This window comes from Ammospiza nelsoni, chromosome 2 (assembly GCF_027579445.1).
Source record: "Ammospiza nelsoni isolate bAmmNel1 chromosome 2, bAmmNel1.pri, whole genome shotgun sequence".
Classification (NCBI taxonomy): Eukaryota; Metazoa; Chordata; class Aves; order Passeriformes; family Passerellidae; genus Ammospiza; species Ammospiza nelsoni.
The window spans coordinates 15,989,021-16,268,370 of record NC_080634.1 but is presented as its reverse complement, the minus strand read 5'-3'; the positions used below and the strand labels follow the sequence as shown (position 1 = coordinate 16,268,370).

The following is a 279,350-nucleotide window of genomic DNA, read 5'->3' as shown; positions in this document are numbered from 1 at the left end:
TCTATCTAACATCACTTAAACTTAATAGCACTTATACTTAAAATACTTAACTTAAAATATTTAAACTTAATAGAACTTAACATTACTTAAACTTATCTTTACTTAAACTTAATAGAATTTTAAATCAACAGAACTTACATGTAAAATCTCTTAATTCTAACAAAACTATAACAAAATCTAACTGATTTTAGACTTATTTGTAAATAATGTAAGATCAAACTTAACAGAATCTAACTTATCTTAAACCTAATATGATTTAACCTTAACAGACCTCGAACTTAACAGAAAATAAACTTAACAAACTTAACCTTAATAGTATTTAGCATTTAATTTAACTTAGACTACTTAATAACAGATAAAACTTACTATAGACATAAAATATAGCATTTACTATAACTTACTTACAGGCCTGATTCTAAAATATTAAGCTAAAATAACTTTGTTCACGTGTTTGCTATAGCATTTCTATATCAAAAAGCACACTCACAACATCTCACTCATACAATCAGTCTAACATATCTTAACATTTTTAAACTTTTCAAAATATAATTCTAGAGTCTGATGTTCCACTGACTGAGCCATCTGGGCTTCTGATGTTAAAGTCTCTGCCAATACAGGTGATTTCAAGACAGCATACCAATGCCGAGCCAAACCGGCCGAAATTTGACCCATGCATACAGTACGCTGATTCCTGTTTCAGTCTCTGCCAGGAAGAACTAAAGTGCTTTTAACTTTCCTTGTTTACCATCACTTGTTTCTTAATTTCAACAGGGATCTTTTCCTTTTGTTGACAAAAGTTACATCCATTAGGCTGTTAGGTCTTAAACTGAAGCTTTTGCCGGCTGTGGGGGGAGGGAGAAATGCTCCTGCTGCAAAAAGCGCTCCAGTCCCGCGGTGCGTGTGTCGGAGCGGGCGAAAAACCCCCCCCCTGCGCTGGGCTCTTTGTTTACTCGCCGGCAGGCTGACTCCGCTGCAGGCACCGCTGCACCCGTGGCTCCCCCCGCGGCGGCTTCGCTCTCTCCCCGCGGTGGCTTCGCTCTCCCCCCGCGGTGGCTTCGCTCTCCCCCCGCGGCGGCTTCGTTCTCCCCCCGCGGCGGCTTCGCTCTCTCCCGGGGCGGCGCGCCTCGGCTCCCGCGGCGGCGGCTCCGCTCTCGCCGCTATAGCGCAGCATTTTAGGCGGTCGCTCACCGCGGCTGCTCCCCATGGCGGAGCGCCCGTGCCGAGTTCGGAGTAGCACAGACTCGGAAGCGCCACGAGCTGCTGCCGCTGTCTTGCACTCAGGGAGATAGTAAAATAGTGCATCATATATCATTCGCCATGGCCTGCTTAGCTTCTTGGCAGTTTTACCACTCTCTAAAGCAGCCTCTGACAATAAATCACCGAATTCACGCAATTCCGTTAACTCGTAAACTGTGTGGGGATTCACAAAGACTCCCCGTTCCAGACCATAAGCCAAAAGACCTTGCAATTCCTTCCGTAAGTCTATTCCCTTAATTTGCCTTTTTTGCAAAAACATAATAAAAAGTTCATATGCGGCTTGTCTTTCCATACCTCTTTTTAAGTGCGCACTTTCACCTAGCAGCGTTTTCCCAGACTATGCCGCAAATCAGCTGGTCCCATCTATATGGTTGCCAGGGCACGGCGCGTATCGGCGGTTTTCCTTTTTTCCTCCGCTTTAATTTCGCGCTTATTGCCGCTCCCGCTGCTTCGGAGCCTGAACCATTCCTCACTTATCCTTTGGTGTTCGCAATCCCCGTGATGGCCGCGATCGTCGTGGTGTCCGCTATCACGTCCGGGTGTCACCAATTTGTTGAAGTGAGGGGGAGAACGACCATCCTATAATGCATCGAACTCCGAATTTATTGATCGATCAGTCACTTTAAATAACAGTGTTAATTAACTTCATGCATATTCCAAAATACAGCTTTATGATAGGCTAACAGAGAAAACTCTAACCACTCCTTTTGTTTTACAATACCGTTGATTGTTTACATCAAACAAAATCAGTGTTCTCACTGTGATACGAATGGTTCTCAAAACTTCCATAACTGTTCCCAGGGTGCCATCTTTTCCCAGAGAGGATGTTACCTTTGTTATGGGAAGACTGCCTGAGAACTTTATTGTTTATACAAGGATGCCTGAGAGAGACTAATTGTTTATAGAAGTCAGGCTGGAAACTGCTTTGAAACTGCTTCACAGCTACCTGTTACTTTTCTCTCAGCTGCATGGCTTCGTGGCCTTTTTCTTTAAGCCATGCTTGAACTAAACTCCCGACAACCCCCCACCCATATTAACAGTTTACTAAACAGATAAGCAAATGTTTGTGAAACCCATTGTCTTTGGTTTCACCTTCCTTATCCTTTTAAGTCTGGAAATGTACTTAAGCAAACAAATTGAGGTGGTGCAACTTTGTCAGCTTTGATGAACAAACTTAAAGTTTTCACCCATTACAGGGGGTAGCTGGTTTTCAGGTGGGGAGGGCGGGCCTGGTTCCGCCGCTGCAGCTCTGCAATGCGGTTCCAGTCATCCAGCTGCTCCAGCTCATCCTGGCGCATGCCCCGCTTCATGGTGCTCTGGCCTAAATCCAAAGCAAGGAAGGGTCAGGGGGCTTCCAGGTAAGACCTGACTCCGCCAAGGCAGGGCAGAACCCCACAGCCAGCAGTCCCGGTGCCTTCCCCGCCCACACACACCGAGGCTGGAGCTGCTGGTCCGCTGCAAGCGCAGGGAGCTACGCGTGACTGGTCGGTACCCAGGGAGGCCCAGCAGTACTGAATGGCTAGGGCTCTTCTCTGGGGAGGAGGCTTCCAGCTTTGCACGGGGTTCCTGGGAGGGGAAGCTGGTGAGGGAGCGGGTGGAGGCACCTGAGCGCAGACGGCCCTTAGCAGGGGAAGATGTTTTTGTGGACTGAGCCAATGGGATGTTCTTGATGCAGACCAGTTCCTCAGACTCACCCTGGTTCTAAGTGTCCAGGTTTAGAGCAAATTTGGGGAAGAATCCCCCAAAGGAGCTCCGGTGGGAAAAGCAGATCCAATTGGCCCCTCCCCCCAACTGGTCCGGGAGGAAAAAATACCTCCTTGGAGAAAGGTGGAAAAAAACTGTTTATTAAACAATAAAACCAAAACAATATCAAACAATGAGGCCCCTTGCCACTCTAAACGAGATGACAAACTGAGAAAACCCCATCCTCAGGTTGCAGCTCACTCAGTCTTTGATCTGTCTCTCCGGTGCTGGAATTGTCGCAGGCCAGGCCCAGCCCTGTGGGCCACAGCTGCAGCTGCCGGTGCTCTCCTGGGTGTTCAGTCCAGAGCAGTTTCAAGGGGTCCAAAGAAAAGGGAAAAAAAAACAGTCCAGGGAACTTCTTTGCCTCAGCTGGCTAACACTAACTAAAAAGCAAAAGAAGAGCTCTGTCCCACTGTCTGTCCACAGACAACACAGTCAGGAGCAGGAATGTGGAGGAGTGAGTGCAGTGTCTGAAAACAAACTGCACGCTTCTTTTCTCCCCGCCTTCACTCTCTGGAAGACTCTTAAAGGTACAAAACTTATTATTCAACATAAACAGAATGAGACGATTGGGGATAAAAGCATCATATAGTCAACCCAGGACATTCCACCCCTTATCCCCATATCGTCTGCTTACTACTAAAACTAATATAAATTCTAACTCTACAAGTACATATATGATACATCCATTATACAGCTATACACAGACAATGGTAACAACATTCAGCAAACAGTGATATTTACACAGGTTTTATCCAACAATCAGATCTCCCTGAGGTACACATCCTGTTGTTCCATCTTTTTTGCACCATGTGCAACCTGGTCCCTGAGCAAAAACAACCCCACAAATGGGTTTGTCTGTATTCGAGGCAGGATTAATCCAAACTGTCTTCCCTAATAAACCTCTGACATGTACCACCGGGACTTTGTCTCCATCTACTCTCTGCAAAGGCTCAGATTGGGCAGGGCCCACTCGGTTAGTAGAGCCTCTGGTGTTAAATAACCAGGTGGCTTTTGCCAGATGCTGCTCCCAGTTTTTGAAAGATCCCCCACCCAAACCTTTCAATGTGGTTTTTAACAGCCCTTTGTACCTCTCTACTTTTCCTGCAGCTGGTGCATGGTAGGGGATATGGTACACCCACTCAATGCCATGTTCCCTAGTGCAGGTGTTGATAAGGCTGTTCTTGAAATGAGTCCCGTTGTCTGACTCAATCCTCTCAGGGGTGCCATGTCTCCACAGGACTTGCTTTTCAAGGCCCAGGATGGTGTTCCGGGCTGTAGCATGAGACACAGGGTGGGTTTCCAGGTGGCTTCCAGTGCTGGCTTCCACCATGGTCAGCATGTAGCGCTTGCCCTGGCATGTCTGGGGCAGTGTGATGTAGTCAATCTGCCAGGCCTCTCCATACTTGTACTTGGACCACCGCCCACCATACCAGAGGGGCTTCATTCGCTTGGCCTGCTTGATGGCAGCACGCGTCTCACAGTCATGGATAACCTGAGAAATACTGTCCATGGTTAAATCCACCCCTCGGTCTTGTGCCCACTTATAGGTGGCATCCCTGCCCTGATGGCCTGAGGCATCATGGGCCCATCGAGCTAGGAATAACTCTCCCTTGTGTTACAACTCAAGTCTATCTTTGACACCTCTATCTTTGCAGCCTGGTCTACTTGCTCATTGTTTTGGTGCTCCTCATTAGCTCTACTCTTGGGAACGTGAGCATCCACATGGCAGACCTTCACAGGCAGCTTCCCTACCCAGGTAGCAATGTCTTTCCACTCATCAGCAGCCCAAATTGGTTTTCCTCTATGCTGCCAGTTATTGGAATATGAATGCCAATATTACCAGGTAGATTGTGCCTGGGCCAGTCTGACCCTTGCTGCTAGGCCAAAGGCGGCAACTGTGGTGTATCACCCCAGAGACACCTTTAGCTTGCTGGTGGTTGCAGCTGGGCAGCTGAACAAGTCCAGGCTTGTTAGGAACTCCATTTACCTCAGGAGAGAAGGCTTCAGGCTAATGGTGAGGAAGAAGGAGACGGATTCTGCCGGAGGGTTATATCCAGAGCTTTATTCCATGGTCACAGAGGTCTGAATTGTGGTAACAGCTCCAACAAAATGCAGGCCGCATGGCTTGATTCACCTTTTAAGCTCCCAGGGGAGGGGGAGGGAAGGGGCAGGTGAGCTACCAACCAGGTGGGAGGGGCAGGGTCTCAGGGGAGGATGACACCTAGATAGGCCAATGACCTCTGGGTATAGGGGCATCTTTTGAACTTGACCAACCACATGACGACCTTCCTGGAATGTTAAGCCTGATTGACAGGACTCACTCAGCAAGGGGGCAAGGGGGAAGGGAGAGAGGTATAGGCACACCTGGGAAGGGACCCGGAAGTTTAAAACAGGCTATTACAACACACTGCAACATCTCCCCCTAGTTTTGTTTAAAAGGAAGAAGACTGGGTTTGTGGTGCAGAATGCTTGCCAAACCATAGTTGGTAAATCGGTTCTTCCTCTACAGGAGGGTCAGTGTTTTCCACTGAGGCTTCCAGGTCATCCATTGGAGCACTGAGGTCTTCCAAATGGTAGACCTCAGGAGGGGGAGATGAGCTTGAAATTAACTTGAGGACCATGTGTTTGATTAGTCCAAAAACAATGCTAACAACTACAATAACTATAACTAAAATAAACAGCACTAAAAACACAGTTTTCAGAATAGATCCCAACCAGCCCGAGAGTCCCCAGCCATTGAACAGTCCACTCAGCCAGTCGTCAGTTTCTCTCTTGATGTCGCTCACCATGGTTTTCATCTTGCCAATCGTGGCATGGATGTTCTCTGCCTTTGATGACAAGTCGAGACAGCAGAGTCCTTCAAATTCTTCACAGCGATGGTTGTGCAGAAGGAGCAGATAGTCTATGGCTGCCCTATTTTGAATGGTGGCTTGCCTGGTAATTTCCTCATCTGACAAGAGGTCACTCAGGGCAGTAGAAGTAAAGTTTGCCTGTTTTGCAACCCAACATTCCAATCGGCCTAATTCTCCCATGGTTTTTGCTGCCGAGATCCATGGCAGAAGGACTGTAATTGCAGTGGCCTTAAGTCTGGACCAGTGAACAATTTCTGAATTACAGTCAGGGTCTAATTGCCTCAGGTCTCTTTTTTTGATAGCCAAAGTATGTGTGTTGTTTTTAGTTTGCCAATGTATTAGGTTTGTTCGATTTGGTGTTAACAGGCTCAGCTTGCCAAAGGTACATGGACCTCCGAGCAGACGAGGAGGGAGACCTGCCCATGCTCTGTCTCCACATATTAAAAACACACCTTTTGGGAGCTCACGAGGCTTGTAATCACCACCAGATGAGTGCATGACTAAGACTGAATTTTCACACCAGTTCTTGTCTGTGTAGTGTGGGTTGCTAGGGTCAGGATAGGTGTTTGGTTTAGCTTCATGATATGGTAAGCGGGAATTGAATTTAAAGTGAATGCAAAAGGTTGCATTCATGGAGCCTAAGAGATGGAACTCTTGTGGCTCCCTTTTTGATACTGGTAACTTTCTCGCCCACTCCTGCCAAAACAGTAAAGGATTGTCAGCAGGGTAACGGCCAGGGGAAGGTGCGAGTAAGTTAACTTCATTTAAAGCACTCCACATTTCATTTGGGAACTCTGAGGATTTAAAAGGAACTCCCACCAGGCAAGTTGACAGGGGGTCAGAGGCTGTCGCGGTGGAGAGGCAAATGTGATCTTGTCCAAGGGCTCTGGCCAGAGTGGTCCATACATTTGCTTTGGGCTGAGGGACTAACCAGGAGATCACTGGAGAAATGATCACAAGTAGGACGAGAAGCAGGCTCGGTCTCTTGGCGTCTCGAGACTGCACATGAACAGCAGGATCTAAACCAGTAAAAGGAAATTTAAGACAAGCATATATTACAAACTGTTCCAGATAGGAGGCTTAAATGGAATTTCCTCCAGAGAACGCGTACGGCGTTTCCTTCTCCAGGCAGCATGAGCAACTTGGGGCGCTTTTGTAGATTTCTCTGGGACCTTGGGAACATAGGGCTTTACCCATTTGGAAGGAACCCACCTTAAACCAGAGGGGGTGGACACACAGGCGTATCCACGTCCCCAAGTAACCAATTTGTAAGGTCCCACCATTTTCCAAGTCTCAGGGTCCTTTACTAAAACTGGAGGTTTTTCTTTCATCAACCTATGACTGCTCCCCCCAAAGTGGCGTAGGATGGGTGGGTTCAGGCTGTCAAAATAACAATTCAGAAAATTGATTGTGAATAGCGCCCTGGATAACCGGATGTGGGGAGGTTCCACCTTCAGAACCTGTTGTTGCTGGTCTAGGACTCTTTTAATATCACGGTGAGTTCTTTCTACAATGGCTTAACCTGTAGGGGAGTAGGGGATGCCAGTTTTGTGCTCTACTCCCCATTGTTGCAGGAAGCTCCCAAATTCCTTGGATTTATAAGCAGGCCCATTATCAGTTTTCAGCTCTTGGGGATGCCCATGAAAGAAAAAGCCTGTAAGAGCTGCTTAATAGCATCGATAGATGATTCTCCTGTGTGGGCAGAAGCATAGACCGCTCCAGAAAAGGTATCTACACTAACGTGAACATATTTCTGCCGTCCAAAAGACTGTATGTTACATCTGTTTGCCACAGTTCACAACTGTTCAGTCCCCTTGGGTTTGCTCCTGTACTCACTGTAGGGAGTGCATGTTGTTGGCAATTTGGGCGTGTGGCCACAATCGCTTTGGCCTGTTCTCGAGTGATGTTAAACTGACAAACCAGGCCAGGTGCATTTTGGTGGAAAAGCTGGTGGCTGATTTTTGCCTGTTCAAAAACATTTGGGAGAGTGGCCATCACTGCAGGTGCAGCAAGAGCATCTGCCCTTCTGTTGCCTTCAGCGATAAACCCTGGCAAGTCAGTGTGTGACCTGACATGCATCACATAAAATGGTTGCTCTCAATGAGTGACTAACTTTACCAGTTTTGAGAGCAATTAGAAAAGTGTGATGTTAGACACTTCTTGCAGTATTGCTTGATCTGCCCTGGATACTACTCCTGCCACGTATGCAGAGTCTGTAATCACATTAAATGGTTCTGAGAACCTTTCAAAAGCCCTAACAACCGCAGCCAATTCAGCAACCTGAGGTGAACCTTCCACCTCAGCAACGTCCGTCTCCCACTGCTGGGTTTGAGGATCCTTCCAAGTCATAACGGACTTGTGGGACCTCCCGGACGCATCTGTAAAGACAGTCAGAGCCTTTTTTAAAGGTCTCCTACTTAGAGCACTTCTCAATTTTAAAGTAAATTAAACATCTTGTTCGAACAATTTGTGAGCGGGCCATGCTACCGAAATTTGTCCTGAGTAGGAATCCAGAGCAAACTGCAACACTTCATTTTCTTGAAACAATTGTTCCAGTATTTTCATAGTATTTTGACCTGATTTTCACTTAACTGGAATGTGAATGCACTTAAAATCACATCCTGCTAACTCCCTGATCCGGGTCCTTGCTTTCCGGATCAGTTCCGCTACCAGCTCCTGTCGACGGAAGGAGACCCAGACATCCGTTGATCATCATAGGCCCAATTTTATTGATCAGTACGGCGGGTTAAATACAGTTAATAATAAGCTTCATACATATTGCAAAAGTTGAGCTCAGGATTGGTCAGCTTACATATCAGCATCTACGCCTACTTCTACATTCCTATGGTTCTACTTTTGATACTTTCTACATATTCTCAGGATATATTCAGGAATATCTCTACTCCCTTTCCTCATGTTGCAGCAAGGTCACTGCTGACCTTTCCTTTTAGCTTGCTGATGCTGGCTTTTCTCTTTCAGCTTAACCAGCGGCATTATTTCAGCGTGGCCTTTCTCAGCTAACCAATTATTAATAAATCTCTCCACATTTCCCCCGTTTTCTTCTTGCGCAAGGAGATTAGTTTGCCATGTTTTTGCTATTGTACGGCTGACCATGTTTTGAATACAGTTAAAGATACAAGGCAAAATAAGCAAAAACAGTAAGATTACACTCAGCAGGCCTATAGCATAGATCACAAGGTTCCTCAGCAACGGTCCAAGTCCTAGGCCTTTAAGCCATTCGTCAATTCCTAAACCGTCTTCTTCCTTAAGTTTGTGAAGTCCCTGTTGCAATTCTTTTATCTTAGTGTGAATGGACACCGAATGATCAGACAGATTCATGCAACACATTCCCTCGAACTCTTCACATCCATGCCCTTGTGCTAAGAGCAAAAAATCTACAGCAGCTCTATTCTGCAAAACAGCATGGTTAACACTTTGCACATCTGCAGTTAACATGTCTAGAATTTGTGATGTCTTGTTCAGCTCATCCCTTGCCCAGCATCCTAATTGTTTTGCTAAATTCATGGCTTTATTGGCAGATCCTCCTGGCAAGATAGTTGAAACCACCACCTGTTTGAATGTGCCCCAAAACCGTGGATCTCCTATCTTGCTGCAGTCTAAGTCATGTATGCTACGTTTTTTCCTGTTTGAATTTTGACTCAGCTGCATTAGCAAGGACACATTAGGGTGAAACAGTGACAATTTTCCCAAATAACAGGGTCCACCCTGTGGTTTAGCTGGTATGCCATTCCACGCCCTGTCTCCACAAATCAAAAATATTCCTGTGGGTAATTTCATTGGTGCTGTGATATTTGTGCCATTACATTGATTGTAATGCTGTGGAGAGAATTCACTCACATTCAGGGATGAATCTAGGGTGGCCCATGTTTCTTTAGGTTGGTTTAAATTCTGAGCACCCAAAAGTCTGAAGCTAAACCATCCACCAGCTGTAGTGTTAGATACGCTGGCATTTGTACTTCCAAAAAGATCCAATTCCTCAGGAGGAGAATGCAAAGAGGTGTTAAGTGATTGGATTAGTAAGCATTGACGATAGCCATCACTCTGACCTGCAGTATACCCTTGTTGCACTGGCAATGTGATGTTTGACATGTTAGACATACATAAGGTTTCGTTGTTTATCAAACTGCAAAATTCTCCAGGAGACCACACCGGAAGTCCCACCAGGCATGTTCGAAATGGGTTAGTGACTCCTCCAAGACTAAGACAAAGTGATGATTGGTTAGTTTGATTAGCAAGTGTCACCCATAAATTTTCCCTTGGTTGACTAAAGTGTGTTATTCCTACTGCTTCACTTGCTACAGCATTGAGCAGTATAACAAGAACAAGCCTCATTTTTCTTTCTGCTTGCTTTGCTTCTCCCTTTCTTCCCTCTGCTTGCGTTGTTTTTCCTTTCTTCGCTGTCTTTTCCCTGGTTTGTTAGATTGTCTATTGTAGGGCTGAGTTAATTTTTGAATGTACTGATCTAATTCTAAATCAGCATCCTTGCTTACAAGTATAGCATGAGATAAGTTTGAAGGCAAATCAGCTTTACAGCGAGCTGCTATGATGCGTGAAGCCTTAGTAATTTCAAATACTCTAAGGTTTTCCTGCAACTTCCACCTAAGATATGCTATAATCACTTGTTCTGCACTCTCAAAAAGCTGTAATCCTGTCCGTCCTGGCAGGCCAGTACTTTGTTCAAGAGCTCTAACCCAGAAATAATTTCAAATCCACTTTCCAGAACAAGCTTTACACCATAAATAATCTACTGACCTCTGTGAATACCAATAAACCTGATTACAATCTGCACAATGCAAAGCTACCCATGCATAGCATTTATCATTATCCCTTTTGCAAACATAACAAGGAAGTGAATATAAGTAAGGACCAGTATGAAATTGTGGTTCTTCAATCCAAAGCAACCAATTCAATGGTGGTGATCGCAAAGCCTCTTCTGCCTTTTTACTGTATGAGGCTAACAGCTCAAGGTCTCTCTTTAACACAAGGTGTATCTTATTTCGTAATCGTAGTTCTTGTTCGTTATCCTCCTCAACAACTATATCTTCCCGAGGGTCCCACAACTGTAAAAGTGTTCTAATCATAGAAAATTAATTAGCAATCACTGATACCCTTATTCAAATGAGACCCTTCCCCTTTTGCCTTCTTTTTCTTATCTGTCTTTAATCTTGCTGCTCCTGATTTCACTGGTCCTGCCACTTGCAAACTCAATTTTTGCAATTTGTCAATGCAGCAATCTAATGCTCTATCAGGATCCCCTTTGAAGGGTCCTACAATTGAATGCTGTGCTAAAGGCACTAATTTCCTACACCTTATAGAAACTATACGTGATTTACTTTGAACCTTAATTCTATTTACAATACATTGTAGTTCCCATCGATAATAAGCAAGAATTTTCTGTTCAGGAGACTCATAAAGATTTAAAGCTATATATGCATTTTGCCCTGTTTGTCTCCTTAATTCATCTTGCCAACTTTTACCCCACGTGTGCTCTTGTTCACAAGTATGACACCACAAATCCCACAATAGTGATTGTTCTATCCAAAAAGTTCTTTCACAACCCCCACAACGTAGAGCTATCCAGGCAGCACAATGTGGATTGTAACAGTCAAGACAATGTAGTTTCGCTGGATTCGTTAAATGAAAAGTTGATAATGAGTCAATAAAACCAATCAGCTCCTGGGCTGTCCGATAGTGACGTGTCAGTGCTCTGTCCAACGCTTCCGAGTACCCCTTCAATTGTAACAGTAGTGGTCGTAGGACTAGAAGCAGTTTCTTCCCCAGTCGCTCCCTGTCCTCCTCCGTAAAGCGATCCACAAGAGGCTGCATCAAAAACAGGTTTAGTCCACTTAGCAGGTACCCACAAAGGCCCTGTAGGTGAGGAAACACAAAGATACCCCCGACCCCAATATAATACTTTTGCAGGCTTTTCCCATAATCCTGTACTCGGGTTCTTATACTTAACCCAGACCTCTGTTTCCTTAGTATTTTCCTGACCTGACCTCGGATGATGTTTCATTGCAGGGGGGGTATCATCTTCCCCAAAAATGCATAAATGGTTAATCACATACAAAACCTTAGCCAAACATGCTTGTGGATCTGCCAAATCTTGATGTTTTTCAATATACTGCTTAAGGGTACCGTTTGCTCTTTCTACTATTGCCTGTCCAGTAGGAGAGTGTGGAATACCTGTCATGTGCTTAACAGACCACTGATTCAAAAATTTCTGGACCCTAGCACTTACATAAGCTGGACCATTATCGGTTTTAATACTCTTTGGAACTCCCATAACAGCGAAACAACTTAACAGGTGTCTGATAACATGTGTAGCTTTCTCTCCTGCCTGAGCCGTAGCCCATATGTAATGACTATATGTATCTATGGTGACGTGCACATGCTTGACTTTACCAAATCTGGCTATGTGTGTAACATCCATTTGCCATTTCTCATTTATTTCTAAACCTCGAGGATTTACCCCGATGCCTAGACCTATCCCACCATTATGATAACTACATGTTGGACATGCTCTGACAATGGCCTTGGCTTCTGACAAACTCAGCTCAAAGTGTTTTGCTAAACCTCTTGCATTTTGATGATATCTACTATGTGCTTCTCTGGCCAATGTGTGCTTGTCAATAGGACAAGAATTATCAATGGGTAGGGTAACCAATTTATCTGCACGTTCATTCCCTTCTCCTAAACCTTCAGACCATTTATGACTCCTAATATGAATCACAGAATATGCTGCATTTCTTTCTCGTAAAGCCTTCCTTAACTGTATCAGTAACTCATACAGTCGTTTATTATTCACTTCCTTAATTGCTGCTTCCTCTATTCGTTTGGCTACTCCTGCAACATACATAGAGTCTGTGACCACATTTAAAGGCTCCTGTAAGTTGGATACCGCCCATACTACTGCTAACAATTCCAAAGTTTGTAAGCTATCTGCAGGGTCTGCTGTGAGGAGTTGATGCTTCCATTGTCCCTTTTCTTGCCAGGTAACAGCAGCACGCCTTGATTTCTTTCCTGCATCTGTAAAAGCTGTAATAGCTTCTTCTATGGGGCGTTCTTCTCTCAAAGGTCGAGTAATCCAGTTCCATTCTGTCATCCATTGCAAAACTCTAGGCACTAATTTACTAGTCTCTACTTTAGCAGGTGACATCAATAATGCTTCTTGTAAATTCTTTGAATTAATCAAGTACTAGTCCAAGGTTTCTTTTTCCATAGGCAATCTAATAGTAGCAGGTTCTCTACCATCCACTTCAAGAATTCTGAGACGCCCCTTTTTGATTAATACAGCCAATTGTTCAATTTTTGAAGATATTGTTTTCTTATGCTGTAGTGGTGGTGATAACCATTCCAACACCTGTATCTCCCCCGTTTTCTTCTGCAACTGAGAGAGGCACCAAGCAAGTGGCAAGGGCTATTCCAGATAGTAAGGTCAATGGGGTGGTCGAGTTGTCGACGAGACACATACCCTTGCTGTACACAGTTACTAATTTGCTGCAAGGCAAGATGATGCTCCTTTGTCAGGTGTACAGGAGTAGTAGGGTCCACGCCTCTCAACAAAGGCCGTAGAGCTTCTAGTAAATGATTTGGTATTCCCACAATAGGCTTCAGCCACTGTAAGTCTCCCAGCAACTTCTGTGCATCATGTAAAGTTTTAATGTCCAATTGTAATTCCAATTTTTGTGGTATTACTATTTGATCCATCAGAGTCCATCCCAAATATTTCCAGGGCTTTGTAGCCTGAATTTTCTCTGCAGCAATAACAAGTGAATATGCAGCAAGAGTATTTTTAATGGTTTCAATCTGTAAAGAGGAGAATGGCTGTTGCTGTGCAAACAAAATATCGTCCATGTAATGATATATTATAGTTGCTGGCCATTTGCGACGTAGTGGCTGTAAAGCAGCATCAACATAAAGCTGACATAAAGTGGGAGAGTTGCGCATGCCCTGAGGAAGAGATGTCCACTCAAATCTTTTATCCGGTTCTCCACGATTTATTGCTGGTAAAGTGAAAGCAAATCTCTTCATGTCATCAGGATGTAGGCCAATAGTGAAAAAACAATCCTTTAGGTCAATAATTAAAAGTGGCCAGTGTTCTGGAATCATAGCTGGATTTGGAAGACCAGGCTGTAAAGCTCCCATTGGTTCCATTTGGTCATTCACAGCCCTCAAATCGTGTATCAAACGATATTTCCCTGATTTCTTTTTGATTACAAAAATAGGTGTATTCCAAGGGCTTGTAGATAGTCGTAGGTGCCCTTTTGTATATTGTTCCTGTACCAATTCATGGGCATGCATAAGACTCTCCCCTTTTAATGGCCATTGCTTAACCACCACCGGTGTATCCGTTTTCCAGGTGAGTGGAATGGGGAAAGTCCAAGCAATGGCAATTACCCCAAAGGGTGCTGATTAGTTAACACCACTCCCAATTGTGTTAAAATGTCCCTTCCAATTAAACAAGAAACTGTAGGAGGCAGTTGAACAATTGAAAACACAGCAGATATTTGTTGATTCTCAATACACACAGACAAAGACGGCGACCTGCTTGCCAGTGTAAATCCTCCCACTCCTGTGAGCATGTTTGATGAGGGAAATAGAGGCCAATGTTGTGGCCATGCTTCTGGAAAAATGATGCTGGTATCTGCTCCTGTATCCAATAATCCATAAAGGGTTATGCTTTGATGCCCATAAGTAATTCCAACCTTTTGCTTTGGTCTATTTTGTAAATCCACAGTTAAAAGTGTAACACCAGTAGAGCCAAAACCTTTTTCATCCCGTGTTTGTCCAGTAAATGATTGTATTCCTGATGTCATTTGTGACAGTGGTACCAATTGTGCAATGCGTTGTCCTTTTGTAATTTTAATCGGAGGATAAAGGGTGTAAGCCATGATTTGTATTTCCCCAGTAAAGTCTGCATCGATAACACCAGGCAAAACAAATAATCCCAACATAGTTGTAGAGGAACGTCCCAGCAATAATGCTCCACATGTTTGTCCATTTAATATAAGAGGGCCCTTTACTCCAGTGGGTATCCTCTCAGGCCGATTCGTCATTAGTGTGACGTCTACTGCTGCTGATAGGTCCAAGCCGAGGCTCCCTGTTGTTGCGGGTTGCAGACAGGAGGTAGCAGCGATGTCACAGCAGCAGCTGGTGTCTCCGATGACACGGCGGCAACTTGTGTCTGTCCCTCATTGCCGCATCGGTAACACTTGATGAATGGTCTCGAGCCTCCTAGCGTGACTGCCAGTGAGCCGCTTCGGAGAGGAGCAAGAGCAGCTAACACCTGATTTTGAGTAGACTATGCTTTTGCAACCCTAATCCTAATTCCTTTTTAAGGCTTCTACTATAAATGCCTGTGAAGCTGTTGGCATTAATGCCATTCACTCTAATGCTTCCTCAATAGCCCAATTTGCCCCTAAAGTAGCTAGCACTCTTTGGGTTGCTGGATTGCTATTTTGCAAGGCACACTACTTCAATAGGGCTCTGCAACACCAGCCCGATCTATAGCAGTAGCTGCTCTATCGATAAAATTTCCAAATGATTCTTCTCTACCTTGTTTAATGCCCATATAAACCGGTAACCCTCCTGGCTCTTTAACCATGTCAGTTGCAGCACTCACTAACCACATAGACTCCCTAAGTTTATCTTCTCCCGATATCATCTGTGCCTCTGTACGTAAAAATGCCTCTAAGCCCATCAGCTCCTTTACTGTTACTCCATGTAATGGGTCATGTGCATTAAACAATAACTGCTGATGCTGAGTGAATATCAACCGAACTATTCCTCTTAAATCATTAGGACATAAAACCTGAGTATTAAAAAGATAATCTAGCATTTGCTTAACAGGTTCACTTTTTACTCCAAACTGACTAACCGTAGAATGTAGCTGAGTTAACAGCTTCCAATCTAAGGGAGTATATTCTGCTATATTATGCGTAAGGTTCCCCTGTGCATCATACTGTGGTGTGTATGTTACCGGACATGCAAGACTAGAGGCTATTTCCACCGCTTCACCATCTCCCATTTGCATTACTTCTTTCGCCAAAGCAGCCCAAGCTTCCCTCCTCTGTTTAGCCATCTCCCCCCATGGATCACGGTGTGCCCCTGGGATGGGATCTGGCTCTTTAAGGGTGCTATGCTGCTGGCGCTTCGGTGCAGACACCGAGTTTTCCCACGGGGAAGGTAGTGAAGCAGAGGCTGGCTCGCGCGGGGGAAGTGACCCCCCCGCTAGAGCTGACAGTGAAACCGGAGCCGGCTCAAGCTGAGCCGGGCTGCGGGGGGCAATCAGCCCCCCCGCTGGAGCCGACAGTGAAACCGGAGCCGGCTCGTTGAGGGGAAGCGGCGGAGGCAAAGCTGGTGGCGGAGGCGAAGCTGGCTTGCTCCCACCCCCACCGTCCGACCCGCCTGAAGCTGGTGGCAGAGGCAAAGCTGGTTTGCTCTTACCCCCACCATCCGACTCGCCCGAAGCCGGTAGCGGAGGCAAAGCTGGTTTGCTCTTACCCCCACCATCCGACTCGCTCTCCCCCTCAGACAGGAAAGGTGCAGACGGTTCCACTGCGCCTATAGGAAAATCTTCCACACTACTTTCCTGGGGACCCTTAGGCATAAGTATCTTAGTTACAGAAGGTGCCAGGGGATCATCCTCACGACCATACCCTATATTCCTCTTATGAGCTTCTGTTGCCCTTTCTGCTGCCTTTCTCTCAGAGACCTGCTGCAGTAACGTGTTATACACCACCCGCCATAACTTCCCAAATTTCTTTGCTGACTTATCATCGTCCAACACTGTATCCCACAATATTTCCCCAAACTTCTTCCACTCTGCTAGCTCATGAACTGTATGAGGGTTAGAAAAAATACCCTTAGCATGGCCATAGGCTAATAACCCTGGTAACTCCTTTTTTAAATCTATCCCTTTTATCCCACGCCGCTCTAAATAGGCGGTAAATAAATCATATGCCGCTTGCCTATCCATACCTATTAATCAGCGCTGTTGCAGCTCTCCAGGCTCCCGCGGCACGTATTGGCTTAAGTCCACCGTTGTGAACCTTAAGGGTGCTTCAAATTCCGGCACCGTCCCTGCTGCCGGGACCCAAACCCAACTTCCCGACCGTGGCGTAATCCCTTTTTCTTTTAATCGAGAAAAAGGGCAGAGATTTGGTTATGCCCGCATTCTCCACCATTTGTCGACGGAAGGAGACCCAGACATCCGTTGATCATCATAGGCCCAATTTTATTGATCAGTACGGCGGGTTAAATACAGTTAATAATAAGCTTCATACATATTGCAAAAGTTGAGCTCAGGATTGGTCAGCTTACATATCAGCATCTACGCCTACTTCTACATTCCTATGGTTCTACTTTTGATACTTTCTACATATTCTCAGGATATATTCAGGAATATCTCTACTCCCTTTCCTCATGTTGCAGCAAGGTCACTGCTGACCTTTCCTTTTAGCTTGCTGACTGCTGGCTTTTCTCTTTCAGCTTAACCAGCGGCATTATTTCAGCGTGGCCTTTCTCAGCTAACCAATTATTAATAAATCTCTCCACAAGCTCCTGAGGCTTTGTCAGTCTCTTGGACCTTTTGTGACTGAGGAAAACCCATTCTATGATCAAGGGAGAGTCCCTCTGGTCCTGGTCCTTTTTTGGTGCATCCTTTGCCTTAGGTGTTTGTTTTCCCTCCCACCGGAAAACAATTCCATGGAGGTGTGGCAACTTACCTAGGATATACATTTGAATGGCAGGTCAGGCCGGCATCAGTTGGCCTGTCTTGTGGACATTGCAATCTGAAGCTTTTCTAGAGCTTTCCGTGCCTCTGGGGTAATAGACCTAGGAGCACCTGGGTCCTCTCCCCCTTTCAATAAATTGAAAAGAGGGGCAAGGTCTTTGTTAGTCAGACCGAGCCATGGTCTTAACCAATTCAAAGACCCACACAACTTGTGGACATCCGCAAGGGTCTTGATCCTTGGATTGATTTCTAGTTTTTGAGGAACAATGGTCCTATTTCCAATTTCTAAGCCCTAATACTTCCAAGGTGGCATCTTTTGAATTTTCTTTTCTTGGAGCTCAAACCCTGCAACAATCAATGCATCGATTGTTAGGTCAAGCGCATGTGTGAGTAAATCATCATTGGGGGCACACACGAGGATATCATCCATGTAATGATAGATGATGGCCTTCTCTGCGGCTGCACGTACTGGGGAAAGAAGGGAAGAGACATACCACAGGCAGATAGCTGGAGATACCTTCAATCCCTGAGGAAGAATGGTCCAATGGTACCTTTTCATAGGGGATTCCATATTAATGGAAGGGACCGAGAATGCAAAACGCGGTGCATCATCAGGGTCCAAGGGGATTTGGAAAAAACAATCTTTAATATCAATAACAGCTAATTTCCAATCTTGGGGAAGCATTGTGGGGATGGCATACCAGGTTGGGGAGAACCCATATCTTCAATTACATTATTAATTTGTCGGAGGTCGTGAAGAAGTCGCCTTTTCTTTTTGTCAGCTTTTTGGATGACAAATACTGCAGAGTTCCATGGGGACATGTGTGAGGGTCCGCCCGAAATGAACGGGTGACAAATGTTTTTTGGGTGCAAAAATAACCAACAAAGGCACAGGGGTTTTGCAGTAACAAATCAACAAGATGCAATTTTATTGATTATCACCACTGCTAAATATGTGTTTGGTTAGGGGATCCGGGGAAGAGAAGGGTAGGACAAGGGAAAAAGGGAGGAAAGAAGGTTAGGGAATGGGGTATAACTACCAAAACGTGATGTCTTTGGGGTCCCGCTGCCGAAACTCACTGGTACACGTCTTGGGGAGATCTCAATGAGGCAGTCGAACCGAACCCCAAGATATACTGTTCTTGGTTGGGGGAAGGGTGGCCCAAATTAGGTTTCCATGGAGGGGAGAAGAATAGGAACAGGAGGAGGGGGTGAGACTGTTCCATTGTTTTCATGGCCGAATGCTCACAGGTACATTTACTCTGGGCAGGTTTTCCCCCCTCCCCAAGTTGGGAGGGGGTGCAGTCCCAGTCTCTGGAAGGAGGTTGCCAGGGGGGTGCCATGGGGGTGCCATGGGGGTGCCAATAGGGTGCCAGAGGGGTTCTTGGTTCCTTGACGAGGAGATTCTCATCTCTGTTGGTCCGTCACGGTGGTTGAAGACAGGCAAGAGGGGTCTCCTCATGGAGGGGGGGAGCCACCCCAGAGCTCAGTCCAGCTAGGCCTGAAGTTTGGAAGAAAGTCCAGTTAAATTGTTAAGCATGAGACTTTCTTTCCCAACTGGCTCAACAGTTTTTAACCCTTCGGTGGTCTTTTTCTCATGACAATTGTGAGGCAAAAAATGAAGGATTTTCGGATGTACTTCCACAACATGGTCTCCACAATGTGGCCCTTTTTTAGTTGCTCTTCCACTAGTTCCTCAAGCACCTTTATTTTTGTTTACTGAGCGGCCACTGTTTCACGTCAACTGGTTTTTCTGTTTTCCACTTCAGTTTTTGGGGCGCTGTTGTTCAATGACTGCTGCACAAAAATGCTGTGGAGAGTCTGGAATATCAATTCTGACACCCCACTGGGCCATTAAATCTCTCCCTAACAAAGGTTCCGAATAATCTAACACAAATGGACGGATATTTGCCAATTGTCCATTTGGTCCCTCGATTTGAATAATGCTTTTGGATTGTCTTGCCAATTGCAGACCTCCTACACCTCGACGATGACTGGCAACATTTTGCAAAGGCCAGTGTGCTGGCCAGTCTTGTACTGGAAACACTGTGCAGTCTGCACCTGTGTCTACAAGCATCTCAATGCGTTTTGACTCCCCACCCCCACTGACATTACACCATAATTTGGGTTTGTCTTTCCCAATAACTTGGACCCGGGCAACTGTGGGCCCTTGTTTTTCAGTACTTTCAGGTAAAGATGGCACAGGGATAGCTTGTGCAACAATTTGTCCCTTAGGAAGAAACAGGGGTGGGTGGAAACAGTGCAGCCCAAGAACGAATTGCTCAGGATCTGATGTTGTCATTCCTGGAGCAATTTCGATTTCTTGTGGTGTGTGTTTGGTGTCCCCAATGACAATGTGATTACAACGAATTCAGTTCCAAGTACCCTTCTGTTCAGGATTGACAGAGACAAAATGCCAGTCAGTGTCCTTCAGGTGGAGTGACTCTGTCAGCTGCAACCTGTAAGGCTCATTGACAGAAGACGTGGTTAACACAGGATCACCTAAATCATAACAAAGATTATTTTGTTTCACTTTCAACAGTGGACCAGCAGACCTGGTCTTTGAAGCACCTGCTTCACTTACACAAATATTAATATTATTGTGCGCTTGATTTGTTTTGCTACCCTTATTCCCTTGGCCTGCTCTTTTTGTGTCTGCACGCCTGGCAGGCGGGCGCTCCCTTTTCAGTTTTTTTGTTGTTGTTGACCCCCAGGGAGGGCTTGTAGTTCTCCTCCCCTGCCATTTCTAAATTCATCAAATTGCCTTTTCAGGGGGCACTGGTTACTCCAGTGCCCTAGGTTATTACAAAGCAGGCATGGCTTTGTGGGCTCAACCATTGCTGGTCTCCGCTGCTGCCCAGGGTACTGCTGTGCTGAGGAGAAAGGCGCAGGGCTGGCAACGGCGACACGCTGAGGTGGTCTTGGCAGCAGCCTTGGTCTGGTGTCTTCAGCCACACTCATCAGAGGCACTTTCCTGTTACAAACTAGAAGCATATCTTTTAGTATAGGGGGAGGTTCTAAATGAAGGCTCAGGATTGCCGCTCGACACTGTTCATTTGCATTTGTAAATGCCATTTCCTCTAAAACTGCTTCCCCAGCATTCACTTTTTAAACTTGTATTTCAATGGCTCCAGTTAACCTTTCTATAAATTTCAAAAAAGGCTCTGATGGTAGCTGTTTAATTTTACTATAGGGCTCAAAAGGCCCCTTAGGTTGGAGGGAAAAGAATGCTTTTTCAGCTGCTTCTTTTACTTTCTCGAGTGTTTCTGCAGGAATTGCAGTAGCTTGGATTGAGGGTAAAGACCATTGGCCCTCACCACAGAGGTGCTCAATGGTGATAGGGTTACCACTGTTGTCCTTCGCTGTGTTTGGATCAGCATGCAAGCCTGGGAGAGCTTCTTTTAGCAGTTGTTTCCATGCTAATTCCCGTAATTTGAATTCCGTGGAGGTCATGAGACAGGAAAAGAGCTGTTTTAAATCATGTGGAATTACCACAGTCCTACTCAGTTCAGAATTTAAAAGGCCACAGAAATATGGACTGTGTGGACCATATTCTTTATGAGATTTACAGATCTCTTTAATCAATTGTCATCCAAAAGAACTCCAATTAGCAGTTGGGGCTGTCCCTCCCTGTGCTGCAGGCTGAAAGGTAACAGGAGACAACATGGGACTATGCATCAGGTCTGCTGTTCCCTGCTCTGTATCCCGTGAATCAGAAGCATGGGGATCACAGATACAGGTTTGGGGACAGGCAGTGGGTGTGTCCCCACCATGGTAACCCTGGGAGAGGGCGGGGACACAATGGGCACAGGGGGCGGGGACAGGGGGCTGGCAAGGGGCGGGGAAATTGTGGGAACAGGGGGCGGGGTCAGGGGGTGAGCAGGGGGCGGGGACACTGTGGGAACAAGGGGCGGGGTCAAGGGGCTGGCAGGGGGCGGGGACACTGTGGGAACAGGGGGCGGGGTCAAGGGGCTGGCAGGGGGCGGGGACACCTGGTGACATCACATCAGCAGACGCCCCCTGGGAGGAGTAGAGGGGCGGAACTGAGGGTATTGCAGGAAGGGGAGGGGGAGGGGGGGAAGGTGTTACGAGGAACAGGAGGAGAGGGGGATGGGGATGGAATTTTGGAATGCTTAAGAGGATTTTGGGAAGAAGAAGACCACAGGGGTTTGGGAAGATGCCACATGGCATCTACCATCTTGTGGACCCTCTAGGAACTGGGGGCCATTTTGGGCATCACTGCTCTCTGGAAAGCTGACACGTGCTCTGGGTTTCAGAGGAGGGGACACAGGGGATTGGGAAAGGTTGCACACAGCCTGGCCAGGGCCTTGTGGACAGGACAACTCAGGCATTTTAACAAACTCTGGTAGTCAACTTCCCAATGAGTGTGCTCTCTTTAAAATACCAAGTTTCGGGGTAAGAGGTTTAGGGGTTTTAGAGCTAGGAGAGGGAGAAACAGGGAGAGTGGAGGTACATGGCTTGACATTTGGCTTTTTCTCCAATTCCTTTTGTTTGAGCAACACTGTTCGAATTTGTAAACTCCAGAACACAAATTTAGCTGAGGGCGTATTGCCAGACTGTCCTAAGGTTATCAATTCATTCCCAACTTTATCCCAGAATAGAATATTGTGGATATCTTCAGGGGGCATTTGTAGGAAGTGCAGAAAAAGCCATCTTATAAACTGTTTCAATTTTCCTTTTGAGAACCTCACATTACCACTGACTAAAATGCTAACAATATGATAATACACTCCTTTTTGTACAATGCTGAGATTCGAACCCATGTTAGATGTAAAAGGCAAAGTACTAAATCCCGCCTGACCGAAAACAAAGCCAAAATCAGCTACCAATTTCTAAAAAAAAACACAGATAGGAAAGCAATATCGAGCAGACAAAAGCCTTACAATGCAGCTGTATATACTGCTTTTAAAATTCCCGGGCAGCAGCAGCAGGGCATGCCCTGCGGAGCCAAGGCAGACACAGCCTCCCCCTCAGAGCTGAGAGAGAGCAGCCTCCCCCCACGCCACGTGGCAAGCCGAAACTGGGGTCGGCCCGCGCCACGTGTAGAGAACACCCCCCACCCCCGCACCGAGAGAGATCTCCCCGGCCACGTGTAGAGAGCCCCCCTCCCCCGCAGAGAGAGAGAGAGAGAGAGTCCCCCACGGCGAGAGGGCTCCCCCGCTGCACAAAGAGCCGAGAAAGCTGCGCTGCTGAGCCAGGGGGAAGGGCAGAGAGCAATCCCGCTCCGGCGCGAATTCCAAAAGAGAGCAACACACGCGGCAGAAAGCTAAAGCCTAGAACACAATGGATTCCCTCTGTGGGGCTGCGCAGCCAAAATGCAAAGGCAAAAAAGGAACAGAACTCACGGCAGAGTCTGTTTTTTGAGCTTCTGCTCCACCAAGAGCAGAGATACTCACCCGAAATGGAAGCTGTAGCTGGCTAAGGTTCAGGCAGGCAGGTCTCCTCACTGGAACAGGACCCCTCTATGGGCAGGAGAGGCTACCCTGTCCTTCCTCTGGAAAATCTGCTCACCAAAATAGAGCTGGGCTTTCCAGAGGCGCCGAACAGTCCACGAAACTTCTTCTGGGAATATTCCCAAAGTCTCTAACTGAGAGCGTCGCAACCAAGGCTCTTTCAGCTGGGTGCACGGCAGCCAAAGCCTGCCTGAGGTACTGAGAGTCCGTCTGGGGCTACAGAGTCGCTTTGCCCACCCAGGGACGCCAAATATTGGAATATGAATCCCAATATTACCAGGTAGATTGTGCCTGGGCCAGTCTGACCCTTGCTGCTAGGCCAAAGGCGGCAACTGTGGTGTATCACCCCAGAGACACCTTTAGCTTGCTGGTGGTTGCAGCTGGGCAGCTGAACAAGTCCAGGCTTGTTAGGAACTCCGTTTACCTCAGGAAAGAAGGCTTCAGGCTAATGGTGAGGAAGAAGGAGACGGATTCTGCCAGAGGGTTATATCCAGAGCTTTATTCCATGGTCACAGAGGTCTGAATTGTGGTAACAGCTCCAACAGAATGCAGGCCGCATGGCTTGATTCACCTTTTAAGCTCCCAGGGGAGGGGGAGGGAAGGGGCAGGTGAGCTACCAACCAGGTGGGAGGGGCAGAGTCTCAGGGGAGGATGACACCTAGATAGGCCAATGACCTCTGGGCATAGGGGCATCTTTTGAACTTGACCAACCACATGACGACCTTCCTGGAATGTTAAGCCTGATTGACAGGACTCACTCAGCAAGGGGGCGAGGGGGAAGGGAGAGAGGTATAGGCACACCTGGGAAGGGACCCGGAAGTTTAAAACAGGCTATTATAACACACTGCAACAGCCAGTTAGCCTCTCTCCACCTCTCCAGCCATCCCCACAAAGCATTGGCTACCATCCATGAATCAGTATAAAGGTAGAGCTTTGGCCACTTCTCTCTCTCAGCAATGTCCAGGGCCAGTTGACCAGCTTTGAGTTCAGCAAGTTAGCTTGATCCACCTTCTCCTTCAGTGGCCTCTGCGACCTGTCGTGTGGGGCTCCATACGGCTGCTTTCCACTTCCGGTTCATTCCCACAATGCGGCAAGAACCATCAGTAAAGACAGCGTATCGTGTTATCTTCTGCTGGCAGTTTGTTGTATGGTGGAGCTTCTTCAGCCCATGTCACTTCTTGTTCCCCTTCATCAGCGAGACCAAAGTTTTCACCTTCCAGCCAGTTTGTACTTGTTTCCAGAATCCCAGGGCGATTCAGTTTTCCAATATGGGCATGCTGTGTCATAACAGCCATCCATTTGCTCCATGTGGCATTGGTGGCATGGTGGGTAGAGGGAACTTTTGCTTTGAACATCCACCCCAATACTGGTAGTCAAGGTGCCAGGAGGAGTTATACTTCAGTGCCTATTACCCCTGAGACAGCTTGGACTCCTTCATAGGCAGCCAAGATTTCCTTCTCTGTTGGAGTATAGTTGGCTTCAGAGCCTCTGTAGCTATGACTCCAAAATCCTAGTGGTCAGCCTTGAGTCTCCCCAGGCACCTTCTTCCAAAGGCTCCAGGACAAGCCATGGTTCCCAGCTGCAGAGTAGAGCACATTCTTCACCTCTGGTCCTGTCCTGACTGGGCCAAGGGCTACCGCATGAGCAATCTCCTGCTTGATCTGTGCAAAGGCTTGTTGCTGCTCAGGGCCCCAGGGGAAAGTGTTCTTCTTACGGGTGACCAGGTAGAGAGGGCTCACTATCTGACTGTATTTGGGACTATGCATTCTCCAAAAACCTATGGCGCCTAGGAAAGCTTGTGTTTCTTTCTTGCTGGATGGTGGAGATATTGCTGTGATCTTGTTGATGACATTGGTGGGAATCTGATGCCATCTGTCTTGCCACTTCACTCCCAGAAACTGGATCTCTTGAGCAGGTCCCTTGACTTTGCTCTTCTTGATGGCGAAGCCAGCTTTTAGGAGAATCTGGATTATTTTCTCCCCTTTCTCGAACACCTCTGCTGCTGTCTTCCCCCACACAATGATGTCATCAATATATTGCAGGTGTTCTGGAGCCTCACCCTTTTCCAGTGCAGCCTGGATCAGTCCATGGCAGATGGTGGGGCTGTGCTTCCACCCTTGGGGCAGTCGGTTCCAGGTGTACTGCACGCCTCTCCAGGTGAAAGCAAACTGAGGCCTGCATTCTGCTGCCAGAGGAATGGAGAAAAATGCATTGGCAATGTCTATAGTGGCATACCACCTCGCTGCCTTGGACTCAAGCTCGTACTGGAGCTCTAATATGTCTGGCACAGCAGCACTCAGTGGTGAAGTCACTTCATTCAATGCACGGTAGTCCACAGTCAATCTCCATTCTCCTTCAGATTTTCACAAAGGCCAAAAGGGGCTGTTGAAGGGTAAGTGGGTCTTGCTGACCACCCCTTGGCTCTCCAGCTCTCAGATCATCTTATAGATGGGGATCACAGCCTCTCGAGTGGTCCTATACTGCTGTCGATGCACTATGGAAGTGGCAATTGGCACCTGTTGCTCTTCTCCTGTCAGGCATCCTACTGCAGATGGATTATCAGACAACCCAGGCAAGGTGTTCAATTGCTGGATGCCCCCTGCCACTACAGCTGCTATCCCAAATGCCCACTTGAGTCCTTTTGGGTCTTTGAAGTACCCACTTCGAAGGTAGTCTGTGCCCAAAATAAATGGGGCCTCTGGGCCAGTCACGATAGGATGCTTCTTCCACTCATTCCCAGTCAGGCTCACATAAGCTTCCACCAAAGTAAAATCCTGGGATACCCCTGTCCCACCAGCAATAGAAACAGACTTTGTCCCCACATGTCTTGATGGGATTAATGTACATTGCGCACCAGTATCAACCAAAGCTTTGTATTCTTGCGGTTCTGATGTGCCAGGCCAACGAATCCACAAAGACGATTTTCCTTGGCCTCTACCTGGCTAGAGGCAGGGCCCCTCTAAGCCTGGTTATCCTTCTTTTCCTGGGCATATGTCTTGGATGTTCCTTCAAGGGGATCGGACATGTCATCATCATCATACCTGGCAGTTTGGCTACGGGCAACTGGAGCTGCTTTCCTTCTGGTGGCTTCCTTCAATTCACGCACCCGTCATGCCAGAACAGTAGTAGGTTTTCCATGCCACCTCCCCATGTTTCTCCACAATCACGCAGGTAGAACCACAGCTCATTTCATGGGGTGTACCATCTCTCACCATCTGGGAGACGTCTGCCTTGGATACCAGAACCTCTGATCTGTACTGCCGAGATTTGGAGAAGGTCTTCTTTAAGCTCCTCTCTGAGCTTCTTATGGTTCTCTTCTATCTTATCCACTAAATTCTGCAGACATGTTTCTACTGCTGCAATTCTGGCATGTGTTGGGCTGTGCACAGCATCTGCATATGCTCGGAACTTCCTTGCCATGTCAAGTAGAGTCTCATCCCTCTCATCCCTCTTCATTAAGGCTAAGGCAGAAGCATATTCATGTGCCCCAAGTCACACAAGTTTTCGCCACATCACAGGTGTGCATGGTACTAAGTCTGGGTTCTTAGTTGTCACATTATCTGAGATAATCTCTGCCACTGCCATTTCTCTCAGGCGTTGGATCCCTTGCTCTGTGGTCTTCCACTGAGTTTGTTTCATATAAAGATCATCTGCGCACAGGTGTCTTTGTGCAACACTGTCCAAGACCCGTGCCCAGAGGCTGTGTGAATTAGCCCCCCTCATCATTTCTTGGTCGATGACAGGACCCTGTGACAGGGATCCCAAATGCCTTGCTTCAGTGACGTCCAGAATTGTAGCCTTGCCTGCAGCATCCCAGAGCCAAACTAACCAACTAATTATGGATTCATGAGGTTGTCGGGTGTAATCCTTCCGTAAGCCATGAAGGTCCTTTAGGGAAAAGGACTCAATATTTGCATCTGATCTTGCACCAGCTGCTTTGACTCCTGATTTTATGTCAGGGGGCATTGAGGTTCCTTCTCCTGCATCACCATCATCATCATCATCCACTGGTCGATTAGTTTTTTCCGTGCATTTCCCACTTCTAGTACTGGTAGCAACAGCCATGGGTTTAGATGCTGGCTTAGGCTCACTATCTGGTTTGGCTGCTGGCTTCGAGCCTGGGCTGTTGGCTACAGCTTGAGTGTCTGGGATAGCTGATTTATCTCCCTGCCAGCCTGCCTCTGTCTGCTGCCCTACACTATCTAACAAAGGGCGACAAGCATAGGCCAAGGCCCAGATTATTGCAATTAGCCTTTTCATAGAATCATAGAATCACAAAAATTCTAAGCTGGAAGAGACCTGTAAGATCATTGAGTCCAACCCATGTTCTAACACCTCAACTAGATCATGGCACCAAGTGCCACATCCAGTCTTTTCTTAAACTCTTCGAGGGATGGTGACTCCACCACCTCCCTGGGTAGATGATTCCAGTATTTGACCACTCTTTCTGTAAAATACTTCCTCCTTAATTCTAGCTTGCATCTCCCTTGGCGCAGCTTGAGACTGTGTCCTCTTGTTCTGTCTGTTGTTGCCTGGAGAAAGAGACCGACCCCCAGCTCATCACAGCCACCCTTCAGGAAGTTGAAGAGAGTGATAAGGTCACCCCTGAGTCTCCTTTTCTCCATGCTGAACAACCCTAGCTCCCTCAGTCATTCTTCATACGGCTTGTGCTTCAAGCCCCTCACCAGTCTCGTTGCTCTCCTTTGGACACGCTCAAGCAACTCAACGTCCCTCCTCAAGTGAGGGGCCCAGAACTGGACGCAATACTCCAGGTGAGGCCTCACCAGTGCTGAGTACAGGGGAAGAATGACCTCCCTGCTCCGGCTGGCCACACTGTTCCTGATACTGGCCAGGATGCCATTGGCCTTCTTGGCCACCTGGGCACACTGCTGGCTCATGTTCAGCCGACTGTCAACCAGCACCCCCAGGTCCCTTTCCACCTGAACACTGTCCAGCCACACCGTCCCTAGCTTATATCGTTGCAGGGAGTTATTGTGGCCAAAGTGCAGGACTCAGCACTTGGACTTATTGAAATTCATCCCATTAGATTCTGCCCATCCATCCAACCATTCCAAGTCCCTCTGCAAAGCCCTACGTCCCTCTAACAGATCAACACACGTTCCCAGCTTAGTGTCGTCTGCAAATTTGCTGATAAAAGACTCTAAACCCTCATCCATGTCATCAATAAAAATATTAAACAGAACTGGCCCCAGCACAGACCCCTGAGGGACACCACTGGTGACTGGTCGCCAGCTGGATGCAGCACCATTCACCACCACTCTCTGAGCTCGGCCATCCAGCCAGTTCTGAACCCAGCAAAGAGTGCTCCTGTCCAAGCCACGGCCTGCGAGTTTTTCTAGGAGTATGCTGTGGGAGACAGTGTCAAAGGCCTTGCTGAAATCCAAATAAACAACATCTACAGCCTTCCCTGCATCCACTAGGCGGGTTACCTGGTCATAAAAGGTGACCAGGTTGGTCAAACATGATCTACCCCTCCTAAATCCATGCTGGCTGGGTCTGATACCCTGGCCATCCTGTAAAGTTTGCGTGATGGCACATAATATAAACTGTTCCATTATTTTGCCAGGTACTGAGGTCAGGCTTGTCGGTTTCTCGGCTGTTTAGGTGGCCTGGAAAGGCCCAGGGTGGCCTTGGACAGTCCGGCACCTCAAAGGACGAGAAGAGACTTCAGATCTTTTCTCGGTCTCGGTGTTTATTAATTGTTTATCTAAAAGATTTTCTTTTGGCCCAACAGAGGTCTGCACAGCAGCCAGCCATGAGCACACTGCGAGCCCCCGGGGCGGTCACTTATCTTTATACCTGAAGTTACGTATACAATATTTATAATTTTTCCCCAATACCTTCTACCCTTATTAACCGGTGCACTTTTAGTAATAACCAATCCCAAAGTGCCACCATCACCACAGAAGATGGAGGCCAAGAAGAAGAAGAAGAAGAACAGGACACGCCCCAATTCCTCCATCTTACTTCTTTAGACCCCCCTGTACAGAAATCCTAAACCCTGTGTTTTACACTCTAATCAACTTATCCCTTCACCATTCACCCAGTGAATTCCTCCTATCCTCATACAGGTGTCGTCTCCTGTGTAGGATCAAAGTCCAGCCACCAGACACTTCTGGCAACATTCCAGGACTCCCGAGCCCCCCAAGGGTGGTCTCGGCCACTCTGCACCTCCGTCCTGAGGTGCTGAGATGCCACATCTCCCCCTTCTGTTTGCACCAGGAAGATCTCTTTTGCTATCCGATTCATAGCGCGTTTTAAACATGCAAATATGCATGGGACGACAAGTATGAGGACTAGGAGAACTACTAAAACATAGAACCCTACTCTTAAAATTCCTCTCCAAATGGGAGAGATGTCAAAGAACTCTACCAGCTGATCGATCCATGATCCCGTGATCTCGCCAAGCTTATTTATGCTGTCCTTTATATTTTTGATACTTTCATGAATTGACCTTGAATGATCTGAGAGATTCATGCAGCACATCCCTTCAAACTCTTCACACCCATGTCCATGAGCGAGCAATAGATAATCGATCGCCGCTCTGTTCTGAAGAGTCGCCTGTCTTACACCACTGATATCTTTTAACATGTCATCCAATGCAACAGACACAGACCATGCATGTTTGCTCAACCAACAACCCATGCGGTTGACTTGAGTCAAGGCTACCCCTGATGCTGTTTGAGGTGAGAAGATTGCTGTAGCAATACTCGCTTTCTTGTCCCAAGAAAATATTTTATCATTGCAATCTGCTGCATATTGTTCTATTGATCTTTTTTCTCTGCGTTCTCTTTCCCTTAACATGTTCAAATCAGGCGATAGTATTGAAATTTCCCCAATGCTGCATGGACCTCCCGTGGCATTAGCAGGAATGCCGTGCCAAATTCTGTCCCCGCAAATTAAGAACAAACCCCGTGGCAATTGCACTGGGACTTGGACCGATCCTTTGGTAGTTTTCTCTGTATATTTACACCATGCTGACGCATTCTTATAGAATTCAGGAATGGGAGTCAAATCGATAGTTTTTGCCTTTGTGACCTTTGGAGCCTCAAACTGCATGCAGAGTTCCATTGTCATGGACCCAAAAATCTCCAATTCCTGAGGTTCTGTAGAAGCCACCGGAAGTAGATGTGTCCAAGCACACCACTCTTTCACAGGATCTTTAATGACCTGAGAAATGTTAACTGCAGAATGCCCTGGAACTGGCTATTCGTCCACTGGCAATCCAACCATGCATGCTGAAAATGGTTTTCCTGGCTTCGAATGTGTCAGGCAAATACTATCTAATTTCGCTGCTTGAGCTAAAGTCTCCCATACATTTTGCCTTGGCTGAGTAATAGGTAAATTACCCCCATTGCTTACTGCAATGAATGAAAGAACGATGCACATAAGCATCATGAAACCCATGACTCCGCTTCTGCGTGAAATCATTGTTCTGTTTTACATTCAAGACCCTAGAGAAAATTCCCCCAAAGTCTTTAGCCTCTTTTTATTTTTCTTCTGAATCGTTCTGTGCAGTCTGAGTCTCGACTTCCGTCTGAGTACTCGTCTCTTTGTTTCTTGGATCAGCGTTCTCGTGTTCTCGCGTTCGGAATGGCTTCACGTGCCGCGCCGACACCCACTTCAGACCTCGATCTGTGGAGATACAAGCGAAACCCTTGCCCCAAGTGATTAGTTTGAAAGGACCCTCTATTTGTCCTGTCGCTGGGTTTCTGATCAAAACTAAAGGATTTTCCCTTAGCTTTGCCTGTGTGCCGTTTAGAAAATGTCTCACGATTGGTGGATTAGGTTCTGAGGATGAGCTATTTAGAAAATTCAACACATACAGTGCCTTATTTAATTTCATGTGAGGCGTTGCCTCTGGTTCACCCCTTCTCTGCCTGTCCAGAAGGGATTTCAGGGTGTGATGTGTTCTTTCAATGATTGCCTGACCTGTGGGTGAATGTGGAATACCAAACGTATGTCTGACACCCCATCTTTTCAGGAATCTCTCAAGCACCCTGCCTATATACGTTGGGCCATTATCTGTTTTTATCTCCTGAGGCACACCTAATGCTGCGAATGCTTGCAGAAAATGTCGGCAAGCATGGTCCGCTGTTTCCCCTGCATGTGCTGAAGCAAAGACTGCCCCTGAGAATGTATCTACAGAAACATGAACATTTTTGAGCCTGCCAAAAGATGGATATTTCGTGACATCAGCCTGCCACAACTGAAGACTTTGCAGCCCCCGCAGATTGATGGCTCCGGTAGAAGAAGGTGGCTGCACAAGCTGGCAGTCTGGACAAGCACTAATGATCTCCCTTGCCTGACTCTTTGTGAGGCGAAAGGACTCCATTAGCGCCTGCGCATTCTGGTGAAAGAACGCATGACTTAATCTTGCCTGCTCAAAAATGTCCAGCAGTGTTTGCGAAATGGGCATTGTCAACCTGTCCGCCCGAGCATTCCCTTCCGCTAAAAATCCCGGAAGTGTTGTGTGCGCTCTAATGTGTGTGACAAAATACTTTCTTTCCCTGCTCTCTAGCAGTATTTTCAAGCTTGTCAGATATGAGTATAAAACCTCATTACTGACTTCTTTCAAGAGCGAACCTTCCAATCACTTGACCACACCCGCAACATATGCAGAGTCTGTCACCAGATTGAGAGGTTGTTCGAACAACTGAAATGCTCGGACAACGGCTGCCAACTCCACAATTTGTGGAGAGCCCTGAACCATCCTCACGTCAGATTCCCAATCCCCTGTCGTTGAGTCTCTCCACGTGATCACTGACTTGTGTGTCTTCCCTGAGCCATCCGTGAACACTGTGATCCCGTCCAAAGGCTCTTCACTTATTCTTGGTTTTGCTCTATAGCATATCTGCGATTGCAGTATTCTATGTCGTGGAAAGTGGACTGAGCAAGTTCCTGGGAACGCTAACAACGCGATTAACAGGTCTTTCGATTGTTGCGTTGCCCAATCGAAATAGTCTCGCTTCAAAGGTAATCTGATGACTGAGAATTCTCTTCCTGCCATTGTCAGCAACCTTGTTCTCGCCTTTATGATGATTTGTGCTGCCATCTCCAAATCTGTGAGAATTGTTTTTGCGGGCCTGTGTGGTAGGAAAATCCACTCTATGATTATCAAAGAATCTTTTTGCGATTCGTCCCATTGGAAGATCAAACCATGGAACTGTGTTTTCTTCTCCAGCACTGCCAACTGAAAAGGCAACGTTGGAACAAATCGATGTGCCTGCCTTTTCTGTATTGCGTCTGCGACTTTCTCCAACTCCTTTTTCGCTTCTGGCGTGAGCGTCCTGGGAGACCGGATGTCTGTGTCTTCTCTCAAAAGATCGAGCAACGCTGGGATGTCGCTGTTCGTGATTCCCAAAACTGGCCTCATCCAGTTGATTTCTCCCAAAAGCTGTTGCAGATCATGCAAATTGCTGACCTTGGTGCTGATCTCAATTTTTTGAGGTTTTATTGTTCTCTCTGAAATTTTCCACCCTAGATATTTCCAAGGTGCAACCTCTTGAATCTTCGAAATGCTGATTTCCAGACCTGCCTTTTGCACCTCTGCAATCACACAGTCACGAGCTTCTTGCAGCTCCTGTCGTGTTGATGCTGCAATGAGCAAATCATCCATGTAATGAATGATCTTCACCTTCGGAAATTTCTTCCGCGCTGGTGCCAAAGCTCGTGCCACGTACCATTGACAGATTGTCGGAGAATTTTTTAGGCCTTGTGGAAGAACGACCCAATGGTACCGCTGCAGAGGCGTTTCCCTGTTGATACTCGGAACTGAAAAGGCAAATCTCGGAGCATCATCTGGATGGAGTGGAATACTGAAAAAACAATCCTTGAGGTCAATGACCACAAGCTGCCAATCTCTGGGAATCATTGAGACAGATGGAAGTCCCAACTGAAGGGGTCCCATGTCTTCTATGACTTCATTGATCTTCCTGAGATCGTGTAACAATCTCCATTTGCCCGATAGTTTTTTCTTGATGACAAACACTGGAGAATTCCAAGGGCTGTCTGTTGGCTTGATGTGTCCCTTCCGCAATTGTTCTTGGACCAGGTCTTTCAAAGCACTCAATTTTCTCCGCTCAAGGGGCCACTGATCCACCCAAACTGGATCATCTGTTTTCCATGTCAGCTTCAGTGTGGCGAGTGCTGCAGTGACCCCTATTAAAAATCCACTTCGATCTTCGCGCCCCATTGTGCCAAAAGGTCCCGACCCCAGACTGTGATCGGCTTTTGGACGACAAAAGGACGAATGATCGCCATCTTGTCTCCTGGTCCCGTGACAACGACAGAATTCTCACTTTGCAGACACAGAGAAGCTCCCCCTATGCCTGAGAGAGAACCCAATGGCGCGACCAAGCTCCAACTGCGGGGCCAAAAGATGTACGATATTACCGTTACATCCGCGCCTGTGTCGAGCATACCTCTGATCGCTATTGTCCTGTCCCCACATGTCAATTGGCATGTGAGCGTGGGTCGGTCTCGACCTATGTGTTTCACCCATGTTGTATGTACTTCAACATGTTCCTTCATAGGGAAACCTTCTTCGTCGGAGATTGACATGACCTCTCCAACTGCGTGTGGCGGCAACGCGAAAGCTCTCGCAACCACAGTGTTTTCTGGTACAGTCAATGGTGGACGAAGCGCTCTTGCCAAAACTGTTAATTCTGTATTTTTGTCCGCTGAGACGACTGTTGGATAGACAATGAGTCCAAGAATACTGCACTTATCTTGTCCGATTATCAAGAAATCTTGCTTCTTATATGAGTCCCCGCGGATACCCGTTGGTATCTCCGCATGACTTTCATCTAAGAAGCATACTAGTTTTGAAGCTGCCAATGCACACTGTGCCCCTGGTGGGAGGAGGTCTGGGTCACTGTGGAATCGGCTGAGGGTTTTGCTGAGGGCATCTGCTTGTCGCTCGCTGATGATTGCCCTGTCTGCTCTTGTGACACCGCCAGTACTTGTGTCTGAGCGCGCTGGCTTACGGGCGCGCTCCGCTTTCCGTTTCCCGGATGTGGTAGCGGGTTTCTGTCCACGTCTGTCCGGGAATAACATTCTTTCACTGAATGTCTTCCTCTTCCGCACCGCGCACAAACTGGCCTTTCCGCCTTCTGTGCTGGCGCTGGTGTATGTGTCCGTGGACAATTCCTTTTCATGTGGCCAAACTCCCCACATTTGTAGCACTGTCCTCTCGGGGGATTGTTCTTTTTCTGCATCGTCGCAAGAACTTTGTTGATGTTCTCGTCCTGCTGCTGCAGTATTTTTTCGAGCATCTTCTCCAATGTCTTGTTCTCTGTTTGCCTTTCTAAATGTCCCTTTAACTGTTCTTCCCATTCCTCTCTTAATTCACTCTTCACGATCAATGTGACATGCTGAGTTGTTCACACCTTGCTGCATGCCTCCACCATCTCTGCCAAGGATGGCCATCCTGGCATGGTGCTAATCACCCGTTGACAATCCGGGTTGGCATTGCCGAAAGCTAAACTCTCCAAGAGAGGCCACTGCGCTTCTTCGATTGTCACCTGTCGATCCACGGCTTGTGTGAGTCGATCGATGAATGACATGAATGGCTCTGTGGGACCTTGCCTGATGCAAGAGAACGGGACTTCTGGAGCTCCTGTTGGTGTGATTTGCATGATTGCCAATCGCGCTGCTTCTTTGATGTCGCTTAACACTCTTCGTGGAAGCCGCGCTGCTTGTTCCCCTGGGTTGTCATCTGGAGGATCTCCTGCTAACTGCCCTTCTGTGAGGTTCGCGTTTGGCCCACCTTGATATCTGTTTTAATTCTTTCTTTGGGATCCCTTCTGTGTATGCTTGAGCCACGCCTTGTAAGGCGGACAAAATTTCCCGTTGTTGCTGGGAGAGTGTGCCCCCCATGTTCTTAGTTTTGACCTTCTCACCGAATCTGTCGTCAGAGCTGTCCGAAGGCTCCCGGTGTCTGTCCAGCAGGTCACAGGAGAAGGAATCCGGAGGCGCCTTCCGGTTCCGATCCGGGCTGCTCTGCTACGAACTTTCTTCGGCAGAAGCTGAGAGATGTAATTCTCAGTGACTGCTGTTTTTTGCAGACTCTTCTGGCCGTTTTTTTTTTTTTTCTTTTTCTTCAGGCTTCTCTCGTCAGGAGCTATCAGTGCTCTCCTGGGAACTAGTCTTAGATCGAGGCTGCCCTCTCGGCTCTTCAGCTCTTCAGCTCTTCAGCTCTTCAGGGCTGATCCCCCCCTGAAAGGGTTGGTGGGGAGTAGCCCACGCAGCGAACGCCACTTGTCGGTTTCTCGGCTGTTTAGGTGGCCTGGAAAGGCCCAGGGTGGCCTTGGACAGTCCGGCACTTCAAAGGACGAGAAGAGACTTCAGATCTTTTCTCGGTCTCGGTGTTTATTAATTGTTTATCTAAAAGATTTTCTTTTGGCCCAACAGAGGTCTGCACAGCAGCCAGCCATGAGCACACTGCGAGCCCCCGGGGCGGTCACTTATCTTTATACCTGAAGTTACGTATACAATATTTATAATTTTTCCCCAATACCTTCTACCCTTATTAACCGGTGCACTTTTAGTAATAACCAATCCCAAAGTGCCACCATCACCACAGAAGATGGAGGCCAAGAAGAAGAAGAAGAAGAACAGGACACGCCCCAATTCCTCCATCTTACTTCTTTAGACCCCCCTGTACAGAAATCCTAAACCCTGTGTTTTACACTCTAATCAACTTATCCCTTCACCATTCACCCAGTGAATTCCTCCTATCCTCATACAGGTGTCGTCTCCTGTGTAGGATCAAAGTCCAGCCACCAGACACTTCTGGCAACATTCCAGGACTCCCGAGCCCCCCAAGGGTGGTCTCGGCCACTCTGCACCTCCGTCCTGAGATGCTGAGATCCCACACAGGCTAACTGGTCTATAATTACCAGGATCCTCCTTTGCACCTTTTTTGTAAATGGGTACCACATTGGCCAGCTTCCAGTCATCCGGAACCTTTCTCCTTAAAATCGTCATGGCACTTCTCTTTTAGGTATTTCCCCACTTCAGTTGGGTTCTGAATTTGTTCCCGTGGAAAATCCCAGTCTACAGGATCAAAAATTCCTTCAGGGTTTGGCCTATATTTTCCCATTGTCCACACCACTCAGGATTTTTCATGCCTGTGTCTGCTTCTGGGTCAGGGGTCTCACCAGCTCCTCTGGATATCTCAGCCCTCATTCTAGAGAAGCTGCAGACCATATGGAGGAAGCTTACCAGATTAAATACCAGAAAAGCGGTCTCTTTAACATTCAGGGGATACTGAACATTCTCAAAAAGTGACATAACCGATCCAAAGGAGAAGGAAAGGGAAGGCTGGAAAGTCTTATTCTCAGGTCCTCCTCTAACAGAGTGTAATTACTAATAAATTCCCAAAACGTACTACTGGAATTGGGATGCAGGGTAGGATGAAGAAACCATAAAGCATACATATCGTGAACAGACACCAGTATCTTTGTAAACGCTTTATAAATCATTATCACCAAGGCCAGCACAAGTTATTTCAATCCGTACCCCTCTACTGTAAAAATTACTTGTTATGGACAATAATCCTAGTGACCAGAAAGGTATTGAAACCTCAAAAAGTTCTAGAGCCCAGAGCCACATGAAGGCTTCACACCCAGAGACATCAGGGATTCAAGCAGCATGGCTACTAACTGCTTTAACAACGAACACACAATTAATAGAGCTTTTTCCCACCTTTTCCAGCCCTTCGTTGGGCACCAATTCATGTATTTGTCCAGGTTTAGAGCAAATTTGGGGAAGAATCCCAGCTGGGTTTAGGTTGAATGGACCTTAAATCTCATCTCCTTCCACCTCCTCCTTCCCTTGGCTGGGACACCTTCCACTAGACCAGGTAGCTCTGAGCTGCATCCAGTCTGGCCTTGAACACTTCCAAGCACAGGGCAGTCACAGCTTCTCTGGGCAACCTGTGCCAGGGCCTTGCCACCCTCACAGAGAAGAATTTCTTCCCAATATCCCATCTAACCCTGCCCTCTTTCAATGGGAAGCCATTGCCCCTTGTCCTGTCACTCCAGGCCTATGTCCAAAGTCCCTATCCAGGTCTCTTGGAGCCTCTTTAGACACTGGCAGGGGCTATAAGGTCTTCCTGGAGCCTTCTTCTCCCCACTTTCTCAACCCATCTCCATGCAGAGGGACTTCAGCCCTTGGAGAGCTTCTGTGACCTCCTCTGTCCTTGCTCCAGCAACTCCATGTCATTCTGATCTTGGGGCCCCAGAGCTGGAAGCAGCTCTGCAGGTGGGGTCTCACCTGCAGAGTGGATCAGAGGGGCAAAATCCCCACATTGCAGCACTTTCCACTGTGCTGGGAGGGATCAGCTGAGGACATGGCATTTCACAATACAGTACAGAGGAGAGGGTGGCTCCAGCAGGAAGTGACAAACAAGGAGGGCTGTGCACTGTCACTGAGCAGCCAGCTCTTGGTGTGTGTTATCTGCTTCTTTTGGTCCTTCTGGATTATCTCACAGAATCACAGAATCACAGAATTTTCAAGACTGGAAGAGACCTATAAGATCATCTAGTCCAGCCGATGTTCTAACTGTTCAACTAGATCATGGCAGCAAGTGCCACATCCAGTCTTTTTTTAAATTCTTCAAGGGATGATGCCTCTACCACCTCACTGGGTAAATGATTCCAGTTTCTGACCACTCTTTCTGTGAAGTATTTCCTTCTTACTTCTAACTTACATCTAGCTTGACGCAACTTGAGACTGTGTCCTCTTGTTCTATCCGTTGTCGCCCGGAGAAAGAGGCCGACCCCCAGCTCACTACAGCCACCCTTCAGGAAGTTGTAGAGAGTGATGAGGTCACCCCTTAGTCTCCTTTTCTCCAGGCTGAACAACCCCAGCTCCCTCAGTCGCTCTTCATATGGCTTGTGTTCCAAGCCCCTTATTAGTTTCGTTGCTCTCCTCTGGACACGCTCAAGTAACTCAACGTCCCTCTTAAAGTGAGGGGCCCAGAACTGGATACAGTACTCCAAGTGAGGCCTCACCAGTGCCGAGTACAGGGGAAGAATGACCTCTCTGTTCCTGCTGGCCATACCATTTCTGATACTGGCCAGGATGGCATTGGCCCTCTTGGCTACCTGGGCACACTGCTGGCTCATATTCAATCGACTGTCAACCAGCACCCCCAGGTCCCTTTCCACCTGGGCACTATCCAGCCACTCCATCCCCAGCTTGTATCGGTACAGGGGATTATTATGGCCAAAGTGCAATACTCGGCACTTGGACTTATTGAAGTTCATCCCATTTGATTCTGTCCATATGTCCAGCCATTCCAAGTCTCTCTGCAGAGCCCTACACCCCTCTAGTTGATCTACACTCATACCCAATTTGGTATCATCAGCGAAACTACTAATAAAAGACTCTAAGCCCTCATCCATATCGTCAATAAAAATATTGAACAAAACTGGTCCCAACACAGAACCCTGAGGGACACCACTGGTGACTGGTCGCCAGCTGGATGTGACACCATTCACCAGCACTCTTTGGGCCCGGCCATCCAGCCAGTTTTGAACCCAGCAAAGGGTATTCCTATCCAGACCACGGCCAGCTAGCTTGTGTAGGAGTATGCTATGGGAAACAGTGTCGAAGGCCTTTCTGAAATCCAGAAAAACAACATCTACAGCCTTCCCTGCATCCACTAGCCGGGTTACCTGATCATAAAAAGTGATCAGGTTAGTTAGACATGATCTACCCCTCCTAAATCCGTGCTGGCTAGGTCTGATACCCTGGCCATCCTGCAAGTCTTGCATGATGGCACGTAATATGAACTGTTCCATTATTTTGCCAGGTATAGATGTCAGACTGACTGGTCTATAATTGCCAGGATCATCCTTTGCACCCTTTTTGTGAATAGGTATCACATTGGCCAGCTTCCAGTCATCTGGAATCTCACCAGTAATCCACGACTGTTGGTAAATGATAGAGAGTGGCTTTGCAATCTCACTCGCCAACTCTCTCATCACCCTGATCCCGTCTGGTCCCATAGATTTGTGAATGTCCAGGCATTTCAATAGTTCTATAACTGCCTCTTCCTGGATAATGTGGGGACCATTCTGTTCCCTAAAACCATCTACCAGTCCAGACGGACGGGAGTCTTGAGGGCAAGTTATCTTCTCATTAAAAACCGAGGTAAAATAGGCATTGAACACTTCTGCCTTCTCCTCGTCTGTAAATACTAAATTACCACCTGTGTCCATTAAGGAACAAAGGCTGGTCTTACCTTTTTTCCTACTATTAATATATTTATAAAAACGTTTTTTGTTATCCTTAACAGCAGTCGCTATCCTGAGTTCAAACTGGGCTTTGGCCTCCCTAATTTTTTTCCTGCATACTCTAGCAGCCCTCTTGAATACATCCTTGGAGACCTGACCCTTTTTCCAACTCTGATATGTCCTCTTTTTATTCCTAAGCTCTTCCAAGATCTCCTTACCCAGCCAGGCTGGACGTTTGGCCCGTTGACTGATCTTTCGGGATACAGGAATGGTTTGTTCCTGCGCCTTCAAGATCTCTGCCTTGAAGTAAGCCCACCCTTCCTGAACTCCTTTATTTTTAAGGGCGGCTTCCCAAGGGACACTCTGAATTAATCTCTTAAACAGGCCAAAGTCCGCCCTCCGGAAGTCCAATGTACGAGTTTTACTCGTGCTCCTCCTAATATCGCCAAATATTGAAAACTCTATTATTTCATGATCACTCTGCCCTAAACGACCTCCAACCATCACATCCCCCACCAGCCCATCCCTGTTTGTAAATAACAAATCTAATGTAGTCCCTTCCCTGGTATAGTCCCTTCCCTGGACTGCTTCTCCAACTGCTCCACCCACAAGCACAAAAAGTAGAGGTGAGTACACAGCTGAGACGTAGGCGGTTTTTCATACAATCACGGAGTCATTTAGGTTGGAAAAGCCCTCTGAGACTGAGTGCACTACCAAGACCACCACTAATCCACGTCCACATGTCTGTTAAATCCCTCCGGGGACAGGGACTCTACCACTGCCATGGGCAGACTGTGCCAGGACTGGACAACCCTTTCAGGGAAGGAATTTTTTCCTAACAGCCAACCTAAGCCTTCCAGGCACAACTTGAAACTATTTCCTCTTGTCATGCCACTTGTTAACTGGCAGAACAAGTTACCTGGGAGATCCTCATCTGGCTGCATCCTCTTTTCAGGGAGCTGTTTCACCCTTTCAGGGCAGAGACAGTCCCCCCCTAGCCTTCTTTTCTCCAGGTTTAGCCCCCCCTCCCAACTCCCTTAGCTGTTGCTCATCAGACTGCTGCTCCAGATCATTCCCCAGCATTGCTGCCCTTCTCTGGAAACACTCCAGCACCTGAATGTGACAGTCCCTTTCACACCTAGAAATGTGTCCCACACCCCTAGTCCCTGTGCTGAGCAGGACATGGATTCAGGGGTGTGCAGAAGGCTGAACACATCCCTTTTCCAGGAGGGTTCTCCCATCCACATCCCTCCTGCTGGGAGTGGAATTTCTACCTGACTTGTCAGTCCCTGCTTCTCTTCCAGGAGTGTCCTGGTTTAGGGCAAATTTGGTAGAGAAATTCCAAAGGAGGGCCCCTCCAGAAAGCAAACCCACACGGCCCCTCCCCCCAACCAGTTCAGGAAGAATTCCTCAGAGAGAAGTGGAAAGAACCTGTTTATTTAACAGGCACAGCACCCCCTAGCACACAAAATGAACAATACCGGATGGCACCACTCTAAAAAAAGATGACAAATTCAGAAAGTCTCTCTTGGGGGTGGTTGCTCTGTTATCAGTCCCTCCGACGTGTTGTAATCTTCACTGCAGTGTTGTTCCTGCCTCTCTGCTGGGGCTCTTCTCCATTCTCTGCAGCACAGTCCTTCATGTGTCTTCTCAGGGGCTCCTCCTGGGCTCTTGACCCACCCCTTTTATCCCAGCTATCTTTACGAGCCACAGCTGCTGCCCAACTAAGGACTTCGCAGCTGTGACTCATTTAGAATAGCTAGGACCCACCAAATATAATATAGATATTCACAAGAACTCCTACTATACTTCAGTTGTTGTATTTCAAGCTGCCACAGCTCACAGCTCTCGGCTGTCTTCGATACATACATAGAACATATACATATCCCTATACAGTCCCAGCTCTTAGGCTGCCACAGCTCAGCTGTCTTTAAACACACACACAAATCCCTAGATGTTCCAAGGCTCTTTTCCTTAAAGGCCATATTCTTACAGCTTTCTGCTGTTACAGCTCCTTAATTCAAAGGCCATATGATAGTCTAAAGTCCCAGCTCTCTGGCTGCCACAGCTCTCGGCTGTCCTATCTTCTACCACTTGTTGTTGTTACATTTCTAGTGTCCTAGCTCTCTGGCTGCCACAGCTCTCGGCTGTCCGGGGGATTCCATACCTTCTTTCGATGTTTGGCTGCGTGTTCTTCATCACGTCGGGGTCACCAGTTGTAATCTTCACTGCAGTGTTGTTCCTGCCTCTCTGCTGGGGCTCTTCTCCATTCTCTGCAGCACAGTCCTTCATGTGTCTTCTCAGGGGCTCCTCCTGGGCTCTCAACCCACCCATACTTATTCCAGTTACCTTCACGAGCTACAGCTAGCTGCTGCCTAACTAAGGACTTCGCAGCTGTAGCTCATTTGGAGCAACTCAGACCCACACAGATCTTACAATACATAGATCTTAACAGGGACTCTCTCCATAACAATACATATATTCAGGCCTCCACACCGACACTGGAGCAGCTGCTGCAGGCCACAAGGTATAAACTCTCAGTGTTCCCAGGTCCCAGTGAAGCAGGTTCGAGATGGTCGATAAAAAGGAGAGGAGAAATAGTACAGGAAGAAATTTGGACTGTTTAGCTAAACTAGCTAATGAGCAGAAGCAAAAGCAAGCAGAAGCAAAGCAGAAGCAAGAGCCAGAGAGAGAGAGAGAAAGAGCAAAGCAAAAAGCAAAAGCAAAAAAGTGAGAGCAGCCCTATGTACTACCCGTCTCTATGTCCCTGATAAGAAAATCCCAAACAAAACTTTCACTCTTCAGAGCCAGTCCTAAAGGCACAGAACATATGAATGGGGATACAAGCATCATAATGTCACCCTAGGACATTCCACCCCTTATCGCCATATCATCAACATCACATCAACTCCCACATATCATGCATTAATTCATACAAAATTTCCATCTGTTCCCCCAAAATTTACAAGCAATACCCATCATGCCCTCATCACATCCCCACACTGGATTACTGAATCCAAGCCCTATACTACAAAGTTGCAGGATTCCCCCCTTTCACTTTACTCACTTATAGCTACATGTCATGGTTTGACACTGGCACAATGCCAGTGCCCCCATGAGAATACCCTCTCTCTGGTGTCGGCAGTGAGATGTGACCAGGAATAAGCAAAGCAGGCTCCTACTTAGAAATAAAGAAAACTTTATTAACTAAACTACAAGAAAATAATTAAACTACAAGGAAAGAAAAAAAAACACACAAGGAAAATTAAAACCTTACAAAAGCATTTTTCTCCTCCCCCCATCAAATTCCAATACAATACATCTCTCAAATCACCAACTCCCAGTCCATCACCACCTTTTAGAATACTCAATCCTCAGTTCATCAAGAGGAGAAGGAGTCCTTCTTTGTACCATGGGCTTCCTGTCACAAGTGGCACCGCCCGGAGATCATTTGCCATCGTGACATCTTCCTTCCATGCCCAGTGCTCTCATCACTGTGCATGGACCAGGGCTGCTTCCAGGGTTTCCTCTTTTAAGGATGCTTTGTCCCACTCCAAAAAAGACACAGTCTCAACTTTGGGACATCTGTCCCCCCCATATTTTTGAACCCCCTGGGGCCGAGGGGTACCCACACTGAACCTTCCTGGCTCTGGGGCATTACCTGCCCTGGACGCAGTCTCTGTATCACAAGGAAACATGGCTCTGTCCATGACTATACAAAAAAGAGTCCAGCAAAAATGCCACTCCATGTTCTCCATTCCTCCAACATCTCTCTCTCTCTGGCTCAGACCTTCATCACTTGCCCATTTCCTTCTTTATCCTCTACTCTTATCTCTCTTCTAGGAAGGGTAATGTTCTGTAAAGTTTTCATTATCCACAAAGGGGTTAAAAGCTCCCACAAGCGGGTGGACACATCGCTGCCTCCTTCCCCCTCCTTTCCTCCTTCTCAGCTGTGCTGCCTGCTGCCATACATGTTTATCAAGTTTCAGGGAACTCCCAGGCACGGCTCTGTCTCTGTCTCCCAGAAGGGGGAATACCTCTCAGTAGTTCTTCGATGTTTTCACCCTCGGGCCCCTCAGGGTCAGGCCCACCTCTCCCAGGCCGCGTGGCTTTCCCCTCCCCCCACCCAGCCAGGAGCTGAGCTGGGGGAGAGATCGAACTCTCTCCCACCAGAAATCCAAAAAGAGCCTCCCAGAGGAGCAGCTCTGCTTCTAACCCCTGTGTGTTCTCAGAAGCGTATCCAAATATCAGTGGTCAATCCAAGTGCCAATACCAAAATCTGAGCACCCATTGGTTTGACTACAACCTCCCAGAAAACCCGTTTCCTGTCAATGTCAAACCACCACACTCCATCTATCACTTGCTCAGACTTTCGACACTTGTGCATTTCCTTCTCCATCTTCCACTTGCCCAGACCTTCAACACTTACACATTTCCTTCTGTCTCATGTCTGTATGGTTTAATGTACAGACAATGGCAGTAACATCCAACTAACAGTGATATTGCATACCATTCTCACCACACAATCAGAGGTACACATCCTGTTGTTCCATCTCTTTGCATGATCCACCATGTGCAACCTGGTCCCTGAGCAAAGACAACCCCACGAATGGGTTTGTCTGTACTCGAGGCAGAATTGATCCACACAGTCTTCCTTAACAAACCTCTGACATGTACCACTGGGATTTTATCTCCATCTATTATATTCAGGGACTCAGACTGGGCAGGACCTGCTCAGTTGGTGGAACCTCGGGTGTTAACTAACCAGGTGGCCTTTGCTAAATGCTGCTCCCAATTTTTGAAAGATTCCCCCACCCAAAGCTTTCAACTGGGTTTTTAGCAATCCATTGTACCTCTCTACTTTTCCTGGAGCTGGTGCATGGTAGGGGATATGGTACGCCCACACAATGCCATGTTCCCTAGCCCAGGTGTTGATAAGGCTGTTCTTGAAATGAGTCCCATTGTCTGACTCAATCCTCTCATGGGTACCATGTCTCCAAAGGACCTGCTTTTCAAGGCCCAGGATGGTGTTCCAGGCAGTAGCATGAGACACAGGGTAGGTTTCCAACCATCCAGTGGTGGCTTCCACCATGGTCAGCACATAGCACTTGCCCTGGCGTGTCTGGGGCAGTGTGATGTAGTCAATCTGCCAGGCCTCCCCATACTTGTACTTGGACCACTGCCCATCATACCAGAGGGGCTTCACTTGCTTGGCCTGCTTGATGGCAGCACGCGTCTCACAGTCATGGTTTGTTGTTATTCATATTATTGTATATCATATTTCTAGGGTCCATACCTTCTATAGGTGGTTTTCTCACAGCAGCTCTTCACAGCAGTGTTGTTGTCTTCTCAGTCAGGGCTCCTCTCCGGCTCTCCCTGAATGCCCTACCCCCTTTTATCCCGGCTACCTCCATGGGCTACAGCTGCTGCCCAATCAAGGACATCACAGCTACAGCCCATTTACAATAACTAGAATCGGGGCAGGGTCACTTATACAATACAGAGATCTTTTACTGCAATACATATATTTACTCAGGCCCCTATATTTCCCCCTTTTCTTTTAACACATTTTTCAATTACACAGTTAAAATACACATATCTGTCCCAGCTCTCAGGCTGCCACAGCTCTTGGCTGTCTTATCATCAATCACATCGGGGGGTCCCATAGCTTCTCTCAGTGTTTTCTTATGGCTGCAGATCTTCTATAATGCCAGGGTCACCAGATGTTGTTATTTCTAGAGGCTCATACCTTCTGGGTGGTTTTCTCACAGCAGCTCTTCACAGCAGTGTTGTTGTTGCTTCTCAGCCAGGGCTCCACTCCAAGGCTCTCCCTGAATGCCCTACCTCCTTTTATCCTGGCTACCTCCACGGGCTACAGCTGCTGCCCAATCAAGGACATCACAGCTACAGCCCATTTACAATAACTAGAATCGGGGCAGGGTCACTTATACAATACAGAGATCTTTTACTGCAATACATATATTTACTCAGGCCCCTATATTTCCCCCTTTTCTTTTAACACATTTTTCAATTACACAGTTAAAATACACATATCTGTCCCAGCTCTCAGGCTGCCACAGCTCTCGGCTGTCTTGAATACATTGAATACATACATATCCCTAGATGTTCTCAGGCTCCTTTCCTCAAAGGCCATGCTACTCACAGCTCTCTGCTGTCACAGCTCCTTGATTCAAAGCTCCTGCTTCTTTCTTCTACATATCTGTCCCAGCTCTCAGGCTGCCACAGCTCTCAGCTGTCCTATCTTCTATCATGTCGGGGGGTCCCATACCTTCTCTTGGTGTTTTCTTGACAGAGCGAAGGGAGACAAGCACATCCGATGATGATCAACAAGTCTCGAATTTATTGATCCAGCTTACATGCTTTTATAATAGCGTTAATCAAGCTCATACATATTGCAAAAGCTAAGCTCATCATTGGCTACAGATTAAATGTCAGCTCTTCCTTTGTGGCTACATTCTCAGGATGCTTGTGGTTTTCTGTTGAGACTAGTTCTTGTTTTTGCATCCTGTTGTTGTTGTCTTACATTTACTCGCTCAAGGGCACAGTGTCCTTGCCTTGTAATCAGAAGGCTGAGAATTTACTGCTTACAGCTGCATTTTTACTGCTTAACCAGCCGTATATGATCATGGCCTTTCCCCTCAAGCCACGTCTGCACAAAGCTCTCCACACTTCCCCCGTTTTCTTTTTGTGCAAGAAGGTTAGTCTGCCAGGTTTTTTCTATCATTCGGCTGACCATATTTTGAATACAATTAAAAATACAAGGCAAAATAAGCAAAATCATCAAAATCACACTCAGTATCCCTATAGTATATATCACAAGGTTCCTCAGCCACGGTCCAAGTCCCAAACTTTTAAGCCATTCATCAATTCCCAGTCCTTCCTCTTCTTTGAGATTGTGAAGTCCCTGCTGCAATTCTTTTATCTTAGCATGAATAGATACAGAGTGATCGGACAAATTCATGCAGCACATTCCCTCAAACTCTTCACACCCATGCCCTTGTGCTAAAAGCAAAAAATATATAGCGGCTCGATTTTGCAAAACAGCATGATTAACACTTTGCACATCTGCCATTAGCATATCTAAAATTTGTGATGTCTTGTTTAACTCATCCTTGGCCCAGCATCCCAATTGCTTTGCTAAGTTCATAGCTTTATTTGCAGCTCCTTCTTGCAAGATAGTTGAAACTATCACTTGTTTTAACTCACTCCAAAACTCTGGGTTTCCTATCTGGCTGCAGTCTAAGTCATGCAGGCTGCGTCTCTCCCTGCTTGAATTTTGACTAAATTGCATTAATAAAGACACATTGGGGTGAAACAATGACAATTTTCCCAAATAGCAGGGTCCTTCCTGTGGCCTGGCTGGTATACCATTCCAAGCTCTGTCACAAATTAAAAATATCCCTGTGGGTAATTTCATCGGTGCCGTGATGTTAGTGCCATTACATTGGCTGTAAGCTGCTGAGACACTGTACCCGAATTCAGGGATGAATCTAGGGTAGCCCATGTTCCTCTATGCTTATTTAAATTCCCGTGGTCCAAGGGTTCAAAACTGATCCAACCACCATTTGAGGTGTTATTCATACTGGCATTTGCGCCTCCAAAAAGGTCCAACTCTTCAGGAGGAGAGTGTAAGGTAGTATTAAGTGACAAAATTATTTGTCATTGACAGTAGCCGTCAGATTGACTTGCAGTGTGTCCTAGCGTGGTTGGTATAATGTTTGTCATATTGTGCATGCATAGAGTTTGATTATCAATCAGACTGCAAAATTCCCAAGGAGACCACACTGGGAGCCCCACTAAGCATGTTCGAAATGGGTTAGTAACCCCTCCAAGGCTAAGACAAAGCGATGATTGGTTAGTTTGATTAGCAAGCATTATCCTTATATTATCTCTTGGTTGATTAAAGCGCGTTACTCCTACTACTCCAGCCGTCACAGCACTAAGCAGTATAACAAAAATAAGCCTCATTTTTCTGTTTTCTTTCTCACTTTCTTTTTCTTATCAACCTTTAACTTTACCCCTCCTGACCCTTGTAGTCTCCACTCCTGTAGTTCCTTAATGCGTTGGTCTAATGCTTTATCAGGATCTCCTTTAACGGGTCCTACAACAGAATGCTGTGTTAAGGGCACCAATTTTCTACACCTTACGGAGGCTATGTACGACCTACTTTGAGCATTAACCCTTTTTAGAATATACTGCACCTCCCACCGATAGTAAGCCAAAATCTTCTGTTCAGGAAACTCGTAAAGATCTAAAGCCGAAGCTGCATCTCGCCCTGTCTGTCTCCTTAGTTCCCTTTGCCAGGCATTGCCCCATGTGTGTTCACGAACGCAGGTGTTGCACCACAAGCGCCAAAGCAACAACTGTTCTACCCAAAAGGTCCTACCACAACCCCCACAATATAGTGCTACCCAAGCGGCACAACCCAGGCTGCGGCACTCAAGGCAGTTCTCCCTTGCCCGTCCCCTTATGTAGAAAGACGATAATGATTCAATGGTGTTAATCAGTTCCTTGGCCGTCTGGCTGCGGCGTTTCATGGCCCTGTCGACCGCTTTCGAGTATCCCTTCAGTTGTAGCAGTAGTGGTTGTAGGATCAGGGGCAGTTTCTCCTTCAGGCGTTCCTTGTCCCCTTCCGTGAGGTTGTCCACCAATCGCTGCATTTAGAACAGGTTTAGTCCACTTGGCAGGTACCCACAGCACTCCTGTAGGGATGGAAACACAGAGATATCCCATTCCCCAGAAAAGGACCTTAGCAGGATACTTCCACAACCCTGTCTTGGGATCCCTGTATCTTACCCACATTTCCTTTTTCTGCTCAGTAACCTCTTTTGGCTTATAATGCAGTTCTGCCGGGGGTTGCGCTGCATCCCCAAATACACACAAGTGATTGATCACAAACAAACTTTTTAACAACCTTGCCTGGGGGTCAGTTACTCCCTCGTGTTTGGCTAAATACCTTTTCAAGGTACCATTTGCCCTTTCAATGATGGCTTGCCCTGTCGGGGAGTTTGGAATGCCTGTAACATGTTCAATTCCCCAATTCCTTAAAAATTTCCCTATCCTCTGACTGATAGAGGCAGAACCATTATCCGTTTTAATTCTTTTTGGTGTAGCCATTACTGCAAAGCAACTATACAAATGCCTTTCCGCATGTATTGCTTTTTCTCCTGTCTGAGCTGTTGCCCAAATATATTTGCTATAGGTATCAATAGACACATGTACATATTTTAGCCTGCTAAAACTAGGCACATGTGTGACATCCATTTGCCATAACTCATTTGATTGCAGGCCTCGTGGGTTTACTCCTAAGCCTAAACAGCTACCCCCATTATGGTGACTACAAGTTGGACAGGCCCTCATGATGGCTTTTGCTTCCGCGAGTGTTACCTTAAATCCTCTACTTAAGCCTTTTGCATTTTGGTGAAACATTGAGTGGGCTTCTCGTGCCAATTGGTGATTTGACAGGGGTGTGTTCTGGGTTATAGTAACCAGTTTATCCGCCCTATCATTCCCTTCTCCTAAACTAACATTCCATTTGTGGTTCCTGACATGAATTACAGCATAAGCGTGTTCCCTTGATCTTGTAGCCTTCTTCAGCTGCACTAACAGTTCATACAGTCTCTGATTCTGTACCTCCTTTATGGAGGCATCTTCAATTCTTGCTACAACTCTTGCAACATACAAAGAGTCTGTAACAATGTTCAATGGTCTGTTAAGCTGTGACATTGCCCATACCACTGCTAACAGTGCCATGGTTTGTAAGCTGTCCACTGCCTCTGCTTGCAAAATCTGATGTTTCCATAATCCCTTTTCTGGCAAAGTTATTGCAGCAGTTCTTGACTTCCTGCCAGCATCTGTGAATGCAGTAATAGCATCTGTTATGGGGGAGTTTCCTCACTTCGGGCAAGTTATCCAGTCCCAGTCCCCTATCCACTGAACCGGAGCTGGTCGAAGCCTGTCCGTTTCAATAGGACAACATGCACCTAGAAGAGCTTCCTGTAGTTCTTCTGAATTATTCAGGTACCAATCCAAAGTGTCCTTTTTCATTGGCATCCTGATGATAGCTGGTTCCGCCCCTGCCACCTGTAACATCCTCTCTCTGCCTTTCTTTATTAGATCTGCTAACATTTCAATTTTTTGAAAAAGAGTTTTAGTTTGTTGTAACGGAGGGGAAAGCCATTCTAGTGTCCATGTCTCCCCTGTTTTCTTTTTGAATTGCCTTAGCGCTCCAAGAAGATATTTTGGACCATTCCAAATGGTCAAGTCTATGGGTAATTCTGGATCCCTTCAGTAAACCTGCCCATGTGTAACACAGTCCACAATTTGCTGAACGACCTGCTGCTGTTCGTCAGTCATTCGCACCGGGCAGGTTGGGTCAGTTCCTTTTAGTAGGGGACGCAACTCATCCAGTAATTCATTAGGTATTCCCACTATTGGCTTTAGCCACTACAAATCACCCAAAAGTTTTTGAGCATCATTTAAAGTTGCCATCTTTGTTTTTAACTCAAATTTCTGAGGTTTTACTGTTTGCTCCGACATGGACCATCCCAAATATATTCCAGGGGGCTGTTGTTTGAATTTTCTCAGGGGCTATCACCAAAGAATACTGTCCCAGCGTGGTCCTTATTTTCTGGATTTGTTGCTCTGTAAAAGGCGCGGGCTGAGCAAACAAGATATCATCTATGTAGTGATAGATCACAGTGCTTGGCCATTGTTTTCTTAATGGTTGCAATGCTGCATTAACATAAAGTTGACACAAGGTGGGGCTGTTGCGCATGCCTTGTGGGAGCACAGTCCACTTGAACCTTTGATCAGGCCCTTCCCTGTTAATGGCGGGCAATGTAAAGGCAAAGCGTTTCATATCCTGTGGATGAAGGGCAATAGTGAAGAAACAATCCTTCAGGTCAATGATTAGTAATGGCCAATCCTTTGGAATCATTGCAGGGTTAGGTAATCCTGGTTGTAATGCGCTGTCCTGGTTTAGGACAAATTAGGGGAAATCTCCAAAAGGGAGCCCCCCCAAAAAAAACAAACCTCCAACCACCCCTCCCCCAATACCGGGTTCGGGAAGGAATTTCTCGGAGGAGCAAAGTGGAAAACAAAACCTATTTATTGACAAGTAACAAAAGAACACTCCCCAACACAAGAAAAGAAACCAGGCAGTGTTGTGGAGGGCGCTGAGCTTCTCTCGCAGACTCTGAGGGGTCCTGGACGTTTCAGGTCAGGTCCGGAGCCAGTCCAGTATCTTCAGGGGAGGGTAAGAAAGAGGGAACGAAAGAAAAGAAAAAAAAACAGCGCAGAAAGCAGAAAGCAGCAAAAAAAAAAAGCTATCAGCTAGGGGCCGAGGCAGGAGCAAGCAAGCGAGCAAGCGAGCAAGCGAGCAAGCAAGCAAGCAGCAGCAAGCCCAACCAAGCAGCCCAAAAGCCCAAAAGCAAAAGAGCAAAAGTGCCCCGTCACACTCACTCCTCCCTCCCCGCCCCGCCGCGGCAAGACAGCCGGGGGGGAAGAGAGAGAAAAGGCACAGCTGCCAGACACAGCACACGATATTGGGATAAAGGCTGTTACCCCACAACACTCCACCCCTTATCCCATATTGTGAACATACAATAAAAAACTTTAATTTCACTTACACCTTTGACACTTACGCATTCCTCTCATCTTACTTGCTCAGACCTTTGACACTTACAGTTTCCTTCTGTCTCACATTCAACAAACAATGACATTCATATATGAGTCTCATCCCACAATCAGGTCTCCCTGAGGTACACACCGTGTTGTTCCATCTTTCTGCATTATCCACCATGTATAACCTGGTCCTTGAGCAAAGACAATCCCACAGATGGCTTTGTCTGTACTCGAGGCAGGGTTGATCCATACTGTCTTTCCCAACTAACCTCTGACATGGGCCACTGGGGCTTTATCCCCATCTACTATATTAAGGAGCTCAGACTGAGCAGGACCCGCTTGGTTGGTGGAACCTCGAGTGTTAACTGACCAGGTAGCCTTTGCCAAATGCTGCTCCCAGTTTTTTAAAGACCCCCCACCCAATGCTTTTAAGGTAGTTTTTACAATCCATTGTACCTCTCCACTTTCCCTGCAGCTGGTGCAAGATAGGGGATATGGTATACTCACTCGATGCCATGTTTCCTAGCACAAGTATTAATAAGATTGTTTTTAAAATGAGTTCATTATCCGACTCAATTCTCTCGGGAGTACCGTGCCTCCAAAGGACCTGCTTTTCAAGGCCCAAGATAGTGTTACGAGCTGTAGCATGAGACACAGGGTAGGTTTCCAACCATCCCGTGGTGGCTTCTACCATGGTTAGTACATAGCGCTTGCCTTGGCGGGTTTGAGGCAGTGTGATGTAATCGATCTGCCAGGCTTCCCCGTATTTGTACTTAGACCACCGCCCCCCATACCAGAGGGGCTTCACCCGCTTAGCCTGCTTGATGGCAGTGCATGTCTCACAGTCACGAATAACCTGAGAGATACTGTCCATGGTTAGATCCACCCCTCGGTCTCGTGCCCACTTATAGGTGGCATGGTGGGTAGAGGGAACCTTTCCTCTGAACATCCATCCCAGCACCGGTAGTCGGGGTGCCAGAAGGAGTTGTGCCTCTGTACCAATCACCTCCGAGGCAGCTTGGACTCCTTCATAGGCGGCCAAGATTTCCTTTTCTGTTGGAGTATAGTTATCTTCAGACCCCCTGTAGCTCCGACTCCAAAATCCCAATTGTCGGCCTCGAGTCTCTCCAGGCAGCTTTTGCCAAAGGCTCCAGGACAGACCATGGCTCCCGGCTGCAGAGTAGAGCACGTTCTTCACATCTGGTCCCGTCCTGACTGGACCAAGGGCTACAGCATGAGCGATCTCCTGCTTGATCTGGACGAAAGCTTGCTGCTGCTCAGAGCCCCAATGGAAGTCGTTCTTCTTGCGGGTAACCAGATAAAGGGGTCTCACAATCTGACTATACTCAGGGATGTGCATCCTCCAGAAATCTATAGCACCTAAGAAAGCTTGTGTTTCCTTCTTATCAGTTGGTGGGGACATAGCAGTGATTTTGTTAATAACATCCGCAGGAATCTGACGCCGTCCGTCTTGCCACTTCACCCCCAAGAACTGAATTTCTCGGGCAGGTCCCTTGACTTTGCTCTTCTTAATGGCAAATCCGGCTTTCAGGAGAATATGAATGATCTTCTCTCCTTTCTTGAACACTTCTATTGCCGTGTTCCCCCAAACAATGATATCATCAATATATTGTAAATGTTCTGGAGCCTCACCCTCTTCTAGTGCAGCCTGGATCAGTCCATGACAGATGGTAGGACTGTGTTTCCACCCCTGGGGCAGTCGGTTCCAGGTATACTGCACTCCCCTCCATGTAAAAGCAAACTGAGGCCTGCATTCTGCTGCCAGAGGGATGGAGAAAAACGCGTTAGCAATATCGATGGTTGCGTACCACTTTTCTGCCTTGGACTCCAGCTCTGCAGTTCCAGTATGTCCGGTACAGCCGCACTCAGTGGTGGAGTCACTTCATTCAAGGCACGATAGTCCACAGTCAATCTCCATTCTCCGTCAGATTTTCGCACGGGCCAAATAGGGCTGTTAAAGGATGAGTGGGTTTTACTGACCACCCCTTGGCTCTCCAGCTCTCGGATCATCTTGTGGATGGGGATCACGGCATCTCAATTCGTCCAGTACTGCCTGCGGTGCACTGTTGAGGTGGCAATTGGCACTCATTGCTCCTCTACCTTCAAGAGTCCTACTGCAGATGGGTTCTCTGATAGTCCAGACAAGGTATTCAATTGTTTAATACCCTCTATCTCCACTGCAGCTATTCTAAAAGCCCACCTGAATCCCTTGGGATCTTTGTAATAGCCATTCTGGAGGAAGTCTATGCCCAAAATACACGGAGCCTCTGGACCAGTCACAATCAGATGTTCCTGCCACTCCCTCCCAGTCAAGCTCACCTCAGCTTCCAACAAAGTCAACTGTTGTGATCCCCCCGTCACTCCAGCAATGGAAACAGGTTCTGTCCCCACGTGTTCCAATGGCATCAAGGTACACTGTGATCCAGTGTCAACCAATGCGTCATAGTCTTGTGGCTCTGATGTGCCAGGCCATCTGATCCACACCTTCCAAAAAACCCAGTTTTCCCATGCCTCTTCCTGGCTAGAGGCAGGGCCCCTCTAAGCCAGATTGTCCTTCTTTCCTTGGGCATATGCCTTAGAAGTTCCTTCAAGGGGATCGGACATGTCATCGTCATCATGGTTAACATCTTAACATCTCGGCTACAAGCAACCGGAGCTGCTCTCTTTTTGGTGATACTTCCTCTTTCCTTCAAATCACGCACCCATTGTGCCAAAGCAGCAGTGGGTTTTCCATCCCATCTCCTCATGTCTTCTCCAGACTCACGCAGAAAAGACCCATAACTCAGCCCGTGGGGTGTACCTTCTCTCCCCATCAAAGGAGCGCCAGCGTTGGATACCAGGGCCTCTAATTTGTACAGCCGAGATTTGAATAAGGTCCTCCTTAATCTCTTCCCGGAGTTCTTATGATTCTCCTTTATTTTGTCCTCTAGTTTCTGCAGTTGGGTTTCCACTGCTGCAATTCTGGCATGAGTTGGGCCATGCACAGCATCTGCATACGCTCGAAGCTTCTTCGCCATATCGAGCACAGTCTCATATGTATCATCCCGCTTCATTATTGCTAGGGCAGAAGCGTATTCAGGTGGCCCAAGTTGCACAAGTTTCCTCCACATTACAGGTGTGCATGGTACCAGGTCCAGATTCCTAGTTGTTATATCATCTGAGAAAATGAGCTCTGCCACCGCCATCTCTCTCAGGCATTGGATCCCCTGTTCTATGGTCTTCCACCGTGTCTGCTGTACATAGAGATCATCTGCACATAAGTATCTTTGTGCTACATTATCCAGGACCCGTTCCCAGAGGCTGTGAGGGTTAGCCCCTCTCATCATACCTTGTTTGATGACAGGATCATGTGACAGGGATCCCAAATGCCTCGCTTCAGTACCATCCAAAATCGTAACCGCCCCTGCAGCATCCCAAAGGCGGACTAACCAACTAATTATAGATTCATCAGGTTGTCGTCTGTAATCCTTTCTTAGGCCTCTGAGGTCCTTCAGAGAAAAGGAGTCAATATTAGCTCCAGAATCTGTGCCCCTTGATGTGGCCTCTGATTTTGGTGAGGGTCCTTCTCCTGCATCATCATCATCATCCTCCACCTTTCGATCGGTCTTGCCTTTACACTTTCCACCTCTTGTATTAGCTGCAACAGCCATGGGTTGAGGCCTATTGTCTGATTCAGCTGCTAGCCTGGAGCCTGGGATGTTAGCTGCAGCCTGGGTCACTGGGATAATAACTAACTTATCTCCCTGTTCCCTTTCTGCTATCTGCTGCTCCACAGTATCTAGCAGAGTACGGTAAACAAACGCCAAGGCCCAGCTCACTGCAGTAATCCTTTCCTCCTTAGTATTACCATGGCAGTTCTCCCTCAAATACTTTGCCACCTCGACCGGGTTCTGAATTTGATCAGATGGAAAGTCCCAGTCTATAGGATCAGAAAATTCCTTTAAAGTCTGGCCCATATCCTCCCATTTCCCACTCCAGTCAAGATTTTTCCTGCTTTGTTTTATTCCTGAATCAGGAGTCTCTCTAACCCCTCTAGAAATCTCAGCTTTCATTTTATATATACTCCAGACAGTATAGAAAAGGCTTAATAAATTAAATGCCAGAAAAATGGTTTCTTTTAAACTCAGGGGAAATTCAATATTTTCTAATAGAGATGTCAACAATTTGGAGGAGAAGAAGGAAGACAAAAGCTGAAAAGCCACTTCCCCTTCTTCTCCCCAAACAAACTGAGTACACAGCCATAACAACAATCCATACATTCCTGAAACAAAGTCCAGCATTTTTATAAACCTCCGACAAATCATCACACATAAGACCAGCCCAATGACTATTCTGGTTAGTGCCCCCCGCTTACAAGAGCTACTTATTAGGGACAACACCAGAGCTATTTCTGGGTAAGGAAATAACCCTAGGGACCACAAAGGTATTAAAACTTCAAAAAACCCTAGGGACAAGAAATACCGGCAAGCTTCCACCCCAAATGACATTATGAATTACCAGTATGCCCACAAAACAACCAAAACCAAAATATTATTGTTATAGGTTTTTTTCCACTGTCTTTGGCCTCCGTTTCCCGGCCAATGCACCAAAAAATATACTGAATATACTCTCCTGGTTTAGGACAAATTAGGGGAAATCTCCAAAAGGGAGCCCCCCCAAAAAAAACAAACCTCCAACCACCCCTCCCCCAATACCGGGTTCGGGAAGGAATTTCTCGGAGGAGCAAAGTGGAAAACAAAACCTATTTATTGACAAGTAACAAAAGAACACTCCCCAACACAAGAAAAGAAACCAGGCAGTGTTGTGGAGGGCGCTGAGCTTCTCTCGCAGACTCTGAGGGGTCCTGGACGTTTCAGGTCAGGTCCGGAGCCAGTCCAGTATCTTCAGGGGAGGGTAAGAAAGAGGGAACGAAAGAAAAGAAAAAAAAAACAGCGCAGAAAGCAGAAAGCAGCAAAAAAAAAAGCTATCAGCTAGGGGCCGAGGCAGGAGCAAGCAAGCGAGCAAGCGAGCAAGCAGCGGCAAGCCCAACCAAGCAGCCCAAAAGCCCAAAAGCAAAAGTGCCCCGTCACACTCACTCCTCCCTCCCCGCCCCGCCGCGGCAAGACAGCCGGGGGGGAAGAGAGAGAAAAGGCACAGCTGCCAGACACAGCACACGATATTGGGATAAAGGCTGTCACCCCACGACATGCGCCCATAGGCTCCATTTGATCATTAACAGCACGTAAATTGTGGAGCAACCTGTACTTCCAAGATTTTTTCTTTATCACAAAAACTGGAGTATTCCAGGGACTGGCAGATAACCGCAGGTGTCCCTGTTCAAATTGTTCTGATACCAGTTGATGTGCATGTTGAAGACTTTCCTCTTTTAAGGGCCATTGCTTAACCCATACCAGGGTGTTAACAGTCCAGGTGATGGGAATTGGGAAAGTCCAAGCAATGGCTTTTACCCCAAAGGGTGTTCATTGGTTAAAACCACCCCCAACTGAGCCATAATGTCCCGCCCTATAAGGCATTGCACGGTAGGTGGTTGTTGCAGACATTTTTTCATAGCAATCCTTTCTTTGGGATTTGTTCATCTTCTGGGAAGCTGAGGCCCCAGAAGAAGAATGTAAACAATTGTTATTGGCTGGTGTGGAATGTAACAGGTGCAGCGGTGATTTGGCTTTTGTGAGTGTTTGGATTTGCTGACCACTGATAGGAGAGTTTGTCCTTGCTTTCTGCTGGACACAGAACTTTGTTATTCACTCTTTTCTATTCTATTCTTAGCTTAGCAGCCTCTGCAACTTCTCTCCTTATTCCTTTTAGTATAGTTATAATGTATTATATATCATATATCAATAAATCCAGCCTTCTGATCATGAAACAAGATTCTCGTCCATCTCTCACCCAGGAGACCTCATCAGGTCGCTGTAATAGGTGGTAATTTAAGAAGTCCATGAGCTCTTTCAATAATTGCTTGGCCTGTGGGGACATGTGGAATACCTGTTGAATGCTCAATGCCCCAAGCACGAAAGAATGCTTGCATTTTCTGCTAAGCATATGCTGGGCTATTATCTGTTTTTACGTGACACGGAACACCTAGAATAGAAAAGGCATGATAAAAGTGATGAATAGCATCTCGAGTTTTTTCTCCTGTGAAGGCTGAAGCAACCATTGCATGAGAAAAAGTATCAACTGTAACATGAACATACTTTAAGCAACCAAATTCTGGCTTTTTTGTAGCATCAGTTTGCCATTCTTCTAACGCAGAAATACCTCTAGGGTTGGTACCATAATACTGAGTGACATGAGTCATATGACAGTCAGGACAAGAGGAAAGAATACATTTTGCTTTGGCAGTAGACAAGCTGAATTGCTGCTGTAAAGCTTGAGCACTCTGATGAAAAAATTGATGGGATAAAACTGCCTGCTGCAACACATTGGGTACAGTTTTGATTGCAGCAGCAGCTACTAAAGAATCTACATAGGCATTGCCTTCAGCAAAAAATCTTGCTAATGATGTATGGCTGCGAATGTGCATGATGAAGTAAGGATGTTTTCGAGCACCAATAACTGTCCATAACTTAACTAACATGGTAAACAATGGTTTCTCTTGAATATTATACAACACTGCTTTATCTAAATGCTTAACCAAATTGGCAACATAAACTGAATCAGTAACTATATTTACAGAACCAGGAAACAAAGTAAAAGCCAAAAGAACAGCAGAAAGTTCAACCAGTTGAGGAGATCCCTGCTGAATCACTGTCTGATATTCCCAGTGATTATCCTTTCTCCAAGCCACAGCTGCTTTTCCAGTTTTCCCGGACCCATCTGTAAAAACCGTTATACCTTCCACTGGAACAGGAGAATAAATTTGCTTGCCTTCAAAAGGAATCTCTTTAGTCTGTGTTAGAACAGGATGAGAAGGCAAATGATATGAGATTTGGCCTGTAAAACAAGATAAGGCAGATTGCAAAGTCATGATTATTTTGAAAGCACCATTCAAAATACCACTGTTGTACAGGTATCACAATGGTCACAGGGTCCTGTCCCAAAATCTCATGACAACGCCTATGGCCCTCGATGATAATATCTGCAAAAAGCTCATAAAGTCCTGGAGCTGTTTTCCGAGATCTGAAAGATAAAAATATCCATTCCAGAATATGCAGCTGATCTTCCCAATTATCATTTCATTGACACAGTATTCTACATGGTATTTCATGGTCTTTCAAAATAAACAATTGAACACCAACAGAGGTATCTATCCTGTTAACAAATTTGTGTGCTAGGGCTAATTCAACTTCTTCTAGGGTCTTTTTTGCTGCTGAGGTCAATTGCCTTTCATCAGTAGAGGAAGTGATGCCTGCAGACCCGCTTGTTGCCCCTGAGTATTGTTCGCAAATGGGTAGCTTTGCAGGGCTGGGAAGGCCCGCATTTGCTGTTGTGGTGGTTGTTGTTGTTGAGGTATTTGTTTCCCCACACGGCCCCTCGCGCTCCTCTTTGGGTTTCCCGGCATGGCTGACCATTTGCATGATATTTACTCCTGCATTGTTTAGCATAGTGCCCAGATTTAGCACAATGATTGCATACAACATTGCTGCTTGCACTTGGCCTAAATATTGTTTTCCGGACTGTACACTGTGACTTTACATGCCCCTGTTTTCCACAATTATAACACTTTGCTGAAGGATTTAGCACTGCAGCAAGAGCTGCAATTTTATGCTCAACTGAACCAACTTTTGAGCAAGCAGTAACCATTTCAGATAAGGAGGCTTTCCCAGGTCAATAATCTTTCTGCAGTCTGGGTTTGCATTTTCTTTAGCCAATTGTACGCACAATTTGTCTCACAAAGTTTCATCATCTACCTGTTTCTTATTAGCTGCAGCAAGTTTTTCTGCAAACTGCAAAAATGGTTCTCTCATCCCTTGTTGTATAGTGACATATTTCTGTTTTGGAGCTGCCATTTCCATTGTTTTAGTTAAGGCACTCATGCCAATTTGCTGAGCTTGCGCCAAAATCGAAGGATCCCACGTGCCTGTAAATCTGGATTGGCAAAAGTCCCAGTGCCCAGTAGGGCATCAACACCCACAGCATGATGAGGGTCATGTTGAGGCAACTGCATATTTGTTAAAGCGCCACTCAGCCACTCGCCTCCAAGTTTCTTGAAATATACCATATTGTACTGGCTGGACTAGAATTGTAGCAAGATGCATGATGTCATAAGGTGCAAGCAAATCTGCATTAATTACACATATTAATTGCATTACCTCTGAGGAATTAATACCACACTGAGCTACTTTTGATTGGAGGTCTTGCACAACCCTCCAGGCAAAGACGTGATGACTGTCATTCTGTCCTGTTCCAGGAGCTGCTTTGAAAACTGGAAAAGCCATAGGGTTATCACAAGCAACATTTGCATTGGCACTGTTCTCCTGAGGTACTCTTGGAGCACCTAATCTTTCTATGATGTCCCAATTCTTTTCTTCAACTGCTTTCCTCCTAACAAATTCCCAAAACTCCTGAGGGTGTCGAGGGAGCACAGTTACTTGACGTGGAGGCAAAGTCCATGGGGGCAGTAAGGCTAGAGGTCTTAGGAGGTAAAGGGGCCAGAGCTCCTTACCCCAACTCAGGTGTTACTGCGGGCGACTCATCACTTGATTCACTGTTGCTGTCACTGTCAGGTAACGGAGGATGCGGCCTTGCAGATTGTTCAAGCCGCTCAGAGGGGAGCAGGGGGGCAGATGGCTGGACCAGAGAGGAGGGAAGCGGCGGGGCAGATGGCTGGGTTTCTCTCTCTGCTAAAGAACATTTCAGCTAACTGGCATAGCAGTGTAGTATATACAGGCACCATCGCGAGCTGCTGCGCAGGTGTGAGATAAGGAGGTTTAGGGGTCTGATAAGAAGAGGCTAGGGCAGGTTGTCCAGAAGTTTTGGCAGCTTTCCCAGAAGCTCTGGCAGCGTGCCAGGTAACTTCCATGGCATCTGGACTTTCTTCACCAAGTTCCCCATCAGAGGCCCCCTCTGCCTCAGCCCTCCCGTCAGGTTCTGTTATCAGCCCCAACTCTTTGTCCACATCTTGCTCTGTTTGTTCTCGCTGTTTTCCATTCCTTTAATGCCTCAAAGAGCGAGTCCCAAGTAACTGCTACATCGACAACTGTTTTATCTCCCTCTCGAATGACTTGCCAAAGTCTGTCCCCGACTTTTTTCCATGCCTTAACACTAAATGCTGTGTCAGGATCAGTGCCAAAATTCTGTGATTTAGTCCACAGCAATATATTGTGCAGCGCATAGTCTGACGTATCATTCCCCTTATTTCTTAACAAAACTTTCCATGTAGCCAGAACATTTTCTTCTGCTTTCAATAAATTATGTCCCATTATTACTAGTTGGTGGCTCACCTACTTCCAAGTGTCTTGATTGGAGGGAATGAGGTCCGGACCTCACTGTGGCTTCCACCCGCCACTCTCAGCTGCACCAACGCCGCCTCCCCCACTACGTCCCAGTGGGTCACAGTTGCCAGTTGCTAGGACCCCGTATAGGTCCCCACCAACTATGTTCTTATCATGTCAAGGATCACCAAATGTCGCAGTTGAGGCGGTCACGACACAAAGCAGAGACCACAAGCAGTCTCAGTTGGCAACACTTTATTAGCGAACATGGCTGATCTTTTATACACTTTCCAGTTGTTTACCCTTCTTCTACCTTAACTATTGGCCACAATAAGTCAATACCATACTATTGGTGAAAAGTTATAGTGACTTCACCTAACTTTCTAAAAGTGCTTCATCCAGCTGCAAAGTGCTCTTATCTTTCTTCTCTCGATTTCCTTGGTTACAGCCTTGGAGAAAGCTCCTTATCAGTTTCTTCTTACTTCTCGGCTTCTTCTCGCTCCCTTAGCTAACAGGCCCGCCGTTAGCCCCTTCCACACATTGGAAGATCAAACCTTGGAACTTGTTTTCTTTCCCAACACTGCCAACTGAAAAGGCAATGATTGAACAAATCTATGTGCCTGCCTTTTCTGTATAGCATCTGTAACTCTCTCCAATTTTTTTTTTCGCTTCCTGCCTCAGTGTCCTGGGAGATCAAATCTCTGTGTCTCCTCTCAAGAGATCATGCAACGCTGGAATGTCGCTGTTCGTCATTCCCAAAATTGGTCTCATCCAGTTGATCTCTCCTAGAAGTTGCTGTAAATCATGTAGATTGTTGATTTTTGTGCTGATCTCCATCTTTTGAGGTCTTATTGTTTTCTCTGAGATCTTCCACCCTAGATATTTCCAAGGCGCGACCTCCTGAATTTTTGAAACGCTGATTTCCAAACCTGCCTTCTGCACTTCTACAATCACACAGTCACAAGCTTCTTGCAGCTCCTGTTGTGTTGATGCCGCAATGAGCAAATCATCCATGAATGAATGATCTTCACTTTCAGAAATTTCTTCCACGCTGGTGACAAAGCTTGTCCTGTCTCCACATGTCAATTGACACGTGAGTGTGGGTCGATCTCGACCTATGTGCTTTACCCATGTAGTATGTATCTCAACATGTTCCTTCATAAGAAGCCCTGCTACGTCGAAGATTGACATGACTTCTCCAATGGCGTGTGGCAGCAAGGTGAAAGCTCTCGCAACCACAGTGTTCTCCGGCACAGTCAATGGTGGACGAAGCGCTCTTGATAGAACCGTCAATTCTGTATTCTTGTCTGCGGAAACAACTGTAGGATAAACAATGAGTCTGAGGATGCTGCATTTGTCTTGTCCCACCATCAAAAAATCTTGCTTTTTGTATGAATCTCCGCGGATACCCGTTGGTATCTGCATGATTTTCATTTAGGAAGCATACTAATTTAGAGGCTGCCAATGCGCACTGTGCCCCTGGTGGGAGGAGGTCTGGGTCACTATGGAATCGGCTGAGGGTTTTGCTGAGGGCGTCTGTTTGTCGCTCATTGATGACTGTCCTGTCTGCTCTTGTGTCACCGCCATCACTTGTGTCTGCGCGCGCTGGCGATTTACGGGCATGCTCCTTCTTCCGTTTCCCATATACAGTAAAGGATTTCCTTCCACGTCTGTCTGAGAATAACATTCTTTCAGAGCTTGTCTTCCTCTTCTGCACCACGCACAAATTGGCTTTTCCGATTTTTGCGCTGGCGCTGGTGTATGTGTCTGTGGACAATTCTTTTTCATGTGTCCAAACGCCCCACATTGGACATCATGTGTCCAAATCCCCCACTGTCCTCCTGGGGGATTGCTCTTCTTCTGCATTGTTGCAAGAACTTTGTGTTCTCGTTCTGTTGATGAAGTATTTTTTCCAGCATCTTTTCCAATGCTTTGTCTTCTCTGAGTGTCCCTTTATCTGTTCTTCCCATTCCTCTCTCAACTTGTTCCTCACAATCGATGCGACATGCTGAGGTCCCCACCTTGCTGCATGCCTCCACCATCTCTGCCAAGGATGGTCGTCCTGGCATGGCACTAATGACCTGTTGACAATCCGGGTTGGCATTGCCGAAAGCCAAACTCTCCAAGAGAGGCTTCTTCGCTTCTTCAATCGTCACCTGTCGATCCACGGCTTGCGTGAGTCAATCGATGAACGACATGTATGGTTCTGCGGGACCTTGCCTGATGCAAGAGAACGGAACATCCTGAGTTCCTGCTGGCGTAATCTGCATGATTGCCATTTGCGCTGCCTCTTTGATGTCATTTAACACTCTTTGTGGAAGCCACACTGCTTGTTCCCCTGGGTTGTCATCTGGAGGATCTCCTGCTGTGTTTCTGTGAGATTTGCATTTGGCCCACCTTGATATCTGTTTTGCAACTCTGAAAGATACTTTCTCCATCTTTTTTCCCAGACAAGATTCTGTGTGTCTGTGAGAATCATTGACACAAGCCTCCGAATATCATATGGTGTAAGGTCGTACATGGTGAATGTCCCCCTTAATAGTTGCTTGAAATATTGTGAACTCAGCCCAAAAGTTTGAGCAGCCTTCGCTAAATCTTTGATTGTTTCATGACCCATCCTTTCCCATCTCGGATTTTGTCCCTGGGTGTTGTACGTCACTGGCATTGTCAAATCTCCTGAACCCAGAAATAAATCCTTGTCCTTTGCTAACGCTTTTCTGATGCGCTTCCAGTCCACCGTCTTCACCGGCTGTTGAAATTCCTCCTCTGGAAACTCCATCTGTATCTGCATGAACAGTGGAGTCGTGGAGGTCATTGGTGATTCTTTGTACCACATTCTTTGCTTTGAGGTTTTCGGCCTCGCTCTCAAATCCAAAAAAGAAACATGAGGATTGATATATCTTTTTGGCTGTGTCAAAAGAATGCAAGAAGCTCTTTGCTGCTTCTGCTGCCGACAGCATCCATGCCGGAACACCTTCCAGTGCTGTGATCTGTATGATGTCCTCTCCTTGTTGCTGTGCTTCATCTAAAATTTCTTCATCTTTACGAAATCCCAAAGTCGAAGGATAATCCATTTGCTGCGTTGTCATTGCTTCATCTTTGCGAAATCCCGAAGTCGAAGGATAATCCATTTGCTGCGTTGTCATTGTTTTCTTAGATGCTCTTTTCTTTTTATATGTAGTTGGAAAAAATCACTGCATTATTGCAGTCTCGCCACAAGATGGCGCTGTAGCTCCCCCAAACAGATCCAAAATGTCAGGCACTTCAGTCATCCCCCCACAAGGTGGTGCTGTCATCGGACTGGACAGCCTTGATGACAGCATGAACTCGACTGCCTCTCGTTAGGCAGACTGCCGTGGCCACCATCTTGTTTGAGACCGAGTCTGCATGACTTTTGACTGAGCTGACAATGGAGCTTGAATACGTGAACGTCTCCCTTGGAGGGAAGAGGCTTGGGCCCCAAGGGTTTGGACTGAAGGCACCGGGACCGGAGAGGGGGTGGAGCCCCAGGATGTGGAACCCCGAGCACGGCCCATCCTTGCCCAAGACGTCACAGGGGACCAGACCCACCTCCGATCGCACTCTGCTTTCCGCGCATGCGTGCTTTCGGAACCGCCCCCCGTCTCTCCCGAGCTGACGTCACTGTCTCCCTCCCGTTCTGCCTCTGAAGTCTCCTCCCTATGATCTGTCCCTGACTCTCTCTCCTCCTCCTCTGACGCAGTATCTATGCCTCTCACTGATGCGTGCAGCCCGCCCCCTGCCGGCATCTGGGCCCGCTCCGCAATTCGAGCCGATTTCCGCGTCCCGATTTCCGGGTTTGACCACACAACCGCGCGTCCTCTGCGTCTCCCTACGGTAGCCGACTGGGGCTGTGTAGCCGCGCCCAATTCGCTGCCCGTGTCTGACGCTGCCGCATCGGTCTGAGAACCCTCTCCCGGAGTCCCGCGAGCCTTGCCCCTCGCGCGCGCTTTTGGCACTGTACTGGCCGTGGCAGCCACCGCTCCCGGTGCTGCGCTCGCAAAAGCTGCACCAGAACCCGTGTCTCCCATCACCTCCTCACGCACGCTTCCCCCGCCAGCCTGCACTGTCGCCGCCGCACCACCGTGCTCGCCGCGAGGACGCGCTTCCCCCGACCCCTTCTCTCCTCCTCGGACCCCCCCTTCTGACTCCGCCGCTTTTCCCATCACTTCTCCCTCTGGCTCATGAGGAGAAAACCTCGACTCTTCTGGGAGTAGGATGGTATCTTCTGAGCCTGAGTCAGAGCCTGAAGCCCCTGTACTCTCTGGGGTTTCAGGGCGTTTTAGGGATCTCTTGGGCTTTCTGGGTGGTGGGACTGGAGGCAATGATATTGCTCCCTGCTCCCGTTCCTCGAGAGCCTTTTCCCCCTGGCTAGCTGGTGTCAGAGCCAATCTCTGTCTTGAGCCTTGCTCTCCTCCCACTGTCTCTGAGGGACCCGCAACAAGTTGTTGCCTAGCCAGCCTTTTTGACTGCACTGAGATACCTTCTAACATAATTCTTGCCGGAGACAGCAATTTCAAGGCTGTCTCATCTTTTTTCATGGCTAAAAGATAAAGATGTCTATTAATTTCTTGCCAAAACCCCACTTCAAACAACAGACGCATCTCCGAAAACGGGTAATTGAGTCTCACCCACAACAGAAGGTCTTTAAGCTCCTTCTTTGGGATCCCTACTGTATGTGTGTCTGCCACGCCTTGTAAGGCGGACAAAATTCCCAGCTGTTCTTGGGAGAGTGTGCCCCCCATGTTCTTAATTTTGACCTTCTCACCGAATCTCTGTCGTCAGAGCAGTCCGAAGGCTCCCGATCTTCGTCCAGCAGGTCACAGGAGATGGATCCAGAGGCGCCTTTCTGGTTCTGGTCCGGGCTGTTCTGCTGCGAATCTTCTTCAGCAGAAGCTGAGTGATGGTCCTCTCAGTGGCTGCTGCTTTTTTCAGACTCTCTCGGCTGCTTTCTGGCTTCTCTCCCAAGGAGTTATCAGTGCTCTCCTGGGAATTCGTCCAAGTCGGGAGCTGCCCTCTCGGCTCTTCAGGGCTGTAGGGATACCCCCCTTTGGTGGGAGTCGCCCGGACAAAGACGCCAAGTCTCCGTTCTCGGCCTGTTGTCTCTGCCTGGTTAGGCTTAGGATGGCCTTGAGGCAACCCGCGCTCCAAAGGACGAAATCAGTCTTCAGATTTTTCAGTCTTCAATATTGTTTATTAATTCTTATCTACAAAGTTGTCTCCTGGCCCGACAGAGGTCTGCACAGCAAGACAGCCGTGGGCACACTGACCTCCCTCTGGGCGGTCGTCTATTTTTATACTAAAAACTATGTATAAGATATTTACCTTTACCTTCCAATACCTTTTACTCTTATTGACAAGTGCAGATTTAGTGTGAACCAATCCCAAAGTGCCACCATCACCATCAAAGATGGATGACAAGAAGGAGAAGAAGAAGGACAGGACACGCCCTAATTCCTCCATCTTGTCTCCTAAAACCCCCCTGTACCAAGATTCCAAAACCTGTGTTTTCATCCTCTAATTAATCAATCCCTTCACCACTTATCCCCAAGTGATCCTCTCGTCCTCATACAGGTATCACATCCTGTGCAGGGTCAAAGTCTAACCGCCAAGCACTTCTGGCAACATTGCAGGGTTTCCGAGCCCCCTAAGGGTTATCTCAGCAACTCTGGACATCAGGAGTGATGTGCTGAGTTCCCACAATTTGCAAGCCCAGGTAATTCCAAGGTGGCATTCTCTGAACCTTGTATTCCTGCAGTTGGAATCCAGCAGAGGTTAAAACTTTAACCACTAGGTCAAGTGTGTCTTGGAGTATTATGTCATCGGGGGCACACACAAGCACATCATCCATGTAGTGTAGGATGATTGCCTCCTTTTTCTGGGCACGCACCGGGGACAGCAATGAAGCCACATACCCCTGGCAGATGGATGGACTGCATTTCATCCCCTGAGGTAATACTCTCCAGTGGTAACGCTTCATTGGGGCTTTTCGGTTGGTGGTGGGAACTGAGAAGGCAAACCGTGGTGCATACTCCAGATGTAGTGTTATATGGAAGAAACAGTCCTTGATGTCTAGGACAGTCAATTGCCAGTTTTGGGGGAGCATTGTTGGGGAGGGCATCCCATGGGAGAGTCCCCATGTCCACAATTCTTTTGTTTATTTCTCTTAAATCATGAAGGAGCCGCCACTTATCCTTCCCTGGCTTTTTTAGTACAAAGACCAGGGAATTCCAGCAGCTAGATGTCTCTTCAATGTGTCCTTTAGCCAATTGTTCTGCTACAAGCTCCTCGAGGCGCCGCAATCTTTTCATTACTGAGGGGCCACTGTTTAACCCAGACTGGGTCATCTTTCAGCCATGTTAACTTGTGGGTGGGGCGCTCTACAGTGGCCGCTATTAAAAATCCTGGGGTGTTTTAGGGATGACCAATTTGATCCCCCACTGGGACATGGTGTTTCTACCCCACAAGGGAGCTTTGTAATTAGTAACAAATGGACGGACACTGGCCAATTTTCCATCTGGTCCCTCAATTTGCTCAATGCTCTTTGATATCTTTGCCAATGTGTCTCCTCCTACACCTTGGATTTGACCAGCCACAGGTTGCAAATCCCAATGTGATGGCCACAACCTTTCAGGTATGATTGTCACATCTGCCTCTGTGTCAAGCAACCCTTTCACGTGGAGGTGTTCTGTTCCACGCATTAGGTTGCATCCCATAATGGGTTTGTCCTCGCCAACCACTTCTGCCCAGTATACACCTGGTGCCTTGTCATCTACGGAAATTTCTGCTGGAACAGGAATGGCCTGGGCAATGATTTGCCCCTTGGCCAAATAGAAGGGTGGCTGTGGACAGCACGCCAGGAGAATGAGGTTAGGTATGTCCCCTTTGATGGTCATGGGAGCCACCTCAATCTCCATGGGTGTGTGTGCAGTGTCCCCAGTAACAAAGTACTCACTGTCCTATCTTGTGCAATCTTTTGTCAAGTTCTGCAAGTCCTCTGGCAGATCCACTCCAATGACTGTCCACTGGGTAGACCTGAAAGCAAAAGCTTTGGTGGTCACAAGCTTGAAACGCTTGTGAGACCACCAGATTTTATCTTGTAAATGGTTATTTTGTGTTCCCGCACCCTGCTTCCCTTCCTCCCCCTTTTCTGTTTTGAGGGAGGTTTCCCCTTCAGGGAAGCCTGCTGCATTTATGTCGTGGCGCCAGGCGGGTGGGCGCTGGCATTGAGGTTTTTTGGTGAAGGGTGTCTTTAGTTGCTGGTTTTGGGGGCAGTCCTGTGCAAAGTGTCCTGGTATTTTGCATATGAAGCAAATGACATGTTGAAGTTGTTCTGGTGACATCTGTGGCCTCCTCACTCCTGGAGATACAGCTGCCACTGTCTCTGGGTCTGTCAGCCTTGACCACACCTCCCGTGCAGCAAAAAGTTCCAGCTTCCTAGCACAGGCTTCCATCATCTCTGCCAGTGTAGGCATGGGGGTTGAGAGGCAGTCCCAGGAGCACCCTGCTGCAGACTTCATTGGCATTCCTCTGCACCATCTCTTTCACTATCTCCATCTGTGTCTTGGGGTCCCGTACTTGACTCTCAACCTGTGCACGGAGCCGGTCGACAAACTGCAAGAAACTTTCTGAAGGAGACTGTTTATTGTCAAGGAAACTACCACTAGCTTCCAGCAGTTGGTAGCTGGTTAAAAGCCTTATTTGCAGCGTTTGAAATCTTGTCTAGAATGAATTTTGATAACACCTGAGCTTGGTCCTCAGGCTTAGCCCACTCCCCTTCGCCACACAGATGTTCATAAGTAATGTTATTATTTTCTAAATCTTTGGCACCTTGAAGGGTTTGTTTAAGTTCTTCCACAAGATCCCTGAGAGATCTCTTCCAGGAGCTTTCCCATAGATCAAACTCTGACTGGGTAAGCAGGCACTGGAAAAGTTTTGGGATGTCAGTAGGGACAAATTCAAGGGATGTTAATGTAGCTTTCATCATGCTTCTAAAAATTTCACTATTTCTCCCAAATTCCAACTGGCTTTTACATAACTCATGCTTTGAGTGATATGAGAAGGACTGGTAAGTTCTAGGACCAGTTCTACCCCCAGTGTACTGAACAGGAGCCACCATGGGGATGATTTCTTCCTCCCTGATTTGGACCCTAGGCTTTCTCTCTTCAGCCCCACCCCCGTGGGACCCGGCAGGGGGACCACCCCCTCCCTCAGCCCCACTGCCTTGAGAACTGGGAAGGGGACCACCCCCTCCCTCTGCCCCTCCCACCCCGCTGGCTTGGTACCTGGGAGGAAGGATGTGCCCTCCTCCTGCCCCTCCCCCATAACCGGGCCTCGGCCCCACCCCCCCAACCCTCGGCCCCACCCTCGTGGGTCCCAGGCAAGGGGGCATGAAGAGCAGGCAGGGGGGCAGGGCAACCATGGGAACCAGGGGCAGGGCAACTGTGGGAACCAGGGGTGGGGTCACAGGATGATGCAATGGGGGGCGGGGACATGAAGGGAGGGGGAGGAGCGTCCAAGGGAAGGAAGAGGTTGTGGGACTGGAAGGGGTTGGGGGAGGGGACAGGTGTGCAAAAAGAATTGTGGAGAGAAGAAGGGTAAGTGGAAAGCTGAAACACGTGCTGCCGCCATTTTGGGCATGGAGGGGGTTAGAACACGGAAAAGGGGTAACAGGGATTAGGTTAGAGGTGTGCAGGGAAGATGCTCTGTCAGCCAGTGCACAGCTGCCGGGCCAGGATACTGGGAGAGAGGAGAAGGGTCAGGAGAGCATTGGCACTTCCAGGTACCCTGGGATTGCTGAGAAATCTTGCTCGTCTCTCTCGGTTCAGGGGCAGAGAGTTTGGGAGGAGAGGTTGGGGAAGCTACAGGAGGGGAGAATTCATCTGGCTGTCCTTTCAAATCCCTTTTCAGGACTTCTTTCTGAATTACCAAGAACACAGGGAAAAATTGAGAAACTGTCCTATCTCCCTGCTCAGCTTTAGCTGTTAGTAAGGCCCCTGTTTTATTCCAGGCAGAGACAGAGTTAACATTCTGCTGGGTAAATGAGGGAAGTGAGTAGATTCCTGAAAAGCCTAACAATGCAATTAACAAGTCTTTTGATTTCTGCATTGCCCAATTGAAATAATCTTTTTTTAGTGGTAAATGGATGTTTGAGAATTCCCTTCCTGCCATTGTCAGCAACCTTGTCCCTGCTTTTATGATGATCTGTGCTGCCATCTCCAGATCTGTGAGAATCGTCTTTGAAGGCCTGTATGGTAGAAAAATCCACTCTATGATTAATAGAGAGTCTCTTTGAGAGGAATCCCATTGAAAGATCAAACCATGGAATTGCACTTTTTCTCCCAGCACTGCCAACTCAAAGGGCAATGATTCTACGAATCGGTGTGCCTGTCTTTTCTGAATTGCATCTGTAACTTTCTCGAGTTCTTTCCTTGCTTCTGGTGTGAGTGTTGTGGGAGATTTGATGTCTGTGTCCCCTCTCAGAAGATCGAGTAACGCTGGAATGTCACTGTTTGTGATTCCCAAAATTGGTCTCATCCAGTTGATTTCTCCTAGGAGTTGTTATATGTTGTAATCTTGTTGTTGCATTTCTAAAGTCCCATACTGTTGCAATCCTATTTCTAAAGTCTCATACCTTCTCGGTGATATTTCTTGGGGGCAGTTCTTCACAGCCTTGTCAGCTCAGCTCGACTGGCCAAGCCCAGCCCCTTTTATCCTAGTTATCTTCACTAGCTACAGCTGCAGCCCAATTAAGGACATCGCAGCTGCAGCCTATCAAAACCAACCAGGGCTTATCAGGGCAAGGCCTATATACAGATATTCAATGCACAATACAGATATTTTACTAAGACTCCTACTATAGTTGTAGATCGTGTAAATTGCTGACTTTCGTGCTGACCTCCATCTTCTGAGGCCGGATTGTTTTTTCTGAGATTTTCCACTCTAGATATTTCCATGGTGCAACCTCCTGTGTCTTTGGAACACTGATTTCCAAACCTGCCTTCTGCACTTCTGCAATCACACAGTCACGAGTTTCTTGCAGCTCCTGTTGTGTTGATGCCACAATGAGCAAATCATCCATGCAATGAATGATTTTCACCTTCGGGAATTTCTTCCACGCTGGTGATAACACTCGTGCCACGTACCATTGGCAAATAGTAGGAGAGTTTTTCAATCCCTGTGGCAAAACAACCCAATGGTACTGCTGCAGAGGTGTTTCCTTGTTGATACTTGGAACTGAGAAGGCAAATCTTGGAGCATCATCTGGATGAAGCGGAATACTGAAGAAACAGTCCTTGAGGTCAATGACCACAAGCGGCCAATCTCTGGGAATCCTCGAGACAGATGGAAGCCCCAGAAGAAGTGGTCCCATGTCTTCGAGGACTTCGTTGATCTTCCTGAGGTCATGCAACAGTCTCCATGTGCCTGATAGTTTCTTCTTGATGACGAACACTGGAGAGTTCCAAGGACTGTCTGTTGGCTTGATGTATCCCTTCTGCAATTGTTCTTGGACCAGGTTTTTCAATGCACTCAACTTTTTTCGCTCCAGGGGCCACTGATCCACCCAAACTGGATCATCTGTTTTCCAGGTCAACTTCAGTGTGGCAAGTGCCGCAGTGACCCCCACTAAAAATCCACCTCCAGCTTCGCTCCCCATTGTGCCAAAAGATCTCATCCCCATACTGTGATGGTCTTCTGCACAACAAAAGGATGAATGATCGCCATCTGGTTTCCTGATCCTGTGACAACGATAGAATTCTCACTCTGCAGACACTGAGAAACTTCCTCTATGCCTGAGAGAGATCCCAAGGGCGCAATCAAGCTCCAATCACGAGGCCAAAAAATGTAAGATATTACTGTGACACTTGCCCCTGTGTCGAGCATTCCTCTGACTGCTATTGTTCTGTCTCCACAAATCAACTGACAAGTGAGAGTGGGTCGATCTCGGCCTATATGTTTCACCCATGCAACATATTCCTTCAAAGGAAACTCTTCTTTGTCAAACACCAGCATGACCTGTTCCATGGCATGTGGTGGCAAGGCGAAAGCTCTTGCTACCAGAGTATTTTCTGCCACAGTCAATGGTGGTCAAAGAGCTCTGGCTAAAACCGTCAACTCTTCATTCTTGTCTACTGAGATGACTGAAGGATAAACAACAACTCCAAGGATACTGTTTCTGTCTTGACCTATTATTAAGAACACTTGTCTCTTGGGTGAAGCCCTGTTGACACCTGTTGGTATCACTGCGTGACTTCCATCCAAGAAGCACGTTAACTTGGAAGCTGCCAATGTGCACTGCGCTCCTGGTGGGAGGAGTTCTGGATCACTGGGAAGTCTGCTGAGGACTTTGCTGAGGGCGTCTGCTTGACGTTGTCCAATGACTGTCCTGCCTGCTCTTGTGTCATTGCCATCACTTGTGTCAACGCACACTGACAATGCTGCGCGCTCTTTTTGGTGTTTCCCGGACACGGCAAAGGATTTCCTTCCACATCCGTCTGAGAATAACATTCCTTCACAAGATTTCTTCCTCTCCCGCATCATGGACAGAGTGGCCTTTCCGTCTTTGGCATATGCGTTTGCACATGCGCTTGTACGTGCACTTGTGGGCAGTTCTTCTTCATGTGTCCAAACGCCCCACACTTGTAGCATTGTCCTCCTAATGAGTTGTTCTTCTTTTGAATGCTTGCAAGAACTTTGTCCATCTTCTCATTCTGTTGTTGAAGCATTTTTTCCAGTACTTTGTCTTCCAACTGTCCTTTTACTTTGTCTTCCCATTCTCCTCGCAATTCTTCCCTTCACAATGGATGTAACATGCTGAGGTGTTCCCACTTTGCTGCATGCCTGCACCAACTCTGCCAAGGATGGCCATCCAGGGGTTGTGCTGATGACCCGCTGACAATCCAGGTTGGCATTGCCAAAGGCTAGACTTTCCAGGAGAGGTGTCTTCACTGCCTCATCGGTCACCTGTTGATCCACAGCTTGTGTGAGCCAATATATGAATGATGAATATGGTTCTGTGGGACCTTGTCTGATGCTTGAGAATGGAACGTCTGGAACTCCTGCTGGAGCAATCTGCAGAATCACTCTTCATGCTGCTTCCTTGATGTCATTCAACACTCGTCTTGGCAATCTCACTGCTTGCTCTGCTGGATTGTCATCTGGAGGATCCCCTGATAACTGTGACACTGTGAGGTTTGCATTTGGCCTGCCTTGGTATCCATTCCTCAACTCTGTGAGATACCTTCTCCACCTTCTGTCCCATATGAGATTTTGCATGTCGGTGAGAATCATTGACACCAGGCATCAGATGTCATAAGGTGTAAAATCGTATATACTGAAAGTCCCCTTCAAGAGCTGCTTAAAATATGGTGAATTCAGCCCATTTTCTCTGATGGCCTTTGCTAATTCTTTGATCACATCGTGATCCATTCTGTCCCACCTTGGATTCTGACCCTAGGCATCGTATGCCACTGGCATTGTGAGATCTCCTGAACCTTGCAATAGGTTTTTTCTTTTGATAACTCTTTTCTGATGTGTTTCCAATCCATTGTCTTCACTGGCTTCTCTTCCTCTTCTTCTGGAAACTCCATTGGTATTTGCATGCACAGTGGAGTTGTAGAAGTCATTGTTGTCTCCAAAGTCGACATCCTTTGCCATGATGAAGTCTTTGGTCTTGCACCCAAATCCGGAATCTGAAATTCTTGTGATCGCGCTTTCTTGGCTGTATCAAAAGATCACAGAAAATGCTTTGCTGCTTCCGCTGCTTAACACAGCCATGCTGGAATTATTCCTGATGCAGTGATGTGCACTATGTCTTCTTGTGGTTATGCTTCATCTGAAGTGTCTTGAGCTTCACGAAATTCTGAAGCTGAAGAATACTCCATTTGTTGTGTTGTTGTTGCCTTCTTCGATGTAGCTTTCTTTTTGTATGTTGTTGGGAAAAATCACTGCCCCTGCTGGCTGCCCATCGCTGTGCAACCACGCCTGCCATGAGAGAGCTTTTCCCCCTCCCCCTCTGGTCCCACTTCAACCCCCCCCTTCCCGACTACTGTTTGCCCTCTCCTGTGTCCCTTTGGCTCCTGCAAATCGGGAGAACGCGCCCCGATAATGGCACAGTCCGACTCCTAGATTTCGCTTGGGGAAGTTTCAACCCTGAGCTCTCCCAGGAGTGAGATGGTGTCTGAGTCGGAGCCCGAAAACCCTGAAATATCTGGAGTTTCTGGGCGTTTTGGAGGTACCGTGGACTTTCGGGGTGGTGGAATTGGAGGTGATGAAATTTCCACCTGATCCCCTTTTACGGAAGCTGCCTCCCCTGGGACAACTGGGACTAGAGCCAACCTCCTTCTCCGTCTTTGCTCCCCTCCCCTGTGGGAGTTTTAACAAGCTGCTGTTTGGCAACCCTCCTAGCTTTTGCTGAGGTTGCCTCCAACATCACCCTTGCTGGTGATAATAGTTTCATGGCCGTTTCATCCTTTCTAGTAGCTGAGTGATAAAGATGCCTATTAATTTTCTGCCAAAATCCCACCTTAAACAACACACGTGTCTCCGAGTACGGATAATTACAGCGTACCCATGACAAAAGATCCTTAAGTTCTTTCTTTGAAATTGCAATGGGATGTGCCTCTGCCATGCCCTGTAAGGCGGACAAAATCCTTAACTGTTCTTGGGAATATGTGCCCTCCATGTTCTTGATTTTGACCTTCTTACCAAATTTAAATTGTCAGGGCAGTCTGAAGGTCCCTGGTCACCGGCCAGCAGTTCACAGGAGAGTGGATCCAGGGCACCTTCTGGCTCCGCTCCGGACTGTTCTGCTACGAGTCTATTCGGCAGAAGTGGAGTGCAATGATCTGAAGAGTGGCTGCCGCTTCTTTGGCCTATTATTCAGGGCTGTTCTGGCTGCTTCCCAAGGAGACTTATCAGTGCCCTCCTGGGAGCGAGTCCAGCCTGGGAGCTGCCTGCTTCGGGCCCACCCAGGGACGCCAAGATCTCGGGTCAGCTGTCTGTTCTCAGCCCCGAGATATGTGGGATGGTTCTGCAGCAGCCCGCACTCTGAAGAATGAGTCTGGACTCTTCGCTTTTTTGGTCTTCAGGTTGTTTATTATTTCTTATCTACAAAATTTTCTTTTTGCCCAGCCAAGGTCTGCACTGCAAGGCAGCCACAGGCACTCTGACCACCCCCGAGGTAGTGTCGTCCTTTTATACTACAAATTACGTATATCATATTTACTTTTAATTTCCAATACCTATCACCTATGTTAGACAGTGCACTTCTATTCTAAACCAATCCCCAAGTGCCAACATCACAGCAGAAAATGGAGAACAAGAAGAAGAAAGGAGGACTAGACACGCCCTGATTCCTCCATCTTGTCCCCATAACCCCTATACCAAAAATCCTAAAATCTACATTTCCATCAACCCAGCTCTAAAACTGGGTCCCAACAGGTGGCAAAGCAGAGTAGAGATAAGCAATCTTTGTGCTTTGCAGATGCCCAGCTGCTCCAAACTGAGAGCAGAGGCAGCTGTGGGATTCCAGCCACCCCCCTGCAAAGGGAAATAAGTGAGGAAAGGACAAAAAAAGACATGGCACTTCCAGTGGAGGTTGGGCAGCCTTCCTGAGTAAACAATGGCACAGGGACAGAGCAAAGACCAGGACGCAGAGTGACAGGTGATTTCAAGTGTGTGACAAAGCCCAGTACATGGGATCAAAGTAAAGGCCTGGGAAATAGGCTGGAGTCAGGAGTTAACTGTTTGGTGTATTTTCCAAAGTGAGGGACAAAATTATTTTCTTGTCTGTATTTACACCAAGTCCTATGCTATGTTTATATTTGGGTTGCTCCTGGCTGATGCTTTTAAAAGAGCTACAGGAGATAATACTGTTAAAGCAATGCAAGGATGCTTTGGAATTTTCCTAAAACCACAGGAAATTCAATCTCATAATATTTCTCACTTTACTGTCAAACGTGTGCAGGATTGGGCAGAAGGTGAAAAGATTAAATAGACTTCTCACACCTCTTACTATAGATGGGGGCTAAATGAGTGTTCCAAAATCACTGCTTTTTGCCCGACAGCTCCAAGCATCATTCCTTCACTATAGAGACCAGATGATTTCAAGAACCCAGCACATTACTCTGGGCAACCTGCTTTTGGTGGACCCCTCGCTGCGGGAGGGGAAGTACCACTGCTGTTCAAAACCTCTCTGACAATTCCATTGTTCTAACTTTTTCTGCCTCTTTGTGGCAGAGTCTGTTGTGTTTACTTTTACAGAAGAACTCCGAGGGACATGAAGACCTGAAAAACCATGATAACACTAGTGATGGACAACAGAAATCATGTTTTCCCTTCCCTTTATGGTAACACCAGGGGATGATATTACACATGACATGTAAATTAATTGAACTTGAATAAATTGGCTGTCACAATTAGAGATTTGATCAAATTACAGCAACCACTGCAGTCATTCTTATTGGCTTTTGTGAACACACCGGCGGCTGCGATCAAACAAATTACCAAATTGGGAGAAGGTAAATGTAAATGATCACAAATTGGTAATTGATGCACTCAGTGCTACACAAAACAATGTTTCTTTGGCTCTCAGCTGTATCCAGGCACAATTGTGGATGCAGTCAGTTTCTGCTTCAACTATAAGAGAAGGTGAAGAAGGCACTTTTCCCACTGAAATTTGGAAATTAATTTGGGACAGTGCCACTGACTTTGAAAGAGAATTCCAATCCTGGTGGAACCTAGTGAATTTTGACCTATGACCCCATTTGAAGCACTGACACAGCTTTTGTGTTAACCATACGCAATGCCTCAGTGCACTTGATTTTCCCTGGTTTTAGAGCATTAGAACTGAATTACGATGGAGCTATTCTCTATCTTTCTGAACATAGAGAATGGGCCCATCAAATTGGTAAGAAATGGCAAACTGTTAAGTATTGCCTGAGAACAACAAGGGCTCATCTGTGAAAGCAATGCAATCATAGCTCAAGACATTTGTTTAGACACAGAGCAAAATATCTGTCATTTTGAAATTCATCCTAACAAGACTTCTGAAACAGTTCTTATATACATAGGCAATAATGTGCATGCTTTAGAACCATTTGTGATTTTGTATTTGTAGAAAATGTTGTAGTAGATACTAAAAATCATACAAATTTTTGTGCTTGTAACTTTCCCAAGATTACAGGATGTGATTTCTCTTATGAAGCTCCAGTTACCTCTCACTACCTATTGCAATCTAACTACACACTGATTCGCAAACTGATGCCTACTCCTATTGGGATGACTCTCACTTTGGTATGACAACTGCTCTATCGAGATTTAGTTGAAATCCTCAAGAAGATTAAGAAAAACGGACAGAAAACACTGGTAACTCTTCATCACAATGTGAGACAGATACACTGTGTCATGGAAAGAGTGGAGGAAGATGCTGAGCACAAGTGGTGGGATACTCTTTTTTGGGTGGTCTCCTACTGCCATGAGTGCCTTGAACAGTGTGTGTCATCCCATTGTTATCCTTTTGATTTTAATTCTGTTTGGTTTTATTTTATCAGCAGTCCTAGTCGTTATGAATTAGAAGATGGTGAAAAGACAGCTGACAAGATTGACGTCTATAGTTAATGCACACAACTTGGCTGATGTCCCCTACACTGTGAACATCCCCAAGACATTTGACACAAAGCAATTATGAATTAGGCATATGTGTTTTAGAGTAAATCCTGATTCCTGTTTATGATTTTGTGAGAATTACTTTCAATTTTTAGTGAATTGTTTTAGAAAATTATTTTTAAATTATTACTTGTATTATGATTTGTTTATTGCTTTTTGCTTTTTTGTGATTTGTTTCAACCATTTAAAAACCGTTATAAAAATTATATTGTTGTAATTAATCATTTTGAAAATTGTTACAAAAGTAATATTATTTTAATTAATCAACCATTTGTGAAAATTGTTATGATAATCAATATTAATTATGTTTATTGTCTCCCTTTTCCCCTTCTTTTTCCTATCCTTTCTTTTCCTCCTTACTCTCTCTCTCTCTCTCTCTCTGTCAAACTGTCTCTATTTTTTCTGGGTTATGCTACCAACGTACGGCGAATCCTATCAGCGAGATTTCAGAGCCCTGCTGATGAAGATCCCTTCAAGACAATCGTGAGTCACAGAATCATGTGTGAGTCTGTCCGAAATATCTTCATCTGCCTCATGACCCTCATTGGGGCGACCACTGAAGAGAACACCACCCCCTCCATCTGAAAATCTCTGGCTTTGTAGGAGAAAGTTACACACACCAAAGGCCCTGAGACCTGAGAGCACAGTGCTAAGTTATTGTTTTCACAGGTCTTGTTTGCTGTATGATACACTGAGCCTAATGAGAAGGGGGCACCGTGCCCTGTTTGCAACAATAGCCTTGGAAGCTGTCCCACATCTTGGCCTGGATGGACTTCTCCTGAGTTCAGGAGGTCTCCCATAGAAGATCCTCACCTGTTTTACAACCACCATGACAGACAGAGTGGGATGTAAGGAGCCTCTCCATCAAAGACCAAGACGTGAAACCCCAGTGTGAAAAGGCCCCTCTCCTCCTTCCAAGGACTGGGACTGAAACCCCCAATCCGGGCAAGGTGTGTGGGGAAGGCAAGCTGACCAAAGCGAGATGTTTGCCTGCAGGATGTGACCACTGGACCATGAAAACAATGGCTCTCGTTTACTGCTGAGAACATGGACTATCTGTTACATCTATTCCTTATTGTATCTGTTTCTCACCCCCTCACAATTTTTAATAGAGTTATCATAATAAAAACTTCTGAGTTAGCTAGATATTTTGAGATCTCCCTGACGTAACAGGCAGATCCTCGACTGGACTGGACCAAAGGACTTCGTCTCTACATTTGGTAGCTATACCCCCGTCTTTCTCTCTCTCTTTTCTCTCTTTGTCTTTTTCTCTCCCTTAATCCCTCTCTCGCATTTTGCTGTGGTCATTCAATAAAGGTGCATTTGCTTTGATTATTACTGCAAATCCCCTGTGCCGTGTTGGTTCTTTTGCACCCTGAGATCAATCCACGAACCATCACGAATCCTGTTCATAAGGATGGATCGTGACACACACACACAAGCTGGATTATCCTGAGCCAGCCCAGGCCCCATGCATCCAGACCCACTCTGCACCCCCATCTCTGGGACAGGCTCTCCTGCCTGCATCCCCAAGGAACTGCTGCCTTCAAAATCTAGGAACAAAACAACACACATACAAAACCATTTCCCTAAAGGAGGTAATATAAAAGCTGGTCTTCCATTGGAGGTCTCCAGGGGCAAATATGGAAAAATGCCTCCCCTAGAGACATGGTTTAGTGGTGGTCTTGGCAGAGCCAGGGCCATGGGACACTTGGCTTTATTCTGGTCCCCACCATGAGTGGCTCATCAGCAAACTGCTCTGCCCAAAGAGCTGCCAAGACCTCAGGACAGCACAAGCAGATAGGTTTTGCCCCAACCATTTGTGGAATCACAGGGATAAGCAGTCCTATATGCACCTCCTCATTCGCTGCCTCCTTCTGATGCCCTCTCTGCCAGGCCCAAATGGAATGAAAAGTGGGAATTTCACTTCTGAGGATCAGTGATTTGGATCTTCCACATTTTTACATACAAAGTCACCAAGGAGTATCTTAAAATATAACCAGCAGCAACTCAAGAGTGACTGATCTGGGATTCAACCCTCCCATCACCCCACTGCACCACTCTCCAGCAGCAACACAAGGCACAGGGCAGGGGTACGAGCTCCCACAGCTCAGCCATGCACTAGGGAATCTCCACAACTGGGCCCTGCCAGCAATCTTCTCCAAAACAACCACCAGCATCTGACAATTTTTAAGCCACACCACCAATTCTTGAGGAAAGGCACCAAAAATTTACCGGACTGCACAAGCTAAGCGAATTTATGACCCCTGTGCAGCTGCTCTCACAGTGCAGACAGGATGGAACCAAGTTCTCCTGGTTCTCTACAACTGGGAAAAACCCTCCCAAGCACGAAGCACAGGGGAAGGTGAAAAGCCACTGCAAAGCCCGGGGCAGCAGTGCCGGAAAGTGGCACGAACCTGTGACAGAGCACCCACCCTGCTTACAATTCCATCTTTCCAGACAGATTTTTTTCCACTTCTGTAATTTTTCATCCCCAGAAACATTAAAAGCCAGCACGGGAACAACAGCTGTGCCCCCATGGCTGCCCTCCTGCCCCCAGAGCCCGCACTGTCCCTGCCCCATGGGCCCTCCGAAGCTGCCAGTGCCACCCTGCCCCTGTCCTCCCACACCAGGATCTCCCCCGCCCTAACACTCCCCACACCCATTTCCCCAAAGCTCTACAAGATCAAAGTGACCCAACGTCGCCGCTGTCCCATTCCAGGGACCCTCCGAGCCCCTCAGCGCACATCCCCACCCCATTCTCCCAGACCCCGCGGGCTGCGTGTCCCGTCAGGCCCCGCGGCGGGTCCGGCCGCGGCCCGAACCGGAGCGCGCTCGGGAGAGGCGCTGAAGGGAGGCGGGAGCGGCGGGGATCGGGGCTCGCGTCACTTGGGCGGCCGAGATCGGTGCCGATGGGGCTGGGCGGTGAGTCGGGACCTCTGGGGTCCCCCAGCTGGGTTGGGTAACGGCGTGGAGAGGCTGTGGGGCACAGCCAGGGCTTTAACAGGGCTGGGAAAGCGGAGAACGACTGGGGAGCTGCAGCGATAGCGGAATGGCGCTGAGGCGTTCTTCGTGCGTCTGGGAACACCGGCCGTGGAGCTGCGGGTGAGCACTTGAGGGCCCTGGAGAACAGGGCTGGGGCGTGTGGGTGGTACCCGGGTGGCAGAATGAGGCGTTGTGGGCTGAGCTGGGGGATTGTGACTCAGATCTGGGGGTTACTGCTGGGACGGGAACCTGAGGGGTGCTGGGGCAGCTCTGGGGGGCACCGAGGCGGTGGGGTGGGACTGGTGAGCTGCTGGATGGTACCAAAGCCAGGAGATGTCCAAGCTCGTCAGACTCTCCTCTCTCCCCACCAGGCACCGGAGGCATCCGAAAGGAAGTTACACTTTGGCAGTGCTGTCTCCAAAGGCTCCAGAAAGGCTCCGGTTAAAATCAGCTGTGTGGTGTCCTTCTTCTCCCAGGTGCCTGGGGGCTCCCTCTGGGGGGCTGGGTGTGGGGCGGATCCCTCTGAGCTGCTGGGGTCTTGGAAGAGGTGGGTCAGGCCATGACAGGATGCAATACTACCTCACCTTGTTAAGCTGAAGGGCAAGGATTCACATCATTCTTGCTCTCTCAAAATGGGATGTTGTTCCTGTAGGTTACCAGAGAATTCCATGCTTCTCCCCATGTCCAGAACAAGCTAGAGCTGGAGGGAGGGTGTTTAGGGAGGGGTTGGTACCTGATGCTGTGTCCCTGGTGTGTGTGCAGGACCCCAAGTACCCCAAGGCAGAGAACCTGCTGAGTGAGGACAGCATCCAGCCCTGGCTTGGCTGCCCCAAGGCTCACAGCAGGCAGCTGAGTGTGGGGCTGTGACTGCAGAGAGCCAGTCCCATTGGCTGTGTTGACGTTGACACTTCCCTGTTCCCCACTCCCGTGCAGGAGCCAGGGCCACGTCCCACAGCGGGGTCAGCAGCTCTGAGCCCCCTTGCCCCGTCCTTCTCGCTGCTCCCCAGGGAACTACAGCTGTGCCTTTCTGCAGGCTGAGGTGGGATGCTCCTCATGGCCCTGTGACCAGCCCTGTCACACCTCGGTGCCCACTGATGACACCAGCTGACTCAAAGCTGGACCAGAATCACTGCAAGGTTCAGGTGTTTTAGGAAGGTAAGGATTGATCCACAGGAAAAGGGCATGGGGAAGAGCTGTGGGCCTGATCGTGGGATGGAGCTGATTAGGGGGGATGGTGATGGAGTGGGGCTGCCAGTAGGATGAGGCTGATAGGAGGGTAGAAGGACAGGTAGTAGGTAGGGAAGAGGACAGGTAGACCAGGGTTTAGGGTTGTTTATGGGCTCAAGAAAGCTGTACCAGCTCTGCTTCCCTGCGCTCTCTTGTGCCCATAATCCCCCACATGTCCCGGGTGGCACAGCAACAGAGCAACAAGCAGAGGCAGGAGTGCTGTTGGGCCAGTGGCCAGTGCTCTTCCCCACAGCAGAGCTCAGAGCCGACCATGGGGCAGACAGGGACCACGTGCTGTGACAGCTGCAGCTGGTCTGGAGCTGCACAGTTAAAATTGGCCATAACAGACCCCAACTTGACCAGCCTGGTACATTAAAGAGTAGAGGTAAACAAGTCCCTGGGTAAGACAGTGATAAGTAGGATTTGAACTCCAGCAGGGGAGCCCAGCCAGTCCCATTCAATCCTGAATGCAGACATCAGCTGCCCAGTGAGCTGGGTGGTGTTGAGACCCCAGCCAATCAAATGTTCAAGTGCAGGAGTTCTGAAGCCCCTATAAAAGGGGGTGCCCACCAATAAACTTTGGCTCTTTTTGCAGGAACTCAGTGTGTTCAGTGTTTGCTTATCTCCAGAACTGCAGCTCACCTACAGCCAGCCCTTCAGTCCATGCAGCTGCTTTGAGCTCTGCTTCATCCGCCTGCACAAACCCCAGGGGCAGGAGCCTGACCGCCCACCGCTACCCCTGGACACAGTAGGTGTCTCTCACACTTCCATCTGTCCCTCTCTATATCCCTCTCCACCACTTGTGCCCCATGGAAACCCCTGGAGGTGCTTGCTGGGCTGAGCTAGGGGCTGTGCCCATAGTGGTGGGCACAAGGAACCTCTCTCAATTGCCTGGGGCCTCTCCTTGTCCCACAGGAGGATGCTGAGCTCTGACAGACCCTGGTGCTCCAGCCCTGCCTTTCACAGGACTTTCTTTCCTGAATCATGCATTTATATGGCCTGACATGGTCTACTCCATCCTGTCCCGGCACAGTGTGGCCTGGAGCCCCTTGAGGTGATTCCTTGGAGCCCAGAGCCCCAGCTCCCACCAGCCTTGTCCTCCTGTCACCCTGGTTTTTTAAGATTATCTAAGCTTTCTGATGTTGACATTCTTGTAGCGAACTTTCTCATACACTTTCTGTAAATAACTCATTGTTTTGCATTCCTTTATGGAGGAGGAGAAAGTTGATGGACTGTTGGTCTGTCCAGTGTCATTGGAGAGGTGGCACTGTCACCCTCCCATCCACTGTCACTCTTGGAAAACTATAAATCTTGGAGTCAGAAAATAAACTTCCCTTTTTTCTCCACATTGAGAACAGCGCTGTGTGATTGTGTTCTTTTGTGTCCGATAGCGACACTCTCCTGCAAGGCTGCCCCTCCCTATCCCCAGGAGATCCAGGGAGGAGAACCAACTGAGGAGCCGCCTGTGGAAGCTGGATGGGGCTGCCTGGAGCCCAGCCCACCTCAGCCACTCTGCCTGGATGGAGCTGTTGACAACACAGAACCAGAACCAGGCCCTGAGGCCCAGAGCAGGCACGAGCACCCTGGGGCGTCACCTGGAGCTGCTGGCCAAGGATGTGGGAGGTCCTGCAGTGCCAGGTGAGTGAATCTGCACAGCTGTGTCCTGGGCTGGCTCCCAGCCACTGTGGGCAGCAGGGCAAGGGGGGAATTCTGCCCCTCTGCTCAGGTGAGAGCCCACCTGCAGAGCTGCTCCAGCTCTGGGACCCCCAACATCAGAAGAGTGTGGAGCAACTGGAATGAGTCCAGAGGAAGGTGGGGAGATCCTCTTGGGGGCTGGAGCCCCTCTACTGTGGAGACAGGCTGGGACATCCAGGGCTGTTCAGCCTGGAGATGAGAAGGTTCTGAGAACTTGGAGCCCCTTCCACTGCCTAAAGGGGCTCCAAAAGAACTGGAGAGGGATAATAGCCTGGGAGGACAGGACAAGGGGGAGTGGCTTCAAATTGACAGAAGATAGGGTTATATGGGATATTACAAAGAAATTCTTCCCTGTGAGGGTGGTAAGACACCAGCACAGGTTGTTCAGAGCAGCTGTGGCTGCCCCATCCCTGGAAGTGTTCCAAGGCCAGGTTGGATGGGGCTTGGAGCTACCTGGTCTAGTGGAAGGTGTCCCTGCCCTTGGTGGGGGGGGGCTTAGAACAAGATGAGCTTTAAAATCTCCAACCCAAACTGCCTTCTGCCTCTGTCATTCCTGCTTTTCCCCAGGCTCTGCACTGGATGTGCCTGCTGGTCCCTTGAGTACCTGCAGGCAGCTGGACAGGCACTGTGCTCACAGTCCTGTTGGCAGGTAGTCCCCTGGGTCACTGTCTTCTCCTGCCCTCACCTGGCTGTTTACTGCTCTCAGCTTTTCCCAGACAATTCTGGGCACAGCCCTTCACTCTTTTGGGCTGGCAGGATGTGGCATAGGGTACCTCCAGCATGTTACCCCTGTGCAGGGCTCCAGCTGCCACCTCAGGGATGCCCAGGGGGAAAGGAACAGCCCAAGCCTGTGGTTCCCAAAAGAGACAAGTCAGGAGAAATGACAGAGGACAGGCCAGCAGTGATGGGGAGATGGTGTCTGCCCCATCTGCTCAGGTGGCTGCTTGGCAGGGGTGTCCTCTCTGGGCAGTAAATGGGCATAGTGGTGGCAGTTCTGTAGCTGGGACACATCACTCCTGCTGGTGCCCTGGCACTGGAGGGGCATCACTGTGTATTCCCAGGCTGCCATGAGAACCATCAGGGAGGGTGTCAGTCCAAACCCCACATCATCCCAACACTAGTGAGTCTGTGACAACCATATCACCTTCCCTTTCCACAGACCACTTCCTGCTGAATCTGCTCCCCACACGCCTCCCAGTGTGGAGAAGAACCTACTGTGGCCTGGCCTTGCTTGTGCCCTGGTGCCTGGGTGCCCTGCCCCATTTGCCAGCTGCCCTTTGGCGTGGCAGGGATGGAGCAGCATACCAGCAACTGCAGGGAGACACCAGGGGCCCTGTCCTCAGCCCAGTGCCTGCAGTAGGACAGAGCTGGGCACAAACCCTGTGTCATCACCCCTGAGGGCTGAACCTGCAGTACTCCAAGGGGCAGAGACACTGCAGCCCCTTGAACATCTGTGGCAAGGCTGGTGTGAGGATGGAGAAGGTGCTTCCAGCCCCATGGCCAGGTTTGGTGGGGTTTGAAGCACTGTAATTGCAGGGGTTGCTATGCAGAAGAGTAAGTTCAAGGAAAAAAATAAGAAAGAGAAATCTGCACAATGACTGCTTGGTGGTACTGCAGGGTCTCTGGGTGAGCATCCTGCCTTGGGACACCCTGTGTAGTTCAGTGATAGGGCAAGGAGAAGCTCATGCTTTTCCTCCCCTCAAGCCCTGATAAGGGTTCCAGTGCATGTGGACTGTAGGAGGAGGAAGCCAGGACCCCAGAGCAGGTGAAAAATACACTTTATTTACAAGTAAAAACATTTAAAAATGCTGCCTCAGCTTCCCTGGGAGGAGCAGGAGGACCGGGCATGTTGGGAGGGTCCCACACACAGGGAGCAAAGGTGGTGGCCCGAGGGATGCTAAGTTTCACCTCTGTCCCTGTACCTGAGGCTGCAGAATATCCCTGGGGAGAGCTCAGCCCCTCCAGCTGCAGCCTGGTGCCAGCCCCTGCACCCCTGTGTGTTTCCAGCCCTCAACCTCTGTGCATCCCCGTCTTGGGTCCCGGAAGGGTTTAAGACGACAATGGCTACAGGAAGGGCAAAGGGGCCTTGCTGTGCCCAGGGCACCCCACAGTTTTCACTGGGATATGCAAGGCAGTCGTGTGGGTGGCCCCACCTGTTCATCCTCAGTGCTCCTGGGCCCTGGGGGGGCAGGAAGAGGTGACGGGGTGCAGGTGGGAGGCCAGGGCAGAGCCAGCACGCAGGGACTGGGGAAACCTCAGGATCGCTTGTCCGTGCGCGACTGGCGACTGGCCTGGAAAGGACAGAGCGAAGATGGGAGGTTAGGGACCGTGAACATGACAGCCCCATGCTGGGACCTGCTGCTGCCATAGCACCCCAGGGCCAGCAGGACTGTGCCCCTTGTCCCCACGGCCTGTATGAAGCCAAGGCAGGAGCTGGGGGCACTGAGCCTGAGCTCAGCAGCGTGCCCAGGGGCTCAGGCAGTGCCTACCTTGCCCTTTGGGGACTTGGCGGTGGCGATGCGGGACGAGCGGCGGGTGCCGCTGGAGGATGTGGGAGTGCTCCTCTGGGCGATTGCCCGGCGCAGCAGGCGCCTCCCCAGCTCCCTGGGGGTGTTGAGGATGCTGAACGCCATCGACTGGCGCCTCTGAGCCTGCAAAAGAGGGGCAGGACCATTAGCTCAGCGTGGGGCAGGACACAGGGGTCCCTCCTGATCCTTCTTTTTCCCTCTGAAGCTTACTGGTGTGGCTGGGGCTCGCTGCTCGCTGTCTTGACTGGCCTGGGAGCCACTCTGTGCACTGCGGTCCTGGGAGCTCTGGGGCCGTGGGAAGCAGCTGGTTGGCTTCTTGGACTGGAAAACAGGGGACCAGCTAGTACTGCCATCTGGGGGTCAGCCTGCTGTGGGGCTGGCAGCAATGAGGGAACTGAGGGGACACAGGGAGGGAATGTGATTGAGGGTTGATCCAGGGAAGGCAGAAGGCTCAGCCCTTCGCCTCTGGAATGGCCTCCTTGCCAGCACTGGGAGCATCACGAGTACCAGACACACCACTGGATGCTGGGAATACTGGGCACAAGAATCCAGGATCAGTGGGAACATGTGGCAAATAGGGGCCACAGTAGCTCCCTCAAACGCTGGAACCCATCTTGTGCCCAGTGGGAGCTGTGATGAGCTCCTTGTTCCCAGTAGGGTGCTGTGCTGGGGGACTGGGCTGAGCTCACCGGGGGGGTGTCAGGGCCCTGGTGGGTCTCCTCCGAGAGGCGCTTCCTCCGCTGTCGGGTGGTGATGCTGCCGGCCTGGCTGCTGCGCTGGCTGCTGGCAGCCACGGGCTGGGAGGACTGCCTTCTGCCACGCTGCAGCGTCTCTTCTGGGTCCCCCATCTTCACATCCTCATCCGTGATGGTTCCCAAGGAGGTGGAGGGCTGGGGAGAGGATGTGGGGATGTTGCTGAGGGCACTGTCCGTTCCCAGACCCCCTCCCAAACCCCAGTTCTGGACAAAGGGCTGCCTGACCTCCCCCTCCCAGCCCTTACCATGCTCTCTAGGGGGTAGCTGGTTTTCAGGTGGGGAGGGCGGGCCTGGTTCCGCCGCTGCAGCTCTGCAATGCGGTTCCAGTCATCCAGCTGCTCCGGCTCATCCTGGCACATGCCCAGCTTCATGGTGCTCTGGCCTAAATCCAAAGTAAGGAAGGGTCAGGGGGCTTCCAGGTAAGACCTGACTCCGCCAAGGCAGGGCAGAACCCCACAGCCAGCAGTCCCGGTGCCTTCCCCGCCCATACACACCGAGGCTGGAGCTGCTGGTCCGCTGCAAGCGCAGGGAGCTACGCGTGACTGGTCGGTACCCAGGGAGGCCCAGCAGTACTGAATGGCTAGGGCTCTTCTCTGGGGAGGAGGCTTCCAGCTTTGCAAGGGGTTCCTGGGAGGGGAAGCTGGTGAGGGAGCGGGTGGAGGCACCTGAGCGCAGACGGCCCTTAGCAGGGGAAGATGTTTTTGTGGACTGAGCCAATGGGATGTTCTTGATACAGACCAGTTCCTCAGGCTCTCCCTGTTTCTGGGAGAGAAAAATCCATAGATAGGTTTAGGTTGAACAGACCTTAAAGGTCATCTCCTTCCACTTCCCCCTTCCCTTGGCTGGGACACCTTCCACTAGACCAGATTGCTCTAAGCTGCATCCAGTCTGACCTTGAACACTTCCAGGTATGGGGCAGTCACAGCTTCTCTAGGCAACTTCACAGGGAAGAATTCCTTCCCAATATCCCATCTAACCCTGCTCTCTGTCAATGGGAAGCCACTCTCCCTTGTCCTGTCGCTCCAGGCCTATGTCCAAAGTCCCTCTCCAGGTCTCTTGGCGCCTCTTTAGACACTGGCAGGGGCTATAAGGTCTTCCTGGAGCCTTCTCCAGGCTGAACACCCCCCACCTTTTTCAACCTATCTCCAGAGTAGAGGGACTTCAGCCCTTGGAGAGCTTCTGTGACCTCCTCTGTCCTTGCTCCAGCAACTCCATGTCATTCTGATCTTGGGGCCCCAGAGCTGGAAGCAGCTCTGCAGGTGGGGTTTCATACGCAGAGTGGAGCAGAGGGGCAAAATCCCCACATTGCACTGCTACCCACTGTGCTGGGGGGGATCAGCTGAGGACATGGCTGGACTTTAGGCTGCCAATGCACATTAACAGGTCATGTTCAGCTTTTCAGTTCCCAGCCTGCTGGGTCCCTCTGCAGTGCTGCTCCTGATCCCTGCATTCCCCAGCAGGGGCCCCTTGCTCACATCTGTCATGGTGATGTTGATGGTGGTGCGGCGCCGGGCAGAGCGGGTCTTGCAGCCCGAGTCCAGCGAGAAGTCTGCCGGGAAGTTGGCGCTGCTCTGGAGCTGTGACCGTGTCTCAGAGAGGATGGGAGTAAAGTAGAGACTCTCCAGGGATGACTTGGTCCGGGGCAGCCGCTGAGACAGCAGTGACTCTTCGCTGTCTGACGGCACCACTGAGACTTCCAGCTGAGAGCTGGTAGCCTTCCTGCAGAGACAGGGGATGAGGGGAGCACCAGCAGGCTGACCAGACCATCGGGAATGGTGGATTTTTGAGGTGCTGGAAACAGACTGATTTGGTACCTGGAGGAGCTGAGCTGCTGTGCCTCATCAAGGCTATCAGTGCTCTGGTCAGCCACACTCTCAAAGGAAGCCTCATGTCCCTTTACTGTGGCAGTCTTCCCCTGGAACTTGCTGAGTTCCTGCACCTGAATGGGAAACAGGGAGGAATGGATGGATCTATCCTCCAAGTGAGGTGGTGATGGAAGTGAGGACAAGGAGGGTGAAGCTCAACTATGCCATACCCACCTGAGCTTCCAGGCTGCAAATCTGGCTGGTTAGATTCTTGCAGCTCATCTCAGACTCCTTGGCCTGCAGGATGCTCTGCTGTAGCTCCTTGGCCAGCCTCTCTGATTTGCTCTGAAGCTCTGTGTTCTCTTTCTGCAGGTTCTCCATGGCCTTCAGCTTCTCTGATAGCTCCTGGTTCTGCTGCTTCTTGGCATCATAATCTCTTTTTGCCTTCTCCATCTAGGATATAAAGCAGAGGAATCCTGTCAAGCTTCCCAGCAGCGTCAGGGACAGCAAGGCCATACTAGCCCCCAACATACCTGCCCTTTGTAGTGCTCAGCTGCCTGCTCCTTCTGGGTGAGCTGCACCTGCAGCTCTGCCACCTTCTCCTGATGGCTTCTGACTGCTGTCTGCAGCTCCCCTTCCAGTGCCTGTGGACAGGGAAGAGACTGGCTTAGAGGCAACCCAGGTGAGCCCCCTGGCAGCACTAACAGCTCCAGGGCTCAGCCCCCAGGCTTTTGGTCCCTCTTTACCTTAACTCTCTGCTGCTGGGTCCAGGTGGCCTTCTCATGCTGAGTCAGCTTTTTATTCAGCTCGTCCACCTGGAAGAAAGAACATGGCTTGGTGAGACCAGCTCCAGGCACAAAACTACCATCTTCCTGTGGAGGAGAACAGCCCCTCCTCTCTAGCCAGCTCTAGGGCACAATGAAGAAATTTCCTGCCACAGGGCGACTGCTCAGCACCACCCACTAGCAAGGAAGATCCCAGGACATGGCAAGGTGACAGTCACCCACCCCATGTTAATCCTTACAGCAAGGCTGGCTGCAACTACCCAAGCATAAGGAGCAGTCACGGGCTGGAACCAAAGCCCATGTTAAGTTCCCAGTGCCCAAGCACTCGCAACCTGGAGTCCCACAGGTCATCCAGCACTCTTGACACAGGTAGCTGGCTGCTGCAAGTTCTGGCCTGGCCATGCTCTCCCTGCTCCAGGGGATGCTTGAGGAGCCCTCAGCCCCCTGCTCATAGTCACAAGGTCTCTGCAGAGTCCTGGGCAGCTCTGGCCGGGACTGAACAGGGAAATGTGGCTTTTCCAGCATTGTTTCCCAAGTGCTAACTCCTACCACATCTGAGATCAATGCTGCTCTAGCCACATCTGGGCCATGCTGCCTGAGCACAGCTGTTCCTATCCATTGTGCCAAGAGCTGGGCCTTGATTAAAGCTGGGGGGAGAAGCCATCCCAGCACTGAGACAGTCCTATGCTGAGGAGCCCTGCATGCTCCTGGCAGCCACTTGCTGCATGTCCTGCCATGGGGCATGTGAGAAGCCAGGCCAAGTTGCAGGCATTAATGTGAGGGAGCAGGTGGCAAGATGGGAGCCCAGTTGCTGCTCCCTGGAGGTGAAGGTGCCCAGAGACTTGGAGCCAAGTGCCCCATGGCTGGGTCCATGCTGTGAACAGTTCACAGTACTGTACAGTCCACAGTTCACAGTACAGTACAGAGGAGAGGGTGGCTCCAGCAGGAAGTGACAAACAAGGAGGGCTGTGCGCTGTCACTGAGCAGCCAGCTCTTGGTGTGTGTTACCTGCTTAGTTTGGTCCTTCTGGATTATCTCCAACTGCTCCACCCACAAGCACAAAAAGCAGAGGTGAATACACCGCTGAGACATAGGCGGTTTTTCATACAATCACGGAGTCATTTAGGTTGGAAAAGCCCTCTGAGACTGAGTGCACTGCCAAGACCACCACTAATCCACGTCCACATGTCTGTTAAATCCCTCCGGGGACAGGGACTCTACCACTGCCATGGGCAGACTGTGCCAGGACTGGACAACCCTTTCAGGGAAGGAATTTTTTCCTAACAGCCAACCTAAGCCTCCCCAGGCACAACTTGAAACTATTGTCATGCCACTTGTTAACTGGCAGAACAAATTACCTGGGAGATCCCCATCTGGCTGCATCCTCTTTTCAGGGAGCTGTTTCACCCTTTCAGGGCAGAGACAATCCCCTCCTAGCCTCCTTTTCTCCAGGCTTAGCCCCCCTCCCAACTCCCTTAGCTGCTGCTTATCACACTGCTGCTCCAGATCATTCCCCAGCATTGCTGCCCTTCTCTGGAAACACTCCAGCACCTGAATGTGACAGTCCCTTTCACACCTAGAAATGTGTCCCACACCCCTAGTCCCTGTGCTGAGCAGGACATGGATTCAGGGGTGTGCAGAAGGCTGAACCACATCCCTTTTCCAGGAGGGTTCTCCCATCCACATCCCTCCTGCTGGGAGTGGAATTCCTACCTGACTTGTCAGTCTCTGCGTCTCTTCCAGGAGCTTCTTCCTCTCTTCCACGGCTGCCCCCTTGCTGCTCTCATACTCCTGCAGGGCCCGCTCCTTTTCTGCCAGCTGCTCCCGCAGCGATGGCACCTTGGCCGCTTCCAGCTTGGCCTGCGCTAGCTCACCTTGCAGCGTGGACACAGCTTTTGCTCTCTGCTCCAGGTCCTGGCGCTGCTGGCTTTCTAGGGAGGCATGTCTGGCCCGAGCACTGTCGAGCTCCTGCTGCAGAGCAGCCAGGAGCTGCTCCTTCTGCAGGCACTTGTCCTGGCAGACCTTTGCCTCCTGCCTCAGCTCATCCTCCCGCTCGCTCTGGCTGTGGCGGTCCCTCTTCAGGGCCTCAATGGTCATCCGCTGCTTCTCCATCTCGTCCTGGCACCGCTGCACCTCCACCTTCATCAGGGAGCACCTCTCGGCTGCACGGGAGGCTGCGGTGGCCATCTCAGTCTGCAGCACCCGCAGCCTCTCCTCCAGCTTCTTGCTCTTCTCCGACTCAGCCAAGATCAGGCGTTTCAGCTCCTTGCTCTCCCCTTCCTTCTCTTTCACCTGGTGATGGAGGATGGAGACCTCCTGCTCCAGGCTGCTGATCAGGGTGTTCTTCCTCTCCATCTCCTGGACACACTGGGACACTTGTTCCTTCCAGCTCTCCTTCTCTTGCACGGCAGAGCGGAGGGACACCAGCTCCTTCTCTGCAATCCGCAGCTGATCCATGGTGCCTTCCAACTCCTTGGACTTGAGCTTCTCCTGGGACAGCTGCTGGGAGACTCCCTCCAGTGCCTCAGCAGCTCTCTGGGCATCGGCCTCCAGCTTGGCCACACGCTGGGCTGCTGCTTGCTCTACCACAGCCATCTTCTCCTGAAGGGATGACATCTCGGCCCTCAGCTTCTGCTCCTCTTTCTCCTTCTCCTTTGCCCATGACTGAGCGCTGGACAAGTCAGCCTGGAGGCCAGCCAGCCGCTCTGCCTGGGCCTCCAGCACAGCCACCTTCTCCTGCTCAGCCTGCAGCTGCTGACAGGTCCGGCTGTGCTCCCGGCTCAGCGCCTGCATTTCCTCCTTCAGCCGCCTGCACTCTTCGTCCTCTCCTCGGGCGGCAGGAGAGGCTCCCACGGGCTGCTCTGGGCTCTCCTGTGACACCCGGCGTGTGGCCAGCTCCTTACCCTGCTCCGGCAGGGCTGGCTCCCGGCCCTGAACCAGCTGCTGTCTCTCTGCCTCCAGCTCAGCGATCCTGGCCAGGTTGCCTTCCAGGCACTCAGCTGCCCGTCTCTTCTCATCCTCCAATATTCCCTCAGTGTTCCGCAGGGATTCCTCCAGGAAGAGCAGCTGCTCCTGCAGGCGGCTGTTCTCCCGGGCCAGCTTGTCCCTCTCAGCCAGCCTCTGCTGGCTCTCCTTCAGCCTGCCCTCCAGCTCCTGCAGCTGTGCTTTCAGTGCCTCTGCTGCCACTCCCTGCTGCAGTTGGGCACCCAGCTCCAGGATCTGGGCTTCCAGTTCGCCCACCTTGTGGCTCAGCATAGCCTTCTCCTCATCCCTGGCCTGCAGCTGGCTGCTGAGGGATGTGTTGGCCTGCTGGAGCTGCTGCAGGGCAGAGTCCCTTTCCCGCAGGGCCTGCTCATGCTGGGCGCTCAGGGCAGCCAGCCGCTCAGCCTGCTCCTCGGCAGCCCGTGCCTGCAGGTCCCGCTTCAGCCTCTCCTGAGCCCGCTGGCTCTCGGAGAGGGAGCTCTGGAGGCTGGTGACAAGGCTGTCCAGCTGCTGCTTCTCCTTCTCCAGCTGCTGCTTCGCCTCCTCCAGCTGCAGTCCTTTGGCCATGAGGCTGGACACTTCCTGCTTCAGCTCCTCCAGCTGGCAAACAGAAGAGCAGGGAGACTCTGTTGGGTCTGACTCAGATAGTGCTGCTCAGTAGTACCCAAAACACTGCTGTGATATCAACACCTTTCCAGCTACCCATGCAAAGCACAGCACTGTGAAAGCTTCCAAGGGAAAATGAACTCTTAACCCCCACCCCCAGCAAGGGTCTGGGAGTGGGCACAATGAGGCCAAGTGACACAAATTAACCAAAGGGATATTCCACACCATATGATGTCAGCTCAGATATAAAAGATAAGGGACATGGGAGGAATGGAGGGCACTCATTATTTTAGTGTTTGCCTTCTGAAGCAGACACTACGCGAGCTGAAACCCTGCTTCTCAGGAAGTGTCTAAACATCACTCGCTGATGGGAACTAGAGATTTGCTTTTCTCTTTGCTTAAACACACACAAGCTTTCACTCTTTTTGCTTTAGTAAATTGCCTTATCTCAGCCTACTAGTTATTTTCCGTCTTATTTTTCTCTCCCCTATCCTGCTAGGAAGGGGAGTGATAGCAGAGCTTGGTGGGTGCCTGGTGCCCAGCCAAGGTCAGACTACTACTACAGGGACAAAACATGCACCCCCTAGGTGTTACTCAAGTTGTAGCCAACATGCTCACCAGAGCCCCACGTGCTGCATCCCACTGGGAGCTGCCCAGTGCCTGCCTTCCCTCTCATCACACCCCAAGGGCACCTCTTGCTTTTCCCTCAGCTTTGTGCCACTCTGCTCCCTTGGACCAAACACCTTCTTTTCACCATGCAGGAGATGCTCCCTTCACAACCAGTTCATATTGTGGCAGGCTGGGGAAGGCACTAGCTCCCTGGCAGCAGGATTTGCAAATTCAGCCCAAAAGGAGCTCTTCCAGAGTGCTCAGCCCCACATCCCCTATCCAGCAGCACAGAGCAGTAGGCTCTGCCCCACATGGCTTTGCCATGCCTCTCCTTGGCACCTGCTGCTCTCTCCAACTGGAGTCATCTACCATTCAAGCCCTTGAAGCTGCAGGAGCCCCAATGTACCTTCAAAATGTCTCCCATGACTTCTCCCTTCTCCTGGGTGCTGCATTCCTCCAGCTTGGCCAACTGCTCCTCCAGCATCGAAATCTTTCCCTGCAGAATCTCGATTTTCTCTTCAGAGCATTTCTGGTGACAGAGATGGGACTGAGCATGGGGGACAGACCAAAGAGCCAACCAACCAAGGACAGCAGCCTGTCCCACCCTGGGGAACCCTTCCTTAGTTTCAGGGAGAGGCTTCCCACAGGAGCTGACAGTTACACAGCTTCTCCCTGTGTGCTGGCAAAAATGGGCAGGAGGGCTCCTGGCTGCTGCACCCTGCTTGCAGTTGGCGTGTCCCCCAGCTGGGAGGGACAATGGGGAAGCTACAGGGCGGCACCCACCACTCCCCAAGCCCCCTGACCTTATCCTGCATGGCTGCATGCAGCTCCTTCTCCAGCTGCCGCTGCTTTTCCTGCGACTGTGCCATGGCACTGTTGTGCTCCTCTGAGAGCTCATTCAGGGCTCGTTGCAGCTGGACCATATTGCTGGCGATCTCCCGCAGCTGCCAATGAAAATCCACCCAGTCCAGAAGAGAGGCAGAGTGTGCCTTTGCTGCTCCCAAACTCCCCCACTCCCACTTCCCAAGAGCTGCAGCACACATGGGCATCCTGGCTTCTGGGTGTTCACCACATGCAGGCAGCTCCACCCAGTCACCATTCCCCCACCAGAGTTCCTATTTGGATCAGGATCCAGAACCCAAGGCAGGCTTGGTCACTGGGTCAAAGATGGCATTAGCAGAACCAGAAACATCCCAGCATCCAGCACTGCCATCAAACCCTCCCCCCAGGCTCCATCACAACCAGCTGGGCTGTGGGGACACGCAGAGGACACTGCACCTTGAAGGAAAGATCCCCATTCTCCTCGGAGAGCTGGTTGATTTTCCGGTCCATCTGGGCTTTTTCAGTCTTCAGGTCCTGGCACTGCCTGAAGGCCTCGTGCAGGCGCCCCACCAGGCTGTGGGAAAGGAGGTGCTTAAGGAGGCGGTGCATGCTGGCAGCAAGCAAGGATATCACCAGGGATCGTGCTGCTGGATATTGCCACGGAAACTAAAGGTTCCAAGGGATCTCCATGCCCTGCTGAGACTCTACCATCAACCCAGCTCTAAAACTGGGTCCCAACAGGTGGCAAAGCAGAGTACAGATAACCAGTCTTTGTGCTTTGCAGATGCCCAGCTGCTCCAAACTGAGAGCAGAGGCAGCTGTGGGACTCCAGCCACCCCCCTGCAAAGGGAAATAAGTGAGGAAAGGACAAAAAAAGACATGGCACTTCCAGTGGAGGTTGGGCAGCCTTCCTGAGTAAACAATGGCACAGGGACAGAGCAAAGACCAGGACGCAGAGTGACAGGTGATTTCAAGTGTGTGACATGGGATCAAAGTAAAGGCCTGGGAAATGGGCTGGAGTCAGGAGTTCCAGGATCACCCTGAAAGCTTCCCCTTTTCCAGGGCAGGTGAGACCCACAAGGGCAGCACACCCTTTTCACATAACAGGATTAACTGCTCCCATGCAGGATTTGGGTTAAGAGTGGGCTGTTAGAACAGGCTGCATGGTTTGGGACTGGATCTATGCCCACTGCAATAAAAATGGGCTGCAGGCCGTAACTGCCCCGAGGGCACAGGCAGCGTGATGGTGGCACAGCTATGTCAGGGGCTGATCCCACAGCGTGGGCAACAAGGGAGGAGGGGATTCTGCTCCTCTCTGGTGGGACCCCATCTGCAGAGCTGCCTCTGGCTCTGAGGTCCTCAGTATCACATGGATGTGGAGCTGCTGGGACAAGTCCGCAGGAGATACTCCAAGGGCTGCTAGAGCCCCTCTGCTCTGGAGACAGACTTGGAGAGACCTGGGGGTGTTCAGCCTGATGTTGAGAAGGCTCTGAGGACACCACAGAGCACCTTCCAGCACCTAAAGGGGCTCCAAGACAGCCAGAGAGGGACTTTGGACACCAGTCTGGAGTGACAGGACAAGAGGGAATGGTCTCCCACTGACAGAGGACAGGGTTAGATTGGATATTGGGCAGAAACTCTTCCTTGAGAGGGTGATGAAGCCCTGGCACAGGCTGTCTAGAGAAGCTGTGGCTACCCCATCCCTGGAAGAGATTCAAGGCCAGGTAGGAGGGGGCTTGGAGCAACCTGGTCTAGTGGAAGATGGCCCTGCCCATGGCAGGGTATTTCAGCTAAATGAGCTTTAAGTTCCCTTCCAACCCAGGCCCTTTTTTGATTCTGTGCCTGCTGTCTTGTCCCCAGCGGCAGAGGAACGAGGTTTGCTTTCTCCCCTGTTTCATGCACTGCTAGGGAAGAGACAGACAACATAGAGTCTGGGGATGTGGGAGTGACAAGATCCCACCTAGGAGGAAGGAGTGAATGCTCCTGGAGGATTACCTCTCATTCTTCTCCCTCAGCTCCTCCATTTCTTTGGGCTCCAGCAGGTCTTCAGCTTGTTTCTCATTGAGCTTTACCAAGCGATCAATCTGCTGCTGCATCTTGGTGATCTGAGCATCTGGGAAAGGGGGCAAGAAAGGGCTCATTACCAACTTTTCATGTCACCTGAAGCCCCCACAACAGCATTTCTGCACAGAAACCCTCTGCAGCAGGAGATCAAAGAGCCAGGTTACCAGTGCTGCTGCTCAGCATAGGTGTTGCTTCAGTCATGGCTTTTGTTGCCCACGATATATAAGGCAATACAAGATGGAAGAAGGAACCTGGAGTCTCACTTGTGGCATGGCAGGATGGAGCATGCATGGGCAGAGTTGTGGTGGGGTCACAAAAGAAAAGTCAGAGAAACAAGGGGAGATCTCTGTCCCAGAGCCCTCCCTGCACCCCAGGATGTGCTGGTACTGACCCTTCTCCATGATGAGCTTGTGATTCTCCACCACCTCCACCTCCAGCTCTTCCTGTTTCTTTCTCTCAAAGGCCAGCTGCACCTTGAGCCTCCGCAGCTGGAACTGGGGGGTCTGCATGATGTCCCCCATGGGCGAAGACGGAGTGCTGGGGAGGCTGCAGAGAGAGACACACACAAGCTGGATTATCCTGAGCCAGCCCAGGCCCCATGCAGCCAGACCCACTCTGCACCCCCATCTCTGGGACAGGCTCTCCTGCCTGCATCCCCAAGGAACTGCTGCCTTCAAAATCTAGGAACAAAACAGCACACATACAAAACCATTTCCATAAAGGAGGTAATATAAAAGCTGGTCTTCCATTGGAGGTCTCCAGGGGCAAATATGGAAAAATGCCTCCACTGAAGACATGGTTTAGTGGTGGCCTTGGCAGAGCCGAGGGCATAGTTGGACTCGATGGTCTCAGAGGGCTTTTCCAGCCTGAACGATTCCATGATTCTAAAAGGAGCTGGAGCCCAAGCTCACCTCCATCATCCATCCCCACATCATGCCAGAGCAACGTGCAGCAGGAGAGCACCAAGGCAGAACAGGGCATTCTGGGGAGTCAGTGTGCAGCCTGGCTACACCTGTGGGTCCCAAAAGCTGCACCACCCACCCCTCCCTCCCTCCATTTCCCCTGGCAGCCAGAAGGCAGGGCACATACTTGGTGCTGGGGAAGGAGGCGATCTTCTGCAGCTCCAGGAAATGCACCTCTTTCTTGTAAGGGAGAGAGAACAGTGGGGAATGTTCCTCAGAGCTGCTGCTGGACACACTGGACAAGGGTGCCTCTGCAGGAAATAAAAAGGGAGAAGAAGGCTGCCATCTTTAATATCTAAGAGGCTGAGCAGCTAAAATCTCAGGGGGACAGGAACCACAAATTCCAGTAGGGATGGAATAGCCAACTGAGGAAGCCAAAAACCTGCCCTACATCCTCATCCCTCCTGCTCCACAGGCCTTCCCCAGCAACTCTGCTTCCACAAGGCTGTCAGCATCCCACCTGCTCCTCTCCCCCAGGGAAAGGCTGAGGTACTGCTGAGTAGGAAGAGCCAGCAGGTCTGAGGTAGCCCTAACTCTTGGGAATTTACAGGGGACTGTTTTGTAGCTGAGCACATCTGGGTTGTGCAGCTGCCTTTACAGCTGGGCAGCTACAGCAGCATAAACAGGAGGAAAAGCCAGGGCAGCACTTACCTTTCCTCTGCAGAAATGGCTCCAAATTCTCATTCAGGCACTCCTCGTTATCCAGCACAAATTTGACAATTGATGCCAGTTCAACCTGTATTGGAGGAGCTGCAGAGTTAGTGGCTCTGCTGCAGGTCACAGGCAACACCACAGCAGGCGTGGGGCAGCTCCCTGCCTGCCTGTGCTGCTGCCCACACTTGCCTGCCACAAGCTTTTGATAGCCCAAAACCACCAGTGAGCACCACAGTGCCCACTCCACACCGCCTTTCAGTGAGACCCAGGAGTGCAAGTCCCAGAGTACCTTCCCCCAAAGGAACTGCTGCTTCCCCCTGCACCCCAGATCCAGAGGAGGAACCCCAAAGGGATTACCTGGGTCTTGTAGTCAAGTTCATTCCAGTCCCCAGAGTCCTTGGAACTCATGGAGGTGTGATACAGGAGCAGCACGGCCACCTGAGCAAGGCAGGAAAAGCATGAGTAACCCCAGGCCAGTCCCAAGCACATTGGTGCCATCTGGGACTAAAACACACCACACAGTTACCTTGGCCAGGGCCAGCTCCTCTCCATCCAGGAGTTTCTGTGCAGAGACAAGGTTTTCTGCAGCCACTTTGTGCCGGCAGTGCTCTGCAACACGAAGCAGAATTCCCAGTCACACAGGAGCCACTGGACACACTGCCTCCCCTGAGGTGGCACTCATGGCCAGGAGGGCACTGGAATGCATCCCCAGGGAGAAGGGACATGGGGCAGGATGGGCTCCAGAGCTGAGATCCCTGTGGTCAGCCTTGGCCATTAGCTCTAACCAACTTTCATTCCCCTCCCTGGAATCCCACCCTAAATCCCAGCTTCCCCACCTTGGCATCTCCCCCAACATCAGCACAAACAGAGAGCTCCATCTCTGGATGGGATATGAGGTGGGATCGAGTCTTCCCTCAAGGAAAGACTGAACAAGAGTGAACCAGGAGTGAACCCATATGTGATAACACACTGAACAAGAGTGTGAGATATTTCCCATTTCCCCTCCCAGGATTTCTGCTTGGGTAAAGGTTTTCAACTGGGATTTGAAGAGCAGGTACCCAACTAGGAAAACTACTCCAGGCAGCATCACCAGAGCAGCCACTGGCACCCTGCCCTTCACATCCAGAACCTCTTTTGCTCTGAACCCGGGGTCTGATAAGGATTTCCGTCTGGAAGTTTCCCCTTCCACAGGCTGCTGCAGGAAAGCTGCTGGCACCTCACAAAGATGCTGATGTGGGGTGAGGGGGTCACTTTGTGGAGAGGAAGCTGCAGACAGCAGCCCAGACTCTCTCAGAGGTCAGGGGCACCAAGCAGGGGCAGTCACTTTCCCCAGCACCAGCGGAGGGTCTTACTCTGCAGGAAACCATGGATGAAGGAGATCCTCTCTGGCAGTGGTTGCTCCAGCACAGACTCCCCCTCCTTGCTCCCGTGGCTGGAAGAGTGCAAGACTTGCATTAACTCCTTCTGGAGGGATTAGACCAATGCTGAGGTTTGTGCAGCAGGGTTTGCTGAGCCAGGGCTGGCTCTGGGGCACTGCTCTGCCTTCTGCCCCCACACCAGGGCCAGCAGAGCCAGGACCAACCACAGGAGGGGAATCCCCCAGAATCCCCCTGCTGGAGCCAGGCAGCCAACACCCCCTGGCACTGCTTCCCATTCTGCCTGCCAGCCCCAGCATCCAGCACAGCACAGGGAGCTTGTGGTGGCCCCACTGGCTGGGAAGCACCACAGGGGCCAGTCCGTGCATGCAGCCTCGGGCTTTTCTTGCTGGATTTTGGGAAGCTGAAGCTTCCTCTTGCACTTATTTGTGACTACACTCTTCCTGAGCAGCCACCAGTTCATGGAATATCCTGAGTTGGAGGAGACCCACAAAGGTTATTAAACCAAACTGCAGCTCAGAAATGGCATGCCCAAAACCCACACCAATCATGCTTGACCAGCACTGCTTCAGTACTGTCTCTTACTCCCAACATGCCAAAAACAAGAACCTGGCCTGGGACAGGGGCTGCCACGAGGATTTGCTCCTCCTCACAGACTTCCTCTTGTGCCACCAGGAGCTCTCAGATCAGCCAGCTGCTGTGGCAGCTGCCCTGCTGCCACCCCCCTTTATCAAGCAATGGCCAGGCCTCTTTAGAGAGCACACGCCACCAGGATCCCTGCTAATCCCAGCTGCAGCACAGAGCCAGGAGATTAACCAGGTCTGACTAAATATATCTGTGGTGCAGGCAGCTCCTTCCTCCCCACCCACTGCAGGCAGATCCCTGCTCCAGGCAGGCTCTCCTTACCCTGTGCAGGAGGTAATTATAGGAGACAGGCTCCCAGTGAGCCTCCCACCGGAAGGGTTTGAAAGCAATGCACGGCAGCTTCACACCCTCTCCATTTGTTTTTGTCAGCTCCTCAACCACCAGGCTTTGTCCCACCTCTGATGCCCATTATGGCCTGTAGATTTTAGTTGCCCCTTGCTCCCAGGGAACAAACACAATTCCTGAAGGAGGCATTCCTCCCACCCCTGCCCAGCCACCTCAGGTCCCAGGGCAGAGCACACAGGCTCCATCCTGACCACACCATACTCAGCAGCAGCCTGACAAGGCAACAGAAGCACCTCATGAGGCAGAAATTGTCATGCTTTACACTGCTTTCCAGATACAAGGCTTCCTCAGGATCCCAAGGCTGCCACTCAGGAAAAGTTGCTGGGTGTTCCCTCATCAGAGAGCACCAACAGATATGGATAATCACCTGTGCAGCTGCAGGAACCTTTGTGCCACTGGCAGCAGCACTCAGGTCTTTTCTACAACGCCAGGAGTGAACCCAGATGTTAAGTGCCAGATGTGATAACAGGTCTCAAAGGACAGGAACTCTGACCAAAACATTCCCTGGGCAGCTCTGTGGTACCCAACAGCTCTGCAGGCAGACCCCAGCTGTGCAGTGCCATAGAGGAGATGCAGATCCCAGCATCTCATAGGCCAGAGAAGGAATAAATACCCCACACCCCCACTCTCACCCTGCCCAAGACAGGAGCCCTTAGCTCCTGGGGGCTGAGGCCATGGCTCCAGGGACAGCACAGTCCCAGCTGTGTGGTCTGAAATGTGCACAGCTCCCCATACTCACATTTTGTGGATAATTCTGATGAAGACACTGCAGTCCTGGAGCTGGGACAGATCATTGACGGGATCAGGACAAACCTTGGTGCTGTTCACCTAGAAATGGGGTGGGACAGTCAGAAACCAAGACAACACTGTGCTGTGCCACTCACCACCTCCAGTCCTGGCAGGGGACAGCAAGATTGGTCTGGGGGTGAAAGTAAATCCACCCCTTTAAATCACCCCTTCCCAGGGAACAGAGGAACACGATCCCCACAGCTCCACATCTGGGAGTCTGGCACAGGTCCCATTTATCACACTGCTGGAGCCCTGTTCCCTGGAGAGGCTGAGAGACCTGGGGGTGTTCAGCCTGAAGAAAAGAAGGCTCCAGGGAGACCTTAGAGTCCCTGCCAGTGCCTAAAGGGACTTTGGACAAAGGCCTGGAGTGACAGGACAAGAGGAAATGGCTTCTCACTGATAAGAGAGCAGGGTTAGATGGGATATTGGGAAGAAATTCTTTCCTGTGAGGATTGTCCAGAGAAGCCATGGCTGCCCTATCCCTGGAAGTGTTCAAGGCTAGGCCGGATGTGGTTTGGAGCAAGCTGGTCTAGTGGGAGGTCTCCCTGCCCATGGCAGGGCATTCCAGCTGAATGAGCTTAAAAGCCCCTTCTAACCCAAACCATTCTCGGAGTTTTCACTTGGACACAGGAGTGCTTTGTGAGACAGATCCAACAACACCTTTACAGTACAGCTGCTGCCTGCTTCAGGCTCAGCTCCATCTCCCAGGCAGTCTCCATGACCAGACCAAGCCATTCCAGCATTTCTGGTTGCTCAACAGGAAGGGTGAGCAAGGCTTCTCCTGCAAACACCCACCTGCCCAGGAACAGTAGGAACTGGACTACCCTAGGGCCTGCCCCAGCCACAATCCCTCCTGTGACAAGCCCCAGCATCGAGCCTCAAAGCTGGCAGCAGTATGTCCCACCCATGCAGCGAGCTCCAGCACAGGAGGGGGGACTTACCCAAGCCAGGAGAGCAGCAACTCTTTCACCATGAAGTGACATTGTGGCCAGCCTATCAGGTTCCTGCACAGACCTAAAAACATCAACAAAGGGGGAGGGGGCATAAAAAAGGTAAACTGTAGTAACTATGTTACTAAATTACTTGCACCCAGCACCAGGCATTTGTGCCCACCAAAGAAGGATGTGTCCCTGCATCTGGCCAGCTGTGCAGGAGCAGCCAGCATCCTCCTGCTTCCCCACAGGTTCAGAGTGGAGAGCAATGATGAGCAGCAGCCTTGTCCACTCCCACAGATTAGGATTCTGACAAGGGGTCAGTGGAAAACTGCTGCTCAGGCTCCTCATTCTCCTGCTGTGCCTTCCTCCCTCCCTCACCTGCAAATGTCACTAACATTTCTAGCCCAGCAAGGCAGTGGCCAAGCCATTGAAGAGCTGCCAGCTCCCCTTCCACTGCTGCTAGTGAAAGAACCACCTGCTGGGGGCACAGGGAGCTCACAGCTGCATTGGGTGGGAGCGGGGATGAGCTGCCCTGACGGGATCTGGGATCACTGCCAGGTCCCCTTCACAGCGACCTTTGCCTCCACGCTGGCTGCCCCCGGTGCCACCCTGGCAGTCTTCCACGGGAGGGGACTGCTGGGAGCCAAAAAGTCACCCAGATGAGGACGGGGCTCCTCAGCCTGTATTATTGCACCTGGACACCCACACCTTGACGGGCCAGGAGCCTGGCTGGGATCTGCAGCTGCCCAGCAAACACGAGCTCCCGCTGCCGTCAGTCCAGCTGGGACACATGGGATCCTCAGCAGGACAGGTCCTCCCTCCAATTTGGCAAAAACCCAGCTCCCTGTCCCAGGGCTGGGTCACTCAGCAACTACTGTCCCTCCCCCCGGTGGCACAGCCAAGACCTCTCTCTAAAAATCCACCCAAAGGCACCGGGCAAAGCATTCGTGCAGCGCTGGATGGACAGATCCTGAGTGAAAACCGTGTCCCACCAGCGTCGAGCTGGGTTTTACCAGAACCAGTCTGCGAACACACTGGTGCCTGGTGTGAGATCTGCACGGGCAGGCAGGGCTACCCGCTCCTGCCGCGCTCCCAGCCTGGCCCGTCACTGGTGACACGGGCCACCCTGAGCGCCTGAGACAGCGCCATGACCCTCCGTGAGGACGTGCCATTCGTGATGGCAGGCGGGAAGCGGTCGGGAGCCCGCCAGCGGCCGTGAGCGCCTTCCAGCTGCATCCCCGCCGAGAGCAACTGCAGGGGAGCGGCGGGGACCGGGGAACGAGCTCCGGAGGTGGCGGCGGCCGCGGCGGCATTGTCCTTCCCCTCCTTCCCTGCGCCGCTCCGGTCACAACACGGCGTTACGCAAGCCCGCGCTCCGGAGCACCCGCCGTGCCAACGCTCCGGGGGACGCAAAGCCCGCGGGCCCCGCGCTGTCCCGGGCCAGGGTCCGGCTGCGGGAAGCACCCAGGCGGGGTGAGCGAGCCACGGCAGCCCCCGGCACGGACGGGCCCGCAGCAGGCGCGGGGCAGAGGGGGAGAGCAGCCGCCGGCCCGAGCGCCCGGATGTTGGCGAGCCCGGCGCGGCACCCGCGGCCCCGGGGACCCGCACCCCTCCGGGGCTGGGGAGGGGCCGGGCCGGGAGCCGTACGCTGCGGCGAGGCGGCGGAGCTGGGCGAGCTGAGCTTCGCCGCCCCCGCCTCGCTCCCCCCCCCAGCCCCGTGGAAAACAAAACAAGGAAGAGGCAGAAAGTCTTTGTTGGGGCCTTACCGGGGCCGCGCGACCGTCGTCGGCTCGCTGGGGTTAATCCGCCATGAGCACTGGCAAGCCGGGAAGGGCCGGGGAGCCAGCAGCCACGCACAAAAGAAAGTTGTTGAGCTTCTCTTCGGCGGGGCTGGCAGGCGGCGGTTCCCCTTCCTGGCCCTGCGCCACCCCACGTCACCGCGGCGGGGCCGCGCTCGTTAAAGGCGCACGGCACAGAAACCTCCGGCGCCTCGCCGCGGGGAGGGAAATCGTCCGAGCCTGGACGCGCTCACTGCCGTCACCCAGCCCAGGCCGAGGGACGGAGAGCTGAGCCGGTGGGGCCGGCACAGACCCGCTCCCGGCCCCAGCGCAGCTCAGGGAAGCCAGAGCTCGGCAGAGAATGGCCCCCGATGCTACGTCTCCCTCTAACCTGACTGGAGTCACATCCAGCTGACCCCTGAATATCTACCCCCGATACGCACACACCCCGCGGCCATAGATTGAACGGAAACCGGACCCTACGGGTCACCAGCTAGACCAGGGAGGAGTCAGGCGAGGAAGGGACGCTCACCCCTCGCTGCTGTTCTGGAGACTCTCGGAAGTCATCTCCGCAGCGCCTGGGCTGCCTCAGGAGGCTCAGGGCCGCAGGATGGGGCCGTCCCAAGCACGGCACAGGAAGGGCACAAGGAGAAGGTTCTTTCAAACCGGCGCTGGGGGCAGCAGAGGAACTCGCAAGGAGCGCGGCCGCCGAGTGCCGCTGGCGAAGGTTCCGACTGTGCCAAGCCCCGAGAAACGAAGAACCACAAGCCCGAGCCACAGCGCTCCGGCCGCGACTGCCCCGTCCCTTAGGGACGGGGACGCCGCTGAGCTTGGCCCGAGACGGAGGCTGTGCCACACGCGTGCCCCGCACGCCCGAGGGTTCCGCTCCTTGCCCACCTCAGCACAGGTCGAGCCCAGCCTCGCTCAGCGGCCCTGAGCGCCCGCCGAGGGAACCACCGGGCCCCCCACCGCAGGTCACCTCAGCTTTCCCCGTACCGTGACCGTGGCTGGGGATCGTCTTCGGCTTCGGTGTCGCCGGGGCTCCAGCAGTACTGACGATCCTCTCCCACACCGGAGCCACCAGGGCCCGGGCCGGGGCCGCTCTTATTCGAACGGCAGCGCCCGCCCCCGCTGCTGCCCATTGGGCACCGCCGGGCCGGGGGCGTCACGCGGGCGGGCAGGCCGCGAATCGCGGCGTTCGGCTCTCGCCTTGCACCGGACAGGACAGCGCTTGGCCGGTCCCCGGGACCGTGGGCTACCTGGGGGACACGTGCAGCAGTCCAAGCCAGGGAAGCCCTAGTGTTGGGGGGGTTATAGGGCTGCCTGGGGCCAAGGAGAACACAGGCAGGGGCCACCCGTGAAGGTAGAGTGACACAGATGGGACCACGGGGGTGTGCGAGAGTGTGGGTCTCAAGCCCCCAGTCAGAGGTGGACACATGACGGGGGGTTGTGTGGGGCCACACAGAATACTGGAAGCCCACAGTGAGTCAGGGGGGCACGTGGGGGACTCTAGCAGGGTGTCACATGCAGACACCCCACTGTGCCCTGCAGTGCCAGTTAGACAGGGGTCCTCAGCAGCCCCCCAACCTGTCCTGACCTACTAGTGGGGCCTGCTCTCACCTGGGGGGGTCCTGTGCTTGTCCCTGTGGCTACAACCCTGTTTCATCCTGTAGAGGCCCAAGTAAGTTTAGCCATGGACTGGACTGTGGTGGCACATGTCCCCACCACTGCCCAGGCCCCACCAAGACGAGAAATGCTTGTTAGGCTTGGCCTTCACAAAGACCACCCAGACTAAGCCCCTCTTGAGCTTATTGGATATAATCTGTACCAAGGAACTAACAGATGTTTATTGAGCATCTGTTTTTTAATGAACAGACTTGGAAACTTATTTTTCTTGCTTGAGTAACAACCCAAGTGGAACAGTATTTTTGCTGTTGAACCTTCAACCAACTCAAATCGTGGCCAGGATGGAAAATTACTATGACTGAAGCCCACTCTCTTGGGACCTAGACAGCAATCCAAAGTGAGACCCTTTGAGCTCTCAATTATAAAGGGCTAATCCATAATGAAGCCCACTCTCTGATGACCCTATAAACCACAGTCCAAAGTAAGTCTCACTGAGCATTCGCTTCCCAGAACATAGGAGAGCTAATGCATATATCTCAAAGATACTTGGATGGCTGTGGAATCAACCAAGGACTGCTGGTAATAAACACTGTTGATATTAACACACCATGAGAAAGAAAAAGATATGGCTGAAGAAGGGAGCCAAGGTGAGACAGGACAGCCCTGGAAAAACATCCTTATTGTAGTTCCTGCTGATAAGCACAAGACAAAACAGCACAAGAATGAGTGGCAGGAGGTGGGTAGGATTAAGATGACTAAAGACCCCCAAACCTGTCAGATCTATTTCCAGGAAGACCTGAAAGAACTGACTGTGCATGACAACTAATTTGCATAGAAAATGAGAAATCCTCTTCAGGCTGCGGAAACCTATCCATAAAAAGGTACCCTGCAATTTCCATGCCAAGTGTGTCATTTACTAATGAAACTTTCTGATTATTTGCAAACCCTGACTTTTGACATTCCTTTCAATCCTGAGCATTTAGTAATCTCAGGTGCTTCCTTCCCCTTAAAGGTGGGTCATCATACATTCCCTGTCCCCTTGTCCCCACGGGACATGATCAAAGAGGTGACAGGGGTCAGACAGATGTGTGTACCCCTCCACCAGGGCATGGCTCCCCCATCATGTCCATGCTGTGTCCAACAGAGAACAGTGGAGACAGGCACTGGATGAACGTGGCTTTATCTATTGTGGCAAAAATAATAATTAAAAACAAAAAAAAAAGAAAAAAAAAAAAGAAAAAAAAAACAAACAAAAACCAACTGAAATAAAGGTCTAAACATGTAAAAAGGAGAAGGGATGGTGTTGGAGCCACCAGGCCCCATGCAGAGCATCACATCTGCCTGGCTCCAGCCCACCCATCCTGGTGACCTGGCATATGGTGCTGACCCACACCAGGGCCTCCTTGCACCGGCTGTTCCCTTTGTGCTTGTCCCTGTGCAAGGCAGCATCCAGCTGACACAGCCTCCTCCCCACGCACACACACCCACCCACCCACCCACGAGGAGGAGAAAGCCTCAAGCACTGCAGGTGGGCTCAACGTGCCAATGATGGGTGCCTTGGTATTTAGTAGGAAACAGGGTATCTGTCCAAGTTCTGTGGCAGCAGCATGGGGAGGGAAGGGATACAAAGAGAAAAAAAAAATCAGGAAAAAACCGAAAACAACCCAAAGCGCTGAAGCAGCAGTGTGAGGGCAGGTTCAGGGGATGCCAAACTGTACAACCAGTTCTTCTTTGGCGTCAACACGGATCTGTGAGAGCGCGCTGAAGGCATAGGCAGCTATCCGGGACACCTGCAGGCACGAAGACATGGCTGTGTAACTGGTGGCTACTGAAACCCCCAGTTATCCCAAAGAAAAACCCCCAGTTATCCCAAAGACACTGCTGCAGGTTAGCCTCCAGCCCCAAAAAGTCCCTAAGCCCATCCTGGGCTTTGCCCCCACCTCTAACAAGGCCTTAAACCTGACCTAGGCTTTGCCCTCAGCTCTAACAAGTTGCATCAGGGCTCTGGGCATTACTGTTCCCCCAGGATGAGGATGTGTCCCTGGGGAGCATCCCAAGGGCCCAGGGCTCAGCCCAGCCCTGCTCACCTGCTGCAGGTCTGCAAAGGGGACAGGGTCACTGGCGAGCACTTGGTGTGGCTGGTTAGTCAGGGATGGCAGCAGTGGCAGCTTCTTCCAGTGCGTCAGGTTGTTGCTGAGCATGGCCAGGCGTGTGCTATGAAGGGAGAGCAGCCAACATCAGTGCCATGCCAAGACATGGGCACATCCAGAAGATGGGTGCTGCACCCCCAGAGGGAGAAAGGGAGAGCAGTGGTGCTGCACTCCCAGCATCCAGCCCTCTTCACTCCCAGCAGCAGGAGGGTGAGGGAGCTTCCAGCTCTCCCACACAGACACCTGTCAAGCAGAAGCAGTCACATCCAGCCCCCCACCATCTGCCCCAAGGGCTGGGGGAACACAGGAGCCCTTTGTCCTAGGCTCTGCTGCCTGCACTGCCATCAGCATCCCCTGAGCAGGCTGCACCCTGCTCTCTGAGATGAGGCAGCCCTTCTTCATGCCGAGTTCACTCCCTCAGGCCAAAACCCCTGGGACCTGTCCAGGGACACACACAGCTGTGAAGGACTTCAGGGACCCCAGGGTAGAAGTGCAGCTCCCACCTGTACTGCCTGGCTCTGTCCATGTACTCATGCTGCTCCATGCCCTGGGAATCTGCTGCCGACACGTCGATGATGTTGCTGCAGAGACACAAGACAGCGGCTCCCACTGGAGGCTCATTGCTGCCCCTGAGTTCCCTCCCCATCTCAGAGCATCCTCTGACCAGGGCAGACAAAGTCCAGCACCCCAAGACAAACATCTCAAGGCCAAACTCGCCCAGCCACAAGTGTGCCAGGCTGGACTGGCTGCTTGCCAGGAAGGAAATGCCAGGGACTGTTTGCCCACAGCTGCCCTGGGGCAGAGGGAGACAGGCAGAGGCTGCAGGAAGCTGGGGGCTGGTCTGGGCTCTGGGGAGCTTGGCATGCAGCCACCTGGAGATAAAAGGAACCCCTGGGAGGACAATATCCTTGGCAGATATCCTGAGAGCCCCTGTACCAGGCCCTGGGCTCACAGAAGACCTGGGCCCTTACCCAGGGCCCTGCTGAGCCCCATTGTGTGCACCCCAGAGCAGAGCAGTGCTCAGAGCTGCTGTGGCCCTGCATGCTGGACACACACAGTGGCCACTAGCTCTGCAATGTCAGGCAGGGGAGCAGAGGGGCCTACGAACATCCCAAAGCCCTCCCAGCCAGGCTGGACACAGCCCTCTCCCCACAGTGCCCCTGTACATTTGAGGAAAAGACTCCTCAGAAGGGGATGCAGTGCTGCTGCCCCTCCTGCCACCCTCTCCACATCCCCATGGATCACCTTCCTACCCAAACCCTGCCCCTACTTCCAGCCCAGCACCCGAGGGGTTACCTCACACCTCAGGTCTTCTCTCTGTGTGCCCATGGGGCTCAAAGCTGAGGGAGGGGCTGTCTGAGGGCAGAGGGACATGGGGGGCTCTGCCACAGCTCCTCCCTTCCCCTCAGCACCTATGGCTGACCACTGGGGCCCATGGGCAGGCAGTCCCAGCTGTGTGCTAGAGCCAGGGTCACCACTGTCCTGGAGGTGTGCTGTCTGCCCCAGGGGCACAGCCTGAGGGTGCTGTCTGCCCCAGGGGCACGGCCTGAGGGTGCTGCCTGCCCCAGGGGCACGGCCTGAGGGTGCTGCCTGCCCCAGGGGCACGGCCTGAGGGTGCTGTCTGCCCCAGGGACACACCCTGAGGGTGGTGCCTGCCCCAGTGACACGGCCTGAGGGTGGTGCCTGCCCCAGGGACACGGCCTGAGGGTGGTGCCTGCCCCAGGGGCACACCCTGAGGGTGCTGCCTGCCCCAGGGACACACCCTGAGGGTGCTGCCTGCCCCAGAGCACAGCCCAAGGCTTACATGGCTGTTTTGGCGAGGATGGAGGAGAGCATGGCCTGCTCATCGGTGCGTGCTGACGGCAGGTTGTGGTAGCTCTGCTCTGCTCCGTTCAGCACCTTGTTGGGCGGGCTGGCTGCTGGCTCCAGCAGCCGCTTTGTCTCTTCCTCCTGAGGGAAAGGCAAGAGGAAAATCAGCCCTGGCTGCCCCACACCAGCAGCATTAACTCCACGGGATGAGGCAAGTCTCACCTTTCCCTCACCAGCCAGGAGGGCTCCCTGTGCATCCCAGTGTAACCCAGAACAGCCTCAGCTCTGCCAGGCACCTCTTTACCCAATTATTTCAGTTTTTCCCAGATGAAGCCCCTCCAGCCACAAAGGCAGCAAGTGTTGCTGAAATCAGGCAGCATATTTGGAGTGGCCAATCCTGCAGGCAGGAGTCTGCAGCCAGCATCAACCTGCATTAAACCCCCCAGCTAACGTGGACCCACTGTGCCCCACCCCTGCCTGGGCACCACGGAGAGCCCACCCTGGCATAGCAGGGGGCTCACCTGAGCCAGGTGAACCCCACCTGCCAAAGCCCAGGCACTGGGGTGGGGGCTTCCCAGAGCCACAAGGCATGTTCCTCCACTCACTCCAGGAGGTGCAGAGCTGCAGCCCAGCCCTCGATCCTCTGGCTTGGCTGAATGGTGCTGCAGGGGTGGTGAGAAGAGCCCAGTAGAGAGATCATGGGCACAAACACCCATGAGAATAAGATCACAGAATCAGCAAAATTGAAAAAGTCCTCTTGAGCCCAACTGTTCTCCCAGCACTGCTGAGCCCACTACCAAACTACCCAAGTGCCAAGTCTACATTGCTTTTAAATCCCACCAGGGTTGGGGAGTCCAACACTGTTCTGGGCAGCCTGTGTCACAGCTGTACAACACTTTTAGGGAAATTCTCCCGAATATCCAACCTAAACCTTCTATAGCACAACCAGAGGCCCTTTCCTCCCGTCCTGTTGCTTGTTCCCGGGGAGCAGAGACAGACTTCCACCTGGCTCCACCCTCCTGTCAGGGAGTTGTGGAGAGTGAGAAGGCAATCCCTGAGCCTCCTAGCAGCTTGAGCCCCCGCGGCTCCCTCAGCCACTCCTTGTGCTCCAGCTCCATTTCCTTCTCTGGACATGCTCAAGCCCTTCCATGTCTGTCTTGCCCTGAAAGGATGCTCAGCCTGTGACCCATGGTGAGCTGGGAGTGCAACCACCTCTCCACACAGGCTGTCAGTGGCATCTCCAGCTCTTCCCGGCCAGAAGCTTGCTCTCCCCTTCCTCCTGCTGGGAAATGCTGCTGCCATACTCTAGCCCAGGCCCTTCTCCCTCCTTTCTCGCCACCCAAGTGGAAGCGGGCTGGGCTCCCCCTGGGACGGGCTGTCACAGCCCAGCTCCCGCCGCACCCGGATTAAGTTTCGCGGGACAGGTGACAGCCCCAGTTCTGTCCCGGGCCCCGAGTTGCGTGGCAGTCCCGCTGTCCCAAGAAGGAAAACCTGGCGCTGCTCCCGCCGGTGCCGTGTGAGGCCTTGGGCTTACACCTACAGCGGGACGGCGGGAGGGTCCGGCGCGACCCCCGAGCCGCCGCCTCCAGCCCCCACGCGGCACCGGGGGGACACGCGCGGAACGAGCGACACGAAGGCGGCGACAGGCGGGAGCAGCGCTCAGACCCTGCCCGGGAGCGGGGAAGGGCCGGGCCCCGCCGCGGACGCGCGCCGCCTGCCCCCCGCCGCCGGGAAGCCCCGGGAGCGGGGCCGAGCGTCCCTCCCGGCGCCACCCCCGCCGCGGGCCTCGTGCTCCCCCGGCGCCAGGCCCACCTGGTCGGAGGCCTCGGCCTCGCTGCTGTAGCAGCAGCCCATGGCGAGCGCGGCCCCGGCTCCGGCACGGCCCCGCCGCCGCGCGGTCACGTGAGCGCCGAGTCACGCCGGTCACGTGAGCGGCGGGGAACACCCGGACACACGGACACACACACGCACAGACAGACACACGGCCGCGCCCGCCGCCGGGGGCGCGCGCGGCGCCGTCACGTGGGCCGGAGCGCTGCTCGCACGTGGGCGACGTCACGCGGCCCTGCGGGCGGGGTCACGTGGCTGCTGTCAGGGCGCCGCCCCCCCCGGGCGCGCTCCCGGTGTGTCCCGAGCGCGCTCCCGCGCTCAGCCGGCCTGCCCGCAGGGATCCCGGCATTCCCGGTGCCCCCGGGTTCCCCGGTGTTCCGGTGCTCAGAATATACAGTGGGGCAACACTGAGGGAGAGGGGGATGCCGGGAGTGATGGCGTGTGTTGTCCCAAATAACTGTAACGTGTGATGGGGCCCTGCTCTCCTAGAATAGCTGAACACCTGCTTGCCCATGCCAAGGGGGGATGTGAAAAATGCATGTGTTTTATGATTGGCTTTTCGCAAATATTAAAATGAATATTATATGTGTTCTGTTAGAAAGTAATGCTGTATTAATTCTCTTAAGTAGCATGTTAAATATAGTTTTAGGTTGTAAAAAATGTTAAAATAGAAACTATGCTATGTAGGATACTTTTTTTTTAAGAAAGGACTCGCACTGAGATAGCAGCCACAGGACACCTAAATCTTTCAGAGAAAAAGAATTTGTTGCCCTCTTATCAGAATAAACAAAATTTTTCCCACCTCGAAGCTGCTGTTAGGATTAAGAGAAAGAAATTGACGATCACCAGACAGACTCCTGTGTTAGAATGGAATTTATGCATCATGTATGAGGTGTATGAATATACAACAGGCTATTGCTTTTAAGGGTTAATGCTTTGTTAATGGGGGTCCTTTTTCAGGCTCATGCTGCCCAGAAAAAGGTACCCGGACATCCATAACTCCTTGTCTCTATTGTCTCATATTGTCCTCATTCAATTTGTCAAATTATTATTATTCTAATTGTATTACTATTTTTATAACCATTTTATTACTATTAAACTTTTAAAATTTTAAAAACAAGTGATTGGCGTTTTTCATAGGTGACTTAATTTCTTGTTTTGCTTTACTTGTGTGTGTGGTCTTTGCTTTTCCTATTAATCTGTATTGACCTCAACCCATGAGATTTCCAGTTTTTACCCTTCCAACTCTCTCCCTGATCTTTCTGATGGGGGAGTGGGCAAGTGGATGGGTTGGGCTTGGTTGCTGGCTGAACCACGACTGTCCTTGTTTGTCACTTATCATGGGGCACTTAGGGTTGGGGTAACAATAGTGGGTTGGAAACAAATTTGATGTCAGCATTTGCTGTATTGGGTCCAGGGCCACTGGTCACAGTGGTGCTTGGTCTGTCCATGTGGGTGTGGTACCTGACCCTGGCTCTGTTCCTGTGTGTGCTCCTCGGGGTGACCTTTCACAGAGCAGGGACAGGGATCAGCATTTCTTTGTTGCTGTACTGTGGGAGGTGAGTCTATGACAAGGTAACACCAAGGGCAATGAGGGTACTCTGGGATGTGTATTCAGTGCTGCTCTCCTGCCCGTTGAAGTCCATTAATAACCATACCTTGTCTGGGGGGGGAACAGGGGAAGGATAATTTTCTCCATTTCCCCCCCCTTTCCTCCTTCAGGCCCGTTCCAACAGTTTTTGAGCATTTTTAATTCCCTTTGGATGGTAAGAAAGCCTGTTCCTGTTGGTCTCAGTGCAGTCCTCACTGTGTTCAGAGTCACCTTTGGGGGCAGAACAGAGATTTCCAAGAAGGCCATTCAGGGACCTGTCCCGAGGGGGAATAGTCATGAGTGGCAGGGAATGTGCCAGAAAATTGGCCAATTTTTTGAGACATTCTCTGCTCCGGTGGTTTGGGAGTTCACCCCTGAACAACTGCAGACTCTGACAAAGTGACAGAATGTTTGCAAGGAGATGCTGTGTCAGCTGCAGAGATGAGCAGCTTACTGCAGTGTGCTGGGCCCTGGCTACTCTTCATTGCACACCAGTGGTCAGTGGAGAGCACCCTCAGGGGAGGAGGAGGAGGAGGAAACAGCAACAGCACCACGGCCACAGCAGCTGCAGCTGAGCCAGGGAACAGCCCGTGCTGGGAGCAGCCACCCCTGCAGGGAACAAGGAACCCAAGAGAAAACCAGCTCAGTTAGTGAGGGATGGCAGAGCAGAGCCCTCAGAACAGGGGCAGGAGGCAGGGCCAGAGAAAATCACCTGGTCCATGTCCCCAGGTGAGCTGTAAGATGTGTGAGAAAGCCCAGCCACCAGTTAGGTGAGCCCCTGGTGACCTGGCTACTCCAGTGCTGGGATATCCTGGCCCATATGGAAGGGGATGGTAGTGAAGCCAAGCAGCTGGGATCCTTGTCCTGGGATGTGAACATTGACAAGGGCATTGGGAAGAGCACAAAAACTCTCAGGTTCTGCAGGCAACTCCTGTCAAGTGTGAGGGAAAGGCATTGACCCAGGGATGATCAAGTAGTGCATGGAGGCATGTGGAACCATGGAGCAAGGTACCCAGTATCTTGGAGAGAATTAGGGGTGCTGGAGGTTGAGTCTACTACAGGGATTCAAATAACAAAGTCCCTTTTAGGCCCATATGTCTGGTGTATACAGTCATTGTGGCACAAGCTGGTACAGAGCCATTGTCATACACCAGCTCACTGTCAAGTAAATTGGCAGAGGGAGCTTCTGGTATTGTCTGTTGGTTGGAAAGGGGTCTTCCATGTGAATATTTTCTTGTTCCCTTTGTCATTAATATTGTTGCTGTTACTGTTGATTTTCTTATAGCCAGTAAATTATTCTTATCTCAACCTTTACCTTTTGTGCCTCCTCTCCATCCCGCCCCTGTGGGAAGGGGGAAAGGAAAGCAGGGGAGCGAGAGAATGGGCATGGTTTGGAGGGTCTCAGTGGGGGCACTGAACAGGGGAGTACCATTCCTAAACCACAATAGATCCCAGTGCCCCAACCCTCCAGACCCCTAGTGCTCCCAATGCCCCCATGCTCCCTGGGCCCACAGTGTCTCCAGTGTCCACTGATTAGGGCTCCCAGTCCTCCCAGTGCTTCTGACTTCCCATGCTCCTGTTGCCCAGTGCTTCCAGTACCCAGTATTCCCAGTGCACAATCACAGGACTCCAGCTCCAGTATCAGGACCACAGCTCCTAGTACTACACACCAGTAGTGGGACTCCAGCCATGATACTGGTACCCCAGGCCCCAGTATCAGCACCCCAGCTCCAGTATCAGCATCCCAGCTCCAGTATCAGCACCCCAGGCCCCCCTTGTGCAGCCCAGGACCACCTCCCCGCCCCAGCCTGGCCCCGTCTCAGTTGCCAGCCCCACTGAGCTGGTAACCGGAGCTCTGATAGCAGCTGCAGCTGTGGTGTCACCATCAATAATTCAGTGGCAGCAGGGCTCCACACAGGACTGCCTGCCTCTGCCTGCCTGGAGTGTGGGGACAGGTAGGTGCCACCCCCATTGCCCTATCCTGTCGCTGTGGCTGGGCACCCCCAAGAGCTCAGGGTGTGGGGAGCAGGGGGTGAGGTACAGAATATGGGGGATGGGAGCAGCAAAGCTGGACCAAGGGGGGGTGCAAAGGGTTGTGCTGAACAAGGCCCCTCACAGCAGCACAATCACCTGGGATGCCAGCCCAGCAAAACCCAATATCTGGACCCTGGCAGGTGGGTCCCCAGCACTCCCCAGCCCTGGCACAGGGATCTCCACATCATCCTGGGGTGCCCCAGCCCTACAGGCCCAGCAGCACTGGAGCCCAGGGAGAGGGGCACGTCCAGGGGGTGCACAGCACAGCACAGCCGACTCCTGGCATGAGTGGGAGCTGTGAGGTTCCCTGGAAGGACACCCTATCACAGCATCCCATGACAGGATAGATTTGCCTTGTTATGGCTTAAGGGCTCACAGTGCTTCAATGATCTCTGCACAGGGGAGATTTTCAAAGCCTGGGCCCAAGGTTATGCTACTGATAGTGGACACAAAGGGTGCAAATCTTCCTATTTGGCAGAACTCCCAAGAAAAGTACAAAACTAACAAAGTCAGCTAACAAAAAGCACAGCCTCGCTCGCTTGTGATGGTGTCTCCAGCGATTGCCCTGGCTTTCCTCCCCTTCATTGTGACCCTGCTGATCCGGTACCGGCACTACCTGGTGCTGCTGTACCGGGCAGTGCTGGTGGCCTGGCTGCGGGACCGGCTCACCGGCACCTCGCGGGAGCAGCGTGCCTTCCAGTACGTGCTGGCCCACGCCATCCCTGGGGACCCCCACCACATCCTCCAGACCTTCGATCAGTGGTGCTACCACTGTGAGCACCTCAGCTGCGTGGGGCCCGACAAAGGTGAGTGCCACCCTTGCTTGTCCATACCACACAGGGCATGGCACTGGGCACGGCCATGGCACCACTGACATGGCCATGGCATTGCCAGCATGGCCACAGCACCACTGGCATGGCTGTGATAGTGTTGGTGTGATCACAGCACTATTAGCATGGCCGTGGCACTGTTGATATAGCCATAGTATTGATGGCATGACTGTGGCACCAGTGAGCCATGGCACTGTTGGTATGGCTGTGGCATCATTGACCTGGCTGTGGCATTTTTGGCATGGCTCTCCTCCATGCCTCTGGGAACTGCTTGGCACCCTTGCCCTGCCCAGGGCTGGGGTGGCACGGAGTGGTGCTGAGAGGCACATGCCACGCCAGGGCGGATCGTGGAGCGGGTGCTGCTGGAGCGGGCCCCGCTGCGGGTGCTGGAGCTGGGCACGTACTGTGGCTATGGCACCGTGCTGCTGGCACAGGGGCTGCCCCCAGGCGCCCGCCTCTACACCATCGAGGGCGACCCCCGACACGCGGCCGTGGCCGAGAAGGTGATCCGCCTGGCTGGCTTCAGCGAGGAGACGGTGAGCACCGGGGCACTGGGACAAAGCCCAGCTTTGCATGGGAAACCAGGGAGGAGATGGGGTGGGATCCTTTGCTGCAGGGACTGAGGCACCTGCTGGGTAGTGCATGAGCGAAGAGAAAGATCCTGCTCCATGTGAAGCAGGGGGGTGGCTGGGCACCCTGATCCTGCTCCATGTGGATCTCTCACCACCCTGTGAAGCAGGGGCGTGGGTGGGCACCCTGCCACCCTGCCCCAGTGACCGAGCGGGGTGCAGCACAGGTGGAGCTGATAGTGGGCCCCTCGGAGGAGGTGATACCCCGCCTGCGGGAGAAGCACGGCCTGGTGAACGCCAACTTCGTCTTCATGGATCACTGGAAGCGCAGCTACCTGCGGGATCTACGGCTGCTGGAGAGCCACCAGCTGCTGGCGGAGGGGGCCACCATCCTGGCTGATAACGTCCTCTTCCCTGGGGCACCCCACTTCCTGCAGTACGCCAAGACCTGCGGCAAATACCACTGCAGGGTGCACCGCGCCAGCCTGGAGTACTTCCGCGCCATTCCCGACGGGATCGCCGAGCTCCGCTACACCGGCACCCACTGAGCGGGCACCTCCTGCCCCGTGGCGCCACGGTCACCGTGGCAGTGCCAGGTCCCCAACCCGGCCTGGGCTTCAACAAGGGCTCTGCAGGAAGTACAGTGGCTGCTGTGGTCTGTGCTGGGGGCGGTGGGTAACGAGGGAGGGGCTCATTCCCCATAGAGCTCCTGCCTGCACGGCACAGGGAGCTGTGCCAGGAACACCAGTGCATGGTGGGGAGCAGCCCTACCCTCTGCCTGCCCTGGTGGCCTCAGACATCAGATTTGGGGTTGTTTTCTTGAAAACTGAGTTTATTAGAAAAAAAGATGTGTGAGTTCCAATATGCCAGGTGGCAGTGTCCCCTCCCCTGGAGGGCTTCGCTCCGTATCTCCTGCCCCACACAGCAGCCATGGCAGGAGGAGCTTCACTGAACTGTCCCCCAGAGCCGTGGGGGCAAATGCTCTCCCCCAGCCTCTGGTCTGGTGTGGTTGTGGCAGAATCAGATCATCCACTGGTCCTGATCCTGCTCTGTCCCCTCCATGTCCACCTGGGAAAGAAAGAGGTTTGAGATCTCCCCCAGAGCAAGAACTTAATTAGAAAAAATAGAGGGTGTGAAGGAGAGAAGACAGCCCCTGGAGCCCATGCTCAGGGTCCCACACACTTCACATCCCCTGCTTTGGGGTCTCACACTATTTACCTCATTGATCTCCCCATCATCAGGAGACTCATTATAATCATTCATCTCATCCATATCCTGCATGTCCTCATCATCTTCTGAGTCCTCTTCGCTGTCTTCATCATCTTCATCATCCTCCTCCTCCTCCTCATCATAGTGCTGTGGACACAACAGCTCCAGCAACCCCATCTGCCCCTCAAGCCCTGTGGCACCCCCCCTTCCCTGTGCACACACCTACCTCGGACGCTGGCTTTCCTATGGGCACCAAGTTGTTGTCCTTCTCAGCAATGCTCTGGAGCTGGGGAAGGGAGAGAGGAGGGTGAGCACTCCAACAGCTCCATGACAGCCCAGCAAACAGGCCCTCCTGGCTCAGCTGCTGCCTTGTGTGGCTGACTGACCATGCCCAGAGTCCTGCTGCCTCCCTGGCATCCCCCAGCCAAGCAGGGAAGAGCAGCTTTAACACCCTGCCTCAACACCCTGGCACCAAGCAGGGGGATCCCAGTGACACTCTGGTGCTCAGAGGGGTCGAGGTGTCCCCATGTGTGCCATCAGAAGCCCAAACACAAAGCTTATGTATTTCTTTATCAAAAAATAACCAAATCTGGGATATCTGATCAGCCAGACAAACACAACCACAGTGGATAATTAAAGCTCAATTAAATTACGTCAGCACCTCCCACCCAGAGGGACTTGGAACCTCTTCTACATGCTGGGGTTTTAATTGATTTAAACTTTATTATTTAATTATAAAAGCTTAATTACTGATTTTTTTTTTAAACTTTAATCAAATAGATGTCCTTCCCCCCCATACACAGGGGCACTGCAGCACCGAACCACGCTCACAGCACAAACACTTGTCAGTTAGCAGGATCAGAAATCGCTCCTCGCCTCCCTCGGGAAATTAGTTAATTCATTAATTGGGAGCTAGTGCAGGAGCCTCGGTTCAGCAGCATCTTATTAATAAACCCCCGCACGGTAACCGGGGAGCCCCGGGTGACGGACACGACAGCAGCGGTGCCCGAGCCGGCAGCACCGGCTGAAACACGGGCACAGCCGGTGAACACCCGGGGGGAGCCACGCAGCGGGGCAGCCCCGTGTCCCGGGACACCCGGGCCGCAGCGCGCACCGCGGCCGTGCCCGCTGCAGGAGCAGGGGCCGCTTCCCCGGCCCCGAACCCGTTCCCGGTTCTGACACCCGGCCCCGCCGCCTCACGGCTCCCCCCGCCCCGGTGCCCACCCAGGCCTGGTGCTGCTGCTCCTGCTGCTGCAGCTCGGTCTCGTCAACGCACGGCCGGTCGAGGTTGAACCAGAGGGACTCGGTGAGGCGGGGCAGGAGTGAGGGGAACAGCGTGGACATGGCGGGACACCGGGAGCAGCGCCCGGCCGGCGCCAGCCGCCCTGCCGGAAGCGGAGGCCGACCCGGAATCAGTTACAGCGCACGGAGCATGCGCAAAGGGCGTGCAGGCACGCAAGGGGGCGTGGCCTATTGCTCCGTCTGTGGGCGGGGCGCGGCTTGATTGACAGGCGGTGGTCTGGGCCCCTGTGAGTGTGGGGCTGCTGTGCTGGCCCGGGCATAGGTGAGCAGCCCCGAGTTATCTGTGACCCTCCTCAGGGCGTATTTGTGATCCCCACGGAGTATCTGTGCCCCCCGTGGGATATTTGTGACTAACGATGGGCATATGAGCCCCACAGATACCAGTGACCCCAGTGAGGAGGTATCTGTGATGCTGGTGGGGTATCTGCTCCTGTGGGGGCAGCTGTTATCCATGGCTGGGGGTATCTGTCACCTGTGAGGGGGGTATTTCTCATCTCTGAGGGGGGTATCTTCCCCCCTCCTCAGGGCATCTGTGATCCCCGGGGCACGTCTGCCCCCCCCATCACGTGTGACCTTGGAAGTATCCGTCCCTTGCAGGATATCTTCCCTCCTAGTCCTCCGCCAGCCGGCATGTCTCACTCTGCAGCGTTTCTGTCCCTCCAGAGCCACAGTGACTGCTCTCCCCCAGGGTATCTGCTCCCCCTCCATGGGATCTGTGATCCCCTGAGGACCTGGAACTCAATGAGGGGTACTTGCCTCTACCCTGTGGCCAAAGGTGACCTTGCCAGGGTACCTGTCCCTGCCAGCAACATCTCTTACCCACTGTGCTGTTCCCCCCCAGTCACTCACAGGGGCCCTGTGGTGCTGGGGGGCCAGGTCCTCCCCTTGTGCTGGTGTCAGGGAGTCAGGCCACCTCCCATAGGAGGGAAGGAAAAACAGCCATAAGTGGATTTTGGCTGGTGCTGGCCCCAGCCCGGCGCCAGGAGGATGAATCCCAGCTGCATGTGGGGCTGATGAGGGGCCAGGATGGGCACGAGTGTCAGTCCAGGACACAGTGGGGAGCCAGGGCGGGGTGCACTGTCTTCTCCATGCCCTCAGTGCTGCCCAATCCGCTGCATTCCCGCGTCCCGTGATCAGTGGCCACGGGTTGTTCTGCACCACGACCTTTGAGATGAGCTGTGCTCGCCCCACGGCACCTGGAGCCCAGCTGCCCCCCAGGTAAGAGCTCTGGGCACCCCCAGGTAAGATCCCAGACCCCACTGTCAGTGGTCGTGGGCAGTGACCGTGTGCTGCTGCGCTTCCACATGCACGGCGGGGGACTTTGTCCCTGCTGTCACCGCGTCTCTCAGTGCTGCTATCCTGACCTGCTGCCGCCCTGGCAGAGCAATGGCAGCGGTGTTGGCTCTGCTGGTGGCCTGGCCAGCTGCCACTGCAGCAGTGACGGTGACACGGGACTCGCTGCTGAATGTCTGCATGGATGCCAAGCACCACAAAACAGAGCCTGGCCCTGAGGGGCAGCTCTATGGGCAGGTACGGTCCTCATCCACTGCACCAGCACCCACTGGTGTCACTTGCTGTGGGGTCACCAGGATGGAGGCTGGGGGGCTCTCTGCCCCAACATGAATTCCAGCACACCCAGTGTCACCCACCCACGGGCACTGGTGCTTTCCCTGGACCTGCAGCAGGTCCCAGCTGAGCCCTGGTGGCTCCTGATGGGTCCCAGCTGAGCCCCGGCTGCCCCGGTGCAGTGTGTCCTCTGGAAGGACAATGCCTGCTGCACTGCCAACACCAGTCTGGAAGCTCACCAGGACCAGTCCTACCTGTACAACTTCAACTGGGACCACTGTGGAGCCATGCCAGAGAAGTGCAAGCGCCACTTCATCCAGGACACGTGTCTCTATGAGTGTTCCCCTAACCTGGGGCCATGGATTGACCAGGTAGGTGCAGATCCTGCCCTCATCCACCCACCAGAATTCTTGGGGTGAGCTGGGGGAAACTGGGGGAAACTGGGGGCCCTGCAGGCAGACACCAGCTGGCGGAAGGAGCGGATCCGGGATGTGCCACTGTGCCAGGAGGACTGTGAGCAGTGGTGGGAGGATTGCCAGGATGCTGTCACCTGCAAGGTCAACTGGCACAAGGGCTGGAACTGGACTACAGGTGAGTGGGGGTTGCAGGGCACCCCCCATCATGCCTCGACCCCGCTGTGGGTCTCCAGTCACCCTCTATCTTGCTGCAGGGGAGGTTGTGTCCACCCTCCCTGGTGGCTGTGAGTGGGTCCGGAGGTGTGAGGGTCCCCATGGGGTGGGGGTGGCAGCCAGGTGGGATCCCCTGTGCATGTGAGCGGGTCAGGGGGTGTGAGGGTCCTCATGGGGTAATGCAATGTGAGACCCTGTGCCCCTTGAGGTCAGCTCTCTCTTCCCCAGCAATGCCAGTGGGGTCCATGTGCACCCCATGCACAGGGGAACAACACCCATTTCCCAAAGCCCTGTGCCCACTTCACCCCCTGCCTACCCCCAGGCACCAACCAGTGTCCCAAGGGCGCCATGTGCCAGAAGTTCAAGTTTGTGTTCCCCACGGCGGCTGCACTCTGCGAGCAGGTCTGGTCTGGCTCCTACCGCTACACGTCCCACCACCGTGGCAGCGGCCGCTGCATCCAGATGTGGTTTGACCCCGCGCAGGGGAACCCCAACGTTGCCGTCGCCCAGTATTACGCCCATGGCGATGCTCCCCCAAACTCCCTGCCCTCTATCCTGCTGTCCCTGCTGCCCCTCGCCCTGCTGGCCCTGCTCTGAGCAGGAGGGGCTACAGACAGGAGCGGGCAGTAGATGGTCAAGGGGGTCCCCAGGCTGCCTTGTGCCTCCCCGTGGGATGTCCCCAAGCTGTGTCCCCCCGCCCCGAGGCATGTGGCCCATGAATAAATGCTGCTGCCCTGCTTGGTCTTGGGTGTTGTGTGATGGTTGTGGGGATCCAATAGGATGGTTGAGGGACCTGGGGGTGTCTGCTTGTCCCATGCTGCTTCTGGTGGGGAGATGAAGCAGACATCACTCCTATTCATTTGTACCGACCAACCTGGCTACCCAGCACTGCCTCCCCCAAACCACTGTACAGGCACAGGGCTGCCTGCCACTGGGGCCCAGGAGGATGGGATCGCTGAATGTGTCCTAGCACCTGACACGGATCCAGGGCCCCAGGCGTCACTGACATGCTGGGGTGCACAGGATGAGACTGGGAAAATTATGGGCAAATAGGGGAGGATATCCCGGGGACCCTGAGGTGGGATCATGGTTGTCAAGGGAGTTCCGCTGGCCTGGAGCCCACCCCAGTTGTCCCTTTCCCCCCCACATGCTCCGCGTTCCCAGCTGTGAGATGGCACCGTCCCGATCCCTGGCCCATGGACAAGTCCCCGGTTTTGGTGGCAAAACCGGGTCGCGCCTCCCACTTCTTCAGCCCCAGTCGCCAGCCCTGCCCCACCGCGGCCCCCCTTTCCCCAGTGCCCGGCTCCCCGGTACCTTCACACTGCCGGTGCCTTCACACCACCGTGCCCTCGCTCTTCCCTTCGGTATGCCCCGGGTGCTCCCCTGGTGGTTTCCCCCTCCCAGGTGCTCCCCGCCCCGGTGCTCTTCATCCTCCCGGTGCTCCCCACTGCCGCTGCCGCTACCCGCTTCTCTCCGCCCCTCGGTGCCGCTGCCCCTCGGTCAGACCCCCCGATGCCCCCCTGAACATCCTGCTCACGGCCCCTGATCTGCCCCGGTGTCTCTCGGGTGCGCCCCCAGGACCCCACCAGTGCTCCCCCGAGTTCCCCCTGCTGCTCCCCCAGGATCCCCCCGGGTCCTCGACTCCCGCGATCGCCCCTCACGGTGGCCGCCCCCGGATCTCTCCCGTGGGCCCCCGGGTGCCTCATCGGTGCCCCCCTGGGGCCCGCGGCGCCCGAAGCCCCCGCCTGTCCTGGGATGTCCCTGTCCCCCACCTTTCCCCGCCCCGCTGCCCGCCCCTCGGCTCCCCCTCCCCCTCAGAGCGCGGCCCCGCGGCGCGGCCCCGGCGGCGGAGCATGGCGGGCGCGGGGGGCGCGGGGTGCGCGGGAGGAGCGGCCCCGGTGCCGGTGCCCCCCTGGTACCACCGGGACCTGAGCCGGGCGGCGGCCGAGGAGCAGCTGGCGCGGGCCGGGCGGGACGGCAGCTTCCTGGTGCGGGACAGCGAAAGCGTGGCGGGGGCCTACGCGCTCTGCCTGCTGTGAGTGGGGTACAGGCGGGGGGCTGCTGGGGGGACACCCCCGCGGTGCCGGTGGGGCGTGGGGGGACACCCGGGAGCGGCCATCGGGGGTGCCTGGAGGGGGTGCACCGGGAGGGGATCGGCGCGGGGCCGGGGGAGCTCCGGAGGCACGGGCAGGGAGTCGGGGGGAGGACGGGGGGCGACCGTGGCAGAGCTGCAGGGGGCAGCTTGAGGGGGCACCGGCGAGAGCTTTGGGGGGATCCCGGGAGAAACGGGGTGGGGGTACCGGGGAGAGTCGGGCGTAGGAGTGGAAGTGTTCAGGGCGGCACCAGAGGGGCCTCAGGGATGGTCCGGGGAGAGCAGGGGGTTGGGAGGGCAGCCAGGGGTGGCTCTTGGGCCAGCAGAGGGGAGGATCTGGGGGAGCGCCAGAGGTATCGGGGAGAGCACTGAGGCGTCACGGTGGGGTCACTGCAGGGATCCGGGGGAGCACTGTGCTACGCAGGGCGGGTGTCCAAGGAAGCACTGGCACAGCACCGGGAAGAACAGTGGGAGAGGCACCGGCAGGGGGAGGGGGCGCCAAGGAAGAACAGGCAGGGGGATCACTGGAAGGGATCCAGGGGAGCACGCAGGGAGCGTTGGTGGGGATGGGGGAGCACTAAGAGGGCAACAGACAGAGAGGGATACAGTGAACACGGGGGTCACCGGTACTGTGCGGGTTACTCGGAATTTGGGCACGGGGAGGCTGGGACAGCTCTGTCAGTGGTTGGTGGGGGGCACGGACACGGGGGGACCTGGGGTTTTGGATGGACTGCCACTTCTGGGACGCAGCACCAGGGCAATGGCACCTGCTGTGGCCTGGGTGTCCCAGGAGACCTGGGAATCTCTAGGCAGTGGGGGGATATTGGCCTGGCTCCAGGGGGGCTGTGTCACCCACCCCTGTTACCATGGGGGTCTATGAGGTGGGGGCCTAGCACCTGCCGCACACTCTTGGGGTCCCTGAACCTACCCATGGCACTGGAAGTCCCCCAGCTCCTGCCCTCATGTCTGGGGGTCCCCAGCCTGGGAAGGGGGGACAACTTGAATAGTGCCATGGAACTCCATGGCTCCCAGCTTGTGCCAGGTCACAGGTGAGGGCTGACAGCCCTGGGGGTCCCGAAGTGCCTTTGCCCAGTGGTGCACCCCAGCACCCCACCATACCTGGGGCCTCTGGCACCTCATTGTGCTGAAACTCCTGGGACATGCCACTGGCTCTGCTCAAGGCTGGCTGCCTGTGCCAGCACCTGGACCTTGATGTGGTTGTGAGGTGGTGGTGAGGGCACTTGAACTCAAAGCTTTTCTGTGCCCTGAGAGCCTGTGGGAGAGTTGGGAGTGCTCTGTGAGCTGGCCTGCCCTGGCCTGGGGTTTCTGTGTGCTGGTGCCATGTGCATTGCCAGGCATGCAGCCTCCATGGTGGTGTGGTTGTCCTGCCCCGTGGACAGTGGCAAATGCAGTTTTCCAGGCATGTGGGGTAACAGTGTGGCTCTGGGCACTGGCTCCCCACCACAGAGCTGGGGTGGCAGGCAGCACTGGGCACAGCATGGGGAGAGCCTGCAATTCCAGCATCTAATGGTGCCGTGTGGCTGGAGGAAGGGCATTGTGTGGTGTGGGTGACAGGGGGCTGCAGACAGCATTGTGGCACGGGTGCCTGGGTAAGGTGTGTCTGTCATTGATGTCTCTCACTGCTTGGTGAGGGGGCCATGGGTGCCACGTGGCTGGCCTGTGGTGCTGGCACCACACAGCATGGCAAAGCCCATCATGGGGATGCCAGGCCGGGAGGCTGCACTCCAACAAGGGATACTGGGAGTCCCTGGTGCTGTGATCTCACCAGGCACCCCCACTGCCTGTGAGTGGGTGGACAGGGCTGTGGAGCCATTGGCCTAAAAATAGCTGCAGAATCAGGAGGAGGAAAGGGAACTGCAGCGGGATCCCGGCAGCATCGGCTTCCTTTAACCCTCCCACTGGTGTGCCATGGACTCACCGGGCTGGATGTGGCACACCAGGACATCTCACTGTGCCCTCGCCATGGCACACTGGGGTGTCCCACCGTGGCACACCAGGGTGTCACACTTGTGGCCTTGCTGTTTCATATTGGGAAGTGGTAGCATACAGCAGTGGCACCCCAGGGTGTGCTGACGTCACTGGTTGGTGAGCAGTGCTAGTGGGGACAGTCCTGGTGTGGTGTCCCACAGGAGCGTGGGGGCTTGGAGCTTCCATCCTGGCTCACTGCCAGTTCATGGGGGACACCAGTGCCAGGGTGGTGCCAGTGGGCACACGGTATTCCCCTTGCCAGGGTGCCCACACCCTGCTCTTGGTGAAGCAGGGTGGTAGGTGCCCCTCTGTGTGCCACAGAGCAGCGGGGATGTGGGGTGCCCGCTGTGCTGGCAGGGTGCTGTGCGTCAGAGCGACAGGGGAGTCCCGCAGCTCCCGCATAAAGGCTCTTTGTAGCCAGCCCGGTGCTCTCTGGCCCCCCCTCCCCGTCGCTGCTCACCAAAATAGCAGCGACAGACAGACAGCGGTGCGGGGCTGGGCAGCCAGGGGGCCCTGCAGGCCCTCACCACAGAACCACCCCCTGTGCCGGGTGTCCCTCCAGCCCCTGCCAGTTATCCACAGAGAACCCCTTGGTGTCCCCCACAGCTGAGGTTCCTCCTGAGGGTCCTGCTCCTTGCCCCTCCAATCCGGAGTTCCACATACTGGTGCTGTGCTGGGGCTCCTCTTGCACTCACATCACACCTCCAGTGGTGTTCCTGCTGTGGAGACCCCAATTGTGTGTTAGGACTTCCCACAGAGACCCCTTATGCTGCCCTCGTTTGGGGGTGTCTCTTTGTGCTCCCCATCCTACCAGCTGGGATTCTCCCACAGACTCCTTTGAGTCTGGGAGCCCCTGATCCCTTCCCCCACCCTAGCAGGGTTTTCCATACAGCCCCCCCATTGTGGATTCCCATTCACCCCCCCTACCATTTGGAGAGTTTTCCATGGCCCCACCCTCACAATGACCCTGACTGGGCACTGGGACACCTGGCAGGACCCCAGCGATGCTGGGGCAGGTCGTACCTCCAGAGGAGGCAGGAGAAATGGGGTACCTGGCACTGCAGGGGACATGGTGGCACCAGGGGATCTGGTGCTGTGGGGTGCTGGCAGGGTAACCAGAACTGTAGGGTGACACCAGGGGACCTGACAGAGGGGGATAGGATGTGTGAGCACGGCACCCTGTCCAGGGACACAGCACAGCATGGGGGGATGGATGCTGCCTTGTCCCAGTCCTCCAGCCCTGCACTGAGCTGCCACTGGGGCAGGGGACACAGCAGCTGAGTGGCCCCGGTGTGGTGACAGCAGCCTCAATGCTCACGGTGACCTCTGTGGCCAGAGGCCAGCCAGGAGTCCCAGTCCCTGCGGACAGCCCTGGAGTGGGGACGTCTGGCAGTGCTGAGGCTCCCTGTCTCCTGGAGTCCCTGAAATGGGGAGGGCTTCCAATCCTGCTCCTTGCACTCACTGATGTTTTCACCCCATCTCTTAGCACTGCCCATCACCCCCTGCCCCGGGATCGTGTCCTTGGTTCCTGTCAGCTTCCACAGGAAAATAAATTGTTTCCTGGTGTCCTGGCTGCCAGCTCCTGCCTGCTCCTGCCAGCTCCTGCCTGTGCCGTGGGCTGGGGACAGTGCCTCTGGCACAGACAGGCAGTGCAGCAGGGCAGCAGCACTGCCAAGGACATAGTGCTGTCAATTGTGGGGTCGGAGCACGCAGGGGAGTCACTCTCGGGCTCCCAGCACCCACCCTGCAGGCATTTTCCCGTGGCTTTTCCATGGGTTCCCTGTCAGTTCACTGCATTCCATGGGGAATGGTGGTATTGGAGCTCCTCACTGTCGCTGCTGGTGAAGCAGGGGTCTGACTAGATGAGTACTGGGCATCCTTTTGGGGCTGGCAGGGGCCGTGCAGGCAGGTGGGGGGACACCAGCCACCCCCAGCACGCCCTGATGCCCTCCCTGCTGCCACAGGTTCCAGAAACACGTGCACACCTACCGCATCCTGCCGGACGAGGAGGATTTCCTGGCCGTGCAGGTGGGCAGCGCGGGCATGGGACACCCCTGGCTCGTGGGCACTGGGGTTCTCTGGCTCAGCAGTGCTCAGTGCTGGCCTCGTGCTGTGGCTTTACCTGTCCCTGTGGCTGTGCTGGGCTCAGCCCTGGCACCGTGCCACGCGCCTGCCCGGCTGTGCCGGATGGCTTGACTGTGCCTGTCTTGGCCGGCTGTGGCACTGGGTATTTTTAGAGCAACAGAACCCTCTTTGTGCTGGCCAGGCTGGCAGGAAAAGCTGCCTCTGGGAAGGAGGAGGCTGAGGGATGGCTGCTGCCTGCACCCTGTGTGCCCAGCTACCAACCCTACAGGCCTCATTGCAACGGGCTCTGGTCCCCACCATGGGGCTGTGGGGTCAGCCCCCCATCCTGCATGGGGGTCCCTGCATGGAGGGGTTCCTGCATAGTGACATCTCTGCATGGGAGGATCCCTTCATGGGGGTCCCTGCATGGAGGTTCCTGCATGGGGGTCCCTTCATGGGAACATCCCTGTGTGGTGGCACCTCCACAGGAGGGGATCATTGCATGGTGGTATCCCTGCCTGGGGTCCCTGCACGGTGGTATCCCTGCCTGGGGGTCCCTGCATGGTGTTGTCTCCGCCTGGGGGGTGTGCAGTGATGATGGCTGCAGGTGCTGATGGTGCCGGTGTCCCGATGTCCCCACAGACGTCACAGGGCGTGCAGGTGCGGCGCTTCAAGACGCTCAGCGAGCTGATTGCCCTGTACCTGCAGCCCAACCAGGGGCTGGTCTGCACCCTGCTCTTCCCTGTCGAGAGGGAGAAGGAGAAGGAGACCGTGGAGGACAGGGACTACTCGGGTATGGCAGGGTGACATGGGTGTGTGAATGGGGTCCTGAGACCCCTGGGGTGGGGGTAACTGGCCCCCTCATGCCCCACTGCAGATGGAGAGGATGAGAAGCCGCCATTGCCACCACGCTCCGGCTCCACCAGTTTCTCTGGCACCTCAGCGGGGCTCAGCCCCACTGGCCTGGGACCATCTGTGCCAGAGAGGCCAGTGGAGAGGTGAGGGTCTGCTTGTCCCCCTGTCTGTCCCCTGTCTGTCCCCTGCTCCTCCCTGCTGGCTCTCATCCCCAGGTGCTCTCTCTGTAGCACCAATGGGCTCAGCAGCATCTCTCACGAGTACCTGAAGGGCAGCTACAGCCTGGATCTGGAGGCAGTGAAGGGAGGGGCCAACAGCCTCCCCCACCTCAACAAGACTCTTGTCACCTCCTGCAAACGGCTGCACAGGTGAGTGCCAGGCACTGGGACAGACAAACAGACGGAAGGACGTATGTGCCACCCGGTGAGCCAGCTCCTCTTGCCTCTCCAGTGAAGTGGACAAGGTGCTGGCAGGGCTGGAGATCCTCTCCAAAGTGTTTGACCAGCAGAGCTCCCCCATGGTCTCCAAGATCTTGCAACAGGTAAAGGGAATATGGGGACACAGCAGTGGCAGCCCCCCACCATGAACTGCACCCACAGACCCAACCATCCATAGGTGGTGGGAAAAACTGTGGAGAAACACCTAACCATCCTACCCCATCCCAGACTGCCAGTGGGCGCTGCCACTTGGGGTGGGGGGAGGCTCTGGGCTGGGTCTGGGGTTCACATCCCAGTGCTGGGGTGTCTTGCTGGGGGTTCCAGACAGCAGGGCAGAGTGGAGAGCAGGAGCTGGAGAACCTGGTGCTGAAACTCTCTGTGCTGAAAGATTTCCTGTCGTCCATCGAGAAGAAGGTAAGGCTGGAGATGCAGGGCTGGATGGCCTGATGGGGGTGCTCTGAAGGGTCTGGGTGAACCAGAGAGAATGTGGGGCTGAGGGCACTGGTGGAACTGGGGCAACTGGCAGAGCTTGCTGAGTTGGTGGAGCTGGGGGACTGGGAATGGGCTTGTGGGATTGAGGCACCAGTGGGACTGGGGAGGGCCAATGGAGCTGGCACTGGTAGGGCTGAGGGGGCTGGTGGGGCCTTGTGGACTTTGACGGCTGGTGGGGCTTGGAAGATTGGTGGGACTGGATGGGTTGTTGGTGCTGGGGGACTGGTGGGCTCTCAGCTGACCCTGCTGGGGCTCTGGCAGGCACTGAAGGCCCTGCAGGAGATGAGCTCAGCCACCCCAGCCACCCCTCCTCAACCCCTCTCCCGCAAGGCCAAGAGCATCCCTGTGCAGACCTTCGAGGTGAGCCCGACCCTACCCCCTGCCCTGCTCCCTTTTGGAGTTTTGGGGGGATTTCAGCATCAGCTAAGTACCTCCAGTGTGACACTGAGGGCACAGACCCCTAGGTGTCTCTGGGGGAGGCCAGATGCCAGACGGGGTGCTGGGGTGTCCCCTGTGTCCTCCCTCATCCCAGTGTCCCCTGGCAGGTGAAGCTGGATATCACCCTGGGGGACCTGACCAAGATTGGGAAGTCACAGAAATACACGCTGAGCGTGGATGTGGAGGGGGGTAAACTAGTGGTGCTGAAGAAGCAGAAGGACTCCCAGGAGGACTGGAACACCTTCACCCATGACAAGAGTGAGTGGGGAGGTGTCTGGGAGGGCCCCAGCACCCTTTGTGCTGGGCAGCATCCCTGTGAGGCTCAGTGGTGAGCTGGAAGCTGGGAGATTCCTCATGCTGGGGGTGTTCCCATCTTGGGGGGTCCCCCAAAGCATGCACTGGGGGGGGTTCCAGCACTCAGCTAGCAGCCAGCACCCTCTCAGCTCTTTCCTCTCCTCCTCAGTTCGGCAGCTGATTAAGTCACAGCGGGTGCAGAACAAGCTGGGCATCGTTTTTGAGAAGGAAAAGGATAAAACGCAACGGAAAGACTTTATTTTTGTCAGTGCTCGGGTGGGTAACGCTCAGCTGGAGGCGGGTAGGGGACAAGGGGTCCCTTGTAGGGACGGGATGGGACAGGTTGTAACCCCTGGGCCCTGGTAGGGCTCAGGGACAAGCGCTGGGTACTGGTGCCTGATGGCTGGGTGATGTCCCTGGGGTGATCCCCATGCCCAGAAGGTGCCAGCTTTGGCTGAGCCAAAGCAGGGGGGTGGGAGAGGGTTGTAGGGAGTCCCTCTACCCCCACTCACTGCCCCCTTCTGCAGAAACGTGAGGCCTTCTGTCAGCTTCTGCAGCTGATGAAGAACAAGCATTCTCACCAGGACGAGCCTGACATGATCTCTGTCTTCATTGGCACCTGGAACATGGGTGAGCAAGGTTGGGGCAGCCCTTGGTGGGGTGTCAGGGTCTTGGGGTCCCCCCCTAACTGTGCTGTCCCCCTGCAGGCAGCGTTCCCCCCCCCAAGAACATCACTTCATGGATCACCTCCAAGGGGTTGGGCAAGACCCTGGACGAGGTGACGATGGCCATACCGCACGACATCTACGTCTTTGGCACCCAGGAGAATTCCCTGGGAGACAAGGAGTGGGTGGACTTCCTGCGCTCCGTCCTCAAGGACTTCACCGAGGTTGAGTACCGCCCGGTAAGCACCAGGGGACCCTGGGGGCTCTGGGGTGCAGGCACTGGTGGGTGGTGGAGGTGTGTGATGCTCAGTGTCCCGGGGGTGGCTGTGCTCTGGCTCTGTGACACCGGCTGTTCTGAGATGCTCTCGTGGTGCTGGGTGGCTGTGGGTGCTCCAGGTCTGGTGACATAAGGTATTTTGGGGTGGTCTCCTGGTGCTGGGTAGCTGGTGGATGCTGATTGATGGTGGTGGGATTCCATGGGCAACAGCCCTTGGTGAAGCAGTAATGAGCATTCCCTGTGGACACAACAGAGGGGCCCCCGTGGCCCCAGGGGGCCCCAGGGCATGCTGGCAGGGGGCTGAGGGTGCTGGCACCCACAGGTGGCCATGCAGTCCCTGTGGAACATCAAGGTGGTGGTGCTGGTGAAGCCAGAGCACGAGAACCGCATCAGCCACGTCAGCACCTCCAGCGTCAAGACAGGGATCGCCAACACCCTGGGTAGGGCCACAGCAGGGCACAGAGGGACACGGGCTGTGCACTGCACTGGGGGGGCTCCTGGGCTGTCTGCACTGGGGGGGTCCTGTTGTTGCATGTGTGGCATGAGGAGGAGTCTCAGCATGTGTACCTTGCATGATGAGGAGCCCTGGTGTGTGGGCATTGCATGGGGAGGGGTCCCAAGGTTGCACAAGGAGGGGTCCTGGCGTGTGTTGCACGTGGAGGGGTCCTGTTGGTGCATGGGGAGGGGTCCCAGAGCACGGGTGTTTCACGAGGAGGGCTCTGTGTGCAGTGCACGGGGAAGGTTCTGGGAGTGTTTGTGTTGCATGTGGAGGCCCTGGATAGGTGTGCTTTGCACGAGAGGGACTCTGGGGGGCGTTTCATGAGGAGGCCTCTCAGCATGGGCACTCAGCATGTGCCAGGTGGGGACTGTGCCCCATCAACGTGACCTGGGGCCGGCTGAGTGTCCGTCTCTGAGGCAGAATCAGGGGTTACCTGATCACATCCCATGTCCCCAATTCCTCACAGGGAACAAGGGCGCTGTGGGTGTCTCCTTCATGTTCAATGGCACCTCCTTTGGCTTTGTCAACTGCCACCTCACCTCTGGCAATGAGAAGACTGCACGGTGAGCACCCCCACCCTGGGCTGGGCTGGGACAGGCCCTGTCCTCATGTCTGTGACACTCTGTCCCTGTGTCCCCTGCTTCAGGAGGAACCAGAACTACCTGGACATCCTGCGCCTGCTCTCACTGGGGGATAAGCAGCTGAGCTCCTTTGACATTTCTCTTCGCTTCACCCACCTCTTCTGGTTTGGGGACCTCAATTACCGCCTAGACATGGACATCCAGGTCAGGGGAAGGGGTGGCTGGGGGTGGCAAGGCAGCTGGGAGTGTCAGGGTTCCCCTCCCAGCCCAGTGCCAACACCTTGGTCCCCACAGGAGATCCTCAACTACATCAGCCGCAAGGAGCTGGAGCCACTGCTGAAGGTCGATCAGCTCAATCTGGAGAAGGAGAAGCACAAGGTGTTCCTGCGCTTTGGTGAGAACTGGGGATGCTCCAGGAGGGTCTGGTGCTGCAGGCCCTGCTGTGGGGACTGTCCTGACCCACTGCTGTCCCTGCAGGTGAGGAGGAGATCACCTTCCCCCCAACCTACCGCTACGAGCGGGGCTCCCGGGACACCTATGTCTGGCACAAGCAGAAGCCCACAGGGGTAGGTGCTGGGTAGGGGGAGTTGGGGGAGTGGAGGACACCCCAATCTGAACCCCCATCCACTCCCCACCCCTGCCAGGTGCGTACCAACGTGCCGTCCTGGTGTGACCGCATCCTCTGGAAGTCCTACCCCGAGACTCATGTCAACTGCAACGCTTATGGTGAGCACTATAACCACCCCCAGCACTCTGTTCTGGGGACAGTCCTCCCCTCTCCATCCTAACTTCTTCCCCATTCCCTCTGGCTGCAGGGTGCACAGATGACATTGTCACCAGTGACCACTCACCTGTCTTCGGCTCCTTTGAAGTGGGAGTGACATCCCAGTTCGTTTCCAAAAAAGGTGCCTATGCCCTAGGGGATCCCTTGCTGGCCCCTGCCCCTCCATGGTCAAACCTCTCCCTCTAAATGGAGAGGCCCCAGGGAGATTCCAATGCCTTGCCTCTCCATGGAGGGCTCTCCAAGTCCTCAGAGCAGGCATACATCGAGTTTGAGAGCATAGAAGCCATCGTGAAGACCTCCAGTCGCACCAAGTTTTTCATCGAGTTCTATTCTACCTGCCTGGAAGGTGAGGACTGGAATGGCAGTGGGGGGTCCCAGAGAGCTTGAGAGGGGTCTCAGGAAGCTCATGGCATCCTGGAAGGCTAAGGGATTGATGCCATGTCCTGCTACCATCACAGAGTTCAAGAAGAGCTTCGAGAACGACAGCCAGAGCAGTGACAACATCAACTTCCTCAAGGTGCAGTGGTCATCCCGGCAGCTGCCCACGGTGAGAAGGGGCTGGGGGCTGGCAGGGTGGGTCCTGTGGGAAGCTGCAGACAGGGAGACCCGTGCTCAGTGCCAGCACCCCCTTCCCTCTGCCACAGCTGAAGCCCATCCTCTCTGAGATTGAGTACCTGCAGGACCAGCACCTCTTGCTCACTGTCAAGTCCCTTGATGGCTACGAGTCCTATGGTGAGTGTCCACTCCAGCACCACACCAGCACTGGGTGTCTGTGGGGTGCAGACCCCCAACCTCTCCCACTGTAACCCCCAGGGGAGTGTGTCATTGCCCTGAAGTCCATGATTGGCAGCACAGCCCAGCAGTTCCTCACCTACCTGTCCCACCGCGGTGAGGAGACCGGCAATATCCGTGGCTCCATGAAGGTCTGGGTGCCCACGGAGCGCCTGGGCACCCGCGAGAGGCTCTATGGTGAGCACCCCTCACCCAGGGGGGCACCCTGGGGAGAGGACTCCACCACTGAGCCCCTGTTCCCTGGCAGAGTGGATCAGCATCGATAAGGATGAGACGACAGCCAGCAAAGGGAAGGTGCTGCTAGGTGCCAGGGCCACCCAGGACAATGCCAAGTATGGGGGACAGGGATTGGCAGGGTGGGGGGCACCTGGGGGTCGGGAGGTCTGAGGGGTTCACCTGAGCACAGCTATTGCTTTGAGTATCCCTCTAGGCTGGTGTGTGGGATGTGGCTGGGGACAGTCCTGATGCCAGTTTTGTGCCACTCAGGGCAGGGATGGGGCTCTGAGCCTCCAAATGGGACTCTGGCTGTGTTTTGGTGGCTGAACCTCATCCTAGAGGGCAAAGCCCCATGCTGGGGATCTGAGCCCTGATCTAGGCTGCTGAGACCCATCCCATGGGGTCTGAACGTCTCCTGGGGGTCTGAACCCCGATGGGGACGTTCAAGCCCCATGGGCCACCCAACCCCTCCTGTTGCCAGGTCTGTGGGGCGGAAGCCCACGGGTGCTGAGCCCCCGACCACCCTCCTGGCGAAGCTGCCGGAGGAGCCCGACAAGAGCAGCACCACAGCAGCGCCGCGTCCCCCCGCCCCGCACCGCAGCGCCCCCAGGGACGAGGCCACCCCGAGCCGGTGAGGGAGCGTGGGCAGGGCTAGGGAGGGGGTTCCTGTGGAGGTGCCACGCTCAACTCTGTCCCCACAGGTCCAAGGTGGAGGCAGTGCCAGATGTCTCAGGGGGTCCCCTGAAGAACAGCTTCAACAACCCAGCGTACTACGTGCTGGAGGGGGTCCCCCACCAGCTGCTGGTGCCAGGGGACCCTGGCAAGCCCCCCAAGGCCAAGGTGCAGGTGGCAGTGCCGGAGCGCTGCCAGTGCCCCTCGGCATGCTGTGGTGGCGAGAGCGATGAGGAGGAGGAGCTGGGCACCCTGAACCTGCCCCCGCCGGATTTCCCCCCGCCGCCGCTGCCGCGGGAGCTGGAGCTCCCCCAAAACACCTTCTTGGGCACCCCCAAGGAGCTGCTGGCATCCAGTGGGTGTGAGGACCCCAAATCCCACCCTGCTGCCTTCGGAGAGGCTCCCCTGCCCAAGCTGCACCCCCGGCCACCCCCAGCCGCCAGGGCTGGATTTGGGATGGAGGGGGCTGGCGGGATGCCCGTTCCCGGGGCACTGCCTGCTCCCGGGGCACTGCCCGCTCCTGGGGGCCTGCCGGGAGGGCTGCTGGATGACCGCTCCTGCTCGGTGCTGCAGATGGCCAAGACACTGAGTGAGGTGGACTACGGGGGTGGGAAGGGGAGGGTGGTCCCCCCACCACCGCTGCTGGCCAAGGGGGCCTTGCCTCCCCGCTGCCTGCACCCTGACTATGGCCGCCCCCTTGCCTTCCCTCCCCACTCCATCCAGGAGAGCATCCAGGAGGACCTGGCTGAGGAGGTGGGTGATGCAGGGTGGGTGGGGGTCCTCGGCACCTCGGCTGGGCCTCCCTTTGGGGTGCCCAATGGTGCTGAGGCTGTCGGGGCGCAGGCGCTGGGCCGCGGCGTGGGCACCGTGCCCGGCGTGGGCGAGTGGCTGCGGGCGCTGGGGCTGGAGCGGTACGAGGAGGGGCTGGTGCGCAACGGCTGGGACGACCTGGAGTTCCTCAGGTGAGCAGCCCCCCAGGATGGTGGGCAGGGACCCCTACCCACTCCCACCCCCAGCCTGGCCAGCCCCAGTGAGTGCATGACTTCCCCAGGGGGTCACAGTGCTGCCTGGGTTCTGGGGAGGTCTCTTGAGGTGCTGCCCTTGATGGTCCCCACTATCCCTGGGGTTCCCCACTGCCTTCTGCAGGTCTCCACTTCCCCTGGGAGTCCCCACTGCCCCTGGAGGGCCCCCAGAGGTTCTGTGCTGCCCTTGGCAGTCCCTGCTGCCCCTGGATGTCCCCATTGCTCCCCTGTGCCCTTTGCCTCTCGGGATCCCCAGTGCCCCTGAGGGTCACAAAACCCCACGGCAGGGACAGGATGGAGCCTGGTGTGCGCCCAGCAGCCTGAGTGGGGGCTCTCGCACCCCCATGTGGGGTGGGGTGCCCCTCAGGGTCAGAGAGCCCCATCTTTGTGCTTCATTCCCAGTGACATCACAGAGGAGGACCTGGAGGAGGCTGGAGTGCTGGAGCCTGGCCACAAGCGCGTCCTTCTGGAGAGCCTCCAGCTCCGCAAGTAGCTGCCACCACACATCCAGCATCCCGTGCTTCCCGTGGCCCAGCATCCCAGACCCTGCAGCCCTGCATCTCACACCTTGCAGTAGTGTGTCCTGTGGCCCAGCATCCTGCATCCCACAGATGGACATCCTGGACCCCACGGCTGTGCATTCTGTATCCTGCTGCCACGTGTCCTGGAGCCTGTGGCCCTGCATCCTGCAGCTGAGCATCCCAGATCCTGCGGCCACGCATCCCAGATCCCTCAGATCCTGCGGCCGTGTGTCTGCAGCCCGGCATCCTGTGACCCCATATCCTGGGTCCCATGGATGTGCATCCCAGATCCTGCAGCTGTGCATCCTGCAGCTGAGGATCCTTCATCCCACAGCCCCACACCCTGCATCCCACCATCACCAGCAGCAAGTGGGAACCCCATGACCTCCACAGCCCACCCCACCCTGGGTGCAGGGTAGTGGGGCAGGAAGGGGGAGTGAGGGACAGGGGGGTGGTGGGTCCTGGTCAGATAATTTCACATGAGGATTCCCATGGGGTGTCCTCACATTTAAGTTATTTTTTTATTTATTGGGAGAAGGGATGGGGGAAGAGGTGTTTGGGGGTAGCCTGGCTCCCTAATTGGGACCCTGGCTCCCCCCATGAGCCCTCACAGTTAGGAGGAGGCTCTGAGCAAAGTCATGTCTCAACCCAAGTGCCTTCATGATGCCTGGGATGGGATGGGATGGGATGGGATGGGATGGGATGGGATGGGATGGGATGGGATGGGATAGCTCAGCCAGCCCCCATAGACAACACTAGGCCCAGCTCAGGGTCCCTATCCCCAATTCTAAGGATCCTGTCCCCACCCTGAAAGTCCCATCCCCACTGTGAAGGTTCCTGTCTCCACCCTGGGCATCCCTGTCCCCACTCCAGGGCACCTGTCCCCCTCAGGGTCCTTGTTCCCAACATGATGTCCCATTCCCACCCTGGAAGATCCCCATTCCCACCCAGGAGGTGCCTGTCACCATCCTTGGGTGCCCCCTCCCCTTGCTGTAGACCCCTCTCCCAGCTCCAGAGCATCCTGTCCCCACCCTGGACCTCATATCTGCACACCAGGGGTTCTACCCCCACGCTGATCCCTATCCCTGCTCTGGATATGCTGTCCCCACCCCTGGGGGTCCCTGTCCCCATCTCCAGGGGTTCCGTCTCCAACCCAGGTGTCCCTGTTACCATTCCTGGGGGTCCCATCCCCACTATGGTGGTCCCTGGGGGTTCTGTCCTCATTCCCAGGTGCCCCACCCCACCCTGAGGGTCCATCCCACCCAGAGGTTCCATTCCCAGGGGTTCTACTGTCCCCATTGTGGGGATTCCGTCCCTGTCCCTGGAGTCCCTGTCCCCACCATGGGGTCCCTGTCCCCTCTCTGGGAGTGCCTGTCCCCATGCTGGGAGTCCGTCCCCAGCCTGGGAATCCTGTCAGAGCAGAGCCAGCTCAGTGCCTTCCCCCAGAGCCCATCCCACACCAGCAGTGCCTGCGGGGCAGATCCCCCATCCCAGCCCATTTGCCCATTGGCACTGGCTGGGTCTGTCCCCACGGGGGTCTGTGTCACCCTTGGGGACAGCAGGGCTGGCAGCCGGCTCTCCTAGTGGGTGCTCAACCCCAGCCTTGCCAAGTGTCCTTCCAGGAGGGTCCCCAGGGCAGGGCTGCTCCCACTGTGCTTTCCCCTCTGGGATGCTCCCTCCAGGCTCTCCCTGTCCTCGGGGGGATGGGGGTGATGCTACCCCAGACCCCCCACCCCTCACTCCGGCTGAGATGAAGGATGGGCCAGGTGCCCCTGGCATACCCCAACCTCCCCCCTCTGTTACTGGGGGGGTGAACTCCCCCCACTAAACCCCAGCTCCTGTGTTTGGAGGTGTTTGTAAACCTGGAGTGGTTTTTATCATGTTCATGCAATCGGTGTGCTGGAGCTCTCGGCGTGGGGAGGGGGGCAAGGTGGGAACCAAGGGGGAAGAGCTGGGTCCCAGCATAATCTGTGACCCCTCCAAGCTGGCTGTACTGGCCCCAGCAAGGTGGGGACCAGGTCCCTTGTCCCCTTCTTGCCCATTTGGGTACCTCAGACCACTCCCCCAACAGCCTGGCATGCTCCTTGTCACCATCCCAATGCCCCCAAGAGCTTCTTCATCATCACCCCCCAAAGGGCCCCTAGAGGCCAGGGGGGCTGGGTGGGGCATCCCTCTCCTCACCCCACTTGAGGGGGCTTCCCATGGGGTGCCCCTTCAGCGTCCTACAGCTGCTTGGGGTCTTGGAGAGGAGGCACCCAAAATAATCCCTGAGGTACTGGGGGTCCGTGGCATCACCTGGGGGGTTCTGGTGGGTTTCAGAGGGTCCAGGGGTGGGGACTGTGCAGCCCCCCCACCCCTGCAACCCCTGGTGGGGTCGGTGTGCAACAGGGGCTGAGGGCCAGCAGCACTGTCAATAAATTAAGTTTAATTTGGATTAGTGGCATTTGCAAACATGGGTAATAAATTACAGAATGGTTTAAAAAAAAAAAAAAAAACAAAAAAAACCCAAGAAATGAAAGAAAAGTGGGGAACCCACCTCGGGGGAGCTGGGAGGGGTACAGGGGGGACAGGGATCCATGGATGGGCTGCCAGCATCCTCACCGTGCCTTGAAACCCACCAGCACAGCAGCAGGGTGTCGTGGGTGGCTGGGCACCACCAGCACCACCCCTGCTTCGGGAAACTTTGGGGGATGTGCGGGGGGTGCCAGCTTCAGTGGGAGCACCCACCCTGCTGCTGCCCCAGGGGTCCTGGCTGCTCCCAGACATCCCACTGGCTGTGCCAGGGCTCCATCCCACAGCCAGGGATCCATCCCACAGCCAGGGCTCCATCCCACATCACCCTCCCGAGGGGGGCACCTCACCCCGGCAGTTCTGGCTCCCTGTCCCCCCTGGCAGCGCCTGCAGCGATGCAGCGAGCGCTGAACCTCCCAGCCCCGCATTTACTGCCCACAGCCTTCGGGGCTGGGGTGGGTGACCGCTTCCCTGCCGGAGTTATCCATGCCAGCAGGCGGGATCTGGGTGGGATCAGCTCCTCCCCGCACCAAGGGCCGTCTCCCTAGCGGAGTGCCCGGCGCTGCCCCCTCGCGGTGAGCCCAGAGCCCCCCATAAAGTGCATCCTGCCCCCAGCCCGGCGGCACCGACCATCCAGGGGGCTCTGCTGGAGCACCGGCAGCGCTGTGGGAGCCCCACATCTGCCCCCACCCGCAGGCTCTGCCAGGGCCGCGCTGGCTGAGCACGGGGCTGGTGTCCCCGCCCGGCGCCCCCGCGGTCCCGCAGCACCCACGGGTGTCGCCGGGAGCTGCCCCCACTCACGCAGGGTCCGGGAGGGGCAGGGCCGGTCCCGCTCCCTGTCCCCGCTCGCTGGAGCGGCGCGGTGGCTCCGTGCTGGGGGCGGTGGGTGCAGGGGGCAGGGCGGGGGCCGAGGGGGTTCGGGGGGCGGCCGGATCCGGCGGCTCGGCGATCAGAAGAGGTTTGTCTTGATGCCGTTCGGTTTCCGATGGAAGGAGGAGAGGACGCCGGAGAAGGGTCCCGGCACAGCCTCGGTGGGCTGCCAGGCCTTCAGCAGCTCGGCCGTGTTGGGGGCTCCGCTGCCGCCCCCCACCCCCGCCCAGAGCGGCGCCTTGAGGGGCTGGGGGGCATGGCCGGGTCCCAGGGGCGCCCCCGCGCCGGGGCTGGGGCTCAGGCTGCCGCCGGGGCTGCCCAGCGCGGCGGCGGGCAGCGAGGCCGTGCTGTCGGGGGTCGGGCTGCAGTTGGACTCCTTGGATTCGTCGTCTTCTGAGGAGGAGCGTGGCTCCGACTTCTTCCCGCTGCTGCCGGTGCCGCTGGCACCCTTGGCGTTGGCGGCGCGCTCCTGCTTGCGGAATTTGGCTCGACGGTTCTGGAACCACACCTGGAGGGGGATGGAGGGGGTGGGAGCACCCCTTGCCATAGTCCCTGGGACTCCGGGGAGCCTGTGGGTGCAGGCAGCCCTCCCATGCTCGGGGATGGGGTTCACAACCCTGCATTCCCTCGGGGAAAATTTCTTCCACATCTCCAGAGGGATCCATATATCCACAATAATGTAGATTTGTGAGGCTGGCGCCAGGCGCTGCTGGCGTGCGCTCCGGTGTTGCAGGGGAGGGAAATGGGGAGGGGACATCACCACACTGCCCCCACACCTGCTCCTGGTGCGGCCAGAGCCCACAGCCCACAGCCCCGGCTCCCCTGGTGCCAACAGGGGGGTCCACACTCCCCACATCCCCCTGGAGGGAGAGGCCAGGACCCCCACTCCTATGGGTCCTACATTTCTATGGGGACAGATGTTCTCAAAAAGGGGGGGTCTGCGCTCCCCGAGGGGGTCTGAAGCCACACAGTGGGGCATTCACTGACACGGGGGGGATCCCACACAGAAGGACCCCACAAAGATGGGTCTGCATTGGCACATGTGTGAGCAGAGTGTGTCTGCACTCACACGGGAGGATTTGCACCTATAGGGGGGCTCTGTGTCTGTCCCGACTCAGCCAGGAGAAATCTGCACTGACACAGGGGACACTGCACCCACAAAGGGCCACCCTCTGTCCTTACGGGACTGTCACCAACCCCAAGGTGTTTGGGACAGCCCTAAATCATTGATGGCAGTGACGGTGCTGTGGCACCAATGCCCACACTCTGCTGGGGGTCAGGCTGTGCTCCCGAGCTCCCAGCAGAGCCAGGTGACAGCAGCGCGTCCAGCAGTGTGTCCCCCGACTGCGGCAGGGCCGAGGCCGAGTCCCTGCCTGCCGCCCTGCCAATGCAGGGAGCAGAGCAGCACCATCCCACGGTCGGGGTCCCTGCTCCAGTGGGATTCGAGCCTCCCACGGCCATCCCCAGCCCCAGCCCCCTCCCCTCCCCGGGGCTGACCTGCACCCGCGCCTCGGTGAGGTCGATCTTGAGCGCCAGCTCCTCGCGGGTGTAGATGTCGGGGTAGTGAGTCTCGGCAAAGACCCGCTCCAGCTCCTTCAGCTGCGAGCTGGTGAACGTCGTGCGGATCCGCCGCTGCTTCCGCTTCTCGTTGATCCCCGACGGGTCCGAGAAGAATTTGTAGGGAACTGGGGAAGAAATGGGGAGTCAATAGAGCCGGGAGGGCTGTGGTCGGCACTGGGGGGACACCTGGGCAGGGGGAATCAGGCAGGGATGGAGAGAGAAGGGATGGAGCGAGAAGGGATGGAGCGAGAAAGGATGCACCAGGCGGGAGACACTGGGCAGGGATGGATGGGGCAGGGATGGATCAGATAGGGATGAACCGGGCAAGGATGAACCGGGAAGGAATGGACGGGAAGGAATGGACTGGGCAGGGGACACTGGCCGGGGATAAATGAGCCGGGAAGGATGAGCTGGGTAGGGATGAATCGGGAAGGGAAAGAAAGGGCAGAGAAGGATTGGGCAAGGATCGCATAGGAAGAAATAGACGGGGAATACATAAACGGGCTGGGGGATGCACTGGGCAGGGGAATCGGCAAAGGATGAACCAGGAAGGACAAACTGGGCTGCGGTGAACCGAGAAGGGGCAGACCGGGCAGGATGACTCAGGGCATGGACCGGGCATGGTGAACCGGGCACGATGAGCCGGGCACGACGAACCGGGCACGACGAACCGGGCAGGGCGGGAAGGGCGAGGGCAGGGCTGAATTGCTGCTCCCCGCTGCAGCCCCGGCCCCGTTCGTTCGTTCGTTCGTTCGGGGGACGCGGGGCCCCGGGGCGGGAGCAGGGCTGGCGGGGCAGTGCGGGGCCGGTGCCAGCCGGCAGCTCCTTCGTTATCGGCGGAACCACACTCAGCGCCTCCGCGGTGCAACGAATGCGGGGCGGGGAGGGGGTTTGCAGAGGCGAGGACGTTCCCCAGCCCCGCTCTGGGGCCGCCACAGCCCCGGGGACCCCCGGGGATCCGCGGCCCTGCTTGGGAAGGCTCATCCCCAGCGGCGGAGGCGAGCGGGGAGAGCCGGGACGGGCGGCGGGAGGGACCGAGCCGGGCAGGGCCAGCCCGGGCTTCGAGCACCGGCAGCGCCGGGAACCGGTGGGACCGAGCACCAACAGTGCCGGGAATCCACAGCACCGGGAATCGATGTCATGGGGAGCTGACGGCACCGAGGACCGACAGCAGCCGCTACCGACGGCATCGAGCATGAAATGCCGAGCACCGGCGGCAACGGGGACGGGCAGCACCGGGCACCAGCGGCAGCGTGCACTGGCGGTACCGAGAACCGACAGCACCGGGAACTCGCAGGAACGGGCACCGGCGGCACCGGGAACAGACAGCTCCCGGGACCGGCGGCATCGGACACTAACGGTGTTGGGCACTGGGGTCGCCGGGAACCGATGATATCGGTCGCCAGCAGTGCCGGGTACCGATGGTTAGGAATTCTGACAGTACCGGGCACCAGCGGCACCGGGAACGGGCACTGCTGGCACCGGGAACCGATGGTATCGGCGCCGACAGCACCGAGCGCTGCCCGTACTGGGCAACAACGGGAGCGGGAATCGGTGGGATCGGGCACGGGCGCTACCGGGAACCGACAGTAACGGGCACCGTCGGCATCGAGTTCTGACAGCACAGGGCAGCGGCGGCTCCGGGAGCCCCCAGCACCGGCACCGACGGCATCGAACACGGACGGCACGGGAGACCGACGGCTCCGGCAAGCGATGGCACCGAGCCCCGACATCCCCGGCAGCCGCCGGCCCGAGCCCCGGTGGCCCCGGTGACCCCGCCAGGTCCGATCCCGGCCAGCCCCGACGGCGCGGCCGCTCCCTGACGCCCGTCCCGGGGCTGCCCGCGGTGGCTCCCGGCGGGTCCCTGTCCCTTACCTGCCGAGTAGGGCGAGGGCTGGTGGTCGCGGAGGGCGCCCAGGGCGCAGCTGGCGGAGGCGAGGGGGGCGCAGGCGGGCGCAGGCCCGAAGCCCCCCCGCATGGGGCTGTACTGGAAGGAGCCCGCCTGGCTGCAGGGGCTGAACTCGTAGCTCGCCTCCATGGCGGCCACGCAGGACTCGTAGGAGTTGAGGTAGGAGTAGTCCATGGCGAGCCCGGTGCGGCCCCGGCTGCCGCCCGCCCGTCCCCGCCGCCTCCTGCCCGCCGGGCCCCCGCCCGCCCCCGCCACCGCCGCCGCCCCGGCCCGTTAATATACCGGCGGGGGGAGCGCGGACAAAGGCTGCGCTCGCCGGGGGCTTTTGCATGACAATATCTCCCGGGGACGGCGGGAGCGGGCGGAGCCGACACCCCCCTCCCCTCAGCCCCCCGCCCCCCTTAACCCTTCGTGGGCGCAGCACCCCCCGCCTCGGAGCGGCTCCGGCGGCCGCTGCTGGGGCTGGGGGCGGGCGGGGGCACAGCGGCCCCTGGGCACCCCCGGAGCAGCGCTCGGCGGGCCTGCCCTGGGACCGGCGCTTGGACCTTCCCCCCGTGTCCCATCCTTCTGTGCCATCCCTGTCCCCAGCGCCATCGCCATCCCATCCCATCCCATCCCATCCCATCCCATCCCATCCCATCCCATCCCGGTCCTTGGTCGTGTCCCTGTGCCCATCCCTATCCCATCCTCTGTGCGTCTCCAAACTGATCCCCATCTCCCTCCTTGTCGCCATGCCATGCCATGCCATGCCATGCCATGCCATGCCATGCCATGCCATGCCATGCCATGCTATGCCATGCCTCTGGTGCTGAGCATCCCAGGGGCAGGGGGGCAAACAACGGCACCACGCCCTGTCCCCGGGTGCCCTCCGCCGTCCCTGGGTGCAGGGGGAGCCGGCGGCTTTGGAGGGGTCCTCAGCCCCACCCCTCTCTCCTCGGGGGCTCTGGCCTTTGCAATCCCCCTCCCCAGTTTTCAGCCGGATGAATTTCAAAGCCCCCCATCCCCCCGGCCCCCTGCCGGGACCGAGGCAAAGGCTCTCGCCCCTTTCAGCGGCACCGGAGGGGCGTGTGGGGAGGGGGGATGCGGGAGGATTTGGCGGGATTTGGGACATTTTCAAGACAAACACTTTCACTAAAGAAGATTTAAAAGTCTAATTGTGCCCAATGAAGGGCTTTGGGTCCCCCAGGGGAGCGGGGGGGTGGGGGAAGAACGGACTTTGGCCGGGTCCTGTGGGATCGCTCCGAATCTGTCCTGCCCCATGTCCTGCCCTGTATCCAGCCCCGCATCCTGTCCCACCTTCTCCCCGATATTCTTGTCCTAATTCGTGTCCTTCCCCGTTTCCTGCCGTGTATCCCGCCCTGTCTCTTGCCCTGTGTTTTGCTCCATATCCGATCTTGTGTCCCGCCCCACGTTTTGCCCCATCTCCCCCTCTGTCTCCTGGCCCGTGCCCTGCCCCATGCCCGTCCTGCGCTCTGCCCCCATCTCAGGCCACAAAGGGTCCCGCTCCCTGCTGGATTCCGTTCCCCGGGAACAGCCCCGCTTCCCCCGCGGTCCATCTCGGTCTCCGCTCCCCCGGCCGAGCCCCCGGCCCCGGTGGGTGCCGGCGGGGCCCCCCCGCGCCCTGCCCAGCTGCGCGGCCGGAGCGGGCAGCTTGCTAAACAAGTTAATTCGATCAGGGCGTGGGGCTGGCGCGGAGCGAGGCCCCACTGTCGGGCTGCTGGAGCTGTGAAAAGTTAATTCAATTACGTTTTCCCTCTAAACTAATTAGGCAGCAATCTGCCACGCAAGGAGCTGCTGGTGCTACCCAGAGACGGGCAGAGCCGGGAGGGCGAGAAGGAGGAGGAGGGAGATGTAGGGGGAGAGCAGAGGCGGTGGAACATGGAGGGGATGGGGCACAGCCGGGGGTAGAGCCCGCGGCTCCCGTGGGATGGGGGTGATCCCTGCGGGCTGTGGGGGACGCAGGGACACGGGTGCTGGCAGTGGCCCCGGTGCTGCCCAGTGCGGGTGAGTAAAGGCTGGCGCCCGAAGGGGCAGCACTGGCAGCGGGGAGGGCCGAGCACAGTGGTGGGGATGGGGACAGGGACCTCCATCCCTCCATCCCATCGTGTGCTGGGAGCTGCTTGGAGACATGTCCGTGTGCCTGGTGGGTTGGGGTCCCTCCAGAGCTGGTCAGGGGGGCTGATGGGACCCTCTCTAATGGGATCCTTTATGATAGAACGGCTCCAAAGGGACTGTCCTGAAGGGACTCCTGTCTGATGGGGGACTCCTTCCAAGGGGACCCCTCTGATGGGTGGACCCCCTTCAATGGATCCTGTGCCAATGGGACCCTCTCTAAAAGCGACCCCCCTACAAGATCCCCTCTGGTCACACCCCAAACTCCCCCAGCTCTAGCCCCAGCTCGGTTGGGATGACAGCACCCACCTCATCATTGCCACCCACACTCTCCAGCCTTCATCGCCCCATGGAGTGCCCCAGATGATGTGTTGGGAGGTCCTGGTGGCTCCCTCAGCCCCACAGCTGCCCCCAGCGGTGCTGGAGGCCTCTGCCCACTGCCACTCTGTTCTGGGGACAAAGCTGGGGTGCTCCAGGGTGTCCTGAGCCCCCACCCTGTGCCCTGCCTGGATTGGGTGCCAGCATGAGGTTCAGATGTGGGGAACTGAATGGGTCTGGCACAGCCAAAGAGGATTCTTCTCCCAGATCCCGTGCTCCCAGGCACTCTCCCTGGCAGTGGAAGCCCATTTACTGTATTGGCACCAAGGAAACCACCTCAAGGGTTGTGAGGGCCCATGTAGCTCCTTCCTGTGGGGCTATGATCCATGGGGCTGGCATGGCTTGGCATGGTGGAGGGTGGCACAGTGTGTACTGGGACAGCGTGGAATAGGGTGATGTGACTTGGCATGGCACAGTGTCACCTGGCACAGCATGACATGGCACAGTGTGACTGATGGCACAGCATGGTGTGAGAGGGTGTGACACAGTACAGCAGGGCAGGGCACATCTGAAGGCACAGCCAGAGAACAGCTGTGCCCAGAGGTGCCCACCCATGCACAGGTACATGTTACACCTTTGTGCTGCCATGCACACACATGCAGAGCTCACTGCACACCTGTGCGCACCTCTGGAACTGGATCTGACCTTAGGAGGCTCCAGCAGAGCCTGGTGACACTCCCAAACCCTCCAGGGATGGGATCCTGCTCCAGCCCCTGGCATTAAGCCAGGAAAAAAGCCACTGGGATAGGAAGGGGGCTCAAGGAATCTCCCACCAACCCTCCTTGTATCCCTGGAAGACAGGAACCAGCTCCAGAACCAAACCCCCCTGGGGACATCAGGGTAGGGGTAGCAGTGGGATGGGGATCCTATCTGCATCCCAAGGGACTAATGGCTTGGGGATCATTAGTCCTGGGAGGGTTCAATTTCCATATGTATTTCATGTTCTACACTTTGAAACCCTGTCTGGGGCAGCCCCAGTAGTGACCATGTCTCCTGTTCCACCACGAGCAGCTCCCTGAAGGAGCCCCCATGGGACATGGGGACAACTTGGACAGCTCAGTTCCACTTGAGATATTAAATATTTCCTGGAAGAAGGTCATCAGAAAAAGATTCAGCCAGGGGTTTGCACCCAGCCTGGCTGGGCTGGGGAGATGTGACAGTGGGTCCCAGCTCCCAGTGGTATTCCCCACTCTTGGTGACATTCCTGGCTCCTGGTGATGAGCAGGAAACCCAGGAGTGTCTTGGGATGAGGGTGGTGATGTCAACAGCTGCTCCTTGTGGGGACACAAAGGGTTGGATGCACATAGCATGTTTATTGCCACAAAGAAATGGGGACAACACAGAGCAAGTGCCTGGTGGCTTTTATCCTCACTCAGTTCCCATTCCTCACCTTGCCAGCCCAGCTGACCCAGCAAGCCCCCTCCCACGGGAATGACAAATTCCCACATGGTCTGCAGTTTGCTTCCCCCTTCCTTAAAAAACTCCAGCACCCTGTGAAAGCCCAGGACCATCCACTGCCCCATGCCTGGATGGCACCAGGGCCCCTTGTCACACACAGCTGCACCCCTGGAGCCCTCCATGCCCATCCCAGGGCAGCTCCTGCCCGTGTCCATGTCCGTATCCATGTCCATGTCCGCATCCATGTCTGTGTCCGTGCCCAGCGTGGCAGGGCTGTGGCTCTGCCCTCTCTGGCCCCTCGCTCCAGCTCCTGGGGTGTTTTATTGTCACTGGGAGTGGCCAGCACTCACAAGAAGTAAGTGATGTTTTTGGGGTTCAGCGGCGCCTGGATCTCCAGTTTCCGGGCCTTGCGGTCCTTCTCCACGATCTCCAGCCGCAGGGTCGGCACCTTGCATTTCTCTGTGCTGGGGGAAGAGCCCTCTGTGGTTTTCAGCAGCTGCTTGTCCGAGTCCTCCACGATGATCCTGAGGGTGCAGCCCCGTGGCAGCAGGTCCTGCTCGTAGGCAGCTGCCAGCTGGTTCACCACGCGCCGCTCCACCTGAGGGACAGACAGATTCTGTCAGGGAATCCCTGTGGAGAGTCTCCCATGGAGATGGCCAGCTCCTCCCCACCCTCAGGCAGTGCAAAATCATGCAACCTCTTCCTCATCCCACTTATTCCCTGTCTCTGGAGTGTGGGTGCGCCCCTTCCTCCACAAGACCACAGACATCTCCCCAGAGCTGAGGACAGTCAGACCCACACAGTCATGAAATCATGGAAGGGTTTGGGATGAAAAGGACTTTTCAAAGTTTGTTAACATTCCACACCCCCCTGCCAGGAAGGTGCACGAACACCTTCCACTATCCCAGGTTGTTCCAAGCCACATCCAACCTAGCCTTGAACACTTCAGGGATGAGGCTGCCAGAGCTTCTCTGGGCAATCTGTATCAGAGCCCCACCACCCTCACAGAGAAGAATTTCTTCCCAATATCCCATCTAACCCCACCCTCTTCCAGTTTGAAGCCATTCTCCCTTAATTTATTACTCCAGACCCTTGTCCAAAGTCCCTCTCCAGCTGTCTTGGTGCCCTTTAAGGCACTGGCAGGGTCTCTAAAGTCTCCCCAGAGCCTTCTCTTGCTCAGTATGAACACCCCAGCTCTCCCAGCCTGTCTCCAGAGCAGAGGGGCTCCAGCCCTCAGAGCATCTCCATGACATCCTCTGGATTTGCTCCACGACTCCATCTCTCTTTTGATGCCTTTCCAATTCTGGCTCTCCCTGGGCAGTGGGGCTGGAGATGACTTCACAAACTTCACCCCAACTTCCCTCTTGCCTTCACCTCGTGTTTGATGGAGCGGGCACCATAGTGAAGGTTGTAGCCATCAGCCAGCACGTCCATGACCTCCCTGTCCCACTGCAGGGTGATGTTGTGCCTTGCCTTGGCCTGCCAGGGGGGAGGGAGGAAAAGGAAGAAGAATTATGGATGTTCCCCAGCAAACCTGGCAGCCTTCACCTCAAGCAGTGAGGATGCTGCACTGGGGGGCTGAGAAGGGCTGAGCTCCACCAGGCCAGTTCCTCCACAACAAAGGAACCCCAAAATCCCATTTAGCCCTCAGAGAGCTCAGACATGCAAAGACCAATTAGACAAATGACATCTATAAAGGCAGCCTGGAGCTCATTCCTGCTGCAGTCCAAGAGGAACCATCTCTGCTGCTCCCAGAGGTCCCAGCTCTCCCCAGCACCCCAAGTTCAACAGCTTGTATGATGACCCCAGGGCAGATGCTCCAGAAGTGATTTCTTCTGGAGTTATTCTGACAAGTCTCCTCTAAAGCCACTGATGATTTTTTACCTTTTTGGCCCAAAAATTGAGCTCCTTGTTGACCAGCTGGATGAGCTCTGAGTGGCAAAAAGGGAGAAAATAGACAATTTCATTGATCCTGCCCAAGAACTCGTCCCGTCTGAAGTGAGCCTGCAAGAACAAGGGAGGAGGAGGAGGTCAGCAGGGACAGGGATGGTGACCCTGATGGGAACAGCAGGGAGAGTGGCACTGCAGAAGGAGCTCCCCAGGGATCATCCCACCTCCCATAGCTCCCAAGAGCCATCCAACCCCCACACCATGGAGCTGGACAGCAACAGAAACATCTTAAACTGAAGATCGTGGGGATGTCACTGCAGTCAGGCTTTCCTGACCTTGGGAGAACAGAGAACCCCCAAATCACTGCAGCACTTCTTGCCTGAGTCTCCTTTACACCATAGCTCCACTCCAAGAATAAAGAAGGTGTGATTTATTTCTGCTGGGCTCTGACCTCTCCAACATTTATAGTGGGGTTACATCCCTTTCTCATAGCTGGTAGAGAAGCACAGGGAGGGAGTCTGGGACCAAAGCTCAGGACACCTGAAACCTGAGCCATGAAAATCCATACCTTCAAGATGGGGCGAATAACCTTCTCCTTGAACTGCTTGGAAATGGTGATCTTGTCGGTCATCTGGACATCCTCTGCAAGAGAGGTGGAGAGGGGTGTCAGTAGGGACAGTGGGACAGTGGCTCCATCTCTGTCTGGTGAGCTGAGAGCAAGGAAGGCTCTGGGAGGTGCTGCAGGACAGACCTGGGAGTTCCACATGTGCCAGCAGTTTGCTTTGGCACTGTGGTGTCCCTGCACTTGGACAGCAGTTCTGGTGCTGGGGTGCTGCAGGGGAACATCCTGTGCTGATGTGGCTCCCTTGAATGGCCAAAGAGCCCTGGCTCTGCCTCTGCTCCCTGCTCTGCGCCCACAGGAGTTGCTCCCAGGGGTTTTGGGAAGCTGAAGAGCCCAGCTGGGCTCCAGAGCAGCCAATGACCTGTCACACAGAGCACACTGGCCCTCTGGGGCTGTAGAACTGAAAGAGCCTGTGGTCTCTCAGCAAGCACCAAACTCCTGCTCAGGGTGCCTGCAGCACTGCTCAGGCTGCAGTCTACTTCCCTCTGCTGACTGCAGATGGAGCCAGGGTCTGGCTGCTCTCAAATCCTGCCTCCCAGACACTCTGCATGCTTGGCTGCAGCATCACCCTTCTTCCTCCCAGTGCTGTCTTTCTCTTTGTCTTCATCATCCCAGTTCTTCCCACAGCTTCACCCAATCCACCCCATTTGCCTCCATGTGCTGTTTGACACCGGGGTGCTCACAGGGAGGAGATTCCTGTGCTCTGGATTGGATCCTGGCAGGCAGGGAGGGTAGGGCAGGGGACACAGGCCCATGCTGGGTGCTGGGACCCTGTCCCAGCTTTGCAGCCTTGATGAAGATTGCTGCCCCTCACCAGCAGTGGCAGAAGGGATTCTCAACAGGTAGTTTAGGTTGGAAAAGCCCTCTGAGACCACTGAGTCCAAGCAATCCCCAGCACTGCCAAGCCCACAACTAAATGTGTTCCCAAGTTCCACATCCACATATCTTTTAAATCCTCCAGGGATGGGAAGTCCACCACTGCTCAGGGCAGCCTGTGCCATGGCTGGACAACACTTGTGGGGAGTACATTTTCCCAATATCCAACTCAAACCTCTCCTGGCATAAATTGAGACTGTTTCCTCTTGTCCTGTCACTTGTTACCTGGAAGGATACACTGATGCCCAAGTGGCTGCATCCTCTGTTCAGGCAGCTGTAGGGAGTGAGGAGGTTCCCCCTAATGCCCAAAGAGGTGCTCTGGAATCACCTGATCCGGTTCCAACCCCTCTCTCTGGGGCAAGGATGCCAATAAGTCCTAGTGTTTTGGCAGAGGAGAGCAGGGGAAAGGCAGAGGAGCCAGCACTGCTACCAGCATTCCCATTTCCCACATGTAATATCTGCTCCTGCCACTGGTAGATGCAGAGCCCACTGAAGAATCTGCTCCTTCCCTTTATCTTCCCATTTATCTCCCTGCCAGGCACTTTAGTGACTTCCTGCCATGGCACCTCCACACTGAGAGCTCAGAAAATGGGCAGGAGCTCCTTGAAAGCCAACTGAGGGCAGCTGCTGTGCCCAAATGCCCTCCCCAGCTCCTCTCCTGCTGCAGCTGTACTGTCCCACAAATTAAAATTCAATGCTCTCCTCATTGAGCAGGGAAACTGTGGCATTTTCAAATGTTATTCTGGAAGGTTCAGTTGATGATGTGTTCTGTCCTTTACCTAGCCTGATTGAAGTTTAAAGATTCTGAATTAAGCCAGTGTCGACAGCCACTTCTCCAAAGTAAAAGGAAGAGACTGGGAAAAAGAAGCTGGAAAATAGATTTGATGACAAAATCCAATGTTTTTTCCTGCTCCTGTGGAGCTGATGCAGGAATGTGTGTCTGAGATGGCACAGGCTGCTGGATACCTTGAGAAAAATGTGGCATCCAGACAATTAAGATCATAAAAGGATCTTAAAAACCCCAAAGTAAGTTTTTTTAAAACTGATGAGAAAAGAAAGGATGCAGTCACTGTCCATGGTTTTCTGGTTCTCCATAGGCACAGCAGCACCTGATGGAAACAGGCTTTTCCTCTCTCCATGTGACAAACATGGCCCAAAAGAGACAGTCCTTGGTGCTAGCACCACCATCCATCTGTATATCCTCAGAGCTACCCCCAAAGGCACTGGATGTTGCACATCAAGTTGTTCATTTTCAATCTCAGAGGCTGCCCTTGCTCTCCTTATTCCCCTTTTATTACCTAATTCACTATTTTTGAGAAATTTTTCTCCAGGAGCCTGATATATGAGGCCAGGGCTCCCATTCCACAGTGCAGTAAAATTCACTAAGCTCAGTTCTTTTGGGAAGGACTGAGAGGAAACAAAACTTTTCCTCTTTCATATGAGCACCTGAACCAAGCACAGTCTTTTGCAGGAGGAATTTGGAAGGGTCTCAAAAGAAAATGAAGGGTGATTTGATAAAGAGAGTCATGGAATCACATAAGAGTTTGGATTGAGAGGGACCCTAAAGACCATCCAGTTTCAACCCACCTGCTCTGAAATCCTCATTATTTGACATTGTATCTGTCAGAGGAAGACTGCATCTTTAAGGCTCTGTCCAACCTCTCAGTCTTTCTCATCCTGTGCTCACTTCCCTGGAAGTGTTTCAGGCCAGGTTGGATGGGGCTTGGAGCAACCTGGTCTGGTGGAAGGTGTCCTGGCCCATGGAGGGGGTTGGAATGGGATGGTCTTTAAAGTCCCCTCCAACCCAAACCCTTCTGGGATTTCTTGACTTCTTGGCAGAGGAGCATTCCCAAGCCATGTGGACCAGCTGGGACCAGTGGAGAGGGGACTGAAGGGTCTGGGTGTGCCCCCTGCCAAGGGATGGCTGAGCTGGTTCCAAAGTTGTATTAGGAAGCAGGGAGGTTCTTTAGGGGTTTGAAGAGTGAAGCTCCAGTACCTAAGTTTTCTGCAATCCTTTTCTTGCTCATCTCCATGGCCTCCTGCCGGAGCTGCAGCGCGTGCTGGGCAATCTCCTCACTGGCCACGTTGGAGGTCATGATGAAGATGGCATCCTTGCAATCAATGGTCTTCCCCTTTCCATCTGTCAGCCTGCCCTGCAACAACAGCAAGATGACACCAGCCCTGTCAGCAGGTGCTGGAGGACATAGCCAAAACACCAGGAAAAAGAACATGGGTCCTGTTTTTCCCCAGAGTCAATTTAATTTTGAAGGGATACCCAAGGATTGAGGTGGAAGGAAGCAAGGATGACGTTGGAGAAGTCCTTGTCTCTCCATGAATGGCAGGAACTTCTCCTGCACATGGTCCCAGCCTGCCCCATCCAGGACAGAAGTGATGGAAGCACTGGGAGATGCCTCCAGGAGGAGGATTGGGCCAAACCATGTCCTTGCTCAGCCTGGAGAGAAGGAGGCACTTCTTGCTCTCCTCAGCTCCCTGACAGGAAGACAGATCTGCAATGGGGGTCTTGGTCTCCTCCCAGGTAACAAGGGACAGACAAGAACAAAGGGCCTCAAGTTGCACCAGGGATGGAACAGGTTGGGTATCAGGAAATATTTCTTCCCTGAAAGTGTTGCCCAGCCTTGGCACAGACTACCCAGGGCAGTGTGGGAGTCCCCATCCCTGGAGGGATTTAAAAGCTGTGTGGATGTGGCAGTGCTGAGGGAAGGGTTAGACTTGATGGTCTCAGGGGGCTTTTCCACCCTCAATGATTCCATGACTGTGTGGCTGCCCATATGTAACTCCCCAGCCTCTGACCCTCTGCCTACTTCCCTGTGATGGTTTTAGGTCTGACACAAGCCCCAGGCTCAGCTCAGCACAGGTCTGGGCTGGGCAGAGCCCACAAATAACCATGTTATGGCTGTAACAGAGTGACCTGAGTAACAGAGCTCCTCATCCCTGTGGGACTGACCTCCTGGCAAACCAGGGCTGCCCAGCACCACCACTGCTGAAGTGACATCAACCCTCAGCCCCCAAACCAATCCAGGAACCTCCAAAGCACCAGTGCTCTTGATTAATAATATAAAAAGAGAGGGAAATAAGGAGAAAAGCAGCATCTCCCCAGGCTGTTTCTTTCCTCAATCCATCTCCAACAGCAGAGATCCAGCACAATGACACAAATCCTTGTTGGGTGCTTGAGATTAACATTTGGGTTATTGCCCTGTCAAGTTCCTGGTACAGGAATTGATTTCACATTGAACTGCTACTGTGATGATCTATGCAAGAAAAATGGTGTTATTAATCCTTAAAACAAAACAAAAAAACCCCTTCAAAATCTTCCAGCATGTTGCTCTGGAGTTTGGAGGCCTCTGAGGACAGACTGGGACCTTCAAAATCAACCAGAGATGGAGAGTGACTTTGGACAAGGGCCTGGAGAGACAGGACAAGGGGGAGTGGCTTCACACTGCCAGAGGGCAGGGTTAGGTGGGATATTAGGAAGAAATTCTTCCCTGTGAGGGTGGTGAGGCCCTGGCACAGGTTGCCCAGAGAAACTGTGGCTGCCCCATGCCTGGAAATGTTCAAGACCAAGTCAGACATGGCTTAGAGCAACCTGGCCTAGTGGAAGGTGTCCCTGCCCATGGCAGGAGGGGTGGACTATTGTGCTTTTAAGGTACCTTCCAACCCAAACTCCTCCATCTGTCACCCCTCTCACCCCCCACTGTCCCCTTCTCCATGTCCCTTGTGTTGATTCTAACCTCTGACGTGGACTTACCTCATCAAACAGCTGCAGCATGATGGTGAGCACATCAGGGTGGGCTTTGTCCACCTCATCAAAGAGCACCACAGCATTTGGGCACTGCCTCAGCTTTTTGGTGAGCTGTCCTCCCTCCTCATGGCCCACGTAGCCGGGTGGTGAGCCGATGAATTTCGCCACCTGGGAGGAAGGAACAGGAAAGGTGAAGGCTGACCCATGGACAGTGGGAATGAAGCCATTCTGGTAGCTCATCAGGCTACCACCACTCTTTGCTGCTGACAAAACAAATTCTATGTTCTTTGTGACACCTACCAAAATAATTTTAATAAGCAACAATTAAGCAAAATAAGGATTAAGCAGTTCCCTGCCCAGAGCTCAAACCAGCAGAATCCAAGGAGGAGGCATGGTCAGGTGGGAAGGCACCAGCCCTGCTTTGCTATGCAGGGTCTGAGCAACCTGTCTGAGATGTCCAAGACCTATTTTCATCCCTTTTAGCCTTTTAAGAGGAAGAATTCAAAGGATTGTAAGTGGCAGGTGGTACTGGTGCAGAATCAAAGCCACAAGTAAAATACTTTTCCTATGTCATCACTTCTTGCCATGGTGTTTTTAAAAAACATTTAGAAATTTAGAAGTTTATATAGAATAGTATTTCTGACAACAGGAAAGTTTTGGCAAAATGACAATTTTTGACACATAACTTGGTGCATCTTACATCTACTCATGTCTGAATGTCACCCAAAGTCACAGCCAAACCATGGAATGGTTTGGATTGGAAGGGACCATGTAGTGCCAGCCCTGCTGCCATACACAGGGACACATTCCACACCATCACGTTGCTTTAAGCCCCATTCAATCTGGCCTTGAACACTTCCAAGGATGAGGCAGCCAAAGCTTCACTGGGCAACCTGTGCCAGTGTTTAACCACTCTCATTGCTAGGACCTTGCTACTTTTTGGGGAGACAGAGCTCACCAAAGGGAGGGCTCAGGTCCAGGGGTGACCTTGGCAAGAATCACAGAAAACTTGGCACCTTGGACCTCCCATGGCACCAGAACTGGGCAGAAGTTGTGATGGGAGGGCTGCACCTGGCACCATTGTCCTGTATCCTGTTGGATTCTCCTCCTTTCCTACATGGAAGGCAGGCTGAGGCAAAAATCCCACACTGGACTTAGCCATGTTTTGGGGATAAGGGGTTTGGGGTAAGCTGTGCCTGCCTGGGCAATGTTAGGTGATGAACAGCATGTGGCTGTTCAAGATGATCCTCTGGATTCCATCATCTCTTCTCAGCTGCTCTCTCCCCAAGGGCCGACCCCACCCCAAGGGAATTCATAGCACTGGACACATATTGTTAAAGTTTTCCTTGCTCCTTTGTCTCTGCTCCTAATTTTCCTCTATGTCTTGGTTCCAGCCAGGACAGGGTTAATTTTTGCAGTAAGGGAGGGGCAAGGCTTGGACCTGGAGGATATTCTGTATTACCTCATGTCATGGAGCAGAGGGAAAGGAATCTTCTGGGGAGAATGGGTTCCTTCTGGTCAAATAAGAGCAGCAGAAGGATGTGGAATACATGAAGTAGCTGGTTTTGAGCTGGAGGGCATGGCTGGGTTTGGACAGCCTCTCTTTCTCTCTCTCTCTTTTACATGCTTTTGTTTTTAATATTGTTGCTTGTTTGTTTTCTTATGTCATTTCTGTTTCCAGTAAATTGTTGTTGTCTCAACCCACAGCCTTTACCTTTTGAGCCTCCAGTTCTCCTCTCCAGTCCACTGCTGTGGGGAGGGACAAGGGGAGGCAGGGAGTGAGAGGCTCCTGGTTTGGAGTGTCTCAGTGGGAGCACTAAACTGGGGAGTACTATGTCTAAACCACAACACCCAATTAAGGTTCTTTTCTGGCAATTTACTTGCAATTTAGTGCACAACTTGTAGCAACTCCTGTTGTTCTGCTGTGCTCCCACCTTGAGACACCAAAATGCCCATTTTTTCTGGATTAAATTTGAAGCTGCTCCCTTCAGAGCCCATTTACTGACCTCATGCCTCTCCTGGAACTCCGACATGTCCAGTCTGATGAAACCCTGCAAGAGATTTAGGATGAGATTTGATCAATCTGCTCGCTGCCAGAGCTGGAGCAGTACTGACAGGGCTGAAATTTCCCAAATAAAATAGATATTTTTGTGGTTCAGCTTTTTAGAAATCAATCACAAGAAGAATGCAACACCCCTCCACAAAAATCCAGCAAAAATCATAAAGCTGAGGAGAACTGGACTTGTGGGTGATCACCTAGAACAGAGAATAGTGTTAGAGAATTTATAGCATCCACCCAAGTATCCATTTTGCATCTGAAAAGCTGATGATTCACTGCAGGTACTGAATGTTGTGATCATGGAGCTGTAATCCACATCCTAGATGGGAAAGGAAAAGAAGGGAGGAGAGGGAAGGGGAGGGAACAGGAATATTTCAGTTGGAAAGGACCCACAGTGATCCTGTCATCCAGCTGACCAAGGAGAAGCCAAGCCTCAACTTCCCAGCATCATCCTGGGATAGTCAACCAGCCACAACCCCTGTCCATGAGGGAGAATGAGACATGAGACACGTCTGGGAACACATCTCATTTGGACATGTGGACATGGCACACTCACAGACACACAGGGATCCCAGAATTAGAGAACACAATCCCTGAACCTTTTGGGTTGGAAAAGCCCTCTGGGACAACAGAGCCATGCTGTTCCCTCAGCACTGCCAAGCCCAGCACCAACCCATGTCCCCAAGTGCCACATCCACACATCCACATGTGTGATCTCTTCAGGAATGGGGACTCCACCACTGCCCTGGTCAGTCTTTTCCAGAGCTGAGCAGAAAAAAATTCCCCTAATATCTAACCTAAACCTCCCTTGTTGAAACTTGAGGCAGTTTCCTCTAGTCCTGTCATTTGTTACCTGGGAAAATAATGGAATCAGAGAATGGTTTGGGTTGGAATGGACCTTTAGGATAATCCCATTCCAACCCCCCTGCCATGGGTAGGGACACCTTCCACCAGGCCAAGTGGCTCCAAGCCTCATTCAACCTGGTTTTGAACACTTTCAGGGACAGGACAGCCAAAGGTTCTCTGGGTAAAATATTCCCATGCAAAAATTTCCCTGAAAATTATTAAAATATCTAAAAACTGCCCAGGGCAGAGCAAGATGGAAAAATTGACTGTCTTGCAAATGAAAGGGGGACAATTTCAGGTTTTCCCTTCTTAATCCATCAGTTCCTGTGAATTGCTGCCCCTCATCAGAGCCTAATCCCTCATTAAGGGGCCCAATGGCTGAGCTGGTTCATTCCCAATAAACCTCAGATTCCTGCTGCTATCAAATTAACACAACACTCAGGGTTTAACTGATTTCCCCATTGGATGTCTGGCCATGGAGCAGTTCCACGTGCAGGATAAGGGATGAAGGTGCTCTAGATGCATGATTTATGGCTTCTGGAAGGCATTTATAGAGGCATAAGGAAAAGAAAACCAGAAGAGCTGTTTTTACAGCACTGGTTTCAGTTTGTTCTTTCTACATGTGTTGCTGCACTGTGTGTCCATTCACTGCTGGAGGATGTGGGGAAGAGGGATTCATCTATGCACAGCTCTGCTTGTCTTTCCTTCTTTCCCCTGGCTCCATGTGGGAGAGAGCTAAGTACCTCTTACAGGTAGGCAGAGGCTTAAATGTGAAACATGGAGGAGAATGCAATGTAACAGAATGGAATGGGAGAAAATGGAATGGAAGAAAATTCCATTGGAATGGAATGGAATGGAATGGAATGGAATGGAATGGAATGGAATGGAATGGAATGGAAGACTGGGATTGAATAGAACGGCACAGAATGGAACAGAACAGATCAGAATGAAAGATGGGTATGGAATGGTATGGATTTGACTGGAATAGAATAGAATATTGGAATGGAATAGAACAGAACAGAGTAGAATACATTGCAATTGAATGGATTGAAATAATTGTAATGGAATAGAATTGGCAGAATGAAATAGAATAGATTGGAAAGAAACAATACAAAGAATGGGACAGGTTAGAAATGAATGGAATGGAATGGAATGGAATGGAATGGAATGGAATGGAATGGAATGGAATGGAAGAGGACAGGATGGGACAGAATAGAATAGAATAGAATAGAATAGAATAGAATAGAATAGAATAGAATAGAATAGAATAGAACAGAATGGAATAGAAACCTCAGACACCACTGAAGTGTTCTCCTGCAAAGCCACCACCTCCTCCATGAAATAATTCCAACCTATCTTCTCTAAAATCTAACCACTGGGTAACAAACTAAATAATTCAAACTGCTTCTGGATACCAAACACTTCAGCACTTAAAATTTTGAGCAGGAAATCAATGTTGCATGACTACAGTCCATACTGGCAGGATATGACAAGTGGTGGAGGTGAGGACATGGAAAACAGATTTCAGGAATTTTATCCTTCTAACTTACAGTGATATTAGTAATAGAGGTAAAAAAAAAATGTTCACAACACAGGATGTCAAAATTAGAGCAAAATTCAACAGGAAGCACAAATGTTACATCCATTTAAATTTTTCCAATTCAAATATTCTGGTAACATAGGAGCATAGACAGTGTCCTGGGCTGACCCAACCGTGTGAGCAGCAGGGTCAAGTGGGGATTTTGCCCCTCTGCTCTGCTCAGGTGAGAGCCCACCTACAGAGCTGCCTCCAGCTCTGGGGTCCAACATCACAGGGATGTGGAGTTGTTGGAGTGAGCCCAGAGGAGGCCATGGAGATTGGCTGGGAGAGCTGGGGGTGTTTAGCCTGGAGAAGAGATGGCTCCCAGAAGGCCTTAGAGATCCTTCCAGGGCCTAAAGGGGCTGCAAGAGAAGGGCGTGGAATGACAACACAAGGGGGAACAGCTTCCTACTGACAGAGGGCAGGGGAAGATTGAAGAAATTCTTCCCTGTGAGGGTGGTGAGGCCCTGGCACAGACTGTCCAGAGAAGCTTGGCTGCCCCATCCTTGGAAGTGTTCCAGGCCAATTTGGATGTGGCTTGGAACAACCTGGTCTAGTGGAAAGTGTCCCTGCATTTGACAGGAGAGGTGGAACTGGATGAGCTTAAAACACCCTTCCAGCCCAGACTTGTCTGTGACTCCATGACCTTGACAGGCCCCTCTCAGTGCAGAAGAAGCCCTTTCTCAGGGCAGCACAGCCACACAATGAACACCCTGATGACCCTCCCAGCATCCCTTTACTGCCGGCACAAAGCTGGGATGAGCCATTACCTTTTTGATGTCTTTATGGATGTACTTGGCTGTTTGCTTGGCCAGCTCTGTTTTACCTGTTTTGGAGAGAGAAAAAAAACCTTCATTAAACCAGGTCTGTCCATCTTCTGTCTGTTCATCAGCTCTGCTAACACCAGGGCTGGCACCTCCTGCAACCAATACATGGATTTTCCTTGGGAAGTGGCATTGCTGTTTTGTCTCCAGGATCACATTCAGTGGTGTTCCCAGCCTGGGCAGGGTGAACAGATGCATTAGAACAGCGACATCTCTGCATTGGCTCCCTCAGCTTTAATTGACTCTCACATGATGGGAACAAAGCTCTTGATTTTTTCCACAAAAAGATGTTGATAGATCAGAGTTTTGCTATATTGGATAGATCAGATTTCTTGCTATATTTACCCTCAATATTTCAAGTTCCTTGTGCAATGCCTTGTAGTCTCCAAATAAAGAATTTCAAGGAAATGGGGTGTTTTTTCTTTGCTTTATATAAGATGACAGTAAAAAAATTCTGGCATTAGGAACAATCAGTAATGAAGCAAACCCACCCTGAAAGGCATTTACAGAGGCCCGAGGCATTTATTGAGGGTGAACACACGTACCAGCTCATACCAGCTCATGTCCTGTTCTCCCAGCCCATCCATTTGGGGAAAAACTTCATTGAAAAAGCAGTTTTATTAAATGTGGAAAACTTTTCTTTCCTGCTGCTACCCCCCAGCATGACACTGCTGGTTTTGTCAGGTTGATCAGGGGAAGGACTGGGCCAGTTTTAGCTCCTGGGGTGACCAGCAAAGCTGAGGTGAAGCCAGTCAGCCCTGTGGAGGATGGATGTTCTGGGGGTTCACACTTGTCCCTTGCACACCTGTCAGCAGTGTACTGCATATGGATCCCTGATGGATTTACTTGCATACTGAAAAATAAATGAGCAGGGACAGAAATAACTATTCTGAAGGAAAAAACCAACATGTTTTTAAAAGGAAATTAGGTGGAAAAGTACATTCTTACTGGAGTATTGTATATCTAACCACAGTTGCTTTGCAGGGACAATAGATCTGGTGGGTCAGATCAATAAAGCACCAAAAAAAGGGCTACAAATACAGGAATTCATGGGGTGTTCTCTGCTCCACCTGATAAATCTCTGCCAAAATTTTGCATTTGATTTCACTTTGAGCTTTGCTGATTCTGGATGATGCTGGATCAGAGCTCCTGATGTGTAAGGATGCAAGAAACTATGCTTCCTATAAAAAAGAAAGAGAGGAAAAAGAGAGATGAGAGAGGAGAGGAGAGGAGAGGAGAGGAGAGGAGAGGAGAGGAGAGGAGAGGAGAGGAGAGGAGAGGAGAGGAGAGGAGAGGAGAGGAGAGGAGAGGAGAGGAGAGGAGAGGAGAGGAGAGGAGAGGAGAGGAGAGGAGAGGAGAGAGAAAAGAAAAGAGAAAAGAGAAAAGAAAAGAGAAAAGAGAAGAGAAGAAAGAAAAGAAAAGAGAAGAAAGAAAAGAAAAGAAAAGAAAAGAAAAGAAAAGAAAAGAAAAGAAAAGAAAAGAAAAGAAAAGAAAAGAAAAGAAAAGAAAAGAAAAGAAAAGAAAAGAAAAGAAAAAAGAAAAGAAAAGAAAAAAGAAAAGAAAAAAGAAAAGAAAAGAAAAGAAAAGAAAAGAAAAGAAAAGAAAAGAAAAGAAAAGAAAAGAAAAGAAAAGAAAAGAAAAGAAAAGAAAAGAAAAGAAAAGAAAAGAAAAGAAAAGAAAAGAAAAGAAAAGAAAAGAAAAGAAAAGAAAAAAGAAAAGAAAACCCCCCATGGAAGTTCATGGGAATGGAAGAGCCAACAATTTACATCCCTGAATCTTTAGATTCAGCGGGGCAATGAAGTATCAAAAATATTTTGTCCTGATTTTATACAGCTTTATAGCAACTTATTTGGAGTTAATGCTGGGCCTGGTACTGTTCTGCAGCAGGAGCAAAATCTCACCTGTGCCCCTTTAACCCCTCCAGCACTGGAGCATCAGCACCTTCTGGAGCCCTTTGGGAGGCAGTGGAGGCAGGAGAAGCCCTGAGGTTGTTCCAAATGTCACAAATCAGTTACTTTGAAGCTGTTTTGTTGGGTTTTTTTTCCACAACTAAAAGTCATTTGGACCATTTCATGAACTGATCAGCTGTCATGTGGCATTTGATTGGGCTGGAGGACAAATCTTATCGGTGTCAATAAAATCCTGTCATTCCAAAGCAATCTGTGCCCACAGGAGCAAATGAGCAGAGATTCAGTTTGCAGGCAGCAAATTTCTACTATTATCCCTCCATTCCCATTGGAATAGAGGGGTTTTCACCAGAAAGTTGTTAGAGTAATACTTTTACTCTGAAAACTGCTCCTTTTTGAGACTTGGAGGGGGGCTGTCCTGTGGGATAACTCAGCATGAGGCTGGATGTGCCTGTGTGTGCTGGTGTCACCCTGCTGGAGGATGGGTGACCTGCTCAAAGACGACAGTGTGTTTAACTGGTATTTCATTCAGACCCTGCAGCCCTGCAACAGCTTCTACCCCCTCTCCTCAGGGCTCTCCATCCCCCTCCCCACAACCCAAATGTTACCTATTCCAGATGATCCCAAGAAAAGAAACACCAGCGGGTGCTCCTCATCATACCAGCCATTTTCCTTCCTCCGAATCGCTGCATTTGAAGACAATGAAAACAAAAAAAGAGGAGGGGGGAAGCATATAAATCAATGCCACAAAGCAAGTGTAATTATCACTAAGTATACACTATGTTTTACTGCTCTCTACCCACTCCCAGTCCTCCCTGCCATTAGCGCTCTCTAATTTGATTAGCTAGCCAAGGCCCCAGAGACACCTAATAAGGTTAGCATGGATTTGGAAAGCTGCCCAGAGCAGATTTCGGATAAAGTTTTCCAGGATGTGCACTCAGCGTTGCCAGGGAGATGGTGGAGGGGGGGACAAGGATGGATGGATGGACAGAGGGATGGAGAGGCGCTCTGCCTCGCCAGCTCCCAAGTGCAGCCTTTCTGTGAGGAAAAACCATCAGTTTTGAAGAGGTTTATAGGTTATTTCTGGCATGGAATGGGAAGAAAGAGGTGGCTGAAGGTCACAAATGCTCTGAATTGGTGCAAGGATTGGGAAAAGTGTGGTGATTATCTCAGTGCCTCCCTGGACAGTGGCAACCAAGTGCATCCTGGGTGAGATACCAGTGGAAAATTTTACAAAAGGCAAGAGCTCTGATTCCTTCCCAAACTCCCAGTCTGACCAGTACAGCCCTTCTTCAGGACAGACATGGATCTGCTGTGCAGAGTGGGTGATAGCTCCTATCCCCATGGGTGCCCACAGCTCCCCAAGGTACTCTCCAGCCCCCCAGAGCAGCCTCAGGCTCTGTGACCTGTAACATCATTGCACTGGGCTTATTTGAAGGAGGAGGAACTGCTTTTGAGGCCAAAAGATCAAATCTCATCCTCTGCTGGCTGGATGTGGTCTCTGGAACAGAGAAGTGGTTTCCCTGGATCAGAGCAGCTTCCAGTTCAGTGTGAGAGATTCTGACATTCCAGCCTTTCTGCTTTATCTGCAGTATTTCAATACAGCCTGTAAATCTTGTAAGGTGTTTTGCAAAAGAGAACATGCACTGTGTACAGTCTCAGGACCCCTCAGACCCAGCAAGGTCTCATGAGTGGCACATGGCACCTCCAGATGCAGCCAAACCCAAAATATGGCACATGAGGAAGCAGGGCATGAAAACAGCAAGATGCCCAAAAATTGTAACTGACAAGGAATTTGAAAGTAGTGGGGAAAAACAATAGCACTGGAGGTGGGATGAGCAGAAGGAAAACACTGGGAGAGCTGTGGCTTAAAGCTCTTGGAATGCTGCTGCACACAGGCATGGCAAAGCTCAGCCTCTGCTGCCTTTCAGTGGTGTCCACAGCAAAAACAGGAATAAAGCCAAGAAAGAATAAACCCACTTCTCTTTGTCACTGTCACCCTGAAAACACAGCTTCCTCCTCTTCTTCTGGCCACTATCCTGGGCCTCAGCCTCTGTCCTTGTGCCTCAGTCCTGTGTCTCCCTTGAATGAGGCACTGGCTGGCTCTGTGGGGAGCTGTGGGTTTATTTTCTTCCCTGAGCTGGCAGAAAGGCACAAGAGTGGCTTTTAAAACTGCAGAATTCTTAAATTCAATCCCAAAGTCAGCCCATAAAACCCTTTTCTTGATGGGGTGTGGTAAATAGAAGGTACCTAAAAAAAGGCATCCTAGGCACGGCATGCCACGAGTCCTTCCTGCACAGGAGAAGAAACTGACATGGGAAATAAATAGTGCCATTTTGCACAAAAAAGATTTGCATATAAAAATATTTAAACAATATTTCCATTTTGCAAATAATAAGAAATGGAATGTCACAGGCTACAGCCTGACATGGAAATGCTGCCTGTGCCAGCAGGGACACACTGGGAAGATGTTAAACAGCAGCAGCTCAAGTCAGATATTCCAGCAGCTGGAGTTTAGAGATGCATGGAGGGGTCTCATGGGAATTTGGAGCTGCAAGACCTGCATGAAACCTCCCTCCTCAGAGTCCATGCTTGTATTCCAGGAGACTCAGGTAGCAGGGGAGCCAGCAGATCCAGTGAGAAAAGCCTCACTACAAGAACAAATCAGTGAGCTGAGGTTAATGATGAGGGGTGTGAGGAGTGACCTGACCACAGTCATTAAGTATCTCCCCAAGAAGGCACTGAACTTGCTCAGCGACAGAGAAAATTAAGGCGCTCCAGGGCCTGTAGCAAGAGGATCAAACTACAAATAAAGCAGAACAGTTTTAATAACAAAGGTGATTAACCACTGCAGCCACTTAGGAAGAGAGTGGGACTGAATTCCTAATCCCTGTAAAGTCTGCAGGGAAATTCAGAAGGGCCTCCCAAAAGGCAGCGGTAGCTCAGGATGAAGATGAAGGTTTGCATCCCTGTCCAAACATCAAAAAAAAAATCCCCAATTTAACCTTAAATCCAAGGCATGCAGTATCATGTAATTGTAGAAGAGTGTGGGTAGGAAGGGACCCTAAAGACCACAGTTCCAACCCGTTCAGAAATGGGACTGAGTGCTGGGATTGTGCATTTAGTGGGAGCTGAACCTTAGTGCCTCAAGGACTTGCCATTCCCTGCCTGGACACAGGCAGATGCATTACCTGTCCCCCTGGCCATGCTGATGAGTCCTGACTCCTGCCAAGGCCTAATTAGCTTGGGCCAAGGCCAGATGCAGCACTGGCTGGTGCCTGGCTCCATCTCACCCTGCCTGGGCATATCAGCATGACAGACCAGCTTGGCTGTAGCCAGCAATCTGGTTCTGTTCAAAATCCTGGGCAAAGACTGGTGGGAATCCCATCCTGTCCTTCAGCTGCTCCCTGGCCATGTCATCCCTGGAATCAGCCACCTGACAGGGAGGTGCAGGGAAGGGTCTGTGCTGCATCCCTCTGTGTGCCCTTCCCAGCACTGCATATGTTCCTTCTCAACCCTTTACAGCAATGAACGAGAGGTCAAACACCTGGGGTGAGAAATTTCATAAAAACTGATGGGGAGTAACACAACCGCCAATAATTCCTGCAGCTATCTCGGCTAAGATAATAATGGTAATAAAAGTAATAAACTTCTGCTTTGGGGCATGGAGTGACCACTCACAGGGTCAAGCACGTTCAGGGTCCAAAGACAGTGGGGTTAAGTGCTGCCTTCTTCCCCTCCCCTCTGCAGCAGGATGCCAGAGTTTATGGATAAATACTCAAAGCAGCTCCAGGGATATAAAGCATCCCTTAAAAAACTGCCATAAAGTCAGAGCTTAGATTCAGCACGTGATCTCTGTCAGAAGATGCCGAGCATCATATTTAGGAAGAAATTTTTTCCTATGAGGCTAGTGAGGCACTGGCACAGGTTGGCAAGAAAAGTTGTGCCTGGACGGCCAGACTGGAACTGGGCTTAGAGTGACCTGGTCTAATGGAAGGTGTCCCTGTCCATGTCAGGGGGTTGGAATGAGATGGGCTTTAAGGACTCTTCTAAGCCAAACTGTTCCACCCTCACTAGTCAGCAGCTTAATCAGATCAACAGAGTGAAGAGGTGTAAATGCTTTTCTACAAGCAGCCTGAAAATGATGAGCTATTCCACCACACAGCACTCTTGAAGTTTGGAAAAACTTAAAAAATCTGGATATCCCTAGGGAAGGGACACCAGTCCCTAGGTTCTACCACTGGGGCTGGAGGAGGCTCTCTGAGGCTGTTCAGTGCAGTGTTCAGCTTCAGCAGTAGGAACAGAAGCCCCATCCTGGGCCAAAGCAGAACATCAGTACCAGTTCCAAGGATGAAAATTTCAGCTAGGAAAGCCACAGAAGCACTCCTCTCCTTGGAGTCTGCACTGCCAAAGCAGCTGCTGGCCACGCTGACCGCTCTTCATTGTCACCCAAGCATGAAATCCATGCTCTGCCTCTGGGAAAGCTGCCCCCTTCCTTCCTCCTGGCATAAATAAATAAATAAATAAATAAATAAATAAATAAATAAATACCAGGAGGGAGGTCACACTGCTGTGCTGAAATCTCATTATGACACTCAGCCCCAATGTCCAAAACAAGAGCCTGATGATGATGACGCTGGGGCCTTCTTCTGCAGAGCTGTTCCTGGCATTGCTGCCGTGCTCTCGCTTTATTTCGTCCATCTGTAACAGTGTGACTGCAGCCCTGTGTCTCCAAGAGGCCCTTCAACCCGCTATTGAACTGATAAATTCACTGTATTACTTTACACAAATCAATACCCCAGCAGTTATCAGCACTTGATGTGACTGAAATTGGTTTCAGCCAATTTGTGAGTGTAATAAATGTCCATTTATCAAATCAATTCATTCTGCGGGGCTCCTCGGCCTGTCCGGGTTTGGGGTACCGCAGGGCGAAGGCTCTGGGGCCAAACCCATCCTGGGATCACTGCTTCCATCCAGGTACTGCACTGATGCTCCAGGGTCTGCAGCATTCCCAAAGAAGCTCTCTTCCAGCCCTGCTGCTGGTGGCTCAGGCTTATGGAACCCCAAATTAGATCAAAGCTGTGTCCTTGCAAAGTTTCACCTGACCTGCAGGCAGCAACACACACCAAAAAACAGCCCTCATAAAAGGATCCTATATTGTCCAAAATAACCCCAGTTTCCTTTGGACCAGAGCAGGATGATAGTCCTTCTTATCCATTTCCCTACAGTTTTGAAACACTGACTGATTTTCAATATCATAGCTGCTAAAATTGGGGATTTTATCATTAAAACATAGATTTTTGTGCACTACCCTTTCTTCAAAAATCCTGAAAAATAAACAACACTTTTCCTTCCTCGGTTCTTATTCAACTTCAGGAAGAGCTGGAACAGAGTGCTTCAACCCTCAAGGTTTATTCCCCCTGAAAAGGGGAAGTGGTAGGTTTGAAAAACACAACCCTAAGCCTTTTAGCTGCTCATTTGTATGTACCAGTTAGAGAACCCCAGCAGTTCCTGAGATGGCAGCAATGACCTGCCTGTTTCTGATGTCAGGAGATGGAATATTTAATGGGGATTTTGTTAAGATGAACTGAACATCTACAGTTCAGTCGAGGGGGTGGCCAAGCTGCCTCCCACTATCAACCAGTCAGGCACCAGGAGAAATCTTGCATGCTGGGAGATGCCCAGTCACAATCAGTTAACCATCATCCACCTTCTCCCAGTCCTGTCCTGCTCCACATATCAGAAAAGAGTGCTGCAGGGCTTGGATATATCCTATGGAGGCAATGGGGAAGGATTTTCCCTCTGGCAGTGATGCCATGGTGTTGGGGCTGTGGCTGCCGTGTGGCTGATTCCGGGTGCATCCCCTTGCAGAGGGTTGCTGGGATAACAGCTGGACTTGGTGATCTTAGAGGGTTTTTCTAAATTATTCCATAATTCTGTGACTCCATTCTATCCCCATTGCTCCAGACCTTGTGTTTCTAACCCCAGACCACACGTTCCCTTTGTATTCTGGCTAAGCCCCTCTGGAGACTGTTTGGATCATGCACCGAGTGACGGATTAAATCCAATTATTCAATTAAGGCACCAGTTATAAATTAAACATATCAGGCAGGCTTGGTGGATCTGAAGATGTGGTGTGTGGCAGGTCTGCTCACCAGCAAATGGCAGCGGTGAGAGCAGAGTGGAGGGATGCAGGGTCCACAAAGCAGCAGGAAAACCAGCTGGGCACAAAATAAATAGCAAAGATAGAAAGGAAGTGCTTGAGAGAGAAAGTCCTGTCTTAAAATTCATCCTTCTGGACAGAAAACAAAAAGAAAAGAAAATGAAAAGAAAAACTGGACAGAAGGGAAGGGGGGAGAGGAGGGGACAGAGAGTCTCCCACTACCTTTTGGTCCAATATCCTGAGGCTGTAGGGGTATCAAGCACATTCCCTATAATTCAATAAGAAAAACCTCCATAAAGGCAAGGACGTTAATGCGCAGAAACGCCACCTGTGTCAGGAACAGGCACTGCCCATTAATCACAGCTCCCCAATTAGCCGGGCTGCTGCCCCCAGGCACAGCCGTTCTCTGAACACACAGGGTGGCTGTTGTTTTTGCAGGAGTGTAGACTCCTTCCCAGCTCCTTCCCGGCTCCTTCTCAGCTCCCAGCCCACACTGGGCTCCTCTTTGTTAACTAAAGGCAAAGGGTTTGTGTTTCTGACAGCACGCTCCTTGTGATTCTGCCCTGGCCTCAACAGCTCTTATTTTGCTGTCCCATTTTCAGGAATTAACTGGGATGAACGGATGGATCAGGAATTATTGACAGGATCCAGAGGCTTTGGACTGGCAAATCAAACCCAGCCCAGATTGCCAGAGCCTTGATCACATGGAATGACAGAATGGTTTGTGTTGGAAGGAAGCTCATCTCATTCCAACTCTCTGCCATGGGCAGGGACACCTCCCATATTGCTTGAAGTCCCATCCAACCTGGCTTTAAACACTTCCATGGATGGGACATCCACTGTGAATTCCCCAGCAACCTTGCAAGGCTGCCCAGAGGCAGCCTCAGATCAAGGCTTGAGGCAACAGCTTTCTCCCCTGTGGAGCAGGTGTGGAGGGCAGAGCTGGCAGCGTGTGAAGGGTCCTACCTGCCCCCACTGTGGCTATGGCATTCTCCTGACCAATGATGTGCTCCTTCAGCCGCTGCTCCAGTGGGAATCTCCGCCGCTCCTCCACCTCCCTCCTGCGCTGTTCCTCCTGGAACTGTGGAGGGAAGAAAACATAGGGATCAGAGACTTGACAGAGCACTGGGTCACTACACAGATGTCAGAGCCCTGTATGGGGATCCCTCTGACATGGAGCCAGAGCATCCCCAGGGCACATGCAGTTTGGTCTGGATGCTCCAGCCCTAGCAAGAGGAAATTTCTGAATCTGTCATGGAATGGAAGTTGGGGTGAGTGGGAATAGGGATCCTGCTCTGCTGATGGGAAACCAGACCCTGTGCTACCTCTGTACTGGTGACAAAGAGGGAACAATGGCACTGCTCAACAGCTCTTAACCATTAGGTGCTATTTATTTTGGGATTGCTCTACCTAGATTTGTCTTCCTACCCTCCAATCATTTCCTGTTCAAAGACTCCAACCAGATCTTGCAGGGATGGCAGAGTATCACTATGCCTTACATCCAAGAGAGCTGAAGAGGGACTTTGGACAAGGGCATGGAGTGACAGGACAAGGGGGAATGGCTTCCCATTGAGGATTAGATGGGATATTGGGAAGAAATTATTTCCTGTGAGGGTGGTAAGGCTCTGGCACAGATTTCCCAGAGCAGCTGTGGCTGCACCATCCCAGGCAGTGTCCAAGGCAAGGTTGGATGGGGCCTGGATCAACTTGGTCTAGTGAAAGGTGACCCTGCCCACAGCAGGGGGTGAAATTAGGTGAGCTGTAAAGTCCCTTCCAACCCAAAACCTGTGATTCTAAGATCTTTAGAAAGGCTGCTGAGCACTCTTCTTGCCACAACCTGAGCATGGAGCAAGCCAGACTCAGATGAAGACAGAACATAAAGATCCCATGGGGTTTGCCAAGTGAGTAACTGCACCCACAGAACAGTCCCTGTCATTGAATCCATCTCACTAAGGGGAAACACCCTCAGCAAAGCCAGAAGGCAGGTGCCAAAGCTGCAGCAGGATCCAGCTGCTGGAGCTGGAGTGGATAACCCCCAGCCAGGCTGCTGACATCTCCTGGGCTAGCAGCGATTCTGACAGAAGTTAAAAAATAATAAATAGTGAACAATCCAATTTTGGCCAGTGCTATCAGTCTCACGTGTAACAGAGATGCCATGAGCCCTGATCCTCACACAGAGCAATAACTTCCCTGCAGATCCCAGTGGAGCAGCTCTGGGACAGACATCCTGCCTGTGCTGATCCCCCCGGCACTGGGTACGACCTCACCATATGTCTGTCTGTAGGATCCTGACAAATCTTTTCTCTCTCTCTCCCTCCTCTCTGGCCTTTTGGAAGATGCAGGAATGTGATCAGTGATGTTAGGACACCCAACAATTCCCATGGGTTTATGGAGAGTGGGTAAGATGTGCAGGAAGAGAAGGAAGGGATACCCATCCTCTGCAATGCCCTCTCCCTCTGTCCTTGGAGAGCTGACACAGTACAAGTCCTGTGCACAAGTACCATTTTCTGCTCAGGAGCTGATCTGGAGAGCCCTGCACTCATGGCAGCTACTCAGTGGGCCAGAAGTGATAACACAGCTCCTGGCTGGGTCATGCAGCTGGCCTGGAGTATCCTGAGCATCTGCCTTAGCTTGCACTGTACAGGGAACACTGGGACAAGAAAACCCAGCAAGAAAAACATATTTTAGATGCATTGGTGACAGAACCTCCAAGAAAAAGCCCCACTAATTCTGGACTTTACATAAGACACAAACTTCTCTCTCATCTGCTCCCCTCTCCATACACATCCAGCTGTTCCCACCTTCTCACTTTGTGGTGTGCAATGGTGTTGGTGGGCATTGTGTCCCCACCCTCTGGCAGCTGATCTTCCCTTGTCCTGATGACCCCTGCCTGGCTCAGTATCAGCACTTAAGTGGAGCACAGTGGTGCTACCTGCTTGGAGAGCCATGCAGGGAGCACTGCTCTGCTCTCATGTTGGAGGCAACCAGACTTCTGCACTCAACTGGGTTAAGAAGTTCTCCTGATGCAAGGCCAAAAGATCAGAAATCTTAATTTTTAAAAAGAGAAGGACTCAGTCTGTGCTTTGGCAGGTGATAACAGTTGTCTGCCTATTACTGGGGTGGGCATGGCAGTCATGGAGTCACAGAAGGATGATTTTAAGAAACCTTACAGACCATCCCATTCCAACCCCTTTGCCATGGGCAGGGACACCTTCCACTTAGACCTGGTTGCTCCAAGCCCCATCCAACCTGGCCTTGAACACTTCCAGGAATGGGGCAGCCACAGCTTCTCTGCACAATCTATGTCAAGAGCCTCATCACCCTCACAGGGAAGAATTTCGTCCCAATGTGCCATCTAACCCTGCCCTCCGGCAGTGTGAAACCATTCCCCCTTGTCCTGTCTCCCCAGGTCCCTGTCCAAAGTCCCTCTCCAGCTCTCTTGCAGCTCCTTTAGGGACTGGCAGGAGGTCTAAGGTCTCCCTGGAACTTCTCTCCAGGCTGAATACCCCCAGTTCTCCCAGCCTGTCTCCAGAGCAGAGGGGCTCCAGCCCTCAGAGCATCTCTGTGGCCTCCTCTGGATTTGCTCCAGCAGCTCCACGTCCTTCTGATGTTGGACCCCAGAGCTGGAGGCAGCTCTGCAGGTGGGATCTCACCTGAGTGGAGCAGAGGGGCAAAATCCCCACTCACCTGCTGCCCATGCTGTGGGATCAGCCCAGGACACAGGGGGCTTTTGGACTGCCAGTACATGTTGTTTTAAGCAAGAAAAGTGGAGAATAAAATAACTGAACTCTTCAAGAGCAGGAGGGGTAGAATTATCTGCTGGGGTAAATGCTCTCTTGAGCCCAGCACCAATAAGGAAACCTGCCCTGAACAGTTTGAAACTTGCCTTGGTTTTTATGCTTAAGTAATAGTTGAAGGAGAGAAAGGAAATATATCTCTGGAGCTGTTCCTGAGGAAGATGATTGTACTTGTATATAAACCAGCAGACTGCCAAGCCAGCCTGTGATGAATATTCAGCTGGGGGGAAACTGGTGCTCCCGGGGTTTCATCCTCCCCAGCAGCCACATTCCACTGAGAGTCTTTGAGAATTTATTGCTCATTTTAATCACTGCTAGAGAATGAATAGACAGAACTATTATGGGATGGACATATCCCATAGATTTTATTTACATATCCTTGTGACAGAATAACAAGGAGTTTTCATATGTATTTTTAATTTATTTTGATTTCCTTTATTCTTTAAAAAAAAAAAACAAACAAAAAAAACAAACCAGAACTCTGCGTGTGCTTTTCCTGAGCTTAGACCACACTTGCCTAGTGTTGAGGACTCCTCAGTTGGTTTCCAGTGCTAAACAGTCTGAAGAACTGAAGAAACTAAAATAAGCACTTCTGTATCTATGACTAAAAGGGAGGAAAAACACTTGAAAATGGTGTCTTTCCTCTGTCCCTAGAGGGATAGCAGTGCCTGGACTGAGCTTGGCTCTTGCAAGTCTGTCTTTGCCATTCAGATCCTCTTTGCACCCTATCAGACCAATCTGGTGACCTCCCCTGTCTTCATCAGAGTCTGATGAAGGATTTTTAAGGACTATTTCAGCTAGGAAGAGCATAGAGTTGCCCTTTCCCTTCTGGAAGCAGCAGTGTGAGACCTCCTGACCAGAAGCTGGTGCTCACTTAATCCTAGTCATCCCCTTTGATAGGCCTTTCCAAGAAAACAAGCCTCCAGCTGTGACTCATGTGCTTCTTTTTCCATCCTGAACATCCTCAGGTTGCTGGTTTAAGCACATTTCATGAGAAAAATGTCTCTCTTGGTTATTTAAAAGCTGGCTGTTGGTTAATCTGGCCACAACCTTCTATGTGGAGTTTGGAGCAGTGAAAGCTCATTTTAACCTCTCTTAAACCCACAAGAATTACCTCAAGATTTGTTTGGCCCGTCCTATGGAAGAACCCCTCTCCAGACCTCCACAAAGCTATCACAGCTTAGCACATGTCCCTGACATCATCTGGGCTGATCAGTTTAAATCCTGTTTTCCTTTAGTATTTCAAATTCTTTTTCCTATAAAGTGAAAGACACTGTCACTCTTTGTAGGTTTTATGCCAAGGTTTGGTTCTGCTGGTGCTGTGCTCATGAGCCTCTTCCCTTGGAGTGTTTTCTCATAAATGCAGCCATGCTTGGGAGGGATGCTGGAGGGATAATGGATAATGAAGCTGATGAACATGGAGGTACTCCAAGGGCTGGATCACCTCTGCTCTGGAGACAGGCTGAGAGCTAGGGGTGCATACCCAGAGAAGGGCAGGCTCCAGGGAGACTTTAGAGCCCCTGCCAGGGCCTAAAGGGCCCCAAGAGAGTTGGAGAGTGACTGAATAAGGGTGTGGAGGGATAGGACAAAGTGGAATGGTTTCTCCTGGAAGACAGAGGGCAGGATTAGATAGGATATTGGGAAGAAATTCTTCTCTGTGAGGATGGTGAGGCCCTGACACAGATTGCCTATAGAAGCTGCGGCTGTTCCATGCCTGGAAGTGTTCAAGGCCACATTGGATGGGGCTTGGAGCAGCCAAGTCTAGTGAAGGTATCCCTGCCCATGGCAGTGGAGTGGAATGAGATGAACTTTAAGGTTTCTTCCTTCATGATTTTATGAAAACCTCTCAGAGCTGCCACAGTGACCACATACTGGCTACAAAAGCAGCCATCAGGACCAGAGAGGACAGCCATGGCAGCATTTCCTTTGCCAGGAAGGAATACAGAGAGCCCCAGAGGAAAGATCAGTCTGTCCCTACTAAGGACAGAGGTTTATTTAGCACAGGGGAATGTGGTTTTGAACTCCTGCCTGAGTGCTGACTTTAAGAGGAGAGCACAGACAATGCAGCAGTTGACACCTGGCAGGTTTATTTCATGGTAATACCTCCTCAGTGCACTAATTGACACAGTTTTAATTACCTTCATCCTCCACTTGTGGTAAGTTCTTAGCCTCAGGTTTATAGCATGCAAGTTTAAATTCCAAACCCATAAAACAAACACTGAGGTACACAATGTCAGAGGAACTTTGCAGCCAGGAACAAACTTGGTCCCCTTGTGCCTCAGTTCCTGCTCTTGTGGTCTGGTGACAAGGGAATGCCCCTTATCTGGGAGTGCCCTGCCCCAGCTGATCTGTGCTGCTTGGAAAGATGATGCTCACAAGGCATCACAGAAGGGGTTGGGTTGGAAGTGATCCTTAAACTCACCCAGTTCCAACCCCTCCCATGGGCAGAGACACCTTCTACTAGACCAGGTTGCTCCAAACCCCATCCAATCTGGCTTTGAACACTTCCAGGGATGAGGCAGCCACTGCTGTGATGGCCTCTCCTACCATAATTCACTGAACAAGGCCTCTGCCCAGGAATTTTAAATCCCTGAGATCTAGCTGCAGATCCCTCATTATCTAGTAGCCCACTGCCACAAATGTACTGATTCCTGGCATTTTTACTGGAACCATGATGGCAAATGGGACATGGAGGCTGAAGGCATGAGATCCCACCATGGAAATGGGTGCCTTCTACCTTAGATTGGTGCACATGAACACCTGGATCCCCGGCCATAGCTGAACTCTGATTCTCAGCCCAGTCTGATCGACAGACAGTTTCAGAAAATACAGTAAAAACAGGCTCTGGATTTTACTGCATCCAGGGGTTACAGAGCAGCATTACTGGTCCTGGGCAGGTCACTCCTGAGTGAGAAATGGTAACTTGGAAGAGGTGGGCACAGCCACAGTTAAAATACTACAGAAGTGGATGCTTTTCCTTATGCATTAAATTGTTAATTTTTACAGACTTCTTTTGGAAAAGGATGGAGCTGTAGGGGTGCTAAGGTGGCCTTCCATTGCTTGCACCCTAAAATCATATAATCATACAATGATTTGGGTTGGAAAAGAGCTTTCAGATCATCAAATCCAGCTGCTCACCCAGCACTACCAAGGCCACCACTAACCCATGTCCCCACATGCCACATTCACACGACATCTTTGAAGTTGTTCTTGTAGTGGGAAAGGAAACCCAAACTGGCCAGAATCTCAGGCTCACCTTTGCCTCTGATGCTCTCAGAAGGTTCATGACCTCCCCTTCACGGGCGTAATCCAGGGGTGTGTGTCCCATTTCATTCTTCTGCAGAGGGTTGGCACCTGACAGCACAAGAAATGAGTAAGATCAGGAGCTCAGAGTTCAGTCTTGGGAAAGAAGGAGCAGGAAGCACATCCCTCTGTGTCCCCTCCTAACCTTTGCTCTGGAGGGTGTCTGGATCAGAAAGACAGAATGTACAAGCAGCAGTTACAAGCATGGATCTCCAGGGAGGAAGAAAAGGGATTGTCACTGCTAACAGCTGGCCTGTCAGTGAAGAGCTGCTGTGCAGGGATGAGAGCACATGGTCACCAGAAGGAAATACAGTCTCACAAAAGCACCCACTCTCAGTCCTGTGGGAGCCACATGGGACCATTACAGCTTCAATTGGATATGCTGCCTGTGCCAGCTGCAGCTGAAGCTGGAGCTGGCTGTTGCCTGTGGACCAGCTGCTCCACTGAGCCCCTGGAACATTTCTGGGGGAAAATCACACCCTTCCTTGCAGTATAATTAAAAAGACCCCAAAAACAACAAACCCCAAAGACTGAGCTAGACTGAGTTGGATGGGCACCCCACAGAAACACACACACATGGAGAGAGCTCTCCCTCCTAGATACACTGGGTTGCAGAAGAGAATTCCATGTCTAACTGGTCCAGTTGCAGTGATGGGAAGTACAGGGAGGGAAACTCAATGATATCAGGAGACAGGGGTAATGGCAATAGCCAGAGGGGCAAACAAGGTCTCAGGATTCATCTCTGACTCTCAGTATCTCAGGAGCTGTCTCTAAGGCAGAGACTTGTCACTAACACTGGTGCACTCCATGACCCCACAGCAGCTCCTAACTGCTAGAGTTTATGAGAATGAACCTTCAAATTGGTCCCAAACTCCCCAAACTGGTGCTGAAACTGACCCTCCCACTAGTCATCAAGCCTTGGAAAGCAATCTGGTGGAGGAAGACCCCATAACTGTGCTCAGCAGGTCTGGGATGACTTCTATTCCAATCCTTCCACTGCAATTCTGTGCAATGTGCTCCTGCTTGAGCAAGGGAGTCGGTCCAGATGACTCCACTGATGTCCCTTCCAGTCTGAATCATTCTATGACCCTGCTGAAAACATGGAAGTGAGACAAGTACCTTGGCAGAGGCAGACCAAGCTGCTTCTGTGCCATGAGACAGTGTAAAGCACCAGGAGTGCTCAATAAGGGCAAGCAGCAATCAGAACAGATGAATGAAGCAAGGGGAGTCTGTGGGAGCGGGGCCGCAGAGATTAGCCATTCCCAGGCTTTGGCATCAAGGAACTATATTTGCTTACAGAATGAAAAATGTGCTCCATAAACATTTGACATGGACTAATTTCTATGGCAAGCCTTGTCTTCACAAATAAAGACCATGATCAAGACAGGTGAGATTACACACTGCTGGGGCTGGCTGCTCCATAGACATTAAAGAGACAGTGCTCCCACGATCCCCCCACCCCCCCACAAAACCCACCTGGGTCTGTCAGTGACCAGTGGGGCACGTTCCTGACTTCTCCAAATGATGACATACTCGAGGCTAGGCATGCTTTCATTTCTGATGGAGGGTTTGTTTGGCTTTGCCCTGGATCTATCAATAATGGCTCTCCAATATTGGCCTAATCCCCCTGTTAATGGCTTTGACGACTTGACTAATTGCTGCAATAATTGATAGAACCCGACTCCTATAACTGGTCGATTCCAACCTCGAGTACCGGCAGCAATAAAATATTATGCTGCCATAAATAACAGTATCACTTGGCTTGCTAATAGAAGGTAAAAGTGGCCACTGGTCTGTCAGTGCCCTGGCTGACCCCACTCCGCATCCCCACCTCCTCTCCTGCCCTCTCCCACCCTGTGCCACAGGCTGCAGCAGTATCCAAGGGGACGTCAACCTTCCGCGACTTAATAGAAGGCAATTTGTCACCTCCCACTCGCTGTCTGTAGCTGGAGATGGACACCTGGGCAGCACCTCAGGCTGTATGAGCCCGTGGCCTCCTCCCACCCTCCATGCTCATATTAGAAGGCCCTGGCTGATAATATTTGATAAATAGCGTGGGGGTTCTCTCCCTGCACCCGCCCTGCATTGTGGTGCTGCAGCAGCTGCAGAAGGTCACTCATTGGGGAAATATGTTTCTGTCAGTGGGATCGAAAAAAGTTTAGTGGAGTGACAGGCCTCAATTTTTCAAATTTTATTAACTCCATCCTCTTAACAATTTGTCTTGAATTCCTTCAGATTCTGGATAACTGTCAATAGAGCTGGCGACGCAGCGGATACTGGTACTTAGGTCCCCCACTGCTGTCAGTGTAGAGATGGGGATGGCAGGAGGAGGGAGAAATGGCAGGGGGAAAAGGAGGATGCCAAAAGGCACAGGCAGAACCTGGAGAAACATCCCAGTGATGGTCCCTTGTCCTTGGCAGCCCCAAGACTCTGCTCTTGTCACTCCATCCTGTCAGAGCAGAACACTAGCAGATCTGAGCCTGCTGCTGCCAGAGCAAGGTTCACACTTCCAATAGACAGGACAGGGCACACAGTGGCACTGGAGACTCACACGGACAACCAGAGAATGACACTGCTCTGCAGAGTGGACAGATCACAGCTTGAGAAAGCCCCAGTTACTGGGACAAGGAAAGGACCCTTGAGGACCTTGTTTCACAGCCCAGCCAGATGGTGTGAAACCTCCTCCTCCTGGGCATACCCACAGGCAGTCTCTGGCTGAGTGTTTGGGTCCTGAGCCGTTCCCAGCAGTGGGTGTGGGGACAGAGAAGTGGCATGACACAGTCCCTGTCTGATGCCACTGGGCAGCAGCAGTGGCCTGTGGTGACCTGTGTTATGGAAAGACAAGATGCCAAAATGTTCAATGTCTCCCATCTTCCTTCTCTGGTGTCCAGAAGGTACGATATGGTGGAGGTGGAAACTGAGGGCTTGTGCAAATCTCTGGCACAGAAGACTACACTGCTTCAGTCACCAAAGTCAGGGAAAGCCATTCTCCCACTACAAAGCCATTCAACAAGGACAGAATCACAGAACATTTTAGGTATGAAAAGTCCTCTGACACCATTGAGTCCAACCATAGCCCCAGCACAGCCAAGGCCACCACTAACCCATGTCCCCAAGTGCCACAACTACATGGCCATCCCTTTCAGGGATGGGGACTCCACCACTGCTTTGGGCAGCCTGTGCCAGGGCTGGACAACCCTTCAAGGGAAGGAATTTTCCCCATAACCAATGTAAAACTCCCCTGGCACAACTTGAGGCCATTTCCTCTTGTCCTATCTATCACTTGTTATTTCAGAGTAGATACAAATCCCCACCTACATAATACAGCCACTGCATAAAGCCACTCTCCCCAGTATAAAACTGAGGAGAAGTTTGAATTGATTTTCCCCACTATAAAACCATTCATAGAATCACAGAATTGCTGATTGGTTTGAGTCCAAAGAGACCATAAAGACCATTTATTTCCAACCCTCCTGCCATGAATAGGGATGCCATTCTCCCCAGCATAAAGCTATTTTCTCCAGTATAAAGCTATTCTCTCCAATATAGAACCCCAGCACTGAGCTTGTCCTGAGTGGAGGGTCTGAGCACACTTGGCCCCTGGCAGGACAGGTACAGGCAAGGTCTGGGTACAGTCAACAAGGATGAACCTTGAAGGCACTTCTCTCTGCTCCTCATGGCACTGCACCCAGGAGTACCTCAAGATTTTTACCAGGCCCTGTGAGCACCCATTCTGCCTAGGTCACTGCCTTGGACCCATCCTGTGCTCCAGCACACTGAGGGGACTTGGAGAGCATCCCTTTCCCTGCAGCAGACTCTGCTGGATCCAATATCCCAAAAGTGAGTGGGAAATAAACTCTTTTTTTCTGTTGAAGGGCACTAAATCTCAGAAAGAGGAGCCTGGAAGTACCAAAGCCATGGTGGTTGCTGCTGAGGGTGCTGGAAGTGGACACAGTGAGCAGCCATCACCCTAGACCAGGATGTCCCCACGTGGAACAACTACACATCTGTTAAGTCCCTGCAGGGATGGGGACTCCACCACTGCCCTGAGAAGCCTGTGCCAGGGCTGGACAACACTTTCAGGGAAGAAATTTCCTCTAATATTCAACCTAAACTTCCCCTGGTGCAACTTGAGGCCGTTTCTTCTTGTCCTGTCACTTGTTGCCTGGGAGAACCTGGCTACAACCTCTTTTTGAGTACAGTAGAGACTGAGAAGGTCACACCTGAACCTCCATTTTTTCCCATAAGGGGCACAAAGCTAACCCCAAGATCTGAGGTGTGACCTCACCGGTGCCTGGTACAGGGATCAGTCACTGTCCTGGTCCTGCTGGCCACACTATTGGTGACACAAGCCAAGATCCCCTTGGTCTCATGGTCCACCTGGGCACACACACTGCACCTGCACCAGCTCCAGTTCCACCACATCAAGTACTGCCTAACACACAGCCCTGGGCTGGCAGCAGCCCTCACAGAGCTCCAGAGAACAAGATCTGTGCTCCCTTGGTCCTTGGCCTCACTCTCAAAACACAAGAAGCCTTTCCAACCTAAATTTGTCCAGCTAGAGGGGCAAACAAGGTCTTAGAGCAACCTGTTCTAGTGGAAAGTGTTTCTGCCCATGGCAGGGGATTGGAACTGGATGAGGTCCCTTCCAAATCATGATGTGATTCTGTGAAGGAAGGATTTAGACTTAACTAAGAATTAGAGATTTCTGGGGTAGACTTTACATGGAAAAGCAGATACCCAGACACCCAGAGACCCAGAGGTCTGAGATGCAGGTCAGATGCTGACAAGGGCAGGTAGCAACCAGCAAGGAGAGGTCCTCTTGGAGGTGGCAGCTTAACCAGTGCTCCCAAACCTTGTGAACCAGACTGAACACAAATCTTTATGTACTTGGACAGACACAATAGTCTCAGGACCAGGATGTATAAGCTGGAACAGAGGCTTAGGAGGAGACTGGTCGAAGCAGCATGTAAACTGGACTGCAGGTAAGGACTGAGCCCCACTGGTGGAGGGTGAGGTCAGCTGTTAAAGACTGGAAACAAAATGAAGGTAAGAAAGGCAATAGTATGAGCCAGCGACACAGGATTAAATGAATTAAATGCCCTGACCAAACAGGGAAAATACAGCATGAAGGTCACCCCTCTGAGACACTGAAGGGCACTGCAACACACAGAAAACTAGCTCAGGGACTGCAAGGATAAAGAGCAAAACACCAATAAATTGTTAAACTGGTGGAAACCAGAGACTGAGAGCTCTGGCAGTCAAAAAGCTTCCAAGACAAGGTGCAAGCTTTAATTCAGCCTTGGACAAACCAAAAGGCTTTCTCCAAACCTCAGCTCCTAAGTACCCCACTGCAATGGGACACGTTCTTGCCGAACTTCCTCACCAGAATATCCAGCAAAGAATCCATGGCCAAGGAGCTTTGTACTACAAGGGGAAAACATGGATCCTGCTTGAAATAAAGCAGCAGCCCACCAGCAGGTAACTGTCAGAAACATGGATATAAAGACTGAAGAAACCCATGATATTTATTAAAGTTCTTATCATAAGAAGAGTTAGGACCTTCTTCTAAAGGGAGAAACCATACCATCATTCTTCCAAACCCAGGGGGAATGAAGAAAATCCAAATGAAGTGTTTGCTCTGGCAAATTAAATGTAAAAAACCCACAGGTAAAAAAGGATTTAAAAGAAGCTCCTTCTTTAAGAAGGAAAGCTAGGACCTCTGAGCCGTAAGAGAAGCTGGAAGTCAGCCTGAGACAGTGAGTTTTCATAAGTGATAAAGATCAAGGCCAGGCTGGACAGAACTTGGAGCAACCTGATCTATTGAGAGGTGTCCTGTCCATGGTGAGGGTTTGTAACAACATGAGCCTGAAGGTCACTTCCAATCCAAAACTGCTCTCTGATTCTATGGCAAATGGGAAAGTTGAACTAGAAGAAATATGGAAATGATTAATAAATGTCTTAAATGTGTGCACCTTTCACTTTTGCTTTATTGGAGCCTGAGTGTAATTTGGTCTATGCCTACTTGACAACTGCATGTGAAAACAATCCACCTGACTCTTGTTTTGTAAGGTAAGAGAGAGGAAACTACAAAATCATACTCTTCCTATATATTCATCACCCTTTCTCCATATACCCATGTGTGCAGAGCTCCTAATATCATTCCAAACATGTTGTCACTGTCAAATTTGTCCCAGAAACACTTCAAGAGGGATCTGTTTACTCCCCTGTCCTAAGGGAAAACTATTCCTAAGTGCTTCAACACAGACAGAAATGTGCTGGCACTTTGGACTCATATTGCTCTCACCACAGTGGGATGCTGGATGCCTCGATGCTGGGATATGATTGGTTTCTAAATCCCAGTTTCATAGGATTTTAATTACTGGTCTGGCATGGCAGGGAGTGGAACTGGCTGCGGTCAGACGAAGGATCGATACGCCGGCCCAGAACATATTGAGCCTCGGCACTCGCAGATGCTATTGCACTATTTAATCATCTTTTGCAAAATTTACAGTGCAACAGAAGGAATCAATACGGAATTTATCCCATTCCCTTGTAAATATGAGCATGGAGAGGGAGAGAGATGTCAGGCACTCTGGCATGACAGCTGGTCAGGGCAGCAAACCTCCACCACAGACCACCCAGGACAGCTACCACGCCTGTGACTCACCAAAAAGGGCCCAGGCAGCCACTGGGACGTGCATTCCTGGGACAGCTGCACCCACAGAGGCTGCATTTGTATGATCTGACCTGATTGTAAGCTAAACCTTGTCCCAGCCACTCTAAAGGAAAAACAGGAGGAAGCCACACAGGTTGTGGAGAGCCTTACTCTGCACAGCGTGGTTTACAGAGTCTGTCATAGAGTTTAATGGAATTTTCTGGGTTGGAAAAGCCTTGCCAGACCATCAAATCCAACCACTCCCTCAGCACCAACCCATGTCCCCAAGTGCCACACCCACAAGGCCTTTAAATCCCTCCATGGATGGGGACTCCAACACTGCTCTGGGCAGCCTGTGCCAAGCCTGAACAACCCTTTTGGAGAAGAAATTTTCCCTATATCCAAACTAAACCTCCCCTGGCACAACTCGAGGCAGTTTCCTCTAATCCTGTTGCTTGTTACCTGGGAGAAGAGCCTGACCACCACCTGACTCCACCCTCCTTTCAGGGAGTTGTAGAGAGGGAGGAGTTCTGCCCTGAGCTCTTTTTTACTGTGGTAACTGCTGACCGCAGCAAAACCACAATGTTACTTTCTCTGGATGTGTTAAAACCAAAGCTCTCTCCTCTCTGGAAGTGGCTGCTGGGGACCTGAGAGCCTACTCTCTAGGGATATCCTTTACTCTCCCTCTGGAAGAATGGACCCTTTTAATCTGGGATGCAACAGAAAACACTCCAAGACCTATTAAGTAGTAGTTAATAAGAAATTAATTGGGTTAGAAAAAACCCAATTAATTAGAACCTGATTTTTCCAGAGAATACCATAAGCACTTTTGCTTTCTGATGGCCAAAGCCCATCCCTTGCAATGCTGGCTCCATAATCTGTTTACCCATCACTTACCCTACTCACAAGATCTGCAATTACATTGGACTGAGGAGATGAGTGCACAACATTATGAACAAATGCACTGGGCTAAATTTACTAACAAATCAAGTTCAGCAGACCAGCTTATTGCAGCTTCAGCTAAAATGTTTTCACAAATGTATGTTCATTTCTTCCTCTCTCTCTTTCACATCTAATTAGAGATGAGAGACTCCAAGATTGCTGAAGAGGACTTTTGGACAAGGGCAAGGAGTGACAGGACAAGGGGGAATGGCTTCCCATGGACAGAGGGCAGGGTTAGATCAGGTATTGGGAAGAAATTCTTCCACGTGAGGCTGGTGAGGCCCTGGCACAGGTTGCCCAGAGAAACTGTGGCTGCCCCATCCCTGGAAATGTTCAAGGCTAGGTTGGATGGGGTTGGAGCAATCTGAATTAATGGAAGGTGTCCCTGCCCATGGCAGTGGGGTGGAATGAGAAGATCTTTAAGGTCCCTTACAACCCAAACCATTTTGTGCTCATGTGATCCCCTGTGGATGTACTGCAGGAGGCATTTCCAATGCAGTAACAGCCTGGTCAGCCTGTGTGCTGACTCTAGGAGGAGCTGGGAGCAGAGGGGATGATTCCTGAAGATGGGAAATAGAAAGCAGGGCAGTCAGGGATGAGGAGAGCACAGGAGAGAATGGGGGACATATGGAGCCTGCTCAGGTTTGGCAGAAGGGCAGGTGTTGCTTTCTGCAGTGGGGATAGAGAGAGGGAAGTCCCAGGAACTGGCATGGGTCAATCTCTGAAGGAAGGAACTGCTCTGTTTTTAGGCAAGGGTTGGAAATACAAGCCCCTACCCACCTATGTGCAGCACAGAGTAGTGCACTGCCACACGACCATGCAGAAACAACGCTTCCACACATCAGCAGATGACAGTTCAGACAACCCCTTGCTGCGTGGAGACACACACACACACACACACACACACACACACACACACACACACACACACACCAAACACACCTTGGAAAAGTTCTTGGAAATTAATTTTGAGATCCTAGAAAAATGGCAGTGAGCTGCTACACACCAGGGGAACCTTGCTTCTACGCTTATTCCTGTGCCTGGTTTCTCAGGGGTATACATAAGCAAGTGCTCACAATATTCTGATTTTACATTTTGTAAGCTCCAACCTAAGACAGTTCCTGCAGCATCTTCTTCTGTGCTCTGTCTAGTGTAACTTTAATTTACTGAAAGGTTACCACAGCTATGACAACTCTTCCCAGTACAAGGCTGTGAAAAGGGAACAGTTTCTCATATTGGGAGAAGGGTCATTTACCTGCAGGGCAAATCCCTGAGCAGCAGCAGTGCTGTCCCTAGCTCTGAATCACAGAATCACAACATTGTTTGGGCTGAACAGACCTTAAAGCCCACCTCATATCAATCACCCTGCCATGGGCAGAGACACCTTCCACAAGACCTGGTTGCTCCCAGACTTACCCAACCTGGCCTGGAATAGTCCCAGGGATGGGGCAGCCACAGCTGCTCTGGGCAACCTGTGCCAGGGCCTCACCACCCTCACAGGGAAGAATTTCTTCCCAATATCCCATCTAATGCTGCCCTCTGTCAGTGGGGAGCCCTGACTTGTCCTGTGACTCCATGCACTTATAAAGAGTCCCTCTCCAGCTATTTTGGAGCCTCTTTAGGTACTGGCAGGTGCTCTAAGGTTTTCCTGGAGCCTTCTGTTCTCCAAGGTGAACAACCCCAGCTCTCCCAGCCTGTCTCTAGATCAGAGGGGCTCCAGCCCTTGAACAATCTCCATGACTCTGGACACATGAATCAGTGCCTCCCTGCATTTCAGCAACAGATTCTGGAGCAGAACTGTTTGTAGAAGGGAGGTTGATGTTGGCTATGCTCCACGGCAGGGTTACACCATTGCCGGAAAGCTGCACCTTTTAATACTGCTATATCACTTAAATACTGACATAATAAAAGCTCCCTCTAAAACAAGGGGATTTCTGTCACCAGCAAGCTGGTGACCCTGCCTGCCTTCCTCTGAGCTAAACACAAAGTCCCTGGAATCAATTGTGCCTGCAGTAGCAACTGGTGCACGGTGCGGATGCGAGCGCTCACCCACCCCTTCCCCAAACACCGACATTTACGGTGTCACCTCAGGTCAGGGGACTGTGAAATGTCACCAACAACTGCCCGAAAGGACAACAGAGCTGCCACTTCATCTCGCGGTCTGCTGGGCACACACATGCTGACCAAAGGGCTGTAAGGTCCTGGAGGGGTCAAGCGAGTCACTGAATGGGCCACAAAAGGCCAGGGATGTGGGGTGAGGGGCAAGTGCAGGGGGCTTCCCTTAAAAACAACAGGGGGGTCGGGAAGTGGCTGGAGCAGAGAGGGGCTGGGCAGTTAATGGCTTTGGCCCCAGGGCAGAACACCAGCCAGAGAAGTTAGAGTAAATAGAGAGTTAGTAAAAGCAGGTGTAGGGAGGGATCAAGGGGAGCCTGTTCCATGTCAGCAACCAGGAGCCACCCTGTGTGTGTGATGTCAATGGCAGCACAGGGGCATTACCCTCACAAAGGGCTGAACGGGGCTCGATCTCCACACCAAGACCCTTGGCCATGTATTCATCCCAGATTACACTGACCAGGAGGCAGGGATGCCCTGCTTTGGGAGGAGGGGAACGCCTCCAGTGAATGCCCTGAAATCCTCCTATCATGCACTCATCAGGAAATCCAATTCCAGCACCCAAAACTGGCTGAAAGGGCAGGGGAGGGTCTGCTGTCACCCCAGCAGCTCAGAGTCCACCTGACAGAAAGGTGAAGTTTATTACATTTAGCAAATAATCCTCATAAATCTGCACCCTAAACCATGACTGCAAAGGGTAAGTGGGTATTGTGGATGCTGATTATTAATCTGAGGAACACTGTGAACTCAACCTTGGGAGGAGCTCCAATGGGAATGTCACCACTGCCAAATGGAGATTCCCACTGGTGGCTTGCTGTCTCCAGGATCTGAGCACTGGGACATGCTCTACAAGACAAGGATTTCCGCTTGGAAATGAACTCTGAGGCTCTTGAGCAGGATCCAGAAGGATTTCTGTGGGGCTGGACTAAGAATGGAACAGTGATGAGTGAGCATCACATCTTCTGGCTAAATTCTGAATTTTTACTTTGATTTCACACAATCCTTCCATTTGTACCCAAACAAACACAGTCCCACAGATTGTTAAATGCTTTTTTTTCCTGAGATCCAAGGGAGTTCTTTCAAGCTGAGACACTTTGCTACTAACAAAGAACTCTCTGTGGGCACCAAGCAGAGAAAGGGCCATTCACAGGGATGGCAGTGGCTCCAGGACAGACACAGAAATATCTCTGGAACATAAAGAACAGTTGCCTCTGTGCAGTGAGGCCTGGATTGGAAGAGTACTTGGAGAGCTAAGCAGGGCACAACTGGAGAAATAAGGTGGACTTACTCCTTACAATGATTTATTCAGGATGGAAAAATTCTTTAGTGCCAACTTCAGTTATTCACACCCATCTTTTACCTGTACTTAGGGTAACCAAGGAGCTGCCCTAGTACTTTCAATCAACTGATAATATGTGCCATGTAAGGAGGCTTTCCAAGGCAGAAATGAGAAGCAGGTATCTTTGTAGAAAATGCTATTCCAGGTGATTCTGCCCCTCTGCCCCACTCTGGTGAGAACCCACCTGCAGTGCTGCCTCTAGCTCTGGGGTCCAACAACAGAAGGTTCTACAAATGCTGGAGTGAGTCCAGAGGAGGCCACAGAGGTGCTCTGAGGGCTGAGCCCCTCTGCTCCGGAGACAGGATGGGAGAGCTGGGAATGGCCAGTCCAAACCATTCTGTGATTCTATGATTCACACCTTGACATTTGTCAAACACTCTCCACTCTCTGTACAGACTCTCTGCACAGACCTGTTCCCAATACTGCTGTGACAAGGACTTTTCCAGCCCTTCTACCCCATTGCCACTCTCTGTAACACTCCAGAGCCCCCTGCACTCTCCCACAAAGCCCTTCCAGGTCTGGGCATTCACAACCCATTGCTCAAGCAGGTAAAGCCCGCTCCACTCTGCTCTGCTCCTCCCGTGGGCATCCCCTGACATAACTGTGGGATCCCAGAGGTCTTGTTGGGAGACCTTCTGATCGTCAGTGCCCATGGCCAAGTGACTGCAGAGCAGGTGCTGCTGGCCCATGGAACAGACATGCAGTCAGTCATATGCTCTGAGACCGTGCCAGGTTCTGTGTTCACACAATGCCCACACTGAGGGGGGCTTCTATGTCAGAAAAATGCAGTGGATCCCACTTAGGGGGGGCAGTACTTTTGTCTGAAGACTTCCCAGTCACCATGTCCACACAGTCCCACAGCTTCCTAAGCAGTTGCCTTCTTTTTTAGCTCTCTTCCCTGCAAGGAGCCCTGCCTTTGCAATAGAATTTCTTTCACTGGTTCCTTTGGTTTTGGATTAATTTATGGCCAGGAGCTGGGGCTCTGGTATCTGTAAGGCTCCCAGGGAAACTCTGACCTGGAGTTCAGTGCTACAGAATCTCACCCTTTCACTCTTATATTTCTATTTGTGAAAGATAATAAGCAGATAATACAGATGAGTATCAAGGTTCAATGTTGCCACAATTAATTTTCCTCATCCCATCTGGGGACATTTAGCCATCACAGATACTACTTTCTATTATCTTTTTAGCTGCTTTCTTAAAGAATGAGCCTTATGAGACCACATCATGCCATTACATACTTGTGTGCTTTCTAGAATTAACTTCTGAGATGTCCACATCACAAAGACTACAACATTTCTCAAATATTTGCAAAAATCAGCATCTGGCCAACCAGACCCTAGTGAGCCTGTCTTTGTAGGGCCAGGCTGTGACAGGTGACCACTTTATGTTCCACTTGGCTGCTGGCAGCATACACCTGAGGCAGGGACAGCATTGCTGTGGCTGGCTCATCTCCAAGTGACCTTGGGGACATCACAGGAGGAGATCTGTTGAAATTGCTGGAGGAGAAGGAATGCTGGGGACAAAGGACATCACATCTGGATGAAAGCAGAACTATAGACCAGCTTGGTGGTCTGGCACACAGTGCATGTGCAGGTACACACTAAGCAGATGCCAGCTCTGGAGAACAGCACAAGAGTCACAAATATCATCCCAGAATGAACAGCAGGAGGGTACATATAAAAACCCTTGCCAGGGCAGCACATTCCTGTTCTGTTCGCTAAATGCTTCTTCTCATTCTATTCCACTAGTGCTGAAAAGCTTTTTCCCCATGAAGACAGCTGAGCACTGAGCAGGTTGCCCAGGTGAGTATACAAGAGAAGACAGTGAAGCAGGCTCTGTGAGGAGAAGGGCTCTGTGATTTAACCAGGAGGATCAGTAACTGCATAATTCCGACCAATTCTCACAAGAGCTGCACTGTCCCGGTCCAACAGTACTTGAGTGTCCCCCATTTCATCTGGGTACCAGCACCTATTCTGTGCCCTGGCTACAGAGCAGATCCATTCCTGGTGTAGTGGGGACCCTTCCATTCCACAAAGGGACATGAGGGATATGACAGAAGGCCTGAGTGAATACTGCAGGTGGGAAATGAAAAAATACTAAGCAGAAACCAGTGGGCGCATGTGGGGTACCCAGTCCAGCTCTGGGGCTCCCAGCATTAGAAGAGTGTGGAGCTGCTGGAGTGAGGACAGAGGAGGTCACAGAAACTCTCCAAGGGCTCTCCAAGGAGACAGCTGAGAGAGTGGGAGGTGTTCAGCCTGGAGAAGGGAAGGCTCCAGGGAGACCTTAGAGCACCTGCCAGTGTCTAAAGAGGCTCAAACAGAGCTGGAGAGTACTCCAAGAGCCTGGAGTGACAGGACATGGGGGAGTGGCTTCCCATTGACAGAGGGCAGGGTTAGATGGGATATTGGGAAGAAATTCTGCCCTCTGAGGGTGACAAGGCCCTGGCACAGGTTGCCTACAGAGGTTGTGACTGCCCCATGCCTGGAAGTGTTCCAGGCCAGGTTGGATGCAGCACAGAGCAACCAGGTCTAGTGAAAGGTGTCCCTGCCCATGGCAGAGAGTTAGAAATGGATGATTTTTGAGGTTCCTTCCAGCCCAAACCATTCCAGGATTCTATGATTCCCCGGATGTTTAGCTGCAGGAGGAAAGGGAAAACTCAATGACTAAGGTGAGAAGAGCCACCGAAAGCACATGGAGAAAAAACACTGGAAATGAACGGGAACACAGAAACTAAAAAGTAAAGAGATGAAAGCAAACAGCAAATCACACCAAATTGTGACAGTGACAGAGTGTGACCTGTGTCTGAACCTGACAGTTTTGTAGGATGGGCTGACTCAGAAGTGCTCCTGGCCCATGAGCTGGGTGGAACTACAAAACTCACCTGCATCCAGCAGCAGTTGGACTGTCAGGTAGTCGTCAGCCAGAACGGCGTAGTGCAGAGCTGTGCAGCCCTTGAAGTTGGCTCGGACGTTGAGACGGTTGTTGAAGTCATCCTCCCGGGTGACAAGGACTGCAGGGGACAGAGAGTGAAAGCTCAGCTCACTGAGAGAATTACAGAACTGCTCATCTGGATGTGCAGCAGCAGCATGGACCCACCACCCCTCACCAGGCAGGAAGCTTCTTAAGGGCTTTGTGACCTCTTCTGGGACCACCAGGACCCCAGTGGGTGTTTCTGGTGGGCATTGCCCCCACTCCACTGAGCAGCAGTAAAGATAAGGACAACATGGTTTCCATGTATCCCAGTGACTGCCTACACAGTGCCCAGGCAGGGGAGGAGGTGGGTGGAGAGCACCTGAGCAAAGACCTCAGCCTTTTCCCAGCCATTTATTGTAGGGTAACTTGGAAGAGACCTTAAAGCTCATCTGGTTCTATCCCCCTGCCATGGGCAGGGACACCTTCCACAAGACCAGGCTGCTCCAAGCTGTGTTCAGCCTGGTCTTGAACACTTCCAGGGATGGGGCAGTCACAGCTTCTCTGGGCAACCTGTGCCAGGGCCTTGCCACCCTCAGAGGGCAGAATTTCTTACCAATATCTAATCTAAATAATGTTTTTAGCAAACAGAAGGGAAGCTGTGACAGGAATGAATGCTGCTCCACTATGGCTTGATCTTTAAGCAAATTCCTGATTTTGGGAGTCTCCAGCACATAAGTCCACGTGGCTCAGCAGGGCATGGCTCTAAAGGAAGGGTCTGCAGCACCCCTGATCTCCTGTAGCTGGTTTAAGGATTAGGCTTTAGAAAACCTGGATTTTAAACTCTTTGCTTTAGTCATCAGCAAAAAAATAAGAGAGAGTGACTTGTTACAGGGGCAGATTGTGACAGGACAAGTAGGAATGTCTTCAAACTCACAGTGGGCAGCGTAAGATTGAATATTGGGAAGAAATTCTTCCCTGTGAGGGTGGTGAGACAATGGCCCTGGTTGCCCAGAGGAAGCCCCATAAATACCCTGTCCCACCATGGAGCATGAGTGATGGTGGAATTGGTGTATGCTGTCTCCATTCAAATGAACACCACCCACTGGTGGGCCAAATTCTGCTCCTGGAGGTGTGTCCAACTCTTTGGTGAAAGGGTCTGTACCCAAAACTCATCAGAGCCAGATCCAGGGGCTGGGAGAGCTCCCAAGTGCTCTGACCACCTCATACTGTACTATGGCAAAACAAGCAGAGCTGGAAAACCGACAGGCTGCAGGGACTTCTTCACAGTCCCTCCTAAGAGCCATCAAAAGATTTCTAGGAGATTTGAAAAGTTCTGAAGAGAGAAACACTGTGATGAATACCTGATGCTGTCCGAGCCCAGCATCTCCACTAATGAACCACAGTCCCTCCAGGAAGATCAATTAATGCCCTGGCTCCTTTCCTTCCCTGGGTCCTTTCTCCAAGCACACAGGGTGAGTATGTATATTTATTTGTCGTCATTTCCTACCCAGGGAGGAGCAGGATAATGAACTGCGTGCGTCAGGGAAGATGAATCTGAGATACTAGGGAGCAGCGCAGTAAAGAGATTAAAGTGTTATTATTGTTGGTTTTTTTCCCCCATGGTCCGTTGTGACAGCTCGGCCGTCATCTGTAAAAAATGTCTCTGAGAAAGATAATCATCGGAAACTCAATAAAGCGTCAGGGGAAGCCTCGTCCACCATCCATCACTGGGTGCCTGGAAATTTTCAGCCCTCTGTCTCCCTTCCTGCCATCCATATAAATGTCTGTAATATATTTTGTGCAGTGGTTGTGGAGCACACCCTCTCGATTTGGATGTTTTTATGAAAAAATATTTATACACGAAATATGTAAATGTCTAAAAAAAAAGGAAAAAACAAAGGCAGTTTCTCTCTCTCTTTTTAAAAACGCAACTGAATTTATTCTTTTTAATAAAACACGTCAACCAAAGAATTAATGCAACTTCTCATGGAGTGGCCTTATCTTTTCTTCACCCCAAAATATATAACATTAGAGAGGGATGAATGCAGACAAAAACAATTAACTTTCTTGGTTGATACACTTTATCTTAAATAAAGTCTATGTACATGCATTATGTATTGGCATTCTATTGCTCATTTTTTAATGCAGTTTCATACATTTTACATTCCCTGCTATAGGGATATGATCTATGTACACTCTCTCTACCAGCAAGAAGTAGGTCTGCTGCATGGGTGGGTCACAGTGAGGGATGAGAGCAGGGAGCTTTTAAAAATACAGAATAATGCCCTGTCAAAGCTGTCGCCTCACTGCTCCATCTTCTTAACTCAACCTGTGCTTTATGAAAGGTTCAAATATTACACCTTCATTAGGCTTTCACAGAACTGAGCACCAAGCCAAAAGCACAGACAGGCCCGTGGATAATGTCCCTGTGCTTCAGCAGCACCCATGGTGTGGCTGCCTGACCAGGGAAGTGACCCTGTGCTGGGTGCTCTGAGGCCACACCTGGGCTCAGCTCTGGACCCCTCACTCCAAGAAGGACATTGAGGGGCTGGAGCATGTCCAGAGAAGGGCAATGGAGCTGTGGAATGGTGTGGAGCACAAGTCTGGTGAGGAGTGGCTGAGGAAGCTGGGGGCTCAGCCTGGAGAAAAGGAGGCTCAGGAGGGACTTTCTCACTCTCCTCAACTCCCTGACAGGAGAGTTGAGCCAGGTGGGGGTCAGGCTCTGCTCCTAAGGAACAAGGGACAGGACAAGAGGAAATGTCCTCAAGCTGTGCCAGGGGAGATTCAGGATGGGTACAGGGAAAAATTTCTTCATGGAAAGAGTTGTTAAGCTCTGGCACCATCTGCCCATCCGTGGAGGGCTTTAAAAGTCATGTGGATGTGGCACTTGGAGACACAGTGGTGGCCTCAGCAGTGCTGGGAGAATGGTTGGACTCTATGGTCTGGAAGGGCTTTTCCAACTGAAATAATTCCATTATTCTATTCTATGACTCTATGCAAACCATGCAGTGCAGACTGAGGCTCTGGACAAACTGTGTGACTTCCTCCCATTTTCCTCCCAGAGCAGCAGGAACAAGGTTTAACTTCCAAACAAGTCAGAGCACACAAAAGCAGCCACTGTGGGTGCAGGTGCACCTGGGAGTGCAAGTCCCAGTGGCTGGCTGACTCTGGCAGGGCAAGGGGGATGTCTGGGAAAAATCCCATAGTCTGCCAGCTCAGAGGTGAGGTTGGCAGGTCAGCACAGTGCCTGGATAGAGAAAAGGCTTCTGGGATGGGGAAGGAAAGACAGGGATACTTTAGGAGGGTTAAGTCCTACTATCATTCCTGCCAGCATGAGGAACAGAAGAATCTCTGAACATGCAGCTGGCTGCTCCAAAGCACAGCTGGCCACCTAGAATCCAGACATATCCTGATAATCATAAAACCAAGAAAATTTTACCACCATTTATTGTCATGAAAAGTGGAAACTGTCTGGGAAATTTATATAGATCTGAATTAACAAAGCAGGTGTCTGAGAAACCTGGCCTAGTGGAAGGTATCCATGCCATAGCAGGGGGGTGGACTGGATGGGCTTTAAGGGTCCCTTCCCACCCAAACCATCCCATGATTCTATGATTCTGAGTCTGCATCAACCAGTGATGAGGATAATGAAGGGGTGAGCATGGAAACTGAGATCTGCCAAGAATATCCATAATGAGATGACATGACTCTGCAGAAAATGACCTTGTTTCCATGGAAAGTCATCTAGGGCTGAGAGCTGATACTGATGCCTGCCCAAACCTAACAGCAGTCACTGCAACCACTTGCATCATTCAGCTTTATTTCAATTGGCCAAGTTTGTCTGCATTTCACAGCTCCTGATAAGATCTGGATTAAGGCTGCTGGTGGAATACACTGCCCTGAACCCTTCCCCAAGATGTGGCTGCATGTGAGTCAATGGAATGACATTCCTATGTATGACTTTGTATTTTGCTCTGGATATATAAAACCAGTTTATCTCTGGTAAATTGAAGTATTGCTTCCATATAATATCTATATAATGTTTCTTTCCTCTTCAGACATACATTCACCCAAGTACCATCAATTACTTTGCATTTAAAAGTAAGAAGATGAAACAAGCTCTAAAGAAACCCCATGAGGTCAGATCAGGAACCAAAATTTTGGGAGCTGAAAAGCAAATGTCAGTAGCTACACACAAGCCATCTTACCTTCCAAGGAATGGAGGCCTTTCTCTTTGGCAATCTCATACACATTGCTGAAATCATCCCCAAGGTTTGGATCAGCATTAGCTGTGAGCAGAGCCTTTACCACACTGTCACAAAACAGAAGGAAAGTAAGGTAGAAGTAGTAGATGAAGAATTGAAGTCCTTCAGAGACTGAGAAGTGCTCAGAAAGCCCTCTTCAAATATTCCTGGGAATGTTAACATTCCAGGGAAGTTAACCCACAACCATAACTGAACATTTCATCAAATGGAGCTCCACCAGCATAGGCTAAAATGAATTATATGGGGAGGGACTGGAGGAAGGGGTGACACTTTAGAGACATGCAATCCTTCTGAGGTGACATGCACAGAACATGCTTCTAGCACAAGAAATATTCCTAGACACAGACCTTGGCTCCAAGGCCACCCCTGTCCCTGCCAAAAGGAAGATTACTGTAACAATCTGCAGACTACGGGAAGCAAAACTGCACTGCTTTTGGGAGGCAACTGTACAGCACCTGCATCTCTGGTACTAAAGGTGCCATCCTGCCACAGGAAGTGCAAACAACTCCCACCGCAAGCTGTTCAGAGGAGGCTCTGAAGATAATCAGAGGGCTGGAGCACCTCTGCTCAAGAAGACAGGCTGAGAGAAGACAGGTGTTCAGCCTGGAGAAGAGAAGGCTCCAGGGAGACTTTAGAGCCCCTTAGGGCCTACAGTGGCTCCAAAAGTCCTGGAGAGAGACTTTGGACAAGGGTTTGGAGCGACAGGACAATGGGAATGGCTTCCCACTGACAGAGGATAGACTGGATAGCAGGAAGAAATTCTTACCTGTGAGGGTGGTGATGCCCTGGCACAGGTTGCCCAGAGAAGTCGTGGCTGCCCCATCCCTGGGAGTGTTCCAGGGCAGACTGAGGCTTGGAGCAAACTGATCTAGTGGTAGGTGTCCCTGACAATGGCAGGGGATGGAATGACATGGCTTAAAGATCCACTCAGCCCAAACAATCCTGTTTCTATGACTTGAACTTCACAGCCCTTTTAGACACTGGAAGGGGCCCTAAGGTGTCCCTGAAACCTTCCCTTCTCCAGGCTGAACAACCTCAGCTCTCCCAGTCTGTCTCCAGAGGTGCTCCAGACCTTGGAGCACCTCCTTGGTGTATCCAAGCAGCTTCACTGCACTCCACATTGTCGCTCCAGCAGCTTCCCACACTTCTGAGGTAGGACCCCAGAGCCAGATGCAGCTCTGCAGGTGGGGTCTCATCAGAATGGAGCAGAAGGTCAGAAGCTTTTCCCTTGCCCTGCTGCCCATGGAGCTGGGGATCAGTCCAGGACATGCTGGATTTTGAGCTGCCAGCAAATGCTGCGCGTTATGAACATGCTGCAGTGGGACATGGGATGCACTGCCCAGGCATTTTGGTGTGGAAGTCCTCACTCTCTGCTTCTGAATCCAAACAATTATCAGGTAAGAATTAAATTTCTCACTCCTTCTGAAAGCAGCTTAAAGCCAGTTAATTCTTAATTTTTTTTTTCAGCATGCAGGCTTCCCCTGACAACTAGACAGTAACTCATTTGTTAGCATTCATCACCAGTGACATGGCTCACAGGCTGACAGTGATGTGTGCCACAGCCTGACATGTACCTGCAGGCTGTGGCTTGTCAAGTCACATGTGGAATTCAACTTAAGCTCCTCTTCCATTTACCCTATAAATGCATTAGCAGAATCAAGGGTGGTTATCTTATTATTTCAGCATGGTATAGCAGAGGCCAGCTCTTTACTAGCACTGGTGTGCTCCTCACCATGTATAAAGTCACTTCTAGTGAGCACAGCACCAAGACTGGGGCAGGAGATAGAATCATGGAACTTTTTAGGTTGGAAAAGCCCTCTAAAACCATTGAGTCCAACTGTTCCCCCAGCACTGTCACTCACTGATACCTGGGAAATGTAATAGATCTTTCCAACAATGTTAAAGTGAATATAAAAGCATATCTTTACATATAAAGTGAATATAAAAGCAAATCTTTACTTGAAAGCTTTCAGGTACAAAATGTGGTGAAAACTGCATGTGGTATATTAATTCTACAATTTTTATAAGGTTAGTTGATTAGTGTGCTTATCATATACTGTCCAATTAAAAGGTTAATTGGTTAGGGAATAATTGCTGGGGTCTTGTTCCACTGGAAGCAGTTCAGAGGTTTCTTTTGCCCCATTTCTGTTATGTCTGGTCCTGATTCTGATTGGAAAAGAGAATGTCTTTGTAGCTGGTTCTTTTCTTGGAATAAGACTAAACAGTACTTAGGAATATGTTTATAAGGCTAGCTTATCATTCCTAAATGTAGGAAGGAAAGATAGGAAAAATACTAGAAGCTACAGCTATGCTTTAGCAATCTACAAAGCTACAAATATATAAAATATATAAAAAGCTAAAAATCTTAGGTATCACTCCCCCCTAAACTACATCCCTATGTCAAACATCCAAATGTTTTTAAAGCTTTCAAGAATGGTAACTCCACCACTCCCCAGGGCAGACTGTACCAGAGCTGGACAACCCTTTTGGGGAAGAAATTTTCCCAATATCCAACCTAAACTTCCCTTGGTGCAACTTGAGGCTGTTTCCCTTGTCCTGTCACTTGTTACCTGGGAGAACAGACTGACCCCCACCTGGCTCCACTCTCCTTTCAGGCAATCCTGGTGAGCATACAGAGCTCATTTACTTCTGTACTCCATTAATATCCATACTTCATTTATTTCCATATTTAGATAATATAGTTTGTTCTATAATATTTAGGTTGAGAGGTTCTGGCTCTCATTCTGCAAACAGCAATTTCCAATTATGACCCTTCCCCTTTTCAGTCATCAGAAGCTGCAATGCACAAGTTCTTGAGTGGATTGAATTGTACAGCCATGATCATACCTGATAGCTTAGAACAGGCACTAAGGATGGGCATCATGAAAACCTGGAATGCTTTGGGTTAGACAGGGACCTTAAAGCTCATCTAATTTCAGCCCCCTGCCATGGGCAGGGACACCTTTCACTAGACCAGATTGCTCCAAGCTCCGTCCAATTAAGCCACACTTCCAGGCATGGGGCAGTCACAGCTTCTCTGGGCAACCTGTGCCAGGGCCTTACCACACTCACAAGGAAGAATTTCTTCCCAATATCTCATCTAACCCTGCCCTCTGGCAGTGTGAAGCCACTCCCCCTTGTCCTGTCACTCCAGACACTTGTCCAAAGTCCCTCTAGAGGTCTCTTGGAGTCTCTTTAGACACTGGCAGGGGCTTAAGGTCTCACTGGAGCCTTCTCTTCTGAACAGCCCCACCTCTCTCAGCCTCTCTCCAGTCCCTGGAGCATCTCCATGGCCTCCTGTGTACTTGTTCCAACAGGTTGACATCTTTCTTGATGGTGGATCACTTCATCTAGTTTCAGACATCAGCAGTGGAAGCCACAAAGCCCAGAGCACCCTTGCATCACAGATGTGCTCACTCTCTACCACACAAATCTCTTCAATGAGCCTGAGTTTTCTCCCAGTTCACCAAGTAGTTTTGATTTTTGTTTGAAGGATCAGCAGGGGAGATAACCCACAATCTTCAGTACAGTTCCAGTGAGACAACCTCACTATGTCATCCTCAGGCCTCCATGGTAGTGCACTCCCTGGCCACACTATGATCTGAGAACAGAACTGTGATGCCAGGGAAAAGACACTGATCCAAATATCTGCTCCATGTTCAGAAGAGACATGTCTACACTGTCTTGCTACACTGCTCCTTAAGGCCCTATCAGTGAGCACATCCCATGTAGGAGTGCCACAACAAGCCTACAGATCCTTCTGGACTACCTTAGGAGCATGGAAAAGGCACAGGGCACAAAATGTATCCTGAAATTCCTTCAGCAGCTCTAGGAAGGGCTGCTCAGCATGCCTAGCTCCACTACCACCTCTGCTTCTGAACCTGGACCTATACCACTGCCCTCTATGGCTGCAGCAAAATGCAAAGCAAGGAAGGTCTGGCTGCAAGAAAAGCCCTGTGAGGCCAAGTGCGTGGCCTGGGACACCCAGAACAGATGTGGCCACAGGCCACCCACCCAGGCTCTCCCACCTTTGGTCACTAGGTAGGACAGACCCACCCTTAGTATCTGTGTGGCACTGAGCCATCTGTCAAAGACTGTGGAACAGAGGGAGATGCACCACATCCAGTCTTTCTAGTTGGGAAAGCTCCAGCACAGGTCACTGATCTGTGCAAAGTTGTCCTGGAAGATCCAGTGCTGGATTCCTCTGGAAACATCCTGCATCTCCAGTACTTGGTGTGACTGTGGTCAACCCAGTCATCAAGAGAACTGCATCAAAGACCTTGAAGAAGATGCCCCCATGAAAGCAGGAGGTGCAGGATGGAAAATGGTGGGGCAGGTTATGTCCTGCTGTTTTTATGGGACCTGTATTGACAACCTCTGGGCTACTAGAGATGGACATCTACCTACTGAACATCATAGAATCATGGCTTTTAAATCCCTGGAGGGATAGGGACTTGACCACTGCCCTGGGCAGCCACTGCCTTGGCAGTGACAGGGCTGGACAACTCCTTCAGGCAAGAAATTACATGCTTCAATGAAGCCTTTGTTGATCTTGCCCTAGCAGCTGGCTTGCTGTGATTCTTGCAATCAGGGTTTCCAGCATCCCACCAGGCAGCTAAGCCTCACAGATCACTCAAGTCTTTGGAAGTACAGGTTCTGATATGGCCAAACCACCCTTCTTGGATTCCATTCTCATGGCTATTACCACCAAAGAGATCCTTCAACTTCAATTTTAGCTCACAGGCTGTGATATACCTTCAGGTCCCTGACTGTGCCTCATTTTAAAGGAAATGATCCCTTGTCCCAGTGTAGGACTTTAATCCACAACATTGTGGCCCCTGAGCTACAGGTACTGAATGAATCATATGGTAAAATAGGATTTGTCATTTTGTGCATAACTCCATCCATCTGCTTTTTGTGCCCTCAGTGACTACACTGAAATAAGCTTTCTTCTTCCCACCTGCACGTCACATACTACTTCCATGTGCTCTCAGATACTCAGGAAGCCCTGTCCTTTTCATCCACTGCCTACATGTTCAGCATTCTTCTCTGGGAAGTGACCTTCTATGAGAAGTTGAGCTCAGAGGAGCACAACTGCTAGATGCAAGGTGGTCTGAGAGTGGTGTAGCAGGTGATGGTGCTCTGCTCTCCCTGTGAGTTACCCTCTGCACCATATTCCCTGTGGTAAGAAACATCTCCATAGCTCTTAGGATGGCTGGGAGACTCAAGCTTAATAATAAGCACTGATATCATCACTTCCTGGCAAAATCTGCTGTGCCAAAATACTGGCACTAATCTAATAACAACACATCACACATCCAGCCTTCCTTTCCAATCATCTTTCAATCACATCTCCTGCTTTTGGGATGTGCTGACCCCTCCAAGCACTTGTCCATCAGCTAGACTCCTGGAATCACAGCTATTAATTGCACCTATCCAATTTGCAGGTAAAGGGACATTCAAGCAAATTACCCCGTAGGAAAGGGTACAGCCCCATGAAAATGCAAAGGAACTGTACTCAGTGATGCAAAGCATGTGAATGTTCCTGGAAAAAAGGAAGGGACTTGCAAAATCAGGTGATTAAAGAGGCTCCAAGAGAGCTGGAGAGAGACTTTGGAAAGGGCCTGGAGTGACAGGATAAGGGGGAATGACTTCAAAGTGACAGAGGCAGGGTTAGATGGGATATTGGGAAGAAATTCTTCCGTGAGAGCGTAGCAAGGCCCTGGCACAGGTTGCCCAGAGAAGCTGTGACTGCCTCAGTCCCTGGAAGTATTTGAGGCCTGGTTGGATGGGCCTTGGAGCAACCAGGTCTAGTGGAAGGTGTCCCTGTCCATGGCAGGGGGATTGGAATCAGATGAGCTTTAAGGCCCTTCCAAACCCAAACCATCCCACGATGAGTGAGTTTCAAATGAGGGATTCTCTGGCCCATACACTTTTTGTGTTTTGCCTCTTGCTGTGAGGCACTGGAGCAGAACAACACCCTACACCAGATCCTAGAAGGAGTGGGATGCCACTGTCCAGCTGGGCTGTTCCAGCTCCCTCCATAACTCACCTGGGTTCAACAGCCTCAACAAGCTGAGTTTTAATTTGCTGATCAAGTTTTGATTGGATTAGAGGCAGAGCCTATTCATCAGCATGAATATAAATCTAAATTGACCCTGGTGATGACTCAGAGGGCAATGCTGAGCTAGAGCTGGCTGGGCAGTTCGATCGATTGGGAAAAGTGCTTTCTGCTTGTAATGGCTGCACTAACATATTGTTCAATAAATAAATACATAAATACAATACAGGGGGTGGGGAAATCAATGCTGAGATGGTGGGAGGTGACTGGGGCTGCCTCAAGAGAGATGCTATGCCTGGACCACCGCCGGCAGCTGGGGTTGGTGAACCAAGAAGCCTGGTGATCCCCATGACCGTGTGTTATCAGCACAATGCAATCGCCCGGCTGGGCTTTGATCCGCGGCTGCCCTGAGCTCTGGCAGGAGCCACATGTCCTGCCTGGACACAAAGAACATCCTTGCCTGGTTATATCTTAACTGTGCAAAATTCAGCCCAGCAGGAGGGCTGGGAGGAACTGTTGCTCAGAAGAAGCTAAACGTGGATGTGTGCCTTCCCAGGAGCATGTTTACAGCTACCCATGGCACAGAGAGCCAGGCAGCCGCAGCAACCCCTTGTGCTGTGATGTGTTATTATTAACCCAGATGAAAATGACTGACTCCTCAAAAAGGAATAAAAAGGGACTATGGAATCCAAAAAAAGGGGGAAAATCTTGAAGGGTGGTAATTGTTATATTCGTCAGTTTTCTTTAGAGTGTGACATGGGTGAATCATGTTTCAGAGGCATGGTGAAGGCACACAAGGGAGTTGAGGAGGCTTAGCAGCCCTGCTCCCTGCCTGGAGCAGGAAGAAAATGTGAAGAGAAGCCATTTCTGTGGCTTGGAGAGGTGCAGGAACCTGCTAAATTGACAGTATCACATTGTGCCTGAGTTGCAAGATATCAGAGGGTGTTCATCCCTGAAAACAGAGATGCTCATGCCCCAGGGTCTGAGATGGGGGTGCTGCCAAGGCAGAGGTGTGAGTAACAGCTGCAGGAACAGCCAAGTGGTCACTGTTCATCAAAAACACCCAGACAGGAAGTGGCTGAAAGTCAATGCCCCAGTTTGTAGGATCAGGCCCTCCTAACATTCTGTCACCACAGCTGAAACCCACACCCAACTCCTCAGCTCTCTGACAGGTGACACATTGGGCCCTATCTTCTTCCAAAGGTACTCAGATATTTCTCCAGCTCCACTGCAGACAGCTCTGAATGACTTGACTAAAGTGAAAGGAGTGAAGAAACCCCCATGGAACAGATGTATGTACCTAATATAGACAACAAGACTGCACCAGTTGATCATGTCACTGCCTGTAGACAGGGAACAGCTCCAGATCAGTCACCCTTCACCAATCTCAGAACAAACCCACTAGAAAATCACAGTGCATGAGGAATTGTCATTACCAATATAAAACAGCCACGGAGCATCTTCAATGCACATGTGGATGAGGCACAGCTCCCAGCAGTGTACATGGAGACAAAGAACAAACTCCTTCCTGACTCCTCTCCCTAAGGAGGGCTGGAGCGCTGGCCCAAGCCCTGCTGGTTCCATGGGAGAACCTTGACCCACAGCTCTTTGATCTTCACAGAAAGGCAGAGCAGGAAAAGGAGAGCCAAGGCTCAGGGAGGAGTCACTTGGCATTCGTCATTCCCAGAAGAAAGGTGTTGAGAAGCAAAGGTGAAGAAATGCAAAGAGATGCAGACCTGAAGAGGAAGGCAGAAGAAGAAAGGGTGTGCAGGAAATAAAAGCTGCAAAAAGAAAATGAAGATGAGCAGATGATGTAGGGAAGAGTCAAGGGAATTTGGAGGCTAAAGCCCCCAGTGAAACAGGAAGGCAAAGCTCAGCATGTCCTGGCAGTGCACTGTCAGAAATCTGTGCCCTGGGCTGATCCCACAGCATGGACAGCAGAGGAGGGGGCAATTCTGACCCTCTGTTCCTCTCAGGTGAGACCCTACATGCAGTGCTGCCTCCATCTCTGGGCAACTCAAAATCAGAAGGTGAAGCTGCTGGTGTGAGTCCAGAGAGGAACAAAATGATGTTCTGAGGGCTGGAGCACTTCTGTCCAATTAAAACATGGGTATTGCTGCTGCTGCTACTGTGAAAGCCTTTATGGAGACTTGCACAGGCTTGAACTGCACTTGAACTGCATTCTGAGAAAGGAATCCCTGTGAGTGCACCCAGGTGCTCCTCCCCACCACCTAAGCCATGCAGAAAACTCTGGAAGCCCTAAAATCACAGAATCACAGAACCATTTAGGTAGGAAAACCCCTTTGAGATCATTGAGTGCAACTGTTCCTCCAGCACTACCAAGGCCACCACTAAACTTTGTCCCCAGGTGCCACTTCCATAGGACTTTTAAATCCCTCCAGGGATGGTGACCCCACCACTGCACTGGGCAGTCTCTTCCAGGGCTTGACAATATTTTCAGGCTTGGAATTTTCCTTAATAGCCATCCTCAAGCTCCTATGGCACAATTTGAGGCTGTTTCCTTTTTTCCCCTGTCCCTTGTTACCTGGAAGAAGAGAGTGACCCCCATCTGGCTCCACCCACCTCTCAGGGAGTTTTACAGAGTGAGAAGGTCGCTCCTGAGCCTCCTTTTCTCCAGGCTGAGACCCCCAGCCACCCCTCATCAGACTCATGCTCATGCTCCAGCCTTCAGAATTGCTGCCCAGGGGTTGTGCCAATGTGGTTGAATGGGAGCAGAAGCAGGTTCCAGTGTTTTTCACAACTACTCAAACTTATCCCACTGGGACTCAGACTTTCCATGCTGCTCTGTGCATTAGTCTCCCCTACCACACAAGCAGTTCTCTGCCTCAGAGGAGGCAGAGGAGGCTGAGGAGATGACTTGATATTTCACTGTCACTTTATTTCTGTGGAAATGATAAAAATCGGAGTAGCTGATAACCAGATATAGAAAAGGTCACTATTCTACAGAATACAGCCATACAGTTAAAGTCCTACCTGCTTTGGGGTTTCATTTATGATAGCTTTATTGCTTATTTTAACAAATGCCCAAACCCCACAAAGCTCTGAGTATGCATTTAATTAAAGCTTAAATACTAAAAATATGACAATGCTATGGCAATTCCCACAGCAATGGGAATTACAAATAAAACCTTCCTTTGCTGCTGTAAACATGGTCACAGCTGATGTGTCTTTAGCCCACAACCCAGTTACAACATGTATCATCATGGAGCCAAATAATTTGGACATTGTCTCATGTAAAAATGAAACCCTAAATATCTGTCTCCACTAGATCCACTACTCTATCTCCCCTCCCAGGCAGACACCAGTCTCCTCCAGACCTATCCATGGCAATATTGCAGAATGCTTCTTAATGCCTCCCCACATTTTAGATACAAGACATTTTCAAGAGGAAGAAGATGATCACTGTTTTGCTGTAAAAAGAAAAGATGGACCCCAAACTTGCCTTCCAGCATGCTGGATTTCATCTTGTAGCTGATGGCAACTGACAGAAATCATTAAAGCAGTGCCTCTGGAATTAAATTAAACAGATGGACTGGGGCTGTCTAATTGGAAGAGTGAGGGCTGTGGAAATTGGGAAACATGACAAAGCTAAAGGACAGGTCACAGAAATCTCCAGCGCACAGTGGAGACTGAAAACATCGTTCCTCTCTGAAAAACACCTTTGGAAAGGGGTTGAGGATGAAGACTTCCTTTTTATTAGCTGAAAACACTCATCCCAGTTCCCAGCATGCCAGCCCTTCAAAACCATGCTGAGGAACCTGTGGAGGTATCATTAGCCATAAAATAGGAAGTGGTGAGAAAGCCAATAAGTTAAAATGGAATGCCCTTGATCTTTTTGCAGGCAAGCAGTACCTGTAGGTTCTGTGCAGCTGGCTGCACCTCAGCCATCTCTGAGCCAGGGACAGCCCAGCTCACCTCTCCAGAGGTGCTGGCCTGAGGTGTGAAGGACCAAAAGTCATAACAACTTCAAATCCATCACATCAGGTGGATTACACAGGCAATTGGACAAGGGAGGATGGCTTCACACTGCCAGAAGACAGGGTTAGATTGAATATAGGGAAGTAATTCTACCTTGAGAGAGTGGTGAGGCTCAGGCACAGGTTGCCCAGAGAAGCTGTGGCAGCCCCATCCCTGAAAGTGTCCCAGACCAGGTTGGACTGGGCTTGGAGCAACCTGGTCTAGTGGAAGGTGCTCCTGCTCACAGCAGAAGGGTGGAACCCATGATTCTGATTCTGAGATCAGCTGCTGTGGCTGGAGAAAGCAGATTTAGAGCACAACCTTTTACAGAGGACCACACTCTATAAACAAAACCATCCTGCATCCTTGTGCCTTTGACTCCCCTCCCATTACACCCTGGCCACAACATCTAGCTTCAGTTACACAGTTCACCCTGTGGACTAGGTCGATTAACAAACTATTTGTAAGGAATTTCAAACTCCCTGTGGGTCATGCTCCAGCTCAATGCATTTCCCACTCTGCACTGTGAACATTTCAAGTCTAGAAACAGGACTGAGGGCCAAAACCTTGTCTGGCACAATGCCAGAGCTGTTACATAAGCAATAAGCTTTCATTTATGTTTGCCTCCAGAAAGGATAGAATCAGAATCACAAAGGTGGGAAAAGACCTTTAAGACCAAGTCCAACAGTATCTAATTACTCTTCTGCTATCTGGAGAAAAGTTATACTGAGCTTCAGGTATTCAAGGTGTTCTTAATTTTCACTTTAAGTCAGTATTCATCTAAAATGTGGGAAAAATAAACAGAATTTGCCCAACACAGCCAAACCCTTTTTCTTTTGGCCAGGTACACAACAAAGACAGACGTGGTGATGACTCTGCCCTCTGAGAAGGGACCAGCCTGGAGTCCACACTTTTTTTGTCAAGATGTTTTCATTAGCATTTCCACTTGATTTTAGGCCTGATTTTAGGTAATTATTGTCCCATGAACAGCCTTTCTCCCTGTCTCCCCTTAGCCTTTGCAACTCGGGAAGTCCTGTTCTGCTTCACCAGTCACTTGGAATGGTCAACAGTCGTCACACTCTGCTGCTGACCATTGTCCACTGGGAAAGGTGGGAGGCTCCCAAGCCCATCCCTTCATGGGCAGGCAAATAACAGAGCCCGTTGCTGCTCGGACATCAAAGTTAAACAAACATTCACAAGCCCCCACCTCTGGGCCTGTTTTAAGGAGCTCCCTGAGGAGGTCACGACTTTCAGCTTGTCATAGCACACATCAAAGTTTGCACCACACACGAACTCAGCACATGGATTGGGATAGTGTCACCCGAGAGCGGATATTCAGCCTTTGTGCACTGCTTTAATCCTGTGTTTTCCCAAGTAATTAAGCTTTTTTACTTATGAACTTGTGACTAAGTAAAGCATCCCTGAGAGGTTGTAACATCAAAGCTCATTCTCCCGTCTGTCCCACATTTTCCAAAATTGGATTTCTTTTTCTCTTTTTTTCCTTAAATAAAAAAAAAAACCTAATTGAATTTAGTTGTAGACTGAATATATTTAGGAGTGTCTTTAAAAGGTTACAAACAGCCAGAGTGATCATCATGGGAACTGTGGAGCAAGGGCACAGCATTCAGCCCCAGTGACACCATCCCCAGGGAGAAGATATGGGACAGGAGGGATTTTGGCTGGTGGGGTGCCCACCACAACAACATCCCACAGGTATGGGCTCATCCATGGCCAAAACCTGAGAGCTGGTGTGGAATGGCACCATCAGTTCAGCTGTCACATCCGCGGGACGGGGGAGCAGCCTGCCCTGATCTTTTACACCACATGCTAGGCATAAGGAGAATGATAAGCTCCCTTGGGTTAAGCTTCACAACACATCCCAAACTTTATGAGGACCCTCTACAGAGCTCAGTGTGACTTTAGAAGAAGGTTGAAGTGAGTAATCATGATGTGAGATGCACATACCTGGAGTGCCTGCTGATGGCTGCCACCATGAGAGCCGTCCAGCCAAGCTTGTGCCTTGCATTCACATCTGTGCCTTCTTCCAACAACCTGGAAAGAGGAGAGATATGGTCAGGAAACAGATATGAAGAGAGTAGCTCAGCCATTCTGGAGCTAATGAGGGAAAGCAGAATGTTTTACTGTGCAGGCACCTGCTCCAGCATGGCCCAGAAAAGACCCAACATGAAGTTGATTCAATAGTTCTCAAAGGTGACCAAACTTAAACAAACATTCAGGTGATGGCAATCCCACTCCTTTCAAAGGGTGCAGTGCCAACATCTTGCTTTCTGTATTGTTTGTACATTTGTTTATTTATTCTGTTCAGTCTAATTTCTGAAGAACCAATCAGTAGCAAAACTGATAAACCCAAATTCCAATGACATTTGAATCCTTTGGCTGCAAAGCACCCATTAGGCTTCAGAAGCAGCTCAGTGGACCTCCAAAGCCCATGCCACCTGCAGACACTTCACAGTTTTCTCATACAGCATAAGAACAAATAAGACAACCCTTAAATATATTAGGAACCATACTATCCTCATGTCTCCAAAATTTTCTCAGCTTTTGCAAGATAATGGCAAGGGACAGGTTTTGCAGCAGGTACTTTAGCTCAACCTATAACATGTGCTGAACCCAGGCAGTATGATAGTTCTCTCTGCATACCGTAAGGAAGAAAGGAAGTTCAGAATTGAGACACAAATTTTACAGTGCTCAAGTTAAATGAGACAAACTCTAAACCCTGCATGTTCAAGCCATAGAATCAAAGAATGATTCACAGAAGGGTTTGTGCTAGAAGGTACCTTGAAGGCCATCTTGCTCCATCACTTCTGCCATAGGCATGGACACCTTCCATTAGACCAGGTTGCTCCAAGACCTGTCCAACCTGGCCTTGGACACTTCCAGGGAGGGGGCAGCCACAGCATCTCTGGGCAACCTGTGCCAGGGCCTCACCACCCTCTCAAGGAAGAACTTCTTTGCCATGTCTAATGTAGATCTCCCCTCTGTCAGTTTGAAGCCATTTTCCCTTGTCCTGCCACTTTCTGCCTGTGTAAAAGGTCCCTCCACACAACCAAATCCATGATTACAAACCCATTTTTCTTGCAGGAGCAAGGTGCTGCCAGTACCAAGACAGGGAAGCCGTGGGTCAGGCTTTAGAAAGCAGGGTGGACCATGCAAGAGTCAGCAGTTCTCTGCCCCTTGGTTTATCCCTCTCCCTTTTCACACATTAAGGCTTTTTCACCTTCCTTTTTGGGTGAGGCTGTCCCTGCACAGTGCATCCTCCACACAGGTATAACAGGGAAGAGCTGACATTAAACTCCCTGCTGGGAGACACACAAGTGAACACAGCAGCCATGTTCCACCTGTGCAAGCAACACACTTGAAGTCTTAAAATTCTGCCCAGAATCTCAGGCAAGGAAGTCAAGGTCAGGTGTGAGTGCCTGCATGCACTGAACAAGTCAGATCAGCTCTTTAAGGACCTGGAGAGGTTCACATCAGAACTTAGACAGCCTTTCCAAATTCCTCACCCTTGGTCTGCTCTGGTGGCAATGCTCTCACTGGTTAACAGTGCTGGGATGGAATGAGTGAAAAGGAGGTAAACGAACCATATTCCTCTTCCTACAGTTGGGAAAAAAAGGAAAGCTGGTCCAGAGAACACTCACAGATATACCCAGGGTGTCTTGCCAACCTTCCTCCACCTCATTGGAAACCTCCACAGTAGTTTCACTAGAAACTTATCCCAAGGAACAAATACACTTACATACAGAGACACCTGGTGTGTTCAACCTGAATAAGAGAAGACTCCAGGGAGAACTTAGAGCCTTTGCCAGTGCCTGAAGGGGCTCCAGAAGACCTGGAGAAGGGACTTTGGACAAGGGCCTGGAGAGACAGGACAAGAGGGAATGGCTTACCATTGACAGAGGACAGGGTTAGATGGGATATCAGGAAGAAATTCTTGGATGTGAGGGTGGTGAGGCTGTGGCACAAGTTTCCCAAAGAAGCTGTGGCTGTCTTATCCCTGGGAGTGTCCAATACCAGGTTGGACAGGGCTTCTGGCAGCCTGGTCTAGTGGAAGCTGTCCCTGTCCATGGCAGAAGGGTTGGAACTAGATAGTCTTGGAGCTCCCTCCCAACCAAACCCCTCAGTGCTACAATATATGGTATGATAATCCTAAAGTTATTTCCAAGTAGCAATGCCTGAACTTTGGCTGGTATCTTGAGCACAGTTGAACACAGTTCACCCACTGACTGGACAAACCAGCCAGATAAACATCATGTGAATAAAAAGCCTGTATTCCTCTCCAGCTGAACTACTTGCCTTATTTGACAGAGAGTAGGGCTTGAGAGAGCCAACAGGCAGATGGCTTCAGCCAAGCCCTACACAGAAGCATGTTGGTGAACTCTTCTGATTGGAGTGGTGGTAGGATACACAGGGAATGGGTCTGGGTGGACAATCTCACCACCCTTTTCTTGACAGGAGTGGCCAGTGTTAGTGCTGTGGTTCTGGATGCTCTGAACTGTTCATCACACACTTGGACAGAAACCTAATAGCTGAAATACTAGAATTATAACTGGCAGCCTCCATTTGTAGCTCCCAACTGTGACTCAGGAGGCTGTGACCACTGTAAATTACCACATCTCTTTACCAGGGTTACAATTTAAAGTTCAGTGGTAATGAACTATCTGGCAGTCAACAACAGGACCTAGGTCCAAAGAAGTCTGATACTTGAAGAACAAATTTTCACACAGAATCCACTCCAGATTCAATTTTGATTTCCTTTTTCTATGTGGTTTAATACCTGAAGAACCACCCAGCAGTGTGATGGAGAGCAGGGATGATTCACCTACAGCCTTATGGGGGTTTGGATCTACACAGCCCTGCATATGGCCAACACTGGTCAAGCTGCAGCCCCTGCACTATCCAGGGGCCCAGTAAACTCATCTGGGGAGGTGCACAAGAGCAGCCTTGGTCCCCTGCAGAGTATGGCACAGAATTATGGAATCATTTGGGTTGGAAAAGCCCCTCTGAGACCATTGAATCCAACCATTCCCCCAGCACTGCCAAGCTCACTACTAACCCACATCCCCAAGTGCTGCATCCACACATCTATTACATCCCTCCAGGGATGGGGATTCCACCACTGCCCTGGGCAGCCTGTGCCAGGGCTGGACAACCCTTTCTATGAAGAATTTGTGAAATATCCTTATGCTTTCTCCTTCTGCCAGCACCACATCCCTGCAAGTGAATGCCAAGAGTGTGCTGCCAGTTCTGCAGTGCTGAAGAGCACTCTCAGACAACAGAATGCTGAAAGGAGAAATATCCCTGTGCAGCCCCACAGCTTTCCATCCTGGTGATGTGCCCAGACACACAGGGGAGAGCAGATTGCTATCTGCACAGATCAGCTCCCTTTGCAGCTCCCCTTACAGAGGTGTTTGCACTCACAACAGAGATAAGGTAGCCTGACTCAGACCCATGGCTGCTGCTGGTCACACTGTCACCTGCTCCAGCTGGAAGGACACTGCCTGCAGCAGAAATCCACACCACAGCTCCATCTGTGCCGCCATGTGTGCCGTGTCCTCTGCACAGGCACAGGGAGCTGCTCCCTCAGCTGGAAAACTGCTTGCTCGCTGCCACTGAAGGAACAAACTCACACCCAGCTCCCCCAGACCCCAAGGAGCCATTCCCACCAGCACCAGAGCTCAGGATGCAATGGCAGACATCTTAGTGTCTCCCCTGGCTCACCCTAATTACTTCCAACAATCCTTTCCCAGATATTGTGATGCCAAATCCCCTTCCACCTGTCTCAGAGAGGTGGACCAACATGTCCAAGTCATTTCTGAATGTCATTGTATTTACTTGTCCATTTGGAAATCATTTGAAAGCAGGAACATTCACATCACCCCCTTCCTACATTGTGTCACTGTGACAGCCTAATAGCCACAGAAAATCCAGGAAATAAAGGCATCTGGATGACAAGGGAGAGGGAGCCTGAAGAAAGAACCCAGAAGGGGCACGGTAACCCCAACACCAAAACTGCAGGTGAGAAGGCATCAGCTATGCCAGGATGGAGGCACACAAACCCCTTCAGGCTGGGAGCTTCTGCCTGGCAATAAAAGCCTTAAAGCCCAACACCAACCACTGATTAATATCCCCAGCAGAGTTTAACTGATGTAATTTTGCAAAGCATCAGGCCCATTTGCACTTGACCGTGGTGTTTTATATGATTTTACATTAAAGGGGCAGAGAGACCATCCTGGTTACCTGCTAGCCACTGGGTTGCTCTGCTGCAAAGAGTCTGTCTTAATTTCACCTGTCATGAGTTTTAACATTTCATGGGAGGGTTTGGACTGGAAATGACCTTGAAGATCATCCAGTTCCAATCCCACTGTCACATCCTGGGACACCTTCCCCTAGACCAGTTTGCTCCAAGCCCCATGCAACCTGTCCTTGAACACTTCCAGGGATGGGGTAGCCATGTGAATGGATATTTCTTTCCCAGTTTCTTCCCTGCATTATGGCAGTGTGAAGTCAACCCCCTTCTCCTGTTACATTTGTTTTCTCATAAATAGGACTTGCAGTGTAACTCTTCAATATATCCCTTTGAGACAAAGGACAGGACATCAGCCCTTATTTCAAATAAAAAGATGATGTTTTAAACTAAAAGATGAGAGATTTACGTTAGACATTGGGAAGAAGTTCTTCCCTGTGAAGTTGGTGAGGCCCTGGCACAGGTTGCCCAGAGCAGCTGTGGCTGCCCCATCCCTGGAAGTGTCCAAAGTCAGGCTGGACGGGGCTTTGAGCAACCTGGTTTAGTGGGAGGTGTCCTTGTCCATGGCATAGGGTTGGGACTAGATGATCTTTAAGGTCCCTTCCAACCAAAGCCATTCTACCATCCTGTGATTTTAGAATTCTCAAGACACTTTGGAGCCACTGAAAAATACCTATGAGTACTGAAAGGCTTTTTTCTCTACAGACACACCGGAAGGACATACTGAATAATGAATTATCTTCATTCTTTAAAAAAAATAATGAAAGAGATCCTAGTCTGGCAGCCAAACCTGTTTAATCATCGTGCATCCAACAGGAAGGATGCTGGAGCCTCTCCCGTGGCATTAGGTTACAGGCTTGGAGCAAAGGTATTAAGATCAGTCAAGTAGTTTTCCATTCAGGAATCTAGATCATCATAAGCATCTGGAATGCCACATCACTGAGCCCAGCGAGGGAATTACTTGTATCATACCATCTACCATAATATGCATTGACATTTCATTTAGAAGCTGGACTGCTTTTTTTTTTTTTTTTTGGTTAAATCATTGCAAGATGCTCAGCAACTTAACAGATTTTCAGACAACTGAACTTTATGTTCAGGGTCTTCAGGCCCACCATTTATTTCTTCTCCGCCTGATTTAATGATATGACAATCGATAAAGCCAAGACCACTGCTCAGATCCCAGACAGCCAAATGTATTTACCAGCAGGAGTATTTTATTTTAATTAAATAAAATTCTCTGATCAATGTTTAGGATGTTTATCCACATTTTAACCAAGTAAGATCCAGGACACTCCCCTCCTAAGGAGTTTCTCACATGGATACAGCTCTATTAGCGCCATTTCCAGTGTTTCTCAAATGACAAACTGTTCTTTGACTGCAGTGGTGGCACCAAGATGTCCCTTCCCCTGGCAGGAGTTGGACTGGATGACCTTTAAATGTCTCTTCCAACATGAACTCTTCTGGGATGCTGCAATTCAAGACCTGGTCAGGGGAAGAGCCCCGAACCAGAGCTGGTGCTGTTTGTGACTGGGGAAGTACTCATATTTAAGGGATTTCAATAAATTTTTTTTTTTGGTAATGGTTTTAGGGCAGAAAGTTGACAGATGGCAGGGTTAGATTTAATATTAGGGAGAATTTTTTTCCTATGAGTGTGGTAAGGCTCAGGGAAGGGAAGCACAGGCTGCTCAGGGAAGCCATGTCTGCCTCATCCCTTTAAGTGTTCAAGGACAAGCTGGATGGGGCTTGAAACAACCTGGTCTAGTGGAAAGTGTCCCTGCTCATGGCAGAGGGCTGGAACTGGGCGAACTTTAAGGTCGTTTCCAACCCAAACCACTCTGTGATTCCCTGACTCTATGAACATCCCTGTCTGCTGTGGAATTTGCTGAAGGAATCTGGGCAGAGCAGCACCTACTGCTTTGTGCATATGCCCTATTTTAGCCAAGCCAGCAGCTCCCAAGCTTTAGCACTTTGATCCCTGCAGAAGAGATAAAGAGCGCACATCGCAGCGATGAGCCTTCTCCCCCCGCTGCCCCCGGACAGATGTGCCTTCTATTCACCCGTCACTGGGGTTCTGGGTGACTGACTCGGTGACACTGCTGAGCCCAGAGGGCATGTTTGAGTTTGTGCTCAGTGCTGGGAGCATGCCCAGCACTCCATCCTGACAGGTGGAGGAAGAGGAAGCTGGAAACTTGAACTTTTGCAGCAACAATAGCTTCTGTTTCTGTCAGCCTCTTAGACATTTCCCCCAGCCCTGTCCCAATATGTCACTGTTTAACTGCAGAGTGTGGGACACCCTCAGATGTGCTCACCCTCTTGGGAACTGCTCTCTGCTTTGCAGAAGAAGGGGGGGAAGTAAAACATCCCAACTGAACAATATCTTGGAACATGAAAGCACAATCCCTGCTAGATTTTCCTGCCAGGGAAAGGATCTGCTTGGACAGGAGGACACAGTGAGCTGCTTGAAACCCTTTAATGTGGCTGCTGTATTCTTGGAGAGAGCTCATTGCTGTCTCTCACCCTTCACCACCTTTGCAGGGCCAGAAACACACCATGGTGCTCTGTGAAAACATGGAGCAGCACATTGTGGGGAAGGGAGGGAAGGGAAGGGGAAGGGAGAGAGGAACAGCATTTCTCTGCAGCTCTCAAGGCAGGAAAGCTGCTCCCAGGACACAGGGGATCCTGGAGGAATCCTGGTAAGCCTAGCCCTGACAGCACAAACAGGCCAGGGGCCAAGGAGAAACTCCTGGAAACAAATTCTCAAAATCAAAGGGAAGCTCTTATAAATCCAAGTTTGAGGAGATGAAGCCAACTCAAAGAGGAGAGCAGGTCTGGGAGCACAGAGGGTGGGCAAAACCACCATGGGTGAAGCACATGGAGTGGGAAAAGTCAAAGAGGTACAACCCAAGCATGAAACAGCCAATACAGACATGTGAGTAGCTGTAGCTGCCCCATGCCTGTAAGTGTTCAAAACCATGTTGGACAGGGCATGGAGCAACTTGGATTAGTAGAAGATGTCCCTGTCCATGGCAGGGGGCTGGAAGTGGATGAGCTCAAAATCCCCTCCAACCCAAATCCTTCTGTGATTTGACAGGTGGCATCACCAGGTTTGGAAGGGCATGTGAAACCTTACATGGAACAGTCCCAGTTCAGTCACCCCAATGCAACAGCTGAGCTGTGTGCCAGAAAAATACCCTACCAGCCTTCAGCCTGCTCTGGCAGAGCCAGCAGTGTAAGTGGGAAATGAGCCATCACTGTTTGCAGAGGAATTTGAGCACAATACACTAATTTCTGACAATCCATTGCTACAGGAGGTGGCATGTGTTACCTGCTTGACTTACTGTGCACAGGTCTGAACCCACATGTCAGACTCCCTCACATCCACCAACATTCACATTTATGTGCTGTGTAAGCAACATGCTTTTAACCTGCTACCTCACATCTTCCAAGGTGTCCCTTAGCTCCTGAGCTGTGAGGGAAGTGGAATAATTGTGGAATAATTGCTCCCCTGGTTGTACAGGCCACATCCATGCTGGTGGACTGCTGCTCCTCCAAACCCAGAGCTGCTCAGGAGGCTTTCCTGCACTCAGCCCTGCTGATAAACATCTCCATAACTGGAATTAACCCTGTGATGGTTCCCAGGAGTATTCCAGGTGTGTTGGTGTCTGCTTCTAGAGAGAGGGAACTGGGATTTATGGGCTTTAAAGCTGTTTTGGACAGAAGAATGAGATCTCCTGTTGGTTTGGCACCGACTGCAGAGACACTGCTCTGTGACTCAGTGTGCAAACTCAAACAATCCTGGGAGGGCAAAATACACCAAGAAGCAGATCAAAAAGGGCAGTTTTCCAGCTATCTAGAATAGGAAAGCACAGCACAAATATGTCTCCCCCAATACTTCATTGCCAACATGAAGAAATCTGGGCTGTTGTATGTGCTCTGAATTCCAGCAGCCACAGGCCAGTTCAAACTCAATAATCAGTAACAAGACTTTCACTGAAACACAGTCCTGGAAAATCTGGTCATTTAGGAGAAAAGATTAAAGGGGACATTTACATGATAAACATATTGTTATCCTAAAAATCCTAGGTGTCTGTAACTCAGATACAGACAAATGCAGGCTCAACATCATATATAAGCATGGAGCAGTGGAAAAAAATATAATTATAAATCATCTTCCAATCCTGTTTCCAACCTGCTCCCACTACCCCTGCTGAAGATGTCACAGCTGTTCAGGACTGAGATAAGGTACATGATGGCTAGTGGCCAGGAGCCAATGACATGACTCTTCTGCTCACCCTACAAAGCATTCAGGCAATTCAGGCACCCCTCGAGCCTCAGTCATGACACTCACAACTATGCTGTGAGAGAAGATGCTTCAACAGGTACAACATGGTTCCCATAAAGGCCCACCTCCTCCACACAGTGCCTTTCAATGATCTGATGTTCCAGGTAAACAAAGCCAGACACAATGCAGAGGGATTTTTTACCCAGTCTCTGAATTCTTGTAACGAACACTTGAGCCAGGAAGCAAACAAAATACTGGGGGACTGTACCCCCAGTCCAGCCCCCAAACTGGAGAGAACTGAAAGGGTTACAGCTGGGAGAGACCTTAAAGCTCATCTTGTTTCTACTCCCTCCCATGAGCAGGAACACCTCCCACTGCCCTGTCCACCCTGGCCTTGAACACTTCCAGGGACAGGGATGGGGGAAATTGTGCTCAATGAGCTGTGCTGCTTACAAACAAGGGAGAAGAGACAAGCCTGGTCTGGAGGAGGCAGAACTGCCATGAGTCAGAGCCAAGATGAGTGGCGCTGCTTGAAAATTGAGAGATCACTGTTTGGGGCAATCAAGCCTGACTCAGCTGTTTCTGCATCTCCTCCAACTAAAAAATCAGCTTGGAGAGAGCAGTCTCAGCTGAAGCAACTGACATGGAGCTTCTTGCCCCACTGCCACATCTGTCTGGATCCCTGAGAGCGGGAGAGCACCTGGTCAGCTACAGATCTCATTACCAGACAGATCTGAGTGGCTGCCTGCTGTTAGGAATGAGGCTGATAACAGCCATCTGACACATGCTCTGTGTCTCCATGAGTCACAGCTGCACAGGGCTGAGGAAAACACTGCTCCATCATGCTTATCTGCTCAGGAAACTGCTGAAAGCCTGTGCTCTTGGGGTGGCTTACTAAGAAACAAAGCTGGAACACAAGGAATCAATATTAATACTGAATATCAACACAAGTGGGAGTGAGGTGGGCATTTTTTTATGCCTTTGCTTCTTGCTTTCCCTCCAAATGCACAGAACAACTGAGGCTGAGGGAAATTAAACTATCTACATCAATTAGGTATTATATTTTGTGCTGGCTAACAGCATGAAGGGCTTGGTGGGAAGAGCTGGTTTGCCACATGCTCCAAAGGGGATGCTCTCAGAAGTTAGCACATTCTCTCAGGTCAATGAAGAATTCAACCTGGTTCCCTGCATTCAACAAGTGGTTAGAGATGAGAAAACCTGGCTGGAAGCTCAGAGGAGCCAGAGATGGTAGAGGCAAGCCTACAGCAGAGGGCTGGATTCAGCCTGTGGATAGGCATTCTTCCCACAGCAATATAAATGTGTATTCCAGTGAGGTCTGTCTGCTATGCCTGAAAGGCCTGCTCCTTTTCAGAGCTAAAAATCACTGCTTGGAATAATCACAAAATCATGGAATGGTTTGGGTTGGGAGAAACCTGAAAGTTCAGCTAGTTCTAACCCCCTCTGCCATGGGAAGGGACACCTTCCACTTGACCTGGCTGCTCCAAGCCCCATCCAACCTGGCCTTGATCACTTCCAAGGATGGGGCAGCCACAGCTTCTCTGGCCAGCCTGTGCCAGGGACTCCCCACCCTCACAGGGAAGAATTTCTTCCCAATATCCCATCTAACTCTGCCCTCCATCAGTTTGAAGCCATCCTCCCTTGCCCTGTCACTCCGTGCCCTTGGAGTCCCTCTTCAGCTGTCATGGAGCCCCTTTAGGCACTGGCAGGGGCTCCCAGGTCTCCCAGGAGCCTTAAACACCCCGGCTCTCCCAGCCTGTCTCCAGAACAGAGGGGCTCCAGCCCTTGGAGCATCTCCATGGCCTCCTCTGGGCTCACTCCAGCAGCTCCACAGCCTTTTCATGATGAGGGCCCCAGAGCTAGAATCAGGTGGGATCTCATGATCTTCTTGGTACTGCTCACCCTCTCTCACACAGCCATTTTCCACACCTCAGACTAAGACTGTATTTCCTAGTAACTGTATTCTGGTGTTTTCATGTGCCGAGGGCCATGACCAGCTGCCAGCTGAAGGCACTTGGAAAAGATCAGCATCCCCCTTCAAACAAGCTTGAAGCTGGATAAGAAACACCACCCCAGGGGACAGACAATGCAGGCAGGGGACAGCAGCGTGGCAGGAGGACAGGTAATGTTCCATGGATGGCTGCCCAGCTGGATTGTCACACTCCCACCCTGTCAAAGCTGAGTCTGGACTTTACCCCTTGCAGGTGGAGAGAGCATTGAAGGCAAGACTCTTTGTATTTCCTCTGTCAGCTCTGCAGCAGGTCTGGCAATCTTTGGCTGTGGAAGTTTGTTGTAAGGAGATTCATGGAATCAGACAGTGGTTGGGGTGGGAAGCACCTTTTGGAGATCACTGTGTCCAACCTTCTCCTTGAGCAGGTTCACCCAGAGCAGGCTGCAAAGGATTGGGTCCAAGTGGGGTTTGAATATCCCTGAGGAAGAAGATTCCACAGGCTCTCTAGGCAGGCTGTTCTAGTGCTCTGTCACACTCACAGCACAAAGTTCTTTCTCACATTGAGATGGAACTTCCTGTGCACCAGTTTCTCCTGATGCCTCTTGCCCCATTGCTGGGCCCTATGGAGCAGAACTGGTCAATCCTCTGACAACCTCCCTGCAGACACTGACAGACATAGATGAGTTTCCCTCTCAAGTTGTGTCCTCTTGAGGCTGCACAGCCCCATCTCCCTCAGCCTTTGCTTGTAAGAGGGATGCTCCAGTCCCTTCATCGTGTTTGAGGCTGAAACTGCCTGCAGCAGGGCAAGTCATGATTTTTACCATTCATGCTTCTCACACAGGCAAAAAGCAGAGTTAGGCACAGCTTCAAACAGTGGGAGGGCTGCCAGCCCCACAGGGAACAGGATGGGAAGGAAGGCCCAGGAGAGCCTTTGCAGGCTGGCTCCATGGGTTGAGGTCACTCTACGAGGTTTCAATAAGGCCAAGTGCTGGGTCCTGCACCTGGGTCACCACAACCCTGTGCAGAGATACAAGCTGAGAGCAGAGTGGCTGAAAAGGGCACAGCAGGAAAGGCCCTGGGGGTGCTGGCTGACAGTGGCTGAACATAAGCCAGGTGTGGCAAGAATGCAAATGGTACCCTAACTTGTATCAGCTACAGTGTGGCCAGCAAGCCCAAGGCAGATCCTTGTTCCCTTGCACTGGGCAAGGCACCTCAAATCCTGTGTGCAGTGTGAGGCTCCTGGTGAGCAGAAAGACTCGGAGGTGCTGGATGGGTCCAGAGAAGGACATTGAAGCTGCTCAAGGCTCTGGACCAAAGGGGCCCATGAGGAGAGGCTGAGGGAGGTGGGGGGACACCCTGGAGAAAAGGAGGCTCAGAGGGACCTTCTCACTCTGTACAGCTCTGTGGAAGGAGGGTGTAGCCAGATGGGGATCAGGCTATTCTCACAGGTAACAAATGACTGTATTGGAGGAAAAAACAGCCTCAAGTTGTGCTATGGGAGGTTTGGGTTGGATGTTTGGGAAAATTTCTTCATGGAAAAGGTCATCAAGCCCTGGTGCAGGCTGCTCAGGGCAGTGGTGGAGTCCCCATCCCTGGAGGGATTGAACAGACATGCAGATGTGGCACTTGGGGACACAGCTTAGTGGTGGGCTTGGCAGTGCTGGGGGAATGGTTGGACTCAATAATCTCAGAGGGCTTTTCCAACCCAAGTGATTCTGTGATTCTGTGACAGAGCACAGAAACAAAGGGAGAAGCTGCAGACGTGCAGCCCAGCAGGATGGTGTACAGCCACCAGCCCTGCCCTGAGCAGCTGGAGCACAGAGCATCCCTCTTGCTGATCTGCCTGACCAGGCTCACAAATCACCCAGACATCCCTGAACAGCAGCTTCCTGCAATTACAAGCAGCAGAACACATGTGCCAATTAGCTGCACACCAATATCCTCTTTGGCCCTTGATCTAGGCCAGATCTCAGCCCTGGGGTGCAGCAGAGCCAGGTGCTTCATCCAAGGTCCTGGAAACTGGATGGAACATCCCCTGGCTGCAGGCCAAGAGGGCTCTCCTCTCCCTGTCCTCTTCTGCACCCATCCTCTGCTTCTACACAGGGATGGCAGCTCCTACCTCCCCAGGGGCCTGTGCTGGGTGGGACATCTCAGCCAGAGACAGGAACACGTGTGGCGTACACAGGAGAGCAGCAATGGCTCTTCCCATCCTACACAAGCTGCCAGGCTGCCAAAAGGGTCTGAATTCTATACTGGCTGAGGGCAGCACTTGGGAGACCTCTGGCATTATGAGACAGACCAGGTAGGAGTGCCAGGATCCGTTCAAGAAGCAGCTCCAAGGTTCTCACACTTCTCTTCCCACTTTAGGGCAGACTTGTTTTCCTCCCACAGTGCCAGAGCTTGTCCCCAGCATTGGGTGGAGCCATCACTGGAGCATGTCAGTGACATGGCACTGCTGCTCACAAACCATCCTGAGAATCTCTGAGTCCCTCCCTGGAGGTTTGGCTGCAGAAAGAAGGTGCCTCCTGGGGACTACACATGCTGAGCCTGGCCCTTTGTTACCCCCTCAGGGAATATAACGCTGCCAGATGCACCTGAAAGGTGCCATGGCACCACCCCAGTGAGGCAGGCACACCCAACTGGGACAAAAAGCCTGCTGCCATGGGACAGGAGCTCTGGAGATGCTCCACTCCCTAACAGCTATGTCATTGGTCACACAACCACTCACTTCCCTGACTTCCTTGGCTGGGTAGAGCTCTCTCCTCTGCTCCGTGTGGGACAAAAGGCCCCTGGAGAACTGCTGGCTTAGGCTGAGGAACCCCCAAGGGCAGTTTGTTCAGAGACAGACCCCAAGAGATGAGCTTCTGCAGTGCATACACCCACATCTGCACAGTATGGCCTCACACTGTCCTCTCTCAGCACAGGGATCTGCAATCCACCTCCTACCCAACAGGTAAGGGCGCTCCCCATCTGTCCCCACCCACTCCGGATCTGAGACGGTGAGGGGAGCATCCCATGGGGGCTGGGAGCAGCCAGCCCCTTCCTTCCCCGTGTGCTGACAGGTTTTTCCTGCCCTCCCAGCCCTTGGGACACTGCTCTCACGTCTCAGAACTCTGCTCACCTCTTGACTTCTGAAACGTTGTTAATCCTTGCAGCTTCCAGAAGAGCATCCTCTGAAATGCAGACAGAAGGGAGGAGGGAGTTAGCAGGGAGAACACACATGGACACCCTAATCTGGAATGTGCAGGGGCTGCTGCTGCTGCTCAGAGCTCTCACTGACCACCCCAGTGAGCAAGAGCCCAGTCCTGCCAGCAGGTTATCTAAAAGCTCCCCACTGCCTTGGTGACTGACGGCAGCCCCCACCACACACCCTGAGAACAGCAGCAGGCATCCCAGGGCAGTGGGCACTGTCACCCCACGGTGTCAGCCTCAGCTAGAGGTTCCCAGACACCACAGAAGTGTTCCTACAGAGTCAGAATGACACCCCCTGGCTAGAGAAGGGAAGAGCAGCATCCAGCTCTGGGAGATGGGATAAGGGACGGGTTGGGAGGGACCTAAAATGCTTATCTCATTTCACCTCTCTGCCATGAGAAGGGACTCTTTCCACCAGACCACACTGCTCCCAGCCTTGTCCATGAACACTTCCAAGGGATGGGGCAGCCACAGCTTCTCTGGGCAACCTGTGCCAGGGTCTCACCAAACCTCACAGGCAAGAATTTCTTCCCAATATTCCATCTAAGCCTGCCCTCAGGGTTAGAAGAAACCAGTCAGTGGGAAACCATTCCCCCTTATCCTGTCTCTCCAGACCCATGTCCAAAGTCTCTCCCTAGCTCTCTTGGAGCCCCTTTACGCACTAAAGCATTAAGGATAACCCTTCCCAGGTTACAGCCAGCAGGCAGGTTCCATCCCCAAGGAGGGACCCCACATCCCCTCCCAAAGGGCAGGAGACTCTCCAAAGGGACTCTCTGTGCAGCATCCCACGCCTCCCGCCCTGGGGCCGGCCCCAGCAGCGATAGTCACCCTTGGACAGGCGGTCCCGCAGGTAGCAGTAAGCCAGCGCAGCGATGAGGGCAGGCAGCCCTGCTCCCGGGGAGCAGCTCCCAGCTCCACTCTGACGCCCGCCGGGGTCTCCCGCATGACAGCAGCGCTGCTCTGCGCCCGAGGGCCATGGCGCCGGCTCTCTGAGGGATGCCATGCGGCTGGACGATGTTGCTGGCACAAGGCAGCCATTGCTGGCCGGGCGGGTGGCAGGTGGCCGGGGTGTCTGCAGTGCGGCCAGGCCTGGAACAGGCAGCCCTGGCCTCTCCGCTGCGGTGCTGCCCTTTAGGCCTGGCCCATTACCTAAGGGAGAGCCCCCGGGCACCGGGCCCATTGGCAAAGTGGGGCCTGGCGGAGCAGCCACCGGAGAGCCCCCGGGCACCGGGCCCATTGGCAAAGTGGGGCCTGGCGGGGCAGGCACCGGAGAGCCCCCGGGCACCGGGCCCATTGGCAAAGTGGGGCCTGGCGGGGCAGGCACCGGAGAGCCCCCGGGCACCGGCCCCGCTACCGGGGGTTCGCCCCCCAGGCTCCCCTGTCGCCCCCTGCAGGCAGCGGTCCGCCATGACAGCCTCGCGCCTGAGGTCGGAGCGAGCCCACGGCGCCCCCTGGCGGCCAATACCGGGAGGAGCCGCAGCCGGGCGCCCCCGGCCCCCTCAGCCCCGGCCGCCGCCGCAGTCCCGTAGGTCGCACGTGACGGCGACCACCATGGCCGCGCTCGGAGGAGCCGCGCCAGCCCCTGCGGCAGCGGCCACAGCGCCAGAGACGCCAGCATAGCTCCCTCGCTCCTCCCGCTGCGCCACTCGCACCTTACCCCCCCCCCGTCGCTGAGGCCGGTGGACAAGATGGCGGCTTGCCGGCCGGCGAAGCTTGATGAAGAGGGCGGCGCAAGGCGTGCCGGGAGATGTAGTCCCCACCACGCCCTGCGGCGCGCTTATCCGCCGCGGCGGACTACAACCCCCAGGAGGCGCCGCGGCGCGGCCTTCCCGGGGCATGCCGGGAAGCCGGCGTCTGCTGCGGGACACGCAGGGGAGTAGTGGCGGGCGGGCTCCGGCAGGGGGCGCAGCGCGGGTCGGGGCAGGGCGCTCGGGCGCGTGCCTGTGTGACGCAGTGGGGTCGCGCGCGCGGGGGCGGGCACGGACGGACGGACGGACGGACGGACAGACGCCAAACACACATGGGCACTCACATGGACACTCGTGCACACGCGTTTATTCACACACGGGGCGCACACAAACACGTGCACTGGCGTGCACAAACGCAGTGCCACACCTGCGCACACCTGCAGGCACGCGTGCTCTCCTGTGTACGCATCCCCTGGGCAGCGGGGCACACGCGTGTGCAGCGCTTGTACCCCCAGGAAGGCTTCATGTGGTGCTATGAATGAATCCTGGGCATCTGCTGCGGGCTGGGCTCAGCGCAGATGCCTCTGGGGGACGCCTGTGTGGGTACATCTGTGTGTGAGTGCCTTCCCGCCCAGGATTTGCCACCAGCAATTCCCATTCTACCCATTTCCTCCTGTTTCACCCCAATTCCCTCAATTTCCCATTATCCCAGCAGCTGTTTGCCCAGTTGGCTGTCCCACCATCACTCCAGCGCTTCTACGGGGTCTGACAAACTCCTGGATTAAACAGAGCTGGTAAGAAGATGCATTTTAGGGATTTGATAAAAAAAATAATTAGAAGACTTGGTTTTATTGCCTGAATTACTGATTCCTGCATTTAGCTCTGCACACTCCAAATACTGATTTCTGCATCTGCTCCTTGCAGATGTGGGATGGTTGAGCAGGAATAAGGATTGGAACCCAGGGATCTGAGAAAGAACCAGGAATGTGGGAGAGGAAGGTGTCAGAAGTGGGCATTTCTGCACCCTGACTGGGGCCAGCAGGACTGGGAGTTGTTACAGAAAGCCCACTGCTCCCAGTTCCCCAGTCCACTTCCCCTAGCTCCATCAGCTCAGTGCTCCCACTTCCCCAGCCCAGCTCCATTAGCTCAGTGCTCCTAGTTTCCCAACTCCTTTAGCCCAGTGCTGGTAGTTCCCCAGCCTAGTTCTTACTGCCAGATCAGCCCACAGCTCCCCGTTCCCCAGCCCAGCTTCCCCACACTGAGTGTTTGCTGCCCTTGCTCAGTTGCTCAGTCCAGTTCTTCCAGCTCTGATAGCCCAGTTCCCCCGGGTACCCAGCCCAGTCTCTCCAGCTCCTCCCACCATGCTCTCCAGCTCAGCTCAACAGCTTCTCCAGCCCAGCTCCCCCACTTCTCCCTGCTGCAACAGCCCAGTTCTCTAGCACAGTTTCCCCAGCCCAGCTCCCCCATTCCCCCAGCCTGTCCTCCCTATGCCATGGCTTCCATGCCATCTGTGTTCCAGACTAGGAATGGCATGTGGTGCCACATGGCTGGACTTGCTGGGAATGTGGGTGCTCCTGCTTCCAGTGGCAGGAGTGCTGGGGCTGGGAAGGGCTATAGTATGATGGCTTTCACCTTTCTGCTTCCCTGGATACAGGGAAAGGCCAGGCTTTCATAGCAGAGCTGGCAGAAAGGGCAAGGAGAGAAGGATGAGGGGAGAGGGTCCCCCTGCACCAGCCACAGCACCCAACCATCTACTGTGGGTGTCCACTTCCAGTGGGATAGGATGCCAGGGATTCCCTTGGCTCCTTTTCCCAGGTGAGGATGCTGGGAGCAGTGCTGTGGCATAGTGAGCCCTGTGGTGCCAGGTTCTTGTCTTCTCACAGGTGCTGAGCATGGTGACATCTCTGTGCTCTCCTATCCCTCCGGCTATGGCATCCCTGGGAAGGGCCTCATCCTGGATAAGGAGCTCGGTCCCACATTCCTGGCTTTGCTTTGCCAGTCTAGGCACATGCCACACTGCTCTGTCATCATGCACACAGTTATTCACGAGAGCTGGAAGAGCGTTCCTCGGTGCTCCCAAATGGAAAGAAAGAAATCCTGAGTCGGCAGCATTTTCAGAGCTGGATGGGAGCCACAGCCTGAGCTTTTCCAAAAATAACACATCCCAGTCAGCACTGCCAATGGCAGCATGCCCACCTGCTCCTGGCCACGGCACCGTGGGGATGCCAGGCAAGGCCCAGCACTGGCACAAAGGATGGATAATGCACGGGCACAGGGCACGGGCTCACAGCTGGCAGTGTCACATCAGGGTGACACACAACCCACAGAGGGGCCTCTGTCCTGCACTCGTGTCCTCTCCTACCCCGACTGCAATCATGGAATCGTTTGGGTTGGAAAAGCTCGCTGGGACCATTGAGTCCAAGCACTCCCCCTGGACTGCCAAGGCCACCACTAACCCATGTCCTGGAGTGTCACATCTGTCCTTTTAAACCCCTCGGAGATGGGGACTCCACCAGTGCCAGGGCCGGACAATCCTTTCAGTGAAGAAAGCTTCCCATATCCAACCTAAACCTTCCCTGGCACACAGTGCAGGTGTCCCTGCAAGTGCCACAACTCTGCACGCGTGTCCTGCAGCTGCTCCCGGTATCCCGCCGGTCCAGGCTGCTCCCCTCTCCCACAGCCTGCCCTTCCTCCCAGTCAGAGCTCTCGCTTCCCGCTGCTCTTCCCGGTTGCAGCTCCGACCTTCCCGTTTTCCCCCGGCTCCTCCCGGTAACCCCACCCCCACCGACATCCCCCAACTCCTCCCTCCCGGCGCTCCCGTTCCCCCCATTTTCCCTCAGGTCTCCCCCGCTCCCGCCCCCGGCGCTTCCCGGCGCTTCCCGGCCCCGCCCCGGGCCCGCCCCTGCCGGTCCCATCGCGCCCCGCGCCCCGCAATGCCGCCCTAGGGGCTGGCGGCACCGGCACCGGCGGGCTGCGGCGCTCCGGGGCCATGTCGGGTGACGACGGCGGCATGTCGAGTCGCGACAGCGTGCAGATCCCCGACGACCGGGACTTCGGGGCGTTCCGGGCGCAGTGCGAGTCGGAGCAGGGCTGGAGCCTCACCTACAGCAAGGGCGGGGTGGGCGTCTGGGTGCAGCTGCTGGAGCCCGAGCGCGCCCTCCACAAGATCAAGGTGAGATCTCCCGCCCGGCACACCCTGGTGCACGGTGAGACATCCCCATCCACCCTGGGCACCCCCAGTCCGCGGTGAGACCCCCCCACCCGCCCGGCATCCCCCCGGTACCGGGGTACCCAGCAGCAAAAGGGGGGCACGGGGACCTGAGGGCAGCAGGGACCCTGGGGGAGATGCTGCACCCTGGGCTTGGGGGGAGGGAGGGGAACCCCACAGTGAACGGGCTGAGTGGGAGTTCGGGGGCTTAACCACCAGTCAGGGGTGAGGGGGAATCCCAGGGAATCGTGGGGTCCCTCAGGTGATGCAGCATCTTGGGGCGAGGGGGCTCTAGGCCGAGCTGGACCCTGATGGCAGCAGGGACGCCGGGACAGGTGGGGTTAACTGGCACAGCAGGACAAATGGGCAGTCTGGGGACGCCAGGACAAACACAACTCCAGCAGGGCCGAGCTAGGGACAAGCAGGCACCGCTGAGGACTGTGCAGGGACACTGGGGACAAACAGGAATCCCCAGGGTGTGTGGGGCCGTAGGTCCTGGGTGCTGCTTTCTCCCTGCTTCACCCATTGGGAATGTCCCTCCCATGCTTGCTGCACATCAGGGCTTGGCTTGGGGATTCTCTGGAGTCTGCAGCCACTGGCCTGCCATCACTGGGGTTGTCCCCCTTGCCCAGAGCTCCCTATGTCCCCACTGCATTTCCCCGTGGGTCCCTTCCCTCTTGGTGCCAGTGTGCTGGCACAGGCAGGTACACTCTTATCCTGGCAAAGCAGGGACACCGGCAATCAACAGACAACTTGAGACAGGAGCAGCGTAAGGATGGGGTTACAATTGAGTCTCTGGCAGGTGTCCCTGTCCCTGGTGGCACCTTCATTAAGCTATCCTGGTATAGTGGGTGGCATCATCCTTGCCGTGGTGTCGAGCCCGGGTGGTGACGATGGCAGTGGCAGCAATGACGACGCGGCCTGCTCACACACTGCTCTGCAGCAGCTGGCACTGGCCCTGCTGGGGAAACCTGTCCCTGGGGCACTGGCAGTGGCTGTGCCCGGCTCCTGCCTGGAACCACTGGGTTGCTTCCACTATAGTGTGTTGGAGGAGTCTGGGCTGCTGTGACTCAGGAACGGGTCCCTGTTGTGCCCTGGTGGCACCAGTGAGCCCTGGGAAGGGGGATGGTACTCTCTGGGGTATAGGGGGTCACTGGTGCCACCTGCACCCTGCCCCATCCCTGCAGAGGTGGGGACCCATATTGGGTAGGATGCAGAGTGTCCATCCTTGTGGCATCCAGGCATGATGGCACAGGCATAGCTCTGTGTGACAGTGCATCCTGACCCTCCCCTGCACCCCCCCCAAGCTCCTTGTGTCCCCCAGCCCTGCTGCTTGCACTTGGGGGTTGTATCCCAAAGCATCCCCTGGACTGAGGTGGCGCTTGGGTGCGTCCCCTGCCTGTCCCACAATCCCAGTGTGCCACGTTGGCGTGGCAGGGACCCAGCCCACTCCAGGATGTCCTGGAACAGCTGCTCCTGCCACCGCACCTGGAGCTGTCTTTGCCTGCGGGGGTCCCTGAGCCAGGTCCTGCCTCTTTTCATGCCCTCCTAGACAAATCCTGCTTGGAAAGGTCCTGCTGGGTGTTCATGTGTTGATGCCATGTGTGTGCCACTGGGTATTGGAGACCCTGTGGGGTAACACTCCTTCTCCCCACCCCGTGGCCCCCAGCAGCAGCCAGGCCCACCATCCCACCCAGGATGAAATGCTCCTGCTGGATTTTGAAGGGAGGGACACGTGGCATTGATGACGTGGCACGGCAAGGTGCAGCCCAGGGGTTTGCCCCTCATGCTGGGGGTCTCTGTGTGGGTGCTGGGCATTCTCTGCAGCTTCCCAAGAGCTGGTTTCCCCCTGAATTCATCCTGGATTCCTCCTGGATTCCTTGCCTAATTAAGTGGAACCTGAAGGTCTCGCCCTGCTTTGAGGCTGCCGCCCCCTCCTCCCCGCCCCCCTCCATTAGGGATGCAGCTCCCGTCTAACCTGTTTTCTGGAGTCTGGGAACAAGCTGGTGCCATGGCTGATTTCTCAGTGGGACATTTGGTGGCCTTGGGACTGGCTACAGGTTGGGGAAACCCAGCCAGGACACCCCATCCTACTCGGTGGGGCAGTGAGTTGGTACCTGGGCATCTGGGATCTCCCAGGGATGATGGTTTCCCCTCTAAATGGGCTGTCCAAAGGATGGCCAGGAGCCATCCTGTAGGATGCAGCAGAGGGGGGGTCTGGGGTGTTGGTAAAGCTGCCAGTGAGGATGAGCTTGGGGACTCCCTTGGTGGCTGCAGGCAGGGGTGGTGGGTGTCCCTTTGGATCTGCTGCTGTCCCACAGTCTGGCACCCATTCCTTGTTCCCTCAGGCACAGCATAACCCCAGCCCTGGGGACTTCATGTCTTTCTCCTCCACCTCCTCTTCCTCCTTCTCCTCCTCCTCCTCCTCCTCCTCCTCCTCCTCTTCCTCACCCCATTAGTCAATATTGACTCAAGGCTGGGGCATGTGTTTCCAGGCACTTCCCAGGTGGCACCATCCCCTCTCCTGCTGCGACCCTCCTGGCACCCCCCCAGGATGTGAGTCACCTGCAGGGCACGTCCTGCACTACTGGCCTGACCAGCCTTGCTGCTCTGGGAATCGTGCACCTGAGCATGGTGCTGGGTGCAGGGGGAGTGGGGCTTCTTCAAGGAAGTCATCCAGGCAGGCCCTCCCCAAACCTGCCCTGCAGCGGTGCCTGTTCCCAGACAAGTTTTTGGGTGAATGGAGGAGCAGGAGATGGGCTCTGTGGAACAGGGATGGGTCTCTGAGATTGAGGATAAGCACAGTGGGGTTGAGAACAGACTCCATGGGGCAGGGATAGATCTGAGCACGGTGGGGGTGGGGCTGGGCTCTGTGGGGCAAGGATGGGATTGAGGGTGAGTACTGTGGGGGAACAGACTCCATGGCTGTGTCCCACCAAGGGGCCATGTGAGGCTGTGCCCCATTGCTGGGTGCTTCTGTGCCTCTTTCCAGGGCTGGGGAGTCTCTAGTACTGTGTGCTGGGGTGACAGGGCCAGCCCTAAATCCTGAACTGCAGGGTCTGGGGGCCGGAGGAGCTGATGCTATCCCTGGGGATAAACAGGAGCCAGTGGCATTCCCAGGGACAGGCTGCTGGCTGCTCTCCCTGCCCCACAGTTGGCTCCAGCACCCTTGATCTCAGCAGATGCATCCCCTCCCTTCACCTTCTCCATTCTCCTTGTCTCCTCGCCTTCCCTGGATCTGGCTGCCGTAGTGACGGAGCAGCTCCCCACTCTGCACCCCTCAACCCCTACTGTATGATCCATGCTGCCCCAAGGCACCAGGCACAGGCTCCTCTTGGCTCCCCTTGTACAGGGATACCACTCTGGGGAGAGCACATCCACAGTGATGGGGGGCAGGTGGGAAGGAGGGTCCCTGAGTACCCAGGATTCAGCTCCACACTGCCTTGAGGCCCTGTGTGCCTGTGCTACAGGGATGGCTGGGATCCAGGTTGGGATCCAGGTCTTCTTGGAGGAGACTGCATTGATTTTATTTTTTTTTAACATCTGAAAGGAGACACCTCCCCGCCGCCACTTGCTGGGGCTTCCCACAGCTGCCTTCCCACTTGGGGGTCCCCATGGCCTCCTTCTCTCCCAGGGGTCCCCACAGCCACTCTCACGCTTTGGGATCCCCCCTGCCCACCCGGGGGTCCCAATGGCCATCCCCCCACCACGAGGTCCCCACTGCCACCCTGTTGGGGTCCCCACAGCTGAGCTCCTGCCCTGGGGGTCCCTGGCAGGTGTCTGATGGCCCCTGCCTTGCAGTGCAGGATGGAGTGCAGGGACGTGCCGGCGGAGACGCTCTACGACGTGCTCCATGACATCGAGTACCGCAAGAAGTGGGACACCAACGTCATCGAGACCTTCGACATCGGGAGGCTGACCGCCAACTCAGATGTGGGATACTACGCCTGTGAGGAGGGGTCTGGGGGTCTGGGTGCTCCTGGGGAGGGCTCAATCCCTGGGCAGCTACCACTCCACCCTGGGCTGGCATCTGGGGGTTCCATGGTGTGTGGCGTGGAAGGGAGGAGTCTGCATACCAGTTTTGGGGGATTTGGAGGGCAGAAGGGGATCTTGAAAGTGACTGTCTCACTCTGGAACATCCCACCTGGTGCTGTCTCTAGGGAGGTGTCCCAAGCCCCTGAAGAACCGGGACGTGGTCACACTCCGCTCCTGGCTGCCCATAGGCTCTGACTACATCATCATGAACTACTCTGTCAAGCATCCTGTGAGTTTAGCGGGGCACCGGGGGTGCTGTGATGCTGGGCTGGGGCTGGGGCTCACTCAGATCTTGGGGGGATAGGTAGGAGAGTTGAGGGGCTCTGCACAAGCCCTGCTTGTGGCTGGTGCCTCTGTGCCCCACCTGCCCTGCCAGTGACTTGTGCTCCCTCCCTGGTGCCCCCCACAGAAGTATCCCCCCCGCAAGGACATGGTGCGGGCTGTCTCCATCCAGACAGGCTACCTGATCGAGGGCACGGGAGCCAAGAGCTGCACTATCACCTACCTGGCACAGGTGGACCCCAAAGGTGAGAGAGGGACCCCCAGCTCTGTGCCCTGGGGCTCAGCACCCTCAAGTCCTTCCCTTGTGTCAGTGTGTGCTTGGGGGACCCAGTGGGGTCCTGGTGGAACTCAGGGGGGGCTTAGTGGGGGTCTCATGGGCTCTCAGTGTGGGCTCATTGGGAGTTCAGGGCCTTAATGGGGGCTGTGGGCTCAGTGGGGGCTCAAGAGTAGCTTGGGGGGTTCAGGGTGGGCTGGGGGAAGCTGAATGGGCACTGACTTGGACTTAATGGGGGCTCAGTGGGAGCTCAGCCTGGGCTGGGGGTGGCTCAGTGGGGATTCATTTGGGGGTCTGGCACTCAGGGCAGTGTCAGTAGGGCTTCAGGAAGTCTCAGGTTGAGCTCGGTGGGACTCAGGGTGGGTGCAGGAGGACCTGTGGATATGCTCAAGGTGGGCTTGAAAGGGCTCATCAGCAGGAGCACCTTGGGATGGAGCATGGAGCAATGTCAGGAGGAAACATCTTGGGCCTATTCTCTTCAAATCTTTCATTTTTGTGGCTTGAAGAGGGACCCAAAATGCTGAAATCACTGTTTTTGACCTCTGCAAGAGCGGAGAGCAGTATGGATTGAACCCTGTTCCCTCTCTAACCACATGTGCCCACTGAGAGTGCTGTTGGGGTCACACATGTGGGGGTCCTGGTTTTTAGGCACTGGGGGGATGCTGGGGGTCCCACTCCCAGCTGCCCTCCCTTCTCTCCAGGTTCCTTACCGAAGTGGGTGGTGAATAAATCCTCCCAGTTCCTGGCCCCCAAGGTGAGTCTGTGGCACGGGGGGGGCTAATGTGGGGTGAGGGGTCTCCGTGCCCATCTCCCTCTTCCTCCCAGGCGATGAAGAAGATGTACAAGGCATGCCTCAAGTACCCTGAGTGGAAGCAGAAGCATGACCCTCACTTCAAGCCCTGGCTGTTCCCGGAGCAGAGCCGGCTCCCAGCCCTGGCCCTGTCCGAGCTGTCCCTGCAGCACGCGGATTCCCTGGAAAACATCGACGAGAGCTCCCTGGCCGAGAGCAAGGAGGACCGTGGCGAGGGCAGCGACGAGGACAGCCTGACCTGATTCCCCTGGGAGCTCCTCTCCTCGTTCCCCTGGCTAGGACAGCCTGACATGACCCCCACCCTGGGGGCTCCTCTCCCTATCCCCCCACTTCCAACATGGTTTGTGTCTCTATCTCACACACCTGTACACATGCACCCCCACTTTGGGTTTCAGGGGGACCCCCCTCATTGGTGTACCCCTGTCTGGGGACAGCAGGGACATAGTGGGTCCCCCAGGGTGAGAAGTTGGGGGTTGTCTGGTCGCTGAGCCCTTGTGGGACACTGGAGTTGTCCCTATAGGTGGCAAACCCAAAGTGACCTTCAGCTTTTGGGGGAGGCAGAGGAAAAGGGGGGCCCTGTGCCTGCTCCTCAGTCTTGGAGACCCTTCCACTGCACTCCCCCTCTGCCCCCCATTCCTGCTCCCCATCTCTCTATTATGGTCCAACAGAATTGCCTTCATCCCATGGGATCCCCACCCCCAGCAGACAAGTACCAGGGGGTGCTTGGGCACCTGCCTGCACCTCTGGGTGTGCAGAGGGGTTTGGGGGGCTTCTGGCACCTCCTGGCATGCTGGGAAGGAGGGCCTTTGGGGTTTTTTGGCATCTCCAAGCATGTAGAGGGGAAGCTTCTAGGCTCCTGGCACCTCCAGCATGTTGGAGGGGATGTTGGGGTCTTACCTTCAGGCATGTGGGAGGAGTTGAGGGGCTCATGGCACCTCCAGATGTGTTGTGGTGGGCATTTTGGGGGCTCCTGGGATCTCCATTCATGTTGAGGGAGGGTCTTATGGAGTCTCAGCATCTTCAGGTTTGTGTGGGGGAGATTTTGGGGTAAGTTCACACCTCCAGATGTGCCCAGTATCTCTAGGGGCTCCCAGCATCTTCAGGCACGTTGAAAGGACTTGGGGGAGGCTCCTGGCACCTCCTGGTGTTCTGTGGGTCTCTGAAGGCTCCTGTCCTGTCCCCTGCCTTTCTAGGATGGGGACCCTTTCCAAGCTGGGTGCCTGGACCCTTCCTCCACTGGAATTTGAGGCCTTGACTGGGGGTTTGGGAGCTGGTCTTTGGCCATGCTCCTGCCTCCTCCTTTTCTGGGGGTGCACAGGGACATGGGAGATTTTGTACCTTGTACCAGAGTTGATTATTTAGGAATAAAATAATTGAATCTGGCATGGGAGGGATTTGGCCTCTGTCCCACCTTCGTCCTTTGGTAGCCATCCCTGTCCCCACAGTGCACTCAGACAGGGGGTCCCTGCTCATGGTGGTTCCTGGGGGGACCCTCAGGGGTTGTGGGACCCTCACCTCCAGGGGGGCTCTGGGTGATGGTGATGCCACCAGAGGGTGGCAGAGAAACCCCTAAAATGAATTTACACTGGGCACTGATTAGGCATGAGGCCACACACTCCTTATAGTTGGTTTTCCCACAGCCCCAGCCAAGACAGTACCACCAGCACATTTCCCCCAAAACCTCCTCTGGGAGAGGAGACGTGGGGGGCTGAACTTTGGGGGCACTCTGGGGGAATACATCCTGGCTTCTCCAGGAGGAGAATACTGGGGAACAGAGCTGGCACTGCCTGGATCGTGGAGTCCTGGGATTCTTGTCTCCTCCTGGGGTGCACCCAGGGACAAAGCTGCTTGTGCAACCCATCTCTGCTCTCCCAGTGCTGTGGCACCCCAACACCTCAGCAGGCCCCCACCCTTCTGTGTGCCCCAGCAGGATCTTGGTGAGTGGCATTGTCCAGCATGTGCCATCCTCTGTGCCTGTGTCTCTGTCACCTGTGGGGCTGGGGTGGGCACTAGGGACTTGCTTCCCATTTCTCCTGTTAATTTCCACCTCCTCCCACCCTCCTGCACTGCTCCCAATTAAAAATAGGACCCAATTAAAAAGGAACCTGGCCACCACCCACCTGGCAGGTTGGAAATGGAGCCGAACTGGATACAGGACACACTGCAGCAGCTTGAGCCAGGGGGACACGGAGCAGGACAGGTGATGGGGTAAAGCCCCTCGTGGGGAGGGCTTAGCTCTGTCAGCTCTGGGAGGTACAGCTGGAGACCCAGAGCTGCAGGACCAGAGCTGATGGCTCCAAAGGGAAATGGAATATGCTCTGGAACATGTCTGGTGCCAGGGGTCTGAGAAGAGCTGGGGCACAGGTAGGATATGTGGAGGGGGGCAGTGATCTAAGGGCTGTGCTGGGCACATCCTCAGGGACTGACTGACAGGGGTCATCTGTGAAATGCTGCTGGGAAGGGGTACAAGGCTTCAGCCCTTCAGGGATTAGGCATTGCTGCAGGCCCCTGGGGTCTCAGACAGGACTTTGTTGTGTGACACCCCCAAAGCGGGTAAGGCCATGGCACCCTTATCCTCTGCCAAAGGCTCTGGGAGGGTATCCCCCCAGGTGGATCCGAAGGTCTGGGAGGGTATCCCCCCTGGTGGATCCGAAGGAGAGCAGGGATGTGTGATTGGGTCTGGGGAGCAGGATGGGATAATGTGGGGGATGTGATGGCTCCGGGGAGTGGGGTAGGGAGCGGTGGTGGGCTGATGGAGTAGGGGGGATGCAGGCAGTAAAGGAGCTTTTTGGGGTATTTCATGCTGGCCCCCAGGCCGAGCCCCCCTGAGCAGCAGCACCATGGCTGGGCTGTGGGGCTGAGCCTGGCCCCCCGAGCAGTACCATGGCCGGGCTGTGGGGCTGATCTGGCTCCCCGAGCAGCAGCAGCATGGCCGGGCTGTGGGGCTGATCTGGCTCCCCGAGCAGTACCATGGCCGGGCTGTGGGGCTGATCTGGCTCCCCGAGCAGTACCATGGCCGGGCTGTGGGGCTGATCTGGCCCCCGAGCAGCAGCAGCATGGCCGGGCTGTGGGGCTGATCTGGCCCCCGAGCAGCAGCAGCATGGCCGGGCTGTGGGGCTGATCTGGCTCCCCGAGCAGCAGCAGCATGGCCGGGCTGTGGGGCTGATCTGGCTCCCCGAGCAGTACCATGGCCAGGCTGTGGGGCTGATCTGGCTCCCCGAGCAGTACCATGGCCGGGCTGTGGGGCTGATCTGGCTCCCCGAGCAGCAGCAGCATGGCCGGGCTGTGGGGCTGATCTGGCCCCCGAGCAGCAGCAGCATGGCCGGGCTGTGGGGCTGATCTGGCTCCCCGAGCAGTACCATGGCCGGGCTGTGGGGCTGATCTGGCTCCCCGAGCAGTACCATGGCCGGGCTGTGGGGCTGATCTGGCCCCCGAGCAGCAGCAGCATGGCCGGGCTGTGGGGCTGATCTGGCCCCCGAGCAGCAGCAGCATGGCCGGGCTGTGGGGCTGATCTGGCCCCCGAGCAGCAGCAGCATAGCCGGGCTGTGGGGCTGATCTGGCCCCCGAGCAGCAGCAGCATGGCCGGGCTGTGGGGCTGATCTGGCCCCTCCTGCCCTGGCCTCGCGTGGGCGAGGGGCCGAGCAGGGGGGGCTGCCACCCCCGGAGCCGGCAGCCAGCGTGTCCCGGTCCCTGAGCGCCGGATGAAAGGACCATTGTCCCAGGCTGGGCAGCCGTGAGGGCTGGCCATGGACACCCCACGTCCCCTCTGTGTCCCCCCGCCCTCCCACTCTCCTTCTTACCCCCCACTAAGACCTTGGGAATTGTGCGGGGAGGCAAGAAGCCCACTCGCAACCCGTTCATTATTTTTTTGGGGAAAGTCCTGGCAGCTTTCCCCTTGAATCCTGTTTCCATGAGGCAGCCAAAGCTCCGTGCAGGAACAAGCCCGGGCCTGGCAAGGGGGGCCCGGAGTGCCCCCGCCCCGGGAAGCGCCCCGGCATCCTCTGGGAGCCGCCGCTGCCACCGGACAGAGGTACCGGGTGCTCCGGGGGGCTGCGGGGGCACCCCCGGCTCGGGCGGGGACAGGGGACATGGGAGGGGGGACACTCTGCCTTCTCAGCGCCCTTTCTCTCCTGGGGGAGGTTGTGTTTCTTTCCACGTGTTTCTGTGGGCACACAGGGGGGCACTGGCGATACTGGGAGCTGCTGGGGCGGTGGGGGGAGTAGGGATTGTTCCCCGGCTCAGTGCAGCAGTGGTGTGCCCCCCCAACCCTCCCGACTGGGGTAATCGTGCTGCAGATTGCCCCGGTATACCCCAGCTCAGCCCCGGTACTCCCCAGCCACATTCCAGTACGCCCCAGCTGGCTCTCAGCACACCTTACCTCGATCACAGTATGCTCCAGTTCACCCCCAGACCCCTCCACCGCAATCCCAGCACATCCCAGCTCAACCCTGGTTCAATTCCAGTATGCTCCAGCTGCCCCCCAGGAGACCCGAGCTCAATCCCAGCTCACCCCCAGCACACCCGAGCTCAATCCCAGCTCACCCGAGCTCAATCCCAGTTTACCCCCAGCACACCCCAGTTCAATCCCAGCTCAACCCCAGCATGCTCCAGCTGAACCCTGCTACTGCTCAGGTGCCCCCAAGCAGACCCCAACTCATTCCTAGCGCACCCCCACTAAATCTCAGCACACCCCAGTTCACCTCAGCGCATCCCAGCTCAAAGCCAGTTCATCCCAGTTTAATCCCAGTATTCCCCAGCACGTCCCAGCTCCTCCCCAGTATATTCCAATTCACCCCAACACCTCCCAGCTCAATACCAGGACATCTCAGCTTAACCCCAGTTTAACCCCAGCCTTCCCAGTTCACTTCCAGCATATCACTGCTCTCCTGAGCAGACCCCAGCTCAGCCCCAGTATAAACCAGCTCAGTCCCAGTCTCCAGGGAGCCCTGGCATTGCTGATAGCCCCCATTCCTGTTGCCCGGTTAGGGTGAGTGACATGTTGGGAGACACTAGGTGGTTGTGCTGCCTATGCCAGGAGTGAAGCTGGGACAAGGGGACCCTGAGGGCCCAGCTGGCAGATTTGTTTTCTGCTGGGGATCTGGCATGTCCCTGTTCATAGCCAAAAACCAGCGTCAGCTGCTGGCCCCTGCCAGCAATGCCTGTGCCGCACTAACCACCACCAACAGCACCCAGATGCCAGCTGATGCTGGTAGTGGGCTTCCCTTGCCTTCCTCCTCCTCTTCCTCACTGCTTCCCAGTCTGTCTGGTGAAGCCTGGAGCTTTGCCAGTGCTGTGCAGCTGGAACTGGGATGGTGGTTGCTTTGTCCTGCAGTAATGGCAAGCTGGTTCCACGGGACACCTTCACACTGCTGGGGCCATCAGGTTGGGGTTTGGGGTGCCCAGGGGCTGCACCTGCACGGCAGGTTCCTAGGTCCAGCACCACTGCAGGGACAGCAATTTTAATTTGTGGGTTCAGCCCCAAAAGCCAATTTTTGGAGGCACAGGGCTGAGTGCTAGGGCTGGGTGGCTATTCTGGGGTGCTGGGAGAAAGGCAGCAAGGAAAACTCCTCCAAGAGCTTATGGTGCCTTTCTGGGGGTGCTCCAGCAGCTACTGGGGATGTGTTTTTATGGGCCACAGCCAGGACATCAGGGATAGAGATATTTAGAGCAATATTGAGGATGTGTTTGCTGCCAGAACTTAGCCTCAGAACAAGGTGAGCCCTGGAGATTTTAGGGGTGTCTCGTGGGAGGCAGGGAGTAATGCAGCTCCTGTGGCAGGACTCTGGCTGTGGGGGGTTTGATGCTTGGGGACACTTTGCAGATGGGTCCCCCAAATCTACAGATGAGGGAAAGCCTGGCTGTGTAGAAAGTCTTTCACAAAGGGGGAGTGGGTGCATGTGTTTGGCAGTCCCTGTGCTTCTGTCTCTGCTGCAGCATCCCCTGCCTTGGCTTATCTGCAGTCCTGTGGTGGCCAGGGGGATCCAGGGGATGGCCCCAGTATGATGTGACCCTGCTGTGGGGGACAGGGCCTGTGCACCCCAATGAGCATGAAGCAGAGGTTGGAGAGCATCAGGGCTGGAAAAGGGTGCACCCCATCCACAGCTGGAGGGGTCACCCCTTCCCACAACACTTTCACTTCCTACTTATGAGAAAGTGAAAGAGGGACCTGCATGGTTGTAGTGCTGGTAAATGGGGCTGATTTCTCATGGAGGAAGGAGGTGCCCTGCTTCCCAGGGACCCATCAGGGACAGAGTCCCATCCTCTGCAGCCAGGCTGTTGGCACAGCCCCCCCCAGCATCACCAGACCCTGGGACACTGGGGCTCCTCTGGGGTGGCTGTGCACGTGGGGTTTGGCTTCCTGACCTAGTTTGCTGGCAGCTTCCATAAAGTGTGTCAGGAGCTGAGAGCATTCCAGTGGAACTTAGTGGGTAGTGACAGCATTGCCAGATGTATTTACCCCTTTTCTGGCTGGATTTCCTCATTTCTGGTCAGATTTACCACATTTTTTTTACTGGATTTGCTAATTTCTGGCTGTATTTGCCCCTTTTCTGGCTAGATTTTTGAGGCAGGCAGCAACACCTTGGAAGGGAATGCTGTTCACTGATGCAAACTCATCTGTTTGTTTGTGCCACAGCCTGGGACATATTTCACCCTCCCAGGTTTTGCTTCCATGGAGGAAGGGGAATGCAAGTGGGACCTTGGGGAAGTGAGGAATCCTCAGTTTTCCTGCCCCCTTGTTCCTAACTCCTCACCCACCTCATCACTGCTCACCTCCCACCCTCTATGCACACAGAGCTGGCTTGAAGCAGCTCCCCTGTCTGGGCACACCCTGGTGTGTATGTGTGTGTGAGCCCTCTGGCTTCTTCACATGAACCACCTGGAAATGGCAACTCATGGCAGAGGGAGGAGGCTCCAGAGAGGCAATTCCACCTCTGGATTGTGATTCCACAAGCCTGAACTTGATCCCTGAACAGCGCCTGGGGGGTTTGAATATCATTTGCAATTTCTTTGGCTGAGAAGATCTTGAAAATGAAAAAGCCTCACCTTCCCAGGAAATACCTTGGGTGCTGCTGTGCAGGTGGGCACCCACTGAGGTGGGGTGTGGAGGGTTTGGGTGGGAAGGGGTCTGTGGAGTGTGGGGTAATCACTGCTTGCTGAGGATCCTGCTTGGGCAGTTTCGGGGTGAGGATGTGGTGCTTTCGATTCCCAGCTGGGTGGGGAATCTGCAGTGGTCCTGGGAGCTCTGTTGGGGACATCACATTCACCCTCTGGATCCAGCAGGGACACTGGTGACATTGGCCTTATTCTGGCTGTCTGTGGCTTTAGTGCTGAGGATCTCTCCTTAATTTAGGCAGGAAAGGGTAAAAATTGCTGTGGTGTGGGTCTGGTTGCCCAGTGCTGCTGAAGCTTGGTGGCTGAAGAAGCCCCTTCCTCCTGTTCCCACGGGTCCTTCTGCCACCTGGCTTTACTCTGGTGGGTTACAGCTTACTGCCCTCTCAGGGAATCCACAGGGGTCCTGGGGTGTTGGGACATGGCAGCCACCTGCCTGCTTGTCCCTTTCTGCCCAGTGGCCAGAGCTCAGCTTGTCCTGCAGCCCCACAACGCCCTGTCCTTGGTACCTGGTTCCTGCTGCAGCAGTGCTGAGCTCTCACTTCCCAGAGACCACCCTGCCTGGCTCTTCCTTCCTCTCCTGCTGAAAGCCCTGCCCCATCCTTCTGTCACCCAGGGCTCACAGCACCTCAGATCCAGCCTTCTCATGGCAGCTGTGGTCAGTGCCTCACCACACTGAGGCCTCACAGCTCTGCTGGGCTCTTGCACCACATCCTAGCTCAGAGCTCTGCTCGGCTTTCCGGAAAGTTCCCATTGCTGAGGTGGCGTTTGAGGAAGTGCCGGGGCCGGCAGAGACCCCTGGGCAAACCTCCAGTGCTCCAGCTGGACCACGGGCAGGCTGGCCACCTCCTGCTGCTGCTGCTGCTGCTGAGCCCAGGGACCTGTGCTGGTAATGAGCTTTCCTTGATTTCCCACAGAGCTGGGCAAGGGGAACGTGGGGTGCAGCAGGGTTTGCCTGCACTGGAGGAGGAATTGCAGTGGGAACTAGGTAATCAAGTGGGTGCCAAACACCCAGCAGGGCTCCTGTGCTGGATTTTCCTGGCTCGTGGCCACTATTCTGTGGCAGGGAAGAGCTGTGGGATGGCCACCACTTCATTACCTGGTGCCTGGGTGCTGAGTGCAGCTCTGTCAGTGACATCCTGATGGCCTTGGTCACACTGCTGGATTCCTGGCACGTTGTTAGGGGTAACAGTGATTACCCAGGGGAAGCTGGAGCCAGTGAAGGAAGCGTGCTCGCCTGTCACTTCAGTCAGAGCCCATAGCTTCCATGGCATGCACAGCTCCTTAATCAAGCAAGCCCAGCCCTCATTAGTGCCCTACCTGAGGGCTGGGAAGCCCATGGCCCTGAGAGAGTGGTGGGATGCAGTGGGAGAAGGGTGGGCACACCCCTGCATCATGGGGGGCTACTCTCTGGGGCCAGCATGCTCAGCTCTGCTGGGGGAAGAGGTGAATCCCAAATGCTCTCTTGAGCTGAGGGCATCTGGTGGGCTGGGGTAGCTGCAGAAGCCTCCAGAAAAGCAGCCAACACCGAAATTTGGGGAGAGAGGGGCTTGCTGAGCCCCTTGGTCCAGAAAAAGGGAACCAGCACCAGGCACCCCCAGATCCTTCATCCCCAGCACTGTGAGAGTGAGGGCTCTGTGGGTTTGGGATGGGGCTGAGGGGTATTTTGGCATTCTAACTTATCCCCCCAGAGCACCAGCCACAGTGCCAGGGTGCTGGCAGCCCTTGCCATTCCCTCCTCACACCATTTGTCCAGCCTTTAAGTCTCTTACAAAACAGCCCCTGTGGTGTTGCCTAATCCCAGGGAGGAATGCAGTGGGTCAGCACTGGGAGGATTTGTGCTGGGCAGGGGCCACAGCCAGGGTCACCCCCCAAACCCCAGCAGCCAGCTGGGTCACAGCATCTCCCTGTCTTGGTTTTGCTTCTGGAATATCCTCATCTTGTTTAGCACAGAGGTTAAATGATTAATGATTGGAGGAGGGAACCTAGCAGAGGCCTGATGAATTATTTACTTGGTGAGGGCAAAGGGCCCGACAGCAACGGGAGCTGCCAGCCTGGCACACCGGGGACTTTCCTCACTGGCGTTGTGTCCCCATCCCTGTCCCTGGTGAGCAGCAAGGAGGGCCCTCAGCCACCCCAGATAGTGCTGGGACAGCGCCAGTGGTGAGTGCTGGTGCAGCTGTCCCTTCCTGCCAGCTCTGTCCCACCACTGCATCCGTGTCCTGGCACAGCTGGGGATGCTGGCACTGGTGTCAGTGGGTGACACTGGTGGAGATTCCTTGGCTCTAGCCAGGACAGGGGGCATTTGTGGGAGCCCCATCCTGCTGTCACTGTGTTTCTCTCTGCTCCTCCACAGCCAGTGCCCAGCTGGGGTGGAGCCTGCCTGTGCTGGTGCCACTGAGATGTGGTGACAGCAATGTCACCCAGCACTATCACATTTTCAGTAATAGATGAGGGCTTTCTAGGTGTGGAGGTGGAAGAAAGAATTTTATTCTGAATCAGGGATTTTTGTGGTGCTGGGACCAGGGATTTTATTCTGAATCAGGGATTTTTGGGTGCTGGGAGGGTCCTGGGTGCTGCTGATTTCTCTGGTGCTGCCAGCAAGGAGCCACAGGGGTCAGCCAGCGCTGTTGCTCCTTCCTTGGACACTTGATCCTTGGAGCCTGAAGCAAAGCCAAACTGTGCCAGGATGTGCCAGGGAAGTGGCACTGTGGCCACACCCCAGCAGCACCACTGGCATGCTGGTGTCTCCAGGTGCAGGGCTCACTGGCTGCAGGGACCCTGGCAGTGTCCAGTTTGTGCTGGCTTGAGAGCGAGCTTTGCTCAGCTGTGCACTTTGCACCGAAACCGCAAGTGCTGCTGAGGGGGGCCTGCCTGAGTCACAGCAAATGTGACTCTGACAGCAGATCAGACTGGCCTATTTACAGCTCCAGGAAATCCTCTGGCTCCTTCTTAGCAGGTCTAGAGAAACCTCCAGCAAACACAAAATAAGATGGTGCCGGGGTCACGAGCAGCGCTGTGTGTGCCAGCGTGACGGGATCTGCCTCCTGCCTGGAGCCTGCTGAGGCCGTGATGCTGGTGGGTGGGAAGGGCAGGGCATCCCATCTGCTGCTTGGGGGATAACAGGGATTTGCCCTGCCAACAGCTATGGTGTGGGATGGGTGTTCTGCTGCAGGAGCTGGGACAACAAATGAGCCCCATGTGCCAAGCTCTGGATGCCACAAGGGCACTGTGCTAGGTGTGAGCACCAAGGTGCTCTGCCAGCACTCCAGGGTGTGGTGCCATGCCAGAGCAATGCCAGGGACAGACAGGGCTTTGGAGCTGGGAGCAATGCTAAGGACAGACAGGGCTCTGGAGCTGGGAGCAATGCCATAGTGGGCATATGGTCTGTGAGGAGGGGTTTGGTGTGGTTTGGGTTGGGGGCTCCAGTGACAGCACCCTGCCACGGGCTGTGATAGTGACAGCCTGGGAGAAGGGACAGCCTTCTGGATCCAACTGTCCATGTCACCCTATCCTGGCTTGCTGCTGTAAACCAGAGGAGCTGCATCCTAGAGGGTGACAGCCCTGAGGTGCAGCTAACAGCTCCCCTGCCCTTGAATCATGCATATTCAGGCACATTCCCTGATTATCCACAATGTGGATAATCCCCTACTGCTCTGTCCCACAGCCCAAATGTCACCCCTGGGACCAAGCTGGGGCCCCATGGTGCCTTCATCTGTAAAGGGATGACCTCTATGTTTCAATGCCTAAACTGGGACCCTCCAGCATTTCCACACCCCTGCAGCCCCCCAGTTCAGGAGTGGGTGATCCTGGGGGCACAGCATGGTTGGAGGCTGGGAATATTGGTTTTGGGACTCCAAGCTTCACCTGGTGTGTGTTTTGGGACTCCAGGCTTCACCTGTTGTCTCCATTCCCAGGTCCTGATGTCATCCTGAGCCTTGCTGGCAGCACAAGATGCACTGAGTGGTGCAGGTTTCCGTGGCCAGCCCCCTGCCATGGAGGAGGAGGGATCCCTGCCGGTGTCTGCCTGGCTGTCTGCCGTCCATCTCGACCAGTATGTGGAGAGCTTCCAGCAAAGCGGGCTGTGGTCGGTGTGGGACTGCCGGGCTCTGACGGACGAGGGGCTCACCCGCCTTGGGGTGCTGCTGCCCGGCCACCGCCGCCGTATCCTCCTGGGCTTGCAGAAAGCTTTCGCCGAGGCGCCGCCGCCCGCAGGGACTCAGCAGCCCCCTGGCACCAGACCTGTCCCCATGAAGCGCCACATCTTCCGCCCGAGCGCTGCGGCAGCGCCGGAGCCGCGGGAGCCCCGGTGCCCGCCGGTGCCCGCTGGGACCCCCCCGCTGGAGCCGGAGAGGGGGGCAGGCTTCCCCCAGCTGCCCCCACCCATCCCACCGAGGGTGGGCTGCCGCCCGCCCCTCAAATTCTCGCCATCGCTATCGGGGGACAACCCCGAACCCCCCCTTGCATCCTGCAGCCATCTCCCAGCCCTGGAGGACCCCTCTCCAGCAGCCTTTGGGGACAAGCCCCCCGCCGACAGCAGGGCCAGACCCCCACTGCCGGCCAAGAGACACCAAGTGGAAACCAAGTGCCAGAGCCTGAAGGGCCCCCCAGTGCCTGAGCGCCCCCCCGTGCTGCCCCCCAGGGCTGTGTCCCACAGGAGGTAAGGGGGGGGGGCAGGGACACGGCCCCAAGGTGGCCGAGTCTGTGTGGAGGACTGCTGGGATGTGGGTGGGACCCTTGGGGTCACAACATGGCTTGCCTATGCTCTCCCCAGACCTTAGAACATGTCCTGGGGGTACTCCCTGCCCCAGTACATCCCATGGGGGTACTAACCCTTCCCCCAACCCCAGCACAACTGCTGGGGGTACCCCCAACCCCAGTACAACCCATGGGGGTATCCCTAGCCCCAGTACATCCCATGGGGGTACTAACCCTTCCCCCAACCCCTGCACAACCCCTGGGGTACCCCTGCCCCAGGGCACGGCACATTTCCCTACCAGCACCGGGGTGGGGGGTGCTGAAATATTCATTTTAGCTCTAGCTGGGTGTATCCACCCTGCTCATCCCAGTCAGCCAGGTCACCCCAGCCTGGCATGGGCTGGGTGCCATCCCACAACAATGCAGAGCCCTGCCTTCCCCCCACCTGCAGTGTAGGCAGTGCTGAAGCCTGAGGAACTCTGGACACCAGTGGGTGCCAGGCAGTGAACTGCCACACACAGGGAGCATGGGGCAAGCTGCTGCCAGCTGCTGTGGCCAGGTGACATGGGAGCAGGCTGGAATTTTGGGACAGCAGCACTTGCAGCCCCCCCTTTGATGTCCCAACCACCCAGTGCACTCCCAAATCCTGCAGAGCACAAGCAGATGTGGGGATGAGGACTGGGAATGCAGTTTGGAGGGGGCAGACAAGCTCCTGGGTACCAGCACCCTCCCAGAATGAGGTGAGGGAATGTCACCAGGCTGGTGTGGCCCCTATGCCCCAGGAGTCCTTCCCTGCAACCTCCCCAGGACCCACAGACTCTAAGGGATATGCTCCTGGAGCTGGGGGGGTCTAGGTGGTCCCCTCAGGGGGGTCCTGGGAGTGAGGCTGGGTTTGTCCTGACTGAAGGTGATGGATGGGACCATCCAGCTGGACTGATGGTGTTGGATGTGTGCAGTCAGGATGAGAATGGGAGGGCTGGGTTTTCCCTCCAGCTTCCCATCTCTGTGTCCCAATGGCCTTTTTGTGGTAAGGTGGGTGGAGGTGATCCCTCTGCCTGTGCTGGATGTTGGATGCCAGCTGTGCCAGTGTTCTGGTTCTTGCCATGCTGGTTTGGTGCTGGGTGTGCCATCGGTTTGGTACTTGCCATGCTGGGTGTTGGATACCAGCTGTGCTGTGGGTTTAGTGCCAGCTGTGCCATCGGTTTGGTACTTGCCATGCTGGTTTGGTGCCAGCTGTGCCATGGGTTTGGTGCCATCCGTGCTGGGTGCTGGATGCCAGCTATGCCAGTGTTCTGGTTCTTGCCATGCTGGTTTGGTGCCAGTTGTGCCGTGATTTAGTGCAGTCTGTGCTGGGTGTTGGATGCCAGCTGTGCCGTGATTTAGTGCCATCCATGCTGGGTGTTGAATGCCAGCTGTGCCAGCGTTCTGGTGCTGGCCGTGCCGCGGGCTCTTTCTGCCCATTCTGAGGATTTGCTGTTAGCCATGCCTCTGCTTCGGCCAGCTCAGGAAGTTTTGCTGTTTTTAGCCCGCAGGAAGTGCGGGGGTGAGAAGCTGCGCTCCCCGCCGGCCTCCCCCGGCCCTGCCCGCGGTGCCGCTCGGTCCCCCCGCGGTCGCTGTCACCTGCCCAGGTAGGGGGGCACGGCGGGCGCGGTGCCGGGCGTGCCGCGCAGGGGCGGCCGGCGGGCCCGGGGCGGAGGGATTTTGGGGATGGGATCGAGCGCTGCCGGCGCTACCGGGTGCGCCTCTCGCCGTGCCGCTGTTTCCTGCCCTGGCCTGTGAGCCACGGGCACTGCCGGTTCCTGCTGCCCGGGGACTCCAGGGCATCCTGCCGCGGGACAGGCGCTGCCCATCCTGGCACGGCACCCCCCAGGCTGCGCACTGGGGGCCGGGATTGCCCCCCGGAGCCGCCCCGCGGGATCTGGGGGTGCGTAAGGGTCCCTTTGGAGCTGCATTGTGAGACTCGGGATGGGATGGGCCAGGCGGTGGCTGAGCAGCACCCCCCGACACAAGGGTGCTCCCGTGGCTTGGGGGACTCTGGGGACACTGTGGCAGAGCCCCGGGGACTGTGCCACTGTGGGACAGCTGGGTGGCCACAGGGCCCCGGCGCCTGGTGTGCTGTCATGCACTCATAACATAGAGATACCTCAAGGTATGTGTGGGTGCTTGGTAGCAACAAAACAAAATATGTATGGGTGTGTGTGTGTATATATATATTTCTCACATAGGTCTTGATGCTGTAGTGAATATATCCAGGAGTCTATCTGTGCACCCCTATGTATGTTATATGTCTATTATGTGGATATATTGGGGATTCAGAACTAACCAGCCAAACCCCAAAATTCTGATTTCAAAAGTCACTTTAATTGTATGACCAGGAATATATTTGCTATAGGTAGGTTTTTGTTTTGAGAACATTTTAAAAATAAAGAGCTGTGATTTCCTAAGAAATTCTTCTCTCTGAGGGTGGTGAGGCCCTGGCACAGGCTGCCCACAGAAGATGGGGCTGCCCCATCCCTGGAAGTGTTCAGAGCTGGGTTGGATGGGGCTTGGAGTAACCTGGGGTTGTAGGTGTCTCTGCCCATGGCATGAGAAAAGCTTTAAAGTCTTTCCCCAACCAAACCATTCCATAGTTCTGTGGCTCTTTGGCCCGTGCTGGTGCCTGGCCATGCCCTGGCTGGAGGAGGTGCTGTGGGGCAGGACAGCTGGCATGGACAAGGGGTGCATTCAGCAGGGTGAGGGTATGAGTCACCCTGTGGTGGGTTTTGGGTCCCAGCTCTGTGTGTGGGGCAGCCTCTGCTGGGAGCTTGGGAAGCAATCCACACTGGGGCTCCCTGCAGTGATGGGTGACTGGCCACAGTGCCCTGTGCTGGGTCTGAGGGAGCCCCACAGCCCTGGGGTGCTGCTGTTGGCCCCAAACCCACCTCCTGTCCCCTGGGGTGCCTGCAGCCCGTGAACATGAAATGGGGGGTTGGGGGGATACTGCTGGGCTGCCCAAGGACCAACCACAGTGGGGGATGCTTGCCCATGTTGGGGCTGATGGCTGCTCATGTCTGGATGTTCCTTGCCCATCCAGCTGAGCTGATGCCCACATCAGGGTGATGCTTGCCCAGGTCTGGATGGTACCTGCCCACATCAGGGTGATGCTCACTGCATCCAGGCTGCGACTGGGGCTCTTTGCCATCAGCTGTGAGGCAGCTGCATTGGTCTGCCCCTGTCTCTGAGTGGGAATGAGACCCCACCATGTGGAGATGGAGGTTCTCACAGGGAGGGATCTCTGAGAGTGAGGGCTGAGGAAGAGCTGGAGCAGCCCTGTGTATGCAAACAGCCTGGGAGCAGAGCAAGTGACCTGGGCATTTCTGGGGTGACACCATCCACCCATCTCCCCTCACTTCCGGCTTGCTGCCGTGGTCCCTGGTGCTTCCTCCTAGCTGCTTGCAGAGCCATATTGTGGTTTCCTCCAGGCCATGTTCAACTCTGAGTTCTCACCACCCCCCCAAACCCGGGGCCACCCCAAGCATTTCTGTGCTAGGAGGTGACAGGATCGTCCCAGCCCTGCTGGGTGTGGGATGTGTGAGATACCACCTGCCACGGGTTGATGGCAGCAGCTGTGTCCAACACTGGGAGCTCTCTCACCACTTCTGCACTTCACGCCACCCTTCCAGTGCCAGCAGCGGGGCTGTGAGCCCCCCAGTTTTGGCCATTGATGGCTCAGACCTAGACACCCCACAGAGGATCCCATGAGCATGTCTGCATCCTGATTGTGGGATAAGGCTGTCACTGAGGGGGGGCACACCCTCTCCATGCCCAGGAAGTGATCTAGGGATTAGAGCAGCCCCCTGAGCAGCTGGTGTGGAGAGGGGGTTGCACAAAGTGATGTCCAAGGAGGTGATGACAGAAGACTCATTTTGGAGGTCTGGGTGGCCTGGGCAGGGGTGGTGGCCTGGGCAGAGCTTTGGCTTTGTGGTGATGGCTGTGGGAGAGCTGCCCTCTCTGCCCCCCTTAGAAGAGAGGCCTAGATAAAGGGTATAAAAGGGTAGATAAGGCGTAAATAGATAAAGGGTAGCATTAAGGTGCTGCTCAGATAAGGGACAGCACATAAGGCACTGGTTTGCCACTTGTCTGATGGCAGAGGTGGCACCAGGCAGATCCTGCCTGGAGCAGGACTGGCATCCTTTGGGCATGGCTGCAGAGGGGTCTGGGAAGTGCAGGGGGTGATAGGGCACAGGGGGTGACAGGGCACCCACACTGCCCCAGGGAGCCATGGGGGGACCTGAAACCCAGCGATGCCACAGCAGCAGATGGTGACAGGTGGGGTGGGCAGAGCAGTGGGGAGGCTGTTTTGGGAAACTGGGGTGTTATTTGTGCCTGAGCTCTGCGGGTGCCCATCCTGCTGGTCCCTGGGATGGTGGGGCTGGGGCTGCACAGGACTGGGGCTGAGCCAGAGCCCTTCTGAGCCTGAGGCTTGTCATCTCACTGCTGGCCATGGGGCTTGTGTTGCAGCCCCCCACCCTCACCCCAGGGGACAAACACCATCCTGGGTGGCTGCATGGATGCAGAGCCCAGCCAGGCTTGTGCTGGAGGCTCTGTGGCTTGTGCACTGTCACCTCTGTGTCTCTGGGTCTCTGCACACCTGGGTGCTCTGGCAGCTCCTGCCTGGTGGTGTTGGGAGCGGTGCTGCTCCCCTGCCCGTGCTCCCCTCCTTCCCTGCCATCATTCCCTAATGTATGGATGGTTGTGGCTGGTTCCCATGGAAATGGCTGCTGAGAAATGAGGTCAGGCTGACCCAGGGAGAGCCAGCACTCCCATCCTTCCCTGCTTCCTGCTCCAGCCAGGGAGAAGCTTCTTCTGCAGCTCACTCCAAGCTAAGGGAAAGCTCTTGTGCACCAGCCATGGTGCTGGGAGGCACATCCCCAGAAACCATGGTGTGCTGATGGCATCCTTGGCCATGGAATCATGGCATCACAGAATGGTTTGGATTGGATGGGACCTTAAAGCTCGTTTAGTTCCACCCCCCTTGCCAAGGGCAGGGACACCTCCCACTAGACCAGGTTGCTCCAAGCCCCATCCCACCTGGACTGGAACATTTGCAGGCATGGGGCAGTCACAGCTTCTCTGGGCAACCTGTGCCAGGGCCTCACCACCCTCAGAGGGGAGAACTTCTTCCCAATACCCAGTCTAACCAGCTGTTCCTTTTTGTGGTGCAGTGGGAGGTAGCTGGGGCAAGGATGGGGATGGTGCCAGCATGCAGCTCCCCTGGGGCTCACCTCCCTGGGGCTTGGGGTGGATTTCTGCCCACTGCCTCTGCCCTCTCCCTGCATTCAGGGATGCTTCAAAGGTACCTTGTATTTTTATACCCTAGAGAAACTTCTTAATTTCCTGCCCTTGAAAACACCATTACCCCAGAGGTTTCTATTGATTGCCTGTCACTTTACAGTCTCAGGAAGGCAGGAAGCAAGGAATAGGAGGTAGGAGTGGCTGAGCTCAGCTGCTCGGGCTCTGTGCAGAAGAGGACAGTCCCCCATGGTCCCTCTCCCCACTGGTCACGGCTTTGGGGCTGGGGGCATTCGTCACTGAGCCAGGAAAAGCTCCATTTCCAGAATTTCTTGCTGCTGTAGCAGCCACCCTGGACCTCTAGTGTCCACTCCACCATGAGGAAGCTGGTGGCACAGAGCACCCCTAGGACTCCCAGGACCCCCATCCTACTCAAGGAACCCTGCAGCCACTTGCAAAACAGCTAAGGAAGCAACTCTGCCATTGTTTAGACTGGAGGAAAGAAAACAACCTGCTCTGGGATGTAGCTTCAAGGCTGTGGGTGGCTTGAGGTGTCCCAGAGTCAGATAAGGATCCTGGGCTGTGAAGCACACACAGGGGAGTGAGGCTGGATGCCAGGAAAACATTTCCAGACTACAAAAGTAGTCATATAACCCAAGCACAGGAAAGGCTTTACCCCGGGGTCTTTGGGATTGCTTTGTGGGTCTGGGTCTGCTGGGGTTTGGTCCCTTTTGGGGGTTCTCTGTGACCCCCCTGCAGGTGTATCAGGGTTGGGAAGCGAGGCAGGGGCTGGCACAAGGCAGTGCTTGCTCCTCTCCCCCACAGCATCCCTGTGAAGGAGGAGGTGCCCATCACTGAGAGAGCAGCCAGTGCCACCCTGTGCTCCCCGCTGCCCCCGCCCCGCTGCAAGGCGCCAGCACCGACGCCACCGGCACCGACGCCACCGGCACTGCCCTCCAAGGCCAGCCTTCCCTTCGTGCCAGAGTTTGGTGAGTACCAGGGGGCCTCTCCACTCTCCCCCTGTCACAAATCCTGCCTTGGGATAGCTGGCTGCCAATCCATCAGCATCCATCCCGTGGGTGCTGTGCCTGCCTTCTTGGCAGTTTGTTCCTCTGTCCTTGCTGTGGTCTCTTTCTTCTCTATCCCCTTTCTTGTCTTCTGGGCTGGGAGAGTCAGGGGTGCAAGGCCTGGGCTGGGGGATTTAGGGTGTATGAGGACTTCAGGGAAGGGGTGTAAGACCTGGATTGGTAGTTTCAGGGGATGGGAGATGTGGACTGGGGGTTTGGGTGCAGCCTCTCCTAGGGCAGAGCAAAGGTTTCTGTGGGTGCTTCCAGCACCCACACTCACTCACAGAGGAAAAGTGAACCTATTGGGAGGTGAAATGCAGATGTCCCTGATTCTGGAATCCCAGAATGCCTTTGGATCTCCCTCAGGGTGTCCCTGGGGCTCAGCCAACTGCAGTGAGCAGTGCTGAGCTGGGGACCCCCATGGAGAGCTGAAAGTTTGGTCTCAGGGTGCAGCCCTGGCTGGACTGTACTTCAGCTGGAACAGCTCTGCTGCAAGGAAGGGGAAGGGCTGAGTTGTGTGGGGTGCTGGGTGCCTCTCAAGGCCAGCAGCCCTGCAGGAAGCAGCACTGGCTTAACTGGGACCTGGGATGTGTTTCAGAAGCTGGGAGAAGCCGTGGACAGGTTATCAGGACAGAGCTTATCTGTTTGTTGGGGGTGCAGGGAGGAAAGCTGCTCCCACCCTGATGGGTTTGGGATGCAGAGTTTGCAGGGTGTTTCTGTGGTGCCAAGGTGAGCACCTACCTGCACCCCTCAGCCCCCTGAAGCCTGAGAGCATCCTCACCTGCTGCCAGGGCCCAAACACCATCATCTGGGTTGTGGTTTTGGGAGGAATCTGATCCAGATTCTCAGTGGGATTTGGGAGTGGGTGTCTGCCAGGGCCAGGCTGTCTGGGACCATTTGTTCCCTGTGGGGTTACAATCCTGACCAGGACTCCTGCTGATGTGAGTGCTGGGGGAGGAGGAATCATCTCTCACTCCCATCATCCTCCGGGATCGCATTTCCACAGTGCACAAGCTGGGGAGCTGATAAGGAATGGGAGAGGAGGGAGGGGAATCCACCCTGGCAAAGCAGCTGTGGAAAAATCCCCTGGGAATCCCCAGCAGAGACAGGAGAGCCTGGATGGAGCCATGGTGCTGGGGCTGGTGTCACCAAGTCCCCTTCTGGCGAGGCCAGGAGTGTCATGACAGTGCTGGGAGGTGCCACTAGCGGGACTTTGCCCTTTCCCAGCTCTTCCCCAAACTCCTTGATAAAACCTTTGTTGTCACAAGAATGAGGTTGTTATTTGCCAAGGGCAAAGCAAAGGGAAGCCAGCCATGTTTGCATCATCCTCCCCACAGGCTCCAGGCTAGCAGGGGGAACTGGGACCCCTTGCTCCACCCCAGCTGATTCCCAGTATCTTCCCTCTCCTTTGTCAGATGATTCAGACTACGAGGACTCGGCGTGGGAGGAGGAATTAGCCAGACCGACGGGGGAGATGGCCAAGGTTGGTCCCACCATGGGGCTGGAGGTGGGCAGGAGCTAGCAGGGTGACTGGCCCTAAGGACAGGTACCAGCCTTGGGATGATCCAGAGATACTGGTTAGGGCTGCAGGAGCATGTTGGCAGTGGCTAGAGAGGGGTTCTGCCTCACTGAGCACCCACTGGGTCTTCCACAGGTCTCCAGGGAGTAACCCACTGTGTCTCTCAGGGGGGCTGGAACTCGGCTCTTCAATGTCCTTGGGAAGTTTCTATCAGGTCTTTCAGTGGTGCTGGGACTCGAGGGTCCCTGGGGAGCACCCAGCAGGTGTCACCCACGTGTCCCCAGGAAGCACTCACTGGTTCCTCTGCGGTCTCTGGGGAGCACCTCCAGCTGTGCAGCACACCACACAGAGTGTGTGCTAGTAGACATCTCCAGCACTGCATCTTGAATATAATCCCTAGATTGTGAATTTCTATCTGCCTCCCTCACTCTCTGGGGTGGGAACGGATGGATTTGAGGAGTCCCAGAAGTTGCAGAGCTCCCTGAACATCTGAAGCCCCATCTACCTTGGCTTGGAAACACCATGGCCAAGGAGGCAATGCCAGATTTCTCCTGAAGCTCTGACATTTTTAGCTGCTATAAATGACTTTGCATCCCAAATCCCAGTGTTCAGCTCCTCACTTGGCTACACTTTCCTCTCTCCGTGAGCCTCAGCATGCCTCTTCCTGGGCACCCTGGCACTGTGGGCGCCCACTGAGCTGGGGGTGGGCTGGTGACATGGCATTGTGTCCCCTCTCCTTCCATCCAGCCTGCACCCTCACGGTGCAGTGGTGGCACCAAGGAGACCCCAGGTGTCACGGACATATTTTAGAAAACTCCTTTTGCTAGGATTTTTTCTTCTGAGAAGCTGAGAGGCCTCAGAAATGAAATGTAAACAATGATTATCTGCTGCTGTGGAATGCAACAGGTGCATCTGTGATTGGTCTCATGTGGTTGTTTTTAATTAATGGCCAATCACAGTCCAGTTGGTCAGTCTCTGGTCAGTCGCAAGATTTTATTATCATTCCATTCCTTTCTATTCCTTGCTAGCCTTCTGATGAAATCCTTTCTTCTATTCTTCTGATGAAATCCTTTCTTCTATTATTTTAGTATAGTTTTAATATATCATTTTCTTTTAATAAATATCATAAAATAAACATGGAGTCAAGATTCTCATCTCTTCCCTTGTCCTGGGACCCCTGTGAGCACCCCCACACCCAGCTGTCACCCGTGTGTGTCTCTGCAGGAGGACACTGAGCTGAGGATGGGGCGACCACGCTCTGTGCGCTTCAACAGCCTCTTCAGTGAAGATGAGTTTGGTGAGGACCAGCCCAGTGCATCCCCTGCCAGGTACGAGCTTGGCTGCCGTGCTGTGTGCAGGGCACGTGTGTGTGATGCTGCTGACGTGCTCTGTGTGTGTCCCAGGGGGTGTTTTTGTTTGTGTGGGGGGTGTGAGCACAGCCACAGAGCTCCTGTGCATGGCAGGGCAGGTGAGTGTGCAGGTCAGGGCTTTTGGGCATGCACAGCTCCACAGCGTGCCCGCAGATGGGCACACACAGGACCTGTGCGTGGGAGCACGTGTGAGTGTGTGTGAGCAGAGAGCAGCTCTGAGCATCACTGGGTTGGGGCTGCATTCTTGGGGGTGCCTCTGTCCCCCCTCCCAGAGCTGGGATTCAGGCCCTGGCTGTCCCTGGGACACGCTGGGACTCCACCAAGTGGACTGTCCCCAGTGTCCCTGCTTGCATCCAGCTGGCCTGCATTGCCTGCGCCTCAGGGAAGGTCACAGGGAGGCTGAAGCATGCCGGGGAACCTCAGCCCCTCCCGGGACCTGCCAGCTCTTAACCCCCTCCCTCGGCTCCTCATCCCCAGTGGTGGCAGCAGCTGGAGTGACAGGGAGCCCAGCCTGCATCTGCCTGTGCCCGACACCTTCCCTGGCAGCAGCCCCGGCACGCTCAGTGACAGCATGGAGGACACCAGTGCCACCAGCCTGCTGTCACCCACCATCAGAGAAGGGTGGCTGGACAAGAACCCACCACAGGGGTGAGTGATGTACTGGGGGTCCCTGTGTGACATAGAAGTGTAATTGTCCCCTCCTTTTCTCACCTGACATTCCTGCTCATGGGGGTGTACTTTTGCTTTGGTGAAAATCCATTGCTAGGGGTTCCTTCCACTCCCTTCTAACCTGTGATTTAGGCTAGAAACACTCATTTTTTGTGACAGAACCTTCTCTCAGCAGTTGTTGTACTGACTTTGCTGAGAAGGGGAGGCTGCGGCTCAGCCTTCCTCTCAGACCCTGCATCACTGGGAAAAGAGCTGGGGGAGCCCTGGAATAGTTGGTGACCACAGGAAAAGCTGTCAGGGATGAGGTGGGGTGTGTGGGCTGAGCTGTGCATTTGGGATTGCTGGGTTTGCTGCAGGAGGAGGTGGTGATAGCCCCTATCCCATGGGATAGCAGCCCCAAATCCTGGGCTCGTGGTGGATAGTCAGAGTGGTGCAGCAGTAAAACAGGGGAAGTGCTGGGCTTGTGTCTGTGTGCTCCAGGGTGAGCGAGCCAGGGAGTCATGGGGAGCCAGTGATCCCCAGGGAGTCTAGTGAACCCAGTGAGCACAGCCAGCACAGTGTGCACAGGCAACCCACTCAAAGAGCCCCTGCACTAGCTGAGAGGCAACAATCATGCAGGAGATGTGACTGGAGCTTCTTAATCTGGGCTCCAAGTAAGCCCCGAGGCAGCAGTTCCACCGAGGAGGAGGAACCTCAGCTGTTTGCGACAGAGCAGCCGTGCTGCTGGGGAAGTGAGAGCAGCTGGAAGGTCCCTGGGAAACCCCTGCTCCAGCAAACCTTTCCTGAGTAAACAAGCCCTTGAGCAACTGTGTCCCTGCTGCCACAGCCCCACCAGCATGGGGGGACCTGGATGTTCAATGCTGGTAGGGGCAGACTTGCAGGAGCTGTGTTGGAAAGGGCTTGGCTCCTCCTGCAGCCCTAATGCTATAGCTATGGGCTGAGGAATGTTCTGCCTTTCCCCCTATGGTGCATGGTTGGTCTGCATTTTCAGCTGGGGGGGCAAAGGGGTCTCTGGTGGGCTGTCTTCAGCCCCCAGAGGGGCCTGCCTCTCATCTGTATCCCCATCCTGACAGAGATGCATGGCTTCTCCCTCTGCTCTGGTGCCACTGACCCCTCCTGGAATGTCTCCTGGAATGAATCCTGCCTAGCTGTTAGGGGCAGCCCTTGTTCTCAGCTCCATGTTTTAATTGGTGCCTGGAGGAAAGCAAGAAGTCCCCATTGCTATCCAAAACAGCAACATGCGGGCACAGGATCAAGGGCTGAGGACTTCAAGGGCTGGCCAGGACAGGCCTCTTATACCTGTGCAGGATAGAGGACTGGGGATATAGCACCAGACCAAGGGTTGGGGACACAAGGCAGAATGGAGGGCTGGGGACACAGCGTATGATTGGGGGGGTTGGGAACATTGAGGGCTGGGGACACAGGGCAGGATCAATGCTGAGGTGGCCCCAGGCTTTTGGCAACTGGGGCGTGAACACGCAAGCAGAATCATCCTGAGTTCAAGGGCATCCCCTCCAATGGGTCCCTCCCGTCCCCTCCCAGGTCCTACATCTACCAGAGGCGCTGGGTGAAGCTTGACCCTGACTACCTCCGCTATTTCGACAGTGAAAAGGTGGGTGGAGAAGATGGATCTCGGGGTTTGGGATGAGAAGGTGGCAGAGGAGCTGCCCCCGCAGGGCCACCTCCCTCTGAGCATCCCAGCTCAGAGACATGGCTGTACCAAGGGTCAGTGTCCCAGGAAGCAGCCATGGCTGGGTGCTGGGGATGAGGCTCAGAGCCTTCTGGACACTGGAGCTGGAGCATTGGGAGCCTGGGGCACTAACAGCCCCGTTTGACACAGACATGAGCAGCGTGTCTCCCACTCCCTGACCCAGGATACCTACTCCAAGCGGCTCATCCCCGTCTCCTCCATCTCCCGCGTCTCCAGTGTTGGGGACCAGAAATTTGAGGTTGTCACCAACAACCGCAACTTCGTGTTCCGGGCTGAGAATGATGGTGAGTGACAGTGACAGGGGTCCCTATTCCCCAGCTCCTCTCCCTTCCCAGCCCAAGGGATGGCTCCTGGGCTCAGGCTGATCCTGACCCATCTCTCCTTTGGCCCCACAGCAGACCGCAATGAGTGGATCCGGACCCTGCAGCAGATTGCGGAGGAGCGGAAGGGCAAAGCTGCAGTGAGGACATCGATGTCCTTAGCCACTGACAGTGCCACTGAGCCAGCTGATAAGAGTGGCTTCCTGGAGCTGCGGGGCTTTAAGCACAAGCTCTTTGTGGTGGTGGCTGGGGACAAAGTGTTCCTTTACAAAAATGCAGAGGTGGGTTGCTGGGAGGGCTGTGGCACTATGGGGAACCCTGATGCCCCTTCCCTTTGCACTGCCAGCCTGAGCAGAGCAGCAGTGAGCCAGGGCACCCAGGCCTGCCACCATCCCTCAAATAGGGACAGCACAGAAGCCACAGGGTGCTGCCCTCTGAGCCCTCCCTCTCTGCTGGCTCTGAGCCTTGGGATATCCCAAGAGCATGACACCCACTGTAGCTGCTTCCAGAGTCCCTGGTGCCCTAGGTACACCCAGGCAGTGAAGGGACAGAGTTACCCCAGCTCCCAGGCACTGGATCCCATCATCCATCCCCCCCCCCCATCCCTTGCCCATGCTCCCCACCAGGACTATCGGCTGGGGATTGGCATCACCTACATTGAGATGAATGTTGGGAACGTCAAGGAGATGGATCGCCGGAGCTTTGACCTCACCACACCATACAGGATCTTCAGGTGAGGCCAGGGTGGGGAGGGGGTGATGAGGGTGCTGCCCACCCCGAGCCATGGTATATCTCACCCCCATCCCTCCTGGCAGCTTCTCTGCTGACTCGGAGCAGGAGAAGGAGGAGTGGGTGGAGGCCATGCAGCAGTCCATCACTGAGGCACTCTCCAACTCGGAGGTGGCCGAGAGGATCTGGGCGGTGGAGTCCAACCGCTTCTGTGCCGACTGCGGCTCCCCCAAACCCGACTGGGCCTCCATCAACCTCTGCGTTGTCATCTGCAAGAGATGTGCAGGTACCCATATCCAGAGGGGCACACATGGGGATCCCTGGGGATGCCCAGACCCTTCCCACCCCAAAATGGGTCCCTAATGGCTCATCTCACTGGCAGGGGAACACCGGGGATTGGGCCCTGGCATCACCAAAGTCCGCAGCTTGAAGATGGACAGGAAGGTGTGGACTGAGGAGCTGATAGAGGTAGTGGCACAGTCCCAAAAAGCCCTTTTGGGGGGCAACACGCCGTTCCCTCTGCATTATGGAGCTGTGGGCTGGGGGGTGCTGGGGCACGGCAGGGCTCTTCCAGGCTGATTCCAGGCCCTTGGGGGGACCCCATGGTGTGGCTTGGCTAGGGAGAGGAACCCCAGCAGCCTTTCATTCTGTCCCTGTGGACCCCAGGCCACCAGTTCAGCACGCCGCTAGGGACAAGCGGCACTTGTGTGCCACAGACAGACAGACAGACAGACGGTGTCTCTTTGTCCGTGGGGCCGTGGCTGTGGGACGGTGGCTGTGTGGCGGGAGTAGGCCCGGGGGCAGAGCACTCCCTTGAAGCGCTATGGCCGCCGGCGCAGAGGAATGTGCCGGCGCAGCCAGGGCCGGGAATGGGTGGGCGGGCGCAGCTGGGATTCGTTTCAAGACCTAACCTGGCAGCCATTTCCCGCCGGCAGAGCCTGGCTGGCTCCGTTCTTCCCATCCATCGCGCTCAGATCCTGCATTCCTGCTCGGCGTCCCACCCGCGCAGCCCCCGCCTCCAGCACTGCCTGCTCCCCGAGCTCCCAAACGCTTCCAGCTGCTCCTGCGGCTGCTCCCCTTCCCCTCCCCTCTCTGGGAACCCTGCCCGAAACCACCCCGGCATCCCCAGGGCTGCGGCTCGCACCGCCCCTTCTCCCCTCTCGCATGCACCCGTTCCAGCCCTGAGAGCTGCGGGCTGCTGGCAGAGCCCCGTGGGTATTGAGGAGATGTGCATCTCCTGATAAATCTCCCATTGGCATTGCTCAGCTGCGGGTAGCGGGATGGCAAGGGGCCACCAAAAGCGCTTTGAATCTGTCCCCATGGGTACCGAGCACCACCCTGCCTTCCACCGCTGGGTGCAGCTTTCCAGATGTGCTTTTCCAGGGCAGGAAGGGGAGCTGGCGGCTGTGGGGGCTGTCAGGTGCTGCATGCCTGCAGTGGGTGGGTGGGTGCACCTGCACCCTGCCCACCCCCGCTGCCCACTCCCCTACACCACCCATGCTCTTCCTGCACCCCACTGTTCCTCCGGGCAGCACCCTGCCCACAGCAAAGCCTCCACAGGCCCCAGCAGTGTGGTCGTATTGCCGTCTCCTTGTCATTGTTTCCACAGCTCTTCCAGCGGTTTGGCAACATAATGGCCAACCAGTTTTGGGCTGCAAATGTGCCTCCCAGTGAGGCCATCAGCCCCACCAGCGGCAGCCAGGAGAGGAGGCGCTTCCTCATCGCCAAATACCGGGAGGGCAAGTACCGTCACTACCACCCACTCTTCGGCAACCAGGAGGAGCTTGACAGGGTCAGTGGCCCCCAGGGATGGGCACCCGCTCGGGGGTTCTGCCTGAGCTGGGGTCCTGAGGCTCTTTGGGGAGTGAAGTCTGTGTCCAAGCAGACTGCTCACCTCACCTCCCTGTCTATATCCCCCCAGCCCCCATTGCACACCCTGTGTCCTCACTGTGCGTCCCAAGCCCAAGTCTGGGGTCTCCAGGAAGGATGAGCCCACTGTGGGGACAGGGTAACATCTCTGCCGTGGGGTGTAATCAGCTTCATGTCCAGGCTGGAGAGCCTTGTCCGAGATGGGATCTCCCTACCACAGCCAGGCAGTGCCAGGGTTTACCTCTCCCTGGCACGGAAATTGTATTGGGTTCAAGCTCTGGGCTGGATGGGGCTTAGGGGAGCTGGTGCTGTGGGCACACCCCAGTTGAGGCAGCGTGACATGCCTCCCCAGGAGTACCTGGCCAGCACTCCTAATCACTGTTGGTGGCACTCATTCCCAGCGCTGGCTGTTGGCAGGGTGCCAGGCCAGAGCGGTCACACAAGGAATATGACACATGGAATGCCATCCTGGCACTCTGGCTGCTGACCTTCGCCTCCTGCTCTGCCATGGCTTTGTCCCTGCCGTGGCTTCTGCAGTGTTTTTACAAGCGGTGGGGGTACATGGGGGGCCCGGCCAGCCGAGGGAATTCACATGTGGGCTTGTTTGTTTTCCTACTCTGCCTTGGCCGGCCCGCCCCGCTGCCGTATGACTTCACCCCGGCTCCTTAAGGGAGGGATTCGCTGCCGGCTCCAAACTTTTTCTCCCAGTTTGAGCCTCCTTTGTTCTGACCAGGCGGCTGGGAGGCGGCTGGGAGGCGGCCGGGGGTCCGGCTGCTCGTTGAACTCTCCTGGCTCCTTTTGCCGGGGGTTTCCTCCTGCTTCTCCTCCTCGGTGGGAGCCATCAGCTTCAGCACGGGCCTCCTGGCTCTGCTGCAGGCTCTGTGTGCGGCCGTGACCACCAGTGACCTGGCAGAGACGCAGGCTCTGCTCTTCTGTGGGGCATCGGTGACCTGTGACACCGGGGACCCCCAGTGCCCAACGCCCCTGGCCCTGGCTGAGAGGAGCGGGCAGCGGCTGCAGATGGAGTTCCTGCTGCACAACAAAACCTCAGGTAAGGGCTGACCCCCTTGGAGCGCCACCATGAGCTCACACCCACGGACAACATTCCTGGAGTTGCTGCTGGGCTGTTCCGGGGGACACAGCTGTGCTTTGAGCCCGTCCCAGCTCTGTGTCCTGCCCAGCAGCTTCCTGGCGGGAGGCTCTCCATCTGCTGGCACTGTCGAGGGTCTGTGTACCCCGTGAGAGGGAAGAGAGGCTTTGGGAACCCCTACACCCCTGGGGGCTCAATGCCAGCTGGGAACATGGGTCTGGAGGCCAGCTGGTGATGCAGGCTGGCGTTGCAGGTACCAGAAGGGCTAGGAGAGAGTATTCCTACACCATTCTGGCATGCTGTGGGCATTCCAGGAAGGGACATTCCTCTGTCAGATGGGCAGCCCCCACCTCCAACATGTCCCTGGGGCAGGAGGGCTGACCCCCTGATGACCAGTCCCATTCTGCTGGCTGTGCACCCTGGCCCCTGAACTTGACTCCAGGAGGGCTGACAGCTCCCATGGGATTTGCACCCTAATACAGGCATTGGGCAAATGGGCAGGAACACTTGGGTGGGTGGAACAGAGGTGTGGGGGGCTGGCCAGCACCTGCCAGAGCTGTCACCTCCCCCCTTGCCTCGGCAGCCAAGTCTGTCCTGCGTTCCTGCGGAAGTTGGAATTTGCCCAGGTCTGGGGCTGGCCCAGCTCTTCCTGATGCGTCAGCACTAAAGGTGTCTGGGAGAGCTCTGAGGCCTCCCAGGCCACCCCAGTGAGCCAGAGAAATCCAGAGCTTGGGCTCACGTTGTTCCCATCCAGTCCCAGCTCAGTGCTTAGGGAGCAGCTTTGGGGAGGACTCAGGATGTGGAATGACTTCCAGGCAACCCTGGATTTGGATACCAGCACTGTTCCTTGCACCCCAGCTGTGCTGTGGTGGGAGCTTGGGGTGCAGCCTGTGAGATGCTCCTTGCGCTGAGATAGGGGAATCCCAGCTGCCTGGTGGGGCTGGGGGAGGAGGGCAGCTCCCCATGACAGACTGATCTTGCTGCTTGCAGAGCCGCCACGCCTGGAGATGGTGTGCAGTGAGGAGAAGCCCTACTCTGTGCACCTGCCCTCCATCACCCACAATGGCTTCCTCTACAAGACCCCCTCCATGGTCAAGCCCATCAGTGAGCGCAAGGGCCCAGAAGGTACATGTGTGAGACAGGGAAAAGGGTGCTGGGAGACTGATAGGGGAAATTGCACCCTCCTCTGTTCTCTCCGGCATTGAAAAGGTGGTGGGGAAGTGCAGCATCACTTGGTAGGCTGGTTTGGTGGGTGGTCACATCAGATGGGCACCCAGCAGTGTTCAGACTGGTTGGGTGGGTGCCATGGGGCGGGCCAGAGCTCAGGGAGGCTGCTCAGTGCCCTCCTGTGCCATGCAGAGTTCAGCAGGCGGTGGTGCACGCTGCAGGATGGCGTGCTCAGCTACTACGAGAATGACCGTAACACTGTGCCCAATGGCGAGATCAGGGTGGAGGAGATTGTCTGCCTGGTGAACAACCCACTCCATGCCCATGGGTAAGGCTGCACTCCCTGGAGCACCCCCACAGCCCCTCTGTTCCTGCATGGCCTGGCATGGCTGCAGTGGGCCCCCATGAGGGCTGTCACCAGGGGACTGTAGTCCCCTACCCCACCAATGGCCCCTGAACTGATGGCTTTGCAAGGGTTCTGCAGCTCCTTTAGAGCATCTTTCCAATACTTTTGTAACGCCTTTGAGACCTCTTTGCAGCTGCTTTGTAATCCCTTTGGAACCCCAGTCCAGCTCCTTTGTAACCATTTTGTGGCCCCTGTGCAGTCTTTATGTCTCCCGTTGGAATGTGTCTGGCAGTACAGGGATGCTGGACTGCCCAGGCCATAGGGGGGGGGGTCCCATGTTAGATCAGCCATTGTCAGAGTCATCAGCAGCCATGCAGCAGGATGCTCCCACCCCTGGAACACCCCTGTCACCCACCCAACTCTATCCCACCTCTGTGGATACCCAGGCTCTGCTTTTCTTCCCTCCTGAAGGATCGAGAGCACGTTTGAGGTGTACACCGAGGCAGATCGACTCTACCTCTTTGGGCTGGAGAGCCCTGCCTCTGCTCGAGAATGGCTCAAGTCTATTGCCAAGGTGGGATGCAAGGGCCTGGGGTGGCCCTGGGTGCTGGTGGCAACTGGACACAGTGGTGCTGATGGATTCCTCTCCTCCCTGGCTCAGTCCTTTGTCCACCCCTGTGCCGAGGAGCTGCTGGCACTAGACTTTGAGCGGCTTGGCCGACTGCATTACAAAGGGGGTCTCACCCTGGAGCGTGCCCAGGAGGGCTGGTTTGCCCTGGTTGGGTCCACTCTCCACGTCTGCTCCGAGGATGGCCGTCGGCAAGAGCCCCTCCAGCTGCGCAAGCTGCAGGAGCTCTGTGAGTACCCCTGCCCTGCTGGCAGGACCCCCTGGCTGGGGGAAGGGTGTGTCCCCCAAATCTTGCTCTAGTGTACTCCTAGCTTTTGGTGGGAGGTTGGTGGATATCGCTCCTGTGGAGCTCAGGGTCCCTTGAAAGAGAGGGAATGCAGCTGCTCTTCCCCCTCTCCATCCTCTTCCCCCTCTCCATCCTCTTTCCCATCTCTACTTGTCCTATTTGGACTGGAACCAGACCTGTTAGCAGAGCCTCCCAGAGCATGTGGGTCTAGGGGAGCGGTGGCACCCCATGTTCCCATAGGTGATGGCTCCCTGCCTTCCTTTCCAGCCATCCAGGGAGACCATGAGGTTCTGGTGTTGGTGGAGAGGCGGAGGTAAGAAGGTGGGGGAAAAGCCCCCCTCCCCCCAGCCAAATACCCCTCATTTGTTCTGGAGTGCCTTTACCCTCCCTGGCATGACTGTAGACCCCCAAAACTAAGTTGGGCTCACCTGCAGGCCCCCAGGGCCAGCCTTCCTGGGGGTTGCAGACATGCAGTGGGGTGTGGGGGGAGCCCCCTCCTGAGCCTAGGCCTGCTGGCAGGACGCTGTACATCCAAGGGGAGCGGAAGCTAGATTTCCTGGGCTGGGTCCATGCCATCCAGAAGGCTGCGAGCAGCTCGGGAGACACCTTGTCGGAGCAGCAGCTGACGGAGTCGGACGTCCCGCTGCTGGTGGACCGCTGCATCGACTACATCACTCAGTGTGGTATGGATCAGGTCCTGGCATGCTGGCTGGCAGGGACCAGAGTGTGGCAGTCAGGTCACCCCACTGGTGTGGTGTGGCAGGCTGAGAACCCTACATGCTTGTGATACGTGATTCCCTCCCTCCCTGAACATCCAGCTCTGTGGGAGGGCTCCATCTCTAGCACGGCTTTGTCTCCAGTCACAGGAGCACCTGCAGGATGGGATTCTCTGTGGCACCTGGCAGTGTTTGATGGGGAGCTGGTGGGCCGGGAGTGGGGTCTGTCTCTTGCAGAGGGGGTCTCATTCCCATTGGCTCCATCACAGGGCTGACATCTGAGGGAATCTACCGCAAGAGCGGGCAGAACTCCAAGACCACCAGCCTGCTGGAGGTGCTGCAGCGGGATGCACGCTGTGTCCGCCTCAAGGAGGGCGAGCACCACGTGGACGATGTTGCCAACACCCTCAAACGCTTCTTCCGTGACCTTGGGGATGGGCTCTTCACGCGGCGGTGGGCCCCAAACTGGCTGTGGGCAACCGGTGAGCCCTGGGGGCTGCTTGGGGGTGGCAGAGGAGGGGTGTGGGCCAGCCAGTTCTGTGCAGCCAATTTGTCCCCTCTTGGGTTAGAGAAACATGTCTGGGCTCCACATGTTCCCCTGTGCTGGGATCTCAAGTGGTGGGTGGGGAGTGGAGTGTGTTCATGCTGCCCCTGTACTGACTCATGCTCTGGCAAAGGTGGGGCTGAGCCAGGGGAGACAGCCAGGTCCCCCTTAGTGCACCCAGCAGTAAAAGAGACACAAGCTGTGGTGCCATGGAGCTGGGATGCTCTGGCCCCGTGATGCTATGATGCTCCAGTCTCATTATGCTGAGGTGTTCTGTTCCCATGAATCTGGGGTGATCTAGCCCTCCAGAGCTGGGATGCTGTAGTCCCATGGAGCTGGAGTGCCCTGGCCTCATAGGTCTGGGGTGATTCAGTCCCATAAAGCAGATGTGCTATCACCCCATGGACCTGGGATCTTCCAGGCCTAGGATGCTCAGGCACCTTGGAACTGGCAGGTTCCAACCCCATGGAGCTGAGATGCTCCTTCCCCATTCAGCTAGGGTGCTCCAGCCCCATGGAGCTGGGACAGTCTGGCTGCATGGGACTGGAGTGGTTTGGCTCCATGATGCTGGGTTACTCTGGTGCCGTGATTCTGGGATGCTTCAGCTCCGGCACGCTCTGGCTCTGCACACCTGAAATGTCCTCTGGCCTCATGGATTTGGGGTGCTTCATCCCCACACTGGGACAGGAGAGGGGAAGTGAAGTGTGTGGAGGGGATGGTGTGTCCCTGAGCCCTAATCTCCACTTTGTGCTCCTCCATGTTCATTCTCTCCCTCTGGCAGCGCTGGAGGATGAGGGGGCAAAGGTTGGCGAGTACCGGCAGCTCTTGGCTGCCCTCCCTCCGGTGAACCGGGCCACGCTGAAGGCGCTCATCAATCACCTCTTCCGGTATGGCATCCACCCCCTGGGCATCAGCCTCTCCACTGTGGGGTCCTTGGTGGCTCTGGGGTGTGGGAGAGCCCTTGTCCTTTCGCTCATGTCCCCTGCAAGGAAAGGAGAGGAGTCTGGGGCCAAGCTGTGCCTGATGCCAAGCATCGTGTCCTGCATGGGGGTTGAACAGAGGGGTCTGGGAGGGCTTTGGGGCAGGAATCCTGACAGAGTTTCCCACAGGGTCCAGTGCTTCTCTGGGGAGAACCAGATGAACACACACAACCTGGCCATTGTCTTTGGGCCCACACTCTTCCAGACGGATGGGAAGGACTACAAGGCAGGACGTGTGGTGGAGGACCTCATCAGTCACTACGTGGAGATCTTTAACGTAGGTTTACCCCTGAGTCCCAGTGTGCAGACATTCACAGGGAATGGAGAGGTGGAAGGAAGAGGAAGTCAGATCTGCTCTGTCTGTAGACATCTTGCTTTGGAGACAAGGGAAGAGAGGACCATGTCTTTTCAAACCTTGGAAAGTGGAAGCCTGGAGCCAGAATGGTCTGGTCAGCCCTGATGGCTTCTCTTCCCTGGCAGGTCAATGACCAAGAGATGAAGAAGCAGCAGGATGAAATCACAGCCATCATGAAGATGCGGGAGGCATCATCCAGCGGAACACAGGTGGGTCCTGAACATGGGGACGTCTTCTCCTGGGGCCCTCAGTGTCTACTGTAGCATGAACATGCCCTGGGCAAGGGATGTCCACACTGGTGGGGAGGGATTTCACCCACACATGAGAAGCTGCAGGTTGAAACTCTTTACTGTTGCCTTCCAGCAAGCTGGTGACTTCATCTGTACTGTCTACCTGGAGGAGAAGAAGATAGAGACAGAGCAGCATGTCAAGGTGAGTGGTTGGGCAGAGGGCGCAGAGGGGACAGGGGTTCCATTGTTGTATGTCCAAGCCTCTGTGGTGGCATGGGGACTCATGCTGAGCTGGGTGTCTGTGGTGTGGGGATGGAAGGGCACTGACTGATGGAGACTTGCCCCCTCCCTCAGATACCAGCCACGATGACGGCTGAGGAGCTCACCTTTGAGATCCTGGACCGGCGGAAAATCGTCATGAAGGAGAAGGACTACTGGAGCTGCTTCGAAGTGAATGAGAGGGAAGAGGCAGGTTGGTGCAGAGACATGAGGAGTAGAGAGATGGAGATGATGTTAGAGGTGGAGATGGGGATACAGATGGGGATGAAGTGGGGATGAGGGTGGAAAAGATGATGGACATGGTGATGCAGATGGAGTAAGGATGGGTATGGGGATAGAGATGCAGATGGAGATGGGAATGGATATAGGGACGGATATGAAAAATCTCCCCTTGTGATTGCACCATGGAGCAGTCTGGGATGGGCTCAGGTGCTCAGGGGAGGACAGTTGCTCACCTCATCCAGCTTGCACATGGCCAAGTACTCCAGATGGGCTGAAGTTTGGGCCAGGACATCTGTCTGTATCCTTGGGAAATCAAGTGCCTTTGAAACTTTGATGGGGCAGGTGTCCAGCTTCTCTGGCCACCAAAGTGAGCAGCCCTATGTTGGCCATAGGCAGCAGCAAGGGAGAGATCAACAGAAACAGGATGAGAGCCTGGTCCTGTCTGCTGGTGCCTTGAGGTCCTGCTGCCAGTGGGTGGGGGTCAATCTTTTCTAGGTAACAAGTGACAAGAGGAAATGGCCTCAAGTTATGCCAGGGGAGGTTTAGGCTGGATATTTGAGAAAATTCCTTCAACTAAAGAGTTGTCCAGCCCTGCCACAGGCTGCCCAAGGCAGTGGTGGAATATCACTGGAGAAATTGACAAGACCTGTAGGTGTGAAACCTGGGGACCTAGTTTAGGGGCAAGGCCATGTCAGACCCTCAGGACACAAGTGTGACACTCTCTGGATGGGAGCTGGCCCTGGGTGCCCTTCCTGGGACCTGACTGTCCCCTGACTTACAGAGCGGCCCTTGCATTACTCGGAGAAAGTTCTGCCCATCCTGCACTGCCTGGGCACAGAGAGTTACCTGGTGGTGAAGAAGCAGATGTCCATGGAGAACATGCTCCTCTACCTTGGTGAGAGGCAGGGCCATGGTCTGGGATGGCAAGGAATGGGATGGGATGAGGATTGAACACTGATGGCGATGCAGAGTGGAGGGAAGGGGATGGAGAAGGGGTTGACAGTGAGGAAGAGGATGGTATGAGATCCAAGTAGGCACCAGCTCAGTTAGCATGTGACCTGGAGTCCCCTGATACGGTGTCATGGCCAAATGCTGTGCCCAGAGCAGTAGGGAAGCTGCTCCTGCCTGGCCTGGGAGTCGAGGGGCAATGCCAGGACTCTGCAGCAACTGGAGGGCTGCTGTTACAGGGGGTGAGAGTCTGGCTGTGCCCTCCTTGGGGAACCTGTCCCCCCTGGGGGACTGGAGCCGCTCAGGCATTTGCCTCCAGCCAGCAGAGTGGGTGACTGCAAGCATGGCATGATGAAATTCCGGGAGGAGAGGAACCTGCTGGGGCTTGGGCTGAGCACTGGCTTCCATGATCGCTACTTCATCCTCAACCACTCCTGGCTGCGCCTCTACAAAGAAGTGCGGGTGAGCCCTGCCTTCTCCTTCCCCTCCTTCTCCTTCTCCTTCTTCTCCTTCTCCTTCTCCTTCTCCTTCTCTTTCTCCTTCTCCTTCTCCTTCTCCTTCTCCTTCTCCTTCTCCTTCTCCTTCTCCTTCTCCTTCTCCTTCTCCTTCTCCTTCTCCTTCTCCTTCTCCTTCTCCTTCTCCTTCTCCTTCTCCTTCTCCTTCTCCTTCTCCTTCTCCTTCTCCTTCTCCTTCTCCTTCTCCTTCTCCTTCTCCTTCTCCTTCTCCTTCTCCTCCTCCTCCTCCTCCTCCTCCTCCTCCTCCTCCTCCTCCTCCTCCTCCTCCTCCTCCTCCTCCTCCTCCTTCTCCTTCTCCTTCTCCTTCTCCTTCTCCTTTCCCCTTATCCTCCTTCTCCTTCTCCTTCTCCTTCTCCTTCTCCTTCTCCTTCTCCTTCTCCTTCTCCTTCTCCTTCTCCTTCTCCTCCTTCTCCTCCTTCTCCTCCTTCTCCTCCTTCTCCTCCTTCTCCTCCTTCTCCTCCTTCTCCTCCTTCTCCTCCTTCTCCTCCTTCGCCTCCTTCGCCTCCTTCTTTGTCTCCCCCTTCCCCTTCCCCTTCCCCTTCCCCTTCCCCTTCCCCTTCCCCTTCCCCTTCCCCTTCCCCTTCCCCTTCCCCATCTCCTTCCCTTGCCTGCCCCTTTCCCTGGCCCTTCCCCATCCTGCCCTTCCTTGCCCTGCCACACTGTGACTTTCTGGGGATTCCCTGAGGACATGGGACTCACGTGGGCTGACATTGCTCGGGCAGTGCAGGCAGCAATGGGGTTGCCATGGCACAGGCAGCTCAGGCAGCCAAGGGCGGTGTGGGCAGTGCCAGAACTGGCCCCTGGAGTGCTGTCACCCAGACCTGGAGCAGATCCCACAGCTCCTGGTCAGTGCCAAGGCTGAGGAGGGACATGCTGGCATACTGGCTGTGCAGTGACAGCCCCTCTGTGCCCCCAGGTCCTGGTTGCCCTGATGTGGCACTCCATTACCACTCCATTAGCACTCCATCCCTGTGCCCACCTGTGGGCACAGCGGGGCTGCAGGGAGGGGTCCCCCATCTCTGTTAACCCTTCTCCTCTGTTGAACAGAGCCTGAGGCAGCGGAGCCCCCCCTTGGAGAGCGTGAGTAGGGAGGGGAACGGGGGGCTCAGCTGGGGTGCAGGGGCTCCCACGCCCTCTGCCCTTACAAGTCTGCCCAGGGTTGACCTCAGATCCAATCCAGGGTCAGTCTCAAATCCAATCCTGCAGTACACATGTGCCAATCACTGGAACTGTCCCTGGTGCTCTCCCCATATGGCCCCTCTGGCTTGTGGGTCCCGCTGTCCTTCACTCCAGGCAGCCAGAGCTGGGTCTGGGGAAGGGACCAGAGAGGACAGGGATGGGCTGAGCTGCTCCCCCATCCCGCAGGCATTGGATCGGGCTCTTGTAAGTCAACACTGCTTGCATGTGAACATGGATGGAGGGTTCCCAGTGTGGGACCTGCTTCTGCATCATGGCAAGGCACAGCCAGCACTGTAAGGGTCCTCATGCTGTGCCACGATGGCAGTGGGACACTTAGGAATGTGCTCTGGGCAGAGTGGATCCAGATCCACCACTGCCATGGCTGTGGCCATGATGCTGTGGAGGGATATGAGGTGGGATCCCATGGGAAATGTCTATTGCCAGACTCTCATTGAGACCCTGTCACAATGTGCAAGTGCTGCTCCCAGCTCAGAAGGCAGCTGGCACTGGCTAGAGGGGACAGGCCACCTGTGTCCGTTTCCTGCTGCTACCTGTGGCCCTTGCCATGGGTGACAGACACATGCTCCATGCTGGGCTTCACCCTCCTCCCTGTCAACACATCACTGCAGCTTTTCCTCCCTGCTGGGGGAGGACCCCATCCCAGCACCGGTGGGGACTGTGCTGGGTGGGGATAGGTCTGGCAGCCACCAACCCTGTGCTGGTGCCCTGTTCCCCCAGAGTCACAAGCCAGAGAAGGAGTGGCCTGTCCGAAACCTGAAGGTCTACCTGGGCGTTAAAAAGAAGCTCCGACCCCCGACGTGGTGAGCAGCAAAGGGGTGGCCTGTGGCGCCGAGGGATGAGGATAGCCGTGGAGATGGGGACAGGGAAAATGACAGGGACAGTTTTGACTGCTGGACCCGTCCCCTGCTGGCCAGGCCTCCTGCCACCAGGTGTCAGAGCAGCCCTGTCGCTCGCTTTGCAGCCCGGTCCACCCAGCAGGGACTGTGCTGTCCCCGACACTGTCCCCACCCTGTGTTCGACACTGTCCCCACCTTGTCTTTCTCCGGAGCCCCGTTCCTGGCCCTGTCCCGGGGTGTGTTTGTGTGGCTGAGGGGATTTGCAGAACTGGGGGAGGGTTTGTGGGGCTGGAGCGGGCAGTTGCAGGGACAGTGGGGGGTTTGCAGAGATGGGGATGGAAGGGATGAGAGGGGTTTGCTGGGGTGCTTGGCCAGCAGAGGATGGCTGTGTGGGCTGTTGGGATTCACGTTTTCACTCCTCTCTTCCAGCTGGGGTTTTACAGTATTCTACGAAAACGAGAAGCACGAGAAGCAGCAATGGTGAGGGAAGGTGACACGGGATACTAAAGTTCTCCCTGGGACAGACAGACAGACACATGGCAGCTCTCTGGAGCCTTTGCTGTGGCAGGGGGAGATGGGGAATCATAGAAATCATGAAACTAATTTGGGTGGAAAATGACCTTGAAGATCATGCAGTGGCACCCTCCTGACCTTGGCAGGGACATTAGATGTGTGGAGACAGCCTGGCCGAGCACTCCTGGCCCCGTACAGGTTCCCCCTGCCACTGTCCCCTTCAGTCCCCTGGGCTCTCATGCAGAGCAGCAGCTGAGGTCTCTGGAGCAGGCAGGTGTCCCTGCAGTGGGCAGAGGGGACACCCTACTTGCCACCACCACCTTCTCTGGCTGCTGACACTGTTTCCACAGGTACCTGTGCTGTGACACCCAGGCTGACCTGCGGGAGTGGTTTGCCACCTTCCTTCAGGTGCAGGTAGGCAGTGGGCTGGATGATCCCTCCCTGTGGCACCCCATGGGGGACAGCAGAAACCCTTTGGGGTATCCAAGCATCCCTAAACACCAGCACCCCGGGGCAGAAGACAGCTCCTGGGGTGGGTGAGTGCCTGGTGTGGCTGACTGTCCCCTCTGCCTGCAGAACGGGGGTGCCCTGTGGCCCTCGGAGCGTCCCAGGGCGCGGGTGGCGCGGCCGCAGCAGGATGCCAGGTTGGGTAACATCTCCCTCATCCCGCTGCGGGGCAATGAGAGCGAGATGAGGAACAGTGTGGCTGCTTTTGCTACTGACCCCCTAACTGTGAGTGATCTGGGGGCACTGGATGCTCCTCATGCAGGGCTGCATCCTCCCTGCATCACATGATGGGTCCTGGTCTCCAAACCTGGGTGGGGGATGTCCTAGTTCCCACTCCTGCTCCCATTCCTTATGTACTGCATCTTCTCCAGTGGTGGATCTGGAGGGGTGAGCTGATCCTTTGGAGGCTGCTGGAATCTCCTGGGTCCAGGGGGTCCCAAATCATGTGATGCAAAAGGAAAGGATGTGGCCATGCTCCTGATTTTTCCTCTAACAGGGTTGGGTTTTCTGTCCTGGTCACAGATCACCTCCCCATCCTGCTGTCTTGTCTGTCTGCAACAGCTGTCCTGCCCACTGAGTGTCCCTCAACCATGCGGGTGCTGGTGCTGGACTCTTGCCCAGCCACGAGGCTGGTGATGGGACAGAGATGATCCCACTGCCTCCAAGCCCATGGCTTGGGCCCTCGTTGCTGTTATAAACCAGGGGACAGGGCTGTGCCAGGGAAATCCCCCACCAGCATCAGTTGGGCATCACCCAGTGAGTGCTCAGGGATGCCCCAAGGGCAGAGGGCAGCATCTTTGCTGCCCTGGAACTCCTGCACAGGCTCAGGTTTATAACAAAGGGCTGTGGGGAAGGCTCCAGGGGCTTTGCTGTGGGCTATGCTTCACAATGTGCTTGTGGTGGTGTGGTCTGGTGCAGGGGACCAGCACACCAGGGCTCCTAGGGGACAGTGGGTGTCACCCACAATGGGGCCAGCATGGGAGGAGGTTCTGGGACTGAAGTGGGGTGACCTGGGGCGACCATAGTTTCTCTTGCTGGGCATTTTCCCTGTGTCCCCCTGGGTGCCATGCTGCCAGTGATGTGCAGACACGGAGGAGGAGGAGGCTGAGGATGAAAGGTGATCTGTCTGCCCTTTGTCCCCAGCTTCTGCGGAATGTCTGAGCTGGAAAACTGACATGCCAGTGAGTTTCACCCTGCCTGCCTGCCCTGTCCTGATCTGATGACAGTGGGAGCCAATGGCTCTGTCTGTCCTATTGCCATCCTGGCTTGGGGACATGGCACGTGTCCCCAAAGGTGAAAAAAAGGGGTTGGGAGTGCCTGCTCTGTCCCCTTTGCTGACACTTTGCTCTCCACTTGTGCCACAGGTTCATCTCCAAGTGGGGCCGCCCTCGGGGTCTCGTGCCAGCCCCGTACTCCGGCACCTGCCAGGGTCCTGTTGCCTCCAGAGCCTCCACTGGGCCTTCTCACCTTCCACTGTGGGGACCACGGGCAGCCAGGAGGGCAGATGGCAGCGAGGCCATCCCCACCCAGCAGAGCTGGGCTTGGGAGCCATTGCCACACAGCACACAGGATGTCAGCCCTGACTCTGTGCCCCAGCTGCCTTTGGCCACCGCTTCTTTTCCCAGCTCCGGAAGGAGAAGCAGAGCCTGGCTGGGAGCTGCAGTCGAGGGCATTTGTGTTTCCTCTTCCATCCCCTATTTTTAAGTCTTTCTCCTCTGAAATGATAAGGCAGGTGGGATCCCTTCTTGTGGGATGCTGCACTAGCCTTTCTCATGGGATGCATGCCTGGCCCCAGGCACTGCCATCATCCTACTCCCATCACTCCTGGGGAAGGGTCCCCTCTGTGCTGGGTAGGGCAGGATGACAAGAGCCTCAGTATTCACCCAACACTGGGGAGGGGGTGCCTCTGGGCTCTGTCCTCCACCCATCACGATGGAGATGGCAGGAGCGGCCCCTGTGTCCCACTGCCACCTCTTGACAATATTAAAGGTCTTAAGAAATGAAGTGGGAGTGTTCAGGTCTCTGCCAGCCGCACAGGGCAGGGGGGAACACTGAGAGCTGGAAGTGCAGAGGGACAGTCCTGGATACACCTGCTGCGTGGTTGCCAGAGGATGGGTGCCATGGGGAAGGCAGTGAGCTTCCTTTTTTTGGGACAGAGCAGTGGCACCCCAGTCCAACAATCCTCTGAGCCTTGCCAGTGCCAGGGTTGGTGTCTGTGCTGGACTGCCACTATAGATCACCAGGAGTGGGTGGGAGAAGAAACACAGGTGTGTTTCAGGGCCTGGCCCTTGCAGTGTGAGACACAATGGGCATTTCAAAGCCAGAGGCTGGGAGCTGTCTCTTTGGATCATGGCAGCCTTAGGAACTCCCCCCCATAGCCCATGGCTGATCCTGTGTGCTGCTGCTGCCTGCCAGTGCTTGTGACCTTGGAACTTGCCATGGAAACCCTTTGAGATTCATCTCACAGCCATCGTGGTGGGGAACATCACAGTAAGTGGCAGAAGGTAGCTGGGACTCTGCTTTCCCTGGTTTCCAGGGATGTGGAATCCCCATGGATGTGGGGATGCAGGGCTGATGGGAGCCAGGGGTGCTGGTCCCCAGGGATGGAGGGATGCAAGGGTAACTGCAGGGCTGGAGCATCAGTCCCTGTTAGTTGTCTGTGGCAGCCCTGGTGGGGGTGTCCCACACCCCCTCCTCACGCTGAGCCACCACAGGGGCTGTGGGTGAGTCATGCGTGGGAGCAGGAGGGCTGTCAATCACCTGCAGGCGCTGCCAGGCTGCAGGGTGGTGGCAGCGGGGCTGGCACTGTCACCTGCACTGCTGCAAGGGCTGGAGGAGCCACTAAGAGGGAGACAGAGGCAAGGGACCTGTGTCCCCCTGAAAACAGCCCCCCACAAGCCTCAGTTACACCAGTGTGTGGCTCAGGCCCCTCCTTGTTGCGGCAGGCTGAGGGGAAGGGCAGGAGAGCCTTCAGCACCCCTGGTTTCATGACCTCTCTCCCATTCTGCTGTGCCAGGTTGCTCCATGGGGCTGTTAGTGGCCAGGACTCTGTGGGCCAGGAACAGATGCCTGGCACCAAACCCCAGGGATGTGCCAAGAAATAACCATTAGTGCTCAACATTGTTAGATATCCACTCACTCACTCACTCACTCACTCACTCACTCACTCACTCACTCACTCACTCACTCTCCATCCATCCATCCATCCATCCATCCATCCATCCATCCATCCATCCATCCATCCATCCATCCATCCATCCATCCTTCCCCACCTCTGTCTCTCCCCTGCCCCACCACCATTCCCTCAATTCACCCCCTACTTCAGCAGCGTACCTCTCTCTCTGGCAATGCCCTCTTACTCTCCTTCCCAGTCTTTCACCACTAGGACATCCAACCTCTTCATCTTGCCCTGCTCCAGGAGCTGAACAAACTCTGCAGCTCCCAACCAGCCAAGCTTCCAGCCAAGGCTGGGTCTGCCCTCCCTGCACCCCTCACCAGACCAGGGGCAGAGTGTGGGGGCAGCAGGAGATGCTGGGGGCACTTCGGGATCCCATGAGCATGAGATTTGGGGTTCCCTTCATCTCTAACCACATTTTTTGGGGAAGGGATCAATAGGGAGCTGCTGGTGGCACACTTGAGGGAAACTGGGAGTGGGCAGGAGGGATGCAGGGTGCTGGCAACTCCTGGATCCCATAAGCATGAGGTTTGGGGTTTCCCTCACCTTCACACTGTTTTCTGGGGGAAGAGCTGGGCAGTGAGCTCCTGAGAGCCCATCTGAGGGCAGCCAGGATACAGTGATGATCACTGGGGACCTCCTGCCCTGATGTCCTCGAGCCCAGCAAAGACAGGAGGGGCCAGGGCACTGTGCACTGAGCTGGTGCAGCCCTGCCCTGTGGAGAGGTGGATCCATCCAGGAGCAGCATGGATCAGGCCTCTCTCCAGCTCTCACTATTCATAGTGCTGCGGAGGCAGTGCCATGTGACACCGCACATCGGCAAGTGATTAATTGCAGAGACATTTACAAACAACTTAATAAACTGACACGGGGGGGGGTTGGGCGTGTGAGGGTGTCTGCTGGCTTCTCCACGAGCACAGGCTGGGACTCAGCTGGGACCCACAGCCTGTTCCTGGGGTGCTGGAGCCCTTGGCACTGTCCCTGTCCTTGCCCGTGATCTGCTGCTGGTGGTGGCATCAGTGACCTTGTGCACCAGACATGCAGATTAGATGGATGCCAGACTCGAGTCACGGTCATGGTGCCACCAAGGACAATGCTGCCATTCCCGAGGTGCTGCCTGCCCTGGGTGCTGCCTTTCCTGGCTATTGTGTCTTGTGGTGGGGATACCCCACATTCACTGTCCTCATCTCCTGAGGAGGAGCCAGGAGGTGGCTGGACAGCCCAGAAAAATGCCACAATCACCCCGTGGCACCAGTACAGGTTGTCCCCAGGGGTTCTGCTCTGCATCCCACACCCACAGCAGCTCTGTGTCCTGCTGAATGGCTCCTGCCCCTGCACTCCCCCTCCCCCCTCAGTAATGAACTCAGCAGATTATCAGGTCCTGGGTTATTGCAGAGCAGCCACACTCCAGCAGACTTTAAACTAGTCATTATTTCATCAACAGCCCCATTAAACTGTCACTGGCTTTTTCCAGCCTTTTCCCCATAATTTTGCCCTTTCCCTTGCCTCCTGCCTTTTCTCCATCTATGCTTTTTTTGTCAGAGCATGTGGCTGCCAACACACTCAGGATGCTCTCAGGGGGTTCACCTCACCCCTCAGCTATCAGTTTACCCACCCAGAAAATGGGATCAGGCTGGGGAAGGGTTTGAGGAAATCTACCACTCCCCAGACTGATGCAGGAACCCCCCTCCCCCTGCTCCATTCCACTTTCAGCCTGGCCCAGTGATGGAAAAGGTCTCTGGATGTTGGGGAAGGGAGAGAAGAGCCCATGGGAGGGTTTTAAAAGCAGAAAGTGAAGGGGCAGAGGAAAGGCCCAGCTTGCCTGAAGCTTTTTATCCTTCACAGTGCCCTCTCCCCTCCCCCTGCTCTGTCCACTCCCAGCTTCCCCCTGGCAGTCGCCCTCTCACTTTAATAAGAAAAATGAAGGAAATTTAAATAGCCAGGTAAATGTTGGGCTGGTGTGGGGGGAGGAAAGGCTGCAGAGGTGGGTTGTGCCTAGGAGGGTGCCATGGGATGGGGGATCTGCCTCTCCCAGCTCCAGTGGGGTGCTGGCAGTGCCAGGGACTCGATGCCACATTGCAGGTGATAGATGTTGGGAGCTCGGTGTCTTGGGAGAATGGGGAAGGTGTTTAGGAAGGGATGTTTGCCCTTGGCTTTGCATGGCCACAGCTGGCCAAGGAGACATGGCTAAAGCAAGATGGTGATGGGTGGCAGAGATGGGAGCCAGACTGGGAATTTCCCTGCCGGGGGACCTTCCCAGTGGGACCAGTGGGCACAGCCAGCTGCCAGCCTTCTTCCCAGCAGAGGCCAGTGGTGCCATTGCATCCCAGAGCATGTGGGCCTGGCATGTGAACAAGGATACTCTGGCTGATGGCTGTTTATCCATCATTGTCACAGCACTGGCTCAGATGAGGATCTGGGTTTGTCTTTCTCCATTAAGTAGATGTTAATTTGCATTTATTTAAAAATAACAGAGCTTTCAATCTCTTTATTAACATCGCAGCAGCAATGCTTCTGGGTTGTCAGCCCAGAGATATTCCTGATGCATCCCTGCCCAGGGCTGGGCACGGAGCCCAGCTAGGATCCCCTGGAGCCAAGATCCCCAGGGAGATGTGTGCAATGTGGGACAGGCAGATACATAGAATTGCTGAGTTGTCAACATCCTGGCTGCTGCATGTCCCCTGGGTGACAGCCCTGCTCCCCTCTGTGCTCCAGGACTTCTAGGGGTGGGGAGAAACAGGGATGAGCTTTTCAGGGATGGTGGGGGGACTCAGTGTCCCTGTGGGCTGTAGAAGGGTCACAGAAGGGATCTGAAGCATCTCTGGAGCCTCCCTGGGGGCGTCCTTCCCCAGGTGAAGGCTCAGAGCTGCTCCCTGAGCTGCAGACAAGAGCCCAGCAGGTTCTGCAGGTGAAGGCAGTGAAATCCCTATGGAATCAGTCTTTGGCAGTGAAATCCCTATGGAATCAGTCTTTAGGAGCCCCGTGGCTAATGACCACAGTGCTCCAGGCAGTTCCATGGATGTACCACATGTCCTGCAGGCTGGGCACCCGTCCCCTACCCAGCCCTGACCCCGGGTGCACCAGACATGGGTGCAGCTGCAGAGGAGCAGGCACAGCTCTGCCCATCCACGAGTCTGGTTCAGCAGGACTCCAAAATTTCAGTTTGCCCTTGTTCCACCTGCTGGGAGATTCCCAAGGAGCCCATTTTGGGCTGTGACTCCAGATGTGTGCATGAGCATGCTGTATGCTTTCCAGATGTGTGTATGGCCTGCCTGGATCTGCAATTCCATGCATGACCATGCCTTCAAACACACTCATACATGCTCGGTGCACACATGAGTATTTATCCCACCTAAATTCGTACCCAGGTGAGCAGTAGCTCTGTGCACATGTGGCCCTGAATGATGTCACCCCACTTCCACGTGGGCTGCCACTGAAATAGCAATGAGCTTTGGCTTATTGAAGACAACAGAGATGTCAAACCTTACTGTCTTGAGTGTTTGTGGAGGCCAGGCCTTGAATCAAAGGAAAAAATAATAAAGGAAAAATGTAACAGCAGCAACAACAACAACAACAAACAAAAAACCAAACCCAAACTAAACCAAAAATCTACAAAAAATAAAACAAAACCCAAAAAACCCAAACCAAAAGAAAACAAATTACAAAATCAAGAAAAATAATAAAATAAAGGGAAACAATAAAATAAGCAAAGGTAAATCTAAAAAATCCCTGAGACTTTGTATATAAAAAAAATAAACACAGGGGGAAAAAAAAGCTCTTTGAGGAGAATCACTTCAAATTGGCTATTTATCGGCGCAGCATCCCGCCGGGAGGTTTCCATGGCTACCTGGCAGCCAGAGCCGGGCCAGCAGCGTGCCAGCCCCATGTGCCTCCCTCCCAGCGCGTCCCCGCCGTCCCCCCGGGCACCGAGCTCTGTGCTGCCCGATGCTGCTGCTGCTGCCGAGCCAGCGCCACCGGCCCCAGCCCCGCCCTGGGGCGCTGCCCTGGGGGCCAGACCCCGAGGACTGGCTCCCGCCTGGTGGGATGCTCAGGCTGGCACTGGAGGCACAGTGGGAGCGGGGTGTCCTTGCAGAACCCCCTGTGCAGGTTGGGAGCAGAGCTGAGCCGCCGTCTGGGAGGGACGGATGCCTCAAGGCACTTCTGCTTCCCAGAGGAGCACTGAGTTCCCCCCTTTACCTCTGGAAGCTTCATCACTGCTTCTGCCCACCCCAAGAAGCCCTCTGGAGCACGATGGGGAGTACAGAGGACATGCTATCAGCACCTGGAGGAGCTGAGCTCTCCCCTTCCCTCTCACCAGCCATGGTTTGGGACATGGGGTAGGGAAACCTTTGGGAGAGGCTTTTGAAGCCTCATGCTATCCCATGCTGATAGATTTGGAGGGATAATGTGCTAGAGAGCTCCCATGATGGTCAGTGCTCGCATGGATCCCTTCCATGACCCTGAAGGACCATCCCAAAGGCAGCCTCTCTCCATGGGGCCCCCATTTCCCTTCTGGGTGCACCCATGGGCCATGACAAGGGGACACTGATTGATCCTGACCCCTGCTGAAGGTGCAGGGACACTTCTCTTCTGCCCCACCGCTGCTGGAAGGCAGAACACAGGGACATCTCTTCCCAGGAACAAGGAGCTCCATCCTGCTCTTCCTGTGTCCTGCCCTGGTTCCTGCCCTGTTCCCTGTCTCCCACCTCATCTGCCACCCATCCTGGGGGTGCGACAGTGTTGGGTGCAAAGGAAAAACCCCTCCACTCCTCCTAGCACAGGTAGACCCCTGCCTCTGGGTGATGGCAAGGGGGAAGAGGGCATTTGGGAATTCTGGGCCACCCTGGGACTGGATGCCTTGGTGCCCCATGCCTGCTTCCACAGGCAGCAGTTTGAGGGCTGGGAAGGGCTCAGGGGTGGAATAAAGGATATCCAAAACCTTGAGCATCTTTGGAATGAGGAATCAGTGGAAGGGGTCGGGTCTGGGTCCTTGGTATGGGGAAGGACTGTGGGGATGGTACCTGGGCTGTGGTTCCTGGCAGAGCCCTGGGAGACTCCTGACAGTTCCCAGGGTCTGATCCTGCAGCCCCGCTTCAATCCCTGTTTCCCTCTGCCTGTGTGCTGAGTGTCCCCCCTGGCATAGGCCAGGTAGGGAAGCTGCCACCTGGAGAAAGGCACTGCAGGGATATTTTCCCATACTTTGGGCTCAGGGACACATCATTCTATGGGAGGATGGAAAAAATTGAGGTGCAATGAAGAGTGAGGCTGGAAAGTGGGGGCAGAGTGTCCCCTGTGCCCCTTGGTGTCCATGAGCACCTCATTCTCCTGGCTCAGCACTGGGAAGGTCACCTGCATGGTGTCCTGAGTGTGACAGGGCCAGCGGGTCCCTGTCCCCTCCCGCAGCCAGCTGACAGCTGTGACCAGGCAGGGGACACTGGCAGAGGCTGGAGGGCAGGTGCAGGTGCTGGAGGGGCTGCAGGAGCTGTCCCCAGCCACCGTCCCTCTGCCCTGCCAATCCCAGGGGCCTGTGGGACCCCAATCCTGAGGGAGCTGGGGCTGGGGGGCTATAGCCTGGGGGGGCTGCTGAGACCAGCAGCATGGTGTGGAACAACCCTGGAGAAGGTGGCTGACTCAGATCTCTTCCCCTTCCTTCTTCCTTTTCCCCTCCCCCTCCCTTTTCCCTTCTGTTTCCTCTTTTCTTTCCTCTTCCTCTTTCCTTTTCCCTTCCCCCCCTCCCCTTCACCTTCTTTCCCCTTCTTTGCCTTTTTTCCCCCTTTCTCCCTCCCCCATTTCCCTTTTTCCTTCCCCTTTCCCTTCTTTTCCCTTCACCATCCTTCCCTTTCCTCTTCTTTCCCTTTCCCTCTCTAAACCCCATTTCCAAAGCCAAGGAAAGTCCTTGCCTCCCCAAGGAGCTCCTCAAGGAGCTACCCAAGCTCCTTCCTGTGCTGTTCAGAAGCTCCATCCCAGCTCCAGCAGCACCAAACCTGCATGGCTGCAGCATGGGATGGTCTGGCACTGGTGACAGCATTGCCCCAGTGTGGGATGTGGTGGCCCCAAACATCTCCTGGGACACCCATCCCCACCCCAAAATACACACAGGGTGTTTCTCTCTGTTCTGCCCCAATCACAGGTGAGCTGTTGGACCTCTGGACACAGGGAATAATTTTCTGGTTCACTGTGAATTTATTTCCTTTTGGTTTTTTTTATTGAGAACATCTTGTACCGACGTTGCAATAAAAACAAGGCTCCAGGTTCCTCTGTGTGTTTTTTTTCTGTTCTTTATCTGTTCCCAGGATAAATGTCAATGGAAATGGAAAAGCTTTTCTCTGTTTTGCTATTTTCTTCTCTCCCTGAAAGACTCTTCAGGTTTATGAGGGAAAATGGTGGAAAAATCAGAAAGAGGAAAAAAATATCCCCAAAACTTGCTGAAATGGAACTTTCTCATGGAGATGCCTATGTGCATGGCAGGACCAAGAGGGATTAAACAGATATGTAGACATGGCACTTGTGGACGTATTTTAGTGGTGGGCTTGGCAGTGGTGGGGAGCTGCTGGACTTGGTGGTCTTTGAGGGCTTTTCCAACCTTAATGATTCTGTGATTCCATGATTCAAAGCAGGAAAGTGGCTCAGACCATCCCAGGAAGCTGGACTGGGAGTCTTCAGAGGAAGGGGAGTATCTCCCTGCATGCACAGCAAGAGAGCTCACAGCTCTGGTGTGATGCAGAGCGCATTTCTAGGGAAGGTATTCAAGGTGCAAATTGCTTTGTATCAGCAAATACATCTCCATTAGCGCTGGAATTGGTATCCTGCACAATACGTGCTCGAGGACAAAGCCTGCCTATTCAGAGCCCACAGAATTCAATCATCTTGCTGAGGAGCATCAGCAGAAAGCAAAGCAAGGCTCGTTTCGCATTCACGCCACAAATATCGGCATGAGCCCACGGAGATGGAACGCTGCCTACGGAACCTGGCACCGCTTCGCTCTCCCAGCAGTAAATAAAGACATGCAGCCCATGCTGGTGCCCAGTGCAGGATCCCCAGCAGCTCCAGCAAAGAGAAACAAGTGAGATTTTTAGGAGATAATGTGATATTTGTAGGAGACACTGTGTCAGGATTCTGACTGTTGTCATGTCTGCCAGGACCTGCTCCCTCTGGCCAGGAGTTCAGGCTTAGCTGCCCCTCTCAGGTGCACCTGGAGAAGGTTTCTGGGAGGATCTCCCTGGCCATCACTGGGGCCTCAGCCCTGTCAGAGGGATCAGCGAAGCCCTGGTTTTAGCAGCTTTGTGCAGGAGATGGAACCAGGAATGTCCATGCTCTGTAGCAGCTCTCGGGGTCTGTAGCTGGTCAGAGTGACCCCGAGATGTGTTAGAAAGTCTTTTTTCCCAGCCCAGTGCTTGAACAAGGAGTCAGAACTCTTCTGGTCTCATTCTCAAGGTTGTTTATTTTATCTTATCTATAACATTCTTTCTCCTGCCTGCCGAGGTCTGCCCAGCAGGTCAGACAGAGGCATGGCTTCTGCACTGTGCCTCTCACGGGGTGGTGTTATCTTTTAAAACTAAAAACTACATGTACAATATTTACAATTACTTCCCAATACCTATCACCTATGTTAGACAGTGAGTTTCTACTCCAAACCAATCTAAAAGTGACAGCATCACCCAGAACATGGAGGCTAGGAAGAAGGAAGAAGGAAGGACAGGGCATGCCCAAATTCCTCCATCTTGGGACCCCAAGCCCCTATTCTAAAAACCTCAAAAATCTATTTTTCACCCTGTGACAAACTAACTATTATTCTACTAAAACTTTTGTGGCTTGTAAATCTTCATATAAGGTAATTGTTTTTTCCATGGGTCAAGATCAAAGGCACAGGGGTCTTGGGCTCTGTGCCAAGGTCTCTGAGCCCCCTTGGCAGGGTCTCGAGTCTTCCAGGACAGCCAGAGGAATTTCCTGGGTTCCAACACATCCAGTGATGCCCACCCAGCAATATCCATGAGCAATGCCCACCCAGAAATGCCTTGTGTGCTTCCAAGCAAGAATTAGCAGGATTTATTTAAAAAAAAAAAAAAAAAAACCCAAAACAAAAATCAACCTCAAACTGAGCATTTTAATTAAACACACCAAAACATTCCAGGAGGGTTTTTCCAATTCTTAGCCTCCATGACACCCCTGGGACTTCACACACTGTGCTGCCATTTGCAGGAGGACTCTAAGAAGCTTCTTGGATATGGGGCATAGTTTTCTCTTGAGGAGAAAATAGTACAGGCAGATGTGGAGCTGAGAAAACCACGTCTCTTAAATACCAGGAATGACATTTGGAGAGGGGAATGAGAAGGGAGAGAGCTAGGCATCACACAGGCACCATGGAGGGAGTCCCAGGGGGTTTGGAGCATGTGGGATGGTGGGAATCCATGTGGATGTGGCACTTGGGTCCATAGTGTGGTGGAGGGCTTGTCAGTGGTGGGGAATGGTTGGACTTGATGGTCTCAAATGGCTTTTCCCACACAAATTCCATGATTCCAAGGTAATATGCAGACGTGACGGTCCTTGCCCGGCATCTGGAGATGGATGATTCCTTCTGGTGGTCTTTGCACCCACATCTGCTCTGATCTTCTCAGCTGCTTCTGTCTGGGGACCACTGCAAGACAAAAACATCCCTTAGGGAATAAGAGGGGCTGGGATAAACAGGCATGGAACTAGCTTTTCTGGAAAGGAGGGGACTCCTTGTATGTTACAAGGTGATGGGGTTAGCAGGGTGTGGGATGGCCCATACGTGGCAGCCACCCTGCTCCCACCATCCACTACTGCCACTGCAGAGTGTTGGGAACAACTTGGCCACCTTGGTGGGAGGAGATGGATGAGTGCTGGAATGGCTCCCAGTCCTCAGGGCACCCCATGGTGCTCCACAGCAGGTTCTCCCCCTAAAGGAGTGCAGGATATGATGAAAACCTATCTTTAAGTCATTAAATCTGAGGCTCAGGGTGGAAATAGGGGTTAGATTAAAGTGATGATCCTTAAAATAATCTCCAATTAGTCCCAGCTCTACTCTCAGCTCTCTTGGGGGAAAATTTGGGAAAGTAATTGCAGGTCTGAGCCTCAGTTTCCCCTTGCAGATAAAGTCAGAGGATCTTGTGTAACTGATACTCTGCCTGTATCTGTAGGCCATGGGGATATTAATTCTGGTGAATTTGACAGGAACTGATGTGATTTGAGTGCTAATCCCTTAATATCTATTGCTGCTCTGACGTCCCAGCTGATGGATCCATAATGACTTTAAAGCACATTCCTCCCTTCTCCCCACAGGCAAATGATGCTGGGTAGATGGAGGTCTGCAAGGCTAGTGAAGAGCAACCCAAATAGCTCTTTTTGGTGCAAAATCTCAATACACCAAGCCAAGTTCCCAGTTTGGGAGCGTGGTTTGGGCCTGTGGTGCAGCACACAGCATGGGGAGAGAGTGCAGAGGATGCAGGTACCTGCAGAGCGGTGCAGTGGAGCCTGCAGACCCCAGACACGCTCTAGATTCACCTGTGTGCCTGTGCTGGCTGAGAACAAAGGTCCATGGCTCTGTGCTGCCAGTGGCCCAGAGACGCTGAGGGTGAGAGAGAGAGCAGGGCAAAGACATGGATCTTTGTTAGTGGCACAGGCAGTGGGATCCAGGGTACCCCAGCATGTTTACAGCAAGCTCTGTGGTGTGATCACCATGCTGGAGGGAAGGGATGGAATTGAGGGGGACCTGGACAGGCTGAAGAGGGGATACTGTGCCAGCCACATGAAATTCAACAAGGTAAGTCAAGGTCTTGCACCTGGGTTGGAGTATTCCCAAGCACAAACACAGAATGGCTGGAGAATGGATTGAGAGCAGCCCTAGGGAGAAAGACTTGAGAGTTGAAAAGCTCAGGATGCCCTGGCCATGTGCACTGACAGCCCAGACACCCCCTGTGTCCTGGGCTGGTCCCCAGGAGTGTGGGCAGCAGGCAAGGAAGGGATTCTGCTCTGCTCTGCTGTGGTGAGACCTGTCCTGCAGAGCTGCTTCCAGCTCTGGGGCCCAGCATCAGAAGGACATGAAGCTGGTGGAGGGAATACAGAGGATGCTGTGGAGATGCTCTGGAAACTGGAACACATCTGCTGTGGGCATCCCTCCTATGGCTGAGAGAGTTGGGAGTGTTAAGCCTGAAGACGAGAAGGTTCTGGGGAAACATTGGAGCCCCTTCCATTGCATAACAGAGCTCCAAGGGAGCTGGGGAGGGATGTTGGACAATGGCCTGGAGCGACAGGACAGCGGGGATGGCTTTTGTCTGACAGACAGTAGGGTTAGATTGGATACTGGGAAGAAATTCTTGTCTGTGAGGGTGGTGAGACCCTGGCACAGGCTGCCCAGAAAAGCAGTGACTGCCCCATCCCTGGAAGCATTCAAGGCCAGACTGGATGGGGCTTGCAGACACCTGGTCTAGTAGAAAATGTCCCTGCTCATGGCAGCGGAGTGGAACTGGAGAAGCTTCAAATGTCCCTTCCAACCCAAACCATTCAGTGTTTCTGTGATCCTGAGTCAAGACCTTCATCAGCTGGATGATTTCCTCA

General features: G+C 53.0%; 10 protein-coding genes and 1 long non-coding RNA gene across 13 annotated transcripts; 6 read left to right on the top strand and 5 right to left on the bottom strand.

Annotated features, from left to right (window-relative positions):
• The first annotated feature begins 81,107 nt into the window (after positions 1-81,107).
• Positions 81,108-83,090, top strand: LOC132070255 (uncharacterized). The gene is made up of 3 exons (XR_009417926.1): positions 81,108-81,219; positions 82,721-82,929; positions 83,018-83,090. It is a non-coding gene; the product is annotated as an uncharacterized LOC132070255 (long non-coding RNA).
• Positions 83,091-84,747: 1,657 nt separating this feature from the next.
• NUMA1 (nuclear mitotic apparatus protein 1) lies at positions 84,748-104,485 on the bottom strand. Of its 2 annotated transcripts, none has more exons than XM_059466102.1 (25): positions 104,423-104,485; positions 101,655-101,727; positions 100,664-100,752; positions 98,911-98,990; positions 98,085-98,167; positions 97,916-97,996; positions 97,556-97,640; positions 97,032-97,155; positions 96,334-96,488; positions 95,874-95,991; positions 94,335-94,452; positions 93,860-94,000; positions 93,463-93,585; positions 90,573-92,441; positions 88,821-88,889; positions 88,608-88,718; positions 88,309-88,527; positions 88,084-88,208; positions 87,745-87,988; positions 86,764-87,031; positions 86,515-86,651; positions 86,204-86,404; positions 85,725-85,835; positions 85,476-85,637; positions 84,748-85,277 (listed from the first exon to the last, which is right to left on the bottom strand). In XM_059466102.1, exons 2-25 carry the CDS (start codon positions 101,694-101,696, stop codon positions 85,242-85,244), a joined length of 4,791 nt encoding a protein of 1,596 aa, XP_059322085.1. In that variant the 5' UTR covers positions 101,697-101,727; positions 104,423-104,485; the 3' UTR covers positions 84,748-85,241. The 2 variants fall into 2 exon arrangements, with proteins under 2 accessions (XP_059322085.1, XP_059322084.1); XM_059466101.1 differs by lacking the exon at positions 104,423-104,485 and adding an exon at positions 103,415-103,537.
• Positions 104,486-106,230: 1,745 nt separating this feature from the next.
• On the bottom strand, positions 106,231-111,057 carry LAMTOR1 (late endosomal/lysosomal adaptor, MAPK and MTOR activator 1). The gene is made up of 5 exons (XM_059466897.1): positions 110,824-111,057; positions 109,007-109,152; positions 107,706-107,783; positions 107,140-107,266; positions 106,231-106,842 (listed from the first exon to the last, which is right to left on the bottom strand). The coding sequence occupies exons 1-5, from the start codon at positions 110,863-110,865 to the stop codon at positions 106,750-106,752; spliced, it is 486 nt and encodes a 161-aa protein (XP_059322880.1). The 5' UTR covers positions 110,866-111,057; the 3' UTR covers positions 106,231-106,749.
• Positions 111,058-115,010: 3,953 nt separating this feature from the next.
• TOMT (transmembrane O-methyltransferase) lies at positions 115,011-116,413 on the top strand. The gene is made up of 3 exons (XM_059466873.1): positions 115,011-115,256; positions 115,620-115,832; positions 116,093-116,413. The coding sequence occupies exons 1-3, from the start codon at positions 115,011-115,013 to the stop codon at positions 116,411-116,413; spliced, it is 780 nt and encodes a 259-aa protein (XP_059322856.1).
• A 263-nt stretch (positions 116,414-116,676) lies between these two features.
• Positions 116,677-118,472, bottom strand: ANAPC15 (anaphase promoting complex subunit 15). Its single transcript, XM_059466061.1, has 4 exons — positions 118,299-118,472; positions 117,301-117,360; positions 117,084-117,221; positions 116,677-116,933 (listed from the first exon to the last, which is right to left on the bottom strand). Exons 1-4 carry the CDS (start codon positions 118,416-118,418, stop codon positions 116,886-116,888), a joined length of 366 nt encoding a protein of 121 aa, XP_059322044.1. The 5' UTR covers positions 118,419-118,472; the 3' UTR covers positions 116,677-116,885.
• Positions 118,473-119,525: 1,053 nt separating this feature from the next.
• On the top strand, positions 119,526-121,311 carry LOC132069685 (folate receptor gamma-like). The gene is made up of 5 exons (XM_059466055.1): positions 119,526-119,594; positions 119,759-119,906; positions 120,125-120,313; positions 120,398-120,533; positions 120,894-121,311. The coding sequence occupies exons 1-5, from the start codon at positions 119,548-119,550 to the stop codon at positions 121,166-121,168; spliced, it is 795 nt and encodes a 264-aa protein (XP_059322038.1). The 5' UTR covers positions 119,526-119,547; the 3' UTR covers positions 121,169-121,311.
• A 1,092-nt stretch (positions 121,312-122,403) lies between these two features.
• On the top strand, positions 122,404-135,926 carry INPPL1 (inositol polyphosphate phosphatase like 1). Its single transcript, XM_059493752.1, has 28 exons — positions 122,404-122,606; positions 126,617-126,680; positions 127,359-127,509; positions 127,594-127,714; positions 127,802-127,939; positions 128,022-128,112; positions 128,333-128,422; positions 128,762-128,860; positions 129,046-129,196; positions 129,402-129,508; positions 129,760-129,862; positions 129,940-130,136; positions 130,497-130,614; positions 131,140-131,236; positions 131,320-131,458; positions 131,549-131,648; positions 131,732-131,820; positions 131,899-131,980; positions 132,070-132,159; positions 132,271-132,384; positions 132,497-132,585; positions 132,683-132,770; positions 132,852-133,007; positions 133,078-133,162; positions 133,528-133,677; positions 133,748-134,471; positions 134,562-134,680; positions 135,143-135,926. The coding sequence occupies exons 1-28, from the start codon at positions 122,425-122,427 to the stop codon at positions 135,231-135,233; spliced, it is 3,825 nt and encodes a 1,274-aa protein (XP_059349735.1). The 5' UTR covers positions 122,404-122,424; the 3' UTR covers positions 135,234-135,926.
• A 2,795-nt stretch (positions 135,927-138,721) lies between these two features.
• PHOX2A (paired like homeobox 2A) lies at positions 138,722-142,285 on the bottom strand. Its single transcript, XM_059466635.1, has 3 exons — positions 142,078-142,285; positions 140,140-140,327; positions 138,722-139,150 (listed from the first exon to the last, which is right to left on the bottom strand). The coding sequence occupies exons 1-3, from the start codon at positions 142,283-142,285 to the stop codon at positions 138,722-138,724; spliced, it is 825 nt and encodes a 274-aa protein (XP_059322618.1).
• Positions 142,286-145,912: 3,627 nt separating this feature from the next.
• On the bottom strand, positions 145,913-219,225 carry CLPB (ClpB family mitochondrial disaggregase). The gene is made up of 16 exons (XM_059465847.1): positions 218,436-219,225; positions 217,537-217,588; positions 203,862-203,948; positions 191,801-191,904; positions 187,561-187,689; positions 173,579-173,676; positions 167,492-167,606; positions 160,971-161,048; positions 158,402-158,457; positions 155,154-155,198; positions 153,154-153,315; positions 151,384-151,540; positions 148,458-148,531; positions 147,884-148,003; positions 147,374-147,478; positions 145,913-146,597 (listed from the first exon to the last, which is right to left on the bottom strand). The coding sequence occupies exons 1-16, from the start codon at positions 219,223-219,225 to the stop codon at positions 146,346-146,348; spliced, it is 2,424 nt and encodes an 807-aa protein (XP_059321830.1). The 3' UTR covers positions 145,913-146,345.
• A 2,984-nt stretch (positions 219,226-222,209) lies between these two features.
• Positions 222,210-229,288, top strand: STARD10 (StAR related lipid transfer domain containing 10). Its single transcript, XM_059466817.1, has 6 exons — positions 222,210-222,467; positions 226,305-226,452; positions 226,664-226,767; positions 226,948-227,065; positions 227,796-227,848; positions 227,920-229,288. The coding sequence occupies exons 1-6, from the start codon at positions 222,285-222,287 to the stop codon at positions 228,145-228,147; spliced, it is 834 nt and encodes a 277-aa protein (XP_059322800.1). The 5' UTR covers positions 222,210-222,284; the 3' UTR covers positions 228,148-229,288.
• Positions 229,289-239,010: 9,722 nt separating this feature from the next.
• Positions 239,011-267,604, top strand: ARAP1 (ArfGAP with RhoGAP domain, ankyrin repeat and PH domain 1). Of its 2 annotated transcripts, XM_059466560.1 has the most exons (34): positions 239,011-239,675; positions 245,810-245,973; positions 247,467-247,534; positions 248,795-248,898; positions 249,418-249,588; positions 251,152-251,221; positions 251,484-251,604; positions 251,716-251,921; positions 252,267-252,373; positions 252,456-252,655; positions 252,752-252,837; positions 253,979-254,161; positions 255,115-255,289; positions 256,319-256,453; positions 256,688-256,823; positions 257,313-257,415; positions 257,503-257,698; positions 258,023-258,068; positions 258,275-258,438; positions 258,741-258,953; positions 259,797-259,902; positions 260,125-260,272; positions 260,476-260,559; positions 260,714-260,782; positions 260,935-261,052; positions 261,863-261,976; positions 262,349-262,491; positions 263,592-263,624; positions 264,462-264,544; positions 265,010-265,060; positions 265,444-265,507; positions 265,670-265,825; positions 266,744-266,781; positions 266,965-267,604. In XM_059466560.1, the coding sequence occupies exons 1-33, from the start codon at positions 239,011-239,013 to the stop codon at positions 266,759-266,761; spliced, it is 4,500 nt and encodes a 1,499-aa protein (XP_059322543.1). In that variant the 3' UTR covers positions 266,762-266,781; positions 266,965-267,604. The 2 variants fall into 2 exon arrangements, with proteins under 2 accessions (XP_059322543.1, XP_059322542.1); XM_059466559.1 differs by lacking the exons at positions 266,744-266,781; positions 266,965-267,604 and having other exon boundaries at positions 265,670-265,888.
• The last annotated feature ends 11,746 nt before the right edge of the window (positions 267,605-279,350 follow it).

Bases quoted from the DNA above. Each gene is read 5' to 3' on its own strand.
- NUMA1 (XM_059466102.1), bottom strand. From the start codon at position 101,696: ATGTCACTTCATGGTGAAAGAGTTGCTGCTCTCCTGGCTTGG. The intron at 98,168-98,910 runs GTAAGACCCTCC...TTCGTGTTGCAG, and splicing joins CATCCATGGTTTCCTGCAGA to AGCACTGCCGGCACAAAGTG. The intron at 86,652-86,763 runs GTGTGTATGGGC...CTTTGGATTTAG, and splicing joins GACCAGCAGCTCCAGCCTCG to GCCAGAGCACCATGAAGCTG.
- LAMTOR1 (XM_059466897.1), bottom strand. From the start codon at position 110,865: ATGGGCTGCTGCTACAGCAGCGAGGCCGAGGCCTCCGACCAG. The intron at 107,784-109,006 runs GTAAGCCTTGGG...GTGTCTCTGCAG, and splicing joins ATCCTCGCCAAAACAGCCAT to CAACATCATCGACGTGTCGG. The intron at 106,843-107,139 runs GTGAGCAGGGCT...TCGTGCCTGCAG, and splicing joins CCTTTGCAGACCTGCAGCAG to GTGTCCCGGATAGCTGCCTA.
- TOMT (XM_059466873.1), top strand. From the start codon at position 115,011: ATGGTGTCTCCAGCGATTGCCCTGGCTTTCCTCCCCTTCATTGTGACC. The intron at 115,257-115,619 runs GTGGGGCCCGAC...TGGTGCTGAGAG, and splicing joins ACTGTGAGCACCTCAGCTGC to GCACATGCCACGCCAGGGCG. The intron at 115,833-116,092 runs GTGAGCACCGGG...GGTGCAGCACAG, and splicing joins CTGGCTTCAGCGAGGAGACG to GTGGAGCTGATAGTGGGCCC.
- ANAPC15 (XM_059466061.1), bottom strand. From the start codon at position 118,418: ATGTCCACGCTGTTCCCCTCACTCCTGCCCCGCCTCACCGAGTCCCTC. The intron at 117,361-118,298 runs GTGGGCACCGGG...TCCCTTCCCCAG, and splicing joins AGCAGCAGCACCAGGCCTGG to CTCCAGAGCATTGCTGAGAA. The intron at 116,934-117,083 runs GTAAATAGTGTG...TTTCTTTCCCAG, and splicing joins ATGATGGGGAGATCAATGAG to GTGGACATGGAGGGGACAGA.
- LOC132069685 (XM_059466055.1), top strand. From the start codon at position 119,548: ATGAGCTGTGCTCGCCCCACGGCACCTGGAGCCCAGCTGCCCCCCAG. The intron at 119,907-120,124 runs GTACGGTCCTCA...GCCCCGGTGCAG, and splicing joins AGGGGCAGCTCTATGGGCAG to TGTGTCCTCTGGAAGGACAA. The intron at 120,534-120,893 runs GTGAGTGGGGGT...GCCTACCCCCAG, and splicing joins GGGCTGGAACTGGACTACAG to GCACCAACCAGTGTCCCAAG.
- INPPL1 (XM_059493752.1), top strand. From the start codon at position 122,425: ATGGCGGGCGCGGGGGGCGCGGGGTGCGCGGGAGGAGCGGCCCCGGTG. The intron at 129,509-129,759 runs GTGGGTAACGCT...CCCCTTCTGCAG, and splicing joins TTATTTTTGTCAGTGCTCGG to AAACGTGAGGCCTTCTGTCA. The intron at 133,008-133,077 runs GTGAGCACCCCT...GTTCCCTGGCAG, and splicing joins CACCCGCGAGAGGCTCTATG to AGTGGATCAGCATCGATAAG.
- PHOX2A (XM_059466635.1), bottom strand. From the start codon at position 142,285: ATGGACTACTCCTACCTCAACTCCTACGAGTCCTGCGTGGCCGCCATG. The intron at 140,328-142,077 runs GTAAGGGACAGG...TTTCTTCCCCAG, and splicing joins GCCCTCGCCCTACTCGGCAG to TTCCCTACAAATTCTTCTCG. The intron at 139,151-140,139 runs GTCAGCCCCGGG...ATCCCCCTCCAG, and splicing joins TCACCGAGGCGCGGGTGCAG to GTGTGGTTCCAGAACCGTCG.
- CLPB (XM_059465847.1), bottom strand. From the start codon at position 219,225: ATGCTGGCGTCTCTGGCGCTGTGGCCGCTGCCGCAGGGGCTGGCGCGG. The intron at 191,905-203,861 runs GTATGTGCATCT...GTTTTGTGACAG, and splicing joins GCCATCAGCAGGCACTCCAG to TGTGGTAAAGGCTCTGCTCA. The intron at 148,532-151,383 runs GTACTGGAGCTT...CCTCTCTTGCAG, and splicing joins AAGGATTGCAGAAAACTTAG to AGGATGTCCAGATGACCGAC.
- STARD10 (XM_059466817.1), top strand. From the start codon at position 222,285: ATGTCGGGTGACGACGGCGGCATGTCGAGTCGCGACAGCGTGCAGATC. The intron at 226,453-226,663 runs GTGAGGAGGGGT...TGCTGTCTCTAG, and splicing joins AGATGTGGGATACTACGCCT to GGAGGTGTCCCAAGCCCCTG. The intron at 227,066-227,795 runs GTGAGAGAGGGA...CCTTCTCTCCAG, and splicing joins GGCACAGGTGGACCCCAAAG to GTTCCTTACCGAAGTGGGTG.
- ARAP1 (XM_059466559.1), top strand. From the start codon at position 239,011: ATGGAGGAGGAGGGATCCCTGCCGGTGTCTGCCTGGCTGTCTGCCGTC. The intron at 257,699-258,022 runs GTGAGTACCCCT...CTTCCTTTCCAG, and splicing joins GCGCAAGCTGCAGGAGCTCT to CCATCCAGGGAGACCATGAG. The intron at 260,560-260,713 runs GTGGGTCCTGAA...GTTGCCTTCCAG, and splicing joins CATCATCCAGCGGAACACAG to CAAGCTGGTGACTTCATCTG.